This window comes from Papio anubis, chromosome 4 (genome assembly GCF_008728515.1).
Source record: "Papio anubis isolate 15944 chromosome 4, Panubis1.0, whole genome shotgun sequence".
Taxonomy (NCBI): Eukaryota; Metazoa; Chordata; class Mammalia; order Primates; family Cercopithecidae; genus Papio; species Papio anubis.
The window spans coordinates 180,393,342-180,680,608 of record NC_044979.1 but is presented as its reverse complement, the minus strand read 5'-3'; the positions used below and the strand labels follow the sequence as shown (position 1 = coordinate 180,680,608).

General features: G+C 49.1%; 2 protein-coding genes and 6 long non-coding RNA genes across 22 annotated transcripts; 4 read left to right on the top strand and 4 right to left on the bottom strand.

Annotated features, from left to right (window-relative positions):
• Positions 1–54,876: 54,876 nt before the first annotated feature.
• LOC103882545 lies at positions 54,877–62,518 on the top strand. Its single transcript, XR_004183414.1, has 4 exons — positions 54,877–54,973; positions 55,053–55,138; positions 55,544–55,589; positions 61,452–62,518. It is a non-coding gene; the product is annotated as a putative uncharacterized protein encoded by LINC00205 (long non-coding RNA).
• Positions 62,519–67,431: 4,913 nt separating this feature from the next.
• On the bottom strand, positions 67,432–68,688 carry LOC108584857. The gene is made up of 2 exons (XR_001900398.1): positions 68,600–68,688; positions 67,432–67,702 (listed from the first exon to the last, which is right to left on the bottom strand). It is a non-coding gene; the product is annotated as an uncharacterized LOC108584857 (long non-coding RNA).
• Positions 68,689–68,781: 93 nt separating this feature from the next.
• Positions 68,782–92,231, top strand: POFUT2 (protein O-fucosyltransferase 2). 2 transcript variants are annotated; one of them, XM_003895369.2, is made up of 9 exons: positions 68,782–68,949; positions 71,031–71,281; positions 73,492–73,636; positions 74,709–74,819; positions 79,693–79,759; positions 80,699–80,824; positions 87,926–88,106; positions 88,357–88,480; positions 90,575–92,231. In XM_003895369.2, the coding sequence occupies exons 1-9, from the start codon at positions 68,819–68,821 to the stop codon at positions 90,726–90,728; spliced, it is 1,290 nt and encodes a 429-aa protein (XP_003895418.1). In that variant the 5' UTR covers positions 68,782–68,818; the 3' UTR covers positions 90,729–92,231. The 2 variants fall into 2 exon arrangements, with proteins under 2 accessions (XP_003895418.1, XP_009200366.1); XM_009202102.2 differs by lacking the exon at positions 90,575–92,231 and adding an exon at positions 88,645–90,565 and having other exon boundaries at positions 88,357–88,546.
• LOC103882539 lies at positions 71,504–75,595 on the bottom strand. 3 transcript variants are annotated; one of them, XR_644407.4, is made up of 4 exons: positions 75,184–75,595; positions 73,414–73,561; positions 72,871–73,061; positions 71,504–72,509 (listed from the first exon to the last, which is right to left on the bottom strand). It is a non-coding gene; the product is annotated as an uncharacterized LOC103882539 (long non-coding RNA). The 3 variants fall into 3 exon arrangements; XR_644406.4 differs by having other exon boundaries at positions 72,917–73,061; XR_004183401.1 differs by lacking the exon at positions 75,184–75,595 and adding an exon at positions 74,115–74,135.
• On the top strand, positions 75,335–76,318 carry LOC108584858. Its single transcript, XR_001900399.3, has 2 exons — positions 75,335–75,446; positions 75,854–76,318. It is a non-coding gene; the product is annotated as an uncharacterized LOC108584858 (long non-coding RNA).
• Positions 92,232–109,495: 17,264 nt separating the features above from the next.
• LOC110742753 lies at positions 109,496–123,059 on the bottom strand. The gene is made up of 2 exons (XR_002520778.2): positions 120,088–123,059; positions 109,496–114,375 (listed from the first exon to the last, which is right to left on the bottom strand). It is a non-coding gene; the product is annotated as an uncharacterized LOC110742753 (long non-coding RNA).
• Positions 123,060–125,630: 2,571 nt separating this feature from the next.
• Positions 125,631–260,664, bottom strand: ADARB1 (adenosine deaminase RNA specific B1). Of its 9 annotated transcripts, none has more exons than XM_009202109.3 (12): positions 260,466–260,664; positions 207,919–208,092; positions 165,346–165,420; positions 160,043–160,977; positions 156,238–156,352; positions 153,621–153,789; positions 152,844–152,992; positions 151,737–151,856; positions 151,238–151,406; positions 146,944–147,125; positions 127,193–127,371; positions 125,631–126,199 (listed from the first exon to the last, which is right to left on the bottom strand). In XM_009202109.3, exons 3-12 carry the CDS (start codon positions 165,371–165,373, stop codon positions 126,020–126,022), a joined length of 2,226 nt encoding a protein of 741 aa, XP_009200373.1. In that variant the 5' UTR covers positions 165,374–165,420; positions 207,919–208,092; positions 260,466–260,664; the 3' UTR covers positions 125,631–126,019. The 9 variants fall into 9 exon arrangements, with proteins under 9 accessions (XP_009200373.1, XP_009200375.1, XP_009200374.1 ...); XM_009202111.4 differs by lacking the exon at positions 260,466–260,664 and adding an exon at positions 241,853–242,093; XM_009202110.4 differs by lacking the exon at positions 260,466–260,664 and adding an exon at positions 209,956–210,047.
• A 96-nt stretch (positions 260,665–260,760) lies between these two features.
• On the top strand, positions 260,761–275,689 carry LOC103882541. 4 transcript variants are annotated; one of them, XR_004183398.1, is made up of 4 exons: positions 260,761–260,831; positions 261,579–264,881; positions 266,289–266,480; positions 275,566–275,683. It is a non-coding gene; the product is annotated as an uncharacterized LOC103882541 (long non-coding RNA). The 4 variants fall into 4 exon arrangements; XR_004183397.1 differs by having other exon boundaries at positions 261,579–266,480; positions 275,566–275,689; XR_004183400.1 differs by lacking the exon at positions 260,761–260,831 and adding an exon at positions 260,847–260,977 and having other exon boundaries at positions 261,579–266,480; positions 275,566–275,689.
• The last annotated feature ends 11,578 nt before the right edge of the window (positions 275,690–287,267 follow it).

Below are 287,267 nucleotides of genomic sequence, written 5' to 3'. Positions count from 1 at the left end.
TGGATGTTCCACCCCCACCCCACCTTGTGTGACCATCCTGACTCTTTCAGTTCAGAGTGTTGGGAATGTGCCGCTGCCCTAAACAACCTCACGTCTTTGGGTGAACATGAGTAGGTGCTTCCTGCCCAGAACACACACTGAGGCCTGGACCTGCCGGGTCCCAGGTACGAAATGTTAGACAGGAGTGGATGCCGGCCACCGTTTTCCACGCCGGCCGTGGCACTCTGCCCACCGCCTGGAACTGTCCATCTTTGAAATGTTGGCCTCTCTGGGGCGGCGTCTCAGGGTTTGGTCTGCACCTCCCGGTCGATGGGTGAGGTTGGGCCCCTCCCACGTGGTCACCGGACACCCCCCATCGCGACACACTTCAGTCTGTCCATGCCTCTGCTAGGCAGGCGCTTTATTCTCAGTGATTCGTCAGAGTTCTTCGTACATTCTCGACACAAGTCCTCCATGAACCCTAAGAAATGACACATGCTGTAGCGCCTCTCACTGTGGCTGAAGTTTTCAGTCTTCACAGTGTCTTTGTGAGGAGGCCGTGGAGATGGAGGTCTTTCCCTGACTCTGTTCTTGCTGGGAAAAAGGACTCACGGGGCTTCTCTATGACAGACCAGGTGCCCGCAGAATCCACACGCCACAGACCAGTGTCCCCAAGTCACAGCCCTGGGTGTGGGAGAGTTGTCACCGAACCCAGGAACAGAGCCGTCCGGCAGGCGCCGACTCAGGCCGGGAGGGTGACGCTGGGCCCCACGGAGGGGCGTTGGGAAGCGCCCACTCGCCCTGAGGGGTTCCATGGGGCTCAGCCTCTCCTGCTCAAAGTCCAAACCCGATTTCCGCGCTCAGGGCACAATGCACTTTGGGATGAGAGAGTGGCCTTTTGTGGGCCCTGGGGGCCCTTGTCGGTGGGACCACCCACCCCTTCTGGGGCCCCTGTAGTGATTTTCAAAAGAAAATAAAGCACTACTGAGGGTTTCTCAGAGTTTAAAAGCAACGCAAACCTGACTGTGTGCCCGGCAGCCAAGAAGAGGCCCAGACGTCTGAGATCAGCCAGGATCATTAAGGACAAAGATGCTCAAAGGAATTTGATGGAGAAAACCCCACGGAGTCAGTCAGAAATCCCAGCTCTCAGCGAGAAGCTGACGCTTGAGGATGTTCACAGCGGTCACTGCTGGGTCCTGGGCGCACCGGCAGGGCTGTGTCCCGGGGTCCCAGCGCCCCTGCGGGAAGGGCCCGCCGGCAGCTCTTTCCTGCTGACCTCTCTCTCCCCGCTGGCATGGTTGGGTTGCTTCTCTCTCCTGCTCACAGGGAGGGGTCCCCTGTGCACCCTTGCTCTGTCCCCAAAGTCCTGATGCCACCCCAAAGGCGCCGACGTGAGAGGGGTGGTACGTCCTGGGTCCGGGGACGGGTGGCGCGTGGCTGGATGCAGGTGGGGGCCTGGGCAGAGCTTGGGGCCAGGTGATCAGGGAGGTGGGCGGGGGCTTCGCAGACCTCCTCACCCTGCTGCTAAGAGAAGGAGGCCCAGCCCCGCTCTTGGGTCCCTGGGTAGGAGTGCGGGGAGAAGCACATGATGAACATAAAGTCACAGCTCAGAGGCGACGCTGGGTTGAAAGCAACATTTTCAGATAAAATCTGTTGAAATTGAGACAGGCTGGACAGCGAGGAGCTGGCCTAGGACCCGAAACCCAAACCTTGCAGGGCAGGGAGCTCACCAAGGCCATGCCAGGCAGGGTGACTCAGGCACCCCCTTCCCCTCCTGCCAAGACCCTTGAGTTTCACTAAGAGCCCCCTTGCTGCCAGCGTGCCCCTGCGGGGGGCCCTTCCCGCACGACCAGGTAGTCGGGCCTCTGGGTCAGCCTTCTCGGCCAGATGACTTGCAGGTGACCAGGGCTGTGGGGGGCAGCTGAGGCAGCAGGGAGGAAGGTCACTGGGGACCCCGAGCGCTGGCTCTGGCCCATCTGGGTCCTCAGGTGGTTGGCTCAGCCAGAGGCACCGCGGCTGCCTGGAGATGGTGGAGCTGGGAACAGGGGCTGGGCGGGGGTCAGGCTGAGCTCACAGCGATCTTCGCTTATCAAAGGGGGAGAGGTTTTCCGCAGGAAGACTCAGGGCTGCGAGTGGAGCTTGGATTTTTGGGATTCCAGCCGGGGAGGGTGGCTTCTTGTGAGTCCTGGGCCATTCCTTGGGCAGCCCACATGCCCCATTTTATGAGGCCGCTAAGACATCTGAACTCTGTCCCGTGGCTGCTGGAGGCATCTGCCTGCCTCTCCCGTCTCTGGGACGAGAGGGGGTTGGGGTAGCAGCCTGCCCAGTCTCTACTAGCAGGGAGGGTCCCCAGGGCACCCTCCCCTCAGCCTCCAGGAGTAAGTGCCTCAGCTTCCCCTCCTCCCTACCCTGGGGCCTCGAGGTGGGGCCCCCAAGATTGTTTTGGGCTCAGCCCTCGCACAGAGCATGAGGCTGATCTTAGCAATGGTCTCTGGCCCCCGTGAGGCTGCAGTACCCCAGGCCCTTCACCCTGCCCCAGGCACATACGAGGACCCAGCCTTGGCCCCTAATGGAAGCCCCCAAGCCGGCCCAGCGTCCTCGCCAGCTGCCCAGCTCTGCCCTCTGCTCAGGCCCCCAGAGCCACAGCCCCCGACACTCTTCCCTTCATAGATGTAATACTTTCTCTTCCTGTCTGTGCAATTTTTTTAACTTAAAAATTTTTGTGACATTTCTCCCTTTGTGGCACCTTTTCAATTCCCCTGAAATGTTCTGCTTCAATGTTTGTATGAGTTCCCTGTGGCTGTTGTGACAAATGACCACAAAGCCAGTGGCTTAAAACAACACAGATTCAGCTGGCACGGTGGCTCACGCCTGTAATCCCAGCACTTCGGGAGGCTGAGGCGGGTGGATCACCTGAGGTCAGGAGTTTGAGACCAGCCTGGCCAACATGGTGAAACCCCGTCTCTACTAAAAATACAAAAATTAACCAGGTGTGGTGGTGGGTGCCTGTAGTCCCAGCTACTGGGAGGCTGAGGCAGGAGAATTGCTTGAATCTGGGAGGTGGAGGTTGCAGTGACCTGAGATCATACCACTGCACTCCAGCCTGAGTGACAGAGCAAGACTCCGTCTCAAAAAAAAAAAAGATTCATGATCTCGTGGCTCTGCAGGAGTCACTCAGGGTAGGCAGGGCCGGCTCCTCCCGGCCCCCGGGAGAATTGCTCTCCTGCCTTTCCTTGCCCGCAGTCCCTGCTGCGGTCCTGTGCCTCGCCCCTGGCCCTCCTGCCTCCCTGGATAAGGGCCCTAAAGATTACCAGCAGATAACCAGAGGACCTCCCCTCCCGTGTCAGAGTGCCTGGTCTTCATCACAGCGACCCCGTCCACTCTGCCCAGAGCCACACATCCCTGGGAGGGAGCTGGGTGTGATCACTGCAAAGACCGAGTTCACCCTGCCCAGAGCCACACATTCCTGGGAGGGAGCTGGGCGTGGAGGTTTTATGGGACGAGCATTCTGCTTAACACGATGTGCTGATAAAACCTCATTGTGTCTGGGGAAGATTTTGGTGGGGGCTGGTTTCCCCCTTCACCCTCCCTGAAGGCCTGGGCCTTGTCTCTTGTTCTGAGACGCTCATGTTTCTCTCTGGGCGGGGGAGGGCAGCAGGGCCCGGGGGAAAGGAGAGTGGGGGCCGCACCTGAGTTACCAGACTGCACTGATGAGGATGAGGACAGGGAATGTGTCCGAGGGGGTGGGGACAGTGGTGAGTGGATACTGTGAGGCTCCCTGGACACCAAGACGACCCGCACGATCCGCATGCCCAGAGCCGCCTCCTCAGTTCCCACGTAACGAATTCGGGGATGGCTGGGTCTGGTCTAAGCAGTGAACGATCGCTGGTCCTGGTTGGACGTCCCTGGGGTGTGGATGGCAAGAGGGCAAAGCCACACCCTGTTCACCACATCCTGGTGAACCTCAGAACAAGCCTTCGCTTTGAGGCCCTGGGGGGTTCTCTGGGGACCGTATCCAGGAGGAGGGAGCGCCCTCTGCACAGGCTGGTGGCTTCCGGCTCTCAGGGTCTCCCAGAGGAATCGCCTCCCCAGCAGGACCTCCCAATTCCACCTAGAGCAGCCCCCATCCCCTCCCTCTCAGGCCTGTGCCAGCCGTCACGATGCTCTTGCCTCCTTCTCACCTGCACGGAAGGAAGGCCCAAGACAGCAGTGGGGCCCGTCCTGTTTCCCTGCCCCTGAGGCCTTACCCGGTGCCCATGAGGACGCAGGGATGGTCGGGGATGTGGGGCTTCCTGCCCTCCAAGTGCCTAAAGCTCACACTGCAGTTTAAAGGCTCACTTGTATTTGGCCACACACATTGCAAACCGCCTATGCTAACGCTCGCGTGTGCCTGAAATTGCAAATAGGACGTCTTTTGTTCCATTGCATTTTCTGGCTGGTGTACATGAGGGAGTGGGAGGTATAGCCCCTTGCAGGACTCCTGGGACTGCACTGGGGAGAGCCAGAGGAGGCATTAAACGCTGAGCTGAGGAAGGCATCTCCTTGGCGCCTTGACCCCTGGTAAGGTTCAGTGGGGTTGGCCCTGCCCTTGGCTGCTTCCCGTGCAGGGGCAACCCACGCACGGACCCCCCTCCATGCAGCTCTCCTGCTCTGCGCCCAGACCAGCCCGCCTTCCCAGGGGCTGCAGGGCTGGCCCCCACCCCCTCAGAAGCCCCGAGCCGCCTCTGCTGCCAGGACGCTCCCCTCCCTGTCCATCTGCTTGGCTTCTCATTCCTGGGCTGTGCCCCAGATTCCCGAAGGCTGAGACCGCCATGCACGCTGCCCTAGGCCCCCCACCTCTCTGTGGCCCTCTGGGCAGCTGGTGGACTAGAGCTTTGCTGTCCGATTCCCCGGCTGCAAATCCAAGCTCTGTGATGCTCAGCCGTGCGGCCTCCCTGTGCCTCAGTTTCCTGCTCTGTCAAATAGGGATAGTGGTGGCACCTATTCGTAGAGTTGTGTGGCCAGCCCGTGCTCACAGCCAACAGCCGTGGAACATGACACAGAACGTGTTAGTGAGGGGAACTGCTCTCCCACACTTGGTGTGGAATAATGAGGCTGATGAGTTGGACCTATTTTGTTCCATCATCTTTTGTTCCATCATATTCCACCCAGGCCCCGTGCCCACCTGGGGGCTCTGGCTCGATGGTGCCCCCCCGGGCAGCAGGGACTCGGGTACCAAGGATCATTTGACCAGTGGTGGAATGGCTGGATCCCCGGATCTTGGCTCTGACCTGAGCCGAGTTCTCAGTCCTGGAATTGGCTGTGAATCCAGGTTCTCTGTGGGGACGGGGCCCCGGTTCACAGAGCAGCCAGGAATGGTCGCAAGTCATCACTGGTCAGATTGTTGGCAGGAGACCACCATGTGTTCACCACACACGAGAAGGCGGCCTGATGGGGGCCACAGCTGCTGCGGGAGAGGCTGCCCCTTGGGCTTCGAGCCTCACCCATCAGGCGGCGTTTGCGCAGCTGGGCCCTTCCTGGCATCCACCACTAGGCCCGAGTGTGGGGCCCAAGTTGCTGGCTGCCCTGAGTGCCCTGGTCCCTGGGGTCCCCATGGGAGATCGAGGGGCTCGGGAGAGGGCGTGGGTCTCTGAGGAGGTCCCGGGGCAGCTCCCTCTTCAGGTAGATCTGGGCTGCTTTTACGCTTCACCGATTGGGCCTCATTTAGACCAGTGCTGTCCTGTACAAAACCGACTGAAGACTTTGAAAACCACAGGACCCGGGAGGCCTGTCTATTCCTTCCGCGTCTGACATGCTGCGAAACCAGGACTCTCCCCCCAGCAGCCCACAGGTGCGGCAGGGGCCAGCTCACCGTCTTGCTCCTGTCACGCCCCGTGCCCTGAGAGTGCCCGGCGTGCGGGAATACACGTTCAGTGGTCAAGCAATGCTAAGCTGGCTGGTGAAGAGAGAAATGAGTGGTGTGGGCCTGTGTGTGTCCGGTCCCACGCAGTTGGAAAGCATCACCCACAGTGAGACCGAAAGCAAAAAACTGAACATTCTTTTTCTGCGAAAGAACATCTGATTGGAAAAACCTGGTCCCAGCTGCAGGCGCTGAGGTCAGCTGCGAAACGTGCCGGCTCAGCGTGTTTGACAGCGGAACCGCTCTGCGGTCCTGCAGTCTGCGCCTCGCTGGTTGTGATTGCGGACACATGGTCCTTCCCTGTGAGAGAAATCATGACTTTTCCTGGACTTAACGTTCTCTTTCTCTTCACTGCTGTATTTTGAAATTTAAAACTTAGAAGACAAAGTTGCGAGGATAGAGAGGGAGCACCTCACTCGGACTCACTAACTTTGTGCATTTCGCCCCATTTTCTTTATCACACTTCCTCTCCCTCACTCAGAAGTGTTTTTAGAACCAAAAAAGAAAAAAAAGTAGGTGCGCAGAAGCCAAGGGAAAAACTTCCCCTTTGCCCTCCAAAGGTTGGCTGGAAAATCACCTCGCAGAAGGCAGATTAACTGGAGAAAAGACCGACATGTGTTCTAATGTGTGTAGCACAGAGAATCTTAGGAGGATGATTACCCCGAAGCCCAGGGGGCCACAGATGGCCATGCACCCCTCTTCTTGGGGGAAAGGAGATGGGGCAGTGAGTGTGGGTGACTTTAGGGAGGTCGTAAATGATTTTTAGGGAATTCAATGGGCTTGAAGAGCAGACAATGGCCTGGAACAAAGTCCGCTGGAGCAGACAGTGGTTGTGACATTTGCCAGGTGTGTTGACAAACCTCAGCCTTTCTTCTTGCGATAGGAGCTCAGTTAACAGAAACGCAGGGAGGGGACTGCGGTCACTGTTATCTTCTTTGGCCGGTACGGACGGACAGACGGACGTCAGGCAGATAAGGGAGATTCAGGGAACAACTTTGTGCTTTGGGAGACACAGGAGCAGGGAGGTCAGAGAGACCTTGAGGCTGCCTCGGTTCACATCAAAGCTGCATCTCGGGTACTGGCTCTGAGCCCCAGCAAGCCGGGGTCATCATGTCCACTCATCCCTGTGGACGTCAGCGTGTGCCTGCAGGGAACGCCCTTTGGTGCAATCACCTAACGATGTGACACAACCACCTGGCGGGCAGGCAACTGTCAACTGTCCCAATAACGTTCCTTCCCACCCAAGCGTGCAGTGTAGGAGCATGCATGGAATTTAACCGTCACGTCTCCAATCTCCTCCAACCCAGAACACTGGCCTGACCTCTCCTGTCCCTTTGGACCTTGGTGGTCTCTCCAGCGCCCCTTATTGGCTATCTAAGGGGATGCCGGTGGGCCGAGCAGAGATGTGGTTTGTGGAGTCCTAGCCCCCGCAGCTCAGGGTGGGGTCCAGAGGGTGGGTTTGGGTGAATGACCACACCATCATAACAGGCACCCTCTCCAAACTGCATGACTCTCGCTTGTCTCGCCTTGTGGCCTTGGCTATAATTTCCAGTACGGCACTGAACAGAAGTGGCCCGGCAGAAAGCCTCACCCCGTTCACAGACTGAGAGGGACGCCGTTAGGGAGGCCCACCCTAGTGGCCACATTTTCACTCGATTACCTCTGTAAAGATCCCATTCTCCAGATACAGTCACCTTCTGAGACGCTGGGGTTAGGATGTGAATTTTGGCAGTAGGGAGTGGGGCACGTTCAGGACAGAGCAGGAATTCTCCCCTCTTCCTCTGCTTTCTGAATGAGTTCGTGTAAGGTTGGCATTCCCACATCACGTCAGAGTTTAGCTGGAGGTTCCTCATACGTGGCCCATAGCATAGGGAGAAAGTTCCACTTTGTTCTTAGCCTGTCTCGAGTTCTTTTCTGTGATAACGGGTGTTGCTTTTTTGTTGAATGATTTCTCTGCGTTTGTTGAGATGACCGTGTTTTCTGCTCCTGTGGTGAACGACATTGATTGATGCTCCAATGGTAAACGGCTCTTGCATTCCTGGCGGAAGCACGTTTGCTCCTGGTGTATCATTTACTTCCCTTGCTGGCCGTGATTGCTAACATCTGGTTGAGTGTTTTGTGTCTGTGTTGATGCGGGGGACGCTCCCCAGTCGTGTTGTATCGTAATGTCTTTCTCAGGTGTCCTCTCAGGCTTACATCTGCCTGGTACCAGGCGCTGGGGATTTTATTAGTTTCCTTGGGCTGCTCCAAGAATGTGCAGAACAGGTGGCTGGAACGACAGACACTTCCTTCTCACAGTCCCGAGCCTGGGCTCCGAGATCGAGGTGGGGCAGGGCTGGTGCCTGGGGTCTCTCCTTGGCTTGCAGATGCCATCTTCTCCCTGTGCCCTCACAGGGCCGCCCCTCTGTGTGTGTCCGTGCCCTCATCTGCTCTTCTTATGAGGACCCCGGCAGACTGGGCCAGGGCAACCTTAATGACCACATTTTAACTTAATTACCTCTGTAAAGATCCCCTCTCCAAATACAGTTACCTTCTGAGATGCTGGGGTTAGGATATGAATTTTGGCAGCAGGGAGAGGGGCAAATTCAGGCCATGGCAGAAGTTCTTCCTTCTGCTTTCTGAATGAGTTTGTGAAAGATCAGCGTTGTTTCTCCCCTACGTATTTAATACAACTCACCATAAAACCATCAGGGCCTGCAGTTTTCTTTGAGGAAGGAGTTTGATAACGAATTCAGTTATTAAAAGTAGACATAAGGCTATCCAGATTGTCTATTTCATTTCATGCTGATTTTGGTAAGTTGTGTTTTTCAGAAATTTGTGTCACCCATGTTGTTAAATCTATTGACATCAAGTTGTTCGTAATGTTTTATTATCATCCTGTATTGTCTCGAGGATCTATATTGATATTCTTTCAGTCTAGATATTGGCAATTTGTGTCTTCTTTCTCTTTTTTAAATCAATCTTGCTTGAGAGTTAACAATTTTAACAATTAAAAACATCCATTTTGGGTTTGTTGGTCTTTTTATCTGTTTTGTATTTCAATAATTTCTCTACTACTTTCATTATTTATTTTCTACTTTGTGGGTTTAATTTGCTTATCTCTTTTATGCTTCTTATATTGGAACCATATTATTGATGTTAAGCCTTTTTTTGTTTCTAATCTAAGCATTTAAAGCTATACATTTCCCTCTAAGCACCCTTTGCCTGCATTTCCACAAATTCTTACATTCTGTATTTTCATGATCATTCAATTCAAAATATTTTCTTCGAGATTTCTTCTTTAAATTTTTTTTTGTGACTGAGTCTTGCTACATCGCTCAGGCTGATAGACTCCCGGGTTCAAACAATCCTCCCACCTCAGCCTCCCGAGTAGCTGGGAGTATGGGCCTGAGCCACCTTGCCTGGCCTGCGATTTCTTCTTTGACCCACATGTCATTTAGATGTATGTTGTTTAGTGTACAAATAGCTGAGACTTTAAAAAATATAAAAAGTATGTATAGGAGACACTGCAGCGCCTCATGCCAAACCCAGGGCAAAATGTCCTAGCTTCCCGCAACGACTCTGCGAAAAAAAGACTATTATGATTCCTAGTGTTCAGGTGAGAAAACTGAAGCTCAGAATCATTAAATTGCCTTTTCAAGGTCAAGCAGGTTGAATATGGTCCAGCCAGGTCCTGAGCCCTGCTCTGCTGGACTTTAAAGTTGATGCTACTGACTACCTGTGAGTTGTGTGCACCTGTGTGCCTGTGTCTGTGTGCATGTGTCAATGTGTCTGTGCCTGTGTGCCTGTGTGTCTGTGTGTCTGTGCCTGTGTGCCTGTACCTCTGTGCCTGTGTGCCTCTGTCTGTGTGTATGTGCCTGTGTTCCTGTGTCTGTGCCTGTGTGTCTGTGTGTCTGTGTGTCTGTGTGTCTGTGTGTCTGTGTGTCTGTGTGTCTGTGTGTCTCTGTGTCTGTGTGTCTGTGTGTCTGTGTGTCTGTGTGTCTGTGTGTCTGTGTGTCTGTGTGTCTGTGTGTCTGTGCCTGTGTGTCTGTGCCTGTGTGCTGTTCCTGTGTGCCTGTGTCTGTAAACATGCCTGTGTGCCTGTGTGCATGTGTCTGTGCCTGTGTGCCTCTGTCTGTGTGTATGTGCCTGTGTGCACAGTTTGCTAGGTCTGTCATAATAAGCCACCACACACTGGCGGCTTAAACAACAGACATTTTTTATCTCACAGCAGGCTGGTTCCTCCTCAGGCTGTGAGGCAGAGGCTGCTCCAGGCACCTCCCCCAGCTTCTGGGCGTCCCACAGCCATGGCGGCTCCTCAGCTTGCAGATGCATCCCACGGCTGTCTTCGCACGGTGTCCGGACCTCCCCCTTTAAAAGATACACAAACACACCCTAATTACCTCGTTTATACTTGATTAGCTGCAGACTCTATCTCCAGATCAGTTCATTCACAGATCCTGGGTGTTAGGACTCCAACATACGAATTTGGGAAAGACACAATTCAACCTATAACGGCATGTGTATGTATATGCTTGCCTGCGCATGTGTGTGCACATACGTTCGTATACCAGCGTGTGTGTGTTTGTGTGTAAACTGTGTGACTCTGCATAAAATCCTACCCTGAGGTTGACAGGTGGTGAAACCAGGGCACCGTGCAGGGCCAGGACCTGCCAGGATGATAGGAGGCTGGGCAGTCGCCTCCCCAGCACCCTCCCAGCTGACTCACCCTGTTCTGTGAGGTCAGGCTGCCCTGGCTGAGGGCACAGGAATGGGCAGTAGGTTACCGAGCCGAGGGTCTGCACAGGTCCTCCAGCCATCTGTGGAGGGGCCCCACAGGCGAGCGGGGAACAAGGGCTGTGTGTGCCTGGATGGAGGTAACTGCTGGGTGGAGGGCTGACTGTGAGCACCAAGGAGAAAGCCTTGAAGCCAGAGCCAGAGTAGGCTGAGGAGGGGCTGGCGGGGTGAGCGCAGAGTCGCTGCGGGAGCCCTCGGGACTCAGTGCCTGGGTCCTTGGGAGGGACAGAGAGCAGGACAGTGTGGCCTGGGCGCCGGGTCCAGGCAACTGTCCAGTCTCTGGGGGCCAGGCCGAGGAGCTGGACTTCTTCTCCCACGAGATCCCTCGTGTGGTGTGGATTTCTGGCTTCTTTTTCTTTTTCTTTTTCAGACAGAGTTTTGCTCTTGTTGCCCAGGTTGGAATGCAATAGCACGATCCCGGCTCACCGCAACCTCTGCCTCCCAGGTTCAAGTGATTCTCCTGCCTCAGCCTCCCAAAAAGCTGGGATTACAGGCATGCGACACCACGCCCGGCTAATTTTGTATTTTTAGCAGACACAGGGTTTCTCCATGTTAGCCAGGCTGGTCTCGAACTCCTGATCTCAAGTGATCCGCCCACCTCGGCCTCCCAAAGTGCTGGGATTACAGGCGTGAGCACCCGGCCATCCTGGTTTCTCAAGTCTGGCAGATCCTCCCCAGATGCCTAGGTCCCCACACTTCCCCGCATGCTGGGGTCCAAGCTGGAGGCAGCGTGGCTTCTGTGTGGGCCGCTGGCTACAGGGCTGACCAATGGCCAGGGCTGCCCCGGATCTGCCAGCAGTGGCAGCCGGCGGGAAGTGGGTCCCAGGTGCGGGCTACTGGAAAGAGGAGGTTGAGCCACAGCCAAGCTGCTCAGATTTTCCAGGGTTGGACCCCTGGGTCATCTATGTGGGAGGAAGGAAGTGGTCCTGGGAGGGGCAGAGGGGCCCTCTGGCCCCCACAGGAAGGGTGGGCCCTGCATCCTCAGCCCGTGCCCCTCTTTCCTAGAAGCTGTGGGCCCAGGTCAACCCCAGGGGCCTGTGAGGGCTGCTGCAGAGCTGAGGATGAACACATCCCCACAGCAGGCCTCACTTGGACCCCGGAGCCAGAGGGGAAATTAGGGACGCTTCCCTGTTCCACTGCCAGTGCCCAGGCCATGCTGTCAGTGGACAAGTGGACAGGCAAGTGGGCAGGCAGCAAAGCCAGGCCTCTGCTGACCTCAAACCCAAGGTGTCCAGTAGGCCCTCAGCGGGAGTGGAACACCTGTACAGCATGAGGTTCTAGTACCACATGTGCCAGGGCGGCGGCGTCTTTAACCACCACTCAGAGAAGTTGTTTGCTGAGTTTCTTTTGTTTTGTAGCAGCAAGACCTTTCCTCGTTGTGGGAAGAGCTGGTGCAGAACCTCCCGGATCCGTGCTCTCCGTCAGTCTTGCCCTGTTTCGGGGGTCCATCCGGCTGCCACCACGTCCTGGTCCCCGAGGAGCCCCATGTACGCAGAGGCCCTTCCCCTCATCCTGGGATCCGGCTGTCACCAGGTCCTGGTCCCCACTGAGCCCCAGGTGTGCGGAGGCCCTTCCCCCATCCTGGGTCTCATCATTGCAGGGGAAACTCTGAGGCCCCCCAGCCTCCTGGTCCTACCGCCCTCCCTGGCAGGTTCTTGTCGACTCAAGCCCAGTGAATGAGGCAGCTGGAGGATGGAGTTGCGGTCAGCGCTGACACCGAGGCGGCCCTAGGGGGCTGCGCTGCCCACCTCAGCTTTGCCTCCAGCATCAGCTGCTCGGCTTGCCCCTCACCCTGGGGTCCTCTGTAAATGCCGAGCACTGCAGCCCGTGGGAGGGGGCTTTCTCCTGGCCCCAGTCCATCTCCTGATCACCACACTCCTCTCACAACGGCTTCTGGGTTCTGAGGTTTTCATTTTCACACCAGGCTTCTGTGGCAGGTATATATGTAAATGCAGGTCTATGTGCAGATATGTGTACATACAAATTGTGTGTGTACATAGCTATGGTATATGTGAGTGCATGCACTGCATGTGTGTGTGTATGTGTGTGACATGAACCCGTGCACATGTATGTGGTATATGTGGTACATGTGCACACATATGCAACACACGTGTATATGTGGCAGTGTGTGTGATGCATGTGGGTATATACATGTATATGGTGTGTGTGGGAATGCATTGCACATGTATTGGTCTATGTGTGATATGTATACATGTGTGTGTTGTGCTGTGTGGTGCAAGTCTGTGTGCACATACATGTGGTGTGGCATGTGGTGCATGTCTGTATGCATGTGTGTGGTGTGATATATGTGTGTGTGCACATGTGTGTGATGTATGTGGTTCATGTCTGTAGGTATGTGTGCTGTGTGATGCAGCTCTCTGTGCACAAACATGTGGTGTGGTATGTGGCGCATGTTTATATGCATTGTACAGTGTGATACATGTTTGTGTGCACATGTGTGTGATGTGTGTGGCTCATGTCTGTAGGCACGTGTGCTGTGTGATGCAGCTCTCTGTGCACAAACATGTGGTGTGGCATGTGGTGCATGTCTGTATGCATATGTGTGGTGTGGCATATGGTGCATGTTTATATGCATTGTGCAGTGTGATACACGTTTGTGTGCACATGTGTGTAATGTGTATGGTGCATGTGTCTATAAGCACATGTGCTGTGTGATGCCAGTCTCTGTGCACATGTATAGCATGTGAGGGTGTGCACCTATGGTCCTGGTGTGGTGTGTACACACGTGAATGCTTGTGCACACGTACACGTGTGGCCTATGGGCGTGTGTGAATGCTTGTGCATGTGTACATGTGCCTCTTTAAATTCAGGAGCTGCTCACTCGAATGACGTGGGAATGAGCGGAGGCAGGAACTCTGGGGTGTCCCTGAAGGCAGTAAATTCTTCCAGATCTGGAACAGAGCTGCCGGCGAGTGAGCCCAGCCCCGCTTTCTCCTTCCTCCAGGGCGATAATGTTCCCATGAGGCTCATTAGAGAAGATGGATGAATCCTGGCAGCTTGAAGGCTTCCAGAGTCACGAGCGTGCACACGCACACACACGCACGGCCCCACCAGTCTCATTACCAGCAGTTATGTAAAGCACGCTTCCTGGGAACAGCTCGCCTCATTAGTCCACCGGGGTGATTAAGCTGCAGAAAGAAGCTCTCTTTCCCAGAGTGGGGCACGCCGTGCCCAGTCGGTGCAGCTCAAACCTCACTCCGTTTCCAAAGGCTGGAAGTACTTTTCCGGCCCTGAGGGAATTCCCATGGATTTTTTTGTTTGTTTGTTTTGTTTTTAGAGAGAGTCTTGCTCTGTCAACCAGGCTGGGATGTGGTGGCACGATCACATCTAACTGCAGCCTCGAACTCCTGGCCTTAAACAATCCTCCTGCCTCAGCCTCCTGAGTAGCTGGGACCTCAGGCACGTGCCACCACCCTTGGCTAATTGCTTTTTGCATTTTTTGTAGAGATGGAGTATCACTATCTTGCCTGGGCTGGTCTCAAACTCAGGGGCTCAAGCAACCCTCCCACCTCGGCCTCCTAAAGTGCTGGGATTGCAGGTGTGAGGCTTCGGCTGAATTCCCATGGATTTTATGTCAGTTGGTGCTGAGGACTTTGAGGCCGATGCCAATGGTGATCCCTGGAATGTGGTGACCACCCACCTTGGGGATAATGACCCCAGATACCCTCCCCCAGCCCTAATTAGAGCAGAAGCACCAAGGATTCTGCCTGGGAAATGGCTGGGAATACTCCTCCTCCCCAGCCCCTGAGGCTGGTGTACAGCGTGGGCATGGGGGCTGTGGGGGCCCAGGCAGGGCCTGACTCTGGCCTGCTGGGGACCCGGGCAGTCTGTCTCCCAGAGACTGGTGGTCTCGGCTGCCAGACCCCTGGTTAATGTGGAATTGGGGTCCAGCAACCCTGGATAGAGGCACCGGGTAAATGCCGCCGGCCAGCAGTGCTCCCATTGGTTCCTCACATCCACGGCATGACCCTCATCTTACAGATGAGGACTTTGAGGTCCAGCAAGGTCACCAACTTGCTCAGGGTCGTACAGCAAGAAGGGGAGAGAAGAGATTGGGAGTGAGGCAGCCTGGCCCCAGACACAGGCCCCAGACACAGGCCCTCACTCACTGCTCTGCCCTGCCCTGGCCTAAGTGTTCACAGGAAGCTGATGATGGGAAGGCCTGGTGTCCTGACGATGCCCTGGGTCCAACTCCTTGGCTCTCAGGAGAACCCAGAGGAGGGCCGGGCCCTCCTACTCCAGGTCCTGGGATCCTGGCGGACAGGATGCTGGGACCCCTCCAGCCTGCGCTGCTGCAGAGGGGTGCCCCACGGAGGGGGTTTGCAGACCGCCTTGGAGCCCCTGCCCTCAGCCCTTGGAGCCTGAGACTCCCAGCACCCTGACCTGTGACCTTCAGTAACGATGATGCATCGGCTGGAATCAGACAGACCACCCAGTGACCCGGTCAATAAGATTTCCTTTTACTTCCTTTGTTTAATGTCCTTCTTTTATCCACTCTTACATAATTCTATAACTTTTTATTAGGAAAATGAATCCATGAATGCATCATCAAGCTTCAGTGACAGCCAGGCTCCCTCTAGCCTCATAAATCCTCCCGTGGGGTATTTGAAATCAAATGAAGATGTCCTTCCACTGCGTCCATAAACACTGTGGTATGTGCCCCCAGCAGATAAAATTTCTCCTTTTTAGAAAACATAGTTGCAATGTAATCATCACAACTGAGTCCTAAATATTCAGCCTGTTCACATTTCCCTGACTGAAAACAGCTGTGGTCATGTGTTTTCCTCGCTGCGCTGGCCGAGGTGTGTCTTCCGGCCCCGCGCCCTCTGTCCTCTCGCTTTCTGGGCATCTGCGTGTGGATCCCGGGCTGTTTGTCCCGTGGGATCCCACTCTTGGGCTGCTGCTGCTTCTGCCTGGCTGGGTTTGACGAGCTCCTCCATCCTTGCATTTCCTCCAGCCTCGGGGTTGCCAGGCAGTGCCGGCTCCTGCCCTCAACACACTGTGGGGGCACAGGGTGTCCTGGTGCCTCTCATCTGGGGATGGTCAGCCTGGTCACATAGGCCCCCAGAGGAGGGCTGGGTACTCCTGCTCCTGGTCCTGGGGTCCCTGCAGGGCAGGATGCTGGCACCCCCTCCAGCCTGAGCTGCTGCAGAGGGTGGCCCCGCAGGGGGAGTTTTTCTACCGCCTTAGAGCTCAGTGCAGCGGGAGGCTGCCTCAGCTCAGGCCCTAACCGTGGTCTCAAGCCAGCTCTCTCCTTGTAGGGACTTGGTTTCCCCATGTTACCCTACTCCCCTGAGCCTGACAGCTCAGCCCCTCTCGTGGCGGTGGCTCACCTCTGGCGTTTCATGAAGGTTTGCAAAACGGCGATCTTCGGATCCCATTGCTCCTTCTGCGTTTACTCGCTGGAGATCCTCTGGAAAGAGCTTTCTCCTGTGAGCTGCTCGGCTGGGTGAGAAAGTTCCTCAGGAAAGCCGGGACCCATGCCTGCTTCCTCCCCCATTTGCCAGTTCTCAGCATCATGGCTCGGTGCCCTAACAGCATCCGAGAGGGCCAGGAGGTTTCGAAAGTGGTTTGATAAATTCACGGAGTTTTAACCATGTGATGTTTTCTGCCATCACTACCATTAGTCTGTTCAATGTCTGCAGCGCCCCGGCTGGCGCTGGGAGCCCTTCTGCACCCGCTCTGCACCCCCAAATGAAACCCCATCTGGACAGGAACCCTGTCTTGCTCACCCACGGATCCTGGGCACAGCAGGGAAGACACTCCCCTGTGATTTCTTCCAGACGTGTTTGTTTCAGCCTCCGTATTTGCATCTGCAGACTGCACGTGGGAAAACGTGGGGCCCCAGCTTCCTGCATTCTGTACGGATCTGCAACTGCCCTGGCACCTTTAGTAAAGACGTCCCCCGTTTCCTAGATCTGTAATCCTGAATCTGTTGTGAACCAAGCGTCCCGTGTGTGTGTCTGTTTCTGGACCCTCCAATCCAATTCACTGACCACGGTATGGCCTGGTCCACACTCCTGTAGCTTTGTAGTGGGCATTGGCACCTGTGGTCTGAGTCCCTCGCTTTGGTCGTCTTCAAGGTCATCTTGCTATTCTTACCCTGTCCATTCCCATGTAAACTTTAGCTTGGCAACCCCCAACACACACACTCACACACATCGGCCTGGATTTTAGTGGGGATTACATGAAATTTATACATCAATTTTTGTGTTTGTTAACTTGTTTTTAATCCATAAACATATCATATCCCTTCCTTTATTTAAATCTTCTTTTTTTTCTTTTTTTTTCTGTCACTCAGGCTGGAGTGCTGTGGTGAGATCTCCACTCACTGTAACCTCTGCCTCCCAGGTTCAAGTGATTCTCCTGCCTCGGCCTCCCAAGTATCTGGGATTGCAGGCACACACCTCCACGCCTGGCTAATTTTTGTATTTTTAGTAGAGATGGGGTTTCACCATGTGGGCCAGGCTATCGCAAACTGCTGATCTCAGGTTATCTGCCCACCTAGGACTCCTAAAGTGTTGGGATTACAGGCGTGAGCCCCCAAGCCTGGCCTACTTAAATCTTCTTTAATCTACCTTAGTAAATGTTTTGTTGTTTTTGGAATATTTTTCTAGAACAATTACTAGGTAGTTGATGCGTTTTGATACTACTAAAATGGTATCATTTAAAAATTCTCATTTTCCAATTATTTGTTGCTGGTCTATATAAACACAATTAATTTTTGTACATTTAGCTTGTATCCAGTGTTGTTGCTAAATTTACTTTTTAAAAATAACACCTTTATTAAAATATAATTCACATACCGTACAGTTCACCTATGTAAAGTGTAGAGTTCAATGCTTGTTAGTATATTCACAGAATTGCACAACCGTCATCACAATCAATTTTAGAACATTTTTATCATCCTCCCTCACAAAAAGTACAACAAACAAAAACCTGTACCAACACTAAGTTCATTTTTCATCCGAACACTCACCTAGAGATTATTTTGGATTTTCTACAAACACAATGCGGTTCCTGCTGTGCTTGTGTTGGGAAATCTGCCGGAACCTACAGGAGGGAAATTTTAATGAAAGCACGCGCCTGCTGGAAGACGAACTGGGCTTTTGAAAAGAAGGGCTGAGTTTGTGCTGACATGAACAAGGTACAGAGAGATCTAAATGCACGGTATAGTGCATGTTTATGTTGTCCACAACGGCTAATTAAAATGTTCATTCTAACCTTAGAAGTGGATTGAGAATTAGGCAGATGTATACAGAATTGAATTAGGAGACTCGGGCTACCAGGAATTTTGAGTGATTCCAGTACAAGCTCCTGAGGGTCTCATCGGTAAAGGCATTTCTGAATGCATCCTCTTCCCCTCCCCAAAGAAGAAGATTAAATGTGCCAGGTCTGTAGGGAAGGTCAGCAGGTGTGCTTGTGGCCAAGCCTGCGTCCCCTCACCTCTACTGCTGGCAGGCCGGGCCCCCAGGCAAACCCTAGCGTCCGACTGGATCAACTGAGCAGAACAACCCTGGATTAATTAGGCTTCTGCCCCGAGCTGGGGGGAGCCAGCCACAGAGACCCCGGGCGGGAAAGCTGGGCCAAGCACGAGCCTCCTTCTGTGGGGGGCACAGTGGTGGCTGCCGGAGTCATTCCCAGGGGTTGGAGGCATCCACCCCAGGCTGCCTCCAGGTGATTTGAGCAATGAAGAGAAAAAATTCTTTCTGTGTCAAAATATGTTTCTGTGTTAGCCTAAGGTAAACTGAGAGAAAGAATCCCTGTTTAAGAGAATTTCTGCATAAGTAAGGTTCGCGAGTCAGAGTGAATTTCTGCATAAGTAAGGTTCACAAATCAGAGCTTGTGATTCTCTGGGGGAAAATGTCGTAACAATGTAGGAAACTTTATTTAGACAAGTTTGCTCATTCTATAACTTTGGTACACGTACTACTATAAAATGTCAAGTTTTAACACCGAAAATTAAATTTCCGAGGGTAGCCAGGTGAACAATTCCCTCTGAGGAGAGGGAAGATCCACACTTGATAATTTATTTTCCACCTTTCTCTCCTTTTCCCTGTCCTGGGACTTCCAGAAACCACGGGAGGTGGGGCCAGAAGAGAACAAGGATCTGAAAAATGCTCTCACTCTAATTCCCATGTGGCATGCGTGAGCCAGTCTTAGCTTTGGTTTGCACTTTCTGAAAGGAAGGAATTATGTCGAAACCTTAGTTTGAGAGATGATGGATTTCTGGGTGGAAATGAGCAAACGGATGGATGGATGGATGGATGGATGGATAGATAGATGGATGGATGGATAGATGGGTGAATGGTTGGGTGGGTGGGTGGTGGGTGGATGGATGGATGGATGGATGGATGGATGGATAGATGGGTGGATGGTTGGGTGGATGGATGGATGGGTGGGTGGATGGATGGGTGGGTGGATGGATGGGTGGATGGATAGCTGGATGTGTGGGTGGGTGGGTGGACGGATGGATGGGTGATTGGGTGGATGGATGGATGGATATGGATGGATGGATGGATGGACGGACGGATGGATGACTGGATAGATGGATGGATAGATGGGTGGATGGCTGGGTGGATGGATGGATGGATGGGTGGACGAATGGATGGATATGGATGGAATGGACAAGAGTAGGTGAATGGATAGATGAATGAATGGATGAATGGAATAAGACAGATAGGTAGGTAGAGTAGATGAATTGAATGGATAGGCGGATAGATGAATGAATAGACGAATGGAAATGCGTTAATTGGAAGTGAATGAATTTGAGTAGAGTAAGATGAATGAATTAGATAGATAAGATAGATGAATGAATAGATGAATGGAATGGAATGAATAGATGAATAGAGTGAATACAGTGGATGGATGGATGGATGTGTGCAGAGGAAAGAGGCAATGTCATTGGTCTCCATGTGAATTCAATAACAAGACTATCCTTCTGAGACCAAACCTTTAACCATTTTGAGGATAAGCTTACGCTTAGAAGAAAAATCACAGCTTCTGAGCTACTGGTCTGCAAATTGGCAACAGCACGAAGCAGATAAGGGAATACGCTTGCTATGGACATGTGCCCAGACATGAAGCAGATAAGAGAATACGCTTGCTATGGACATGTGCCCAGACAAAGAACAGTGGCTAGTTGTTCAAACATTTCCTTCCAAGGCTAATATTTTCCGAAGGAAAAATATAACAAAGGTGATTACTGCCACATTTACATCTCTGCAAGGCCCCGTTTTATTTTTAACCTGATAAAAGGGACCGGAACTAGTGGATCCATGTCATGACGCACTTGTCAAAACGCACAAAATGTTTGACACAAGGAGTGAGCCCTAATGTGAGCTGTGTGTTCGCGTGACTGATAATTGTACCAAATGCAGCACAGGAAGCAGGGTGTCAGTCCCAGAGGAGCCGAGGCACTGGGGGCTCCCTGGACCTGACACTCAGTTTTTCTGTAAACCTAAAAATGCTCTAAGTAACAAAGTCCACTAATTAAAATGTTTAAAAAGGAGCCAAACCATGCTCCTTCTTTAATACATCTTATATGCTTTTCCCAATGATAATATGAATCATTTTAAATATCCGATCTGGAGATTTTCATATCGTTTTTGAAAGACTGGGCATTTTGGAAATCCCCTTTTGGGTCATGTCATTACCTGATACAGTTCATTAAACATTTTGTGAATGACTCTGACACACACGATGGCTCCCTTGTTTTCATTCATAAATGGGATTTTATAGAAGCACTGATTATGTCATCATATTATAAAGGCCTACAAAATTGCTCCTGAACCTGAATTGCAGGGTGAAATTTAAAGGCAAGCATCTCTAATAATATCAGTGTGGAAAGTTATTGTATTTTGATCTTATTCCATTACAGTTTCTGACATTCTCAAATGGCCTTTGCACTTTGTAGGAATAGGGCATTAAGAAATAAATACCTGGCCGTGTGTGGTGGCTTACCCCTGTAATCCCAGCACTTTGGGAGGCCAAAGTGGGTGGATCATGACATCAGAAGATCAAGACCATCCTGGCTAACACGGTGAAACCCCATCTCTACTAAAAATACAAAAAATTAGCCGGGCGTGGTGGCGGGCGCCTGTGGTCCCAGCTACTGGGGAGGCTGAGGCAGGAGAATGGCATGAACCCGGGAGGCGGAGCTTGCAGTGAGCCGAGATCTCGCCACCGTACTCCAGCCTGGCGACACAGTGAGACTCCATCTCAAATAAATAAATATCTGAGTGTCCTTTTAAAATTAGAATTCAACACCAAATTGTGGGTTATTTAAAAAAATATGTTAAAGACTGACTATTCTGAAGATAAAGACACCTTTTTTTCTCTTCTCAGAGAACTGTATTGCTTTAAAACCACGCTCCCAGGAATGACCACCTGCAAGCTTGTGCTCTGACTCCCATCCCAAGACATTCAGGCCAGTATGAGCAGAGAGGTTCCCAGCACCGTCACAAGACCCTGTGATATCATTTTAGACTCATTTGTGGCTGCTGACAACACCACACACATGAAATTATGCTCACTGGAATCGAAATGTTCAGCTAAACAAAGAGCTGTATTGGTCATGAAATTATTAACAGGAGGGATGACATTCCAGAGTGGGCCATTCAAGAATTTGAATTCAAATCATTCTCATGTAAGATGTTGGAGCTAGATTTACACCTATGCGTGTGCACCCACCAGGTCAAAGTCTCACTTCTGCCCAGTCCCTGCCACACCCTCCCCAGAGTCGTCAAAGGGACAGGCTGGTGGAGACTTGGGTGCAGACGGGAGGTAGTGCCAGTTCAAGGCGTCCCCATGGTCAAGTTGTGGCTACCTGAGCACTGAAAGAAAAAAAAAATCATAGTTACTTAAAATAAACTTATTACCTAAAAACTGCAAACCCCCAGTGGTACACGAAGACAACTTCCTTTTTCCTTGTCTAATGAATAGTACTATACAGAGGCCAACTGATTCATACAAATGCTACTCGCTTGAGCTGGGTTTTGATTGTGTTTTCTTTTTTTTTCTTTTCTTCTTCTTTTTTTTTCTTTTTTTTGAGATGGAGTTTTGTTCTTGTTGCCCAGGCTGGAGTGCAATGGCCCAATTTTGGCTCACTGCAACCTCTGCCTCCCAGGTTCAAGTGATTCTCCTGCCTCAGCCTCCCAAGTAGCTGGGATTACAGGCACCTGCCACCACATTCAGCTATTTTTTGTATTTTTAGTACAGACGGGATTTCACCATGTTGGCTAGGCTGGTCTTGAACTCCTGACCTCGGGTGATCCACCTGCCTCGGCCTCCTGAAGTGCTGGGATTCCAGGCGTGAGCCTCTGCACCCAGCCTGACTTTGCTCTTAAAAGGTGCAGAAATATGCATTCGTTTTCTGGGTCTGCTGCAACACTGTTCCACAAACCTGATGGCTAAGAACAGAGGTTGTCTCACAGATCTGGAGACAGAAGTCCCAGATCGAGGTGTGGGTGGGGCCGCACCCCCTCCGGAGTCTCTGGGGAGGATCCCTCCTGCCTCTCCCAGCTCCCAGCAGCCCCCAGCATCCCTTGGCCTGTGCATCACTCCAGTCTCTGCCTCCGTCTTCACGTGGCCTCCTCCTTGTGGGTCTGGGTCTGTGTCCACATTTCCCCTTTTAGTGATGACACAGTCATGCTGGATTGCAGCCCATACTAATGAACTCGATTTAATGTGATTAAATCTGCAAAGAACTTATTTTCAAGTAGGGTCACACACGCAGGTATGGGGGTGCAGGGCTTCAGTGCGTCCTTTTTTAGGGGGAGGGGACACCATTCAACCCATAACAAAATGTGTCTGTGTGTGAGGCTGACTCAGTCCCCGTGAGCACAGGCTCCCCTGTGAGATCTTCTTCCCAGTTTGGGTGCTCCTGACCCGTCAATGGTGTATTTGCTATCCATTGTGTCCTAACAAAGCACCCCAAGTTTAATGGCTCGCAATAACCTACAACAAACCTTCCTTATCTTCACAGTTCCTCTGAGCCAGGAAATTCAGCGCAGCTTAGATGGGTGCTGGGGCGCAGGGCTCTCACAAGGCTGCAGTTGGATGCCTCTGGGGCCACCATCATCTGAGAGCCTCCCCAGGGAGGGGCCAAGTCCAGGCACATGGCTGGCACACTAGTGCTGCTGGTGGCGGGAGGCCTCTGTTCTCCCTCTGAGACCCGTGGCTGGCCCATGGCTGCCTGGGCTGGCTGGGCTTCCCTCCCACCCCAGGCAATGCCGTCAGCAGACCATGAGCTCAGCAGCTGCCGGCTAGGGGTTCTTCATTCTCCTACAGTCTCCCAGAGAGGAGAGGCTGGCACTTCCTTCTTTGCTCCTTTGAGCCTTTCTGTGACTTCCGCAGCAAGGTTTGTGCCAACAGCAGGGTTTGTAGGTGTACCTGTGGCCAAGCATTTCTCATTTTTCTGCCACTTTAAAGTACCTGGGAGGTTTTTCTTTTCTCTTTCCAGGTGTGAAAACCACAGAATCTTCTGTGCTCTGTGCCTGAAGTGGGGGCAGGCTGCGCTGTGGCACCCAGGGCAGTTTTCCTGGAAACCAAGATGCCGTGTTCCGGATTTCAGGGTGAACCAAGGCGGTGCGCAGGGGCCTTGGCTGAAGCTCCCACTCCTGCTCGTTAGTCTGGGAGTCGAAGGGCCCGAGGCAGGGGCAGAGAGATCAACGCTGGTGGCTTATATCCCAGCTCAGGCGCTCCAGAAACCGGAGAGGCGTCATAGAAGCTGTGGGCCACCCGAGGCAGCAGGAAGAGGTGCTCCAGGATCCTGATGAAGTGAAAGCGACTCCATGCTCTCTGCAGGCTGGTGGGGAGCGCATGGGGGAAGCAGGGACTGTGTACAGCAGGGCGGGTGTCCCCCTCCTGCCCCTCCAGGTGCCCTGGGCACCTCTCCCACCGCACTCTGCCCAGGCTGACCCTGGGGCCAGCACAGGTTGGGGAGGGTGGGTTTAGCCTCTGGCATCGGCAGTCCAAGGTCGGCGGACTCCGTCCCAGCAAGTTCCGCAGGCAGCCTGTCTCCCTGCACTGAGGCCCCAGGGACCCCGCCCTCACCTCACCCTCCCGGCGCCCTCCAGCCGTGAGCTTGCTTTCTCCCCACTCCCTGCCCCACCGTTGCCAACGGTCCCTCCATCAACGTCCCCCCGGGGCTGCCTGAGGTTGCTGTGCTTCCCAGACCCTGGGCTCTCTCTGGGACACTGCTGGCCCGAGCCGGCCTCCTCTCCATGCTGGGGATGCAGTTACACCTGTTTCTTTGACGGCTGCCTGGTAGAGTTACATTTCACCCCCAGCACCCCATGGCTCCTGGGAGGCCCTGCAAGCCCCATTCAGTGACCTGGGGAGCCTGGGCTTCCGGCTGGGTGGCATCTTAGTGGAGGAGCCTGGTGCTTCCTGGATGAAGGGGAGGAAAAGGGGCAGCCCAGACGTGTCCACCGGGACTGGGCCTGCCTGTGATGCTAGTGTGGCCCTGGCTCTTCACCGAGGCCCACCTCCCCAGGCCAGGGGCAGGACCTCCCTGGACTCCCCTCCCTGCCCTCCAGGGATAGGGGCTGACATTCCTCACACACGTGTGCCTCGGAGCCTGGTTGCCATCCCTCACACACACCGCATCCCCGGGGTTATAGGACACTTTTGAACCTGTGAGGACCCAGCTCCTCTCCGTGGGGTACGTTTGGGAAAACACAGGCCCAGCAAGGGGGCACAGGCCCGGGAGGGGGCCCGGGCCCAGGGCGGAGGCCCGGGCCCAGGGAGGGGGCACGGGCCCAGGGAGGAGGCCCGGGCCCAGGGAGGGGGCACAGGCCCGGGAGGGGGCACAGGCCCGGGAGGGGGCCCAGGCCCAGGGAGGGGGCACAGGTCCAGGGAGAGGTCACAGGTTTGGGGAGGGAGCCCTGGCCCAGGGAGGGGGGCACAGGTCCAGGGAGGGGGCACAGGCCTGGGGAGGGGCACAGGCAGCTGAAGGCCCAGTGGGACCCTGACCCCGAGGCCAAAACCACAAGGGTGACAGGCGGCACCACGGCCCAGAAGGGCCCCCAGCCCCGCCTTTACCTGCAGGCCAAGCTTCCCCCCACCAGCCATCCCCACGGGCCTCTCAGCTGGCGTGGGACACAGAACAGCATGTTGACAAAAACCAACACAAAGGCGGCAAAGCTGCCGGCCACGTCTCAGTGACTGTGAACGGATACCGGGGTAACGGTGAGATGTGTCCACGCTGAAGGAGCTGGGCAGTGGGAGTGGAGCTCTGGAGGCCCTGTCTCTGCTGGGCAGGACACAGGGGAGTGGAGCTCTGGAGGCCCCGTCTCTGCTGGGCAGGGCACGGGGGAGCACAGACCCCATCGTGAGCACAGACAGAGGAGAGCTCGTACTCTTCACTCCAGGGAAGGCACGTGGCTGCCCCCACACTGCACCTGCAAGACTCGACCACACCAGGAAGACCAGAATCATTTACCTAGAAATCAAGAAAGGCTCACATTCAATCAACCAGACACATCATCTGAAAATTTGGGGAAAAATACTAAAAGGAACCCAAAGATAGATAAAGAACAGCACCAGTGAAGACAGCAGGAGGCGGGGACTTGGTCAGTGAAGGCCCGACTCTGAGGTCAGTGCAGTGTGGGGTGAGGCTGCCCAGAAACTCCTGGGAGCCCCCACAGGCAGACACCGAGGGAGGGAACCGTTCCCAGCCACGGCTTTCTTGGCACGACATAAACCAAGAAGCCTTTGAAGCCTGCAAGACCCAGGACCTTCTCCAGTCGAAGGCCGCTGACATCTGCTCCGTCCGTGGAGGAACCAGACCCACAGGTCACAGAAACCGCGGCCGAACATTTGAAATGATGAAACTCTTCCCCACCAGTTCACTATGTCTCCAGGGCAGGGGCCTAGAAGTAGAATTTCCTGGTTGAAAAGACGACATCTTTAAAAACTGTCACGTAAGAACAACCCTAACTGTCTTCCCCATGCTGGCCAGCGCCGGCAGCCGCCTGCCTCACTCACTCATCCCCACACCGAAGGCTTCTGAGTAGTTCCAGGCGCTGGGGATCCATCGCCGCAAAGCAGGGGGAAATCCCTGCCGTGCGAACACACATTCCAGTAAGAGACGAGGAGACAGGCTGCTGGGTGCTGGTTAGGAAAGTGAAGGGGGTTGTCAGAGGGGCCTTGCTGAGAAGACCCCCGAGAAAAGACTGGAGGAGGCCAGGAGCGAGGGAGGCCTGCGTGGTCCGGGGAACAGCATCACAGGCAGAGGGAACGGTGAGGCAAAGGCGAGTCAGGTGTGTGCCCAGTGTTCCAGGATGGAGAGTCCATGTAGCCAGAGGGTGGGGAGGGAGGAGAGGACCTCAGGGCGGGACGTGGGCGAGTTGGGAGCCACCCTGGCGCGTCTGCCAGATCCTAACAGGGTTACCAGTCTTCTGGCTCAAAAGCCAGCTGTTGGCCAGAGAGCAAGCTTTGGAGGCTGCAAGAGGGGTGACATTGGTATCTCCACCCAGCTCAGGTGGGACAGGCCGGCCTGGCTGACCCTGGGGTTTCTCATCTGTCTGAGCATCGTCCCCACCACCTTACACGTCGGATGCACGTGTGGATAGTGATGACTGGTGGGCCTGTGTGGGGTCTGGGCTCTGCACAGGGGCTTGGTGGTGAGGGAAGAGCGGGAACGGAAGGGAACCCACTGTTGGTGAGAATGCGCCCAGGACACCTGATAATCTCTCATCTCAGTCCTGCTGAGCCGCCCCTCCTGGCTGCTCCCACACACCGCAGGGCCCTGGACTCACGTGGACAGGAAGACGGGGACACCCGCCACGGAGGGGAATGGCCCAAGTCTGTCAATGCTCTCCAGGTAGCAGCTTGTTGACGGAGGGCAGGCTCCTCAGCCCCACTCATGGCTGACCCAGTAAAGCAGTGGCAGAAGCCAGCGGTTGAGGGTACGTCTCAGGTTTACCTGCACTTGCTGGGAACTGGTTTTTGTTCCTCCAGGGGCCCCGCGGGGTGGTTTCCAGTCTCTGAATCACCTAGGACTCCAGACGGCCTCCTCTTACACCATGGGCGGACGCTAAGGGGGTTGTTGGAGGCTTGAGAGATGCAAAGGAGGGAGCCTGCTGGATCCAGAATCCCCACTGTGTCTCCTCCTCGGTGTCCAGAGGATCAGCTGTGTACGTACACAGACACACATATGCACAGACACACGGACGCACAGACACAGTGACAGACACGCAAGCACACAGACACACACACAGATGCACCAACACACAGATACACACTGACACACACACAGACACAGTGACACACACACAGATGCACAGACACACAGACACATAAATGCACCAACACATAGACACACACACACAGTGACAGACACACACAGACACAGATGCACCGACACACAGATACAGACAGACTCACAGACACGGACACACTGACACAGATGCACAGACACACACAAATACCACACATGGGCACACACATGGTCCTGAAATTTAGGGAATTCTAAGAAAGATTTTTAAATGTTTAGTTTATTATTTTATTATTTTCAAAGAGTTTTGTTCATGTAAAATCTAAAAGTGGCTTTAAGGCGATTTGGGTTTTATAAATAATCCTCACTGTAAATAGTTTCAGGACAACATGAGAGGAGGCAGCAGCCCCTGCCCCGGCCCTCCCCCTGCCCACTCTCAGCCCCTGCCCCGGCCCTCCCCCTGCCCGCTCTCAGCCCCTGCCCCGGCCCTCCCCCTGCCCGCTCTCAGCCCCTGCCCCGGCCCTCCCTCTGGCCCCTCTCAGCCCCTGCCCTGGCCCTCCCTCTGCCCGCTCTCAGCCCCTGCTCTTCCCCCTGCCTGCTCTCCGGATAGTCGGCCCCCGAGGGTGGGTGCCTGGCCTGCCAGTGATTCCTCCTTCACTTAGGTTCCTCCCGATGTCCTGCGGGGGCCACCCCCCACCTGACCTGCTGCATGCGTCCCCTCCCTCACTGCCCACTCTTGGCTAAATCCACAGGCACTGCTTGTCACGGCTGGGCCCTGTACACACAGCATTCCCCTAATCATTCGGCCCAACTCAGCCCTCTGGAGGCTCAGGCTCCTCCTCCCAGGACACGACCCCCACCCTCTGCCACACTCCACAGCGTGCTGAGAGGGCCAGACCCATTCCCCACGTCTCCCCACGGGGCAACCCCTTGGTGGGCTGTGGGCCTCCCAGCCTGGGTGGTCCTGGCCCTGCCCTTAGCCAGCCTGGCCTCCCTGGGCCACCCTGTGCTGAGCGGCCGCCCCCACCAAGGCTGAAGCTGCCCCCGGGCTGACCTTCTTCTGCCTTCGGAGCAGGTTCCCGCTGGCTCACCGGGTATGGCCCGTAGGGACAGTGGGAACCGGGGGTCTCAGCATTCCTTCCAAAGATGCACAGTCCAGACTAGAATGAGGTGCTCATCTCCAGGGCAAAATTAAAGCAGAGAGCAGGAGGGTTCCAAAAACTCACTCATCAGAAAAGTGATATTTTAATGCAATACTTTTCAAAATCAAGAGTAATGCAAAAAATATCCATGACAAAAAACCAAAATAAAAAAGGACATTCTTTTTTTCAAAAGAAGTGTTGTTTCTTTCCAGTTCATTTTCCAGAAGTCTGAGGTGGTTCGGGGCCGCCGTGGGTCCCTTCCCATCCTCTGCCCCTATGCGGGGCTGTGCTGTGGATGGAAGCTTCTCGCCAAAGCCTGGCAGCTCCACCCTGAAGGCCCCTCAGGCTCCTGGAGCGGCTCCACCTCCCCTCCCCTTTCCCACAACCCCTCCCTACCCATCTTGAGACCCTCCACCCTAGCAGAGGCCCCACCTCGGAGTTCCTGACCTGATGGGAGTCCACCCCCTCCCCCGCCTCAGCCAGGGCCCCCCCGCCCCCAGTTTCACCCAGAGACCGCACTCTGCCCCGTGAGGGTCCTTCCACCTGGGGCTGAGAAGGAGGACACCAGGCAGTGTTTGAGGAGCCCCCTTCTATGGAGACCTTCCAGTGGTTATGTTGGGTGAAAAGAAGGAAAACGGCTGTGAAGAAGCCAGTTGGCTGTCCAGTGCCGAGCCCTGTGCCGAGCCCTGACCCCTCCATCCTCAGACCCTGAGCCCTGATCACGCTCCACCCTGAGGCCCTGAGCCCTGACCCCCCTCCACCCTGAGGCCCTGGACCCTGACACCCTTCCATCCTGAGGCTCTGAGCCCTGACCCCCCTCCACCCTGAGGCCCTGGTCCCCAGCCTGGCTGGGCCCCAGAGCAGTGAGCAGGGCAGCAGGGCGGAGTGAGCAGGTCCCCTCAGGTGACCATCAGGTGATGCCTGGTCCTGGGCACCGTGCACCCACTGTGCTTGGCCAGTGGCCCCGCCACTCAGCGCTCCCAGGGGCCTGGGCTGACCCCGGCTGCCCTAACCGTGTTCGTGTATGGCACCTGAGGGCTCAGGCCAGGCAAGTGTCTACCAAGGGCAGCAGATACTGGGGCACCTGGCCCGAGGCCACAGGGACAAGCAGCCTCCCGCAGAGCCTGGCATGTGGGGGTTTGAATGCTCTCATCTCCCTGTTTAATGATTTCCTCAGCAAACACATCCTCAGAATTGCTCAAGGCTGAGGTCACTGTTCAGCTCGGCTTCCCAGGAGCCTGTGAAGACATTTGAAAAAGGGTCCACTGAAAACAGCACGAGCTGCGCTGCCAGCAACTTGGTAGGTGGGAGGGCAACTTCCAAAAAGCCCTCCAGTCAGAAAACAAAATGGTAAAAAGACGTCTCCTCTGGGGGCCTGGTCCATGACAGATGCACCTTTGAAATCCTGGGCCAGGTGTCTGTCCATCTGGGGCCACACGAGCGCTGAATTCTCCAAGAGAAGGTGGGGTTCGGACACTACACCCGTCCCTGGCGGAATTCCAGGTGGAGCTGAGAAAAGCATTGCTCCCACCCACAAGAAAAAAGCTACAACAACTGCATGTCAATAGCGCGTGACCAGTCCAGGAGCCCGGAACCAACCTGGAAGAGGCAGGTTCCTCTGCGGGTGGGACTCTGGGCAGGTGCCAGGCCAGGACACCGTGTCAGTTGGTGAGAAATGTGAGCTGGGGATGGTCAGCAGACTGCATCCTGGGGTGGCTGCTGGGCGGGGTGGAGATCGGGAATCCCCCCAGGCTCTTCCCACAGTACTGGCTGAGGGGTGGCACCCTCCAGGACCACGGAGCCCAGGGAGGCCTGGGGTACTGGGATGTGGGTACGTGTGCCGTGCGCAGCGCACCTGGAGGAGGGGCTGGAGAACTCTGAGCAACCTGAGTCCAGGCCCATGGTGGAGGATGTCCCTCTGGGCTCTGCAGTGGGCAAGACCAGGAGAGCTGGGAGGGACAGGTCTCTCTCTCTCCAACCCCTCAGGAAGTGAAGCCCCAGGGCCAGGCAGAGATAAGCACAGGTGTGTCTGGAGCAGCCTGAGGGTGGCCATGGCCACAGCAGACATCAAGCCAGGGGACTCCAGCGGGGCTGGGCTCAGGCCCATGGTAAAGGCAGGCAGAGGGTGGGGGCTGTTACGGGCTGAGTGGTGTCCCCCAGATCCATGCATCAAAGCCCTAATGGCCAGGACCCCAGAAGGTGACTGTATTTGGAGACAGCTTTTAAAGAGGTGATTAAGGTAAAATTCATTCCTTAGGGCAGGCCCTGATCCAGCCTGCCTGGGGTCCTTCTAAGGGGAAGGGAGGACACAGACACACGGAGGGACCACCCTGCGAGGACCCAGGGAAGAGACGCCGCCCACAAGCCAAGGAGAGGCCTTGGGAGGAACCAGGCCTGCCACACTGGGACCTGGGACGTCCAGCCTCCAGGACAGAGAGAAATAACGGTCTGCTGTGGAAGCTGCAGCAGAAAACTTAAAAACTTGAACAGGCTGCTCTGCTGCCGGCATGAGAGACGTTTTCCTGTGAGACTGGGCAACTCCTGCACTGCTGGTGGACGGAAAATGGGGTGGCCTCCATGTGCCTGGTTTATCCCGGAGAGGGGAGGACCTGGGTACGCGCAAGCACACAACCTGTGTGGCAGCGTCCACCGCGGAAATGTCAGGACCGTGACGGCTGGAAAGGACCCGGAGTGCCGCCCTGGTAATGGGGTGACAGACGGGAGCATCTGAGGCAGGAGGCGGGGCTCAGATACTGGACCACATGGAGGACTGGCTAACACAGGGCGGGGCAGAGGCAGCTTTCCATGAGACACGCCCTTCAGTGTGCCATGTCAGTTAACGGTTGCCATGGCAATACCTGGGTGCTACTGCCCCTTTCCATGGCAACCATCCCACCACCCAAGAGTTACTACTCCTTCCCTAGAAGGAGCGCCCACCCCACGCAAGGACTGTGCCAGGGCGGGGTCCGAGATGTGTGGGGCTGTCTGTGGCCTTGAGGGCCTCGTGGGCACAGTGCAGACTTGGACATGGGTGGCAGGGCCGGGTGCTCAGAGCTGAGGATGGGTCCAGGAAATACTGACACCAGCTAAGCTCCTGCTGTGAGACCCCTGACCCCCACCCTTTCGAATGGCATCACCCTCAGGGACAGCCTGCAAGTTCAGCGACAATGTCTCCATTTCACAGATGAAAAGGCTGAGGCTTGGTGCCAAGGGCTTCCCACATATCTGGGAGTGAGCGCTGTCCTCAGGCCAAGCCACCCTGGGTCCCTGGGAACTCGCTGCATCCTGTGGGTCAAGGGTTTCCCTGTGAGTCCCCCACCCAGATCCCCTTAGAGCCAGACTCAAACAGCAGCTTGGCACCAACACCTCCCCTGACTGCACAAAGGGAACGGCTGCTGTCCCAGGACCCACTCACCTCAATGCCCTGCACTGCTGCACACCCAGCCCTGCAGGCGGCAGCCCCAGGCACAACAGACACCTCCTCACACGCCTCCACGTCCCCAGCATGGCACAGCCTCCAAGCACCTGACCACTGTGCCAGCTTCCGGTCCACCTGGCCCAGGCCCACTCCCCTGGACTCACACCCCAGGCCTCCCGTCTGCAGGCCCAGATCCTTCCACAGCCCTCCCAGCTAAGGACACACCCCAGGCCTCGCAGGGCCTACTGGTCTCTACCGGCACCTGCAAAGCTCTCCGCATCTCTGCCTGGCAGCCTCCTTCCCGCAGCTCCACCTCCGCCTCGGGACACTTGCCCAGTGTCCCCTCTGTCCCTCCACTCTCCCCTGGGTCTCCACACCCCCAGTGTCACCTCAACACCCCCTCGCTGACCTGCCGTCCAGCCACATCCCCACCATCAGCATCACCATTACGCCACTGTGTGGGTCTCTCCCTTGGGTCTCTGCCCCGGCCGCCCCCGGGGCCTCTTCCTTGAGAGCAGGGCAGGTTCTGTGTGTTTCTTCCCCATGTCTATCCCCAGCACCAAGCGCAGCACCTGCCACACAGCAGGTGCTTCCCAAATAGAGTGGGGCGGGGTTTACACCGTTTGACTCCTCAGGCCACCTCTTTCCATTGCACACAGAAGGGGAGGAGTCGTTGTCACCCAGGCAGTCAGGGGAGGCTTCCTGGAAGAGGTGATCGGGGAACTGGGCTTTGAAGGATGAGGATGCCCACACCTCACCAGGCAGCAAAGCCCGGAGGTAGCAATGCAGCCTGCGAGCTGTGCCAGGGTGAATGCCGGTGGAACGTTAGAGTCAGCTCCAGCCAAGGGTGGGGCAGGAGGGAGAGAGGAGAAAAGGAGGAGGAGGTATCAGGAATGGCCAGCGGGGGCCTCCACACCCAGCCACAGAGCGTGGGGCTGTCCCGTGAACATTGGGCATTGTCAGGGTGACTAAGAGATGACCAGCGCGGTGGTATCGGGGAAGCCCAAGGCCGAGACTTAGGGGAACCCGGGGCCCTGAACACACAGCTGCAGCACGTCTGGGGCAGATCGATGGGACCGTATGGGCCAGGGCAGACACCGGGCGCCGGGTCAGGCAGTGACCTCTGACAGTGCGTCCCCGCGGCTCATGTGCTCATGGTTCAGTGCTTTGAGGGACATCGGATGATGCTGCGGGGGCAGGAGCAGGGAAGTGGACCCGAGTCCCACCCGGATGTGTGGCGAGCCTCCTGCGTGCATTCTTCCGGAAGCTTCCCCAAGGTGTCCATACATGTTTTTCTGTGGAAGTTCTCATCTTCTGCACCTCAGCGGCTGACTGGGGCCCATGCTGCAGCCTGGGGAGGTGCAACCCCCAAGGACCCCCAAGGACGAGCCGGCCAGACAGTCCCGAGGGCCACAGCTGGAGGAGGGTCTTCCGGGCTTGGGCTGGGGACAAAGCCCCTTTGTGCCTTCCTGGCCGAGGCCCCATGGAGGACAGAGCTCCTTTCAAGGCCGCCCTGATCCTCCACAGTGAAGGCTGACTGGGCTTCGGGGATCCTGGGGCAATACCCTGTGGTCGACACCACAGACTGATTCGAAACAGCTGGCAAAGGCGCCAGGGCCCTGCGTCGTAGGGGGTGGTTTCGGCCTTTTCTAATCCGGGCTCTGACTCAGTTACCAACAGAGTGGGCCCGGAGCCTACCAGGGGGCTGGTTAACCCCCCAACCCGATCCAAGGGCCCAGAGCCTCCCAGGGGGCTGGTTAACACCCCAACCCTGATACAAGGTCCCAGAGCCTCCCAGGGGGCTGGTTAACACCCCCAACCCCAATACAAGGGCCTAGAGCCTCCCAGGGGGCTGGTTAACACCCCCCAACCCTGATACAAGGGCCTAGAGCCTCCCGGGGGCTGGTTAACCCCCCAAACCCGATACAAGGGCCCAGAGCCTCCCGGGGCTTTGCCAACTCCATGTGAAGACGACTTCAAGGCAAGGGCCGCGTGGGATGAGCCCGCATGGCAGGGTAGTGGCAGCCAAGGCTGAGACACAGACAAGCACAGGGTCTGAGGAGACAGCGGTTCAGCCAGGCCCCTCAGAGGGCAGATGAGGGCCACAGCACAGCCCACGGAACCACAGCCCACGGAACCACAGCCCACAGAACCACAGCCCACAGAACCACAGCCCGTGGAGGGACCACAGCCCACTGGGACCACTGCCATGGAGCAAGGTTGGTGTCAGACAGCCAGGTGGAACCAGGTTGTGGACATCCCCGATGCACCGTGCACCTTGCTCCTGGGATGCAGGCACAGCAGTCTCAACCCTCTCGGGGGCCCAGCCTGGAGTCTGCTGCTCACTGAGGCTGCTCAGGAATCCCAGGGTGGGAAAGTGGGGCCGGGCAGTGGAGAGAAGCACCTACTCCTGGGGATGGGGTGTTGCTGCCTTTAGTGGGGGTTGGGGAGAGGAAGCTCTCCCGGGAACCACTGGCTCCCACCCTCTGCACTCTGCCCACGGCTCAGGCCTCCCACAAGCGTGGGCACCAGTGTCCTGCAGATAAGGGGGGTGTGCGGGTTTTCCCACCGGAACAGGCCAGTGGGACTTGCTGGGGTGTAGGTGGCTGGGCCACAGGTGTGGATGGGTGTCACGGGCGATGGGGGAGTCTGGGGTGGGAAGGACGTGCCCACCTGCCACGCTGGGCCCCGGCTTCTCAGGGCTGTCCCGCTGGGCAGAGGTCCCCCACCCGCAGGGCACCCGCTCCTCCCAGCACGGCTCCTCCTTGGGGTCTTCCCTGCACCCCGGCCTCGAGGCCCCTCCGCACAGGCTCCTTTCAGCCCTGTCTCCCACGACTGTTCATCCCCCAGGAGCCCCACGTGATCTGTCCCCTGCCCTACTGGCGCCGACTCTCCTTGATCCACTGGGATGTGAGTGAGCCCAAAGTGGGGGCACGGGGACGGGAATCGGGTGCTATGGCGCCCATGGTGGCTGGGGATCCGCTTTAAGATGGTGCAGGTGAAGAGGCCTCAGGCTGAGTCTGGGTGGCAGTTGGAATGGGACCCACTGGCCTGAGGTATTGAGGGGGTCCTTCCCCCCTTCAGGCCCACACTCCATGGGACGCACGGCCACACTGCGGATGGGCACTGCCCTCTACACTCAGCCCCACCCAGTGGCCACTTCTGTCCACATCCTGCTGGCCAGAGGCCCGGGCATCAGACACCCCCAGACTGCCTGCCCCATGTTTGAGCAGACCCCAGGCTGAGTGCATGGGTTTCTCACTTGGAGCTGCTGAGCCCCACCTGTGTGGGGTCCTGGGGCTGCCCCAGTCCTCAGAGCAGGCTCAGCATCACCCTCGGTGAGTGACCGGGGGGCTGGGGAGGCTCGAACAGAAGAAACTAGAGGTGGAGAGTTCACACTGCAGGTCTGGTCTAGACGGTCCCAGGCCAGGGGCGGATGCGGGGGAGGCTGCCTTCTCCAGCGATGCAGCAGTCAGCGAGGGAGGCCCAGGGGAGACAGTGCAGATCCCAGGAGCCCACACCCGCTGGAGACCTTAGGGAGAGCTCCAGGCCCAGCACACCTGCCCCAGCCTTAGCCCAGGAACCCTGCCCTGTCGGGGAAGGAATGTGTGGAATGTTCCAGCAAAGAAGAGGTGAGTGGCACGGAGACCCTGGCCAGGTGAGGGGCACTGAGACCCCAGTGACCCCCAGGAGTGCTGTGGCCTGGGAGGAAGCAGAGGGGAGCTGGCCAGTGAGCTGCAGGCCTGCCCACACCTGTGGCCCTGCTGGGACCCCTGGGCTCTCTGGGGCTGGTGGCTCCCGGTTCGGGGAGGCGATGTTTTCACTTTCAGAGTTCCCACGAAAATGAGCTCACATCCCTGGGGATTTTCTGCTTGACCAGCACCCCATGAGGCTGCCCCTGTGCAGCTGCCAGCCCAGCCCTCCCTGAGCGCCTTCCAGGGCCTGGCCCCGGGTCTGCAGGCAGGAGCCTCCCGTGCAGGCAGCACCTGAGAACTTTCAGGTTTACTAAGGCGGAGGTGATTGAGGAGTGAAGCGCAGGGGTTGGAGGTGATTTTGTCCCAGGTGGAGAGGGTCCTGAGCTTGGCAAGAAGGCAAAGGGCAGCTGCATGAGTGCACACACGGCTGGCACAGAGCACCAGCCTCCTGGGGCCCATCCCAGGCTCAAGCTCTCGAGTCAGGGACGCAGACGATGGGCAGAGCCGTCCTGGCATCAGGGGGCACCCAGACGGCTCCTCCTGACAGGCAGCCAGACTCTGCATGCAGGTTTGGCGGCCCCGGCTCCAGGTTCTGGGCCCGCCTGGAGTACCCGCTCTGGCCAGGACCAGGTCAGTTCCCTGCTTCCGTGGGTGTGGGCCAGGGCTGGGCATGGGGGTGGTAAAGTTTGGGTGTCTTGAAGGAGAACACTGAGTCCTCCCAAGAGTCCCAGGCAGGACAGGACCTGGGTGGGGGCGAAACGGTGGGCATGGCTTCCCCCCGACGCTGTCCTCAACGCCTCAGGGCTTAGGAAACAGCTCAGCAAGGAGGAACTCAGGGCCCTGTCTCCGACTCCATCCTGAGGAACCGTCAGACGTTGTGAGGCTCAGCCAGCCTGGAGGTGGCATCAGAGGGACTGCCGTGAGCAGAGGGCACTGTGCAGAGATTCGAAGAGTCCGAGAGTCTGAGACCTGCCTGAGGGGAGGGGGCCCAGGGGACAGAGTCCGGGCCATGACCTTGACCTGAGGACTAAACACAGAGCAGGGGGAGGAAGGGCAGGGCCAGGACAGCAGAACCCATGTGAGGAAGAGGAGGACGGGGCCAGGACAGTAGAATTCATGTGAGGAAGAGGAGGACGGGGCCGGGATGGCAGAACCCACATGAGGAAGAGGAGATCCACCACCCCTGTGATGGGGACTGAGGGTCGGCTTCTCTAACAAGCTGCTGGTGATGGTGATGTGATGATGTGGAGCAGGGGCCACAGTGGGGGCGAGGGCTCAGCCTGCAGCAGGTAGATGCCTCTCCCAGGACAGGGAGGGCCGGCTGTTCCGGGTGCCTACTGCATCTGGGGACTTCCTAGCAGTGCCTCCCTCACCCAGTCCTGGGGAAAACTCGGCCCGCTGGCCCACCCGACGGCCAGCTGCTGATCCAACGCAGGAGGGAGCTCCGGGGGACGATGGGCTCAGTGCCAGGCCTCGAGGCTCTGATAGCAAACCACGGGCTGCCCTGCCCTCCTAGGGCTGGGAGGTCATACTCTGGGTCCCGGCCTCCCTTCACTAGTGTGTGCTCCTGAGCCCGAGTCCCTCTGAGAGGAAGGATACGTTTCCCAGGATTCTGGCCAGACGCTCCATCTAGTCAGGTGCACCTGGGCCACCTGCAGGAGGAGGCCCGTGTTCCCAGGAAGGCTCTCCCTGCACTCACCCGTTTGGCATTTTCTCCACATTGAAGTTATATTTTTGAACCACTAAAATACATGTGTTATTTGGGCTCAGCCCTGGTGTTGGAGTAAGAGCTTCTAAAAATAAACCCTTGCTAAGCTCCCACAGCACAGCCTCCAAGCCAAGGCTCAGCGGGACCAGACGCTCACCATGTAAGGCTGCCGAGGGCCAGCTCTGAGCGCCATCCCTCTCTTCCCTCCCAGGTCCCCCCAGGCCAAGGTGTTGGTCGAATTCCTTCAAACCTTAGGGGAGATTCACAGGAAACAAGAGGGAGTCTGGACCCCAGGTCGAAACGGGCCAGGAGCAGCCAGGTGGCCGTGCGGCCCCACATCCAGCCGCAGGCCAGTGGCAGGGCAGACTTTGGCTCTCAGAGAGCATCTTGAGCCTGGACAGAGCCTTATAAGGCGCTCCCGGGGCCATGACACACACTCCAAGAATAGCCTCCAGGCTTTGTCTTCTGACGGGCTGGCGCCAGGGTCCCGCAGAGAGTGCCCGGCAGCCAACCAGGGGCCAGTCAGGCACATGCACACCGGCCTCCTTCCTGCCAACCCACTGGGCTGGGGTTTCCCGGGGCTGCAGGAAGGGAAGTGGAGGAAGGACACAGCCCCGCAGCTGGCAGGTGCAGGCCTGGGCTCTCATCCTGGTGCTGACCCCACCTGGTCAGGCAGTGCCCACACGGGACCAGACTAGGACCCTTAACCTTTTCTACTGCATCTTGCTGGCCGGCGGGCAAAGCCTCTGTGCTCATGGAATGTCGTTTAAAATGCGTCATGTAACATACAGGACCCTCACCCAACCATACTGCCATGCGGCAATAAAACATTTTAACTGTGTTGATGGCATACATGTGAATTAAGTCTGGCTGCCACCACTGTCCTCTCCGTCCAGCTTCACAAGTGGTCGAGCTCCTGCAGGAAGGCCAGCCCCACGGCGTCTCTGGGTATTGCCAACCAGCCATCTGGCGGGTTCCCTGCGGAGTCAGGGCCATTCCTCAGGCCTATGCACCTGACCTGCTGCCTGCACACAGGCCTCACACCCTCACTCACACTCACACATGCTCCATCCTGACTCCAGCAGCCCTTCCCCCTCGGGGCCCAGGTGCCCCTTCCTGTCTCCCTCGTGCCTGAGGAGGGACCAGCATCTGGTGCCCTTTGACCTTGGCCTGGTTCTGAAGTGAATCACCCGGAAGGAAGGCGCTTGTCCTCCCGGACCCAGGTCTGCAACAGTTATGACCACGCCCATCCCAGTGGCCCTGCCAGACAGCGGGGCGGCCAGTCCACCTCCACGTAATGGGCCCCAGTCCTGGAGCACAGCCTAGGAGAACTGCCAGGCTCCCAGAGCACGGCCAGCAGAGCAGACAGACACAGGGCCAGGGCAGGAAGGGACAGGACGGGAGTGGGGGCAGGAGAAGAGGCCAGAGGGGGGCTGCAGAGGGGCCTGGCCTCACCCTGGAGCACGGCCTCAGGGGGGCTGTGACCTCCAGGTTCGTTGGGCCCTGGGTGGGGAAAGGCACCCTCCATGTCATGCGCGGTGCATGCAGGGGTCCCCGAGAGGCCTGGGCACCCAGGGACAGCCCCCACCTCAGCCCACGGCCTGGCCTGGCGGCCACTGCAGGAGACCACAAGGCTAGTCCCAGGCTGTGGGAAGATGGCCCAGGTCTTGGTGGGGAAAGAACATCGGGCGAAGGGGCAGGAAAGGGGATGGAGCCCCTCTGGAGGAACCTGAAGCCCCTGGGGTGGGGCACATGGAGTTTCTCAGCCAGGGGAGTGGGGACCAGAGGAGTGGGGGTGGCCACCCAGGGGAGGGGAAGCCAGGAAAGTGGGGGCCAGAGGAGTGAGTGCCAGAGGAGTGGGGGCCAGGGGAGTGGGGGCGGCCACCCACATCCTGGGGACAGTGACTGACCTGGAGGTGGCAGGGGGGCGGGGTTTGATTTTTCACGAGTGGAGGAGCTTGGGGCCCCCAAGCGTGTGTTGGGGGGCACTTCCTGGTTCCTTGACCTCTGGCCTGTGGGCGCCCAGCCCTTAGGACCAGCCTGGAGGTAACATCCAAATACGGTGGGATTCCCTGAAGGCCACAGGAATCCTCATAAGCCCTCTCCCAAGTACTCCCACCCTGGACCCTCTGAGCTGGCCTGAAGTTGGGGTCTTGGGGTGACTGTCTCAGCCCCTCCTCAGGTCCCCAACTCCAGGCTGAACCAGGCATGGCCTCCTCTGCCGTGGCCTCCTCTGCCGTGGGTGCTGAGCTTGCTCCTCTTCCTCCCACCCTGTTTCTTCTTGAGATCGGGGTGGGCAGCCTGGCTGGGGACACTCGAGGTCACCCTGGGCCCCCAGGGCCATGCATGGCGGGACCAGGCATCCTAAGAGGAGGCGGAGTGGGGATCCACTCACCAAGGCCACAGGAGAGGATCCCAGGCTAACCCGGGTCCTTCACACTGATGGGAATCTATGAAGTCAAACAGGGTGAATTTCTAAGACAAAAGCTGGCGTTGTTTATTTTTTGTGACTGAGTCACTTCCCAGCCTCTTCCCAGGATGGAGATGCCAACATTGTTTCTTTCCCCCTCGCCTCCTTCACGTGTGTCCTCAACGCCCCAGTGAGAGAGGGAGGGACAGACAACAAGCTCAGGTCCCAGCCCCCACCCCGCCCACACGCCCATTTCTGCAGCCCTCAGGAGCTGCAGTGCAAGTTCCACGCTAGTGGCTGGTGCTGTGAAGGTACCACCGTCGGGAACTGAGGTCCCAGGAGCAGCCTGGGCACCCCTGGGTGCTGGGTAGAAATGCAGAGTCCCAGGCTCCAGTCCAGACCTGCTGAGTCAGAATTTGCATTTTAACAAGAGCTGGTGTTCCAGGCCCCTGTTGAGGGGCACTCAGGAGGCTCCCATTGGCCCCAGCTCTAAAGAAGCTGTGTGGCCTGTCCCGTGTACAGGTGTGACCATTTGGCCAAGGCTGCCCTTCTCAAAGGCCTGGGCGCGACCCCTAGATGGCTTCTTAGAGGCCTGGGTGGGTCGCCCCCACACCAGGGTCTGGGTGGGCCAGGGCGCTTGCATTCCTACAGCACCAGGGGTGCCCAGGCTGCTGATTGGGGTACACTTTGAGCCACTCACAAGCTTAAGACAGCAAACTCCACCCACAGGAGCTTTTAGCTGCATTTGGCATAAGGATGGTTTGCACATGTTTAAATGCTTGGAGAAAAATACAAAGAAAAACATGAGCAGAGCAGAGTGGGTGTAAGGACCACATGGCCGCAAAGCTTAAGTCCATGTTGAGGCTGGTGGGTCCCTGCTCTGAGTAACAGAGAAAGTAAAAGAGCCCCCTAAGAGAGCCAGTTCCCTTTGATAACCACAGACCCTCATGCCCCGGCCTCCCCCACCTCCGGAGATCACACTCGTGTGCCACTGATGTTTGGTGCCTTCACACTTTCCACTCTTGCCAGTATTTTCTCTGGCTACCATGAGCTGAGCATTCTTTAGCATTTATTATTCCCCCATCCGCCACTGGCCTTCTGGCTTGGTTTCTGGGGTCTTTTGTGATCAAGTTGTGTTAGCTTCTGTTGCAGTCCACTTTATCTTTTCCTCCTCTGCTCTGTGTGGGGCTGAGTCTGCGTTCAGGAGAGTTGCGACTCTAAGGTCCATTTGTCCTCTGATATCTTTTTTTTTTTAAGTTCCGGTGTATATGGGCAGGTTTGTTACATGGGTAAACACGTCCCATGGTAATTTGCTGCACCTATCAACCCACCGCCTAGGTATGAAGCCCAGCACACATTAGCTCTTTTCCCTAATGTTCTCCATCCCCCACCCTCTCCCAATAGGCCCCGGTGTGTGTCTGTAAATTGCTTTGAGCAGTATGGCCATTTTCATGACATTGATTCTCCCTATCCATGAACATGGAATGTTGTTCCATCTGCTTGTGTCCTCTCTGGTTTCCTTGAGCAGCAGTTTGTAGTTCTCCTTGAATAGGTCCTTCACTTCCCTTGTTAGCTGTATTCCTAGGTATTTTGAACTCTATGCAAATAAACTGGAAAATCTAGAAGAAATGGATAAATTCCTGGGCACATCCACCCTCCCAAGACTGAACCAAGAAGAAGTTGAATCCCTGAATAGACCAATAACAAGTTCTGAAATTGAGGCAGTAATGAATAGCCTACCAACCCAAAAAAGCCCAGGTCCAGATGTATTTATGGCTGAGTTCTATCAGAGCGTGAAGAGGAGCTGCTACCGGTTCTTCTGAAACTATTCCAAACAGTTGAAAAGAAGAGACTCCTCTCTAACTCATTTTATGAAGCCAACATCATCCTGATACCAAAACCTGGCAGAGACACAATTAAAAAAAAAAAAAAAAAGAAAACTTCAGACCAATATCCCTGATGAACATCATTGTGAAAATCCTCTGTAAAATACAGGCAAACCAAATCCAGCAGCACATCAAAAGCTTATCCACCATGATCAAGTCAGCTTCATCCCTGGGATGCAAGGCTGGTTCAACATACACAAGTCAATAAACGTAATCCATCACATAAACAGAACCAATGACAAAAACCGCATGATTAACTCAATAGATGCAAAAAGAGCCTTTGATAAAATTCAACACCCCTTCATGTTAAAAACTCTCAATAAATTAGGTATTAAAGGAACACATATCGAAATAATAAGAGCCATTTATGACAAATCCATGGGCAATATCATACTGAATGGGCAAAAGCTGGAAGCATTCCCCTTGAAAACCAGCACAACACAGGGATACCCTCTCTTGGCATTCTTTTGTTTTGTTTTGGTTTTTTGTTTGTTTGTTTGTTTTGAGACGGAGTCTTGCTCTGTTGCCCAGGCTGGAGTGCAGTGGCCGGATCTCAGCTCACTGCAAGCTCCGCCTCCTGGGTTCACCCCATTCTCCTGCCTCAGCCTCCCGAGTAGCTGGGACTACAGGCGCCTGCCACCACGCCCGGCTAATTTTTTTGTATTTTTAGTAGAGATGGGATTTCACTGTGTTAGCCAGGATGGTCTCAATCTCCTGACCTCGTGATACGCCCACCTCGGCCCCCCAAAGTGCTGGAATTACAGGCGTGAGCCACCACGCCCAGCCATCTCTCACCACTCTTACCCAACAGAGTGTTGGAAGTTCTGGCCAGGGCAATCAGGCGAGAGAAAGAAATAAAGGGTTTCAAATAAGAAGAGAGGAAGTCAAATTTTCTTTGTTTGCAGATGATATGATCCTATATCCAGAAAACCCCATCATCTCAGCCCAAAAGCTTCTTAAACTGATAAGCAACTTTACCAAAGTCTCAGGATAAAAAAAAACCATGTGCAGAAATCACAAGCATTCCTGTACACCAACAACAGACAAGCAGACACCCAAATCAGGAGTGAACTCCCATCCTCTGATATCTTATAGTTTCCTTTCCTGTTTAGGCTTTTACTGCCTGTGAAACATGTTTTTGGGAATGAAGTAAGGAATGGGAGGAATGGCTATTTATTACTGCCTCAATTTCAGAACTTGTTATTGGTCTATTCAGGGATTCAACTTCTTCTTGGTTCAGTCTTGGAAGGGTCTGACTTCACGTGTACTGGCGAGTCCATCGCACACCCCTCATTTGAGAAACCACCCTTGTCACAGATGGGACTCCCACAGTTGCGTGGAGCTTTTCCTGCCCTCTCCACTCCACGCTGCTGGTGTATTTCTCTGTTCCTGCTTCATTTACTCTCGTTTTTTTATGCATGTCTATTAACGCAGCTTGTCCTTCTTAGTTTTTTTTAAATAGACTTTATTTTTTAGGGAAGGTTTAGGTTCACAGTAAAATCAAGCAGGCAGTACAGAGTCCCCATGCACCCTCTGCCCCGCCACAAACATGCAGCCTCCCACCATCAACACCCACACCTGAGTGGCCCATTTATTACAAGCCATGAGTCTGCATGGCCACATCGTCAGCACCCAAAGACCTTGCTTCACACGAGGGCTCGCTCTTGGTGCTTTTCGTGCCATGGATTTGGACAGATGTGCAATGGCATGGATCCACCATTGCAGTCCCGCACAGAGCGGTTCCGCTGCCCTGAAGATCCCCTGGGCTCTGCCGGTCTGTCCCTCCCTCCTAAGTGCTGGCGACCACGATATTGCCTTTTCCAGAGTGTCATGTTGTTAGAATCTCACCGTCCAGCCTTTTCTGTGTGGTTTCTTTCACGTTGTAATATGTAGTCGAGGTTCCTTCATGTTTTCTCCTGGCTGCTTGACAGTGCATTTCTTTTTAGCACTCATCCTATTCCATTCTCTAGGTGTGCCACGGTTCACCTACCCCTTTCACCTACTGAAGGACATCTTGGTTGCTTCCAAGTTCTGGTGATTATGAATAAAGCTTCTATAAACATCTGCATGGAGGTTATTGTATGGAAATAAATTTTCACTTCCTTTGGGTAAATGCCAATGAATGTAATTGCTAGAATGTATCTAGTTTTGTAAGAAACTGCAAACTGGCTTCCAAAGTAGCTGTGCCATTCTGCATTCCCACCAGTGATAAGTGAATGCCAAACTTTGCTCCACGCCCTCACCAGTATTCAGTGGTCAGTGTTCTGGAATCTGACATCCTAACAGGTGTGCGGTGGCATCTCATTGTTGTTTTAAGTGCATTTCTTACAATCTTTACATGTGCTTCTTTGCCATCTGTGCATCTTCTCCAATGAAGTGTCTGTGCAGGTCTTTTGCCCATTTTGTAATCGGGTTGTTTGTTTTCTTCCTGTTGAGTTTTAAGAGTTCTTTATGTATTCTGGATAACAGTCCTTTATCAGATGTGTATTTTGCAAACACTTTCTTTCAGTCTGTGGCTCATCTTCCCATTCTCTTGACTTTGTCTTTCACAGAGCAGAGGGTTTTCATTTTAATGAGGTCCAGCTTATCACCAATTTTTTTTCCATGGATCAGCCTTTGATGTTGTACTTTAAAAACTCATCACCAAACCCTAGGTCATCTAGATTTTCTCTTGCGATACCTTCTAGGAGTTTTATAGTTTTGCATTCGACATTTAGGACTGTGATCCATTGTGAGTTAATTTTTTTGAAGGTTTTATGGTTTGTCTCTAGATTCATTTATTTTTTCTCGTTGTGGATGTCCAGTTGTTCCACTACCATTTGTTGAAAAGCCTATCTTTTGGTCCCTTGCACCGCCTGTGCTCCGGGGTTGAAGACCAAGTGGAGATATCTATGTGCATCTGTGTGCACAGTGCTCTCCAGAGAAGCAGAGCCAAGAGGATCGTTGAATGGATGGATGGATGGATGGATGGGTGGATGGATGGATGGATGGATGGATGGATGGGTGGATGGATGGGTGGGTGGATGGATGGATGGATGGATTCATGTGTTTGTGCTGTTACTGGACCCGGAACATCCTCCCCACACACCTCCACCTGTGGACATGCTGTGTGTGTGTGTGTGTGTGTGTACACATGTGTACACATGTTTTCTGGGCCACTCTGGTGTGGGTGTTGATGGTGGGAGACTGCATGTTTGTGGTGGGGCAGAGGTGCATGGGAACTCTGTACTGCCTGCTTGATTTTACTGTGAACCTAAACCTTCCCTAAAAAATAAAGTCTGTTTAAAAAAAGCTAAGAAGGACAAGCTGCGTTAACAGACATGCATAAGAAAACGAGAGTAAGTGAAGCAGGAATAGAGAAATAAGTCAATGGAGCAGATATGAGAGGGCAGGAAAACACTCACATATATGTTTACGCATATGTGGTTGCATGTGAGAAAGACAATTTTGTTCTGAGGAGTTGGCTCACATGATTTTGGAAGCTGAAAAGCCTCACGATCTGCCGTCTGCAAGCCAGAGACCCGGGAGAGCCAGTGTTGTGGTTCTAGTTTGAGTTGAAGGCCCACACGCGATGGGGGCTGTGGGTTCAAGTCCCAGCTGGAGGACAGGAGAAGATGCCACCTCTCAAGCAGACAGGAAGAGAGAGAGAATCCTCCCTTCCTCCAACTTTTTTTTTTTTTTTTTTTTTTTTGAGATGAAGTTTCACTCTTGTTGACCAGGCTGGAGTGCAATGGTGTGATCTCTGCTCACTACAACCTCCACCTCCTGGGTTCCAGCAATTTTCCTGCTTCAGCCTCCCAAGTAGCTGGGATTACAGGCACCTGCCACCATGCCTGGCTAATTTTTGTATTTTTAGTAGAGATGGGGTTTCACCATGTTGGTCAGGCTGATTTCGAACACCTGACCTCAGGTGATCTGTCCGCCTTGGCCTCCCACAGTGCTGGGATTACAGGTGTGAACCACTGCTCTGTGATGCGTGGGTGGGCAAAGGCCTCTCTCACGTCTTCAGGAGACTCTGAGCCTCTGAGGGTGCCTGTTAAGGCCTGGAGGAGCCTTCTCAGAGGCATCTGATGCTTCCTAAGTCCAAGGGCCAGGGAGCTGACTCATCCCTGCTCCCTGGGAGGAGAGGCAGGTACAAGGGGGTCAACCAGTGGTGGCAAACCTCCCACAACCTCTGCCAGGTGCCAGATCTGTCTCCCAGAACTGCAAGCCTCTGCCTCCGGAGCAGACCAGGCTGCTGGTGGACACAGATTTACCTGGGCTGACCTGGACCGAAAGGCATCTTGGGACAGGAGAGGTGGATGAGTTTGTTTAGGCTTCTTTCTTTCTGCAGGCTCTGGGAAAGGCCAGGGTGCCCAGCCATGCATCAGGGTCTATGGGTCTGCTACGGAGCAGCCCGGTTCTCAGATGTCCTCACCCTGCTTCTGGGGATTTGGTCCTTAGGGCAGCAGCCAGCAAGTCAGAGGCCAGGCTGAGCTTGGGCACCACCATCCTAGAGCCGCCCCTACCTGCCCAGCTTCCCCGGAACACCCGTGTTCAGGGCCAGGAACACCCTACCCACCCACCTCCACCTGTGGACACACTGAGTGTGTGGGGGCTTGTATGTGTGTATACGTGTGTGCACGTGTGTGCACATGGCTGCATGCACGCAGAGCATGTGGGGGCTTGTATGTGTGTATATGTGTGTGCACATGTGTATGCACATGGCTGCATGTGCATGTTTTGCATGTGTGTACATCTGTGTGGATGTGTGTGTGCATATGGTTGTGTGTGTTTGGGTGATTGCATGTGTGTGCACGTGTGTATGGATGTGTGTGGATGTGTATGGATGTGTGTGCATGTGTATGGATGTGTATGGATGTGTGCGCATGTGTGTGGATGTGTGTATGGATGTGTGTGGATGTGTATGGATGTGTGTGCATGTGTATGGATGTGTATGGATGTGTGCGCATGTGTGTGGATGTGTGTATGGATGTGTGTGGATGTGTATGGTGTGTGTATGAATGTGTGTGTGCACACGCCTGTGTGTACATGTATAAATTGCATATGTGTGCACATGTGTGTGCAAGCATGTACATGTGCACATGCATGTTCCTAGAGTGTCTCCATTATCCAGGACGGTGCCTGGCAGGGAGTGCAGTTTATCTCTAGCCAGGGCCACCCCTTGCAGTCCAGGCCTAAAGCCAGCATCGCTCACGGGCCCTGCACCATTCCCTGAAAGTGCCTGGGGATCCTGGGCTCTCTGGGGCAGGCAGGCTGCCTTGGGGTTGAGAAGCGACTGGTTTCCCAGGGGCAGCCCTTTGACCCTAGTTGGGTCACTGCCCCCTTCTGGGATTCTGTCTTCTCTCCCATTTAAGGACAAATAGGTCTTTCCCTTGTGAGATGCAGTGCCTGGCCAGGGCAGGGACGCAGATATTGACCCTGACTTTGTTCAGAGGCTGGGCTTCCCCGGCCCTGAGCCAACAGGAAGCCCGGTCCAGAAGCCAGGAAGCAGCAGCAGGGCCAACCCTGGCGCTGCCCAGGTCTCCCCAGCTCGGCTCCGCTCAGCGCTGGCCTGGAGAAAACAGAACGGGGGCTGTCGGGGCTGGTCCACGAAGTGTTGTTTTGTTTTTAATTTTCTGATCAGGGTAGTGAGAACTAAAAGTTCAGGAAAAAACAGGTATTTTTGGACATTTTAAAAGCCGTGACTCATTACTGGTAACTCATCTTCCTACAGATGAGTCAGATGAGCTTTTCTCTGGGCAGCTGGAATGTCCCCTCGTCCTCAGTTTTGTGAAATTTGAATAAAATGTGCTACTTTGGGTCAAGGTGACAGTCTGCATGTGTCCTGGGGCTGCGGTAACAAAGTGTCACGAACTTGATGCCTTCAGCACCAGAAATGTGCTCGCCAGGTCCGAGGCCAGAGTCTGAAAGGAAAGCGTCACAGGGCTGCCTCCCTCCAAGGGCGCCAGGACTGCGGGGGAGGATCCTTCCTGCCTCCTCCAGCTCCTGGAAGCCCCGGAGTCCCTTGGCTGGATTGTGCCCTGTTCTCTTCTCTCTCCTAAGGACCCTTGAGATGTCATCTAGGTCCCCCCGGCGATAGACCAGACCATCTCCTTGCCTCATGAGCCTGACCTCACCTCACCCACAAGACTCCCTCCTAGACAGGGTTCCATCCACAGGCTCCAGGGGTCAAACACAATGTAGGGGCGGCTAGGCTGGAGGAGGGCCGAGGCTGCCGGATGGCACCAGCGCTGTGGACTTCAGGAAAAGGGTCCCTTGCAGGAAGAGGGAATCGGCCGCCACCCTGCCCACTCTGCCACAGGACCCTTTCAGCCCCCCAGCGGCACGAGACAGCGGGCAGGCAGCAGTTGTCTGCAGACGGCAGCCTGGGCTCAGGTAGAAAGGGGCGCCAGACCCAGCCCAGCCTGCCAGGCACTGCCCCGGGTGCTCCAGTCCCGCCGGAGGCCCCAGCCTACAACTGAACTCTGGCTCCACGTTTCGCGTCCACGATTTTGCAATCTTCTCCAATGTTTATGAGAGCGTCCTCCCACTGCCCCAGCACACTGTAAACTCCCAGGGCCCACCCGGCTCTCAACTGTGGTTTTGAGGGCAGTTTCAGCAATGCTCCCAGTGCAGGTTTGGGGCCAGGCAGTTCTTGGGGCTCCCACCGGCTGCCATTCCTCACACACCAGGACATTCCCTCCTGCTGGGCCCAAATGCATCTCGGGTCCCACTATGCGAGAAGGACTAGAGTAGGGCATGGGCAGCCCATGAGTGGGGCAGGTAGGAGATAGGCCCTGAAGTCCCACTGGACAGCAAGCCCCTGCTTTCATGAGGCTGCAGCTCTGCTGGTGCTGGCCGGCTGGGCTGTGGGTGTGAACATGTGAGTAAATGTCCTTAGGGAACAGGTTGCGTGTCTTCACTGTTCCACACAGAGCACTTCGTCTTTTTGTGCATGTCTACGTGTGCATTCCTGGCGTGTATTTGTACATCTGCCATTTGTGTGTGTTCTGGAGTGTGTCTGTGCACGTGTGTTCCTGGTGTATTGTTCAGGCACATTCCTAGAGCATGTCTGTGTACGTATGTTCCTGGTTTGCATATGTGCTGTGTTTTCCTGGAGTGTTTCTGTGCACGTGTGTTCCTGGTGTGTATTTGCACTTGCATCCATATTCCTGGAGTGTGTCTGTGCACGTGTGTTCCTGGTGTATTGTTCAGGCACATTCCTAGAGCATGTCTGTGTACGTATGTTCCTGGTTTGCATATGTGCTGTGTTTTCCTGGAGTGTTTCTGTGCACGTGTATTCCTGATGTGTTTTTGCACATGCATGCATGTGTGTGCTTGTGCACCCCAGCTCCATCTTCCTGTCGTCCTCTCTGCCCACTGCCCTCCTGGGCCAGCCTCTCCTGTTCTGAGTGGAAGGCAATGAAGGCCAGGGCTGCACAGGCCTGTCTGGGGTCACAGGCGTGTCAGGGCCGCCTGCTCCTAAACCTCCTGCATTGAGATGGGGATGGAGAGGGGAGGCTGCGGGGTGCTCCTTCGGTTCAGACGCCTCCTCCCAAATGAACGGCAAATGTCAAATGCAGCCCCAAGGAAAATAGTTCCCACACCTAATCATGTCCGGGAGAGGTCGTGGCGGGGGGCGCCGGGAGCACATGCTGGGTGGGAACAAGGGCCCTTTGTGCGCCTTGGGCAGCTGTGGCTGCAGTAGCGAAGCTAAGTGGACCGGCTGTCTGGCCGCCTGGGCTGCCCGGAGACAAGCGCTCTCCTTCTTGTTGCGTCAGTGCCTGAGCCCAGCCCCCGCCGGGGATGCGGGGGAGCCTGGGACACTGGCTGCAGGGAGGGGCACGCTCTCACCCGTGGAACATTCTCAGGCCAAGACAGTCACAAATGGGGTCACTTCTGATGGTGCTCAGCTGCCGCAGCGGGGAGCCATGAATCGCCCACGCTGGCTTTGGCTGGGGCAGAGTCCCGGGGCCTGAGTGAGAGATGAAGCAGCAGGGACAGTGAACCAGACAGGCTCCCTGCGAGGTCCTCCCCATGGCACCTGAGGATGGGGCAGCAAGGATGGCCTGGGGGACCTTGCAGCCTCTGCAGGCACCCCTTCCTCTGTTGTCTGGCCTGAGCACAGCTGCCCTAGGACTAGCAGAGCCTGCACCTCACCGCTGCCTCCCGTAGAGGGTGCGGCAGAGCGAGCGCCCCCCTTCCACGAGAGATTCCACTCTCGCTTCAGAGAAAGCTGGATTCAGAAAGACCCCCTCCTTCCCACGCAGGCAGGGAGGGAGCCCGGTGGGGGTCTGGGCTCCATGGAGGAGGCATTGGAGCAGGACAGAGGGCAGCTTTAGGCGACGCAGCCTCTAGGCCGGTCTGAGCCCCATGGGTCAGGAGACCGGTTACACACAGGAGGCCGAGCACGTGAGCGCGTGTAGGGAGGCTGGCAGGGCCGACTGGAAGCGTGATGTAGAGAGGCAGGCACAGCAGGGCACGTGGTATTAGATTCAACTTGGAAGCACCAGAATGCAGGGTTCCCAATACAAATAGGTAGAAGAATCTGCAGATGAAATGTGTGTGCATGCGTTTGCAAAGTAAGAAAATGCCAGAAAACAAGGATGGACATGAAAAAGACATAGATGCCAGCCTGAAGGGTCCCCCGCTGAGACAAACGTAACATCAAAATAAACTAAATAAGGACAGGAACAGATGATGGCCTGTGCATAAAATGAGATTCTGTGGTTCTATATAGATGTCAATTTACTTAATTAATAAATGGGGGAAAAAGAAAGCTCACCCACCCCAGTAGAATTCCAGCTGATAAGTGACGGCATGAGGAATTTCCCCCAGCAGCCGCTGCAGTCACCATTAATTCAGGCAACAAGAACATCAGTCAATGCCAAACCTCGTGGTGAAAGTGGAGTGAAGAATGGGGTTTTACGTCACCTCTGAGTGTTCCCATGAAATGTGTATGAATTATAGAGAAGGAAGGAATTTCCAGTGGAGACCCCTACAGACGCCACGTTCCCCAGATGGTCAAGGTCAATGCCCCCCAGAGTGGACGCATCGGTACGCCCACCTCCCAACCCGGATGAACCAGTTCCCTCCACTGACAACCTGGGTCTAACCACAAAATAAACCCTAATTGAGAGTTTTTCTCTTTTTCACAGAGTCAAGGTCTTAGAAGTCAAGGAAAGACTGAAGACTGCTCCAGGTTGAGGATGAGCATGAAGTCTCACAATCCAGGTAATCCCAGCACTTTGGGAGGCCAGGGTGGGTGGATCACCTGAGGTCAGGAGTTCGAGACCAGCCTGGCCAACCAACATGGTGAAACGCCATCTCTCCTAAAAATATAAAAACTAGCCAGCTGTGATGGTGCATGTCTGTAGTACCAGTTACTCGAGAGGCTGAGGTGGGAGAATCGCTTGAACCCGGGAGGCGGAGGTTGCAGTGAGCCGAGATTGCACCACTGCACTCCAGCCTGGGGGACCAAGTGAGATTCCTTCTCAAAAAAAAAAAAAAAAAAAAAAAGGCATTATTGGGACAGTTGGTAAAACCCGAATAGGTCTCTAGGTGAAGAATATGTACTCTTTGTACTGTTCTTGCAACTTTTTGGTGTATTTGAAATTGTTTTGAAATAAAAAGTAAAATTAAAAGCGAGAAGCACCCTGTGTGGCTGGCGTCCCCCGCTGCTTCCAGCAGCTCCAGGAAGCAGCATGGTGGGGCTGGGAGGGCCCAGGCTGCCGCGGCCACTTCATGCTGCTGTAAGAAGGTACCTGTGACTGGGTGAGTTGTAAAGAGCAGAAATGTACCACTTACAGCTCTGGAGTCTGGGAAGTCCAAGACCAGGGCCCCAGCAGATTTGGTGTCTGGGAAGGACTGCTCTCCGCTTCCACGACGGCCCCTTGTTACTGTGTCCTCTCATAGCAGAAGGTGGAAGGGCAAAAGGGGCCTGGCCAGTCAGACAGCCCTTTCATAAGGCTCTAATCCTACCCTTGAAGGTGGAACCCTTACGGCCTAACCCTCCCGAAGGCCTCACCTCTGGACCCTGTTGCACTGGGGATTCAGTCTCAATATGGATTTCGGAGGAACACAGACATTGGAACCACAGCAGCACCATCACTCCCAGGCTGAGACCCCACCTGGGCTCTCTGCCCAGAGCATCTCCTCCCTGGCCCTGGAGACACACAGAAGAAGGAGAGAAGGGCTGTTCTGTTGGAATCGCAAGACCGAGTGGACTCTCACCTGGGGGAGGGCACCTGCAGCCTGGCTGGCCCCAGGGATCGGTGGGCACGGAGCGTGTGGCTGGGTGCCTATCACCTTCTTCCCCACTTTACCCTGGGCACCCAGCCCCTGGACCACCACTGCCAGGCATGGAGCAGGTATGGAGGAGAGTTAGCAGGACGAAACTCACCCACACCACGGCTGCCACAGATGGACAATCTCACGGAGAGGTGTGGCCAAGCGAGCAGGGGAGGGGCCCGTGGGGTCAGGTGGTCCAGACGAGGGCCTTCTGGCAGGGGGCTTGTGAGAGCGTTCCAAGGAGACGGGCGAGCTCAGCCAGGAGGGTGGAAGGGTAAGACAGTCCAGGCCAGAGGACGGCAGCCGCAGCGGGAGGGATGGTGAGAAGCTCCGTGGTCTGGCTGGAACTGAACAGATGACAGTAGGAGAGGTAAACATGGCGGGAAGGTGGGGGCGCAAGCCGGTCCTTGGAGCTCAGAGAGCTTCTGGCTTTGGTCTGGGCTGTGTTTGGTGTGATGGCTGGGGGAGCTGCTGAGGTGGGAACGCCCTTGAGGGCTCTACCTTGAAGGGTGGGATTAGTGCCTCATGAAAGGGCTGTCCGAGAGTCCCTGTTTACAGGCAGATGGTTGATGTGGGAGGGAGTAATGGCTGAATTCACAGTGCCCAAGGGCTGATCAATAACGAGCCCAGCCCAGTGTCACCCAAACCTCGCGGTCAGTTTAGCCTGCTCGGCAGCGGGGATAGAGGACCACGCACAGGGGCTTGGCGTCCCACACTGATTCTCCCACAGTCCTGCAGGCTGGGGCCCAGCATCCAGATGCTGCGGGGCCAGGGCCTCCGGGACCACCTTGGCTGGCAGTCAAGGCTCCTCCCATCCTCCCAGGGCCCCTCTGTGCTCTCTGCGTCCTCATCTCCTCCTTGGAAGTCAAACCGGACAGGGCCACCCCAGTGACTCCCTTTTACTGTAATCACCTCCTTACAGCCCCATCTCCAAATCCAGTCCCACTCTGAGGTCCTGGGGTTGGGGATCCAGTATATGGATTTTGGGGGCCCCACTCAGCCCTGACACTGCACTGGGCAGAGCATGCCTCAAATTCCAAGGGCGATGAATTCGCTGTGACCACACTTCTGTCATTAAACATCACTAATAACCAGGTGCTGACATTTGCTGGACGGGTGCTGCCCGCAGCCCCTCGTCGCCCTGGGTCCAGCGGAGCAGCTGCTGATGCTGAGCTCTGTGGTCCAGACGCTGCTGGTGGCGGTGTCGGCCCAAGGGTGATGCTCTCCTCCCTCTGCCGGGAACACCCCCGGCAAGGACGCTGCTCACCCATGGAAAGGAGGTGAGGTGGCTGCGGCACCTTCACAGAACATGTCCCCCCGACACGCACCAGGGTGCAGCCTGAGGCCCAGGCCTCCCACACGCTCCTGGGCTTCTGACACGTCCTTCCCATGGCAGACACCAGACAGAGCCGGTGCAAGTGGCTTCCAGGTGGCGTGTCCCTTCGGATGGGCTCTGCCATCCCTGTCCTGTGCAGCAGCTGCTGCGTCCACCCTTAGTGCCAGCTCTGGGGGCCTGAGCAGAAGCTCAGGGACACGAAGACCGTGCGGAGGAGGCATTCACTGTGGGGTGTCTCAGGGCTGGGCACCAAGGCAGGACCTCTGTGTGCCCCGAATGCCGGCTTCCCTGGAGACTGCAGTCAGCCGGGTTCTCTCACGTCAGCCTCCCAAGACCACTGTGAGGGGGGCGCTTAGAAGCAGAAACACCCAGGCCGGGCAGGTTGAGCAGGTGAAGCTGCCCAGCGCAGGGGACAGGACACAGAGGCGACTCACGAGCCTGGGGCTCCAGCAGCAACCAGGTGGGTCCTTGCCACGCCTTTCGCTCCCAGCTACCAGTCTGCCTGCCAGCATCGCCTTTGCTCGTGTGCCTGAGGCCCTGGCTCCCCAAGCAGCCGCTGACTCCTGGACGCCTGCTGGCCGGGTCCCAGTCACGAGTGCGTTCGGGGAAGGCTTCCGGCCTACAGGAATGGAAGGAAAAGCCATCGGGCCTCCCCGACCGTCCACACAGAGACTGATGGGTTCCCCACACACCAGCTGCCGGGACGCGCCTCGACTCTGGTTTTGGCACAGACAGGCCCTGCTGCATCCGTCGTCTCTGATGGAAGTGACAGCCGTTTCCCCTGCAGACAGGCCAGAGCGGCCCATCCATGTTCCAGGGTGTGAGGCCAGTGGTAGCGTCCCCAGGGCCACAGCCCAGTGAGGGAGGTGGGGGAGCGTCCTGGCGAGGGCTGGGCTGCCTCCCGCGTGCCCTGGGGAGCAATGCTTCGCACCACCCCGCCCTTTCCTGGCCGTCGGTGAAACTGAATATCTCCAAGTGAATGTTTTAACTGCTAAGCACAGGCAGCGCTTCGAGGCTTCATGACGATGACGTGGAAATCCTAACCCTGACCCCGCCGTCGAGCTGGGCCTGCATTTCCGTCAGCACATGTGTCCCTTCTCCTCAGCAACCGCCAGCCCGGACAAGCCCCACACCACCCTGGTTACCCTCAGCTGTGAGACGGGAGGTGCCGGGCGCAGTCGGGACTGCTTCTGGTCCGTGCTGCAGGGATGTGGCCATGCGTGGGGCCAGGGCTTAGATCAGCCTCCTGTCGGGCTGAGTGGGGAGGCGCACACCTGCCCCAGATTGCAGCTCAAAAGAGGAGAGGCGAAGGTCAAGTGTTCCATACCCCGAGGTCCCTGGGGCCCCGCCAGAGAAGGTGGGGTGTCTCAGGGGGTTTTGGGTTTTGCTCTGTCTCCTGGGCCCGACCCCTGGCCAGAGCTGAAACTTCTAGAAGCCAGGAAAAGTCGGTACCAATTCCTGGACCAGACTCCCGACCAAGCCTGCCCCTGAGTGCCCTGTGGCCAGTGTGGGAACCCAGAGGGAGACTGTGCTGGTGTCATCGGGGGCCTCTGGCAGTCAGGATGGCTCACGGGGAGGCACTGGGGGGCTATGGCCAACCCTGGGGACCCGTCCACTCCCAGGGCTGCTATGAGGCCTGAATGTGACGGGGGCTCCCCGATGTGAGTCCCTCGTCCTCGTCCTACAACGCTCGGTGTCGGATGGGGGGCAGGACCCACAGGCCCCTCTCAAGGAAACCCACAGAGGCCCCTGCAGGTGACCTCAAGGGAGGCCCCGTGTGGGGAAGAGAGGACCCGCCCTGCACAAGACAAATCAAGTGGATGCCAAGGAGCAGGCGAGTTTGGGGTGGATGAAGCCAAAGCCACAGGATCACCCACAGTGAAGACAGGGAGGCGGCCGCAGACCCCCCACCCAGGGAGCCTCGGGGCGGCCAGGGCCGCGGGGGTGGCACGAGGCAGGTCACACTAGGCAGCAGGCACGGGCGGTGCTCCAGGAAGCAAGGCCCGACTGGAGACGGTGGGGGTCTCAGGGCGACTCTGCTTTGTCTGGGGCTGAGCAGTGCTGAAGGGTGGTCTTGAGTTAATGGGATGCCAAGGCGGAGGAGGACGGAGGATGAGGCAGGAGCAAGGCCTGGGGGAGGCAGCAAGAGAAGAGCTGAGGCCCCCGGAGGGGAGTGGGCAGCTGCGGGAGTGGGGGGCTTCTGGGACAGGTGAGGGTGCAGGGCGGCCCTCTGACCCGAGAGCCACCCGAGACCCGAGCCACAGTCCTGGCGTCTTCACCTCTTGCAGGTGGCGCCCAGGACTCATGGGAAGTCAGGAGCTGCCTGAGACTCCGCAGGGGCACCCTCTGCGTGCCTTGGGGCGGGACATTCTGGGTAGGGGGGCTCCAAAAAAGAGGCGCCGAAGGGGATGAGCCGCACGCGGGTCTGAGGGATGGGCTATGTGGGGTGGAGACCTTCAGCAGAGACAGTTCCCAGGCTTGGCGCCCGCCCCCAGCACCGCGCAGTGCCTGTCGGTGTTCAAAGCCATTTCCTGACTTTCTCATGGTCTGGGATTCCCGGTTTCATGAGATTAAGATAGAAAGTTGTGGTTTGCGAAAAACCTTGCAGTTAGAGGATGAACATTCCATCGATGGGAGCCTCAAGTGGTCTGGAGGGAAGGCCAGCTGTGGGAAACCTCTCCCTGACGACTGTCATTGTGCAGAGGGGCGGGGCCCCAGCGACCTCGGGGTATGGAATGCTTGACCCTCACCTCTCACCTCTCACCTCTCACCTCTGCAGGTCCTGGGCGCAGACTTCACCTTCTGGACCTTCTCCTATTCGGAAAGTGCATGGCCCACACGGTGGTACGAGGAGCCCTGGGCTGGGCAGCTGCCAGCCTGGATCCGAGTCCTGCCCTGGTCAAAGTGCTGATTACTTGACATACTTCTGTATCTGCAGAACCAGGTGACTGATCCCCAAAGCCCAGCCAGCTCCAGCTCTGGCACCTGCACCCATGGGTCACCCTGTGCCCGGCCCACCCTCCTCGAACCGTGTTCCACTCACCGTGGCACGGCCGCGCCCGGAGCAGTCGGTGCCGTGTGCAGAGGACAGAGGCAGAGGTGCCGTGTGCAGAGGCCCGGACAGAGATGTGGAGGGGTAGCCAGTATCAAGGGCACCCCTGCTTGCGCTCGCTTCCCCACCCACCTGCTTTTGCCGCTAATGTCCAGACATTCTTTTGTTAGACCCAAAGCCCGTGGGGTTCAGTTCCTGCTGTTGCAGCCCAAGGGCTCCACCAAGAGCTGGTGGCAGCGTCCACCTCCTGGGGGTCTCGAGGGGCTCCATAAGAACCCCTTGTCCTGAGCCGCCGCCCAGGCTGAGCATTGGCAGCTGTTCAGTCCAGGCTGGCTTTAGTTGCTGTTAATATTCAATATTTGACATAAACTCTATTTTGATTGTGAAACCACTCAGCATTCCGTGGCCTCATTCCGGGATTTTGATTCTAAGCCCCTCTAGGAAATATCTGCCCCGAAGTGACCGTCTTGTCTGGAAGGTTCCCACAGAGCAGGGTATGATAAGAGCCCCACGGGCTTCCTCCCAGCGCAGACGCTGCTCCAGCGGCTCTGGCAGCAGCACCTTATCTGCGGATGACAGATGCCGAAACGTGCCGGGGCCTGTGAGCCTGCGTAGCGTCACACACACTCAGCCCCCGTGAGCTGCACACACACATCACTGTGTTTGCGATTATAGTTTTACAGTGTGTTGATTGTTGATGTCCCCTACTTTTCTGGATCTTCCCCCATTTTTTTTTTTGAGATAGGACCTTGCTCTGTCATCCAGGCTGGACATTATCTCAAACAAACAAACAAACAAAATCAAAAGTGCATTCCTCACCTCCTGGGCTCAAGTCAACCTCCCACTTCAGCCTCCTGAGTAGCTGGGACCATAGTTGTCTGCCACCACCCCTGGCTAATTTAAAAAAAAAAAAATGTTTTTTTGTAGAGACGAGGTCTTGCCATCCCGCCCAGGCTGGTCTCGAACTCCTGGGCTCGAGCAATCCTCCTGCCTTCGCCTCCCAAAGTGCTTGGCTTACAGGCATGAGCCACACCCAGCCATTCCCCAGTTTTGCATTGGCATTAGTAGCTTTAACTCTGTTGTGTTTCTCTTACAATAAGAACCTTTTTCAACACATTTCCATCCATTGACAAAATAGGGAGAAAGGGGCATTTCCAGTGATTTAGATTACTTTAAAAAAATCTGTGTCATCTCTTTAAAATGTTCAGGAACTCTGTGTTGGCAGTATTTTCCTCTGTGCCGTCAGACACACTCTGTACTGGTTTATAGAAAGCAAGGTAAGAGCCATCTCTGGAATCGAGGTGACTTGGGTAAATGCTGAGACCCGAAGGGATTTGGTGATAGCAACTCTCCTTTCAAATTCTGCAGGAGGAGTGGGTGTTAATCTGAGACGGCCACAGAGCTGAGGGTTCCCACAGGGAACGGTAACATGAGGTGTGTTTGTGGACTGGCCCCTGCTCCCCAGTCTCCACCCAGAAGACCTTGGGGAAGACACAGGCAGACACCCGGGACACACAGAGTCCCCGGGTCACAGGGAGAGAGGAACAGAGAACAAACGGGGCAGGTTTTTTCAATTATAAAACTACCATATTCTGGCTTATACTGATACATTTTAAAAGCCAGGTTAAACAGATGATTTTCTTAGAAAATATAAAGTATGGCTGGGTGCAGTGACTCATGCCTGTAATCTCTGCACTTCGGGAGGTCAAGGCGGGTGGATCACTTGAGGTCAGGAGTTCAAGACCAGCCTGGCCAACATGGTGAAACCCCATCTCTACTAAATACAAAAATTAGCTGGGCGAGGTGGCACACACGTGCAATCTCAGCTACTCAGGAGGCTGAGGCAGGAGAATCGCTTGAGCCTGAGAGGCAGAGGTTGTAATGAGCAGAGATCACTCCAGCCTGGGCAACAGAGTGAGACTCTGTCTCAAAAAATAAAATAAAATATAAAAACAACAACAAAAAGGAAAATATAAAGTATAACATTGACTCAAGCAGAAATAGAAAATCTGATTAGCCCTATGGGACATGGGCAGGAAACAGAAAAAAAAAAGTAATCAAATGATATCCTTTAAAAAAGCACTAAGCTCAGGCAGTTTTATACGGGAATATGCGGGACTGACCTCTGCAACGGAGAGACAGAACGACCGTTTAGGAACCTGTCCTCTGAAGGCCAACCGCTCAGTTCAAATCCCATCTTCCCGCCCATGGCTGGTGACCTTAGGCAGACTACTTAAACTCTCAGCCTCTTCATCTGCCAGATGGACATGAAAGCAATACCTAGTTCACAGGGTTGATTCCAGGTTAAAGACTTGACCCATGTAAAATATATAGAAGTGTGTTTGCTGCACAGGAATAACTTGATACAGGTGAATTGTTACTAAGAATTACTATTATTTCCAGGCACAGAAAAAGACAAAAGTATCACAATTCATTCTATAATATATAGTTGTGTGAGTCCATTCTCACATTGCTATGGAGAAATACCTGAGACTGGGTGATTTTTAAGGAAAGAGGTTTAATTGGCTCACGGTTCTGCAGGCTGTTCGGGAAGCATGATGCCGGCTCCTGCTCAGCTTTGGGGCAGCCTCAGGAAACCTTCAATCATGGTGGAAGGTGAAGGGGGAGCTGCTGCATCTTACGTGGCCAGAGCAAAAGCAGGAGGGTCAGGGAGGTGCCACACACGTTTAAACGACCAGATCTCACGAGAACTCACTATTATGAGAACAGTACCAAGTGGAAGGTACTAAACCGTTCATGAGAAATTCACTCCCATGATCCATCCACCTTCCACCAGGCCTCACCTCCAACACTGAGGATTACAATTCAACATGAGATTTGGGTGGGGACACAGATCCAAAGTACATCAATAGTTAACCAAAAACCTGAGAAACTAATGGCAAGAATAACACGCACACATCTACACACAGTGATGCTGACATATTATTTATAATAGGGATGTAATCACCCAAAAATAAAAGTATTAACAGAATCCAATCCATCAGAAGGAAGTAAAATCTCTGGAAAGCAAAGATGGTTCAACATTAGAGAATCTGTTAGTACAACTCACTACATGAAGAGACTAAAAAAGGGGAACTTTGGGGCATCTCAAAAGATAGGCCCCTAACAAGCATCAGGTCAATTTAATATTTAGTCCTAATTTTAAAGCACGCACAACCACAAGATATTCAGAAAGCTAAAAACAGTCAGAAACTTCCTTAACCTGTAACAAACATTGTATTTAATACATCAGAACAGATATCAGCAAACTTTTCTGTAAAGGCTCAGATCGTGAATATTCCAGGTTTTTTGGGCAATATTGCCTCTGTCTGGACTATTTAACGCTACTGCCATGGCCTGAACGTAGCCATCAGACAATACGTAGAAGAATGGGCATAACTGTGTTCCAATAAAACCACCTACAAGAAGAGACCACAGGCTGGATTTGGCCCCCGGCTACCAGTTTGGAAACCCCCGCATTAGAATCATTCCCATTAGTCAGAAACAAGAGAAAGACACTTGATTTTATACTTGAGTCCCGGCCAATGTGATAATATATACAAAGTATAAATATTAGAAAGGCAGAGACACAACTATAATTACTTGCATAATTATATGACTGTTTACCCAAAAAGTTCAAAATAATGAACGGACAAACTATTACAATCACAAGTGTAACATCAATATACATCGATCAACAGTGTTTATTAGAACAGCAATACAGAATTACAACATTTTATGGGAAAGTGTCCCATTCATTATAACAAAAACTTTGAGGATTTCGTAAAAATTCAGAAAATACTCAAGAACAAACCAAGAAATGAGCACGTCGGACATCAAAGAAATCTTTAAAACTCTGCCAAAGCTCTAAATTCGTTGAGAGCCGGAATCCATTTCCAAGTAGTAGGAATCTAAGTCACATGAATGTCAGTTTTCCCAACTGTCCCCATAAATTCTGTGCATCCCTTAAAACTCCCGCAGGACTGCTGTGGGTCTTGACACTGCTTCTAAACTTGACGTGGGAGAGGAAACGTGTAGGACCCGCTGAGGAACGCTTCTGAACGGCCTCGGGGAGGCAGCCTGCTGTAAAGTTGTCATAGTTGATGCAGACACAGAAGTCGGCCCGTGAGTCAGGACGGAGACAGCAGAGACAGCACAAAGTATTTACCGGAACGTTGTTTACGACGATGGTAGCATTTCATGTCAGTCGGTGGAGAAAAGATTCCTTTTTCAATAAATGATGTGACAACTGGCTATGTATTTGAAAAAGAAAATGTTAGACCTGTCTTTCACACAACCCCAAACAACATTCCAGGGGATTAAAGAACTAACCATTTGAGATGGAGTCAGTGCTGATGCGTCCCCCAAATTCCCGTGTTGAAGCCTTACCCCCAGGGATACGGTATCAGGAGAGGGAGCCTTGGGAAGGTGGTTCCGTTAGCCAGGAATCCGACCCTCACCAGGAACCTGACCACGCGACACGGTGATCCAAGACTCGCTATCTCCAGAACCATGGGAGTAAGTTTCTGCTGTTTAAGCCCTGCAGTCTATGTCATTTTGTTCTCAGCCCTGGCCGATGAGAATGCCATTAGAACATCAGAAGCCAGAGCCGTAGAAGGACAGAAGAGACACCTAAGTTTGTTTTAACCGTCTTGCCATAAGAAATACCCTGTAAGTCACACAAGAGACTCAGGCGTCCTAAGAAAGGGGGATGTGGACAGTCCCTCCAGCACCTCTCGTGGCCGGGCTGGGTGACAGGCACACAGGAACTCATGGCACTCACCTCATAACTATTGTTCACATTCAACATGTACCCAAATTTACAATAGGACCCCATCGACAAAGCTAAAAGGCAGGCAATGGATGGAAGAAACCATTTCCAAACTACCAAAGTGTCCCAAAAGGAAAAGACTAACTACCGGGCAGAAGATTCAGTTACACAAGTCACAGAAGAACCCGCAGGTTCCACTCCTGCAGAAGCTGGCCACTCTGCCGACACCGTCAGTGTGATGTGGAGGGGTCTCCTCCCCACACCCACAGCTTCCCGCCTTCTGTGGGCCCGAGGTGGGTGTGTAGCGATTCGTCTACACCTCCGTCTGCTCCTGAGAGCAGCGCCCTTCACATCTGCATCCCAGGCCTCGCTAAACACAGGACACGGAGGTCCCCCCCACCCCAATTCATCGAATGAATGAACGAATGAAGGTCGTTTTCAAGACCTCTGGCCCTTCTCTCAGAATCTCTAAATCTCACACTTGCACTTGCTCTGGAGGGGATGAAACAGACACTGCCAGGGCCAGGAGGTTTACGATGTTTATGCTGAGGCTCAGGGAGCTACAGGGCTCAGGACCCGTATGGATTTGTTACCCTGAACTCGGTGACCAGGGCCTGCTCGTGAATCAGCAAATCCTCCGGCCGTGCTTCATTCCAGGGAGGAAACCCCAGCAGCCCTGTCCTGTCTGCGTTTCCGCTGGTTTCCGCTGACGCCATCACTGGAGAGGGAGAAGGAGTCCTTGAAACCAGCCCTCCAAACATAAATACGCAGCCGGGTTCAGCGAAGCACATGACGCACTTTTCACCTCTGCCAGCGTCTCCATCTCAGAGAGTCCCGCGGGACAGATGCTCAGTCCCCAGTGAGCCCCATCCGTGACCCCCGCTCGCCCCCCACGTTTCCCAGATGACGGCAGCTGGAGAGCCTGCCTCCGACAGCGGCCCCAGGCCACGGAGAGGCGACCCCGCAGAGAGCGGATGTTTGTGAAGCTCCTCCTGGAGGGAAAGCTGCCGCCAGTGTGGAACATTCCCCTCTCGAGGCACAGATGGGGGAGCGGTCACGAGCCGGTCAGTCCCTCTTAGAGCCAAAATCGGGGGCTCAGAACATTTTCTAATGATTTCTGAGCCATCGAGTGCATCTGGGCAGCCCAGTCTCTGTTTTCATTCCCTGAGATGTGGTACTTTCTCTCCTGGAGTCCTGTATTGGGGGTGCTTCAACCGCAGGCCTTGCCTCCCTCCCACGGTGCTGAGGAAGGACAGGCCCTGCCTTCCCCAGGAGAGCTCAGGCTGGAGAAGCCCCAGTGTAGGGGGAAGTTCTGAGCAGGCATTGTCACCCCCAGGTCTAGTGTCTCCACAGTGCTCCCCTGGCCCCCAGCCCAGGCTGTGCCTCCCCCATGTGCAGCCGCTGGGATGTGTCCAGGACAGGAGGCAGGTGCCCAGGGGCTCCCCTAGGCAGAAGGCTCGGGTTCTGTTTCAGGGCAGGTGGGCTGGTGTGGCCCCCGGGAGAACAGATCCTCACAGACGCCGACCAGTCTCACCCAGGAGGGCAGGCCCTGCTGTGCTGCAGGCCCCCTGGGGCGCTGGTTCCCCCATCTGACCACACATGGCTTCCTTGAGATCAGTGCACCCCCAGGAAATCCTGGGTGCCTTCATGTCTTGGTCACTTGGTGGCCTGGGACCCTCGGGCGTCTCCTCCATCCACAAAGCTGGCCAGGCTGTCTGTGGGGAAGTGTTGACTGGGGGCCCCAAAGCTCCTGCTAAGAAATCCTTCTAAGCACAGCCTCTGGCCCTGGAGAACCGGAACTCCCTGCCCTGCCACTGACTTACAAAGTTGTCCCCTCCCTGTGCACTTCCAGGCACAAAAGCCAGGATCTGATTACTGGGGACTTGCGATGAGCACGGGTGGAACTTTGCAATGAGTCCAGAAACTCCAAACACATGAACCTGGTAACTCACTGTGCAAACAGAGAAGCAGTCCTGCACGGGGTCCCTGGCGTTTGCTCTCTCAGCGGTCCTCGGTCAGTCCACTCTCTGTCCCTCCCACTAGCCAGCCCCCCTCTGCCAAGGGACAGCTCCCTCGTCTCCATGGCAGGCTGGTCTCGGGGGGCAATGGTGACATCTCCAACTACCTTTCTCTGCTCTTCACTGCTGATCCTGCTCCCAGGGCCACCCCCATTGGGCCAGGAGGCTACGAGGTGGTGACGGGTAGATACTCCAGCTGAGACCTGCCCGGCCTCTCCCCATCTGCACGTCTCTTAGGAGAGGACCCACATCCAGTCCCCACACATCCACCTGCTGTGGGTGTTCTGGGCGGGGGGCCTGTGACCCGAATCTACCTCGGGCCCAGGGCTCACTCAGGGGGCTGGGGGCCTGGAGTGCCCAGAGCTGACCCTGCTGAGTTCTGCGGAGACGGACGACACTCAGGGCCCAGCAGGGGTGGAAGGATGGGTTCTAACAGGTGTGGCCCCAGGACCACAAGCTGCACCTGCTGTGTCTGAGCCCAAACAGGGCCTCCTTCCCCTCAGGTGAGGTTCTGCAAGGAGCTGGGCGGGGCGCGGAGGAGCTGGGAGCAGGTCAGCAGCTGAGGAGTGGCTCCGGGAGGGGCTACAGAGGCCCAGGGTCTGCTCTCAGGGGTCGCTGGGGACACGAGAGACTCCGACAGGGGCCGACCAGTGTGCACTTCTCTCTTGTGCTGGGGCCCCTCTCTTCATTCCCTGCTGGACACATCCATGTTGTGCTTGGCGGAGCTGCGTTTCTCCTGCTCCCCCGGCACAGAGCTCCGGGGAAGAGCTCTCCTGCCCTCTCGTGGCAGCCTCGGGGCAGTGGCCTGTGGGGGCCGCCAGCTCCTCCGCTGTGAGCTGCTGGTCACGGAAGAGACTGTGCCGTGCAGGGGACGGGGCCACTTCCTGATACTCGCGGACAGACTTTCTTCTCTTGAGGAAAGACTCATAAGACCTCTTCCGGGTCATTCCTGATTAGGAATTTAATCCAGGGGTCAAGAAAAGACCCCCCAACCTGATGGAGGCTGCCCAGGCAGGGAGAAGAAAGGTCAGAGACCACGGAGAGGCGGAGGGGCGCCAGGCTTCAGTGCCCCCTGCTGCGGCGCCCGGCATGTGGCTCACCGGCTCTCCTGCCTCTGTTACTCGGGAAGAAACAGCGGGCAGGGGGAGAGTCCCTGGGGCCTGAAGCAAGGCCAGGCCTTTGCCATGGACAAGTTACTTGGGCCTGCTGGAGCTGTGGGGTGGACCCGGGCCTCCGGAGAAGCCATGAGCAGCCAGAACTGCCTCAGGACCCCGGCCAGGCACACTGAGCCCAGCAGAGCTCCACCTGTGGAGCCCAATAGAGAGTCAGCAGGCTCAGGAGGCCCTCTGGCCCTGCAGCTGAGAGGGGCAGGCATGGGTCTGCCTTTGGAAGTCCCAACGGGCTTGGCCAAGTTCCTGTAGATCGGTTCTCAAGTGATCTGTGGTCTCTCTCCAAAGAGGGTCAGCCTCTGCTTCAGTCACCTCCTCATCCATTGAATCCACTGACATCTGAGAAGCAGGTTATTCACAGGAAACAGCAGCAGCCCTGCCCTCGAGGCAGTCTTGGGCGATCTGCAGCCAGCCTCCTGGGCGGGGCAGGCAGCGCCTCCTGTGAGGGGAGGCTGCAGCGCGCCTAGGCGGGGCTGCAGTGCTGTGAGTCCCCGGTGGGGTGGGGGGGCTGCAGTGCTGTGGGTTCCCCCAGTGGGGCCGGTGCTGTGAGTCCTGTAGTGGGGGCCAGCAAGCAGTGCCCCAGTGGGTAGCCGTGAAAGGTGTCTCCGGTGGTGAGGGTGAGGGCCCAGTGCAGCGGCCTCCAGGGGTAGGGCTGCAGGGCGGAGTCCCCGTGGTGGGCCGGCAGTGCTGTGGGTCTTCTGGTGTGGATGGGAAGAATCTGCAGTGCTGTGGGGCCCCCTGGGGCTGCATGGGGAAACTCCAATCCCTTGAAGGGCTCTGCACCCACAGGGCCTGTGCAACCCCCTGGGCCGTGGTCCACGGGGAGTGCCAGGTACCTACACAGTGAGCCATGCATCACACCTGTCCAGAGTAGATTCTGCAGAGCCCAGCTAGGGTGGTGCCATTTAGGTGGTAAGTGAACAGCTGGCCATACGGGCAGGTGTCCCCCAGTCAGGCTTCTGTGCCCTGATCACTCTGCAGCTCGGCCAGTTGCAAGTCTTCCCTGCAGGCCTGAACTCCAGCTGGGCCGTGAACATTTCCAGGCACTGATAAAGGTGTTTAGGTCACTGCTCAAAACCCTGAAACAAAGCAACCCTGGTCCAAATTCCTTAAACTCTCATATCAACTCCACACCCACCCCCTCGCTGCAGACAGACCTGGGTGGAACCCCCGTCTTGCTGTCTGTCCCAAAGGTATGCTATCTGTCCCATCTGTCCTGAGGATACACTGCAGCCCTCCTTATGCCAGATCCCCTAGTAAGTGCTCTGGACAGATCACCCTGGCAACGATCGCCTCTTTCCCTGGAATCCCAACCAGCCCCATCTCAGGATGGTCTGAGGCACTCCCTGGTGGAAACTCCCCTGTCACGGCTTTTGGAAAGACTCCAGCTGTGGGTTCGGCCAGGATGGAGCACAAACTGTGAAATGATTTCCAAAGGGTGCAGCTCCCATCGCTGTGTATGAGGGTTCCGGCCACTCCATTCACCCACCAATACTTGGTGTCCATGTTTTTTATTTTTTTTTATTTTTTTTTGAGACGGAGTCTCGCTCTGTCGCCCAGGCTGGAGTGCAGTGCCATCCTGTCACCAGCAAGCTCCAGCCCCTGGTTCATGCCATTCTGGGCTCTGAAGCCTCCTGGTGGCTGGGACTATAGGCGCTACCAAGTGAATTTTTTTTGTGATGGAAGAGAGATGGGTTTCACTGGTCTCACTCCCTTTGGTCCCTCCCAAGTTGGGATTAGGGCAGAGCCACTGCAGCTTAAATGTGTCCATGTGCTTTTAATTTGGATCTGTTCCTGCATCTCACTGAGATGTTCATGTATTCACTTCTCTCTCCTTCCTATCCCAAATGGTTTCCTCTTCTCACCTGTCGCCGCCTGTAACCTCAGGCTGTGCTGGCCACACTCATGCTGATTTCCTGATTTCAAAGATCTTGTATGTTCTATACAGCCTTCAACCATTTGTTCTATATATAGCCTTCTATTTCAATCTATTTTAGTGTTCTACAGCTCCTAATAAACGTAATTTATAGTTCTATACAGCCTTCAGTAAACTATTTTGCATGTTCTCTCTAGGTAATCCATTTTGTATGTTCTACATACAGCCCTCTATCAAATCCATTTTGTATGTTCTACATACAGCCCTCTTCAATAACTTACTCATGTTCTGCATATGCCCTAGCAAATCCATTATTCTGAATATTTTCCCCGTCAATGGCTTGCCTTTTCATTTTAAGTGTCTTTCGAAGACCAGAAATGCTTATTTGTTGGTAAAGTTCAATATCTTATTTTTTCTTTTAAAGCTCATGCTTCTGTGTCTGACTGAGGTCTTTTTTTCCCCAAGCGTTTGTCCATCACCTGGCATTTCTGGGTGCTCAGGACTCCGCTCTGACTGAGGAGCGAGGCCATTTCTTTTACTGTCTCCTGTCTCTGAAGAAGGAAAAGTTGAAAAACAACAGGAATGAAGTCAGTGGCAAGACCAGCCAGTGCCACTGATGACCTCAGGTCTGAGGTTAAAAGATTAACCCCCCCACTCTAGCCACATGTGCTCTCAATCTAGCACGACCCTTTCACGTGGACCCCTTAGGGTTGTAAGCCCTTAAAAAGAGCCGGGAACTCTGCCTTACAGGGAGCTCAGTTCTTGAGACGCAAGTCTGCCGAAGCTCCCGGCCAAATAAAGCCAAATTCTTCCTTAACCCGGTATCTGAGGGGTTCTGTCCGCAGCTCGTCCTGCTACATGACCTGCCCGTCTATCCTCTTACCCACAGCAACCTGCCTTGATTCCTGCAGCTTTAAAATAACCCTATCAGGGTTAAATACTTTAATTTTTGCTTCACATAGTGTAAACCAAAAATAAAATTCTAAGCTTTCTCAACCCACTGAATGGCCCCCTCCTCTCCACCAGGGGGATTCCAAAGAAAGCTGAAAAACGAGTTCAGGCCACGAAGGGATGGGGATTGGACATGCCTCATTATACCCACCTCCCTTTGGAGTTCAGGTGCAGCTGACCAGACTGACATTAAAACAGACTATTAGACTGACAGAGCAGACTCTATACCAGCAAGACAGCAAGTTCCAATCTGACGCTGGCATAGCATCACGTGACAGCAGACCCTCAAAGCATCAATGTATTTTACCCAAAAATATATCACTTTGACAAATTTTGAAATGGCCCACAAAGCTGTGTCTTGCGGGGAAATTCATATTCTGTAGACTCTCCTTCCCTTTCCAGCTCCTTTTCTGATCCTGAGGAGACTGGCTGAGAATCAAGTGCCTTGTGAAGGTCTGAATAGGAAACATTTGCCATGTATTGCCTCTAAGGGCAGACACCTATGAGATTTCATCCATATAATAAGGACCTTGGTCTCCACAGCCCTTACCTTAACCCAGACACTCCTTTCTATTGATTCCAGGCCTTCAGATAGTAACTTAATTCTTTCAACCAATCGCCAATCAGAAACACCTTTGAATCCACCTATGACCTGGAGGCCTTTCCTCCTGGAGTCGTCCTGACATTCTGGATGAATCCAATGCACACCTCACTTGTACTGACTGATATGTTGTCTCCCTGAAACGTCTAAAACCAAGCAGTACAACAACCGCCTTGGGACAAGTTCTTAGGACCTTCTGAGGCTGAGGTCATATTTAGCTCAGAATAAATCTCTTCAAGTATTTTATAAAGTTTGGCTTTTTTTGTAAACAATAGGCAGATATAGATTCCATTTGCTAATTTTTTAAAATGCTCTCTGTGTCTTGGTTCATGAAAGACATTGGTCTGTGACCGGTGATGTCCAACTCTGCTATCAAGGCAATGCTGGCCTCATATATCAAGCAGGGAAGCGGCCCCTCCTCCACCGTCTGAGTGGCTGGATTCCTATTATTTCTTCTCTAAATACGATTTACCAGCTTGGCTCTCTGGGCCTGGAATTTTCTGTGTGAGGACACATGATAACAAATTAATCTCAAATTTAACAGATAATGGGCATTAGTATTTTCTTTTTTGGTAACTGGCATCCTTCAATAAATTCGTCCAGTTATACTGTTTTGGGGGCTGCCTGCACTAGTCAGCGTGGCGTCCCCTCAGAAGGCCGGGCCTGACAGCGCCGCACCCCAGGCCAGGTCTGTCGGCCCGTGCTGGTGCCCCGGGGAGCAGCGGGAGCTGCCTGGAGGCTGCGGTGTGTGGTGGCGGCGGGCAGGCACCTGGCTCCCGAAAGCAGACCTTTAATAACGCCTCGCAGAAGGGGCGGGGTGGGAGGCTGGCAGCGCAGGGGCGGCAGCTCCGGATCCCCGCGGGTCTCCGGATCACCCCACCGAGCCCCGCGCCTCAGTAGCGCAGTCCCTCCAGGGCTCCTTGGAAGGCCAGGCTCCAGCCCGGGTGCCCCCCCCCCGGGGCTCCAGGGTTGGGGGCACCCAGGAGGCCGCAGGCGCGGAGCTCGAGGGCGCCCCCCGACTAGAAACCCAGGCTCTCACGCGCGGCTCCCGCCCCCTGCCCACCTCCAGGGGGGCGAAAGCACCCAGCGCCGATCCAGTGTACGGACGCCCCCGTGCCCCGTCCCCGCCGTCCAGCCCTCCCGCCCCTACCGGTCCCGCGCCTCCTCCCCACCCGCCCGCCCCGAGCTGTCCAGCCCTCAGCTCTCCCGGCCCCGCCCCCGCCCCGCCCCTTGCCCCGCCCCCGCCGTCTAACCCTTCCGGCCCCCAGTCTCTCGCCCCTCCCCACTGGCCTGCAGGGTCCACCGACCTCCCGACCCCCCGACCTCCCGGCCTCGAGGACCCTCAGGAGTCCCTGCGTGGGCCGCGCCAGGTCGCCAGCGACAGCACCGGCACGCACCACAGCCACGGAACCGCCGACCACGGCGCTCAGGAGGGCGGAGAATCCGCGCACGCGCAATTCCTGCTCCCGCCCCGGCTTGCTGGTGATGGCGCATAACGCATGCGCGGGAAGGGCTGCTCTGGGCGTTGCCGTGGCTACTGGGAACGCGTTTCACGGGGGCGGGGCTTGCTTCCGGGGCGGGGCGCGGCCGCCGGAAGTGCGTGGCCGGCGGGGGCCATGGCGGCACTCAGCTTCGTCTTCCTGCTGCTGGGGGCAGCGTCCTGGCCGCCGGCTTGTGCCTCAGGGCAGGAGTTCTGGCCCGGCCAGTCGGCGGCCGACATTCTGTCGGGGGCGGCGTCCCGCAGACGGTAAACGCGCGTCCACGGTGCCAATGCTGGGGTTCCAGGGTCAGGCAGGGTCAGAGGATGGGATGAGGGCGGGGTGGGTCTGGGATGCGATGGGATAGGGCGGGGTCAGGGGCCAGGGAGAAGGGATGGGGTCAGGGGGCAGGCACACGGGATGGAGGGTGGTCCGGGGCCAGGGGGATGGAATGGAGCGGAGTCTTGGGGCAGGGGCCAGGGGGATGGGATGGAGCGGGGTCAGGGGGCAGTGTCCAGGGGAATGGGATGGGGTCAGGGTTCTGGGGCACGGAATGTGGCGGAGTAAGGGGCCAGGGTGATGGTATGGGGTAGGGGGCAGGGGCCAGGAGGGATGGGATGGGGGCGGGGCAGGGGCCAGGGTGTTGGGATGGGATGGGGGCGGGGCACGGGCTGGACCTGAAGGGATGGGATGGAATGGGGGCAGGAGCGGGGGCCTGAGGGATGGGATGGGGATGGGGCGGGGGCAGGGACCAGGAAGGATGGGATGGGGACGGAGTAGGGGCAGGGGCAGGTGCCGGGGCCGGGGCCTAGGGGATGGGATGGGGCAGGGGCCGGGGGCAGGATCGGGCCGGTGGGTTGACTGTAGTCGGAGCTCCGTCACTACGGCCCGGGTCTGCAGGCGGGGTTGTCCGCGAGGCCAGGGGCGCAGCCTCGGGAGCCCAGGAAGGGCACCGGGTTGCTCGGGCTGAGCCTGGGAGGGCTCAGGAGGCCCCTGAGTGTCGCGGGTCCAGGCCTGGGTGTGCGAAGCTGGGAGTCAGTGCCCGGCGGGCGCTCCGCAGTGAATTCTTAGGGCCAAGACGAGCTTCGCGGCCGCCCTGTGGCTGTGAGTTCTCCAAGCGGACCCCGAGAGGGGCCTGGACGCAGAGGTGCGCGGCCCCTTGTGGCGTTCGCAGGCCTGGGCGCTGCACGCAGTTTCACCCGCGACGGTGGGAGTCTGTGGAAAACCAGCGCAGAGCAGGGGAAGGAGAGTGCCAGGGTTTCTGTAGCCGTTGGGGACCTGTCTGTGCTTTGGGGTGCTTTGTGTCCTTCCGCTAGGGCAATGATCTTAAAGTGTGTCTGGGATCTCTGAGCTTTTGTAGCCGTTTTATAGTAGTACCAGGGTATTCTACGCCTTTTTCACTTCTCTCATGAGTGCACCGCGGAGTTTTCCTAGAAACCCCTTGATCTGTGATGTCACAACAGATTGAATGCAGAAACGGGTATGGGAATCCCGCTGTCACCAGACCCAAAAGAGATTTGCAAAAATTAAGAACATCGTTGGCCGGGCGCGGTGGCTCACACCTGTAATCCCAGCAGTTTGGGAGGCCGAGGCGGGTGGATCACGAGGTCAGGAGATCGAGACCATCCTGGCTAATATGGTGAAACCCGATCTCTACTAAAAAGCAAAAAAATTAGCTGGGCGTGGTGGCGGGCACCTGTAGTCCCAGCTACTCGGGAGGCTGAGGCAGGAGAATGGCCTGAACCCGGGAGGCAGAGCTTGCAGTGAGCCGAGATCAGGCCACTGCACTCCAGCCTGGGAGACAGAGCAAGACTCCGTCTCAAAATAAATAAATAAATAAACAGAACATCGTCACAGTCCTTCTCACTAATTCATTTTTTAAAGTACGCTTATTTTTTGTTTAAATATGTGATTTTTGTTAACATGTAATGGTTTATGATTTTTATCTGAATTAAATACTTGTAGCTTTAATGTCTAATATAGGACATATCAATAGACATACTGCACATAACCAGCCATCAATCATTGTTTCCAGTGTAAAGGGGTCTTTAGACCAAACAGTTTGAGAACCATGTGGGTACTGATGCTTGGGTTCTAGTCACTGGGATTCCTCTAGCCTTAGTGTTGAACTATTGCTAGTTGTTAAAAGGACGTTAGCATGTCTGCAGCTTCTGCTTACGGGCTCCGTGAGTAACTGGTCATAGAGAAACAGGCCACTCACTGCCTTCACAAAGTGGGGACCATCTTAAGCGCCTAGAGTTGGGCCATACGCTGAGACTTCTGAGTAGTCAGGTTTTCCGTGCAGAAACCCCAGCATTCGAGACCTGTGGTCCTCATTCTGCCTGCTCAGGTATCTTCTGTATGACGTCAACCCCCCGGAAGGCTTCAACCTGCGCAGGGATGTCTATATCCGAATTGCCTCTCTCCTGAAGACTCTGCTGAAGACGGAGGAGTGGGTGCTCGTCCTGCCTCCGTGGGGCCGCCTCTATCACTGGCAGAGTCCTGACATCCACCAGGTCCGGATTCCCTGGTCTGAGTTTTTTGATCTTCCGAGTCTCAATAAAAACATCCCCGTCATCGAGTATGAGCAGTTCATCGCAGGTGAGGCCGAGCGGCACGCTGGGAGGCTGTGGTTTTTTAACTGGGGCCGGGCAATCATTTCTAAGGTAGACATCAGGTTGGGCTTGCGACTTCATCCAGACTCACCAGCATCCTCCAGTGCCCAGCGCTGCTGCCTGAGGCCTGTGGCAGCACCTCCTCCACTCAGGAGCGCAGTCCCTTTCCCATGCTGCAGTGAGCTTCCCAAAATGTTTCTCGGGAAATAGACCTGAAGTGGATGAGCTTTGTGCCCCCTCACTTCTGGAACCCACGGTGGCCTGACGAGTAGGTGAATGCAGTTAAGAGCCGCCCTAACACCCTAAGAAAGCGGCCACCGCGGGTGTTGGACTGACAGGACTCAGCTCCCTGTGCGAAAGGCTGTTTTACGCTAAGGATGACGTGCTGCGTGCGGAGTATGCTTCGTGGTGTCTCTGTGCAGCACCAGGGATAAAGGTCTGTCTTGTTTAACTTTGTGTTGCTTAATTTTTTCATTTAATTTTAGGAGAGGAATTAAAGCTCTTCTTAGAATGAAGGTATTCAGAGCTTTTTGTGTTGTGTCATTTGGAAGACATAAATTTAAAAGTAAGTGATGCTTTGCTGCTGCATTTGAGAAGCCGTGAAGATGAATGAGTTAGTTTTGAGTCAGGCTCCTGCTTTCCAGCAACTGTTGAGTTCTTACTGGACAGCCACTCTCGGGGCTTAGAGACCTTTGCTCCCTGCCAAGGAGTGTGGCTCCTGTGCTGTCATTTTTCAAGGATGGTGCTCGTTGCACCCTAGATCTTGTCACTTTGAAATGTTTTCTCTGGCAGGGTCAGTCTTGTGAGTGCTAGGGGCATGCAACAACAGGGAGTAACCTCTGACATCCTGGTTGATACCAAGTCACAAAGTCTGCCGCTTGTAAAAAGCATTCCTAGAGTGCATCCTGAGTTGACTTTACAATTTGCTCATGAGTCCTGGAAGATGAAAGCTGTGGTTGGGTAGTTGGTGTAACTAGCAGCCAGCCCTTGGTCTGAACATTAGGTTACAGGAACTCGGAGACGTTATCCTTACCTCCCTTTGGGACCAGTGGGTTTCCTGACAGGGAAGCGGGCAGGTCTGGGCCTTGGGCATCCAAGTGCTTGGAAAGGTCTGGGAAGACAGACCCCGTGTGATGAGCTTCTGAGGCGGATATGCTGGCCTCACGCTTCCCTGCCGTCTACCAGCCTGGGGCTTTGCTGAGCTGTTTCCTTGCCTGTAAGGTGGGGAAGGAACTAGCTCCTGATGTGGCTAACATAGCACCCATCGTGCGGGATCTTCACCACCTCCCACTAGCATAGAAGGAGCCCCCGCAGCTCCGGCCTCGGGCCTGTAGGCCACGCAGCTCTTATCCCCCAGTCATGAGTGAGCAAAAAGGACACCAGAACTTCACCTGCACGGTGCTACTTCCCTGCTTTGTTCCTGCCCCAGAACTTCCCCAGCACGGTGCTCCCTCCCCGCTGTGTTCCTGCCCCAGGACTTCACCTGCACGGTGCTCCCTCCCCGCTATGTTCCTGCCCCAGGACTTCGCCTGCACGGTGCTCCCTCCCCGCTATGTTCCTGCCCCAGGACTTCACCTGCACACTGCTCCTTTCCTGCAGTGCTCCTTCCCCAGAACTTCACCTGTGCGGTGCTCTTTCTCCGCTGTGTTCCTGCCCCCTTGAGCAGATCTTGATTGCTGACCTCTTGGGCGACGCAGTGTCACCTTCTCCGTGTGGGTTGGGCCATGGGTAAGAGGCACGATTCCTGCTCGCCTGAGCTCCTGTCCCTGGGGGAGGCAGGACACCAGTGCAGTAGATGGTGGCCCAGGTGGTGAGGAGCATTGTGGGAAACCAAGGGGGTAGGGGACAGTGGCCTCACAGAGGGCCAGAGAGCGAGCCCCCGGGGCTGGACCAGGGGCGTGAAGGCTGGACGGGCTCACATGGGCCCCTGTGAGGATGGGGCCTGCTGCAGCCAGGCAGGGGTGGGGCTGGGGAATCGGGGACCAGCTCCTCCCCACTGGCTGCTATCGCACGCTGTCGTCCCTGTGCCATCATGGCCTGTGCTCTGACCTGTCTTGGCCTTTGTGAGCCTCCTGCAGTCTCTTTGGGAATAGGGTGGTGTACAGTAGTAAGAGTCACCTGCTGGTGGCTGTTGCGTGCCCATAAGTGAGCTTCCAATTGCTGTCATGCTGCCCGGCTTCTCTTGGTGTTTTTCAGAGTCTGGTGGGCCCTTTATTGACCAGGTTTACGTCCTACAAAGTTATGCAGAGGGATGGAAAGAAGGGACCTGGGAAGAGAAGGTGGATGAGCGGCCATGTATCGATCAGCTCCTGTACTCCCAGGACAAGCACGAGTACTACAGGTGCCTGCTGCGGCTGCTCCCCGCCTCCTCCCCCTGCCGCAGGCGCCCCCCCCCCCCCCCCCGCCCGCGCCCCCCCCCCGCGCCGCCCCCCCCCCCCCCCCCGCCCCCCCCCCCCCCCCGCACCCTGCGGCAGGCGCCTCCCCCAGGCACTCCTCGCCCCACACCCTCACAGTACCCTCAGCCCCAGCCGCCTCCCCCTGCCACATGCACGCCCCGCCCCCCCACATGCACACCCCCCTCCCCCTGCCACAGGCGTCCCCCTCAGCCACTCCCCTCCCCACCCCCGGCAGCAGTGCCCTCCACCTCCTCCCCTTGCTGCAGCCTCTCCCCCACGCCACAGCGCCCCCACCACACACACACACAGCGCCCTCAGTGCCCACGCTGGGTGCTGATGCCAGGTTCTGGGCGTTCCCCTCCCCCCGCATCCTGACAGTGCTTCAGTGCCCCTCGTGGTGGTAGCGCTTGTGGCTGCCCACACCGTTCTCGTCCTTGACAGGCGGGTCCCCTTTGTGCTGAGGCCTCGAGAATGGGCCGTGGCAAACACCCGGCTGAGACCCTGTGCCTTTTTCCCTGTGTCTTTTCCTGCATTTGGATGTTGCCACAGGAATGGGGGTCTTGTCAGTCCCAAGTGTTGATTGCCATTAAAGGCTCTGACACTGCCAGGCCTACTGTGGAAAAGCTGTCAGTTCCCAGCCTCCGCGTGTCCAGTGCCAGGGCAGCTGCTCTAAAGCACGGCAAGTGAGCTCTTGGGAAGGGCGCGGGTGACTTGGGTGACGGTCACAGCCAGGCTGGCCCTGAAGGTGCACAGGGCTGCCTCTGTCCTGCTCCCTCTGCCTCCCGGCAGCCCCTGTCACGGGGAAGGCCTCAGTGGTTCATCAGCCTGAGAGACGCTTGTGGGCTTCTTTTACAATTTTACGAGAATGTCACGATCCGCAGTCGTGATCAGTAAGTTTTCCTAAAGCAGCCGCATTTCATCAAGAGTGAGCCACGGTGTGTGCGTGTCTAGACTCGATTTGTTTTTCTCGTGAAAGCAAAATAAACTGACAGAGCCGCCGTGGGTTTTGTCTTCCAGAGGATGGTTTTGGGGTTATGAGGAGACCAGGGGTCTGAACGTCTCCTGTCTGTCTGTCCAGGGCTCAGCCTCCATCGTGGCACCCCTGCTTCTGAGAAACACATCAGCCCGGTGAGTGCCCTGCTCCCCTCAGGAGCAGCCTGGAGGCCACGGCGTCTGCTCCGTGCATGCTGGGCTAGGGGCTCTCCGTCTCCACTCCCGCATCCCTGGCCCACCCACCTCACAGACAGCGGACCCTGGGGGCCCTGGGGGTGTTGGTTAGGGAAGTGGTTGCATGTGTCTCCGCAAAACAGTGCAGTGGGTGACGTGGACAGAGGGCGAGGGGCACAGAGGTGAGGGCTCAGCCCAGCTGAGTGTGCGGGGAGGGGCTGGGCTGGGCTGGGGGCGGCGGGGGCTTACCATGAGACTGTTCTCCATTTGTACCACTTGGGCAACTTTTACCAATACCTGCCCCCTCCCCGCACCCAACACCCACCTTTTGATCTGTTTGCTGCCTCACGGGTCTGGAGAGGATCGTGCAGCCACCTTTGGCCATGCGTCTGCTGCAAGTGGCCGCCGGCCTGGTGAGCCGGGCCGCGAGGGTCCACCCAGGCGGCTGGGGTTGCAGACAAGTCGGTACTGATGATGTCATAAACTCTGGAGGGAACTGTTGATGACCACGTTCTTAGAACTTGCTGCAGACTGGGACCCTCTCCGTCACCTCCCTTGGATCTTCTTCTGAGTCCCCCAGCAGGCGCTGTGAGCATCTCCTGTAGGGTCCAGGCCCACAGGGTTGATGGGTTTTTCTCCCCGTGTGCGGAGACGAGAGATTGTAGGAATAAAGACACAAGACAGAGATAAAAGGAAAAGCAGCTAGGCCCGGGGGACCACTACCACCAAGACGCGGAGACCAGTAGTGGCCCCAAATGCCAGGCTGTGCTCATAATTATTGGATACAAGGCAAAAGGGGCAGGGTAAGGAATGTGAGCCATCTCCATTGATAGGTAAAGTCACGTGGGTCACGTGTCCACTGGATAGGGGGCCCTTCCCTGCCTGGCAGCCGAGGCAGAGAGAAAGAGAGGAGAGAGAGGAGACAGCTTACGCCATTATTTCCGCGTATCAGAGACTTTTAGTACTTTCACTAATTTGCTACTGTTACCTAAAAGGCAGAGCCAGGTGTACAGGATGGAACATGAAGGCGGACGAGGAGCATGACCGCTGAAGCACAGCATCACAGGGAGACAGGCCTCCGGATAACTGCGGGTGTGCCTGACATCAGTCAGTCCCTCCACAAGAGGTAGAGGAGTAGAGTCTTCTCTAAACTCCTCCGGGGAAAGGGAGATTCCTTTTCCCTGTCTGCTGAGTAGCGGGTGTTTTCCTTGACACTGACGCTACCGCTAGACCATGGTCCACTTGGCAACGGGCGTCTTCCCAGATGCTGGCGTTACCGCTAGACGAAGGAGCCCTCTGGTGGCCCTGCCCGGGCATAACAGAAAGCTCACATTCTTGTCTTGTGGTCACTTCTCACTATGTCCCCTCATCTCCTATCTCTGTATGGCGTGGTTTTTCCTAAGTTATAATTGTAGAGCGAGGATTATCATAATATTGGAATAAAGAGTAATTACTACAAACTAATGATTAATGATATTCATACATAATATCTATTATCTATAATATAACTGTTGTTATTTTACACATTTTATTATACTGGAACAGCTCGTGCCTCGGCACCTGGGTGGCTTATCGCCCACAGTCTCCCACAGACTGGGCACAGCAGAGCATGGGTGCCCCTCGCGCTTGCCCACGTTGAGGTTGAGGCTGCCTTGTCTGCTGTCGTGCCCTGTGTGCACCTCTAGAGGCCATGGCAGTCACGACGCTATTGGACATCACAGCTGGCTCGGTATCACTCTGGTCAGTAACAGCTGCCGCTGGCCCCAGTGGGCCGGGACCACATGGTCTCAGCTGCTCTGGGCCTTTGGGAAGGCAGGTGGCTCCAGCACAGGCCCGCGTGTCTGCTGCTCGGCCAGCCCAGCTGTTGCGGAAAAGCAGAACTCAGGTTGTGGAGGGAACTAGGCTGAATTGTTTTGGTGGTTGAGATGCAGCTTTAATGTCCTGGGACTGGGTTCATTTCATGAAAATATCCGGGTTTCGGAAGCCAGTCTGCCTACGTGTGGGGCCGTGGAACAGTCTTGCCAGTCAGTTTTTTCGATTCACATTTGCAGGTTAGAATGGAGCTGAGCCCAGAGGGGGGCTTCCAGCCAGATGGTCCTGATAGAGGAGAAACGCCTCTGCTGGGGCGCAGGGGAAGGAGGCTGATCGTGGGGGCGAGGCCGTCTGCCCCCAGCACCCAGGGAAAGTCTCTAATGGAGATTAAAGCCCTAATGGGAAGGTGAAGCTATAAAGCCATTAAGAGAGGAGCCTCACCACCTTGGGGCAGGAAGCTTTCTTCAACAAGATGGGAAAAGCACGCACCAAAAAAGAAAGATTGGTAAAGCCAGTTACTTTAAAATCAAGAACTTTTTTTTTTTTTTTTTTTTTTTTTTGAGACGGAGTCTCGCTCTGTCGCCCGGGCTGGAGTGCAGTGGCGTGATCTCGGCTCACTGCAAGCTCCGCCTCCCGGGTTCACGCCATTCTCCTACCTCAGCCTCCCGAGTAGCTGGGACTACAGGCGCCCGCCACCTCGCCCGGCTAGCTTTTTGTATTTTTTAGTAGAGACGGGGTTTCACCGTGTTAGCCAGGATGGTCTCGATCTCCTGACCTCGTGATCCGCCCGTCTCGGCCTCCCAAAGTGCTGGGATTACAGGCTTGAGCCACCGCGCCCGGCCAAAATCAAGAACTTTTGTCCATTAGAAGAATGGAGACAGGCCTCAGAGAGGAAGGTCCTGCAGCACATTTCATGAACTAAGGACTTTCCGGGATACAGGAGACGAAACCCAATGAGTGAGGGACGGGCAGCCTGGGGTGAGGTGAGTCCAAGACGGGATCCATGTGATTCAGGAGTAAGAACGGCTGCTGTTGATGCGAGCAGGTGCCCCAGTGCTGTTGTGCTCGGGAAACTAACCGCCGTCGGGAGGACAGGTCCACAGGGGCTGGAAGGCTGCTCCTGGAGCGAGAATCTGGTAAAACCCTGGGAGTCCGGTGCACCCCAAATGCGGGACGTGCACCCACAGACCCCTGCCCAGGAACGTTCATGGCCTCCCCGGACCAGGAAAACCCGTGCACGCCTCAGCCATGCACGGGATAGAGTGTGGCAGATCCACAACTGACGATGGGCAGACTGCTGCCGTTTTCAACAAAGAGAAATCAAGATACAATGCCCAGTTTAAAAAAAAAAAGAAAAAGATAAATGTGGTCATGTTCCATGTGCATGAAGGTCAAAGACAGTCCCGTGCATCGGAGATAGAGATGGGGGATGCCGGGGAGGCCCCTGAGCACGGGGCAGAGCAAGTGTGTGAACGGCTTTGTTCCTCCACCGGGTAGGGGCTGCACCGTGTTCATTTTGGAGCAGTTTGCCTACCCGCACCGTGCGGAATGTCCTCTACCCGCACCCGTGCGGAATGTCCTCTACCCGCGCCCGTGCGGAATGTGCGTCTCGAAGTGCGGTATTGCATTTCACAAAAAGCCTTAAACGGCATTGGAAGCAGGGCCAGAGGCACCCACTGAATCCAGCTATGCCCATCTCTCCAGAAGTCACTTCACGTCGCCGTCTGTGCATGTGTGGCCATCTTTTTAAACACGTGGAATCACCACACGCTGTCCACGCAGTTTTCAGTTTGCCCTTCTCTTCCCACCCAGCCGCACACCTGGGTATTATGACACATGGACATCACCTCGCTCTTTTGCAGCTGTCTGTGTACAGATGGAACAAAATGTGGCCTTTGGTTGTTTCCAGGTTTGTGTAGAAGAGTCTGTGTGTGAACCATGAGGGCATAAAACTAGGATGCCACCCAGAAGAGGACAATTGGTCTCAACTGCCTGACCTCGTGATCCGCCCACCTCGGCCTCCCAGAATGCTGGGATTACAGGTGTGAGCCACTGCACCAGACCAAAATTAAAATTTTTATGTAGTCAAATTCATCAGTCTTTTCCTTAAACATTTTTGGGTTTTTGTATTCCAACCTTTACCACCCCAGTATTCGGGTCTCTTTTCTCATGATCCGTTTTGTGCGTTTCGTTTTTATTTTGCATCAAGAGCCCTAGGAAGTGTGGTGAGACGGTTGGTTCAATGGCTGGAAAAGGAGAGGCACTTCCCACGTGGAATTAGGTAGCATTTAGCGTGACAGTCACAGGCACCTGGATGACTTGTCAGACCCAAACTGGAGCAAGAAGGTGCAGAGGAGGAGGTGCCTGCCTGCGAGTCTGAGATAAAGGCTGGCTGGAGGGCTCTCTGAAATAACCCCAGGACGTTCCTCACACATTTCACGCACCTCACACTTTCACAGCCACCGCTTCACACGTGCACGTATTCCTGGGACCAGGTTTGCCAATGGACAAGGGCTGCAGTAACTCGGATGAGACGCTGTCACAAGAATGCCTGCCCGGGAATGGCGTCTCTACCACGGAACAGATGCAGCTCCAGCTTTGAGCCCGAGTCAGTGAATTTGTTTCCAAGCAGCTTATGTGAACCTCTCCTTTTTGCCAAAGAAAAGCTTCCCACAGCCTCCCGTCTTCAGGCGCACCTGCAGCTTGCCATAGCCATCAGTGGATCCTGGATTCCAAGCCTTCTGCCCACTCCCAAATACACTCCTCAAATTAGGAGATACTTTTCTCTGATGTCATTCTCTGAGTTGACAGTGGGCATTAAAGCCCTCTCAGAACTGTAGTGTGAAGGCCAGACGGCAACCTGCCTGTGTCTCAGCCATAACCGCCCGACGCGCCCTGGTTGGTGTCCCTTGAAGACTTGGTCTCTGCTTCCCCGGCCCTGGGTTCTCCCAGTTTGTGCTCTGAGAGTGTGACTGTCATCATCCTTAACTGTTATAACTATTGTCATGTTGTTTAAAAATAGGTCCGTGATGTTAGACAGAGCCGAGAACCTACTTCATGACCACTACGGAGGGAAAGAATACTGGGATGTGAGTGTTTCCTCGGGAGCATCTTTCTAAATTAGTGTATGTTGCCTATTATTTAGTTTTTGAAAATTTAAAACAGTTGATGGCTCTTTTGAACCTTGCTGATTAAAGTCATAATTGAAGCCCTGGATACGGGCACCTGCAGTGACTGCGCCGCCCCCGAGTCTCACGTGGTCGCAGAGCCAGGTCCTCGGGAGCCCGCAGGGCCGCCCAGCTCTCCCCTCTGATGCCACAGGCCCTGAATGCAGTGGCGGTGCCCTGGAGTCTGCCCCCAAGTCAGTGACTCCGTCAGTGGCTGGAACGTAGACCCCTCCTTTCTCCTCTCTTTAGCTTTGAAAGGTGGGACTGTTCTCTGCAGCGGGTCTTTCCCATTGGCGTTGATTTCTGTGTTGATGGGGTGACTTTCCATAGCCACCCCGGTTCTGTGAGTGAGTGGGAGTAGAGGGCGGGAAGCGGCTGCCCCCTCCCGTGGGCACAGCAGGCCTGCTGACATGTTCACCAGGGTAGCAGCTTGTAAAGCTGGAACCTGCCTGCAGGAGACACAGTCCCTGCTCACATGGGGCTTTGTGCAGGTCAGTCCCGCCCCATTTGGCAAAAGCTAGAAGTCAAGTTGGGGAGACATTGAGGGGAAGGAGCTGCACACAGTTGTGCCAGCCAGGGGCAACGGCCAGCTGAGCCCGTGTGTGCCACAGCTTCCCTCGGGGGAGCCTGCCAGAGCTGGCAGGGGTGGACGGCTTGCCCTGCATTGGCTTCATGCCGGAGACCCTCCGAGAGCCTCCACCGTGGACGGCACTGCTTCTCGGGCGACTGTCGATGAGGAATGTCTCTGAGGGTCTTGTTCCAGCTGCAGGGGTGGGTGGCGGCAGCTATGGGAGAACCCGCTCCGGAAGGGCGGCATGGCGGGCGGGCGTGTTCTCAGCCGAGCCGTCGCCGTTTCCACAGACCCGTCGCAGCATGGTGTTTGCCAGGCACCTGCGGGAGGTGGGAGACGAGTTCAGGAGCAGACACCTCAACTCCACGGACAACGCGGACAGGATCCCCTTCCAGGAGGACTGGACGAAGATGAAGGTAGCCCCTCTCCCTTTTGTTAATTGGAGAGAAGGTAAATTCTCTCTTGAGATGCCCAAAAACTCACGCCTTCAGTTCAGAGTCACAGCAGGGTTGGCGCGTCTGTCGGCGTGGATGCCTCCCTGGAATGTGTCACGGTAATTACCCGCTCTTGGGAGGCACCAGGACCCCGGGGCCCTCGTCGCGGTGCAGACTCGGGGAGTCACTCCGCCTGGCTCTCCCTCTAGTAACACGGAGTCCTGGCAGGCCCAGCAGCCTCAAAGGTGTTCTCAGAGCGCGGCGAGGCCAGGACGGAAGCAGGAGCTCGAGGTGGTCAGAGGCACGTTCGGCCTTTCTCCCTCATGACCTGATTGAGAGAGAGAGAAAAGCAGCGTGCACCCAGACTCGCCCAGAAGCACCTCCGTGCTATTTTGGTCTAGAGTCATCCTTTTTTTATTCTATGTATATATTTTTAAGTGTTTTCTGAAAGTTTGGGTTTTTCTGTGGTGTAATTACAACAAACATATTGCTTTTTCAACTTGATTTTGTTTTTCAGCATTTTCAGTGTCTGTTTTTTGTGTTTTTTAAACAAAACTTTCATAGAAGTGCCATTTTACCTGTTTGTTCTTTATGGGGTATTTGAGCTGTTTCCACGTGGAATAGCATTAATTGTTCCAGCAATAATTAAGTTACTTGGACAGTTTTTACTCGGGAAAAAATACAGAAGATTTTTTCATTTTATCCCACTTGTATTTCTTTTCAGTGTTTTTTATTTTTTATTCTTTTAAATTTTATTTAATTAACTTTTTTTGTTTTTGGTTTTGTTTTGAGACAGAGTCTCACTCTCCTGAGTAACTGGGACTACAGGTGTGTACCACAACGCCTGGCTAATTTTTGTATTTTGTAGTTTGAGTACAGACAGGATTTTCTCATGTTGGCCAGGCTGGTCTCAAACTCCTGACCTCAAGTAATCCACCTGCCTCGGCCTCCCAAAGTGCTGGGTTTACAGACATGAGCCACTGTGCCTGGCTTATTTTATCTTTTTTTTTCTTTTTTAAACTTTAATTGTTTTTGGGGAACAGGTGATGTTTGGTTACATGGATAAAATGGTAATTTCTGAGATTTTGGTGCACCCATCACCCGAGCAGTGTACACTGTACCCAATGCGTAGTCTTTTATCCCTCACCCCCTCCACTCTTCCCCTTGAGTCCCCAAAGTCCATTGTGTCATTCTCATGCCTTTGCATCCTCATAGCTTAGTTCCCACTTATGAGTGAGAACATGCGATATTTGGTTTTCTGTTCCTGAGTTACTTCATTTAGAATAATGGTCTCCAGCTCCATCCAGTTTGCTGCAAAGCATTCATTTCCTTCCTTTTTATGGCTGATATACCACATTTTCTTCATCCACTCACTGGCCAATGGGCATTCAGGCCGGTTCCATGTTTTCACGGCTGTGGATTGTGCTGCTATAAACATGCATGTGCAAGTGTCTTTTTTATATAGTGACTTCTTTTCCTCTGGGTAGATACCCGGCAGTGGGATTGCTGGATCAATGGTAGATCTACCTTTAGTTCTTTAAGAATCTCCATACTGTTTTCCATAGTGGTTGTACTAGTTTGCATTCCCACCAGCAGTGTCATGGTGTTCCCCTTCACCACATCCACGCCGACATCCATCATTTTTTGGTTTTTGATTATGGCTCTTCTTGCAGGAGTAAGGTAGTATCCTGTTGTGGTTTTTGTTTGCATTTCCCTGATCATTAGTGATGTTGAGCATTTTTTCGTATGTTTGTTGGCCATTTGTGTGTCTTCTTTTGAGAATTGTCTATTCATGTCCTTAGCCTACATTTTGATGGGATTATTTGTTTTTTTTTTTTTTATGCTGATTTGTTTCGGTTCCTTGTAGATTGTGGATATTAGTCCTTGGTCGGATGCAAAGTTTGTGAGTATTTTCTCCCACTCTGGGGGCTGTTTGCTGATTGTTTCTTTTGCTGTGCAGAAGCTTTTAGTTTAATTATGTCCTAACTATTAATGTTTGTTTTTGTTGCTTTTGCTTTTGGGTTCTTGGTCAGGAACTCTTTGCCTAAGCCAATGTCTAGAAGAGTTTTCCGGATGTTATCCTCTAGAATTTGTATGATTTCATGTCTTAGATTTAAGTCTTTGATCCACCTTGAGTTGATTTTTGTATAAGATGAGAGACGAGGATCCAGTTTCATTCTTCTACATGTAGGTTGCCAATTAATCCTGCACCATTTTTGAATAGGATGTTCTTTCCCCACTTTGTGTTTTTGTTTGCTTTGTCGAAGATCTGTAAGTATTTCACTTTATTTCTGGGTTCTCTATTCTGCTCCACTGGTCGAGGTACCTATTTTTATAGCAGTACCATGCTGTTTTGGTAACTGTAGTCTTGTAGGATAGTTTGAAGTTGAGTAATGTGTACCTCCAGATTTGTACTTTTTGCTTAGTCTTGCTTTGGCTATGTAGGCTCCGTTTTGGTTCCATATGAATTTTAGGATTTTGTTTTTTCTAGTTCTGTGAAGAATGATGATGGCATTTTGATGGGAATTGCATTGATAGATTGCTTTTGTAGTATGGTCATTTTCACAATATTGATTCTACCCATCCATGAGCATGGGATGTGTTTCCAATAGTTTGTGTTGTCTATGATTTCTTTCAGCAGTGTTTTGTAATTTTCCTTGTAGAGATCAAGCTTTGTGGGGTTTTTTGGTTGTTTTTTTTGTTTTGTTTCATTCTTTTTTTTTTTTTTTTTTTTTTTTGCAGCTGTTGTAAAAGGAGTTGAGTTCTTGGTTTGATTCTCAGCTTGGTTGTTATTGGTGTATAGCAGTGCTGCTGACTTGTGTACATTGATTTTGTATCCTGAAACTTTACGGAATTCATTTATCAAATCTGGGAGTTTTTTGGATGAGTCTTTAGGGTTTCCTAGCTATACGATTATATCATCAGTGAACAGTGACAGTTTGACTTCCTCTTTACTGATTTGGATGCCCTTTATTTCTTTCTCTTGTCTGATTGCACGGACTAGGACGTCCAGTACTATGTTGAATAGACTTGGTGAGAGTGGGCGTCCGTGTCTTGTTCCAGTTCTCAGGGGGAATGCTTTCACCTTTTCCCTGTTCAGTATAATGTTGACTTTGGATTTATCATAGATGACTTTTATTACCTTGAGGGATGTCCCTTCTATGCCACCTTTGCTGAGGGTTTTAATCATAAAGTGATGCTGGATTTGTCAAATGCTTCTTCTGCATCTATTAAAATGATCGTATGATTTTTGTTTTTAGTGCTGTTTAGGTCGTGTGTCACATTTGTTGACTTGCATATGTTAAACCATCCCTGCATCCCAGATATGAAAAACATTTGATCATGGTGTTACCTTTTTGATATGTTGTTGGATTCAGTTAGCTTGTATTTTTTTGAGGCTTTTTGCATCTATGTTCATCGGGGATATTAGTCGGTTGATTTAGGGAAGATGTCTTTTGGAATAGTTTCAGTAGAATTGGTACCAATTCTTCTTTGAATGATTTCAGCTGTGAATCCATTGGGTCCTGAACTTTTTCTGCTGGCAATTTTTAAATTACTGTTTCAATCTCACTACTTGTTATTGGTCTGTTCAGAGTTTATATTTCTTCCTGGTTTATATCTAGAAGGGTTGTATATTTCCAGGAGTTTATCCTCTTAGTTTTCTAGTTTGTGTGCATAAAAGTGTTCATAGTAGCCTTGGATGATTATTTGTGTTTCTATGGTATCGACTGTGATATCTCCCGTTTTGTTTCTAATTGAGCTTATTTGGATCTTCTCTCTTCATTAATCTCACTAATGGTCTATCAATGTTGTATATCTTTTCAAAGAACCAGCTTATTGTTTCATTTAACTTTTGTATTTTTTTGTTTGTTCGTTTCCATTTCATTTAGTTCTGCTCTCATCTTAGTTCTTTTCTTCTGCTGGATTTGGGTCTGGTTTGTTCTTTTTTCTCTCGTTCCTTGAGGTATGACCTTAGATTGTTTGTGCTCTTTCAGATTTTTTGATGTAAGCGTTTAATGCTGTGAATTTTCCTCTTGGCACCACTTTCGCTGTGTCCCAGGGGTTTTGATAAGTTGTGTCACTGTTATTGTTCAGTTCAAATAATTTTTAAATTTCCATCTTAATTTCATTCTTGACCCAAAGACCAGGAGCAGATTATTTAATTTCCATGTATTTGTAGAGTTTTGAGGGTTCCTTTTGGATTTAATTTTCAGTTTTATTCCACTGTGGTCTGAGAGGGTACTTGACATAATTTTGATTTTCTTAAATTTATTGAGGCTTGTTTTGTGGCCAGTCATACGGTCTGTCTTGGATAACGCTCCACATGCTGATGAACAGAAAGTGCCTCGGGTAATGTTCCGTGTGCTGATGAACAGGAAGTGCCTCGGGTAACGTTCCGTGTGCTGATGAACAGGAAGTGTCTTGGATAATGTTCCGTGTGCTGATGAACAGGAAGTCTATTTTGCAGCTGTTGGGTAGAATGTTCTGTAAATATCTTAGTCCACTTGTTCCAGGATATAGTTTGAGTCCATTGTTTCTTTGTTGGCTTTCTGTCTTGATGACCTGTCAAGTGATGTCAGTGGAGTATTGAAGCCCCTACTTCTATTGTGTTGCTGTCTATCTCACTTTTTAGGTCAAGTAGTAATTGTTTTATAAGTTTGGTAGCTCCAGTGTTAGCTGCATGTATATTTAGGATTGCGACATTCTCCTGTTGGACGGATCCTTTTATCATTATATAATATCCCTCCATCTTTTTTAACTGTTGTTGCTTTAAAGTCTGTTCTGTCTGATATAAGAACAGCTACCCTGCTCACTTTGGGTGTCTATTTGCATGGAATATCTTTTTCCACCCCTTTACCTTAAGTTTATGTGAGTCCTTATGTGTTAGGTGAGTCTCTTGAAGACTTTTGCCTCACAGCTTTTAGGCGGATTTTTATCCATTCTGCCATTCTGTTTCTTTTAAGTGGAGCATTTAAGCCATTTACATTCAACTTTGGTATTGAGGTGTGAGGTACTATATTCTATTCATCATGCTAGTTGCTGCTTGAATACCCTGTTTTCTTTCTTTCTTTCTTTTTTTTAATTGTGTTGTTTTATAGGCCTTGTGAGATTCATGCTTTAAGGAGGTTCTCGTTTGGTGTATTTTGAGGTTTTGTTTCAAGATTTAGAACTTCTTATAGCATTTCTTGTCGTACTGGCTTGGTAGTGGTGAATTCTCTCAGCATTTTTTTGTCTGAAGAAGATGATCTCTCCTTCATTTATGAAGCTTAGTTTTGCTGAATACAAAATTCTTGGCGGATAATTATTTTGTTTGTGGAGGCTGAAGATAGGACCCCAGTCCCTTGTAGCTTGTAGGGTTTCTGCTGAGAAATCTGCTGTTAATCTGATAGGTTTTCCTTTATAGGTTACCTGGTGCTTTTGGCTCACAGCTTTTAAGATTCTTTCCTTCGTCTTGACTTTAGATAACCTGATGACTGTGTGCCGAGGCGATGATCTTTTTGTGATGAATTGCCCAGGTATTCTTTGAGCTTCCTGTATTTGGATGTCTAGATCTCTAGCAAGACCAGGAAGTTTTCCTCAATTATTCCCTCAAATACATTTTCCAAACTTTTCGGTTTCTCTTCTTCCTCAGGAACACCAATTATCCTTACGATTGGTTGTTTAATATAATCCCAAATATCTTGGAGGCTTTGTTCTTTTTTTTTTTTTTTTTTTTTTTTACTATTCTTTTATCTTTGTGTTTGTTGAATTGGGCTGATTTGAAAACCTTGTCTTTAAGCTCTGAAGCTCTTTCTTCTCCTGTTCTAGTCTATTATTGAAACTTTCCAGTGTATTTCGTTTCTTTAAGCATGTCTTTCATTTCCAGAGGTTGGAATTGATTTTTCTTTATGATACTTATTTATCTGGAGCATTTTTCATCCACGTTCTGTATTTTTTTCACCTTTCACCTTTTTCAGCACTAGACAGGTCATCAAGACAGAAAGCCAACAAAGAAAGTGAAAAGTTGGTTTTCACCTTTGTCTGGTATGTCCTTGAGTAGCTTAATAATCAACCTTCAGAATTCTTTATCTGGCAATTCAGAGATTTCTTCTTGGTTTGGATCCATTGCTGGGGAGCTACTGTGATCTTTTGGGGGTCTATAGAACCTTGTTTTGTCATATTATCACAGTTGGTTTTCTGCCTCCTCATTTGGGCAGACTATTTCATTGGAAAGATCTGGAACTCACGGGCTGCTGTTCAGATTCTTTCGTCCCACGGGGTGCTCTGTGGTGCTCTTCCCTTCCCCTAGGGATGGGGCTTCCTGAGAGCTGGGCCGCAGTGACTGAGATTGCTCTTCTGGGTCTAGCCACCCAGTGGGGCTTCCAGGCCCTGGGATGGTGCTGGGGAATGTCTGCAGAGTCCTGTGATGTGATCCGTCTTCAGGTCTCCCAGCCGTGGGTACCAGCACCTGCTCTGTGGAGGTGGTAGGGGAGTGAGGTGGACTCTGGCGGGGTCCTTGGTTGTAGTTTTGCTGAGTGCACTGGCTTTCTCAAATGCTGGTTATGCTGCAGTGAAGTTGTCATGTGGACAGACTCCGGACCTGTGGTCAGCCAGGATGTTGCAAGTGGTGGAATTAGCTGTTGCTTTCTCCTTCCTTAGAGCAGGGTTCTGTTAGAATTTGCTGTAACCATTTGCATTGGTGGCCTCCAGCCAGGAGGTGGTGCTGTCAAGAGGGCAGCAGAGCATTCTGGCTCTTGGGGAGTTTGCAGCTGTGAGCTGCTTCATCCACAGGAGCTGGCACGTCCCTGCGGTGGTTCTCGGAGCAAAAGTTTGCAGCGTGAGTCTCCACATGCTGTTCTCTTTTTAAATACTTTTCTTTAACTCAGATAAAATGATCAGTGGTAATTAATACTGCTTCACTGTCTTCTTAGTGAAGTCGCCCCCGAGATTCCACCTGAATCCCTTAGACAGCCCTGGAGGCCACCCCATGGAGGAGGCCACATGGAAATGGTCGTCCCTCTGCATCTCGAGTTCCACCCGGTGCCCAGGATGAGCCCCGAGCTCGCCTGTCAGTTTCCGCATTTCCTTGTGGTTCTTTGCTAGGTCAAGCTGGGCTCGGCGCTAGGGGGCCCCTACCTAGGAGTCCATCTGAGAAGAAAAGATTTTATCTGGGGTCACAGAGAGGATGTGCCCAGCCTGGAAGGGGCTGTGAGGAAGATCCGCAGCCTCATGAAGATCCACCGGCTGGACAAGGTGTTTGTGGCCACAGATGCCGTCAGAAAGGGTATGGAGCTTCAGTGCCTTTCGTTTCTTTCTTTTCGTCTTGATCCCTGGTTCCGTTCTGGGTAGACCTAGGCCTGCATGATCTTCAACTAATTCCTGGGAGGGTAAAGCTGAATTGTGTGTCTGCATCTTTTGAGCCAGTTCCTAACGAATTAACCAGAAGCCAAGTATGCATGTCTTTCTGCTGAAGAGATACATATCTGTTCCTACCGGAGGATCCGGTTCAAAGGGTCTCTCCTTCTACTTCGCAGAATATGAAGAGCTAAAAAAGCTGCTACCCGAGATGGTGAGGTTTGAACCCACGTGGGAGGAGCTGGAGCTCTACAAGGACGGAGGCGTTGCGATTATTGACCAGTGGATCTGCTCACATGCCAGGTGCCTGCCCCCTTCACCATCGGCTGAGAGTGGGTCGGGTGACTTTCAAAGGTTCTTCCGTCCCAGGTACTCGGTGTCAGAGCAGATGGTTGCCTGTGTAGCCTGCCCACTTCACTGTCGGCCGAGAGCGGGTCGGGTGACTTTCAAAAGGTTCTTTGTTCCAGGTACTCGGTGTCAGAGCAGATGGTCACCTGTGTTCACAGTGGTCATTTCCACACTGTTTACCTCCTCGTCTGAGTCTCCTGTAGCATCTGGTTCAGTGTTTCCCTGGGCTGAAGTTAATTGTTTATCTTGCCCTTTTAATTCTCACACACAGACTTCCTCCATAGCAGGCTGTTGGCATAGCTGGCCTCATCTCAGAACCTCTTCTTGTATCTCATTTTCCCGTCATTCCCAGTTTCTGCCCCATCTGCCCCCTGCCCTAAGAGTTGCCCATGCCCTCGAGTTGGGCGCGTCATTGGTGCTGTGTGTGTTGCTAAAGAGCATCATGAGCATCGCCAAGGCCGGGAGCCTGGGCCCTTGTGCGGTCGTTCTTGTGGGGTTGTGAGTGTCCCTGAGGCCGGGAGCCTGGGCCCTTGTGTGGTCGTTCTCGTGGGGTTGTCGTGAGTGTCCCTGAGGCCGGGAGCCTGGGACCTTGTGTGGTCATTCTCGTGGGGTTGTCGTGAGTGTCCCCGAGGCCGGGAGTCTGGGTCCTGCATGCCGTCATTCTCATGGGACTGCTGTAGGAGGTAGGGCTGGGCCTCTGTTCCTCCAAAGACCTGTCTGCCCGTCTGCATAGGAGACCAAGGTTAGGGTTAGGGTGAAACAGTTTGAGTTCAATAAAAAAGGAAAGTAGAGGGAATGGTCTTCCCGTGGTTAGCACTGTGCACGTGTGTAGGTCTCTGTGGGTTAGTCTGTCTCCCTCCTGCCCGAGGAATGCTGAGCGCCCTGAGCTGGTGCCTCTTCACACATCTGCTGTTTCCTGTGGTGTTCTGGGCATTGTGCGTAAGACCCACGGAGGCTCCGGGTGATGCTGTCTGTGGGGTGTGGATCCCTTTACCTGTTAAGCAGACAGGAGGCAGCGCTGACTTCTTAGGTCAGGGCGGAGGTGTGTGGGAGCCCAGTCACAAGCTTGCCCCTGCTTCTCAGGTGTGGCCTTGAGATTTGACTGCGAGCTTGGCAGTGCTGTCTCCCCAGCCCAGGAAGCCTGCTGTGGGGAGGCCTGACACTGAGCTCTCGGCCTCCTGCCCTCAGCTGCGCGAAGCACTTGGCCCAGCTCACTGAAGCTGCTCTGCCTCCAGGCCAGCGCGGCCTGCTCTGACAGGCCCCTGTGTGTGGAGTGGTGAGCGTCTCCCCACCAATGCCCCCACCCAGCAGCACACAGGCCTGTGTGGCCTGCTGGCCCTGTGGTTCCGTGTACAGTGCTGGGCACGTCACGTTTGCTCTGGAAACATCTCTGGGGTTTGCTTGTTCTTGAAGTTCATGAAGTGCTGCTGGAGAGCCAGAAACTGACTGTGCAGGAGCCAGAGGAATGGGCAGGCCGCTGACCCAAGGTGTGAAGAAACCCCTGGAGAAGGGTGTCCCCACCAGCCCATACGGCGTGTGTGTGGAGGGGTCCTTGACCTCCGTGATTTCTCTTGTGCCTCAGGATAAGGACCCCCCATGCCTTGGCTAGACAGCGTTGTGATTAGTAGGAATCTCTCATTGTTCACCATGTGACCCCCAGGAGGTATTCGACCTGCACCGGCGTGCCTGGTCCAGGAGGTATTTGACCTGCACCGGCGTGCCTGGTCTGGGATTTGGTGATGGAGAGGAGAGCTCCTGAGGGGGGCATGTGGTGGGACAGGAGTGTGGTGGCTGCTGACTGTGGGGTGGGGATGGGGCTGCAGCATCAGGCAGAGCCCCTCAGGGCGCAGATGTCAAAGGCACCTGAGCGAGGGGTACCAGCAGGGGGGTGGCTGTGTCGGTTCCATGTAACTCTGGAACTCATTTCACTCACCTGCTCCTCTCAGTTCTCCCTAACTCTGGAACCTCTGTGATCTCAGTTCTCCCTAACTCTGGAACCTCTGTGATCTCAGTTCTTCCTAACTCTGGAACCTCTGTGGTCCTTTGCAGGTTTTTTATCGGCACCTCAGTCTCAACATTTTCTTTTCGGATTCATGAGGAAAGAGAAATTCTGGGGTTGGACCCCAAGACGACTTACAACAGGTTCTGCGGAGACCAAGAGAAGGCATGTGAGCAGCCCACGCACTGGAAGATCACCTACTGAGAAGGCTCCTCCGGGGCCGCTCCCAGACCCAACTGACGTGGGTGGACGCAGGCTCTGTCGCCGCGGAGTCACCGTCTGCTGCCAGCCAGGAGCTCGGTGGACAGGACTGTCCCTCGCGGGGTCCTAAGCCCAGAAGAGGCCCCACGCCTCTAGAGGTGCAGCGCGTCTAGAGTTGTGCTCTGTCCTTGGCGTTTCCAGCCGCCATGGCTGACGAAGAGGCTCTGCTGCTCTCGGGGGCAGTTGTGTTTTCAGGCAGTGTCTGTGAACCCCCAGCTCGGTTGCCAGCAGGGCCCGCGTGGTGACTCATAAGCAGGAGTGTTTGTCAGGCTCCAGCTCTGGCCTTACCAGCCACCTTTCATGTCTTCATATTTTAAGCGCATTGAGGATAGATGCAGGCGGGTGAGCTGCCCTCCGTCAGGTGGACACGGGCTGACATTTCCCTGGGAGCTGGTGCAAGGAGAATAGTCATGTTAAATGTCTGCAGAGTGACCGGAGCCCCATGAATCCCTCTGTCGCCTTCACGCAGCAGGAGGCTGCCTGTTTGTCTCCTCCTGGGATGTGCAAGGCAGACCTGGCACTGCAAAGGGAGGGCCTGAGGCCTCAGGGAGCCCCGTGGAGGGATGACAGTTCAGGCCCTACCGTCAGCACATCAGAGTGCTGGGAAGTTTTTCAGTGGCATCTCTGGGACACTCGGTGGATTGTCTGTAGGAAACTTGCAACTCCGCTCCTCACACCAGGCCCAGCTGGCTGCCCCGCCCTCGCCCTGCCTGCCCCATCCTCACCCTGGCTGGCAGGTGCACGTGGGGCCTCCGGGTCCACCATTCACTATTGAGAGCTAGAAATGAGGAAGGACAGTCACACCAACTCCAAAAGGCTCTCTAGGATGAGCTGCTTTATCAGGGAGCTCCTGGTACCCATTTTACAGAAATCATTTTTAGGTCTTTGTGCCACCACCACGAGGGGCATGTGCAAAGAGGGCAACGCTGGACGCAGAATCTGTGGAAGGTGCAGCAGTGCCTCAGGGGTCCTCAAGGTCAGGGAGCCCCCCTCTCCCTCTTGGCCCGTTACCCTTTGTGACTTCCCACCATGGTGTCGTGTGACCCTCAGGCTGGTGGGGGCTGAGTCCTCACTGAGCACCCACTTTCCACATCTGCTAGAGGAACAGTGACATGGACACTTGTGTGACAGAGAGAGGAGGGTTAGTGAGGAGGGACAGACAGCTCTTCCCTTCGGAGCCTGGCTAGTCTAGGACATCACCTTGCTGTGTCTTCTCCTTCTCAAGCTTTTAAAATTGACCCTGAACGTGTGACAGGGTCCTACGGTGTTACTCAAAGCTGTGCAAGGTAAATGGTGACATATTTATTCTTTTCCCATTTGTTCTAGAAACAGTGCCTTTTTCATCAATTGCATTTTCCAGGTTGAGAGCTGTATAAAACATTTTGGACTGTGACCATGTACCTTCCTTTTTAAGAAAAATAAACTGCTTTATGGTAGTTAGCTGTGGAGCGTAGACTCATTAGACTCATTTCCTGCTACCCAGCGGAAGGTGGAAGAACCCTTTCACATCTCCCAGAAAGCACATGGTGACCAGGTGTGGAACAGGGTAGGGGCTGCTCCTGCTGGCCTGTGAGTGCTGTGGCATCTGCATCAGGACACCACTTCTGCCAGAGCCCCTGGGGCCCCCAGTGTTTCCTGGGTCTGCTCAAGGGGCCCTGTAAGCCCTCGTCATCCTCAACAGCAACCAGCCCTCTGTTCATTAGACTGCTGGGAGGCCTCTTTGGGGAAAGAATTCCACAGTTGTAAAAGTTTGAAAATTGCCAGGTTTTTAGGCACATAGGAGATGGCAGTATGGCCTTTATGAGTTTAACTGTGATGGGAAGAGACCAGCCAGTGAGAAGATTGTGTGCCAGGTGCTGGTAAATGCTGCAGAACTCTGGAGAACACAGCCTGGAGGAGGTGGGAGGTTGGGAGGGGCCCAGGAAGGCTAGTGGGGCTGTAAGAGGCAGTCGCCAGAACAATGAGTACAGAGGCCCCAGGGCACGTACGGCCAAGGCAGAGAGATGCTGGTGTCCCAGATGGAGCAACTGGGCCAGTGATGCATCGGGAGGATGTGTGGGTAGGAGGGCCTCTGTGGAGCCTGAGCAGAGCAGGGTGTGATATGACTGTGTAGAGAATAGCCTGGAAGCCAGAGGCTGGTGAGGAGGCTCTTGCTTGGTCCTGGTGAGACACAATGGTCAAGAGTGTTGAAAACTTGAGGCTGGACGCAGTGGCTCACGCCTGTAATCCCAGCACTTTGGGAGGTCAAGGCGGTTAGATTGCTTTAGGTCAGGAGTTTGAGACCAGCCCAGCCAACATGGTGAAATCCCATCTCTACTAAAAAAAAAAAAAAAAAATTAGCCTCGCGGGCATGGTGGTGCATGTCTGTAATCCCAGCTACGTGGGAGGCTGAGGCAGGAGAATCACTTAAACCTGGGAGGCGGAAGTTGCCATGAGCTGTGATTATGCCACTGCACTCCAGCCTGGGGTGACAGAGTGAGACTCTGTCTGAAAAAAAGAAAAACTTTAGAGTTTATTTGAACAAAGAACAGTTCATGAACTGCACTCAGAACCAGGAGAGGCTCAGCGAGCTCTACCCAGCGGCATGGGCAGGCAGCACTTAAAGACAGAACACGAAAGTGAGGCACGGAAACAGCCTGATTGGCTACGGCTGGGCCTCTGCGTCATGTGGGTGTGGTCTGATCCACTGGCAGCTTATGACAGACTCAGCTACTTGTTACAAGAATAGACTCACTAGGTTGAGTTTGTTTACATGCTTCGTTAGGTTGCAGTTCACTAGGTAGGAATTCAAAGAATGGCCAGCTTTAGGCCAGATGTAATTTAACAAAAGGACCCGGGTGTGGGCACATCCCTGGAAGGAGGTACTGGGTCTGAGAGCCCAGGCGGACCCTAAGGGGTTGTCTAAGCTGCTGCAAGGATGATGGAACCCTCTCCCTTTTTTAAGCTAATGGTCTTTCTGTTGCAGGGAGAAAAGATGGACTTGCAGCTTGGAATGGATGTAAATCATAGTGTTTTTCAGCACTGTTGGTTGTGCTGAAGTCCACAGCCACGGCCTCTTCTGCCAGCTCCAAGTCATGGTTCCAAAGACTTTTAAAACAGTCCAAAGATACTCCCTTGATAAAGGTTTCCTTTTTAAAATTTGTGTGAATGGTGGCAGCCTGACCCTGTTTCACTCCAGTGCAAGGCAGATGACACCAAGCCAACATGCAGAGGCCTGGCCAGGGTGTTGTTACTGTGAGTTGGGGCACACACAAGCACAGGGGGCCGTCTTGCGGTGGGCTGGGCTCAGTGGCTCACCCTTCACCCTTTTTCCGCACATCTTCCTGGAGTAGACCAAGTTTAAATGTTCGTTTTCAGTAAGCAGCTGTGACTATACTAACACATTGAGTTAGAACCATTTGAATAGGTTTTGAATCTGCTTTTTCATTGTTCACTTTTAATACTATTAACTAAAGCATTTATTTGGGAAACAAAGGATTGTGATTTGGGTAAACTGAGTCAGGGTGACCCTGAGTAGTGTCCTGGAAGGCAAACACTGGAGAGTTTTGGTTTTTCTCTTTGTTTGAGACGGAGTCTGACTCTGTTGCCCAGGCTGGAGTACAGTGACACGATCTCAGCTCACTGCAACCTCCACCTCCGGGGTTCAGGTGATTCTCCTGCCTCAGCCTCCTGAGTAGCTGGGACTACAGGTGCTTGCCATCACCACCCCTGACTAATTTTTGTATTTTTAGTAGAGATGAGGTTTCACCGTGTTGGCCAGGCTGGGTCTCAAACTTCTGACCTCAGGTGATCCACCCACCTCAGCCTCCCAAAGTGCTGGGATTACAGGTATGAGCCGCCTTGCCCGGCCTGGAGAGATGTGCATAGGGGATTTCCACAAAGGGTTTTTGGAGGCAGTTCATTGGCTGGGGAGAAATCCTAAATGAAGCCCTTTCTGGTGGGTTAGTGCTTCAGGGCCCTCCCAGCTGGGAGATGTGAAGGCCGTCAGGGGCTGACTTCAGCTGCTGGTCCAAGCCTACGGGCATCCTGTGGCCTGGCCGTCGGCGTGTGAATGCAGGCCTCCTGCGGCCTCCCTTCCACTTAGAAAGCCTTCGCATTGGTGACTTCGTTTTCTTTCACATTTCCCCCTTTTGATCGAGTTCTTCCTCCAGAAAGTCACAGATCAGTTGGTGAATGTGATGTTGTCCCTTGTTGCCGGGAGGCACTTGTCCCAGGGAGTCATGTCCCTCATTGCGGATGTGACCTCAGTCAAGCTCTAGTGTCACCTGCTTCACCTTTGGGTCAGTTTTCATTTCAGGGGATTGTCTGAATTCCAGCAGGGGTAGAGGTTTCTTTAAATGAGAAACCTGAATCCAAGGGCCGACACCTTTTAGTTTGACAGCACAGGGATTGGTAAGGAGTACCTGACGTGGACTCTTCACTGAGGTTGAAGGAAATCTTTCTGTAAATGTCTTTTCCAGTAGAGAAAAAGATCAGGCTGAAGGTCGTGCTGTCTGGTGCCTTTATCTCCTGGGAACACACCGTGTAAAGACTGTCTGACCAGGGTATGACTTGTGTGAACCGCCTTCATTATTCCTTTACAGTATTGAAGCATGTCTCCTTTAATACACGGACTGTTCAGAGCAGAAGGGACTCTGCGCATTGACCCTGCCGTGATCATTTCAAAAGGTGACAACTTGCAGTTTCCGAAAGGTGCGGACCTTAGATTCGGAAGGACCACAGAAAGTGCCTTTGGCCAGGGCAATTTTAGTGCTTCCTGAAATTTTGCTAATTGAATCTTGGTGATGCCACCTGTGCTTTCTGCCCGTCTGCAGGACTGGGATGGTAGGCACAATGACAGCCCTATAATGTGGACCAGACTTCACAGACTGGTTTTACGACCTGGCCAGTGGAGTTCCTTGCCTGTGAAGATGTGCCCGTCACGTAGGGAGAATCTGTTCTAGTCGAGTGTGCAGCGTCTGAGGCAGTGGCACATCAGGAAGGGAACGCTTCTACCCAGGAGGAGAACATGCAAATCATCACGACGTATTTATAGTCTCGGGAGGCAGTGGCTGGATGAAGTCCATTCGCCAGACCTCAGAGGGGCTGCTGGGCAGGTCAGAACGGCCTGGGACTGTCTGAAGTGTCTTCACTGGGTTGAATTTTGGGCAAACAGCACAAGGCAGTTGTGCCTCTTTGGCCGCCCTTGAAATGTTTCTCCCCCAGTACTGTTTTGTAAACGTGTAAGTTCATTAGTTGCCCAATGAGTCGTCCTGATGTTTTCATAGATTCTGGTAACACCGACTCATGGGTGCTTGGGACAGGGCATCTTTAATAACATGACTTACGTCCTTTTTTGGAAAATTATCTCAGCTGTAAGGTTTTTAGTCTTAGTGAAACTCAAGGCAGCGGCTTTTGCTGTAGAATCAACCACATTTTTTTCTTTAGCCCCATCAGACTTCAATTTTGAATACCCAGAAACTGTGATTATGGCCAAAGCAGAAGGAAGCCAAATTGAATTTAATGAACGATTGACGAAAGTGTCATTTTTAACTTGGTTCCCTCTGGAGGTTAAAAAGTTTGTTTCCAGCGCCGGGCGCGGTGGCTCACGCCTGTAATCCCAGCACTTTGGGAGGCCGAGACGGGCGGATCACGAGGTCAGGAGATGGAGACCATCCTGGCTAACACGGTGAAACCCCATCTCTAGTAAAACACAAAAAATTAGCCCGGTGTGGTGGGGGGCGCCTGTAGTCCCAGCTACTCGGGAGGCTGAGGCAGGAGAATGGCGTGAACCTGGGAGGCGGAGCTTGCAGTGAGCTGAGATCGCGCCACTGCACTCCAGCCTGGGCGACAGAGCGAGACTCTGTCTCAAAAAAAAAAAGAAAAAGTCTGTTTCCAAACTCATCAACAACCCAAATGAGGGGCAGGAGGAGACCTGGGCCCAGGACTCCATCTTTCCATGCTTTATCAGCCTCTGTGAGTGCAGACACTGTTTTGGAGAGCGGCAATGTTAGAGTTCTGATACCATCTAGATGCCTCCAAATGCCAATTAAAACATGCGCCCCATCCGGACGTGCATATTTTAATACATAGCCACAGGCCATTCTCTCACTTGTGGAGAAGCTGCACCCAACTGTCCTCACGCTCAGCATGTTCCCATGAGCACGCTCCTTCCTAGGGCTCTGTGGACTTCCCATATGCTAAGACCCTTGTTTTGGAACCGAGTTCTTCTAATTAGTTCAGAGAAAACTTAGGTTGGTGTAGCAAAGGAACCCCAGTTTGGCCAAAGTAAAAAGGTCCGCTGCTCCAGATAAACGGGGCTGGAGTCCGGAGGTGGCACAGCTGTTACGAGGCTTAGACTCACAGAGTCCCACACTTAAGATAATAATACTCACCATTAGGAAAACTCGCAGTAAGCGGCGAAAACGTCCTCCAAGCTGAAAGGTGGAGTGGCTCCTGCATCACCCAGTGGTGGGGCTGCAGCACAGGACAGGCCCAGGCTTCAGGCTCCACAGCCCTTCTTCCCTCAGTTCCTGAGCCCGGGGGCAGCTCTGGGCAGCAGCTGAACACCTGCTGTGCGCCACTGACCAGACTCCTCCCAGGCCAGAGTCAGGGCTGCAGGGAGCCTCTCGAGAGCAGGGGACAGCATGCAGGGAGAGGGGGACGGGCACAACCAGGACATCCAGGCCTAAGCAGCCCCTGACCCAGCAGAGCCCCCATCAAGAATTACAGGTGCCCCCACCACAGGCTCTGATGCCCCCAGCCAAGCACAGGGTGAGGGGAGGCTCTGAGCCCAGTGGGACTGCCAGGCTCCCTGCTCCACCTTGGGGCAGCGCCCTGCAGACAGGACCTGCCACGCCTCTGTCCCTGCCATCTTTAGTCACTCCCCTCCATCCAGGCAGCAGAGACCACGTGAGATTCGTCCTTCGTGCTGAGGGAGGGCCTCACACCCACGAGCTCTGGAAGCTCATGGGAGCGTCCACGGCTGCCCCTCCCGTGAGGCACCAGAACTGCCCCAGCTGCCACAGGCAGCACTGAGCCCTTCCTCCCTGCAGCCTTGGACCTCTGCCATTCTCTTGGGGTCAGGGTGACTTGGTGCTTCCCACCATCTGTGCCGGACCCCTCCACATGGCTCCCCCCAGCACCAGGAGGCCTCCTGGGTCAGCACCTCTGGGTCCTGCCCACGAAGCTGTGCCACCTCCCAAGGCACCTGTCACACCCACCCCAGCACGTTTTTAGTCACAAGAGAACAAAAACCTGACTCAAGCTGGCTTTGAAGTTCAATAGCACAGACAACTCCCATGCTCAAAGGCAGTGGGTGAGGTGGCCTCAGGCACAGCTGGATCCAGGGGCACGGGCAGCACTGCTGGGATCCACTCCGGGTGTGTGTGGGCAGCACTGCTGGGATCCACTCCAGGCTCCTCTGCCATGGTGACAAGAGGGATGTCCCCACAGCCACAGCCACGTCCTCCCACTCCCACCCCCAAGCCTGGCAGGTGGAAGAGCCCAGGAGTCACGCCTGACCGCACACAATCACGTGGCCCAGGGACGTGTGGCCACGGCTGCCACCTGTGGGAGGAGTTAACACCCAGGCAGGCAGGAGAGCTGGGCTGGGAGGCGGGGCCCTGGCCGGCTGTGGTCGCACCTGCTCTCCTGAAGCAGGTGAGCCCCGCACCTTCAGCTCCACCAGGTGGGGGATCCCAGAAGCCCGTTCATGCCCTGCCCCAAATACACTTGTGCAGTACGTGCAATTTTGGAAACTTTGGGACAAAAGCCACATCTTCCACCCTGTCTCCTTCTGAGATCAATTTAGTTTTTTTTTTTTTTTTTTTTTTTTAAGACAAAGTCTCCTCTGTCGCCCCGGCTGGAGTGCAGTGGTGCGATCGATCTCGGCTCACTGCAAGCTCCACCTGCTGGGTTCATGCCATTCTCCTGCCTCAGCCTCCCGAGTAGCTGGAACTACAGGCGCCCGCCGCCACGCCCGGCTAATTTTTTGTATTTTTAGTAGAGACGGGGTTTCACTGTGTTAGCCAGGATGGTCTCGATCTCCCGACCTCGTGATCCGCCCACCTCGGCCTCCCAAAGTGCTGGGATTACAGGCGTGAGCCACCGCGCCTGGCCTGATTTAGTTTTCATTTCACTCTCTCTGCTACTGCATCTCCTACAGTCAATAGAGCCTCCAAATTGAGGAAACAGCCTCCCCCATTCTCACCCACCCCCCCATCCGCCCAAATGCCGAGCAGATCCCCTCGGGTACTAGGTCCTATTGTCCCCAAAACCAGAGCTCCTGGCCCCGTCCAAGAAACTCTTCCGTGTCTCTGTCTGTTTCATCTATGTCTGTCCCCCTTCTGCTCTGTTTGTCTCTGTGCCTCTCCCCTCAGTCACTCTCTTTGAGTCTCTGTCTCTCCCTCTCTCCCCATCACTCCTTCCCTATCCCCATTTTTCTCTGTCTCTCCCCATCACTCCTTCTCTGCCTCTCTCTCTCCCCATGTTTCTCTGTCTCTCCCTCTGTCTCTCCCTGTCTTTGTGTTTCTCCCCCAACTCTCCCTTTCTTTCTCCCTCTCTCTCCTGCACTCAGGGAAGAACACAGGCAGCATAAGAAAGGGCCAACACACCCGAGCCCTGCCCGGGACCCACCCAAGCCCCCAGGCTCCCTCTGCTTTCACAGGGTGGCCCTGCCTGCCCCCCAGCTCTGGGCCACCAGACTCCTCCCTGGCCTTCCTACCTGCCTGCCTCCGTTCACCCTTCCCTGAGTTCCCTCTGCCGTCCCCTCTTCTGTCTGCTTTGTGTTTCTGCTTGTGAGCAGCAGAAATTCTTCCCGCAACGCGGCCGAAGAGAAAGACATTTAATGAAACTAAACTTCGTCTCTTTGCTCGGCCTCCTGCTCACATTGTGCTGGTGCTGCGTCTCAACTCCCCGGTTGCGTCTGCTTTCTCAGGCACGAGAAATCGCATTCATGCCTGAGAATCGCATTCATGGGGCTCCAGCCTCGTGCCTCGTCACTCACCTGAAGGCCCTGCCTCCTAATGCCAGCCCACTGGGGTGTAAGATTTCAACACGTGAATTCTGGGGGACACTGACACTCGGGCTGCAGCAGCCCCAAGGACTGTGGGCCCAGGAGGGTACAAGAAATCTTCACCAGATGTTCTGGGGAGGGAGGAAGGTGCATGGGGTGGGGAGGCTAGACAAAGGGCTGTGTGGGGTTGGGGTCCTGGGGGGCCAGTTGGGCACCGTGGGGCCCAGCAGCTGCGAGCAGTGCCTCCAGCACTCACCCCAACTTCTCCACATCCTGAGATGCTTCTTGGGCCTCCACCACGGCAGGGAGAAGCTGGGCCCATAAAGTGCATTTTGCAAGTTGAACCCTGAGCCCAGCCCGCCTGGAACCTTGACCCAGAGGAGCTGTGGAAGAAAATCGAATGAGTTGTGGTTTACGCCATTAAGTTTGCGGGTGATTTGTTCCAAAGCAGCAGCTAACTGGGACACCTCGGGTTATAAAAACGAGAAGCAGGAACTGCTCAGGACCTCGGCGCCCGGCACCTCCTGCAGGATTCCAGCCGAGTCACTCATCCCCAGATCCACATGAAGCCAGGCTCCCCATGCACCGATCACCCTCCTGTTTTCAGAAGGCTCGCCCTGCTCCTGGCAGGAACACCTACTTCCTTCCTGCGTGTCTCCGGCCCCAGCCAGGAGATCAGCACAGGCACCCAGCTGTCAGAGCAGGAGCCTGGAAGGGCAGGGAACAGGGGTGCTCAGCCACAGAAGCAAGACAGGGCCCCAGGAGAGCACAGAGTCATCAGGGACTCCGGGAGGACAAACTCTGCTGTGAGAAACCACCACAGCCTGGGCCTTCAGCACAGACTCGGAGGGATTCTCCTGGAGGCTGGGTCCGAGGTCAAGGCAGGGGCAGGGCTGCTTCCTGAGATGCTCCTGGACTCACAGACACTGTTTCCTCCGTGTGTCCTCACGGGGCCATCACTCTGCATGTGTCTGTGTCCTCACCCCCTCCTCTTACAGGGATACCAGGTGGACTGGGTCCCGGCCACCCTGCTGACCTCCTTTGCCTTAAATATTCATCTATTAAGGTATTTGGGGCACTGCAAGGTTACGTATCGAAGGTGTACAATTTGACGACTTATGTATCAAAGGTGTACAATTTGATGACTTATGGCCTCCGTTTAACTCAATCACCTCTCTTAAGCCCCTGTTTCCTTTTAAGACCTAAGTCACATTCTGAAGTTCTAGGGGTTAGAGCTTCAACATATGAATTTTGGGGGACACAGTTCAGCCCCGACACCCCTCCCACTGCACACACAGCTTCCACCTCAAGAAGAGGCTGGGGCAGGGCTGAGTCAGTTTAGGGTGGATTCGCTGTCCTGTTCCTCAAGGTGGAGGGCAGACCCCCACCCTACCCGGCCTCCCAGCCCCCAGTGTGGCAAGGCAGGCACGTGTGAGGCAGAGCCTGGACCCGATGGAGGAGTGTGAGGGAGGCCACGGCAGGTCCAGAGGGGACCCCAAAGGTGATAAAGGGAGATGTTTCCAGACCCCCCACTGCCGGGGCCATCTCCTCCCCGCACTCCAGCCTTCTGCGACGGAGTCTTCAGGGAGGGGTGGGGCAGCGAATTCAGTGACCCGGCCCTGACAAGTGGGAATGACAGGAGCGAATGGAGGGGTGCACATTTTGGGGGCGCCGTGGAGCCGTGCCTCTCTGCGGGACCATCCGTTCCAGACCCATCAGCCTTCACAGCCACATCAGCTCCCCCACAAAGGCCGGGTGCTGCAGGAATCGGCCTATCACACATGGAGCCTCTCACCCCTATGGAAAGGCCTTTTCAGGACACACCAGAACTGCTTCCCAGCCCCGCGCTCGCTGTCCTCAGGGTGGCCATGTGAGTGGTATGGAGAATGGATAGCCCTGGGCCCGCAGAAGGCTGCAAGGCCATTAGCCCCGTCCCCACCCGTCACTTTCTAGAAAGGTTTGCACAAACACACATGGTTGCTGACTCCTGTGAAAGGCCACAATGCTACAGCACATGAGCTGGTCTGCAGAGAATGCCCCTCAGGAGAACGGGCACACGCCACCTGTGCCAGGAGGCAGATGCCACAGTCTCCTGAGCCAGCACATGGCCAGCAGTGGGCCCAGCCTTGGGGTCTGTATGAATGGGGCCTACCGCTGCCCTTCCTCAGGGAACATGGAGGATGAATAAACAGGCACATTAAGTGATCACAGGAACAGGGACAGTGAGACCACATCAAGGAAAGCTGTAGAACAAGTGACGTTCTGCATGCAGGGAGCGGGTGCACAGGCCCAGCAGAGGCTGGAGAGCAGAGAGAGAAGCTGAACAGGAAGGCCGGGCCACTATGTTGAGTCCTTCAAATGCCGGCCACAGTGCAGTTCTCTAATCCTGAGGAGGTGCGCCAGGAACACCCCTTCCAGAACACAGCAGAAGAGATGGGGGAGGAGGCCTCCCAACAGAGAGCCTCTAAAACCCGAAAATGCCCAATAACATCACATTTGAAAATCTTTCTGGGGAGAAGGTAACTGGAATCCCAAAAGGCCTGAGGCCATGGAGACGCGTGAGTCCAGCTGGGCACAGCATCATCTGTACAGGTCCTGTTGATCCCTGCTGGCCAGGGTCCTGAGTGTTAACGAGCCCCAGGCACGCACAGGAAACGAAGCCTGGGGCCTGCATGAGCAAGAACCCAGAGCAGAAGCCCTGCAGGAAGCCAGGATCCCAGAAGAGGGGCCCTCAAGAGTGAACCAGGGAAACCCACCAGTCACGGGGAAGTGGCAGGGACGCTTGCTGCATGAGCCTCTGAAAAGAGGAGTAAATAAGAGAAAAACTCTCAAGAATTTCTACCACTGGCCATCCTCAAGTGGGTTCAAGGTTCAAAGCAGCCACACCCACAAAATGTACTTCCCAGTGGGCTGCTCGGGTCCTGGCAAAGGCAAGCACAAAGCCTCCACAGGGATCCACCCTCGGACACCTGAGAGTCCACCCATGCGAAAGTGATTTCACAACACAGAGGCACCACACGCACCAGGAAGCCAGCCACCATGGGCAAGAGTCAGCAGAAACAACTAAATGTACAATCAGATTCATAACATTGCAAATAGCAGAATAATCCAAGGCAGAGTGTACAGTAATGATGGCTAATATGTTTACAGAAATAAGAGAGGGCATTGAAGCGTGACAAAGGAACAAGATGTTATCAAAAATGAAATACAATTAGAAATTAAAATACGAACATTGAAATTAGAAACATGAATAGCAAATTCGACACACTTAAAAGATAATTCATGAACTGAATGATAAATCTGATGTTACAGAATGCAGCCAGGAAAGCTAAAGAGATAGAAAATTGAAGAAATATGAAAGGACACAGAAGAGAGAATGTACAGGCTTCATCTTTATGTAAAGCATATTCTAGAAAGAGACAATAAAGAGTGCAGGACAGGTCACATTCAAGGAGATTTTCCAGACATAAATCCTCACATTCAGAAGGCCCAATGAATCCCAACAGGCTAAATCAAAAGAAACCCACATTTAGAGAGTGATGGTGAACCTGGAGAAAAACAAAGAAAGAGGATGCTGAGTTCCAGGAGAGAAAAGGCAGATGATACATAAAAGAGCAGCAACAAGGCTGAGAGCCAACCTCCTTACAACACCGGGTGCCGGGAGGCGCCACAATATCTCAGAGCACATGGGGAGAATATTGTCAATCTAGACTTATGTTATCCGCAAAACTATCCTTTTTTTTTTTTTTTTTTTTTGAGACGGAGTCTTGCTTTGTCGCCCAAACTGGAGTGCAGTGGCCGGATCTCAGCTCACTGCAAGCTCCGCCTCCCGGGTTTTTACGCCATTCTCCTGCCTCAGCCTCCCGAGTAGCTGGGACTACAGGCGCCCGCCACCTCGCCCGGCTAGTTTTTTTTGTATTTTTTAGTAGAGACGGGGTTTCACCGGGTTAGCCAGGAAAAACTATCTTTTAAAAATAAGAGGAAAACACAGATTACTTCCAGACAAAGAAAAACCAACACGGTTTACCATAAACACATCTCACTAAAGGACCTTTGAAGACAAAAAATAATCCCAGAAGGAAAGTTTAAGACACAAAAAGAGATACTGAAGCAAGGGAACATAAACATGAATAAAGTTAAACTCACTGTGTTAATTAATAATCACAACACGGCCGGGCGCGGTGGCTCAAGCCTGTAATCCCAGCACTTTGGGAGGCCGAGACGGGCGGATCACGAGGTCAGGAGATCGAGACCATCCTGGCTAACACGGTGAAACTCCGTCTCTACTAAAAAATACAAAAAACTAGCCGGGCGAGGTGGCGGGCGCCTGTAGTCCTGGAAGCTACTCGGGAGGCTTATGGTGAGGAATGGCGGGAACCCGGAGCTGGAGCTTGCAGTGAGCTGGCATCCGCCAGCACTCCAGTAGCCTAATATGCATAGAGTGCTGACCTAGTCTCTAAAAAGAATCACAACATAACTAATAGTAGTAATATCCCCGCCTTGCTTAAAAGCAAAAACAAGCAAAAGCAACCACTCCTGAAAGTAGTCTGATAAACTACCCAGCCTCAGAAACTCTGATGTTTATTAATCGAAAAAGATTGAAGATTAATTGAACTGCCTCTGTATCTTTTTTTTTTAAGAGGTCCTCACTCTGTTGCCCAGGCTGCAGTGCAGTGGCACGATCATAGCACACATAGCCTGGAATTCCTGGGCCCAAGCAATCCTCCCACCTCAGCCTCCTGAGTAGCTAGGACTACAGGTGCATGCCACCACACTCAGCTAGATTTTTCTTTCCCCCTCCATATTTTGTAGAGACAGGGTCTCACTATGTTGTCCAGGCTGGTCTCAAATTCCTGGCTTCAAGTGATCCCCTCACCTCAGTCGCCCAAAGTGCTGGGATTACAAGTGTGAGGCATTGCTCCTGCTACTTTAGACTCTTAAAGTTTTCAGATTCCCCACCAAAACAATAGGAAGAGAGTATAATTCTCAAAGTAGAGTGAAGGAGTGAAAGTGGGATAAGCAGAAAGAATCAATCAACCAAGAGAAAGGGTAAGAAAGGAGAAAAAAACAACAAAAGGATAAATTAGAAAACACAAAATAGAGAGGTATAAACAATCCAAATATATCAGAAATCACAATAAATCTAAATAGATACAACTTCTGATCAAAGGCACAATTATGAGATTGGGTTTTTGGAAGCTGAGTTATGTGCTGCTTACGGGAGGCTCACCGCGCAGCCACTGCCAGGGGTGATGAACAGGTGGGCCGGTCCTGCCCTACTGTGGACTGTGTGGTTCAACTCAGCATGGGGACTTGAGGATTTTTCAGAGGGGGCTCCTCATGGCCTCCACAGTGAAGGAGACAATGAAAGTTATCACCTAACTCCGGGGGCGGTGCTTGGATTGTTACAAACCGAAAGGACTGAAACAACAGTGTCTGAGTGTGATGACTGGGTTCTCTGCTTGGAGCCTCACCAGGCCAACGGCAAGGTGATGCCCAGGCTGGGGTCTTGCCTGAGGGTGCTGAGGAGGCAGCAGCAACCAGGTTCCCTAAGGTTGTTGGCAGAAGCCAGCTCCTTCTACGCCAGCAGCAGCAGCAGCCAGTCTCCCTCATGCTTCGAGTCCCCGCCTTCCCCTCCTGCCCCTCTCTCCTGCTGTCAGGGACTCACACCGCCCGGAGGATCCAGGCTCATCTACTTTAAGATCAGCTGATTAGGAATCTTCATGACATTGGCACAGGTCCCTCTTGCCAAGCAATGCAGCATCTTCACGGGCGATCTCACTTCTGGGATGGCGTTCACCAAGGCTGGAATTCTGCCGCCCACGCCTAGGAACAGAGCTGCTGGCCCTCCCTCTCAGATTTCCTGAGGGACAGAGCTGGAGACCCGAGCAGAGGTCAGACTCAATTCCAGAAAGGGAGCTTCATTAACCCTTTACTCACAGAGACCAACGAACCAGTGGGGTTTTTGGTTCTAAATATGCACAAAAATATCATTTCCAAGTATAGTTCCTCTTCTTTTATCACCAAACTGCCCTCTCCTGCATTTATTCTGACACTGGGAGTCAGGTTGAGTCAGGAAGCAAAGGCTGCAGGCGGCGGCGCGGGTGTGCCCCGCACTGGAGAACAGATTTGTCCTTCTCTCTGTTGCAGGTGTTCATCGGTACCAAGAGGAAAAGTGCCTCCGAAGACCTCACTGTCAGGTGTCCTTAATCAATCGATTTTCTGATATTCATCAATAGCTCATTGATCAGTAGCATAGAATCCTAACACAATTGGATTTGGCAGGACAGCATCAGAGTGAGCACCAGCTCTGGCTTCAGCCCCACCGACGTGAATCCACGCTCAGCCCTAGCCCCTGTGTGAGTTGGAGCTATTTGCTTCTCTAACCCTAGTTTCTAAAGCTGTAAAATAAAATAGGGCGATTTCGTGGGCTGTCACACAGATTATGTGTGAAAATTCATGTTAAATGCTTACTATGGAGTCAGGAACATTAAGAAAGAGTTCAATAGATGTCAGCTACTGAGTATTATTACTAAAAATAACACATCTGCCGAAATTACAGCTTTTTAAACAAGTCAACTATGGTAAAAATAAGTATCGGGCTGATGAGTGATGTTTTCTGCTCAGCGTCATACAGATTTTATTTCTTTCTTTTATAAGATCCGTAACTTGCTTGCATTAGGGGTGTGGTTTTAGTTTAGAAACTTCTGGACAGCCTGAAACTCCCGATCCTCTTGAACCACCTTAAACACAACCCTTTTGCAAACAATCCTTTAAACATTCTTGTGCGTTTTGGTAACACAGAGTCTGCTGTGACCCAGTAATCCTACTCCTGGGGATGCAGCTTGAGAACAAGAATCTCACCTAAAACAAAACCACCACGAAGATGTTCACTAAGGCATCACTTAACGAAAAACAAGTATGTGACTAAATGTGCAATAATGGAGACATTTTAGTAAATTGCTGTACCTCTCCTAAATACACGACTAGGCAATATTGAAAAGTACAATAAAGTTAGGAGGCATATAGAAAGGTATCTGACTTGAAGTGAAAGGGAGAATATTAAAATAACACAAGTAACACTTTTTTTTTTTTTGAGACTGAGTTTTGCTCTTGTTGCCCAGGCTGGAGTGCAATGGTGCAATCTCGGCTCACTGCAACCTCCGCCTCCTGGGTTCAAGCGATTCTCCTGCCTCAGCCTCCCGAGTAGCTGGGGTTACAGGCATGCGCCACCACGCCCGGCTAATTTTGTATTTTTAGTAGAGACAGCGTTTCTCCATGTTGGTCAGGCTGGTCTTGAGCTCCTGACCTCAGGTGATCCACCTGCCTCGGCCTTCCAAAGCGCTGGGATTACAGGTGTGAACCACTGCGCCCGGCCACAAATAACACTTTGATAACCATTTGATGCCTCCATGGAATGCAAGGTGTGTGCAAACCTACACCAGTGTCATGTGGGTGGGCTACGGAGGCCTGCCTTATATTTAGGCTTATCTTTAATATTGCTGGTTGCTTGTTTCAAGAAATTTAAAGAGTACTTTCTGATGATTACATTGCCATTGTCATCTGTCGTGATGTATCCATGAGATAAGACTGTCCTGAGCACTGAGCGGTTGGGCTGGAGACCCCCTCTAAAGCCAAACACAGTTAGGACTCGCTCCGCATGACCCCAAGATTCATCCGCAGATGTGTGTGGGTACAAGGTGCCTCCCCCATGCTCCCAGCAGGTCCCTCGACCCTCTTCTCTCCACGCGGAACAGAAGACAACTCCGGAAAGGTGAACTGGCAATGTCTGCCTTAAAAAAAGCAGGAAGGCAAAAAACAAAACAAACAAAAACAAAACAAAACAAAATGCTGTCAAGCCCCACGGCATCACAGAATTAACTTTCGGGGTGGAGAGAAGTCAGCTGGGGCCGGCTGAGGCTGTCCTCTCCACCCCATTACCCTCACCATTAACGGGGAGGATTCGGACTCAACTGCACATCCAAAGTTTCTGTAAATAACCCATTTCTGTTTGAAGCAGATTCCCCTGCCATTAATTCAGGGAGGGTTCACAGCATGCTGCAGTTACTTTGCTTTGTGAGTTAATGTCCCATAAGCTCAAACTTGTCACCAGGCTGGACACAGAGGACGTTTACCTCGCCCTCTCGACTGGCTGTCCTAAAACACCTGCTCCTGTGGGCGCTGGTGGCTGTTAAGGGTCATTGGGTTGGGGAGCTGAAGGGGTGCTGCTTGCCCCACTTTTCTCCCCCGTCTGCCCTTCCCACACCCTCTTATGGCCACACCAGAAGGTCACACTGCTCTTGGCAAATACTGCTTGGCTACCACTGGTTATTCAGGGCCCCAGGGCTCTTTAGTCAGCAAGTGGTGAATCCTACCAGGACAAGGGCCTTTCCTTTCAGGTTCCCTTCTGGCCCAGAGTGTGTCTTAAAATGTCAACAGCGAACCAGGACCTGGACTAGGTGCTTTAGGACTCTGCTTGGTGACTTATTCTACTATGGCTGAGCTGGTATCCAAGTTGTAAGACAAAGTCTTCTTTATTCTGTCCTCAAGCAGAAGGAAGGAGTCTCACCCGGAGCTGTGAACTGCACTGTCTGGGGTTGGGGAGGGGTGACGCAAGCACTCCCTCGGCTGCCCCAGCGAATGTCTCAATGGGTCTCGCGCACCTCAAATCCACTGGCTCCAAGCTCAGCACAGCACCAGGACTTTCCCAGGAGTTGCAGTCCTTGTGGGCTAGACTGCCTTGCAAGTTTCTTGAGGACCCCAGAACACTTTAACCCATGGTGGCAGGGCTTGCTGGAACTCAAGGTTCCAACCACTAGGACGGATGATTCTCCTCTGGCTAGGGCTGGTCTAATGCTCTCTCCATGGGCACTGGGTGAGTTCTACCCCATGTTGCTTTCCACTGTGACAGGGCGGCAATGAGTTCCAACACAAACTCCCACAATCATTACACTCTCCCTCCTGAGGAACACGACTTCTCTCTCCACACCATGTAGCCACTGGCAAAGATGGGGGAGAGGTGGTGTAGGTGATCCAAGACTGTCTTTCCTATCTTCTTTAATGTCTCTTTCTTAATATGATGCTAAAATCAGATACTTTGATCACTCACCTGACTTTTGGTTCTTAAGAACGTGCTTTTTTTGTGTGGACAGTTGTTCAGTTTAGTATTCTTGCAGGGGGCATGATGGCTCAAGGCTTCCATTTGGCCATCTTGCTGCCAAACATTTTAATTAATTTTGTTGAGATACGGTTTACTACCAAAAAGTAAATAAATAACCAAAACAAAACTCTGTACTCCTAGGTAGGTAGGGCATCCCTGGGTCTTGGGTGGGGTCTTCTCAGTGATCTACCCCTCCCCCAAAGAATAGGGGCTCTCTAATGGCCTGCACGAGGCATGTACTCCTGTTTCTTCTCCAGGGATGGAGGATAATTTTTGTTCCTTTCACCCAGCTGCAACAGTTTTCACCAGTGTCCTGAGGGTGACAGTATTTGTTCTCTTTCTCCTGTAGATTAAAGGGGGAAAGGATCCTGCCTTGTTCTGGAACCTCCTCTCAGTGAGTGCTAAATGTCTAGTTGAAATTAGAAACATGAACAGCAAATTCGACACACTTAAAAGATAATTCATGAACTGAATGATAAATCTGATGTTACACAGAATGCAGCCAGGAAAGCTAAAGAGATAGAAAATCGAAGAAATATGAAAGGACACAGAAGAGAGAATGTACAGGCTTCATCTTTATGTAAAGAATATTCTAGAAAGAGACAATAAAGAGTGCAGGACAGGTCACATTCAAGGAGATGTCAGGTGAGGATTTTCCAGACATAAATCCTCACATTCAGAAGGCCCAATGAATCCCAACAGGCTAAATCAAAAGAAACCCACATTTGGAGAGTGATGGTGAACTCTCCAAGAAAGTGACTTTCTTTCCAGTTGTCCATCCCTGAGCTGAAACTATCAGTAAAACTTTCAAAAGGTGCTTGTTCTACTTTATCCAGCATCTAGGATGTTATAGCAGGAAGGTCTTCCGGTTATCCTTGTCCACTCTTGTCAGAAGTAAAATGCTTAGGTTTTAAAATTCATGTTTTTTCTTGATTTCGAAGTCACAGATTCAACTGCTATTTCACTAATAATTACCTTAAAATTGTTGAAGTGCATATTTAACTGTTGTTTTCCATCAATATCGAGAATTTATGGGTATTCAAACCCTCACTCTGAGGAATCAGGGACACGGCAGTCCCACTGACTCCCTCTGTCCCGCTGTCCACACTTCCTATTTGTAACTCCCGATTGTTAATCACATGAGACACCAATGGTTATTCAGATGTCACTATAATTATTACTGGCTTCTTTGCTTACTTTTCAGGCTTTTTTTTAAAGGGCTATCTCAAGTTCACAGCAAAACTGAGAGGCAGGTACAGAGATTTCCCATATATCCCTTCTCCTGACACATGCACAGCCTCTCCCATTATCAACATCCCGTAGCACAGTGGTACATTTGTTACAACTGATTAAGCTACATAAATGTGTCATCATCACCCAAAGCCCACAGTTCACAGCAGGGTTCACTCTTGTTGTACATTCTATAGATTTTGGACAAATGTATAATGACATATATCCACCACTACAGTGTCATACAGAGTATTTTTACTGCCCTAAAAATCCTCTGTGCTATGCCTATTCACTCCTCCTGCTCTCAAATGCCTGACTCCTGCTAGTCTTTTTACTGTTTCCACAGTTTTGGTTTTTTTCAAAATGTCATATAGTTGGAATCATACAATATATAGCCTTTTCAGATAGACTTATTTCACTTAGTAACATGCATTTAAGGTTCCTCTATGTCTTTTCATTACTTGATAGCTAATTTCTTTATAGCACTGATTGATATTCCATCGCCCAGATGTGCCACATTGACCTACTGAGGGAAGGACATCTTGGTTGCTTCCAAGTTTGGCAATAATGAATAAAGCTGCTATAAACACCCGTGAGAAGGTTTTGTGTGGACCTAAGTTTTCAGCTCCTTTGGAGCGCAATTGCTGGACCGCATGGTAAGATTACATTTAGTTTTGTGAGAAACTGTCAAACCATCCTCCAAAGTGGCTGTACCATTCACATTCCTACCAGCAAAGAATGAGCGTTCCTGTGGCTCCACATCCTCACCAGCATTTGGTGTCGCGAGTGTTCCGGATTTTGGCCATTCTAATAGATGTGTAGTGGTATCTCATTCTTGCTTTCATTTGCACTTTCCTCATAAGGTTTGGAGCATCTTTTCATACGCTTATTTGCCATCTGTATATCTTCTTGGGTGAGGAGTCTGTTAAATTATTTTGCCCATTTAAAAAATCAGATCATTTTCTTATTGTTGAGCTTTAAGTCTTTTGTTGATTTTAGATAATGATCCTTCATCAGATGTGTCTTTTGCAAACATATTCTCCCAGTCTATGACCTGTCTTTTCAGCCTCTTGGCTTTATCTTTTGCAGAGCAGTTTTTAATTTTAATGAAATCCAGCCTATTATTTCCTTCATACATGTTGCCTTTGGTGTTGTACCTAAAAAGTCATCACCAAACCCAAGCCATCTAAGTTTTCTCTACTATCATTTTCTAGAAGTTTTGTAGTTTTGTATTTTACATTTAGGTCTATCATCTATTTAGAGCTAACTTTTGTGAAGGGTTTATGATTTGTGTTTAGACGCTTGTTTTTTTTGTTTGTTTGTTTGTTTTTTATGTGAACATCAAGCGCCATTTGTTGAAAATACTATCTTTTGTCCACTTTATTGCCTTTGTACTTTTGGCAAATATCAGTTGACTGTATTTATGTGAGTCTACTTCTGGGCTCTCTATTCTGCCCATTGAGCTATTTGGGAAACAAACAGCTTGTGCTAGGCTAGACATGCCAGACCTCCTCATCTGCCAAGGCCTCTTTCCTGGGAGCCCCACTCCTTGATTCTCAGCAGTTTATATTCAGGGTGGAGAGGTGCTGGGTCACAGTGCCGGACAGCCCCACACAGCCATGTTCCTCTGGGCCATAATCACTCAGCATTTGCTCCTCACTACCCAGCAGACCCAGCTGCACATCGATCTGACTGCCACTTCTTTCACTGTACTTTCTTTATCCAGCCAAAACTCCACCCCAGTCAAGACTCAAGGTGTGAGTTCCACCTTGACTCCCTGATGACCAACCAAGGGGTGGCTGGCCAGGCTTTACTGTCTTTGTTTTGCAGAGGAGGAGGCTGACTGAGGTATATGGGAGCAAAACTTTGAGACCAGGTACCTTGATCCCCAGACCAGAGCCCTTCCACTGTCACCTGTTTCTCCCTGAGAGGTACATGCAGTGCAGGGTCCCTTGAGATAGCCCCTCCCTGCCCTCCAAATTGTCCCAGTGCCCTGAAGCTCTGTCCACTTTCAGGATTCCTAGGGCTGGATGGGACTAAGAAGCCAGGCTTCTGTTCTGACGTCACTGACCTCATGGTGCACGGTGTGTCCTGTGTGAATCCCAGGACTTCAGCGCCACCCCTTCTTGCCTAGGCAAGGGCTTGACATGAGGGATGCACAAGCTCACCTGAACCACCAAGGAGCTGGGGTGGGAGAGCCTGCCCTGAGGCAGGGACAACGGGGTGGCCCCTCCTGGCTGCTGCCACACTCACTGGTCACTCCAGGCATGTGCCTGGTTTATAAGCAAGTTATCCAGGGCATTTTGCTCTCCAGGGCACAAACATACTTCTCTACTACTTAAACAGAGGTAAATTTAATCCACTTAAAAGTGCCTGCAGCACAGTTCCCTCGCCTATTTTTTCCCTCAGTTTTGTCGTAGAAAGAGGAGGCACCAAGGAGGCAATTGCAGCAAAAATGAGTGACAACAATGAATTCTAAGACGGAGACTTGTCCCTTCAAAGATCAAATCAGATTTGTCCATGGCAATGTTTGTCTTCAACTTAAACACAGACAGGTAATCCTCAAGAGATTACTTCCACCTCAATTCACACAGGACAGGTGATGGGAGGCGATAAGAAACTGTGTCATATCCCCAAATAGACTGCATATTGACCCACAGATGGGTGAAAGGGGGAAGTGACAGGGGTGGGGAGCTCTCTGCTTGGCAAGTGACAATATTCAACAGTCAGCCAGAATTTTTGCTCTAGAATAGCTACATATAAAGCAATTTGACATGTGCCAGGAAGAGGCGATCTTCTGCTCATCCTTTCAATGATTTTTTAAAATAAATGACTTTATAGGATTACTTAGCATGAATTGACTGTTTATGAGGGAAGTTCTAGAATAAATAACAATGTACTCATAAGAAATTGATTTTTTTTTTCTTTTATAGAAGGTAAACACCCAAATGAGATGGGTTTGCTATCTCACCGGGACACCCAGGCATCCATGCTAAGCTGATTAGTTCCGGGCAAAAGGAGAAAAACAAATAATAGTTTGAAGGTCGCCCTCCTCTGATTTTGCGTAAAAATATCCGGGCTCTGCATAAGCCTTTCTGTCCTCATTCTCCAGTTCAGCTGCTTGAGGTTTGCTTTTCTGAGAAGAAATGTGTTCTCCATATAAATGAGGCTTGGGCGTGGACAGTAAGGACACACACACGGCACAGAGGCCTTGGCCTGGCCCTCCAGCCCCAGGAAGGGCCCTGCAGCTCAAATGATATTCAGTGACCTGCCTGCTGGTTTGCCACACTGGCTGGTGCCAGGCCTCCGGGGCAAGCAGCCTGGGGTGCACTCTAGTGTCTTGAAAAGCTCAGAACTGGCTGTAAGTCCACCACTGAGTGCTCTGGCTTGGGGTGACTTACCCCTTTGCAGATGAAACCTGAGAAAGAGCACCTCGTCCTCAAGGCAGCCCCAGAGTCCTGCAGCCGGGCTGGGCTGGAGAAGAGGCGCACAGGCAAGCGGGCTATACGTTTTTGGTTTTGCTCCTAATCTCTGCATTTTGAAAACCTGTAACTCCTCATATGCGTTTGGCTCATAATTCAATTTTTAAATTAGAGTTGTTTTGTTTTATACAAAGGTTGTGATTTCTGTCCTAAATACTGATCTTTACAAAAAAACAAAAAAATCTTTTGGTCCTCCTTTACATGTCCACATTTGTGGCTCCTTCCACTGTGGCCACACCAACTTCTGCCTCCACCATCTGGGCACCCCTCACCACTCATCCCCGACACGGCCCCAACCCCCAGCCCTCTCTCTGCCCCAGCCCCTCCCTGCGCCTGGCATCACCTCAGGCCACCTGGGCCCTCTGGCAGTTACCCTCGAGTCCCCGTGGTGACTGAGACCCCCAAGGCAGGATCCGTCTCCAGTTTAGGAAAAGCTCTAGGAACCAGAGGTCACTCTCAAAGGAGCACCCATACCTGTGGCCGACGGTACATGGCGGGGACATTGCGGGACTCACCCGGAAATGAACACGGTAAAGATGGACGCCTTCCGCTTCCGACTTCCGCTCTGCTGCTTCTGCCTCTGCCTCCACAAAAGGATGAGCCTTTGCCCCTTTGGAAGTTTTGGTCGTTCCTGAACTTGATTCGGCTTCTGTCACAAAATTTGACCCTAGTGCCATCTACTTTGCCTCTTGAAAGTCTTTTATGCTTACCTCGCCCGATTCTCTACAACAAAAAGGTTTAAATGGGGTCAAAAACTTAAAATTTATTTTGTGACCAAAAGCTTTTAACATCTTTCTCCTGCGTTCTTTTCACAAGAACATTTCAGTTTTTCAGAAAACATATGTATGTTACAAACTGATAGACAACTATTAACACATGAAGACATTTGATTGAAACTGCCTTGTTAATGAGAAGAGTGGGGCTGTTTTTCCAGCCAATTGGTTCCCACACCCAAGGAACAAGAGGACTCAGCTACAGTGAGGCAGGCTTCAGTCTCAAGTATATTTCTCTCATCATTTTTATAGACCATGCCAGGAAACTTTGTTTGCGTGAATATGTAGATAAGGAGGTATAGTATAGCAATGGCCTTCAATTGTGTTCTGAACTCTTCTGAGTTATAGTTCCCAAATCAGATGATGATCTGAAATTTTAAAATTGTAAAAATTATTTTAATGCTTTATCAGCTATCAACTCAGTTTTTCATTCAAGTGTTTTGAAAGCAAAGGATTAGAGACTACTTGACTTGCAAAATGATATGTCATCCAGTCAGTCTCAATTTCTGGAACATTTACCAAGAGGCTGTCCTCGTCTCAATTTATCAAGGGACTGTCATTTATCCTTGATTCTCTGTCACCTTATTTAATCTAATATAGTTTGAGGGGTTTGGGAACATTAAAATGTTGTTAATTTCATCGCTTTTTGGGGCCAATTTAATATTTTTGATAAAATGCTTTTATTATACTATTATTTTAAATGTGTTTTCATTGAATCCTTGGAGTTGCAGATGTAGTTCATTCTATTTATGGCAAATGTCCTCCATATACCCTAATCTTCCTCCTCAAACCAGTGAACCAAATTAGAAAATTTTCATCAGGAAAAGTCTGACCTACTTTTTCAATTGAAATAAAAGTGTTAGCATGCTTTTACAAGGATATTAAAAAAAGAAAACCACTGAGAAATAAATTATAGAGGACATCTTATTAAATTACTGAAGGCAATAAAGTTATGATTTAAGACGTGTAGAGCTAATATAATTGACCCACTTTATGATATGCCATTACAAGAAAATACATCTATATACCACTTTTCTTACTTAATTTGTAGCACTTTAATGAAGCCTGTGGGCAAATGTTCAGGTCATGTTCTAAGTGAGGACTTGTGTGTATTTGTTTATTGAACATTACTCTCAGGAGCAAAACACTAAATAAGAATCAACTACAGGCCAGGTGCAGTGGCTCACACCTGTAATCCTAACTGTTTGGGAGGCCAAGGTAGGAGGATCATTTGAGCCCACGAGTTCAAAACTAGTATGAGCAAGATGGCAAGACTCTTCCCTACAAAAAATTAAAAAATTAACTGGGTGTGGTAGCATGCACCTGTAGTCCCAGCTACTCAAGAGGCTGGGGTGGGAGGAGCCCAGGAGTTTGAGACTGCAGTGGGCTACGGTTGTGCTACTGCACTCCAGCCTGGGTGACAGAGACCCCACCTCTTATTAAAAAAATCAAATATAAAAGTCATTTATGAACCCTCCCCCATTAATTCTGCTATGCATTACAGAAGTTCAGGAGGGGCTGTGCAGAGCTGGACCTCAGCCTCTGAGGTGGAGTGCTGCTGCCCTGCTACTGGCACCTGTGAAGGCAGGCAGTGAGACTCCAAAGCAACCTGCTGATGAGAACCAATAGCAGCCTTGCAGTTGTAGAACCACTGTGGCTGAGCAGCAACAGCAAGCAAATGGCAGGAAATCACCTTCTCCTTCATCCTGTCTGCCATGGTCCCTCTTGTGCTACCTTTGGCAGAATATAAAGCCAGCAGAGAATGGGAAAATCATATTTGCAGGGTCCCAGCCCCAATATTACAAAGCAGAACATAAATATTGGATTTGGAATTGACAGATAAAGCTTCATAACTGACCCAAGTGGTAGATAGTATGAAAGGTCCAATGTGTGTTCACTCTAGGTTCTAGAAGGAAAGCAGCAATGCAATGAGGAAAACTAACAAGTCCCATAGCTGACAAAGTGTAAGGTGTGTCTGCAGTATTATGAGTATCTAAGAATATTCAACTTATCCATAGACAATAAGAGAAATGAGCAGACAGGCCAGTAGCCTGTGAGACACATGAGCCAGTAGACTGTGGAGAGGAAATGGGAGCATCAGAGGTATTCAGTATTCATGAGGCATTCAGTATTCATGAAGCGTTCAGTATTCATGAGGTCAGACAAAATTATCCACGGGTTATTGACTTCTATTTTGGCCCTACTGTTTTCTGCCTGGGACAAGCAGATAAAAGCCCTAATTCATTTAATCTATTAGAGTTAGTCAAATTCTCAACGGAGTCAATTTTAACATCTTACCACTTCCCTGATTAACAGATTTCATAAAGATTAACATAAAATCTTTGACCTTTGTTCATTAGAAAAATAATGGAGATTCCTATCTCTGCCCCAGTAAGACAGCAACTTAGACATACTCTCATATACTTGCGTCTCCATGTCACCCTGGCCTTATCACGTTGATATTACCCAGACTAAATTCTGGGTTATTAAAGATGTGTGTTGTCTTTCTTTCACTTTAGCTTTCTTTTTTTATTTTGAGACGGAGTCTCACTTTGTCCCCCAGGCTGGAGTGCAGTGGTGCAATCTTGGCTCACAGTGCAACCTCTGCCTCCCAGGTTCAAGAGATTCTCGTGCCTCAACCTCCTGAGTAGCTGGGATTACAGGTGCCTGCCACCATGCCTGGCTAATGTTTTGTATTTTTAGTAGAGATAGGATTTCGCCATGTTGGCCAGGCTGGTCTCAAACACCTGAGCTCAGGCAATCCACCCACCTTGGCCTCCTAAAGTGCTAGGATTATAGGCGTGAGCCACCACGTCTGGCCTGGCTTTAGCTTTTTAAGAACCACCACAAACTTACCAAGTACTGATTTTTCCATTGTAAACCTCTTGTAAGATTTCCTAAATTTTGTTTCTCAATTTAAGCATCTCATGCAAGCCTGCTTGCCAGGTGGCAAAGCTCTGAGATATGGTATGTCTGGGAACTTTTAAAATTAATTTAGAATATATTTATTTAATGTCTGCAGCATAGCAGGCTTGTACAAAGTGAATAGCCAGGAACAAACCAAGGCCTCTCACCCCCTGATGTCTGCATTTCATAGGGGGACAAATAAACAAATGCAAACGTCGTTAATCAGTGCTAGGAAGGAAAATCAACCAGGGAGAGCAACGTAAGATTCAGCTGATGTATAAAGTGCTTGTTTCCACAAAATGCATTTAAAATGACTAAGGAAGTAAATGATTGCAATTTTAAAACCTTCCTGATATTTTTCTTATTTTCTTTAATTTGGACAATTTACATTTTACAGCACTAAAAGTTGTTGCTTTTGAGTGAAAAAAAATCCCATGAGTACTTAAGAGTACCAAATAAATGGCATTTAAAAAAGTCTGTGCTAGCACTTTTAAAATCTTCTTATGAACATTTGCAAACATACAATTACCAACACTTGGCCGGTATTGTTTCATCCGGATCTTCTTGTCTTTTCCATTAATGGAGCTCCCTGTCCCTGTGTTTTTTGTTGTTGTTTTTTTGAGATGGAGGCTCGCTCAGTCGCCCAGACTGGACTACAGTGGCGTGGTCTCGACTCACTGTAACCTACGCCTCCTGGGTTCAAGCGATTCCTCCTACCTCAGCCTCCCGAGTAGCTGGGACTACAGGCGCATGCCACCACGCCCAGCTAATTTTTGTATTTTCAGTAGAGACAGGGTTTCACCATATTGGCCAGGCTGGTCTTGAATGCCTGACCTCATGATCTGCCTGCCTTGGCCTCCCAAAGTGCTGGGATTACAGGTGTGAGCCACCTTGCCTGGCCTCTGTGGCTGTTTTAAGGCCATCTCAGACACATCCTTTCCTCTGTGATGCCTTCAGTTTGTGGGTGTGATGAAGTCCATGAACATCATATTAGCCAGATGTTAGCACTTCTATAAGCCAAATATTTTAGTATTTCTATATTTTCTTTTTTGTTACCCTCTCCTTTTCCATGTGGTCTTCCAATGGGAAGTTCATTCCATTATTTAGCTCATCTGTTGGGTTTACTCCTTCAAATTCTGCTTGGTTCTGTTTTCTGATCTCTTTTAGGCTGTTTAATTCCTGGACTGTGTTCTAAAATGCTAGAATCTATTGTAATAGAATCTCTGTGCAGTATTACCATTTTGAGCTTGATGTAGTTGTGCTCTTCAGATTTCTCATTTCTCCTTATGAGGTCATTTTCCCCTGGAGGCACTGGCTGCTTGGCCCGAAGGCGGGGTGAGGGCATAGTGGGAGGTGGGCCAGTAGAAACCCACACTCACTCCTCATCCCTCAGGTCTGGCCTCACAGTTTTTTCTCTTGCAGCTGTGCTAGACAGACCAATCTCACCAGTCCTGGAGGGTGGGATGGGGGAGGCACCTGCCAGAGGCTGATTAGTTCCCACCAACTCTCAGTCCCTCACCAGCACAGGGCCTTTGCACTGCCTTGATCTGCTCCCAGGGACATCTGGGACCCAGTGGTGTGCTAGTACCTGCTAAACAGGCTACCCTGCTCCAGTGTATGCACATGTGTGTGTACATAAGCTTACTGTACATGTTACAGATAGAAAAGGAGCAGCAACTTAAAAACATGCATAAAATATACAGTACTGTTGTAAATCCCACAGAGCCAGTTTTTATGGAATGATTTCACTGAGTCTTGCTGAGCCCTACATCTGAAGCCAACACAGGGTTGCAGCTGATGAATGAGTGTGGTTCTGACAAGAATGCTGGGGAGGTTTTCACTGATGAGTCAGACAAAGGCGAAGCAGCAGGACCGATGTCAGAGCTTCACTCGTTCAGTGACTGAGTCACTTCTTTGCTTAAGTAGGTAACAGTTTCCAGAGGCTGTGAGACAGTTTCTTCAATTTTCTGTGCCATTTACAATGTAACAGCTACATTTTCAGTTTGATCTGCATCTTCTTCCATCACTTTCTAGGTCTAGAGACAATCACAACAGTGAATCAAACCGAGTCATGGTGTCTGTGGGTATCAGTGGTGTGAAAGCTCCCACCACAACTGACTCCAAGCTACTGATGTGAGTCCCCAAGCGCAGCCTAGGAGGGGTGTGCCCACCATTGCAGAGTATGTGCACGGTAAGAATACAGATTGTAGTAAAATGCAGCAAAAGGTAGGAAGTGACGAGTTTCGAGTATTTGTTACCTTTGTTTTTAATATAATTCTAAGTTTATAAAATGTAACTTTAAGTAACAGCTGTGTTCACCTACTGGCAGGCCAGGTTCCTAGCACTGCAGCCTCTGGCAGTGGCACGCCAACACCTGGTCCAGTGTTCCGGGCTCGCCAGGCCCCTCTGGCTGACCATCTGCCTTGCAAGCCTTCTCTGTGAGGCCACCCTGATCCCAGTACTTACCACTGCAGCCCACCCCACTGCACTATCCTCACCTGCTTTTTTTTTCTTCCCAGGCACCATTCCCTGACACTGGCATCTGGTGTGTTATTTGTTTTCCTGCAGAGCAGCAGCTATGTGGGGGAGTCTGTGTTGTGTTCACCAACCTGTTCCAAGCACCTGGAACAGTGCATTCCGGGTTGGCCTTCATTACGCATGTACTGAATAAAAGCTCAAGAACCTCAACATTTACAGTCAGGCTCTACGAGATTCACTATACAGTATCTCGTAAAAAGCAAAACTTTCATCTTACTTGGTCAAATTCGGGACATTTCCCCAATTCCATGATAGAATAATGAGTCCGAGTATTCCATCCGGTGTGGCCCCCGAGGCAGCTCCCGAAGAATCGCTGTTCAAAGGATTTACTCGTCAGGGAGATGGTTCCCTTCGTTCTTTTCTCTGAGGCTTGTTTTTGCTGCAACATATTTTAACGTTTTTATTGTGGGAAAATGAAATAGTTTCAAAATTGATGCAAATGAGAAAATCAAGTTATCTGTCTGTAATAGTGCTGTTTTTATTATTTGTATGGTGCTTTTGACTTTTCAAAATATTTTCCTAAATTGTTCATTTAATTGTAGAAACATGAGACAAATATATATGCTTTTTAAAAAGGAACACAAAATCAAAACCATCCCAAATCCCATATTCACAGACCACGGCCAGACTCCCTCCTTAGCCAGCCTGGCCCACCTGTGCTTGTACAGTACATGAAGCATATATACACTGTGACAGCCACGACACAGAAATGCCGCTTAGCTGCCAACTTTCCACTTAATTTATTGTGACTGTCCTTCCAGTGTTATAACTAGAAATACCATAGTTCTATGGTGGCACTTAGCACCTGCTTTTTTTCACTGCACCCCAGCACCCGTGTCACCGTTGCCTCTTGTTGAGTGTGTAGGTTCTTCCTGTGTTCTATCCGCAAGTAACGTGAGGGTAACGAGTAACATGGGCATGTGTCGTCATCCATTTTATATGCAGGATGACAGCGGGGCAGCTGCATACTTTTCCTCTACACCACCTTATATATAGGAGAGGTGCCAACATGCTCTCCAGGAAGACGGTGAAGAAGTCAAGAATCTAACAGGGATGGGGACTGAGGGGAGACTGTCCCAAGTTGGGGAAATGCAAGTAGCACTGGTGCAAGCACAGCAGGTGCAAGACAAGGTGAAGTCAGTGCTGCAGCTGTTGGGCAGGACTCAGCCACCTTTTCAGGTTATGCACGTGGGCATCCATCCCCAGGCCTGCTAGTGGAGCTGAAGGCAGACATAATTTGAAAGGAAAAGAAAGTCTCAGCAACACCAGAGGAGTGAAACATTTTCTTTTTATTGAGAACATCTCAAATCCTTTGTCTGTATTTGACAGCGTCTCATGCTCAGTTCCGGCTGGTCTCGGTGCGAGAGGAAGCTCATGCAGTTGTAACGTGTGGTGTATACACAGATTTACATACAGAGAACACTGAGGATTGCATCTTAGCAACACGTTTCTTGGCCGAATTACATTCATAGAAAGTGTCCAGATTCTAAAATCAAATTAAAAGCATGTAACCCAAAGCCTGAAAAAGCAAACAGCTTTAGGGGCTGACTCCATTAGCGTTCCATAGACTGTGCTTTTAACCGTTCAGTTCTTGTTTAATGGCCCATCAGTTCCTTACACACCATTAGCTTATGCTGTGGCCAAAAGAAGTGTTCTTGAGGCTTGGTACTCGTCCCTTCAGACAGTAAACAAGAAAGTGCAGACGGTGCTGCCAGAGACAGGAGGATTTTCACACGAGACTGAAAAAGCCAACACACCCTTACAACTAAAAGTCATGGTCGAGTCGGACCTGCCATCCACCTCCACCGGTCCCTGGCACCCGGTGGGTAAGAGGTTTCTCTAATTCTATTCCCTGGCATCAGCTGAACACTAGAACTCACATGGAAGGCCCCGAGCAACCCACCGGCCTTGAGGCTGGGTGCACCCACTCCTCACCCAGGGAGATTGTCACAAAACATGCTAAGGGGCAGAGACGCTGTAAACTGGACACACACGGAACACAATGCCCTCTCCACTTACACAGTGTGGGGCTGATAAAAAGGAATCTTTTGAGCGACTCTATAATTTTACAGAATTTAGAGGTGGGAAAGATGGCCAGTTTTCCTTCTCTACGCCTGGGGCAGACCACCTGCTTCTGGGGTAAAGTATTTGAGAAGGAAAAAGAGCCACTGTGCATGTGTTTGTTTTGAGACACGGGCAGATCCGGATGTGCCCTCTCCACAGCTTCGCTAATCCCATCCTCAGATCTCCGCACAATGTGAAGACAGAGCCGTCCCCTCCTCAATGTACCTGTGTGAGATTACAAGGAGAGGCACTGTCTTCACGAAGAAAGCGGCGATTCCACAGCCCGGAGATACATAGTTATTTGAATAAAAATAAATTCCGCAGAAATCTATGCCTTGTGAGATACTGGCTTGCGCATTTTAAAATAATTGCTTTTAATTACAAAAATTTCTCAAAAATAGGAAAAGATGATGAAAAGTTTAAATTAAGACTCAGAATCAAAACTGCAGTTCTTTGGCGTCCCTTGCTGGGAAGAGGTGGGCCTGGCCTGTGACCAGGTGATGAGAGCTGAGGAAGGTGGTGAGGACATCCATCTGGACCTGTCGCTGCCTCGTGGCACAGAACACACCGCCCCACCTGAGACCTCCCACTAGCAGGACTCTGTCCCTGGCAGAGCTGTACCTGAGTGGTCCTGAGGGACAGTGTCTTTGTGGAATTAATACTTCAGGTTTAGCTAACAAAACAAAACAAAACAGAAGCCCTCTCTTCCCCTACTTGTCAAAATGTCCTCAAAATGGAAGATTTTCCTTAAAAAATCAAGTTCTTGCTTGTGTCGAATTTTCTGCTAAGTCTCTAAAACCCACATCAAGGACACTGGATGCAAAATGACACCTCAATGAAACAGCTACAGTCTAATGCACACCGAGGCTCAGAAGGGAGGGATTAAAGTGCTAAGTTCCCTGATCTGTCTCAGGGAGGAGTCAGCATTCTGTATTATTATTTTTTTCTGATTACAGATGAGCTGTCATAGGAGCAGTGCAGAGCCTCTGGTCCCCTGCACATCATCTTCCTCCCCGCAGCCGTCCCGCCCAGGGCTCCCTGAACCCAGTTCCTCCCCACAGCCGCCCCGCCCAGGGCTCCCCGAACCCAACTCCTCCCCGCAGCCGCCCCACCCCGCCCAGGGCCTCTGAACTCAACTCCCTCCCGCTGCCCTGCCCAGGGCCTCCCTGAACCCAGTTCCTCCTCTACAGCCACCTCCTGCCCAGGGCTCCCAAACCCAACTCCCTCTGCAGCTGCCCTACTCTGCCTCCAGGGCCCCTGAACCCAACTACTCCCCCCACAGCCACCCCACCCTGTGCCTCCCCTGGAACCCAGTTCCCTCCCCTGCAGCCGCCCCACTCCCCACTTAGGGCCCCCAACTCACCACTCCCCAGCCACCCCACTCCCACTTCAGGCCTCCCCTGAACCCCAACACCTCCCCACAGCCGCCCCCACTCCTGCCCAGGCTCCCCTGAACCCAGTTCCCTCCCTACAGCCCCCACCCAGGGCCCCCTTCAACCCAGTCCCCTCCCACAGCCGCCCCCAGGCTCCCTGCACCAACACCTCCCCTACAGTTGCCCTCCCCACTTAGGGCTCCTGGACCCTTAGCCCTCCCCACAGCCACCACTCCAGGGCTCCTGAACCCAGTCCCTCCCACAGCCGCCTTCCCCAGGGCTCCCTGTCCCACACCTCCCACAGCCTCTCCCACTTCACTTTTAGGCTCCTTTCGGAACCCAGTTCCTCCCAGCTGCCCCCCCCGCCCAGGGCTTCCCGAACCCAACTCTTCCCCGCAGCCGCCCCGCCCGGGGCTCCCTGAACCCAGTTGCCTCGGCTGCCTTCCTCCTGCCTGGATGGCTCGGGGCGGGACGCCCTGTGCCTGCCCTCAAGGCTGCACGAGTCCACCCCGGAAAGGAGCCACCTCACACGGTCTCAGGGCAGCTGCTCAGGCCCACAGGGTGAGGCACTCACTCACTTGGCGTGGTACAGGGAGCAATCATGCTTACTTTAGCTATTACCTGACAGAAGGGAAAAGCCAGACATACCGGGTAGTTTTGTATGTATATGGAACATATTAACACTAAACTTGGTAACCAAAATCCACATATTTTTAAAAACTTAGTCCATCTCCCAATCCCCATTAGAAAAAAATACAATTTATCAAGACAAGAATAAAAATGCACAGACTTACAAGGTGTTTTTTCTAGAGTGTGCAAGAGCCTACTTGGGGGAAGGCCAGCGGCAACAGATACCTCTCCTTCTGCAGGTGCAGAACCCCAGCACCGTCTGCCCAAACAAGACCCCACTGTGGTGACAGAGCGGCTGAGACGCCCACTCTGACTGCTTCAGGGAGACAACTACCCTCTTCGGTAGAGGAGAAGGCTGGTGTGGGGCAGATGTTCTAGCCTCTGAACCTGGTCACGTCCCCAACGATGAGCCCTAAGCAGCACCCCTTCCTGCCACGCTGGGACGAGATCTGTGTGGACACACGTGGATAGGGCTCCCGACATCAGGAGGCACACCCCCCACCAAAGCCACAGTGCTTCAGGTTTTGGGTCTGAGCGCCCAGCGTCCGGTGGGAGCATGATGCCCCTCTGCCCCTGTTCTGGTTTCCTAGGCCCATCACAGACATACAGGTGCCAACACCCTGGATTTCACTGTGGCAGGTGTGTGCTGTAGGGTAGTCTGCACCAATCTCTGCCCATGGCCCCAGGAGACCCACCTGAGCACCGTCCAGAGCCTTGGAGCTGGGCACTGCACTGGCGAGCAGAGCACTTCTCTCGGCTCCTCTTTCATCCTGAGCGGAGGCAACAAGGCACCGGGTGCAAATCTCTGAGCTCGGTGGAGGTGGTCCACACAGGGCCCTGGCCCGCCACGCTCCTGACTTCCTGGGCTGGCTCCCTCTCTCGTGGGGCTGTCTCGTGCACTCTGGGTGCTGGGCAGCCCTGAGCTCCTCTGTCGGGACCGTCAATGTCTGGTCTACACTATACCAGCAGCACGTGGTCTCACCAGCTCTCACTTGGATGCTTTTTATTTTTCAAACATGTCTTTGATAAAGCTGGAAACAATAATTTAAAAACATGCCTGCTATGTCATTTTCCAAGAATGATTATCTACTGAAATCATTCTACTTCCATTCTGTGAAGGCCTTTGGGCAGTCATCCACATCCATTCAATTCGGAGGAAGGAACAGAGGGAACTTAGGCCATGTATTGTGCAGTAGCCCTCCTGATTCCTTCTAGTCCATAAAAGTTAAATATCCTTTAAAAAACCTGAATGAATGGCCAGCCTGGGGTTACTGGCCATGTTTTATCTGTGATTACTTAGAAGTAAACTGAGAAAAGTTTTCCATGATCTGATCCTACAAGGAGTACAGAAGCTTCTAGAGGAGGCTGAGGGCTACAGGGGCCTGGGTCACGACTCTGCAGGACACACAGTCACCACTGCGGGGCCCCGTGTGTGTGACAAGGCCACGCTACCTCATGCTGGGAGTCTGCTCCTCAGGGAGACTGTTAAAACCTAGTGTGTCAAACTACCCAGGGAAGTACCTATGGAGAAAAGAGACCTAAGTTTAGACAGACGTGTGGCGATTTCCTTTAGACTACTACTTCCTACCTCTATTTTCCCACCCTCCTCCATATATAGATGCTTTTCTTGCAATTAAAATAATGTGGCATAAAAGTGACCTGACATAATTACTTATTTTATAAACCACATTCCTAGCTCTGAATAAATTATTTATTCAAGAATTTCACACAAAGTAATTTCTATTTTCCTAAACTTAAGGAAGCCCTACTCAGTAGAACTCAATTTCTAAACGTAAACCGAGATTGAAAGCAGTCACTGGACGGTTCAGAAGGGGAAATGCTGCGGCAGAGAGATGCCAGGCGGCGATGCTGGGCCCCGACACACCCCATCCCCTCCCCACACTGCGCACCTGCCCCAGGTCTGATGTGAGATGCTGGGGACAACCGTGGACACCTAGTGGTCCCCTGTGTCCCCCAACTCCTTCCCCAAGGTATGCACCTGCCCCCAGTTCAGATGTGAGGTTCTGGAGGACGACGCTGGATGCCCACAGCCCCCTGCACCCCCCATCATGTCTGCCCGGGTCAGGGCGTGAGTGAGAACTGGTCCTGCTCAGTGGGCTTCTCCACCCAGGCCCCCAGCCCCGCCTTGATGAAGGCTGTGAACAGACGCGCCTTGGCGGCCTGGTACTCCTTTGCCGCCAGCTTGGACTCATGGTACATGTTGGGCTTGGTAATCTTGGAGCGTAGTAAGTGGGAGGGAACCTGTGAAGGGATAGAAAACAAATGCAACTGTTGACGCTGTAACAGATGAAAATAACACCTAATAAGATGCCAAAACATGGCCTTTAGAACTGCATTGGCTTCTGGGGTGAAGCAACCCAGAGGAAGGCGCCTTCTGCCAAGGGCACGGCTCCACACAGAACAAGGTGCCGCACCTCCTGAGGCCTGAGTTATCGCCCAGTTCCAGTCTTGCTAGTCAAACAGGCAGCTACAGACCCCCGAGTTCTGAAGACGTGCTTCTGGGAAACCACCAATAGCTGATTCAAGTTTCATTTTTAACTATAAGAAGCACCACTGATGTTACGTGTGTGTTATCACCCTGATGACCTCGGAGGCCTTCCCTTGTGTGACCAGTAGCTCCTTTCTGTGTGGACTGTGGCCTTGCGGCAGCTGGCCTGGGTGCTGCCCCTGTGTGAACAGGACCCTCCTGGGCACTGTCACTTCTGGCTATACCTCCCATGCCAGTGCACAATGCTGGTCTCAGAATAAATAGATGCTATCTACTTGATTGAAGAATAAATACAAACTAGTAATATCCTGACTTACTATATAAGGTTTCATTCTGGGGGAAAAAGGGCCCCACAGCTAATTCAAAAGGTTTAAAAACTCTCATGGAGGGTTATCAGAATCCAGGCAATTTTTGTGTTGCTGAGAAGGAGGGGACAGCAGGGAGACTGGCATAATGACTTTCAATATCTGAGAGTAAGACATGTTTCCACCACACACAGTGGCCTGGCAGTGGGTGTTACTGCAGAAGGGAGGAAAAGAGCTGCCTCTGAGATGGCATTAAGGTTTCAGGGACATGGCCACACTTCTAAGCTAAAACAATCTGAAGGAACAAAAGGTTTCCAAATGATCGATTTAGGAAGCTGTGCATGATGACATGATGAAACAATTTAAGGAGCAGTAGGTGTGAGGACAGACAAGCTATTAGGGAGGTGGAGCCGGCGCATCACGGTGAGGGCGCCTCAGTACCTTGCCGTGCACACGCATCCAGCGACAGTACAACGCGTGCTTACACAGGCGGGACGCGCGGCCCAGCTCATCCTTCCCCGTCGTGGCGTTGATGACCTCAATAGCGGAGTCGCCTACCGTCCAGTTGACGCTGAAGTTGGGGGCCTTCCCTGGCTGCCGTGCTTCTGCATTGCTGATGCCTGAAACGGAAGGCACAGGAAGGCGGTGTGAAGCCTGCATTCACCCCCAGGGAAGGAGCAGCCAGGGGCGGCACACTGTGCTCAGACATGGCCACAGAAGTGCGTGGTGGAGGAATTCTGCCTGCTGAGGAACATACGCAGACTTGAGTGTGCATCTGCCATGGCAGTGGCCTCACACTCTTCCACTGCCACCAGAACAGAAGCAGTGCTGAGAAAGCCGAACTGACCCATGGGTATGCACTTGTCTGACAGGGCAGGTGGGCAGAAGGTTGACAGAAACCTGGAATCATGAGACTTCCTGACAAGTGTGTCTTTTCTCACTCTGGTGCTGCCTGAGAGTGGATGGATGGAGCCACTTCTGAGACTAATGCAGGGTCCTACGAGGTCGTGCATGTGGGGGATGCTCCTGTGTCACCCACCTCTGGCACTCATGCCTGCACATGCTCCCCTGCCACTGAGAGGCCAGGCATGTTCAGGTCACGTGGCTTTGCATGTGTGACATCCATGATGCAATAGGAAACCCTAATTCTTAACAAGTGTCTTAAAATGGTTCACAAGAGTCTTGAAAAAGTTCATAGAAAATGCGTATTATGAAAAAACTTCACGGATTTCAAAATTGTTTGGCAACAAAATAAACTTGTACTAACTTGCTGAAACATGTCTGAATAGGATCTAGTTTGAGGCACTAAGAAGACGAAGACATCTGTTTGAAAAGAGCTCCTATCAGAGTTACATGACTTCGGCTAAAACTGAAGCAAGAACAAACATCAAACAGGAGATAAAAATAGCTTTTACAAAGACAATCCTGAAGAAAATGCATAATCCCCCCTCAAAAAAGGCTACCAAGAGGTGGAAGGGGCCCAGTCAGAGCACAGGCTGACTGGCCAAAGCACAGGCCATGGCAGCATTTTTGGGATGCTCAAGGCGTTTTGCTTGTCGGGTTCACATGGAGGCCAAAGGACGACAACATCTGCTTATGATGACAGTGTTTCGAGAAAGTGAGCCAAAGCTTTAGCAGAAAAACCCCTGGGGAAGCTTCGCCAGAGACCATCATGACAAAGCGCCTGTCCATTCCTCTCATCAAGCAAGGGCGACTGTGTGAGGGTTTCGACAGGAAATCATGAGCCATCCACTTTGTGGTGGTTGCAAATCCACCTCATTTGGCTCCTTCTGACTTCTTTTTGTTTCCTAATCTCAAAAATTCCTTAATTTTAGGAATTAAGGAATTAAGGAATGTAGGGCACCCTTTAGGGTACCCCTTGAGGAATTTTTCTTCAGTTAATAATGTAAGAAAGTCTGCATTGACATGATTAAATTCTCAGGACACTCAGCTCTGTTTTTCTTTTTGAGACGGGGTCTCACTCTTGTCACCAGGCTGGAGTGCAGTGGTGCAATCTCGGCTCACTGCAACCTCCGCCTCCTGGGTTCGAGAGATTCTCCTGCCCCTATCTCCCAAGTAGCTGGGACTACAGGCACATGCCACCGTACCCAGCTAGTTTTTGTATTTTTAGTAGAGATGGGGTTTCACCATGTTGGCCAGGATGGTCCTGACCTCATGATCCTCCCACCTCGGCCTCCCAAAGTGTTGGGATTACGGGCATGAGCCACCGCGCCCAGCCACCATTTAGTTCTTTAGGGACAATCTAAATGGTTAGGATCAGCGCTTACAAAAATGTCTGGAATTTGATAGAGCTTATGTTGAGAAATAAAGTTTATATCTTTTAAAAAATTTTTATCTTTTAACTTTATGAACTTTTTGAAGTACCCTTGTACTTGTTTTCTTAACTAATCACAGGCTAATTTTGCAGGGTTGAAAGTTTTTGAAAAGATACTTGTATAACTGGGAATTGAATACATGTATCTCCATTTATATATTGAGCTTGATAATTCATATCACATGGATGTCATAGGCCACCAAAATCAAAACTAGTTTAGGATATGAATCTTTAGAACATGCTTAGAACATGGGTGGACTCATATTCTGAACCCAGACACTGAACTGTCAAGCCCACTGGCCAGAAGCAGCACACTGCACTCTCAGATGACTCAGTACAACTCACTTCATGTCCTGTGGAGGCCACCTCCACCCCGTCACCATGCTCACTTGCTTTCAATGACCATTTATCCCTGCCTTGGAGAGATATTAAAATCCAGATGACAGTTTACTGCCAGAACAGTTTACTGTTCAGAGTAAGGAACCGGCAGAGTGTAGCAGATCCGCTGAACTGAGAGTCAAGGGAAACCAAGTCAGCCAGATTTCATAAGACAGAGCACCAGAAGGAAGAGACAAGCAGAGAAAGAGTGAGCCCTGGAGATACGCAGAGGGTATCCTTGAATATCCTGTGGATCTCTGATCAGAGTATGCATGTTACTCAAGGCTGGGAAACAGCCTCCTGAGAGAATCAGAGGAAAAAGTGCCTGACATTCACATACAGAAGATACAGACATAAAGATATAAAAAGGCCTAAGCCAAACTTCTAGAGATGAAAACTACAATGTATTAGATAAAAAATACACTTGATGGGACTAACCACAGAATAGAAACCGCAGAAGAAAAGATTAGTGAACTTAAAGACACAGTAACAGAAACTATCAAAAATGAAACACAAAGAGAGAAAAGAGAGAAAAAAAGAAGAGAAAATCAGTGATATGGGGCAGGTTTAGGTAGGGTGAAATATGCGTAATTAGATTTCATGAAGGTGAGGAGGGAGAAGGGGGAACAGAAAATATATCTGAACAAAGATGAATAAAAAACTTCCAAATTTCATGAAACCAACAAACCCATGGATTAAAGAATTTCAATGAATCCCAAGCACAAGAAACATGAATAAAACTATACCAAAGCACAACGGAACAAATTGTTCAACACCAGTATTAAGAGAAAATCTTAAGCAAACCCAGAGAAAAACACACACAGAGGAATAAAGATAACAACACATTTCTTACTGGAAACAATGCAAACAAGAAGTTAGGGAAGCACTGTCTTTAAAGGAGAAAAGGACCCTGCCATTCCAGCAGAAATATATTTGTACAGCAAAATATCCTTCAAAATGAAAGCAAAATACTTTCCCAGACATACCAAAGCTGAAATAATTCATCACCATCAGACTTATGCTACAAGGAATGTAAAAGGAAGTCCTCCAGCCAGAAGAAAAAATGATACCAAAATGGAAATCCAGATCTATATAAAGGAATGAAGAGCCCTGGAAATGATAGCTATGTGGATACATATACAAGGGGTTTTTTTCTTATTATTTAAATTCCTTTAAAAGATAATTATTAAGATGAAAATAATAATAATGTAATGTGGATTTTTTTAAACATATGCAAAAGTGTCTGAAAACAATACCACAAAGGTTGGGAATGGAAAAACGGAAGTATCCTGTTGTAAGGTTCTTTAACTATATGTGAAGTAGTATAATCTCACTTGAAGGTAGACTGTGGTAAGTTAAGAATGCATCCTATAAGCCCTAAAACAACCACCAAATTAACAAAAGTTACAGCTCAAAAGTCAAGAAGGAGTCAAAATGGAATCATCAAACATACCCAGTTAAGGCAAAAGCAGTAAGAAAATGAGGAAAAGTGAACAAAGAACATACGAAAGACACAGAAAATAAGTAGCAAGATGAAATGTAAAACCTAATAATACAAATAATCACAATACATGTAAATGCTTCATGTACCTCAGTGAAAAAATGTAAACCTAATAATACAAATAATCACAATACATGTAAATGCTTCAAGTACCTCAGTGAAAAAATGTAAAACCTAATAATGCAAATGATACAATGCATGTAAGTAAAGCCTCAAGGCACATCAGTGAAAAATGTAAACCTAATAATACAAATAATCACAATACATGTAAATGCTTCAAGTACCTCCAGTGAAAAGGCAGAGGTTGTCCATGGTGGGAGAGAAGCATGATCCAAATATATAACTATATATAAAAATATGCCTATAAGAAACATATTTTTAATATAAAGTACTTTAAAGGGATAGAAGATACACTGTGTTAACACTAATCAAAAGAAAGTCGAAGAGGTTATATTAATCTCAAAGCAAATTTCAGAACAAATACTGTTACCAGAAATAAAGAGGGTCATCGTATAATAGTAAAGGAGGTCAGTTTATTAAGAGAAATCAACAATCCTAAATTTTTATGCATCTAATCACAGAGCTACAAAATACAGGAAGTAAAAACTCTAAAAAAGGGGAAGAAATAAACAATGTATAATTATAACTAAGAGATTTTTCAATCCTGCCTCTCAATAACTGATAGACCAAGTAGAAGATTGATAAGAATATAAAAGAAAATAAATAATATAATCAAACATCTTAGCCTAATTAACATTTATAGATCACTCTACCCCAAAGTGGCAGATTCACATTCTTTCAAGTTTTGTGGAACACTTACAAAGATAGATCATATTCTGGTCCATAAAACCAAGTCTAAACAAATTTCAAAGGACTGAAGTCATTAAATGAAACTAAAAAACCAACAACAGAAAGATCTCTGTAAAATCCCTAGTATTTTGAAACTAAATAGCAGACTTCTAAATAACCCAAGGGACCAAGTATTTCAATATAAGTGAAAATGAAAACATAACATATCATAATTTTTAAATGCTACAAAAGCAGTAAAAAGGGTCTTCAAACAATGACTTCAGCTAGCACCTTAAAAAACTACAAAAAGATGGGCAATTGAAACACCACATAAGCAGAAAAAAAAGAAATAATTAAAATCAGAGGAAAAATTATTGAAATATAAAATAAAAGACAAAAATCACTGAACCTAAAAGTTGGCACTGAGAGATGATAAACAGAATTGATAAACTTCTAGCTAGACTGATCCGAAAAAAGACAAGAGAAGATACAAATCATCAATATAAGGGATAAGACGATATCATTAGAGATATCACAAATATTAAAAGGAATATTCTGAATACTTTAATGCCAATATATTAGACAAATTAGATGAAATGGACAAATTCCCTGAAAGATAAATTACTGAGGCTTACTCAAGAAAAAAGATAAAAACAGATAACATGAATAGCCCTAAATCTATTATAGAAAAATAAATTGTAGTTAGATATTTTCTCACAAAGCAAACTTCAGGCCCAATGGCTTTGCTGGTGAATTTTACCATGTATTTAAGGAAATAATACCAAATCCAAACGAACTCTTTCAGAAAACTGAAGAGAAAAAAATGTACCCCAACTCATTTTATACCTTACAAAGACATTAAACTAAAATGATAGACCAATATCCCTACAAATATAAATACAAAAATTCTAAATGAAATGTTAGCAAACCGAATCCAACAATATATAAAAAGAATAGCACATAATAACCATATAATGGTTATCCCAGGATGCAAGGTTGGTTTAATTTTTTTTAACGTCACCATTAGCAAACTGAAAAATGAACTAAATGCTCATCTCATTTTTTGTTGTTGTTTCAGATGGAGTCTCACTACATTGCCCAGGATGGCCTCAAACTCCTGGGCTCAAGTGATTCTCCTGCCTTAGTTCCCAAGTAGCTGAGACTATAGGCCCAAGTCACTGCAATGAAAATAGTCATCTAAGAGCAGGAAAAAAACATTTGACAATATCCAACACACGTTCTTGATTAAAAACGCTTAGTAAGCTATAAATAGAAAAAAAATGTCCTTAACCTGATAAAGGCATCTGTAAAAAACCTACAGCAGCCAGATATGGTGGGTCATTCCCATAGTCCCAGCCCTCTGGGAGGCTGAGGCAGGCAGGTTGCTTGAGGCCAGGAGTTCCAGACCAATCTGGGCAACACAGGAAGACACTGTCTCTATAAAAAATTTAAAATGAACCAGGCATGGTGGTACACACCTGTAGTCCCAGCTACTCAGGAGGCTGAGACAGGAGGATCACTTGAGCCCAGGAATTTCAGGTTACAATGAGCTATGATCACGTTACTGCACTCCAGCCTGGGTGAAAGAGTGAGACCTTGTCTCTAAAACAAAAAACAACAATAAAAAACCCTACAGCCAACATCATACCTAATGGTGAAAGACTGAATGTGTTCCCCGAAGATGACATGTAAGAGAAGGATGTCTGCTCTCATTACTTCTACTCAACATTGTACTGGAGGTCCCAACCAGTGCAATAAGGATGTAGAATTGATGAGTGGATTATAAAATTTTTACAGAAATACAAAAAGGACCTAAGCAGCCAAAACAACTTTGAAAAAGTACAAAGTTGGAAGACTAACTCTACCTGACCTCAAAACTTATAATAAAACTAGAGTAATCATGACAATGTAACACTGGCCTTTAGACAAATAGATGAAAGGCAAACAACAGAGTCCAGAAATAGACCCACATGTATATACACATGCCAGCTGATTTTTGACAAGGGCGCAAAGGCAATACCATGAAGAAACGAGGAACTTTTTGCTAAATGGTGCTAAATCAATTGGATATCTTACATGCCAAAAAAATGAACTTCAGTTCATACTTCATACCCTACACAAACATGAACTCAGGTGAAATATAGTCTTAAATGTAAAAACTGCAACTGTAAAATTTCTAAGAATACAATATAAGAAGATATCTTTGTAGCACTAACTTAAATATTTCTTAGATATAATATCAAAAGCATGATCCATCAAAGAAATTTTTTATAAATTAGATTTTGTCAAAATTAAAATTATGTGGTTTGTGTAAGACACTATGAAGAAAATTAAAAGACAAGCCACTGACTGGGAGAAAACATTTTTTCAAATCATACATCTGATAAAGGATCTGTAGCTAGAAAATACAAATAACTCTCAAAACAGTAATAAGATGTTAAACAACTCAGTAAAAATGTGCACAAGTTTTGAACAGTTTATTGAGGAAGGCACAGGGATGGCAAATCAGCATGTGAAAGGGCATTCAACTTCATTAGTCATCAGAGCAATGCAAATTAAAACCATGAGGGAATATCACTAAACACCTGCTAATATGTCTAAAACGACCGCAAGTACTACATTCTGGCATATCAGTGACAGAACTACAACTCTCATACACTAGTGGTGGTAATGTAAAAATAGTACAACCATTTTGGAAAACAGGTTAATAGTTTTCTAAAAAGTTCCACATACACCTATCTTATGATTCAGCCATTCCACTCCTAGGTATCTACTAAAGAGAAATGGAAGTAAGCGCCCAAAGATTCATACAGAAATGTTCTCAGCAGCTTTGTAATATTAAAAGACTGGAGACAACCTAAATGTCCATCAATATTTCAAGGGATAAAAACAAATTGTGGTTTATTCACACAGTGCAATGCTACTTAGCAATGAAAAGGAATGAACTATGGATAAACCCAACAACATAGATCACTCTCAAAATGATTAAGCTGAGTGAAAGAAGCTAAACACAAATGGTGCAAACCTTATGATGCCGTTTATGTAAAATCCCAGAGAATGCAAACTCATCTGTATAGACAGACGGTACACATTGGGGATAGGGAGGGGATGCAGGAGAGGGAGGGATTACGAAGGAGTGCTAAGACAATTTTGAAGTGGATAAGTATATTCATTATCTTTATTGTGGTGATGATTGCACAGACCTAAACATAGGCCAAAATGTATCGAATTGTATACTTTAAATATGCAGTTTATCATATGCCAATTATACCTCAATAAAGTTGTGAAAAGACATGAAAGATAATTCAAAAATAAAAAAAAAATTGTTCTCATTAAAAAAAACATTTGCTCACTGCAGACAGTTCCAAAAATTTACACAAACCTTAGAAAAGAAAATTAACGCTATAAAACCCAGAGACAGCCACTATAATTTTGTGGTTCTTAAGCAGGTATGTTCAGTAGAATCAGATATGAAGCTTTAAACAATAAGCACACTGAATCCCACCTCTGAGATTCTGACTGGGTAGGTTTTGGGCAGGACCCTGGCCACTGTCTTAAAAAAAAAAAAAAAAGCAACAAAAAATCCTTCATGAGTCTTTCCACTTTTTTTTTTAAGAAAAAGGGTCTTGCTCTGTCATCCAGGCTGGTAAGCAGTGGCACAATCATAGCTTACTACAATCTTGAACTCCTGGGCTCAAGCAATCCTCCCACCTCTACAGGCTCATGCCACCACACCCAGCTAGTTTTCTTTTTTTTTTTTTTTTTACAGATGGGGTCTTGCTATGTTGCCCAGGATGGTCTCCTGGCCTCAAGTGATCCTCCCATCTCAGCCGCAGAAGAGCACTAGAATTATAGGCATGAGCCACCATGCCTGGCTGAGTAATTCTTAAAGACTCTAAAGAATCTTAACCCTCCTAAAACAATCCTTCCTTCCTAGATGAGCTTTGCCATTTTAATGCATACTCTTTCTGTGTATACACACATGTGCATGGTGAGCATACGTATTAATGAACACATGCTGACTTCCGTAAAGCACTGAGATGTTATGGATCCTTTCTGATAACCTTCTCATGGATAAACTATACTAACAGGTATAAAATGAAACTATACTTAGGTTCCTGGGCATATTGCTAAATTTGATTTTATAGTATTTCATTTAGGAGTCTTGCATCTATAGTCATAGGTAATTCTGTGGTTTTTATTTGCATTTTGTCCAGTTTTGGTATTTGGATTAGGTCAATTGCTCTTTTCCATGGCCTGGAAAGTTTATAGAGAGGCAGAATTACATGTTCTTTGATAGATTAAACCATCTGGGAATTTGCTGGAAGGTAATTTGTGGACCTTTTCAATGTCTTCCCTGGAAATTTCCTTTGCTATATATTGTATTTCTTTTTGGGTTAACTTTGATAATTTACATTTTCTTATTCTTTCTTTGTTGTTGTTGACAGTTTCAAATTTATAAGTATCAGAGACGAACAAAGAATTCTTTTGAAATCTTGATAATTCCAGGACCCCCACTGAATGCCTGAAACCACAGATAGGACCAAATCCTATATAACTATGTTTTCTTTCTCTACATACATACCTATGATACAGTTTAATTTATAAATAGGAGTAAGAGATTGACAACAATAACTAATAATAAAATAGAACAATTATAATATACTGTAGTAAAAGTTATGTGAATGTGCTCTAAGTACTATAGTATTTTCCAACCTTGGTTGACCTCCTGGAGAGGGAAACTGCAATAAGGAGTGGGACTGTACCCTCCTCCCCATCTGTGGGTAGCCCTCAATTTCCACTTGGTTACTTTTATCTGATATTAATTAGATAGCCCTGGCAGTGGTAGATCTGTTTGATTGTTCTTTGAAGTCAATGACTCTTAGTTTTACTATTTTTTTTTCTTTTTTTAAGATGGAGTCTTGCTCTGTCACTCAGGCTGAAGTGCAGTGGCATGATCTTGGCTCACTGCAACCTCCGCCTCCTGGGTTCAAGCAATTCTCCTGCCTCAGTCTCCTGAGTAGCTGGGATTACAGGCGCCCACCACCATGCCCAGCTAATTTTTTTGTATTTTTAGTAGAGATGGGGTTTCACCATATTGTCCAGGCTGGTCTCGAAATCCTGACCTCGGGTTATCTGCCTCCCTCAGCCCCTCAAAGTGCTGGGATTACAGGTGTGAGCCACCATGCCTGGCCAGTTTTACTAATTTTAATCTTTTTTCCTCTTTCCTATATTATTCATTTCCTTCCTCCTCCCCTCTCTCCTTCTCACTTCTATTTCCTTCCTTCTTCCTTTATTTCCTCTTTAGCTTTGTTGTTGCTTTCCCTCCCAATTTTCGAAAAGAAAGGCTTAATTCACTTATTTTTTTTCTATTCATCGAAGGCCATGATCTCCTAAGGGTAAGTGGGGCTCCAATTCACCATTTTTGATATGTGTATTCTAAGTAGTCAATAGTTTAAGTTCTGGTTTCTCGTCTGATCTAATAATTAGAAAAGTTTTTGCTTTTTTATTTTAACATTTTAAAAGTGACAGACTTTGCAGGAGAAACAGGACACCACCACCAAGCCTGTGCTCCTCAGTACACCCCTCCAAGCACAAACTTATACTGGAGTCTCTTTGTTCTGTCTCTCAAGAATTGTTCAAAATCATGCCTTAGTTTCATCTGCTTCATGTCTAAGCCATTCCTTTCCTGAATAGCTTTTTTATGTTCCCTGGAGTTTCCACTCTCCTTTCCTTTTTTTTGGTCCACAAAAGAAGTGTTTGCTTTCACCCTACCATTCAGAGCATTCAGCTTCTCAGTTAGGCTATTCATTAAAATAAATTCACCTTCTTCTAAAAACATTCTTTTTAGTGTTGTTTAATATGAATATCTCTTTTAATTTGGAAGTTACTTTTCAGGCTTGCTGCTGAATTATCCTTTTCAATTGTACTTTGGATTTATAAGGTATTCTTTCTTAAATTCAAGTTTTCTCTTTCTTAGATGTCTTTTTTGTTTTGCTAGAGTATCCTCAAGTCATTTTGTTTTCTCCAAAAGCATATGTCCTCTGAATCCTTGACTATCTAAAAATTACCACTTTGTCCCAATGCTTGATTGGGTAGGAAATTCCACAATAAAAATATTTTCTCTTTAGAACCAGAAAGTCATCTCATCACTCTGTTCTGACTTCCGGTGTCCTGGTAAGGATTATATAAATCTCTAACGTATTGCAGCTAACTTAGAAGCTTTTAGGATCTTCTCTTTGTCCTTGGTGTTCTGAAACTCCAACGGGATATACTGGGCATGGACTTTTCTCATTAATCCTGCTCAGTACTCAGTGCGTCCACTTAATTCCAATACTTGTGTTTTCCTCTGTACTGAGGAATTTTCTTCTGTTGTTTCCTCCTCCCTACTTCCTATTTTTGAAATGCTGTTACACAAACATTGGGCCTTCTGAATAACTTTCCACATCTCTGAAGGTTTTTCTCATAATTCTGCCTTTCTGTTCCAAGTTACCTGAGATTTATTTGACCTCACCGTCCCCCTGCCCTCATCAGAGCAAAAGCTCCATAAGGAAGAGGTTTTGTTTGTCCTGTTTACTGCAAAACCCCAACACCTAGAACCATGCCCAATGCACACTGAAAAAAACGGAATATTTTCTAGACCTTCAAATTAATATTAGATTTCAGCACTTACTAAGTAACATACAAATAAGGTTTATCATTACTTATTTCTCTTCTGTTTTCTAAATTGTTTCTGCTTTCTCTCATTTGTTCTATTTTCTTTTTTTTTTTTTTTTTTTTTTTTTTTTGAGACGGAGTCTCGCGCTGTGTCACCCAGGCTGGAGTGCAGTGGCGCGATCTCGGCTCACTGCAAGCTCCGCCTCCCAGGTTCAGGCCATTCTCCTGCCTCAGCCTCCGAGTAGCTGGGACTACAGGCGCCCGCCACCACGCCCGGCTAGTTTTTTTTTGTATTTTTAGTAGAGACGGGGTTTCACCATGTTAGCCAGGATGGTCTCGATCTCCTGACCTCGTGATCCGCCCGCCTCGGCCTCCCAAAGTGCTGGGATTACAGGCTTGAGCCACCGCGCCCGGCCCATTTGTTCTATTTTCTAATATAGATCTTTCTCTTTTGTGTTGTTTATTTTCCTCGTAAGTTTGATAATCCAAGTTTGTAAGTAAAATATTTTTATTTAATACAAGCAGCTGGCATGGTTTCTTCTGCTTGTTTCTTTGATGTGCATTCAATTCTGCAGAAGGTCTAAAGGAAGACAATCAGCCAAGACCATGTCCTCATCCCAAGAACTCAGAGCTCCAGCACCGTCCTTCCCTGGTTGTTGGGGTGGTCAGTCAGGTGTGCCCTAACCACACACAGGGCTGGGCTGGTCTCATCACAGGCACTGGTAGGAGCCTCATGTCTTCCTGAGGTCACTGTTCCTGCATCTACTGATTGCTGCTGGGGTGGTTTTTAGCACATGCTCAGGTTTCTCCTGTGGCACAGTTTTGCCAGTGGAACTGAGGTCTTCGGTGGCTGTTACCAGCACACCCGCCCTACTTCCAGCATCTGCCTGCATGTTCTGAGTTCCTGCAGGTCCCTGAGCTGTCACTCTGTAGAGGCAGCAGCCCCAGGAGCATGTTCAAGGCCACACGCTTCAAGCAGACAGAATCAGGAAGGATTTCTTTCGTGGGGGAATGGCTAGAAGAGTAGGTATCCAGTTAAACTGTTGGGGAATCTCTGACCATAATGGAATTGAATCTTTCATAAACAAATGGATAATGCTTATATTATCTTCCTTGGCAATTCCATTACTTCTCATCAAAAAAAAGGATTACTGTTGAATGATACTTAAACCTTAGAATGACAATATTTTTCACTAAATGATTAATTAACAAAAAGTGTAAGATCCTAATAGTACAAAACATTTTTTATATTTTAAGTTAAATCAAGTCCCACTTTGAAACAAAAATGGAGGAAATAAGGCAAAAAGAAAATAGCCCACGCTTCCAATACTAACCATATGCTTTTACTGGGGCAGAAAGCCCCTAAATGGTCATAAGCGTATCCTTCTACGAGTCCCTGAGGCCAATGCAGTGTGAGGGCTGACACCAGTGAGATGCTTATCTTTCCGGGCTGCAAAGAGGGAACTAGGGTAATGAGTTAATCCCAGGCCGTGGTGCAGAAACCAATAAAAGCAAGAACAACTTGGCTGGTAATGAGAATCCCTCTGTTGTTGTAAATTAAGTGTGCTGAATCAGAGCTTTTAAAGCAAAAATACAGAGAAACTGTGAATTGGTCTAATAACTGCTACAATTAAAAAACTCAGAAGAGCTGGCATTGATGTTTTTTCTTATTTCTACCCTAAAGGTATTTTCCAATAGGCTCCTCATATAGTAGGGTAATCAAAGATGAATGATATACATAATGATTAACAATAGATATTTTAGGGTTATTATGGGTTCATGTTATAGAAACTATTAGACATTTATTAGTGGGTCAAGGAAAATGTGTACTTACAATCTTGACAGAAAGCGGCCTCTATTCTGCAAATAAGAAATAGTCAAGACCTGGGCATGAGTTAAAGTGTAAGGAAAACTCTGCACAGCACTCCCGCAGTGAGGATGATACAGGCCACGCAACACAGGGTGGAGCCTCTGAGCCCTTCTAGGTCCAAAACCAACCTGCCATTTAAGCTGAGAGCAGAGCACCTTTGAGCCTTTCATTGTGATTGTCTTAAGAAGGGCAGTCCTTTGAGCTGACAGAGAAATGAACACAATCCATGAGAATCCATACAGAGCAAGATGGCTGGGTTTTCCTGACCCTTCCAGCCCATTCCCCAGGGCTGCTCTCAGGCTTCCTCTGCCAGCTCGGACATGCCTTGTCTTGGTTGTCCACTAACCCCAGCCAGGTGCCAAGGGCTTTACACAGAGGACCTCTGGCCAAATAACACTCCTTTCTCAAAGGAGACCACAGGATTTTAAAACACCAGCTGTGGAAGGAGCCCCAGAGCTGTGGTCCTGAGTGAGGTGGGCTCATGTCCAGAGAGTTGCATGGGCAGGAGATGCTAACTAGATGTGGATGAAGGTGAGCAGCAGGTGGAGTGGGGCTGAGAGGCTCACAGAGATCCTGCCAGCTCCTCCTTTTCCTGAAGCAGCTCCTGGGGGAGCCCCAAGGCACTCTTGTGCCCTCTCTGTCCTCCATAGGAGGCAAGCCTTGGGGTGGTGAAAGATCGGATGTGGGTTCAAGCAGTACTTGTCCTATGGACAGTGGAACACGGCTGTGAGCTGCAAGTCCTGTGGTGTTTGCCAGTTGCGGCTGCTTCCACTGTGAAGGGTGACGGCGGGCCCGGCCCACAGGGCTGCGGCGTGGACTCAGGGACGTATGTAAGAATCTGGCTCCCGACTTGAGCACATGCACGCCTGGGAAATGGCCGGAGGATGGCAGTCAGTGAAGCATAACAATCATTATTTTTAAAAACCTTCAAAGGTGTCATTGATACAATAGGTAACTGTACTGTACCATTACAGTCATCCACACAGAGAATTTAAAAACAAGCACACTGCACTCCATAGGATCTCAAGTTTAGAAGACACTTGGAGGTCATGTGGGTTAATCCTTTCAGCCAGAACCCGTCACCATGTCCATAACAACAATCTCCATCCAATTCCAACCTGAACACTTCCAGTCAGGGGAGCTTAATTCCTTTTAGGAAACTCTTTTCTAGACAGTTCCAATCACTAGAAAGTTGTTCTCAGTATGCAAAAGGAGAACTGAACACCCAACAGACATGAGGAACCCTAAATGCAGCCGCTGAAAACCCAACAGAGATGAGGAGCCCCACATGGAGTCACTCTCCCAGAAAGGAGAACCAGAGCAAGAGAGGGAGCCGTGTGGCAGCCGTGGTGCAGAGAAGTGGGCCAGGCATGAGCTCCTGGGGAGCCTGCTCTGCAGGGAAAACAGTTCACTCCTGAGATGGTGACAGAGAAGTCAGGCATTCTCTTAGAATGCAGTGCAGTCAAAAAAGCACATCAGATGAGAGAAGAGACACCGGCTGCAGGACTGTGACTTCTGCTCAGCAGCACTTTCAGGGACAACAGAGAGGGCAGAGAAGATGCTTCTAGCAGAAGTGACAAGACAGAAGGACATTTCTAGGAAGTGAAGAGTCAACAATCGAGATCAGAGGATTCAGGGTAGTAAGCAGGAAAGAAATCCCAACAAACTAGCCACACACCTAGGCTTCATCTGTTGAAATTTCTGAATTTTAAGGAAAATAGATAAATTGAATGCTACCAGAGAGAAAACAAGGGGGTACCTTCTAGAAAGGAAAGAAACTCAAGCTGGCTCTGTGACAAAGGGTGACCATGGAGGTCTTGACGTGTCCTGGGGGGAAGGACGAAGCCCAGACATCCGCAGTGCCCAGTCCACCTGGCGCACAGACGAGGGCCAGGTAAAGTCAAGATCCAGGGCAGCACACAGGCCTTTTCTCCAAAAATCAAACAAAAACAGCCAACCAAGAAATCACCCTGTTACCCCAATTAAGGATGTATTCCAGCAGAGTGAAAAATACATCTGGATGTGGAGTTAAGGGCAGGGGCAACGGCTACAGAAAACTGGTCAGGAGAGAAACCAGGAGCCCTTACATTTTCATCCGAACAGTTGTTGATCACGTGGCTTGTGACTTATTAAGAAAGGCTTTTAAAGGAAAAGCACAGTATTAAATGAGTTTCCAAAACTCAAGATGATGTCATCAGAGTCCAAGAAGACGAGGATGGGAAGACTGTGGAATAAAAATGAGCCCAATATTTCACCTTTTCCCAAGTTTGGATCTTTACAAATATTAATTCTTGATGCCAACATTTTTTCAAAGTGATTTAAACATATTTATTTTTAAAAATTGGGGTAACCACTGGTCAGAATAGAAATAAGGTTTAGAACTTCCAAATCACCAGTGGGAAGAAAGGGGAAAGACAATTTAATCAGTCCAGCAAAAGTAAAGGGGAGGAAAACAGAAAGTAAAACGGAAAGAAAAATTGTCAGCTGAAAACAATGATTCTGTACTTGGAAGCAAGCTTGGTGGTCGTTCTCTTTTACAATGACTCATGGCACGTTCACTCCTCCTAGAAACCAGGGCAAGGAGGAAACTGACATTACCAACACCTCTTTCCCACAATCCTGATGACCGCTCTTACCTGGAGAATATGCATACACACACACACTCACACACCCCCCTACACACCCACTCTCACACACGCGCACATAGGCACACACATACACACACACTCACGCATTCACAAGCACACACACGCACATAAACACATACGCACTCACACACACGCACTTATGCACACACACTCACTCTCACACACTCTCACAGTGACGTTCCTTCTCTCTCACTTCAGCCAGGGCCTCATTAAACCAGCTTGCCTTGCTCTTCCTGCCCATGATGTTGAATGGTCTTGGATGGACAGCAGCTCCGCAGGCACCTGCCTCCTTCCCGCCACACACCTGGGCCTGCTGCCAGCCCTGCCGGGTACCTGTGCTGTCCTCCCAGAGATACTGAAATGCAAGCTGTTTATGAGGCCCCTACCCCATCAAGCAGCCTTGTTTAATGTTTCGTGCCAACGTTCAACACGAAAGTCGGCAGGATAGGGAGCCTTGTTGGATGACCCCAGAGCAGACTGTCAACAAGGTCCCCAGAGCCATCACATGGGGCATTTGGGCACCCTGCTCCTTCTTCTTAGGTTCTCTTAGTGAGTCTTGGATAACAAACTGGGCCAGTTGAGGAGCTCACACTCAGGGGATCAATGGACATAAATTAGAAGCTGGAACTGTCCAGCTTGCAAGTGCTGGATGTGAAACTCATTCGAAAGAAAATTGAAGAAAGCTCAAGAGACTTCCGTTTCCACAGTGCTAAGCAAGGGTACCAAGTGTGCATACCCACAAAGGCAAAAGTTTCACAGCTTGGCACCAAGAACCTTTCTGAAAGTAAAACTAGTGTTCAGGCTGAAATGCAAATTAAATTCTTCTCACTTTAATCCTGACAGCATTATTTTTTTAAGAGAAAGAAACACCCTATCCCTACATTTTTACTTTGACTTGCTCCTGGTTTCAGGTAATCTTTTCTGTGTATTCATTTATGTCCATTTTTGCTCCTCCCTCAAGATGCTACAATTCACTAGGTGCCATCATACCTCACTCTCTTTTTAACACGGGAATGACCCTTATAATAAAATGTGAGGTGACAAAGTATAACACACACAACATGAGCTGTGATGCACAGTGCAGATGCACAGCAAGGGGGCCAATGTCCTGGTAGCTCCTCTTTCCAGGCCATTTGTTAAATGTAAGACTTTCCTTTTAATAAAGTTTTGAGGGCTTTGCTTTGGGACCCATTTTTAAAGAGTGTGACCTCCCAAATCTATTAAGACATCAACATTTGCCTCTCCAGATTTTTCTTATTTGGTTCCTTTTGTCTCCAGTAACACCCACAGCATTACTTGCTTTCGACTTCAATTCTGAAGCAGAAGCATCTGCCCTCCCATCCTGCTCCATCCCCTGGCTCACCTAATTTCCTGCTACGCTGTCCTGCTGATTCACAGGAGTCCTGGTCTAAAGGTGTCTTCTCCAAAGCTACTTGCTTTGCTCATCTGAACTCTCTTCAGGGAAACAACAACAAAAACCCATTTCCAAAATAAAGCATTTACCAAAAATAAGATATTTCAAATAGTTTGCATTTTGAAATAGACTTTGGTGCTAGAGTGACATTGTTTATTGGCTCAGCATTTGAGTAACGTTCTGCCTCCTGGAGCTTGTGTGGTGTCCTTTTATTTTCATAGGACAGTGGCACATTTGTCCAGAAGGATTGCAAGGGGCACCCTGCCACTGGGCGTATGAAGAACCCAAGACACAGAAGCTGCCAAGGAGACAGAGCTGACGCAGGGGCAGCCTCACGGCTCTGACCCAGGCTCTCTCTGCGGCTGCTGAATCAGCTCGGCACAGCCCCCTGCAGCAGGAACCAGGGGAGAGGTTTGGTTATGTGCTTTAGGCTATTAAGATTAGAGATGATGGAGGCCAGGCATGGTGGCTCACCCTGTAATCCTAACACTTTGGGACCCTGAGGCGGGCAGATCACCTGACGTCAGGAATTCAAGACCAGCCTGGTCAACATGGTGAAACCCCGTCCCTACTAAAAATACAAAAATCAGCTGGGCGTGGTGGCACATGCCTGTAATCCCAGCTACTTGGGAGGCTAAGGCAGGACAATTGCTTGAACCTGGGAGGCGGAGGTTGCAGTGAGCCAAGATTGCGCCACTGCACTCCAGCCTGGGCGATAGAGCAAGACTCCGTCTCAAAAAAAAAAAAAAAAAAAAAATTAGAGAAGACATTGAGGAGGAAAGGATAAACAGCAGCATCAGTAACGCCGAAGTCTCTATCTTGCAGACACTATTTTTCAAGGTCTTTTAACAGATATAAATGCTTTTCACATAAGTGAAATATGATAAAAATACACTGACTTTTATAAATGAGCTCCACTTTCAGTATCTTAGAAAATGTCTTTAGCAAAATGATTCTGCCTTTGCAGATTTTAGTTATGGGTGAGATATTGCTTAGACAGCGCTGTTCGACGAGGCCTTAATTAACGACGATTTTTGAGTGTCACCTATGTGTCCCGTATTCCACGTGCAATGTTTTAAGCACCTATGCATATAAAAGGTGAGTGACAGCTAAGATTAGAGCACTCTTCCCTCAACTACAGAAGATAGAGAACAAAGAGGGGAATTTTTGGAATCATGAGAAATTCACACACCAACACACAACAAAATACTTCAAAAGACATCGATTGGTGCTACAATTTCAACTTACCTACCATCAGGTTTGATCTGTCTATTTCGTTTTTCTTAAAACACAATGGTTAAGTTAGGGAGCTGTAAAATTTAATTCAAGACAACTGTTTTTCCCCATCCCTGCCTCCTTCATGTGCTCTGACAGGCATGCTTTCAAATAAAATTCCACACTGCTTTTTCTCAAATAAAAGGCGTGCTAGTAGCCAAGCACTAGAAAACAAGGCAGCACACACCCCCCAAAATAAACGTCATACACACACGCACCCCCCACCCCCACCGCAAAATAAACGTGTTTCAGGTTAGGATTATGGTTTTAGTTTTGAGCTTTTAAAAAAGTAGTAAAATTATACATTTAAAAAGATAAAAATACCTTAACTGTGTCCTTTTAAATAAAGGTGAGCTTAGAAGTTAGGACCTTTGAATTCAAAAGTTCCTGTTCACTTTACTGTTAGCCACTGAAATTCTAAAAAAAGAAAAAAGAAAACCAGCAATGAAGGGCATCGAGGGTAGTGCAGACACCAGGGAGACAACCTCTGCCTGCCATTGGCGCCCCTGGTTACACTGTCACCACCTCTCGGAGCCAGCAGGGCCTCTCCAGGGAGCCCACGGCAGGCTCCAGGCAGCTCATCACTGTGGACACCCTGGTGGCTCCAAGACAGCGTAAACATCCAGGAGACCTGGCTCAGGGTGAGTCTGGGAAAGCCAATGCTGACATAATTTTCAGTGTCTGTGAGTCTCTGCCGCTGAGACAGGAATGAACACACTGCCTGACTGAGAGGAAAAGAGACAGCTGCCCAGCCCAGTCATAATTTCATTCTTTTCATTTTTCATTTCTTTCTTTTTTTTTTTTTTAAGACAGGATCTCACTCTGTTGCCCAGGCTGGAGTGCAGTGGTGCAATCTTGGCTCACTGCAACCTTGACCTCCTGGGCTCAGGTGATCCTCCCACCTCAGCCTCCCAAGTAGCTGGGACCATAGGCGTGCCCCACCTCATCTGGCTGATTTTTTTGTATTTTTGTAGAGATGGGCTTTTGCCATGTTTCCCAGGCTGGTCTTGAAATTCTGGGTTCAAGCAATCCACTAGCCTTGGCCTCCCAAAGTGTTGGGATGACAGGTGTGAGCCCATAATTCCTCTATGAATGGCTAGGTTTGTGATCGGTAAAGGAGATTAATCTTGCAGAGGGACTCACTTAAAAGGCCCTAGAGACAAGGCCCGGAGAGACCCAGAAACATCACCTTGGGTCCCTTTAGAAGGACTCTCATGTTCTTCTGATAGCCACAGAGCAGCTCAGGTGGTGTTTTTTTCATTCATGAGGATGAAAACATTGCAAAATCAAGACAGATTAAATCAGCACACTCCAGAGATACTTGCCACTGAGCAAAGGCTTGTTGAGGGTGTAGAGAGGTGGCAGGTCCTCTATGTTGGAGATCCGCTGGTACATGGCCCTGGAAAGGTGGTCCCCATGGTAGAGGCTTCCCAGGATGATGCTCGAGAAGTAAATGGGCTCCACAAAAATGCTGAGCAGGGATCCCTGGATGCCCACCACGTTCCAGCTGGAGGGAGAAGAAAGCACAGTTTTCAGGGAGCTCGGACTCAGTGCTGACGCGGCCCAGCCCAAGCCTGAGTGGTTACAGGGATACACTGACAATTCTGCAGGATCCCAACCAACTGACGAAGGAGCGCAACAAAAGTAATAGACTGCTTTAGCAGCTTACGAACGCAAAGACAAAAATCTACTTAAAAGTTATTTTACACTGTGATTTTCTTTGCCATTACGTTTCCCATAATCAATGAGCCATGTGTGTTTCTTGTGAGAAAGTTGTGGGAAATATCAGAAAGGAAATTACGTATTTATTTCATTACAGCAGGTCCCCTTATCTGAGGGTTCACTTTCAGAGGTTTCAGTTACCCACTGTTAAGCATGATCTGAAGATACTAAATGAAAAAATTCCAGAAATAAACACTTCCAGACTTTAAATTGGATGCTGCTCTGAGGAGTGTGATGAAATCTTGCGCCGTCCAGCCCGGGGTGTGAACCATCCATGTTGCAGATGCCACTGGCCCGTTAGCAGTCACCTTGGTGACCAGATTGATAGTCGCAGCATCACAGTGCTTGCGCTCAAGTCACTCTTATTTTATTATTAATGACTGTTGTTAATCTCTTACTGTGTCTAATTATAAGTTAAACTTTATATAGGAATGTACTTACAGGAAAAATACCAGCACGTACAGGGTTCAGTCCTGTCTACAGTTTCAGGAGTCTACTGGGGGTCTTGAGACACATCTGCGGAGAACCGGGGACCACTATACTTCTTATAAAAATGATAGCCCTTCAAGGAGCCCTTCAAAACATTCAACTGCGTATTTCCTGTTTTCTGCAAGTACAATGGCACTGAATGCACAGGGAGAGAGGGTGTGGGGTTTACAGCGGCTGCATGTGTGCAGCTGACATGCACGACACCAACTATGCACGCCAATGGCAACTTAGGTATTCGTTATCAGCTCCAGCACACACATGCCTTCACAATACGCCTGTTTTCTCTTTCTGAGCCCCGCAAACAGCATGCTCTGCTCAGCCTGGGAGTTGCTGTGTCCAGAGCACCCTTTGCTGGGCACTATATACACATGGTGTGAGGTACTGGGGGGAGACACAGCCTAGGAGCTAAACAATAATGCAATGAAAAGACAAACGAAGAACCATAAATTGAGGTAAAATCAATTTGGAAGAAAGGGCAGGGTTCTGTGAAAAAGAAAAAGGGGTGTATGAACTTCAAGGAATGCTCCTGGGGTGACCCTGAAGCTCAGCCCCAAAGGAGGGGGCTGTGAGGCTGAGGGAGGAAGGCATGTCCCAACCTAGGGGGCAGGGGACGCAGGACAGCAGTAAGGGCAGCCAGGGCAGAGGGGCAGGGCAGGGGCCCTTGAGCAGCCAGGAGCCTGATGAGGGATGGGGCGGTATTCAGACGGCACAGAGAGGCCAGAGAGAAAGAGAGAGCCAGCCACTCAAGCCTTTTGCTTACCTGCTGCCTGAGGCCTCCCTTCCCTGCCGTCCAAGCCCTCCACCCCGATTCTGACCTCCATGTAATTTACAGGTCCATGTCGGGCTATCCGCCCCATCCTACCCCAGCACGGGAAGAGGTTTCTGTCGGCTTTCTTTACTGACCTATCCCAGCACTCACAATATGTACCTGACACACACACAAGATCAATAAATGTGTCGAATGGACAAATCCTCCAATTCCTATGACACGTTCCTTCCACCTTCCAAAATGGAAATGAAAATGCAGGTTTCCCTAACTTACAGAAAAAGCATGAACTGATTCAATGCCTCTAAGAAACACAGGCCTATTTCTTCTCTAGATTAGAAGCCTCTACGCACTTAGAGCATCTTTAAGCTGAATTCAGTCTTCAGGGCAAACTTTAAAGCAGTGATCCTGCAAAAACCTACATTTGTTAGGAGTCATTAATTCTGAACACATGCTTTGTAAGAGAATTCCAGGAGTGTCTACAGCTCTGCAGAGGCCCTGGGTGGGAAATGGTGTGGCACCAGCTCCCACCAATGCACCTCACAAAGGACAGCTGGGACAAATGTCATCAGGATGAAATCGCCTAGCGCCAGTGAGAGGGTGTCAGGCACAGTCAGCATCCATGCAAGTAAAACAAGTAAAGCTCTGCAAAAACTGCGGGCAGGACATCTTCTAGAGATACCCACTACACGTCCACAGCCACCTGTCCTGCGGACCCCATGGAGGGTGTCCACTCACAGAGTGCTGTGACGTGTTTGGCTGACACTCGAGGAACCTAAAGGTGTCCCCACTCTCATAGCATGGCCTCAGGCTCACTGCACCCGGGTCTAGGCATCTGTGCCTGGCCTTACTCATCTTTCATTTTCCTTGTGCCATTTATTTAGGAAAAGAGTCTAGAGCACTATCATCTGATCTGTCCCCTGATCCAGCAAACGGCCTGGCCTGAGAGACTGAGCTGCAGACAGATGTTGGCCAGACCACACAGGGCAGGAGAACTACTCTGACCCAAACCACAGCCTCCACAGCCAGGCTTTGAGGGAAGGACTACAGCTTCCTAGTGGTTGCCCCACACCCACCCTTTCCTGCTTCCAACCCAGGACCAGCCAGAGATGCCCCTGGGTCCTTCAAACAGCTGCACGGGAGGCCACCTTCTGCAGAGCCCATCCTGGCTTCCCCTACCTCCATCAGAACATACCCAAAGCCTCCCTTTTTCCCTACAATAAAGCCATCCCCCTTCCTGTGCCTGCCTTTGAGTCTGCCCATCACAGTGGTCTGGCCCCCTTGCCATAGCCGACTCTGAACAGACAGGCTGCTGGTCCTCCTTTGGATGATCTTGTTTGTTCCCACAGCTCTGTGCAGCTGAGGACAGAGGCCGAGGTCATCTGAACCAAGACTCTCGTTCCTTCCCATGGCTCCTGCACCAACATAATCACTGAGGGGTGGCCAACCCCATGGGAGCCTCTTACCCCGTGGTCCTGCGGACAACTCTCTGGGGCTGCGTTCACCGCCAAACTGCCTGCCAGTGGGACGGACACCCTGGTGACCTCCAGTGGCAGTGCCGTGGCTCCCACCCCACCCTCAGCCTACCGTGGCCCTGGGCCCTCCATAAGGGAAACAGGTCAGCCTCACCCAGCCCCATCCACCTGGCCCTCCAAGGTGGCTGCTCCCCACTCCCCACTCTCCCAGAGCAGGGACACAGCTGCAGCCAACTGGCCCACCAGGGCTCTTTCTGGGCAACTTTTCTGGCCATTTGCTATTTCTTGGCCCACCCATGCCATCTCTTCTTTTTTTTTTTTTTTTTTTTTTTGAGACGGAGTCTTGCTCTGTCGCCCAGGCTGGAGTGCTGTGGCCGGATCTCAGCTCACTGCAAGCTCCGCCTCCTGGGTTCCCGCCATTCTCCTGCCTCAGCCTCCCGAGTAGCTGGGACTACAGGCGCCCGCCACTTCGCCCGGCTAGTTTTTTGTATTTTTTTTAGTAGAGACAAGGTTTTACCGTGTTAGCCAGGATGGTCTTGATCTCCTGACCTCGTGATCCGCCCGTCTCGGCCTCCCAAAGTGCTGGGATTACAGGCTTGAGCCACCGCGCCCAGCCGACGTCTCTTCTAAGAATATCCCTTGTCCTAGGTTCTATCAGCTTGTGTTTGTTTCTTCCTTGAGGTAAAGTCTAGTTACTATATAATAAAAGGCTTGGAGCTTAAGGGTTCAGGTCCATGAGCCCCGACTTCTGCATTTATGTGTGTGACATCCCCACGCCCCAGCAAGGATTCTCCAAATGGATGGCTTTGTGCTTTGCAGGTGCAGGAATCAGCTTGTAACTAAGTCAAATCCTTTGTTGGTCACATGAGACATCAGAAATCTCTTCCCAATATGTGGCTTTTCTTTTCCAAATATGTGGGTTATAGTAAATAATTCTTGAATTTTTAGCTTAGTCAAATTTATTCACTTTTCTTTATAATTTGGGTTTTCTGTGCCTTATTGAAGAACCCTGCTTGAGACCAGAAACACTGCCAGGCACTGCTGTGCGTACTGAGGTCCTTAACTGGCCTGGCATGTGCTTTGTGGACAGTGTATGGCGGGCTGCTTCTCTGCACAGACAGCCTGTTGTGTGCAGGGAGGTGGCCACAGGGAGCCCTTGCCCCTTACCGTGCAATCTTGTCACTGCAGGACATGGTGAGCAGCCGCTCCCCTTGCAGCACCCCGTCCCACGTCTGGATGCTTGCATTGGAGCGCACTGGAATCGTCCCCTCACCAGACTCTATTTTGGTCCGTAGCTGTCCTCTTGCTTTACGATTTGGGTGTCTATCTGCTGGTTCTAAGAGAGAAAAAAGAGTTAAAACCCCACAGGTAGTAAACCATCTATTTGATTTATTGAAAAGCACATCTAACAATAGCTTATAAATTTAAAATATAGTTTGTACATATAAATGCACATGCTTATGCCATACATACAAAATACACATACAAAATAAGTATGTGAAACTGAGAGGCTGAGTATGATGGCTCACACCTGTAATCTCAGCACTTTGGGAGGCTGAGGCAGGTGGATCGCTTGAGCCCAGGAGTTTAAGACCAGCCCGGGCAACACGGTGAAACCCCATCTCTACAAAAATTACAAAAATTAGCCAGGTATAGTGGTACATGCCTGTGATCCCAGCTCCTTGGAAGGTTGAGGTGGAAGGATCGCTTAAGAGCCCAGGAGGTCGAGGCTGCAGTGAGCCATGATTGCACCACTGCACTCCAGCCTGGGTGACAGAGCGAGACCCTGTCTCAAAAAAAAAAAAAAAACAATTACATGAAATTGAGTAGGAAAGACATAACACAAACAAAATTCACAAAAGTGGTCTCCAAGGGAGTTGGGGAAATGGGGTTTTCACTTTAACTGAAATTATTTATTTCTATCATTAAAAACGAGCTGAAGCAAATAGGACAAAATACTAACATTTGCTAATTCTGGGTGATGGATACTTGGCTGTTTGCTATGTTTTTTTCCTCTATATTTTTAAAATTTCCAAAATAAATCTAGACAGATGCAGAAATAAACCCATGGAAAGTATAGTAAAACACCCATAGTGAGTATTTCTGGGTTACAGGAATATGGGTGATTTTAATGTTCCTTCTTATATTTTAAAAATATTTAGCAATATTCCACAGTGAGTATGCCTGTTGCTTTTATAATCAAGGAAAGTAATGTAATAAAACGTTCCATTTGGAATAAACACTGCCTAAGAGCTTGGGAGAAGGGATGTGGATACAAAACACTAAAAAACAAAAGTGCTAACCTCAAATATAAAGAAGGATGGAAAAAAATATGATCACAATAGCAGTTTCACTTTTCATTAGTGTCTATCTGCTGCTGAAATATCAGGCAAATAAATACTTTAATTACACATTTAGCAAATTAGAATTCCTCAGAAATACGGAGGATCACATATACCTCTGATATAGAGATATTTATTACCCAAATCTAAATACAGATACCATTTTAATCCAATACTCTCGCTCCATTCTAATTACTTGGTTAATTACAATCAGCATTATTCATTCATTAAAGTTTTCTAATTAAGTTATTAATTGGAAAGAAAAAAAGTCCATGCTTTTATAGAGACTCTTATCAGATCCACATCCAAGTCTGAAATTAAAAAGAGAACAAAGGAAAAGGGATATTAACACAGGTTAGTTCTTTTATCTGTTACTTCATACAGATACATTTTCTTGAGGAACTGGCTTGTTGAAGAATCTCGTCTCATACCTTCCAGGATTGGCTCATGCGGTGAGAAGATTCTGGCATCTCCACAGGGAGAGGTGCTGATGTACAGATGAAACTGGACATTCTCCTTCAGCCTAAACCCTCCTCGCTCTGATTTCTGAAAGATGGATCTTTTTTGATCATCTTTGTTACTGAAAGGAAAAAAGTTGCAAAAGTAACATTTAAAGCTGTATATAGTTAAATTTTAGTCTATCATAGTTTAAAATAATTTTCAGAGGCTAGTATTTTCAACAGGGGAAAGGTAAGTTTGAACTGGAATATTTATTTTACATGTTTAGGGTAATTAATACAGTTCTTGTCCACTCAATAATGGATATGTCATCAGAATGTGAGTAACCTTTCCTTCTTCCAATTTATGACTTCAGAACAGAAAGATCACATACAAAAAATGGCATTGTAAAGAAAAAGAGTTTGGACATATGACTAGCTCTTTCTAGAAATAGTGACTAGAATAAAACTTACTATCTTTACCTGGCATTTTGGGAACTTCTATTTATACTGCATACAACAAAATCACATGGTCTTAAACACAGACTTGAAATTTATGACCATGTCATGTTATTGTATGTATGTGTGCATATGTTTGTTGAGCATTGTGGGAGAATGGGATCTAGCCTTATTGTTACTAATTAATTATGTTTTGAGTTATGATTTTGAGAGATTTTCCATGATTACAGAAACAATGAAAGGTTTTGCAATAGTTTTCTAATAGAAGAATATTTTAATAGCTTCCTGTCCTTATTTGTTTACTAAACTTACTTTAAGTAAAGCTCAAGTTGTGTATAAAGAAATCTGAGCAAGGATCTCCGAGATATTATTTCTGCATGGCAGTCATTTAATGCAAGGCCACGATCACTCATGTATTCACCATTAATACATTTTGTTCCTGTAGAAACACTTATCACCTTGGCATCTTTAACATCTGTGCCTGAAAAAAAAAAAAAAAAAAAGAGACACTATTTTCTGTAATTCACAGTAATGTTTGCCTAACTGTGCTCCTAAAGTCTGATCCTTATTCTCAGTGACTTAACTTTTCAGGGGCCAATAGACTTTTCAAGCTCATCTTCATGCATATTCTTACCACCTATTTTTTTTTTTTTTTTTTTTTTTTTGAGATGGAGTCTCGCTCTGCCGCCCAGGCTGGAGTGCAGTGGCCGGATCTCAGCTCACTGCAAGCTCCGCCTCCCGGGTTCACGCCATTCTCCTGCCTCAGCCTCCCGAGTAGCTGGGACTACAGGCGCCCGCCACCTCGCCCGGCTAGTTTTCTGTATTTTTTAGTAGAGACGGGGTTTCACCGTGTCGGCCAGGATGGTCTCGATCTCCTGACCTCGTGATCCGCCCGTCTCGGCCTCCCAAAGTGCTGGGATTACAGGCTTGAGCCACCGCGCCCGGCCTTACCACCTATTTTTTTAAGTGGGCAAATGTATACACTGCAAACAACTTCCTATTGAGGACTCACTTTGTGACATTTCTGGAAAGCCAGCCATCCTCACTGCTTAGTGCACAGACACTGAACTCAAGGAAGTAATTTCGTCTGGTATGCAATAGCATCTTTTCTTGAATGCCCACAACTAGAACACAGCTGGGCAACACTATGGAAAGGTAGACTCACTGGTCTGGTAATTAATCTTGACATCAAATATCGAAGTACTAAAGAGGACAGGAAGGAGAGGTCAACAGCACCCAGAGGAATAAGAAGGAAAACAGAATTAACTTGCGATGTTTTCATTAGCAAACTGTCACCATGTAACCATACTGGGAGTGAAATCACAAGCAGTGGTGATCTCCCATAAACTTATCACTCTGTCTCAACTGTGTGAGATAAACTGCTGACCAGAGGTGTGATGCCGGGACCCTGGAAGTTACCTGCTGGGAGACTCGCATTCACTACAGCTGAACCAATGGTGTGCACACCATGTGGCAGGTATGCACCAGGTCTTTTAGGTAAATTGTCCTCACTGCATTCCCACGATGTCCTCTGAGGCTCATGCTACTAATGTCTCCACTGTATAGATGAGGGAACTGAGGCACAGAGGCCTCCTAATCTGCCCAAGGCCACTCAACCAGCAGGAGCCCCTGAACCAGCTGTCTGGAGTGCCAAGTGCTCCAGCATCCTGGCTTCAGATGTAAACTATGGCTCTGAGCAAGTGGTCTCGGTGAAATACACACTAAGACGTAAAATGTTCCCAGAAGGTGATCGGCCTCTTCTAAGGTGGTTAAAAAACAACAACAACAACAACAACAAAAATGACGAAAGAACACGACCAGCTCCCTCACCCAGGCTGCTGGAAGAGGCAGGGAGTCTTACCTAGGGAACTACTCTATTCAGTAGTTGTGGTGTTCACCTTTGATTAATGTAAAAGATAGCAGTAAGGAGAGAGGTAAAGGGGGAGAAAATACAGGTACAAAACATTAGAACAGAAGCTGCTGTTTGAGTACTTCCTCCTCCCCAGACATGGCACGGCAAGGAAACAAGTCATGAGCAGAACAGCCAGGTTTCCTAGGGCAGCAAGAGGTGGGTCAGTGAAGAGGGCTGCAGAGTCTGATAGAGGTGACCCCTCAGGGGGAAAGGACAAGAAAGTCACATAAAGTCACATACCGAGAACTGGGGGGTTTCTCCTGGGCTGGTAGGTGTAGAGAGAGAAACCGTCGCCAGCTTCCTCCCTTACCTCTAGGGCCTGCTTCCTGCATCTGGCTGTCCAGGCTGGGCTGAGCAGGTGCTGGGCACAGAGGTGGCCCCACATGACGGGGTCCTCTCCCTGAGTCTTGCTCCACCCTGGAGAGCCAGGCACTGGTCAAGGCTGTGGCTTCCTCTGAGCTACTCACAGAGACACACTGCTGCGTGTTCTCACTCCCGGGATGTGGGAAGAGGATTCGGGGGTTCCTTTTGCTACTGGGAACTTCTAGACTAATTTAACAGAGTTTCTTCTATCATTCTAAATTGCATTTTTTTCCCCCACAGATTTTCTATTCTTGCTAGAGCTTTCTCCCTCCTCAAAAGAAGTCACACAGAAACTCGTCTGGCATCGTTAACATTAACTGATACAACAGATAGGCCCTACTTTCAAATAAAGCCAGAATTAGTAAGCCCCCTGCCATCTTCCAGAGCAGACTGAGGCCATTCACAGGAGGAAGATGACAGGAATCAGATAGTATGCTTTCTCCAAATACAACAAACTTAGGTTAAAAAGATGAACATTTGGGGGAAAAAGCTTGTATGTGCAGTTCCTACACTTGCGTATGGCAGACATTTTGAAGAAGAAAGGAAGTAACCATCTCCCGCTGGTGTGCCACGGTGGTTTCTGTCAACTGAGAACATTTCACATTTGTCAGACATGAAAACAGGCAGGGTTACATACAACACCAAGATGGTTACCTGTTGTCATGACGACTCCAGCCAGCACTTTTCTGCGAGCGTGAGGGGAGGAGAAGTTGTCGGTCAGGTCACCGAACTTACCCAGGACCAGGCGTGAGACAGCGTCAGCTAAAACCTGTGTGGGATGCACAGATGCAGGTTAGGGGCCAGGTGCAGCTGGGAGCAGGGCTCACTCTCTGAATGCTGCACGCACTCTCCCTTATGGAGTGACACAGGCTGCTTCTCATCTGGAAAACCACACAGGTAAATCTGGCAAACAAGTATGTGTGTATGTTTCTTTCAGAACATTCCTTGGAAATAGACACCCCAGGATCCTGCCAGGCTCTGGCTGAGTCCTTTGCCACCCGCATGGGGCCAGTGTGGAGTGTGGGCACCACACACGAGCATCCCTCCAATCCTCACCGCAGGCCAGCCTAGCCCTCAGGAGGAAACCGAGGCAAACAGAGGCAAAACTGCCTGCTCAGGGCCACCTGCCCACGCCTACACCCACCTAGTATGGCCCTCCCACCCCCCTTGCCCTCTCTCACGTGCACACACGGTGTGGCCCAGTCAGCTCCAGGTCACACATAGCTGGGAGCACAGCCCAGGGTGATGTGCAAAATCACAGGCAAGAGAAAGGAGCAGCTTGGAGATGCGGTCCAGGGAAAGAAGCCACAGGCTGTGCACAGTACCTCCCTCAAAGGCGCCACCGAGGGGTTCTCAGTCACTCCAGCCTCTCCACACAAACGCGCTCTGGCTGCGCTCACTCGCCCAGACGGCACGATAGAATCATGTACCAGAGGACAGCACAGGGAGGGAAAGCGCTTAGACGTCCGGAACACCTTAACAGGTATATGTTCAGGTCAGACAGACACCTGTTTTAAGGTGCTTCTGAGAACAGACATATTTGTTGCATTCTGGACGTGGTCTTATGGCGTATGATTTATCTAGGATATAATGAGCCCATGGCATTTTGGGAAATGATGTCTGCTGGGAGGTCGGTGTTAAGAGCCAGTTTCAACTCATGTCCCACCGATTTCACACTTGTCTGGAAAATCAAATGACCACTAGGAAAACCCAGCATCCCCAGGTGGTCCTTAATAAAATATTTCTGAAATGAATAGAAAAGATAGTTGTCAGGGTGTTTTCCTCTTATCATTGCACCAGCAAATATCAGTGAGCCCCACAGGACAGTGTTCAAGACAAGTCATGTGGAGAATGGCTTTGGTGGCAGGGATCCATGCACCCGCAGGCAGCGGCATCCGCAATGCAGGGGTGAGCGGATGCGGGGAACTGAGGCTGTGACAGAAACAGGACGAGGCCAGGGTGCCAGAGGGAAGGGGTAACGCATTCGAACTGGCCAGGGCGCCAGAGGGAAAAGGTGATTCATTCGAATTTAGAGAGAGAAAAAGCCATAAGAAGATTAGGGATAAGCCAGAGGAAATAAAAGTTTCCATTTCATATAAGAATAGGCAAATCTCCAAATTTTCGAAGAGAGGCGAAGAAATCTAACTTCAGAGTGAGCTCCGAGAGCCTTGAGTGGAAGGTCTGGTGCTGGGGCTGATGCTGGTGAGCGCTGGCATCCGAGGCACATGGCCAGGGCTCAGCCCCCTCCCCTTGAGGGGATTACTGGTCTCACCCTGCATGGTTAATGAAAGACTTCTCTCTTAATTTGGGGGACAGATATAAGAACAAAAGAAACATGCTTTTAAGAGTTAAACCCATGCCACACAGTCCCAGGCAGCACCATTTACCTGCAATGACACGCAGGGATGTCTGACCTATGTCCCTCAAGGATTACTCTAGAAAAAGAGTGAGGGTTTTCCACCCACCCTAGAACGCACATTTTGAAATTTCCTGTCAGAAGACAATAGAGCCCAGCAACAAAGCCCAAAGGATGGGTTCTGAGAGGGCCACCTGGGTCCTACAAGGAACACATGTCACATTCCTGGGCTACCCTGGGGCCTCTGAAGACACAAGGTGGCAGGGTCCTCTGGCAGAGACTAGAAGTGCAGCTCCATCCTCTCATGCCCTAGTGGTTCTGGACATGAGGCCTAGAGCCTGGTGTTCAGCACCTACAGAGCCCAGGGGAACATGGCATCAGGTGGCTGAGATGGCCCTGCCCACCTGCACCCCTCCCCAGGCTGGAGACCAACAGATGCCCCTCCAGCCTTCCCACGCCAGGGCCTCTGGTCCTGCTCCACACAGAAGTCACTGCAGGCACACCGCCAAGCCAGGGAGGCAGGGCTGACGTCTATACTGGGGCTTCTATCTGTGTCCGCCTAAGGTGCTCACAGCCTACATACTAAAGGCTCAGACATCTGGGATCCACGGCATTTGATGTCATTTCAATGGTTTTATATGCCACTCTGTCAATATTAAGGGAAGACAAGTCACATCAGACAATATTTTGAACTCAGGCTTTAATATTTTAGCAAAGAGTAATCCTGAAAATAAAAAATCACATGGGATCTAGCACCACTGATTTGTTAAAGTACAAATGGACTAATAATCCTTATGAACAATGTTGATGAGAGGTTAATAAGGGAAGCAAGTATTTGGTTTGTTAAAAAAAATCAGTGAAATACCTTGAATATATTATTTTATACTGATGTTGTATTTGGTTCCTTTAGGCAAAATAAAATACATTTCCTTCCTTTAAAACAGAACTCCTGGTCATCTCAGACTACAACTGCACAGAGGTTATTCTAATTGTAGACAACAGCAAAAAAGAAACTATAAGACACTTGGATTCTTCCAGGGGAATACAAGTCACCTTCAAGTCTTCTGGTCAAGGGCAGTATACATGTTATCTTCAAAGTGAAGAAGACTCTGATACAAAGGAATAAATGAATAGAGGGTCAAAAGAATAATTTTTGCAATAGACCAGAAGAATTTTGGATTTCCAAGAAAAGAAGCAACACATAATCAGAGAGTTTTAGAATTTAGAGATGAGAACTAAAGGCGATTTTCTCCTTTACTTTTTCTCTTTCATGTAAGCCAATCTGAGCTCACCCTGGAACTTCCCCTTCCTTCATCCTGATTTCACTAGGCTGGGGAAGGGAGGGGAAGGTCAAATGGAAGAGTGGCTGCCCACCTCCAGCCTGGGCAAGCGGGGAAGTCCTCATAAAGCCCATGCAGGAAATTCAAAGTAGAGACTCCCAGACAACTGGCAGGCCCTAGAACAGTTGTTGGAGGCCCCTCCCTTCCTGCCCTCTGATAGGTGCTCACTGCTGTGCTGCCTCATTCTCTGCTTCGAGGGGCTCCTTGCTTGAGGGACAGCGAACAGCCACCAGTCTGTCATGTGGGAGCCCAGAGGCTGCCATCCTGACTCAGACTTGGGTTTTCAGCTGCTGACGGGCTGGTGTCACTTATCTTGAATGTGAGATTCCTGGATGAGACCTTTGAAGGAAAATGGTGCTGAATTGGGGGCAAGGTTTCAAAGACTGGGCTCTTATTCCCTCTCTCCTGCTAAAGGCTTGCTGTGGGATGAGGGTCATCGGTTGGTGGGGGGGTTGCCTAATGGGAAGAGAGTTATGGATAGTGTTGTAAACACTGCCCTGGTGGACGGGGCCTCAGGTGTCCCTGCCTTGCATTGCGACGGACCCAGCAAGCACTAGGATGCAGATGGCTTCTCAGTGGCCACATGGCCATGGAAATCAAGGAAAGACTGCCCCAGCAGCCAGACTTACCAGTAACTCCTCCTGATGGGGACAGAGTGATGTCAAGGGGGAAAGTCAATAGTAATCCTGAAACTAAAATGTTATCTAGAAGCATTACCAAGAGCAATGACCCTGTGTTTTAAAGCAGCAGCACCGTTCCTCACCTGCGGTAAATGCAGCTGAAGACCCTCACTGGGAATAGGCTGGCGAGATGGCGTCTGATCCAAGTGCAAGTTAAAAATGGTGGCCAGGGCAGACTGTGCAGCCCGGGCCTTGGCAAGCTTCTTGTTTCTCCCCGAGCCTTCAAAGAACTGACCATCCACGACCACAGACATGACGAAGCTCTTGGCATGGCTCTCCCCACTCTCGGAGAGGAAGTCATACTTGAGTCCTGGGCGCAGTTCGTTCAAGATCATCACGGGATTCTTCCCACTCGGGGGTGGGAATGGTGGTAAGACAGGGAGAGGAGGCTGGGCTAGGCTGGCAGGCACCGGGGAGGCTGACAAGCTGAGGTCCCCGCTGGAACTGAAGGAGTCATCCCCGTTGGAGCCCACGTAAAAGGGAGGCTCCGCCTTGTCAGGAGTTTCAAAACCATTGAAGAGCGTGTCAGGGAAGTCGGCCTGGTCAGATGTGAAGTCCGTGTTGACAGACAAGGTCCTCCCCATGGCCAGGTGGGCCTCAGAGGCATTAGGAAACTGAACGAAAGATCTCAAGGCCTTCTCAGCAGCATGGAGTTTGGCCTTTTTCTTTGTGGGACCAGAGCCCTCAAACACCTGGCCATTCACCTCCACAGACATGACAAACAAAGGCGCATGCACGGGCCCAGTCTGGGACAGGAGCGTGTACTGCAAACCAGGCTTGATCTCATTCAGCTGCATCAGGGCGTTCTTGGGAAGGACGGGCCCTGGTGTTCTCCTCCTTTTCTTCAGGCGGTACTTGGAGTGGCCATTGCTGCCCTCCTCCAGGGACCGCTTTCTGCCGGGGCCACCACCACCCCCATTGGAGAGCTGAGAGCCCTCGCCAGGCCCAGGGGTGCTGCCATCCTTGGGGGACACGTTGTCCAGATTGCGGTTTTCCTTCACATCAGTGCTGCTGGAACCTGTGGTGCCCAGAAAGAGTAACTTACAATGCCTTCGTTGCAGGATCTTGTAAATGCAAAATTTATAGATTCCTTTAGCTCTCTTTGTAACTGGGTAAGTGATGTGTGCTTATCCATTTTATTCCTTGATGTATACATGAAGAGTTAGACATTTAAAGAACTATCAGCCTCAACTAAACAAGTAATTTGACACTTTGCTCAGTGACTAATACCATTTCTTTTTTTTTTTTTTTTGAGACAGAGTCTTACTCTGTCGCCCAGGCTGGAGTGCAGTGGCCGGATCTCAGCTCACTACAAGCTCCGCCTCCCGGGTTTACGCCATTCTCCTGCCTCAGCCTCCGGAGTAGCTGGGACTACAGGCGCCCGCCACCTCGCCCGGCTAGTTTTTTTTTGTATTTTTTAGTAGAGACGGGGTTTCACTGTGTTAGCCAGGATGGTCTCGATCTCCTGACCTCGTGATCCGCCCGTCTCGGCCTCCCAAAGTGCTGGGATTACAGGCTTGAGCCACCGCGCCCGGCGACTAATACCATTTCTATTCAGTGTCACCAACTGCTTTTGCTTTAAAAAGTAAAATCTTTAAATAATTTTTTTTTCTGAGAATATTCTGAAGTATCTAGACTTTTTCAACCTTATCAAAATGTGGGATGATAAATTAATCCAGAAAGACCTTACATATTAAAAAGGTCTTTATAATGAAATGACAATTTAATATAAATATATGGATTAATGTATATTTATTTTAGCATTTTCCTTTCACTGTTGTTTACCCTCATTTTATCTACGGGTTTTAAATTGCAGTGTCTCTCAGAAGAGAAAACTATTTTAAAAACTTGCATCCACAGATAATTAGTTTTTCAGGTTTAAAATATTCAATCAATAAATGCAATTATTTGATTTAGTTTATGAACCAATCTTTAAAAGCTGCTTATGTAATTGTGTAAAGTATTACGGCTTTTTAGTTGTTGTGTTTGGAGGGAATGGTTTTATTTCTAGCATCTATTTGAAAATGAGAACATTATATATGTGGGCTGATTAAGTCTGAATCCTTAATACCACTCCATGATAGAAAGTGTGTAAGAACAAGACACAAAACTGAAGCTGTAGGCAGGCTACAACCTCCTAACTTCATAAATACACTTTCTGGTGATTTTGTCTTTTTTAAGACAATTATTTGATGAATTTCCAGAAAAATTTGTTTATCCTAACTTTTAAAAGTATTTTAGATTTCAAATTAATACAGATAGTTTTAGAATTCTAAAATTACATGGCAAAATAAACATAATTTTAAAATTTTATTTATTTATTTATTTGTTTATTTTTGAGACAGAGTCTCAGTCTATTGGTGAGGCTGGAGTGCAGTGGCATGATCTCAGTTCACTGCAACCTCCACCTCCCAGGTTCAAGTGATTCTCCTGCCTCAGCCTCCTGAGTAGCTGGGACTACAGGCTTGCACTGCCATGCCTGGCTGATTTTTGTATTTTTAGTAGAGATGGGGTTTCATCATGTTGGCCAGGTTGGTCTTGAACTCCCAACCTCAGGTGATCTGCCCGCCTTGGCCTCCCAAAGTGCTGGGATTACAGGCATGAGCCAGCGTGCCCGGCCCTAATTTTTTATTTTAAAATTAGAGTAAAAAGTGTTCATTGAGCTTTTTAAAAAATAGAAGAAGAAATAATTCCTCTCCATCATGGCTAGGCAGCTGTCACATGGAGCCCAGGGGTGAGGGCTACAGTGCCCTGCAAGGTTGTAATGTGAATGAAAGTTAAAGACATCTACCACCAGATTTCAAAAATCTATATTAAGTAACCAAAATATTGCTAAAATTGTAAACCAATTTACACGTGCCCCATATGGTGGCTTTAGGGTCTATTTCTACTACATGTGTAAAGGTAGATTCTCATTATGTTAAGCAAACTGAAAAGTTGTGAAAATGTTCATCAGCTTCATCCATGGGAAGGTTGAAAGGGACCAAGTCCTTGCCCTTGGCTGCCAATCTTTGAGGTTAAAGATCTCTAATTCCAGGGCTGGCATCATTCAGCCAAGACAGCAGAGCATAAACCTGGTTTAGACACAACCCGTGGGAAAACTGATGCCACACCGTGGCAGAGGCTAAGAAATTTAAAACTTTCTCTACAGACATCATTTCTCCAAAATAATCCTCACACACACACCACTTCTCCCAGTTGACAAAGCTGATGGAATGGACATTAAATTTTCATTTATAACATCCTCCAGCAAAAGCTCGATAGGTTACTCCTTTCGGTGCTCAAAGGGAAAAAAAGGTTAAAAAAAAGTAGAGCCAAGATGGAAGTCAGAGATTAATAAACTGAGCAAGAACATGACATACTAGATTACTGCTTACATTTTGACTTTGTTGCTAAACAATTATCAATATCAAAAATCAAATCATTATAAATGTATTTAGACAGGCATTTAACCAAATATTTATAACCTCTGAAATAACCAAATACTTTTCTTTCAGAAATAAAAATAATTACTATTGGATTGACAAATAATTTTGAGAAGAATATACTTCTGTAACAGATTACAAACATTCTAAACTCTTACTCACTTCAGGAGCACACTGAAATACTTTCTCATTGTTATTGAAAATTCTACTATAATAAAGGAAAATACTAAAACTAGAAAAAGATGCCACTTTCACAGCTTTTCTTAAACAGATGCCTTCTCTCTCTGTATCATGCTACTACATTTCATAAATGTACATAACTGATCATGATAGGGCTTTGCATTGCTTTCAAAATGATAAAAAAACAAAAAATACAGAACCAGAATTTCCAAGTTTCAGCACTAGAACATCAGCTTATCTTTACAGAAAAATTATTCGGGAGGATTGTTTATCATGTCAAGTTATCACAGGATCAGTTTTGGGATAGTTCCAGAACCTACACGATCATGAAGCCTCTGTCCATGCGAGGTGACTGCAGCTGCAGGCTGTAGGCCACAGTCCTGACACAGAGGCCCTGGGGACCCCTGCACACGCTCTGTCGGTGGGCTACTGCACGGGCCAAGCACAGGTCACATTTTCTCAAATGAGGAGTATGGACGTAACCTCTCTCTTAAAGCTTGTGGCAAAATTGGAAACAGTGAGTAGAACTGCCCAGTAAAAACATAAAGCTGGGTTTTTAAAAGATCTCAAGAGCAGGACTGATGAGGAAAAAAACCTGAGAAAACAATCACCAGCAGCCACGGGCTGCGCACACATCAGCAGAAGTGAGGTGAGCACACTGGTCCCATGGGAGCCGGGTAGCGCTGCAGGAAGTGGTCTCACCCTCACACCCCAGACGGCTGACTTCAACCAAAGCCAACACTTAGCGTACAGTCCATAGAGCAGAGGCCCAGCCCCCTCCACAGCATCCACAGCACACCCACGGGGCAGCACTACCACGCAGAAATGTTTCGCTGGGTCACAGTTTGGGTTCTACACGGTACACAAGAGCGATTCCAAGACCCCAGATCATCAGTTTTGCGTGAAGTCAAAGGGAAAGTGCTGAGCCAAGTTCTAATGCTCAATAATCACTCCCAGTGACATGTCACTCATCATTGATAGCTGCATGTTATTCCTTAAGACAAGTAAGAAGGTAAATATGGATAGTTATATTAGTTAGAGCAATGATGCCTTTGTTGTAATTTCTCTACTAAACTCTCCCAACTTCTGTGAAAGCATTTAAATCTGTTTTCTGAGACTGAAGATGAACTAGAAGAGATAAGTACCTTCAACGAGCTTTTTATAGAAGAAAACACAGAGGAAACACTGACGTACCCCAGCGGCTTTCCACCCACCCGCCCCAGAGAGAACAGCATGGAAGGAGGAGGCCCACACCAGTCCCAGCTTTCATTAGCACCTTTGCAAACTTCAGATCAACAGACACGTGTGAACCCCCTTCCTTCAAAATGCAGGGAGAACCTGTATTTTGAAGGGAAATATTTCTGTACTATTATTGCAAAGGACTGGGTATTTAAATCAATCTCAGACATTTATCTTCGATTTGCATGCATGAATACTCAAGAGCATTATTCTTAGAGGCGTGCCGTTACAGGACTCCACACGAAACAGTGGGGCTTCATGAGATGTGCCCAGAAGCCCATTCCATCGTCACAGTGATGCCCCATGACGATAACGAGGAAGGAAAAACCTAGACATACCGCTGCAGGGAAAACGTCTACAGCAAATTCTGACACCTGTTGCAGAGAACACACCAAAAATTAAAAACATGCCACTGTCAGTAGAACATGTTACGGGAAAAAACACAATTCTCCACATTGGTCTCATGAAATATATTTGCAAAAACACCAAAATGTTAACATAAAATTAGCTATCTGATACTACGTGATAGGCCTAGATCTTACTCATGTTTTCTTCATCTTCTATATCCATGGCAAAATACTTTTGAGGGTTTCTTGACTGGCGGAGACTGTTTCTGTCTGAAAGACAGTAAGAAAATAGCATTTAGTGTGCCTATGATATGAGTAATGTGAAGTAAGTCTACTCTAAGGAAATAATTATAATATTATTACAAATTAAAGGAAAAAAATCATAAAATAAGAACTAGGTCTTGTTAGAGAAGTCAGATCTGCCATCTGGTAAAAAATACTCCTCCTTGGCACATTCCAGTCCAGCAAAGGACTTCTCACGTGAATTCCAGTCCAGCAAACGACTTCTCGTGTGGATTCCAGTCCAGCAAAGGACTTCTCCCGTGGATTCTCCCACATGGAGGGATGATGAGGGTGGGACCAGGTCCCAGCAAGGGAGGTTCAGGGCCAGTGCCCAGGGACCTCACACCACTCTGAGGAGGGTGGGTTTGATTCCGGGCAATGGAGGGCCATGAAGAGCGCTGAACTAGAGACAAAGGCACTGGCATCTGCACCCTGGAAAGACATCTGCTGCGGGATGGACTAAGGACACAACACGCCACGACAGATGGCGACAGACCTCAGAAGGGCGCTCACATACTTGCCATCTATCTTTACTCTGGATAGACTTTTGGCTTCCAGCTGTAAACTAAAGCCACACCGCAGAACCAGCACCCACAGCTTCTCTCTTAGCTACTTCTCTTTCACCTTGAATAGCTCCTCATGCAGACAAAACTAAAGTGCATATGACTGTTAAAATTCAATCTAATTTCTTAGCTACATAAAAGTAATATTTTGTTGGCAGGAGAAAACACAGGAAATCCTCAAAGAACAAGTATCACAATTTCTGGTTACTAACAAATTTAGGAATTTCCTCTTCTTAAATATTTTAGATATACTTTGTTAGACTGTATTAATACATGATCTATAATAAAGAATATCCTCAAATTGCAATTGAGGAAAAAGAGGATTCGCAAATTTTATAATCACATTACTTTGTATACAAATAAAACTTATAAATCACTAAAAGGCAAACTCATTGCTCTTAGAAAATGGTGACTAAAATGTACTAAAACATGCATATATCTTATATCTCTATATCAAATATCTAAAAGTATTTATTTTAGATATATAGTTTTTCATGAAATCATTTGTTAATAACTTTCAATCTCACTATATTTCAGGTAAATGTGTTGCTAAAAGTTAAATCAGTTTCTCTTTAGAATCCTTTATTCAAGAAAGTTTACCAGATAGTTTTAAAAGCATTATTATTTTACAGTCATTAATTATTTCAAGATATATTTTCTGAGAATCAATTACGTGCACCAGAATCTAAATCAGATTCTGAGAAACATTTAAGTTTAAATATTGCCTGAATAGCTGATTATATTAAGGAATTATGATACATTATTTTAGGTGTAGAAATGGTAATTCTCTTTTAGTGACATATACTGAAGTATTTACAAATAAAAGGACAATATCTAGAATTTACTTCAAAATAATTCAGTGTGGCGTGAAAAACAGAGACGAGGTGTAGACAAAACCAACCAAAGGGCCCTGGTTGGTAATTACTGATGTGGCTGATGGGCATGCAGAGTTCTTGATACAACTGTGTATTTGTATATGTTTTAATATTTTCCTTATGGAAGGACTGATAAAAAGTGATTGGGTTAAGGTCTAGAATGGGAAGTGAGATGTAGGAACAGAGGGCAAGAGCCCTGTCTTGCAGGCAGGGCAGATGCCCTCAGTAGGCTGTGGGTGCTCCCAGGAGCCTCCTGGCTGGAGGGATCAGGCCAGAAAACTGGGGACATGCTCATTAAACTGAGCTTCAGACGAGAGGTCTGGCTGAGTATATCATGAAGACGGGAAAACAGGTGGTGTGTGTGAAGGCACTGAGGTTATGCAGGCAAAGTGATGGCAAGGCGCTTCTCAGAAGCCCAAACTATAAACTGGAGGAACAACAAATAAGCCTGTCCAAATAGCTCTGTTCTTATTGGCTGAAACTCGTTTTAAATAGGCAAAGGAATGTCCTCAGTGGGAAGGCGGAGTTCTTCTCCTTTTTCCTCCCATTAAATACAACTAAGAATCCTGGATATTATACATAAAACACACATAAAAAGACTGAGAGATGCAGAGAAAGCTGACAAGCCAGGGGGCCTCAGGACCTAAAAAGCGACCCTGCATTTTCCTTTTGCTTCATTTTCTCAACATAGAGCTGAAGAAGCCAGAACCCAGAAACATCAACAGGCATTGGCAAAAACAAAACACATAAAAAGCCGCAACAAAAGCTGCTCTCTCTGGCCAAAGGACCAGGAAAGAGGTAGCCCAGCAAGACAGAAAACTTTTTAGACAAGAATTGCTTGATTCCAGGCAAACACCAGAGAGAAAACCTCAACCACACCGCCCCCGTGCCAGGCTGTAAGGACAATCCAGAGTCCCCTTGTTGGGTGGTGTCTGACAAGGCTGAGTGACAAGCCACAATTTTCATTCCCACCAGGCTCTAACAACCCCTTCCCTTCCCACACCACAATGCAGAGTCATGGAAGACTGTGTGGGGAACCTGGACTCTCTTCCCAGCTGGTGGAAACAACGCTAGCCCGTGCTGTCAGTGCAGGCTCCAAATGGAGCAGTGATGAGGCCCTCTCACAACGGGGAGGTATCCAGGAGCCCCAGTGGAGAACTTGGACTTATCCCCCATCCAGCAGTAATGAGACAGCATCCCTGCTTCCTCTGACACCACGGTGTATGAGAAAGTCAGCTAAAACAGAAGGCTTGAGTAAGATTTAGAGTCTCATAATATCATATAAACAGGTTCCAATAAAAAATCACTTGTCACACCGAGAAACAGAAGATATCAAACTAAATGAAAAAAGACAATCTAACAGATGCCAATAGGGAGATGACGCAGATGTTAGAATTCTCTTAGAAAGACTTTAAAGTAGCCACCATCAAAAAGAATAAAGTGGGAGCAATCAGTCTAGGTGATCTCAGCATTTACTACAAAGCTACAGTCATCAAGACAGTACAGTGTTGGCAAGAGGCAGACGAGCAGATCACAAGAGGATAGCACAGAGAATCCCCAATAGACCACACAAATATGTCGAACTGATTTTGAACAAGGGTGCAAAAGCAATTCCGTGAAGGAGGCACGGCCTTATTGGGGCAACTAGAGATCCAAAAAAATTAACCTCAATTCAGGTCTCCTACCTTAGTCAAAACTTAACTCAAAATAGATTATGGGCTTACATGCAAAACATAAATCTATGAAACTTTTAGAAAGTCATAGGAGAAAATCCTCAGGATCTAGGGCTAGGCAAAGAGTTTTTAGACTTCACAGCAAAAGCACAATCCACAAAAGAAACAACTGACAAACTGGAAGTTTAAAACTTTTTCTCTGCAAACGTCCCTGTTAAAAAGATGAAAAATCAAGCCACAGACTAGGAGAAAATATTTGAAAAACACATATCCAACAAACAGAATATATAATAAATTATCAAAGCTCAACAGCAAAATAAACAAACAGTCCAATTAGAAAATGGGCAAAAGACATGAAGAGGATGTACAGATGGAAAATAAACTCATGAAAGGATGCTCAGGATCATGAGTCACCAGGGAACGCAATTGAGAACTACAGTGAGATAACTCCGCTGCACGCCTCCGAGAAGGGCTATTAAGCATAGTGTCGCTTTAACAATAGTGACAGCCCCAAGTGAAAAGGAGGCTGTGGAGAAGAGGGATCTCTCGGAGACTGCTGGCAGACATGTGAAATGGGAGAGCTACTCCGGAAAGTAGCTTGGCAGTTTCCTGAAAATAAAACATGCAATGACCACATGACTCAGCAATTGTACTTCTGGGCATTTATCCCAGAGAAATGAAGGCTTATGTTCATGTACGTATTATTTCTTACAACTACATGTGAATCCATATTATCTCAAAATAAAAAGTTTTTTTAATTTTTAATTTTTTTCTTTTTTGACAGTCTGGCTCGCCCAGGCTGGAGTGCAGTGGCACTATCTTGGCTCACTGCAACCTCTACCTCTCAGGTTCGAGCTGCCTGCCCCAGCCTCCCGAGTAGCTGTAATTACCGGGACATGCCACCATGCCCGGCTAATTTTTGTATTTTTAGTAGAGAAGGGGTTTCACCATGTTGACTAGGCTGGTCTCGAACTCCTGACCTCAGGTGATTCACCCGCCTTGGCCTCCAAAATGCTGGGATTACAGGCATGAGTCACCGCACCCAGCCTTCAAAATAAAAAGTTTATTAATAATAGGCAGAAGACACACAAAAGGCTAATTTAATTCTTATATATAATTAATCAATAATTGGTTTGCTTGAGAAGGCTGACTTCTCTCAGATACCCGGGACCAGGAAAAACAAACTTTACAACAACAATAAAAGTGCTGAGGCACAGGAGTGAGCCCAGCTCATGTCGTTCACCGAATTCATGTAGTTCACCTTGTTTTCCTGCCCTTACGTATTAAAATTCTTTTAAAAGGACATGGAAAATGATTCACAGTAGAAAACAGTCATGCCGAGTGTGGTGGCAGGTGAGTACCAGCAGGTACCGCCCACATTAAGAATGGGAGCTACAAATCTCTTGCAGAGCAGAAGCCAACATTTTCAGCTTTGACAAATGCCAACTCTTGTACCAAAGGTTACAAAACAAAGCAAAATAGCAAATGCAAACACTTTAGCACATTTCACAGAGCTATTTTTTCTTTCCTTTTTAAAAGAACCTCTTATGACTTGAACTACAAACAAGTAAGAATTAAAGCCCTATCAAATATTCCCTATGGAACAAAATTCCAAGAATGGTCAATTTTAAAAAAGCCTTATTTGATAGCAATATTCAGAACAACCTCTTCATTTCTCAGAATGCCTCCTAATGCAGTAAGAAGTAAAACAGAGCTGGGAGGTGGTGAGTGTGGAAGAACATTGAACTTGACTGCAGAAGACCTGAGACTTCAGTTTCACCTGGTTCCAGGTACAAATCCAACTTTTTTTTAATGGAACTAGACAAGCTGATTCTAATGTTTACATGAAAAGGATAAACACATACTCAGGAAAACTCTGAACCAAAGGAGCAGGTGGCTTAGTCCTTCCTATTAGAAATAAAGAGCCTCACTGCCTAAAGCAACACAGCATGGCATGGCTCATGGACAAAGAGGGTCAATGTGATGGAAAAAAAAAAAAAATCCAGAATCAGACACAACACATCCAGACACAGAATATTTGGTAAAGGTGGCATCTTAAATCAGGGACATATGAACATGCTTTTTATTTTTAATAAACAGGACCAGACACTGGGTGCTGACATGGAAGAAGATCAAGCTGGATCAAACCAGGCCATTCCCTCACCGTGTCCTGATCATTTCTTCATGAGCTTGCTTTTGATTTCAGCTAACATGATCAAATTGGCAATGTTATATGTTTTATACTGGGGGTAGGTAAATGATTGCTGTATTATTCTTTATACCTTTTTATAGATACTTACATTGCAACCACAAGTATAATCAATATATATAATGTTCCTATCAACGTTGGACAATGAGTATACCTACCCTTTTTCTCCCCTTCCCTTAATGAAAAACCATATCCTGGAATAAAATATTAAAAACATGACTTATTTACACCAAAGATGCATCAGAACTTGAATAGTCTCTATCGTGCTGGTAAAAAAGGCCATCTTTAGGAGTCCACTACAAGTTTACAGATTAAAAACTGTTTAAGACAACTGGTGAACGTGATTAAAATTACTAACATATATTACTGGATTAAATCCATTTTCCCCTCAAAAATGGATAGCTTTGAGAAAACTTTTACATATTCTTTATGACTGCTATGGGTTCCATATTTAATAGCTTTGAACTGCAAACTAAAAAAAAGAGAAACGTTATTAAAGTGGAGATTATTCGTGTTGATTCTTTACTATACATCAAGCAGCATTCCAAAGCTAGATTAACTTTGTAGCAAAAAAATTGAATGATGATTTGCTCATTTAACAAAAGCAATTGAAGTATAAACCTCTTACATCATTTGAATGAAAAGAATCTGAAATTCAACAAGCAAATCATGCATGTTTAGAGATATACTTCACCTCATAATTTATATTTTGCTTTCAGTATTATCTAAACCAAACAGTATCACTAAAGTGTTCCAAAATATTCAATTGATAATATTTTCAGTGAAATATTTTACCTTCTAGGAAACCCTCCCTGCAATCTGCTGCTAAGTGAATCTTTATAGAGATTTTGTACACATTGAACAAGATACAGATCTTGTACACAGAGCAAGCAAGATTTGTGCCTAATTTTCAGCAAACGCATTTTTTCTAGTGCAATGCAAAAGGAGATAATTAAAACCAGTATAATAATGTACAATATTCATCATATTAAGTGGGAAATATTGATGAGAATAGGAATCTACTGAAACAGAAGAGGAAATTCTATCAATGACAAATGACAGAAAGTAACATGTAGAGGTGTCAGTCAGGGCACCTTGCACAGGGCACTAACACCTCAGTTGCCCAGTCAGCAACTTCATCAAACTGTGGCTCTAGTTCTTCCCTCATTAAAAGGGATGCATCATGGGAGAAGCACATGCCAATAGCACAGACAGTAGTAGACTGGCCCAGCAAGGCAGCTCTAGGGCGGCTGGACGGGGGTGGGCCTGGTGAGGCCTGGGTGCTCCAGGGGGCCCAAGTAAGGTGTTTTCAGCTTTGACAAACACCAGCTCCTTGTTCACCTGGCCACCCCGGGCAGCAGATGTACCAATGCACGTGAGTAAATCTTGTCACCTCACTGCACCCATCTGTCCCTGCACTGCACACAGCAGGCGCTCAGGCCAGACACCTGGAGACTACCTGGTTCTCTCTCCCCTCTTACCCCACACCCCATGTCACCAGCTCTTCTCCCAAAGTTGGGCTAAACACATCAGCCTGTCTGCCTCTGCCCTGCTGTTACCACTCAGCTTATGCAGGAGCCTCTCTGCCTTCTCTTGACCCTGAGAGCCCCTCTCCTCACAGCAGCCAGGGCTATGTCTTTATAAATAAAAAACGTGCTCTAACACATGTCCATGTGTCACGGCCACTGGGAACATCGTCAGCCCTTCGCCATGCCCACCAGAGCATCTCCAACTTCCTGGGGTGCTTCCCTGTTCCCTCCTTGCCATGTCCTTGTGCAAGGCTTCATCAGACCCCACCTCCTACTGCCCAAGTCCCAGCTCACACAACACCAGCCCACCCCAGTGCTCCCCTCCCTCTCCCTCCACACAGTGCAATCCACAATTTGTCTCCCTGTTTGTGGCCTGCCTCTCCCAGCAGGCTTCGAGGCCCACATGGCTGGGGCAGGCTCAGTCTTCTCCACCCCTCCCCACTGGAAACCATGCCTGCCCCACAGGAACACTGTGCACTGAGTTCCTCCACCCCTAGCTTTTCCTTGGCAGCCCCTGTACTTGTGCCAACATAGGGGCACACTTGGGGCTTTCGTGGTCTGCTTCAGGCCCCGTGGACACATGCAACAGCTGTCCTCCCCTGTCCAGTGTCTTCACTTGGCTGCTACAGTTGTTTCCTAAAAATAAACCATACAATCCTCTGAGTGCCAAAACATCCCTGAGATGCCTACACATCCTGGATGGTGCCTGCAATGTGGCAGTGGCTCTGCAGCTTTCTGCTCTTTAAAATAGGGCCATGTGTTGGTCTTCGCCAGAAGGAAGAAGCATGAACTTCTACCATTTATTATTAATCTGTACTTTTTATTGAAAGGTACCAACTAGTGGCAACTATTCAAATGTACACTAGTCGTCACCAATTTAGGGATCAGCAAAAAAAGCCCACAGCCCAAGTTGACTGTGTCGAGCGAACTCGGTTATAGAAACGTGGGACAGACAGCTACTCTGAGTCTACAGGAGCAGGGCCAATGGCCCCAAACCAAACACAGCAAGCATGGGGACAAGCGTGGCAGAGCACAGAGGGCCAGATGTCCCCCGAGTTTCCCTTCAGTCACCCCACTCACTGCTGCCTGGTACTCAGCATCACCCTGAGCAGGCCCAGGGAGCACACTGTCGACACCCCTGACTCCCATAGGCCCCAGCAGCCCCCAGGAGGTTGCATGTGTGCTACCATTGTAGTGAAACTGCACAAGGCTCGCTGCTGTGGATGGAGCTGTGGGCACCACAGGCCTTGAGGGCCCAGAGTCAGCGCCCCCGGTGTGGGTCCTTGAGGGCCTAGAGTCAGCGCCCCCGGTGTGGGTCCTTGAGGGCCCAGATTCAGCGTCCCCAGCCCAGATTCAGAGTCAGTGCTCCTGGTTGAGCGGGCGGATTCCTGGCTCCTTGTGCAGAGTTGGTTACCCCTCTCTGCTCACTCCCCCCATGGCCTGACCACCCTGCTTTTCCCACCAGGCCCTGAGCTCTGCTAGGGCAGACTTAAGCCTCATCCTCAGCGTCCACCGCTCTCAGTCGGGTGCTTCCTGTGAGGAAGATCGTGGATGCTTCCAGTTGTGGTGTCCTCAACTAACTAATCACAGCCAGGGAATGTTACCTGTGCCCTGTTGCCTTTTGGGACCACGTGGGCTGTATCCACTTTCTCCAAAACACATCTAAACTTGATTGCATAGGAACTAACCTCTAAGTCCTTAAATCAGAAACATTTGTAAATGAAAGGGCTTTAAATTGGTTACTATTGATGTGAAAGGGATCTACTTAGTACAATCCTCATTAACAACTGTTTTCCCATGCAGCTATGATTGTCCTCTTCTAAGAAACAGGAACACCTTGCTGGGTCACTCTGGATGGGAAGCCTCTGACCAGCCTGCGGTCTGCAGAACGACAGCTGGACGAGCGGGCGAGGGAGCACTGGGCGAGAGTCTGGGACTGAGCCTGTTTCAGGCCCTCGAGCTCTCCGACCTGGGTCTGAAGTGTCCGGTGCTGTGAGTTAAGACTCACATCTGGGTCTGAAGTGTCTGGTGCTGTGAGTTGAGACTCACATCTTCCTGGAGCCTGTTTCAGGCCCTCGAGCTCTCCAACCTGGGTCTGAAGTGTCTGGTGCTGTGAGCTGAGACTCTCTCACACCTTCTTGGTGGTGGGGTTACAGGCAGGGCAAGCCCTGGTGATTCAGCACCAGCACAGCACCTGCATAAAGGAGCACTCATGGGCATCAGCTACTGTCCCTAAAGCAAGGAGTGGGGCTTTCGTGGACAGACCTGCATGCCCCTGCTTCCCCATGTCCCTAGTCAGGTGTGGCTCTTTTTGGTAAATCAGAGCCTAGTGTCACAGGATCCTCAGGGTATCATTTTTCTGGCCAGAAACCTCTGTCACTGGTGGCGCCTTTACCCGAGTTTTGCTTGGGCCTGCTGGGCTTATTCTGCCCACACAGCATGGCAGGCTGCGCTCGGTTCACACTTCCGGCTTGGATCCCATGCCTGCCAAGGGTGAGCCAGGCATGGAGCGGGAAGGGATGTGTGAGTGAGTGGACGTGGGGTCCAGCCATTGTGTACAGCCAGGCACACTGGCTGTGGCAGAGTGGGCAGCTCCAGGCACTGGCATGGGCACTGGCTCCCTGCAAGGCTGCAGCTGAACCAGGCATACCACACATAGCTTCCATGGCTGAAACCAGGGAACATGGTGGTACCCAGAAGCCTGGAAACACCAGGAACTGCAGGGCCCCAGTGAGGGCGTCACCGCCCTGGCTCAGGGAGCTCCTAGGTCTGGGCTCCCTGAAGGGTTGCAGTTCTTCTCTCCTTCTCTCCTCGTTGCTTGCAACGTGGCAAGCAAAGGGTGTGTTTCAGTCCTGTTTCTGTTACAGCTCTTTCAGCCCTGCCATTCAGCAGATCCCAAGTTCTTCTCCCGTGTCCAGGAAGAAAGAGGTGCATGGACAAGTGGAAGGTGAGCAATGCAAAGAGGTGCTTCACTGAGTGACAGAACGGCTCAGAGAGACCCGGAGCGGGTAGCTCTTCTCCACAAGCAGGTCGTCCCTTCTTCTGCCCGAGTCTGGCTGAGTCCGGGGGTTTTTATGGGCTTCAGAGGAGAGAAAGTGTGTGCTGATTGGTCCATGGGCAGCCATGGGTGGGCCGGGAAAAAGCACCATAAGTTCTCACTCTGGTCTGCGGAACCAGCAGCCTGGTCCCCAGGCCTCAAGCCCTCTGTGAGCTGAAGGTGGAGTTTCACCAGGGACCCTCCCCTTTCTTCCCAGGAGTTTGTCTGCCTCCCGCCACCATTATCCTGCCGTCCACAGTGCACACGGCACCCAGGCTGTTCCTGTCGAGGGGCACCTGCAAGGCCTGCGCTCTGCTGCCCTCAGTCCCACAATGGCCTCCCTCTCATGCTCCTCAGTGCCCAAAGTCTGGAGGGGGCCGAGGCAGCAGGGTGCTGGCATGTCAGCACTGCCCTGAGCGAACACACTCCCAGCCAGGTTGTGACAGTGCCCCAGCTCGGCCACAACTTTGCTCTGAAATTGGAGCAGGTGCTGGGAGCAGGGAGAGACCAGGCAGTGGGAGCAGGCACTTCTGAGCCTGTCGGGGCAGGGGGGCTTCCTGGGCCCTGGTGAGTGCAGGGATGCCTGGGTCCACAGCTGCTAATGGGTGGCTGCAGCTGTGCCCAGGATGGCGGGGCTCCTGCTCCTCCAACTTGCAGGGGGGTGGGGCTTCCACCTGTTCCCGGCTCCCACCAGCTCCATGGAGCACAGAGCCCCAGCCTCCCCCGCTGCAGCTGACACATGGCAGCAGCAACTCCAGACAGGCTGCAGCTGCCATCACCAGCTTCATCCACACTACAAAAACTGATATTGACTAAAACACTAGATGGTACTGACTACAGCAAGCAAATGCAGGCCAATTAATCCTGCCAAGTTATTTGCAGTATAAATCCTATAAAGCAGATCTTTAAAACCCTGGCTATTTATACTCTCAGGAGAACTACAGTAATTCTTACAGAAATATATTTTCAGTCATGTTTTAACTTGTTTTCTGTTAACCTTCTAAGTGCACACCTTCTGTGCAAGTTGATTACTTAACAACACAATGACCCTAACAGAAAATGGGATAATAACACAGAGTTCAACTTGTGGAAATGAACAAAACAGGAGTAAAACCCAAATTCAGTATACGCTCTGTAAGGAGGACACTCACCATGATGAAATGATTAGGTGGCAAATAAAATTCTACCTTGTTTACAATAAAAATCCATAATGTTATGAGTGGAAGTCATATCCAGGAAGATTTATATCCAGGAAGATATAAAATCTAGAACATGCTGCTTATATTTAATTAATTAACAATATTTAGCACTGAGATAACTAAACAGAAGTAAGCAACTGGAAGTATTTTAAAACACACAATCATCACGGCAAAGCACTGCTGGGGCAACTCTACGGGAACAAAGCTGAATCAGAGAGCATGGGGAGAGTTACAAATGTGCATGGAACACGTGAACACACACACGCTGCAAGACAGTAAGCAAGAAGGCTGAAAGCCACTCCTTTTAACGGGAGTTAAACCACCAAATAGAAAGAGGCTATGCGAACGTCTGTAAGCCCTCCCACTGCAGCGGCTCCCGGCAGGGATCTCCCACCTCCTTCGGTCCAGCTCTACGGGGATCTGTGAAAATGATGAAGGTTAATTTGTCCAGTTACCTGCACCCTGAGTCCACTGGATAAAGACCATGTGTTTTCCTTCCATCTAAGGGACCTGGAGCATGTGCCTTGACAGAAGGCAGCCCCTTCCCGATGGGCCTGAATGGAGGAAGACATGGTGACCTCCCTGAAAGTTAAAACCAGGTTTCTGTGGTCAACCTTCCAGCAGACTACTATGATCGATAATATAAAGACAAACAACCAATTTAAAAAGCGGTAGACAAAATGTGAGCAAAATTCATAAAAGAATAAATGCAAACAGGCTTTAATACGTTGACTTTTGAAAGTTTCCTTTCATTCTGTAGAAAGCAAAGATAGTTGTCAAAGTAACACAGCATGGAAGTGACAGGTTGGCTCAGGACCAGGGAAAAGGGTCACTTTCTATGGTGAGCAGCACCCATCTGGCCTCTTGGAAGCCAACACAGCCAGGCCTCCCATGGGGAGCAGCCCCCTTGGCCTGACATACTTTGTTCACACTGCTGTCCAGAGGGTAAAACAACCGCAAAAGTCAGAAGGGGCTGGCAATGTGAGAGGACTATGGTGGCTAAGAGGTGCAAAGGAGGCTATTCACCTCCCGTTGGACACCAGGAATGAAGTTGGAGGGATGTGGCCACCCCTCTTGTACACTCACATCATCCTCCAAGGCAGAAGTTAGGCATTACTGAGCTCCTGGTCATAATAACACAAAAATACAAAGCCTTAAACACTTCTAAATCTAATTCTAGTACTAGGAATTGGAAGAAAATTATTATGGCTTTGCTCCCATTCAAAGATTTAGCTTCAAGGATGATGATATGGTTTGGCTGTGTCCCCACCCAAATCTCATCTTGAACTGTAGCTCTCACAGTTCCCACACGTGCAGGAGGGACCCAGTGGGAGATAATTGAGTCACGGGCGCAATTTCCCCCATACTGTTCTCATGGTAGTGAAGAAGGCCCATGAGATCTGACGTTTTTAAAAGGAGTTTCCCCCTTTTGCTTGGTTCTCCTTTCTCTCTTTGCTGGCTGCCATGTAAGACATCCCTTTGTCCCTCCATCTTCCATCATGATTGTGAGGCCTCTGCAGCCATGTGGAACTGTGAATCAATTAAATCTCTTACCTTTATAAATTACTCAGTCTTTATTTAAGCAGTGCAAAAACAGACTAATGCAGATGATCACCTTTTTCATAAAGTTTTTCATAAAGTTTATTTTGTATCTATGTTTCCTAATTCTTACAATGAACATGTACTGCTTCCATAAGAAAAAAAGTTAAATTTTATTCTAAGCCTTCCTCCTACATACCCGAATATGCTTTACTCTATGCAGAATTCCACATGCAGTCTGGAAGGGGAGCAGACCCACGGGAGACTGAGCCACACTCCAACCCACCACGAGCTGTCTCTGCAGTCTTATCTGTAACCACCATCAACCGAAAGAACTGCATGCTTTTCCATGATATTACACAAAATACTGTATGCCCTGTACATTCCAGCATACTGTCAGGTCTCAGACAGCCTATGCAATTGGCCCAAATACAGGCAGAATAAATAGCTGCTAAGCAGAGGGACGCCTGCGGGATGTGGGGATGTGAGGAAGGTAGGACAGCTCAGCTTTGGTGGAGGAAGTGGGGGAAACACATATGGGACCTGTGAGCCCTGAGCACAAGGCTGCTGCACAGTGGCTTCAGGGAGGTCCCTCCCCAAGTCCCCAAGAGCCACAAAATGATGTCACTGGTACAGGACCAAAGATCCCTAAACTCTCTGACATAATTTTGCAAATCTAAGGCATTTATTCCATCCTATTATCACTACTACACATACTATATATTTCACACCTAACAAATTATGTGTTTTATAAGGCCTAGAGCAAAACTTCCAGATGGTTCCATTTGCTTCCACATTCTGACTCACTGTGTTCTACACTGACACCCTCTTCAGATGGGGCTCTGAAGGCAATGATCAGAAAGAACCCCCAAAGGATGAAGCCAGTGGCTGAGAGAACGACGGACAAAGGAGTCCCCCCCTGACCTTTCCCCCACCGAGAAGAATCAGGGTCTGGAGAATGAGGACGCTCCCTGCTGTGCAGGGTGCAGGAAGCTGGCAAGACAGGGCCAGGCTGGGCCCTTCCAACCTCCTCTCCTGAATAAGTGTATTTTATTGCGGTTCCCCTGTCGCTGCATGGCTCCCAGGCTGCCGGACCACGACAAGCCATAGCCAGACCAATGAAGCAACAATCAGGGATCACCCCGAGGTCTGGACACCAGCTGGAAAGAGGTGATGGGCAAGGACCCAGGCTCACTTCCTGTGGGGGTTCTGTGCAATTTGTGGCGTGTGCCACTGCATCTAGGCCAACTCACACAGCTTCCTGTGTGCTTCCCTGTATTCTTTCTCGCCTATCTATTACTGGACTAGAAGCAACTGCCAAGGTGACTCCAGAACCTTCTGTTAGAGAACAGAGCTTCTTCCAGGATGGAAGAAGCCTAGGTCACTGAGTGACTTCGAGGGCCAGCTGTGCCACAGAGCATCACCCTTGCTTCTGATGTGGTCACAGGCCCTGGCCCTTCTTGTCCCTGTCCCCCGTTCCCCCAACCCTATGCATGTATGTCCATACGCGTTCACACGTACAGAGCCACATTGATCCACGCACTCGTTTCCCGCCTCAGTCCAGCATGCCTAACCAATAGCAAGCTTTAGAAAGCTACATGAACTGCTGAAGCAGACACTCAGCAACAAAATCACAGCTCAGAGCCAGCGCGTGAGAGCACAAACTTCAAAGGGCCCTGCCTTCCTGAAGGTGCTCTGTCCTTCACAGTGCACACGCAGCAGCAATGCATTTGAAAGACTGTCCACTTTGCTCTACTTGACACAACCTAAGTAAGTTCCTGCTTATTTGAAAATTGTAGCTAATTTTCTGGAATCAAAGGGGAAAAAAGACAACAATGTAAACTTTATTTTCAATATTAACACTTATAATTACACTAAGAATTGGCACTGTTATGATTTGCTTTGGATCCAATTTCCATAGTATTTCAAGTACATTTCACAAACGTACTTCTATACGCTTGCTTCAGAATTTCAACTGTTAACCTAGAGTGTATGTGCCTGTGCTTAAACTGCACCCTGTAGATGAGAGGAGCTCCTGCCCAGGCAGCAGAGTCTTTTTTGTGCTGCGAGGCCCATCAGCACCAATGTAGTGAAAGGTACACACACAGCCATTACAACAGGTTCTAGGAGATCTGGGCCCTCTATCCATAACGCTGCTGTCCACTGGGGGTTCAACCTTCCTTACTTGGGCCCTCTCCTGGCAGACACTGCTAGAGAATGGTGTCTTCCATTCTCACCAGATACTGGGGAATATCCCTTCCCACTACTACACATATAGTGCAGCAGTGACAAATCACATAAATCCACCCTCTTCATGCACCTAGTGGGATTTCAGGTGGCCCATTCCAGAACAAACCTCAAGCCTGAAAGCTGTGGCTGCCCCCTGCTACTGCCATCCCATTACCCCTAAGAATGTCCAACCCCCTGGTGCCAGCATGCAGAAGGGGGTAATGGGTACTTGTTGGATGAACAGAACAATGGATTGATGGAGGAGTGAGTGGGGGGGTGGATGGATGAATGGATGACAGATGATGGCTGATGGGTGATGGGTGGGTGGATGGATGGTGAGTAATGTGTGATGATGGGTGGGTGGATGGATGGATGGGTGATGATGGTGGTGGTGGAAGGGATGGATGGATGGTGGAAGGATGGTGGATGGATGGGGAAGGATGATGGACAGGTGGTGGATGGATGGATGGAGGATGATGGTGGATGATGGTAGATGGATGGAGGGATGGATGGATGGATGGATGGATGATGGATAGATGGATGGTAATGATGGTGGTGGATGGATGGAATGGAGATAGATAATGGTGGATGGTGGTGGTGGAAGCAATGGACGGATGAACGGGGCGATGGGTGACGACAGGCAAGTGGGGCGGAACGGACGGATGACGGGGGATGATGGGTGGGTGGGTGGGTGAAAGGATAACATATGATGGGTGATGATGGGTGGGTGGGTGGATGGATGGATGGATGATGGGTGAAGGATGATGGGTGATGATGGATGGGTGGGGTGGATGGATGATGGATGATGGGTGATGGTGGGTGGTGGATGGATGATGGAATGAGTGGATGGTGGTGGATGGATGGATGGATGGATGATGGTGGATGGATGGATGGATGGATGGAATGGATGGATGGATGATGGATGGATGGTGGTGGATGGATAGATGGATGGATGATGGTGGTGGATGGATGGATGGATGGATGATGGTAATGGTGGATGATGGTGGTGGTGGATGGATGGATGGGTGAATGGATAATGGATGGATGATGGATGGACAACGGCAGGGTGGCGGGTGGATGACGATCGATAACGGGCACGGGTGGATGATGGGTGGGTGGTGGGTGGATGGATGGATGGATGAATGGATGATGGGTGATGATGGTGGGTGGGTGGATGGATGGATGGAATGGTGGATGATGGTGGTGGTGGTGGATGGATGGATGGATGGAATGGAATGGAATGGATGGATAGGTGGATGGTGGATGGTGGTGGATGGATGGATGGAATGGATGATGGAATGGACAGATGGACGGGTGGATGGATGGATGGATGGTGGATGGTGGTGGATGGATGGATGGATGGATGGAATGGATGATGGTGGTGGATGGATGGATGGATGGATGGATGGATGGATGGATGGATGGTGGATGGATGGATGGATGGATGGAAGGAAGGATAATGGATGGACAGGATGATGGAAGGTGGTGGATGGAGGATGGATGAAGGATGATGGGTGATGATGGTGGTGGCGGTGGACGGACTGATACCAGCAATGGGTGATGATGGTGGTGGTGGATGGAATGGATGGAATGGAATGGAATGGACGGATAGGTGGATGGAAGGATGGATGGATGGTGGTGGATGGATGATGGAATGGATGGATGGAATGGATGGATGGGTGGATGGATGGATGGATGGTGGATGGATGGTGGTGGTGGATGGATGGACGGACAATGGTGGATGGAAGGTGGATGGATGGATGGATGGATGGATGGATGGTGGATGGATGGATGGATGGATGGTGGATGATGGTATGGATGAATGGATGGATGGATTGGTGGATGGTGGTGGTGGTGGTGGATGGATGGATGGATGAATGGATGATGGATGATGATGGATGGAAGGGTGGATGGGTGGATGGATGGATGAATGGACGATGGATGCTGGGTGATGGGGGATGATGGATGGATGGGTGGGTGGGTGGATGGATGAATGGATGATGGGTGATGGGTGATGATGGGTGATGATGGGTGGGTGGGTGGACTGATGAATAGATGGGTGATGGGTAGATGCTCAGATAGATGGATGACTAGATGGACGGATGGATGTTGGATGGGTGGGTAGATGGGTGGATGGATGGGTGAGTGGATGGATGATGGATGGGTGGGTAGATGGGTAAATGAGTGAATAGATGGATGATAGGTTGATGGATAGATGGATGGACTAAAGTGAGTAGATGGATGACGGATGGACTGGTATATGGATGGGTGGATAAATGCCATCCCATCCTATACCTCCAGGTGCTACCATGCTCTGCATCTCACAAAGAATTGCTCTCTTTGCAAGGTAAGAGTTATGGCTGGCACCAGAGAAGGAGGCTGGCATGATAGCTGCCTGCTTCCACCCCATGGCCAGGTGGCTCTCCTCACTCTGTGAAGGGTGAAGGTCAGGAGTCCCAGGGCTTCTCCTCCAGAAGTACTCAGGGGGAGCAGGCCTCTCTAGGTTGGGACCTCCATCTCCACAGAGGTCCCCACACCCTGTTCACCTCTATTCTGGAAACATGGGGGAGCCCAGCCTCAGACTAAAACACAGTTCAGAACTGCTGCCAGAGGACAGTGGTCTTCACATGTACACACATGACTAAGCACAGATAAGGATGTTATCACATGGGAGACAAACAAAACACTCAGTGAGAAATACATCTGGAAATATAGGATGCTATTCAGACAGCAGGCGGGTAGGGAGTGAAGGACTGCCTCTGTGTTCCCACCTCTCTGCCCTCCCACTGGTCATCAGCTTAGCAGCAGTGCTGTGAGTGAATGAGGCTACAGCAGCAGTCACTGGGCACTGGCTGGGTGCAGGAAGCGCCTCATATATGGGCACTAACTGCTCCCCAGAATCCTGCCTTGTGGCTCCCAGACCTCTCCCAGGTCTCGTGCTGGCAGCATCTGCCAGGGTGGCAGTGTCTGCTTGATGGGGGCTCTGGCTGCTATTTAAACGGCACATTATTCTTTAGTCCTATTTTCCTGATGATTAAGCTAACCCATCTGAGGCTCACACACAGTCAACAGTCAATTATTTGCCCTGTGGAAGGGAGTAACTAGATGGATAATTCAGGAGTGATGAAAAAAAATCACTGAAATTATATTGCCACTGAAGCCAACTAAAACCAGTAACTTGTTACTACATTGTTTTCATCAAAGAATTACATTTTAAAAGGTGTACATTATACCAGTCTTAGAAAAAAAAAAAAACAAAACCATGTAACACACATGATTTACCATATCTTAAAAATATACAGTATAAAAGACTATATTTTACATCTTATAAAACTTTGCCAGTTTGGTATAAATGTGATGGCCAATCTTAATAATATCCGTAATTTTCAAAGGTATTTTTATTAGTTTCAAAGATAATGCATATTATAAAATATCAACAGCAAGAACTAACACATAACGTGATACTGTTTAATAACACTCACAATGAACTTACTCATAGGAATGACCAAGGAATACAAGTCATTTTATATGTGGGCTTCATTGTCACATCTTATAACCCTCTCAATTTCTTATAACCTTGGTCTGAAAATGTAACATACTTGAGAGTGGTTTTCCCACTGCAGAATGAGATTATGGAATGCATGAAAAAGACACTTTAAGCTTGAATCACAGTAAATTCCAAAAGAATGACGACAGACTTATTCTTGTACTTCTCAATATTTTTCCCAACTTAAATGATTAGTGATGAGTGTCCATGGGAAAAGGGGTGGTAATGCTAAATTGAGGGTATTTGGTAAAAATGTCCTTTAGTTTTTGCCCGTACATTTGTTTTACCCCCTATTGCCTATCTTAGTGACATCTCCATTTCTAAAGCTTAACTGAGGAAACAAAAACAGGCCAATGCTGTGACTTCCTGAGGCGAGGGCAGAGGGGGCCGCACAGACTGGCTGTACTGAGACCGCCCGTCAGTCCGGGAAAGCATCGAAGGTGTGGTATCCCCAGCCCTGGACACAAGCAGCTGGCAGCGCGGTGCCCAGAGGGCCCAGGGTCAGGGGTTACCCACTCCAGACACAGACTTCCATGAGGTGCTGTCGTCCTTGTTATATTAGCAAGGCACTGTTACACGACTGCTGACTTTGAGATGCATCTGTTCTTCTTCTTTTTAGGAAGCCACACCAAAAAACCGAGGTTAATTTTATTTCCTCAAGAGACAGCCATCTCCTGCCACAGAATGTCCCGAAGGCCCTGTGGTGGTGAAAGGCTGTGCTCCGGTCCTGTCGTGAAGGGGACGCTAAGGGGGTGCCCAGAAGACACAGAAGCAGAGGCACTGATCACATCTGTCTTCAGCTGTTCTCTGGGCTAGATACATCTTTTCACTAAGGCATTTTCTATTAATTATTTCATATTATACAAAGAGAAAAAAAAATCAACAGCTTTTAAAGCAGCAGTTCACATCCAAAAACCAGTAGCTTGTGATGTGTATAGTCATGGACAACTTTTGAATCTGGTTTTGAGAAAAAATAATCTAGATCTTAACAACTTAAAACATTAAGTTGAATTAAAAACTGGTATTAGCCTGGAGTGCAGAATGTAAGGAATTTGTTCTCCATTCTTTTAAAGGGGAAATATTTTCACAATGGTTGCTACAGCCTTGCTTTCTGCAGCATGAAGAACAGTTTTAATGTAGAAAAGTCATTAACAAAGAGTGCGGCAAAGGAAATCTCATATAAGCATCTATCTCTGGGAGAAAAACCTTTTCTGTGGCTCAAAGCTACAAACTTTAGGGTTTTATAAATATCTTTCCAAAGACATACTCCAGACTCTGAAGCTAAATGATTTCTATTCATGCTTACAGACATGTTTTTGAATCTTCCTTTTTAAGTGCCCCTATCCAAAATTCTATAAAATGCCAACAACAAAAAAGGCACTTAAAAAGGGAAAATAGGAAGTAACTGGCATCAGCAAGATTAATTCACAAAGTCATCTATCCCGGAAAACACTTCTGTACTGCATTAAAGACTAATGCTTCACATTGAAGAATAAAAACTAAATGAATTACCTTTCCTCTCAGAGCGCTTCTTGCGCCTCCTTTTATACCGACGCCCCATGATGCTGAAAAAGGTCCCCATGTGCAAAGGCCCAGTGGTGGACGACGCCATGCAGACACGCCAATGCCAGCGCCAGCCGGCCCCAGCCTCATTCTGTCCCTCAGTCACTCGGGGCAGCAGCACAGCGACTCACTTCAGTGTGCCGGCAGCTGCGACAACAGCAGCCCCTGCCGACCAGGGAGCCTCCTCCTCTGCCTCGGGCCCATTCATCATGCTGCAGTTAGGCAGAACTAGGCTGAAGGGGCCCAAACACCATAATGACTTCAGAGCACACCACCCAGAGGATGACATGTGACAGTTAACCCTTCAGTGCAGTCACGGACAAAACACCACGAGCAGAGGGGAGAGAATGATAGCGTGAATCTTCCTAGGGAAACAAATGTCCCACAGCAAACACACCAAAGTCCTGTTTAAATGGAAATCCTAATACAAAAAAATCTATCAATAAGCGAGTACAGTGTAGAAAATAAAACTGCAAAAAGTAACAGGCTACCACACAACGCAATGCAGGGGCTCAGCAGATGCCAGCTGATGAAAACAGCTCCACGGAAAGTGCAGCTGAGTGGTCAGGATGTCACCAGTGAAATCCCTGGGACAGGAAACTGCAGGCCACTGACAAACGGATCTCCCCGCCCCCAGAGAGCGCTCTTTCTCCTCTCTTAACTCTGTCTCCCACCAACGCTGACCTGCCTTGTTCATTACTGCAGAGCAGGGGCACGGCTCATGGCCCAGGTGAATGACGCGCAGCCAAGAGAGGGGCCAACACCAACATCTTCCCATTTTCCGCTGTGCCTGGTTTGATCAGCACTGCCAGCCTGTGACTAGCACAGGACCATGACCAGCCTGGGGCGAGCAGGGACACGCATCACACATGCACATCATACAGCACTTGGTGCCTCTGCCACTCAGGAGCCAGCATTTAGGGCTGGCACAGCAGAACCCACAGCCTTCAGTCCCTTATTGTCCAGAAAAATGCTGTTCAGGCCCCAAGGAGATGCTTCCCCTGAGATGGCCTGTGTCTCTGGAACAAAAGGCAGCTGCATCCAAATGCCCTGAAGATTAGGCTGTCTTGGGAGGAGTCCGATTATGGGGAGGAGGCAAGTAGAAGAAGCACTCACAGGCAAAAGAAAAAAAAGACAAATTAATTAACTAGTCAGATTCTTTCTCTTGGCACAATGCGATTACTGTCTCGTGTAACAAAGTACCTTTTCCCTATAACGACCGGCATCCACTTTCTAATTCATTATTCCAAAGGTACACACGAATTAGTGCAATGTTTGTGACAACCGTACATGGCACCTGAGGAAATTATGCCATATTAAGCAATTCTTATTACTTTTAAACTTGTGTGTGTCCAGACATACTCTGCTTAAGCATAGTGAATTCTTTTCATTTTCTATTGTCTCAGCATCTATCTGGAATATGAGCTGCACTTTCTCCTACTAGCAGCAGGGTTCAGCCAGCCTTGACACTTTCTAGTTCTACACCACACCCAAGTGGCCCAAGCCAGTACCAGAGATGAGAACCGAGAGGCATCTTTCACTCAGGCACCTGCCCACACACTTCAAGTGACCCCACTCTACTCCCTTATTTGTTCTGCTGGTTGGCTGCAGTGCTCTCTCTCTCTGCCTGACTCTTTGTTCCTGCCTTGCGTGACCCAGGGACAGAGGACTGCCCTCGTGACTCATGGCACCCTCCCTGCTCAGGACCTGTAAGTAAAAATCTTTGAACATGCTTCCCATTGTGTGGTGTGCTGAATTTGTGCCTGAATTTGTGTCAGGCTCCTGGTACGAGTGACGATCAGGCAGGAATAACCTGGACATGGATCAGACAAGAGCCGCCAGGGCATCTGTCAGTACACACACAATTCAAGAGGGACCCCCTGGTCACAGGTGGAACAACGAGCCATCAGGCCGTCCGCCAGACAAAGCAGCATCTCATGAAAGCACTGGACACAGCACGCCCAGCCCCTTCACTCATCATTAGGGCGGGGCTGCCAGCCACTCTGGCACTGGAACCCCAATTTAGCTGGAGGCCCTCAAAACACCGTAAGACTCAGGCTCCATGTCAGCAATCAGAGAGATGTCAGACATCAGAATGATCAATAGTTTCATTTCTTAAAAAATTATTAATATGATTTAACTAAATTTTCAAATTATTAAATTTAAAACTCAGCTTTAAACAATTTTGATTTAAACATTTCACATTAACTACTTTATGTAACTTTTAATAATTTAGAAAAAATAATTTTCTGAAAACACAAAAAATTATAATTTTTGCTTTGTTATTTACTTAAATTCAAATTTTTGATAGAAACATATTCAAATTTTGTATACTTCAAATTCAATGACATTTTTGGTTTTTTGCTTGTTTGAGACAGAGTTTTGCTCTGTTGCCCAGGCTGGAGTGCAGTGCCGGGATCTCAGCTCACTGCAGCCTCTGCCTTCTGGATTCAAGCGATTCTTCTGCCTTGGCCTTCCGAGTAGCGTGCACCACCACGTCTGGCTAACTTATTTTGTATTTTTAGTAGAGACGGGGTTTCACCATGTTGGTCAGGCTGGTCTTGAACTCCCGACCTCAGGTGATCCGCCCTCCTTGGCCTCCCAAAGTGCTGGGATTACAGGCGTGAGCCACTACACCTGGCCCAATGACATGCTTTATTTTTTAATCCTTTAGATCAAGTGGTAGCAAACATTTTCTGTAAAGGGCCAGAGAGTAAGTACTTTAGACTTCATGGCCACATGTCTCTGATGCACTATTTTATTTTTTAACAACTCTTTAAAAAATGTAAACGCTGCACAAAAACAGGCTGTAGGCTGCCGTGTGCTGGCCCTGCATTAAGCCATAAACACCAATAGAACAAGCATTATCTGAAAATGCTTAATATAAAACATAATTAGTGATTTGCAGAAATAAAAACAAAATAATCAATGTTATGGGAAACATATGCACCTATTCATCAATCATGTCTTGATCTGTTACTCATTCAAACATGAGTGGCATCTGAACAGAACACCCAGATATGCACAGTAGCAGTTAAATTCAGTGGTCTTTGATATTTTGCCAACATTAATTCATATAAAAACCGTAACTCTCCACATATTTTTTCCATCTTGAAGATGTATTTGCCGAAGACGACACAACGTATTGTATCAATAGTGCGCTGGCTTGACTTAAAACTCTGAAAGATTTAGACATGATATGTGGCCTCCATTTGAACTCTGGTGCCCTAACCACTGCCAGTGTCAGGGACAGGCCCAGGGACAGCAGGGCCACCTGAGTGCGCCCAGATGCTGTGTACAAGGAGACGGCCAGCAACTCATCAGCATGCATGGTGCAGCTGCGATGGATTTCTGCTCCAAAGGACAGAGCTGGTGTCAGGATGAGCTTCTGAGATAGAGTAAGGCAAGTGGGGAGCCTGCTGAGAGGAACAGGGGCCTAAGACAGGAACAGAGGCCACATCAGGAGCCAGCAGAGGCTGACGCATCATGGCAAGCTGCCCGGGGGCCCATGTTGTTGCACCCAGGAACATGCGGGTGTCTGGGTTGTGCAGGGCCAGACCTGAAAGGGCCTTTCACGCTGAGGTGATGTCTTTGAACTCCATCCGGAAAGCCATGGAGAGTCTGCAAGTTTGCATCCAGTGGTAAGGAAGGTGGACTGATTATGTGGGGACAGGTGAGGAAGACAGGAGAGAGGGAACAGGGGACAGTCACAGCCCTACCTCAGGCCAGTCAGGGATGAGACGGCCTAAACTCTCCCATGGTGGCATGGGTGGAGAGAGAAGCTGGGGAGGAGAAACGATGCAGAGATCTCACCAGGTCAGGGAGCTGGGCTGGGCAGCCAGGGAGAGAGAAACAACGCTCCCAGAGGACGGACGGATGTTAGAGCAAAGCCGAGCCCAGCTGCTGGCGAACGCATCTGTGATGCCCGAGAGGAGCCGGGAGCTCAGATCTGCTCTACTTCTCGACTGCCGCAGAACTCAGCACCAGCTCCAGTGCTCTCAGAGCTCTGATTTTTCACAAACCGACTCCTCCAACCTTCCCCTGTGGGCAGTTCACACAGGCCAGAGTCACTTTGTCACATCTCTCCTCTCTCCACCAGGTCATGGGCAAACCTTCCTGACATACTTTATGGCATTACAGCAAAGGGGAGTCCAGGCCCTGGTGCTAAGGCAGGAGCCTTGCTGTCATCAGGTGGGAGCCTCCGCCGCCTGTCCGGATTCTTTCCTTCAATGCTCACAACACTGGGGCTGTCATGGGACAGTGAACTAGCAGTGGGGCACTTAGGGTCGGCCTGACACCCACGGGCAATCAGCCACTGGTAGCTGTGACTCCACCTTAATTCCTTTTACCCAGCTCATACCTTCACGGAGGCTGCCATGGTCCTGAGGGCTTGGGAACCGATGGGCAGGTCCCTGAGGGCATAAAGGAGTGAAAACCAAGGAGGAGGTGGGTGGGACAGAAGCTGTCTGCAAAGGCTGCCCCCACGTCTGGGGCAGGCTCTTCTGGGAAGCAGAGCCTCCATTCTCACAGACGCTTAGCTTGTGACAGGGGCTGGGAGGGGAGGTCGTCTATTTCTGACAGTGATGCCAACAGGCCTCTGGTGTGGTGAGTTCAGGAGGGCTGTACCGCAATGCCCTGCCCATCACTCGACGAAGCCTCACCAGACAGTTGGCACAGGCTCTACAGACTCTTGCCCTCTCTTGGTGACAGAGGAGAAGTGGTGGTGGTAGAGCAGGAACTGCTGCGTGGGGCTCAGAAAAGAAGCTGAGAGGACGCTGGGAGCAGAAACAGAAACAGGTGCCAGGGGCAGTGTGGGAGCCAGGAAGGTTCACGGTTGCTGACCTGCATGGCTATCACAGCGAGATGGGGGACCAAGGCCAGGGCAACTGCAGAACGCGCTGAGCAACATGCAGGGCACGACTCACAGCTCTAGGGCCAGTCCAGCTGCAGGAGCCCCTCCTTCACTGCAGCTGTGTTGTTCCTTTGCCCCCAGGAGGCCTGGTCTGAGACAGATAAGATGACCCATTTTGGTAAAAGAGGCGTGTGGAAAACATCAAATCATCCCCTTCCCTCTGCAGTCTAAGGTAGCACGTTTTACAGTTTCACATTACGAGTCGCCTTGCACAAAATCCTTACCTAAGCATGCATCTGTGCACACATCTGTGCTTAGCTCCCTGCTGGGAGTTCGGGATCTCCTGTTAAATACGGATGCACAGCATATCTCCAACAGAGGAAGTCAAAAGCAACCCACAGGATTAGAACCAAGAAACCACAAAAGGGAAACATAAATGTTCTTTAATTATTTCAAATAAGAAACAATGAAACCTCTTTTGACCTATTTTATAGTAGAAATTCACTTACTGTATTTGAAAACTGTAAGTGGGAGTTTCTGTAGGTTTATTAATTTAATTATTCCCTTGCCATGCATCAAACGAGTGAGGTGCACAGTCATGAAAAATGACTCCACACTGTGATTAGCCAGGTCTGAGAAACTGAGGACTAGCCAGAAGCTCAAAAACACCAGAGCCATGAACAGACCTGGCTAAGAAGAGCTAGTCACCAGGTGAGCAGTGCCGTGGCCCCTGAGGAGGGGTTGGCCAGGCCCAAGCACAGTGGCTGCTGGGACTAGCTGCATTGTGTCTCCAGCCGAGGCCCCAGGGGTCTCCTAACAGGGACAGAACCAAAGAAGAAACAATTTGAGAAGAGCCAGAACTTCTAGAGAAGAAGCCAAAATTTTTATCCAGGAGAAAGCACTTAATATTGTCATGGTTTTAGGCAGTCCAGATCAAGCCAATCATAGGGTAAGAAAAAAGGAAAAGACAGATGGTAAACAGCTGTCTGAACTCTGGCTTCTTTATGATGAAATTATTCTGGAGAAATAAAGTGCTTATAGAAGTTGGGTAAAAATGAGGACTGTTGCTGCCTGGTTGCTGGACACACTCACGTTTTCAAAAGTCCAACTCTCTGCCTTCTCCCTCTGGGTCAGGGTTTTCATCTGATTTGGTTTCTATAGGAAGCTGAGCTCAACAGCGGGCTTTAGTCTCTCTAGTTTACCCCCACACGAACCACATTCATGGAAAAGAGGTGGCCAAGAGGCCAGGCCACTCCCACGGAGGCCGGTGGTATTCTGTGTCCTGCTGGCTCTACCAGAACACAGCCCTGGGAGAGTCCCAGTCCAGAGGAAACCAGGTTGCCTTGCAACTTCCTATCATCCCCTGTTTCCCAACTGATACATAACACATGATTATTGTTTTCCTTGAAATGAGAAAAGTATAATTTCCCCATCTGCATTGTAACCCTTACCTTAAAAGACCAAAACTTACGGCAAGCCACAATTCAGAAAAGTATATTCAAGAAACAACTTGCAAAGTATACCTCAACACCCATACTGTAAAATCCCGGCAGAATGGATCAGGTAAGTGTGAAACCGTAACCCCATCACGGGCAGTGACAACAGCTATCTGGCCACAACTAAAGGCTCCTAGTGAGGAGTCCACGGCTCAGTGAGAATGTGGTGAACATGCCTGGCAAAGGTCATGTCAGCTGGTTTGTGTGTAACTTTTCAGGAATCTGGCAGGTCTACTAAATGAGGTATGACTTTAAGTGAAAATACGCTAAAAGCACAATCTCAAGAGATATGCCGTCATTAAAAATTAATCTGGGATTACAGTTAACATTGTGAAAGATACTATGGTAAGCTTGTTAAGAGATCCTGCCGGCATCCCCCCGCTGTGCGCCCATCTTGGGCTCTGCGCGCCACCTTGTCAATGAAGGCAGTTGTTCTGTGCTTTCTCAGATTCTGTATTTGTCAGTTAGGCATCCAGTCCTCACAGGACCAATTCTATTAAGTACGTTTTCTTATTCCTAATGCTCTGGCATTTGTGGGCCTTACAGACACAGGGAGAGACTGGCCCTCCCAGGGCTTAGAGCAGCACAGGGTTCCAGGAGGGTGGTCGGCTCTACCCACCTCCCTTAGCTAACTTCCTGCCTGCCCTAAATCACCCAAGCGCCTGGTAGCAGGCAGCTAGTGATCTTTCCTACAGCCTAAGGCCCACTGGAACTGTTCACACTAGCCAGCCCTACACCGGTGCCCTGCCCTGCCTTTCCCGCTCAGGGGAAACCCCACTCAGGCTCTGTCCTGGGCTTTCCTGTGGCTCCTTTCTGCCCCTTGACTGACACCACTGTGCCCCGTGGGCCTGCTTGGAGCGAGTGCCCCTCCTCTAGGAAACGCAAGTAATAAAAGTCTCCTTTCAGTGGCAGAGGCCTCTTGGGTTCTGGTTCCTTGGTCACCTCCACATGCTACAATTCTGTGGGCACAAAGGAGACAGAACAGTTCTCAAGACCTTCTTGGTTTAACAATACATCCTTTTAGACTCGTCTATAAAACACAAAAGCATGCTAGTTTCCTGACTATCACACTGTATAATCCTGTTTGATATTTGTTCTGCATTCATATAAAAAGTTAGATTAAAATGGTATTTACATATATTTTGCCTTCATTTTCATAAAGAGATCATTTGGTTTTTTCCTCATCAAATGACAGAGCCCAATGCAGAGTAAATCTTCCTAATATCAAAAATGCATATTTTTTGGTTTCTTGAAAGTCAGAGTAATTTAGACTCTCCCGGCATGACAAGACAAGCCGTGCCCTAACTGTGGTAAATCTGTGTGCCAGCAAGTGGAAAGGTGCCCTAGGGGGGCACTGGCTCTCTTCCGGCTTATTAATTCATTCTGCAGTCATTTCACATGAAGTTACCAGAGCTGAAGTAATGCCCTCACAACGTATCTATGGTTCTCTTCCTTTTTCTTCTCATTTCTTCTTTCTACCTTTAGGATTATTTAAGAGAAACATAAAAATAGAATGTCTGATTCATGAGAATCCAGAAACTCACAGCAGAATAGCAATGATCCACTGTATCACGTATGGTTTCTATGATGATTAAACTGACAGTTTACAATTTTAATAAGATACCTTAAAGCTCTTTTTTCCCAACTTTAAAAGTTCATCAATTTCTGACTTCAGCTGCCATGTCTTTGCAAGTTAATAACTGTTTAATTCTAGGAGAATGTCACAAATAGCCATACACCATTTAGTATCTGACATTCCTGGTATCTAATTAATTTTATTTTTATCTATGTCCTCAGAGTAAAGTTCTCAAATTTAATGTTCCCAGAATATTAATTTAGGAAAACTCTTAAAAGCATTTTTCTACTCTTATAAGAAGGGAAAAAAATGAGTTTATTAGAATTCTAAAATCTCTTTGAGAGTAATTTACTCATTATTTACATAAAATCAACACATGGGAAATTGTAACATTACTTAACGTAATATTAAAGTACCTCAGAAATGTATGTTAATAAGAAAAGTAGCAAATATTCATTCATCTACCTATTTACTGAGCATCTGCTATGTGCCAGTACTATCCTAAATGCCTGAGATACATCAGTGAACAAAAAGACGTTAACATCTGCTTTCCTGGAGCTTATGTCCTAATAAGGAAAAAAAAGACAACTGACAATGGGTGTCATAAAAGATTAAATGCCATCAAGTGTCAACGGACAACAGTGACTGTTACTCTAGGAAGATGGCTGGATGTGGGAAGGCAGTAGTGGCTATGCCATTTTGGAAAAGACTGCAACAAAATTCAAGGTGGTGAGGAAGGTGGCCATAAGACAGCTGGCAAGAGTGTTCTGGAAGGGAAGATGGAAGGTTCTAGGTAGCTGCAGCACCTGAAACCGCCCAGGAACAGCCAGGCAGCCAGACTGACAGCAGCACAGGTAAGAGAGAGTGAGAAGAGATGGAGGCCACTCTGCACATGGGACCTCCTGGGCCACAGTGAGGACATGGCAGTCACATGGTGGCAAGAGACTGTGGCAGCATCTTGAACACGGGCTTTAATCTAGTTCTGATCTAGTTTTAAAAGGAACACTCAGGCCAGAGTTGGGGACAGGGGCACAGGAGGCATGTTCTGAAGGCACTGCCCACAGGCCTCCTGGCTGCCATGTGGAATAGAAGAGAAAGGATAGGCTGCCTTCAGCCTGAGCGCCTGGAAGGAAAGAGCTGCTGAGATGGGAAGATTATGGCAAGAGCAAGGGAATGAGAATTTGGAACCTTAAGTTGTGGAGGTCTACAGACGCCTGACAGAAGATGCTGCTGGCCTTGGGGTCTGAGTCTGAGGAGCAGGGGGAAGGTGTGGGCTGGAGACACAGGTGTGGCACTCACCCATAGAGGTGAGGCTGGGTGCAATTCCTGAGTGAGGAGCATACTGCCAGGAGGTTAGGAGAGGAAGAAGTAGGGAGCCAGGAAGGGCACCTGCCAAAGCAGAGGGCACAGGAAAAGTCGGTTGAGTGATGGCCACCTGCCAATCACTACACACGCATTTGCTCATTTAAACGTCATCAAATCTCAGTAAAGGAAACTGAGGTTTCAGAGCAGCAGCCTGGACATGGCTGCTATCTGTTTTACAAGCATCATAGATGCCATCTGAGCTTTGGCCTTTGTGGGTGGAGCCTGCACAGCTGTGCAGCATGGCCATGGTTTCGGCAAAGCAGTAACCAGCACAGAGTCACGAGCTGGTCCCCCTGGTCAAAGCCCTGCTCTCTCTTCTACTAGCCAAGGGCCTTAGGCAATTTCTTACCTTCTGGGCTCCTCAGATGCCCCCTCTGCAAAACACATGACAGAGCCAGGACACACCCCTGAGTTCATGGGGTACCAAGTGAGGATACTGCTTAGGCTGCAGCAGCTGCACCCCCAGTAGGCAGATACCACATGGCTCCCACCACCTCATGGGGAGGAGCCTGGCAGTCAGCTGGGCTGAGTCGCTGACCAAGGTCACATGCTGGCCATGTACTAGGACCCACTCCAAACTCAGAGCTCTCCAACCTGGAGACCCACATTCCACCCTGCTACAATGCGGCCCAATTAAAGAAAAAACACAGCCGGGCGCGGTGGCTCATGCCTGTAATCCCAGCACTTTGGGAGGCTGAGGCGGGCAGATCACGAGGTCAGGAGATCGAGACCATCCTGGTTAACATGGTGAAACCCTGTCTCTACTGAAAAAAAATAAAAAAATTAGCCGGGCGTAGTGGTGGGTACCTGTAGTCCCAGCTACTTAGGAGGCTGAGGCAGGAGAGTGGGGTGAACCCAGGAGGCAGAGCTCGCAGTGAGCCGAGATAGCACCACTGCACTCCAGCCTGGGCGACAGAGCGAGACTCTGTCTCAAAAACAAAAAAGAAAAAACAAAACTACTTGAGTTTATTTTATCAAGATTCCTTACAATATTAAGTCAAATAACATATACATATTTCTTTATATTAACACATTTCTGTTTTCTGAATGAGAATGTTTCAAACAGAACAGACTAAGTACAACTTTCAGTCTACTTGCAACATTCCTCCACTTCTTCACACAAATGAATTCAATTAAGCTTTTTCCATTGGCTTTAAAGGTGACTTTACCAGGCAACTTAGGGTTAAAAATCAAAGTCTACACTTCTCAAATTAGTATAGCAGGTGTTCGATTTGAAAAACAACAAAAAGGCAGGAGCCAAAAAAAGGAGACACTTGACTTGAGGGACCTTAATTAGCTGCGGTAGCATAACGTGGCTTAAAGCAAGCAAGCAGCCATAGACAGTGACCAAGGGTGGCTCAGGCAACCCAGGGTAGGTAAGGTGACCCGGAGTGGCTAAGGTGGCCCAGGGTGGCTTAGGAGACCCAGAGGTGGCTACGGTGGCCCAGGGGTGGCTAAGGGGACCCACAAACAGCTAATATGACCATGAGTGACTAAGGTGAGAGGGTGGCTAAGGTGACCAACAAATGGCTGAGGTGATCCTGGGGTAGCTAAAGGTTACTCACAGGTGGCTGAGGTAACCCACAGGTGGCTAAGGAGACCCTGTGATGACTAAGGTGACCCTGTGATGACTAAGGTGACCCTGCGGTGGCTAACATGGCCCAGGCGTGGCTAAGGCGACCCGGGGATGCTAAGGTGACCCTGGGGTAGCTCAGGTGGCCCACAGGTAGTTCAGGTGGTATTATGCCCGCAACAGAGGACGACTCAAATGTAGGAGGACTAGCACCCTCCAAGGACAGCTCCATTCCCATTTACAGACTCTGGGAAACTTTTTAAATTCTTACGAGCTCTGAATATAAATTTGATACTAAACTGGGACATACATCGACAGGTATTTCTTTAAAGATTCTTAGGCATTATTTAAAAACAATGTTTTCTATAATTGGCTATTAAAAATAAAACAGAATGCCAATCCTTTGAAATATATTCTGTAAAACTGTTACTACATATTTAGATCAAGGGAGTATAGGCTAATTTTTTGCATTTTAACATAATTATTACCTATTTGGAATATTAAGCTTAAAACAATAGAATCATAAAATTATGTTACACAAATACTATACAAGCAAAGTAACAACTTTTTTTTTTTTTTTTTTTTGAGACAGGGTCTCACTCTGCCGCCCAGGCTGGAGTGCAGTGGCGCGATCTCGGCTCATTGCCACCTGTCTCCTGGGATCAGGCAATTCTCCCACCTCAGCCTCTCGAGTAGCTGGGACCATAGGCATGCGCCACCATGCCTGGCTAATTTATTTTTACTTTTATTGTTTGTACAGACAGGGTTTCACCATGTTACCCAGGCTAGTCTCAAACTCCTGGGCTTCAGTAATCCTCCTGTCTCAGCCTCCCAAAGTTCTGGGATTATAGGCTTGAGCCACCACAGTCGGCCACAGTTTTTTGAACTGCAAAAGATGTGCAAAACTTCTCATTCCATAACACAATAAGCCCCTTCCACAGACTTAGTTTATCAAATTTATAAATTACTTGATAAAATTTTATTTACCATTCAGATCACTCACTGAATTAAACTAGCTATAAGGATTCCATCTCACTGCCTCATGGATCCTCTAAATGGTGAAAACAAAGCCAGGGACCAGAAAGTTTTCTGAAGGAAACAGGCTTCTGGACGCACATTGAGAATGCAAACACACACACACACGCACAGATGGTGTGAAGACAGGAGGTTTGTCCTAGTGGCCACTGCTCAGAACACCACTCAAATTCCACTGAGCCTCCGCCACTGAGTCTTAGAAGCGGCCCTACAGCACCATCTGCTGTTTTGCAGAGGTCACTCAACGCTCCATGCCAGAGCAACCAAGCCAGGAGCCACCCGGAAGCTACCAGGCATGGGCAACCTGCACCTCACAGCCTGGTCCGGGTGCTCTGCTGAATACAAACCATCTGACAGGACAGCAACATCAGAAAATGTCGCCCTGGGCCCTGATGGGTAGGACACCTGCATGGGGTGAGAGGAAAGTTTTTGGGGTAAGAAGAATGTTCTCTACCCCGACTGCTTGGTGGTGTGCCACTGGCACACATTCGTCAGAATATATCAGAGTGCACACTTTAGAAGAATGACTTTTGGCTGGGTCGAGGCGGGTGGATCACCCGAGGTCAGGAGTTCGAGACCAGCCGGGCCAACATGGTGACACTCCGTCTCTACTAAAAATACAAAAACTAGCTGGGCGTGGTGGCGGGTGCCTGTAATCCCGGCTACTCAGGAGGCTGAGGCAGGAGAATCGCTTGAGCCCGAAAGGCAGAGGTTGCAGTGAGCAGAGATCATACCATTGCAATCCAGCCTGGGCATCAAGGGTGAAACTCTGTGAAGAAAAAAAAAAGACTTTTATTGTCTGTACATTTTACCTCAGTAAATACAGTTTAAAAAAAAATCAGAAATTCCAGAAGAAAACCAATTCTGTAAGAAAGGTAAGTCTCAATTTGAAATAAAATAGAAAATATATGTATTTCAAGAAGAATGAATTAAATGGGTTCCAAGAAACAGAATGAATAAGCTGGAAAAGGCTGGAGACAGCATAAGAAAGGCAGTGGTCCCTCTCAACAAGAGGACACGGAGAGGCAGAAGTGCTGATGCTCAGGGCCCACAGGCGCATAGGGCCCCACACTACCACTCACCGTGCTCGCCGCGCCCAATGGGCACCTTCCCCGCCCCACGCGACAGAGGAGGAAGTGGAGTGGGGATCGAGGCACTTGCTCGACTGCTGGATCCAAACTCAACTCCATTCCCCACTCCGCTCTACCACTCCATGCCAGGCAAGAATACGGGAAAAGAGAAAACGGAACCAAAAAATCAAGTACACCAAATCCAAGTATAAAGCAAATTAAACTGTGGCATGACTTTCAGCAATCGTCATAATAATGTCAGTGCCACGTATGAATTTGGAACTTTGATTGAACCAAAGTTACAGAACAGAAAAAGTTTTCTACTTTGGTAATCCCAGCACAGTGGGAGGCTGAGGTGGGTGGATCACCTGAGCCCAGGAGTTCAAGATCAGCCTGGGCAACACAGCAAAACTCCGTCGCCACAAAAACTACAAAAATTAGGCAGGCGTGGTGGCGGACACCTGTAGTCTCAGCTACTCAGGAGGCTGAGGCAGGAGAATTGCTTGAACCTGAGAGGTGGAGGTTGCAGTGAGCCGAGATTGTGCCACTGCACTCCAGCCTGGCAACAGAGCGAGACTCTGTCTTAAAAAAAAAGAAAAAAAAAAGAAGACAACAAACTGACAGAGCTCAGACAAACTGACACCACCGAGGAGGTGAGGGCCAGATAAGTGTTCCTGCTGCCTTCCACGGAGGAAACTGAGAGGCCGCCCAGCGCCCACAGGCCACAAGCACATGGGCCACTCAGTCTCTAGGATGACCAGCAGAGGGGCATGGCTTCAAGCTTGGTAAACTGACCCAGCGCTCACCCTCGAGCCCTTTTCCCATGCCCCTCTACCAAGGGTGCCACAAGAATGAAAGGCTCATTTTCTCAGTCCCTTTTGTGACTAAAGCTGGCTACAAAATAATTCTGGCCAAGGAGAAAGATACAGTTCTGGCCAAGTGAAAATATGCTGGGGGCAATGCCTCTGACAAAAGGAACAGACAAGAGCTCCACTGCCTGCTCCTTCTCAGTTGTTCCTGCCTCAAACATAGATGTGACGTCTAAAGCTGCTGCTGCTGTACTGCAATGATACTGACCCAGGGCCCTACCACGGCTGAACTCGGAACTAGCTCTAGCAAACTCCTCCCTCTGGATTACCTATGACACAATAAGTGTGTGTATACGTCCAAGGTGTGTAAGATACTGTGAGTCATGCTGTGACTTTCACCCAGAATCAATCTAAATGATACAGGAAAAGAAGGTGGGAGAAATGTCAGGGAGCTAAATCCTCCTCCACGTGAACTAACAGTGCACAGATAATGTCTCAAGTTCATAAATCAAACCATAGCAAGTGCAGGATGCAGCCCTTTCTCTTGGTTAAGCTCCTACTATGTTGCATCTCTGTCACTTATAGCCAATCCTAATACTAATTAATACAGAAATACAAATATCAAAAATGCATTTTAAAAAATCAGTGATGCCACTGAGGAGGGCAAGAGCTATACTCTATTGCTTCTCATCAAAAGCCCTTCTAAGTTTGAGGGCATCACTTCCAGAGAAATTGAAATTAAGCACAGGTCTGCTCTTCTCCTGGCACCAGCAGGCCCAGCCTCTCCCCACTCTCCGGCCCACCAGGCTTCTGGAGTCATATCCTGAGCCCCTCCTGACTAGGGCGCCCACCTCCCAAGCCATCTGCCTGGAAAACACACCTAGTTTTCCAGACTTGCTCCAACCCTACATCCATGAACTCTCCTGCCCTGCCTCCTGGGCACACCTCCTTCCGTCCCCACTTTCCTCACAGTGCCACCATCATCAAAGGATTCCTCCCCTCCACACCCACCGGGCCGTTCACACGCAGCGGGCAGAGACTGCATCTGAACCCTCAGTGCCTCAATCAGAGGCAAGGCAGAGGCCGACCTCTGTCACTGAATGCAGACATCCTCATGCCGCCCTCTGCAGAGACTTCAAATGTTTTACTTTAAATTGGATTAATGGGCCTTCACTCTTCAGGGTCACTAAAGCATAAAGCTCCTGCCACACCCGAAGTGCCACTCATGCACCCTCAGACCAAGGAAGGGCGGCCAGGGGGCAGGAATGGCCAAGAGCCCCACCCCCACCACCAGCATTGGTAGGCATAAGTTAAGAAGGGGGTTAGGAGTCATCAGTCTTCCAGAACTCTCCACATACCGGGATCACAAGGGGCTGCAGGCTGGAACCTCGGCCTCCAGTGCCTTACATGGGGGAATCTGTCCACAAGAGGGAGCTGCTGTGTCACTCCTAGTCCCTCCACGTAGAAAAAGCCTTCGGGAAATACTGAACAGAAGTAAATTCAGATTGTCCTGGATGTACACATGAATCTTCTCACTTCTTTCCTTTCACACACATCAGTCTTCAAGGTATCTGGATTCATTACTTTTAGTTCAGTCATGCTCAGAGCACAACAAAGCTAAAAAAAACTACCAGTTTCTAAGAACTTCAGATCTTTATGATTTTACACTCAACAGTGTATATTTTGTTAAATTCTTATCTATTCAAGTCATACTTCTGTGGCTAATTGTGTACTTCTTCAGAACCTTAAAAGTCACATATAAACTGGGAATCCAACCACTTCTTAGGAATTTATTTAACTTGATGCTGTTTAAACCAAGCTTTACTCAGATTATTCTTATGTTTTAAGTGGAAAACAATCCCAGTCACAAACTCCCTTGTTCCACACCTACCAGTGTCCCTGGCCCCTGTGGACACCAGCTGGGGCGGGCTTCTCCCTGCAGCGCACCCACCAAGCAACCTGGGGGAGAGCGGCCGGGTACCTCCTCTGGGTTCAGGAACACCCCTGCTCTCCCAGCAGTCGCTGGCTGGCGGGGGGGCTCTACTGTTTTCTACCCCCCAATAGCTGTCACCACAGGACTGGTCTGTCCCCACATTTGTCCCCAGGCTTCAGTCAGTGCCTCCCCATAGGGGCTCAGTACATGTCTGTTGTTAAAGGAATGACTCTCTCTTGAGCACTGCTATAGGTTCTGAAACATGATGCCGGGTACACCAAACACCATGACTCCACAGCTCACTTCACAAGCAGCAGTTCTGCTTAATTGCACCACTTGATGTTATTTTCCCTAAATCTGGTGTATCTGTAGTTTTTCCCTGTCATCTCAGCTCAGGCTGAGGCCCCAGGTCTGAGGAAGTGCTAAGGGTCCCCCTGTTTTTAAGAGCAGGGTCTCCCTGCCCACTATGTAGAGCTTGCTGGAAGACTGGAAAGCAGGGCACCTGACAGGAGGCCAGAACCACAGCTCGGAGACCAGTGGACTTGTCCTAAGAGAGCGAGTCCTCATGGCAGCCAGCCACCAAGCAGGGGAGGGAGTTCATGGTCCTCCACTCCTTCCCCTGGTTTTCCTCCCCTCCCTCTGATCCCTCTGATCCCTCCTACCCCCATGGGCCCGGGGCCATCACAGGATGAACACAGGCGCATATGACTCGCACTGTGTCCCTGCTCTGATGCTGCCCAGTCCCGTGGCTGCTGGTGGCCTCTAAAATTAGAAGGGTCTTTGGAAGGGGCTGTGCAGGGTCAGATTTTCAGGACAACATTCAGCTTCACCCACCCCATCACAGAGGACCCACCAGGGAGGGGGAGGGGCAGCAAGTCTCCACAGGGCCCACCTGCAGTCCAGGACCACAGGACCCACGGAGGGCCCTCTTGACCATGGCCACACCTTTCTGCTGACATTCCACACTCGGCATGTTTTTTTCCAATTTCTCTAATACATTTTGAAATGTGGATAGCAGGCTTGTCAGTTCTGGAAAGCCTTTCTCGCACTCTGCCTTCATCTTCTGAGGCCTCACTTTGCTTTTCGACCTAAATTAGGTCCTGTCTCTTCCAGTCTTTCCGCTTCATTAGGGGCTACTCTGTCCATCTATCGCTTACGGTTTTGAGGTCACCAACTCAGGACCCCGTATCTGTGTGCACTGACAGGCGGCGTCACACGGTGGTCCTGCTGACAGGCGGGTGTCACACGGTGGTCCTGCTGACTGGCAGGACTCACCCAGCTGTCAGCAGCAGCCAGGGATGTGGTGCTGCGTGCGCCTGACCACGACTGCCATCACCCACTGACCTAGATGGCAAGGCGTCTTCATCCTTGGGATCTTCACCACTCGTGGGCCCAGCCTCTAGGGGGTCCTCAATGCTCGCTGGATGAATGAGCGTGTGCTCACTGGCCATTTCAATTTCATCTTTTGTAAAAAAAAAAAAAAAAAAATCTGTGCAAGTCTTTTGCCCCAAATTCCACTGTACTGCCTTGTCCATGGGGATCTGTAGGATTCTTCATGTACTGTGGACCCTGAACACTAAGCCAGGCCTCTGTCAGGCATATGCCTCTGCTGGGCACACACACCTCTGCCAGGAGCACACACCCAGGTCAGGCGCACACACCCCAAGTGCACATACCCCTGCCGGGCACTCACACACCCATGTCAGACACATTCACTCCTCTCAGGCGCACACACCACTGTCGGGCATACACCCATCCATCGGGCGCACACACCATCAGGCACACACCTCTTTCAGGTACACATCTGTCAGGCACAGGTATGACAAATTCTTTTCTCAGTGTAGTGTTAGCATCCTGCCCCTGGGATACACACCGTGTACACTCCCCTGCCTTGCAGGTGGGAGGAACTGTGAACATGATGGGAGATAGTGTTGCATAAGGCAAAGGTGAAGGGATTTTACAGATGCAATTAAGGCATCTCATCAGCTGACTGAGTTCATCAAAAGGGAGATCTTCCTGGGTGGGCCTGGCCTGATCAGGTAAACCCCTGAAGGATGGGAGAAGTCAGAGAGGAAAGGAAGAGGGGAGACTCTCGTGTAGACGCCTTGGGAGGCAAACTGCCATGCTGGGAAGAGGGCCACCAGGCAGGGGCTATGAGCAGTCTCCAGGAGCCAAGCACCACAGGCCTATGGCCACAAGGAACTGAGCTCTGCCAAGAGCCAATGGGCTTGAAGAGCACCCTCAGTCAGATGCGACGGCAGCCCCTGCTCAATACAGGCACCTTAACTACTGACACTTCAAGGAACAGAATCAGGGGCTTCTGAACAGAGGCTGACACCCCTTCGACAACTGTCCGATTCCACCAGGGAAATGAGCTGGGCTCACCATGGCTTTGCACCCAGAAGCACATGACTATGAAAACTTGACAGATGAGCCACCACCCAGCAGACAGGAAGTAGGACTGGAGGAGCTGGCACGGAAACGCTGATTGTGGCTTTGGAATATTGTTAGTACTCTCTTTAATGGTGTATTTTCTAATGTGCGCACAAGGAAGTCCCTTTTCTTTCTTCTTCGTCTATCTCTAGCCCTAAATCCAGTAGACTCTGCTCTCTGCTTTCAAAGCTGAAATAAAACACTGTTTAGGTGACATCTTACTCTCCTGAACTTTCAGAATTCAGGAATACTCATGCTAAGACACTTTACTCTTCCTGACAATGGAGTTTATTGCATAGGTTCAGTAAGAATGTGTCCTCCTTTATAATTGGATGTAACTGGACAAAAAAAAAGTGCCACCAATCCCACATCTGAAAGTGAATCTCACATCCCCTAAGCTCATCCACAGGAAGGATCTGTGCCCTGTGGAGCCAATGCCCACCCAGCCCCACAAGGGAGCAGGCCTGGTCCCTGTTCTATACTTTATGGGGGCCCAGAAAATTGTGAGGGCCTCAAGTTAAAGAAGTTCAACATTTTTAAAGACTATGGGCAAAACCTGGTGTGGATACATTTCTTGGGTCTGGCTTCCTAGTGCCAGGGTAGAAGAACAAGTAAAAGCAATCTTAAAACTCTCTGGAATAACAGAGGCTACTGGAAAAGCCATCTTAGTTCCTCACAAAGCTTCAGACAGAAATGAATCCTCTGACCTGGCCAGCTGCTCTCCCCCTGCCCCTCTGCTGACCTTCCAATAGGACGCTATGTGCCTGAGCGCCTCTGAGCGGATACAAATCAATCAGGCCCAACACCACACAGGCAGCTTCCTGGTGACAGGGGTCACGCCAGAAAAGCACATTCAGAGAGACTTCTCATTCTTAGCCAAATTTTTACTCTATGTCAGTAATCTTTCGAAATATTTAGATACTAAAACATCACCTTTGCTCAGTTGGTTGTTTCAGTCAGTAAATTACTTTGAAGGAAAAAAAATGTCAAGTTTTTGTCACAATATCTGAGGACCCAGAATTAGTGTCCTCACAATAATGTGCTTCATTCGAAGGCCCTCGTTGGCCTGACCATCCACCCGGCCTGCCCATCTCCAGAACCTCCACGCAGAGAAGAACCCTGCAGAGGCTCACGGAGCTCTGCACCAAGACGCCGCCAGGCACCAGGACAGAGGTCAGCACACAGGACACCCCAGGGAGGGCACCTCCACACTGTGTAAGCCTTGAATGACAGTTCCCTCCTCCTGGCCCCTAGAGCCCCCGTGAAAAGCCCTAGCCCCTAAAGATGCAGCTGCCTCTTGGCACTGGGCTCCATGCCCCTCCTCACTTCTCCTTTCAGTCAAGGCTTCAAGAGAACTCTAGTTCCTGACCAGTCGGTCAGGCGGCCACACCACACTGTGCACAGAGCAGGAGGCAGCAGCGATGCCTGGCGGTAGCAACGTGAGAAGTGGCTTAGGCGCCATAGTGACATGGGCACTCCTAAACCTCCTGGAGGGAGCAGGGCCAGCCCGGAAACAAAGAATGGTCCTGCACAAAAGGACTTCCATGCAGGTGGAAAGGCTGTTCATAATTCTCTAAGCCCAGGCCCAGCTGAGTTGTGGATTCACACAATGTGTTTTTCTATACTTTTAACACATACTCAACGTTCCAGAAACACAGAGACTATCTAGCGACAGGGAAGACCGAACACTGCTTCCCTCAGGGTTCACCATTTCAGAAAGTAATGCCACTCAGCTCTATTGCTTATGGTTTTCAGGTCACCGGCTCGGTACCCCATATCTGCCTGCACTGACAGGCCCACTCCACTCAGTGGTCCAAGGGAAAGCAGCAGTGCCTAAATATTCACTCAGTGGCATAGAAAAGTATTTTATTATGTATCTTCAATTTATCTTTATATTACATTTGGGCATGACATGGCTTTTTAACATTATATGGCTATAATTATATAAGGTAATATCTTCTATGAACTTCATTTTAAAATAAAAAGATGAGTTAATAAATATTTGTTACAAAAAGAAGATGTGGTGTGTGGTGGCAATGAGAAAGACTAAGAAAGCTTTCCAAGTTTAAACAAGAGTCAAGGTTTCCTGAGGCCCTCCCCAGCAATTCCCCTTTAGCAGGGGAATTACTATAGAAATTCTACCTAGTGTATCCCCCCAAGGTGTTCCAGCCTCAGAAGATAATCTCATGTATAAAAACACAAGAAATAACTTCAGTCTTTCCAAGCAAAAAGAAAGGCAAAAACAATTAGTCTGCCTAAAACTAAAAATAACACCCCACACCCACCTACAGTGCGACCCCTGGCTACACTGCACAGACAGCACTAAGGCAGGACCAGGAGGGAGGCTCAGAGGGAAACCAGACAGTGCAGTGAGGCTGAGGATGGCCATGCTTCCAAAGATTTTCCAGCCAAAATCTTTCATGTTTATTTATTTTTATTTAAACCAACCTGAAAAGGGAAAAGAACAACACACCAAACTGTTTGCTGCCGAAATTAGCTCTTATTTTATGAAAAAAAGGAAATACACGATTTCTATTCGCAGCTAACATTTAGTAACACAGAATCAGGAGGAGGAGATGTGACTCATCATGTCGTAATATTTTATAAATTCCAGCTCTTCAGTTTTGCTTTCTCAGCACATGCTTTAGATATCTCCTTCTGGCCTGATTATTTTTTCTATGCTTTTAAGAACAATTTATTGGTGCAAAGGATTATAAATAATTCATTTCTCCAATGCACAGTTACATTATATAAAAATACTTGCTATTTCACATATATGGCATAATTAATGCAATGCTTTACTTCTGTGGCATGTTAAAAATAGGTAATCACAAATCAACACTTAACTTAGCAATATTAAACCACAATGTCTCTTTCAGACTCATTCCAACTCTGGGATCCTCATTCTTTCAACCTCTGGTTACAGAGAAGTTGATTTCCTATCACTAATTAAGCTAAAAGAAGCGCTACGGCTGAAAATAAAATTCCATCCCACTGGCACAAGCCACAATAAAGGTGACCTGATTTTGACCTTCCCATACTTGGACTGCCTGTGTACCCCCAAAAAAAAAGCATCGGTTGAAGATAAAACCTCCTTTAAAGGTCTCACTAGGGAACCAGTTACCTGAAATTCCTGATACTTATAGACAAAAATGGTAAGCAGGATCTTTGCTGGCACAAACTCAAAACCCAGTAGTCAGACATGGGCATGTCTCTACTCCCCAAAGACAGTGTCCCTTGTAGGCTCCCAGTCACTCCCATCCGTCCACACTCACGCCCCCTCCGCACGGCTCCCTCCGCACGGCTCTGCATGCCATCCAGAACTCCCAGGTGGGAACACGTCTGTCCCCTCCCTCTATGTCTAGTGAGTGGCTCACATGAAAGCTGCCAAGCAAGCTCCTGGTCCCTGCCATGCCCAGAGGGCATCTGAGGCCCAGTGGGCGCTCGTCAATATCCACAGAGCAAATGAACACAGGAGCACACCTGCGTTCTTCAAGCCAGCAGCAGCCCTCTGACACTTTCTCCTTCCCCTCATCTCATCTGAATCCATGAACAAGCTTCCTTGGAAATGTACAACTGGACTTCCTGAGTTAGTCACTCAACTGCTCATAAGTAAATTAACCTGACACCATACTAATTTTACTGGGATTTTAGTATTTGTCACAGCTTCTCTCAAAAGCAGATGCTGAATCATGGGATAGTCACCAAAAACAAGTACTAAAGAAATTTTCTTTTTTGCTTTATTTATTTTTTTTTAGAAAGAGTCTTGCTCTGTCACCCAGGCTGGAATGCAATGGCGTGACCTCAGCTCACTGCAGCCTCCACCTCCTGGGTTCAAGCAATTCTCCTGCCTCAGTCTCCCGAGGTTGGGACTACAGGCGTGCACCATCACACCCGGCTAAATTTTGTATTTTTGGTAGAGACAGGGTTTTGTCATGTTGGCCAGGCTGGTCTCGAACTCCTGGCCTCAAGTAATCTGCCTGCCTCAGCCTCCCAACGTGCTGGGATTACAGGAAAATTTTCTTTTAATTGCTCCTAAGAAAATAATAATTGATGGTAAAAGGCTTGCACCAAGTCTAGTGCCTGGCATGAAGCACTGACTCAATAAATGGTGAACTGACCCCGAAGAGGGCAGCAGGTGCCGCACACGCCACCGGAGGGCAGCAGGCGCCGCCCCAGAACCAGCAGGAGGGACTCATGGGTGAGCTAAGGCTGCAGTAAAATTAGAAATGAACCAACAGTAACGGATCATCTGTCCTGGGAAGTATTCGATAAGGCATCTTTCAAAGGCAAGCCAAAAGGCTTAATTAAGCAGTTTATATCAAGAAAAAGGCATTTCTACCAGTCAGATTTGATCAGATCTTTACAGGTTTTTACTCACCTTGAAATCTGTCTAGCTTTATGTCTGCTCTGATCCCAAGGCAGCTTCCTTCAGTGCGAGTGGACTGAGAGGATATCTCAGCAGGACTGAAGTAACTAGAACTCTGCAGTTGGCCAGCATCAATCTCCTTCAGTCGCCCCTTAAGCTCTCCATGATAGCTTGAAAGACTCCACTCTGCATAACAGAGAGATTCAATTACTTCAAACTTGTTTGATTCAGTATCAAAAGCTTTGTCACCATTTCAGAAGTGAACTCTATAACAATAAATACTCTCCATTAAAAGTCTCCTAAATACAAATTAAAGTTATTTTAAATGTATTCTTCTGAATCTGTAAAGGGGATACGCGCAATCCATCATGTCTCCTTCCATCTGCCTGCAGCAGGGAGAGGCACACACGACAGACGGAGCCAGATCGTTGCCGGTCCAACATCTCGGCATCAGGCGGCACCAGGCCACACACTGAGGAGTGGAGCCTCAGGCAGAATCTCACATGTACTCATCCTTTTTTACAATTAAATATGCAAACGCCCCTACAATGCACGCATGTGAACGTGAGTCCAGGTACAGAGACGCACCATCCCCGCACTTGCTCTGCCCAGGTTTGGAAGCTACAGGCCACCGTCTGCTTCTGAAGCAGAGGCTGTGAAACAGTATCTCCATCTCATTTCTGCTCTGTGTGAAAGCGTTTTCAACCAGCAAGCCATTAGAGAAAATATCTCAACATGCTAATATACTTACAAAACCTCACTATGGAGTATTAAAATTTTCTTCTTGAAAAGCAAACTGATATCCAAAAGAAGGGGAAGTCTGCAATGGGTTTCTCCACTGCAGAATTCCAAAGAGAAGTTTCTGGGAGCTGTGTCCAGGGGTGAGTGGGATTCTGAGTGGGAACTCGGAGGAAGGAGGTGAAGTGTGGAGGATGAGGTGCGCGTGAAAGTGGCTCGGCTCTCGCTATGCAGACTTGGCCAGGCCATCACAATGCGTTCCTGTTGCCCTGGTCGCTGCTGCAGTCCTCAGAGGAGATTGGAGGCTACCTTCCAAACCTCCCACCTGTGGCCAGTTGATATTCATCTAGAACACACGTCAGCTCGTCTGCTGGGACAGACCTAAGACACAGAGACAGGCTCACCTGTGTCCTGCACTAGCACAACCAAGTCAAATGGGCTGTCACTGAAAATGCTCTATCAGCCTGGAATTATAGGTCACAGAGTCATCTTGTCCAGCACAGAGAATGAGGGCCACATGTCCAGAACTGTCCCCACTGTCAATGACCCCCATCATCACCACACCAGATTCAAGTTCCCAAATCACCCTCCACAGCGGTCCCAATCAGCAGGCCTGGGTGGAGAGTGTCAAGAAGCGCAAGGACGTTGGCCTCTGACCTTTAGCGCTGCCTCCACTCAATCCAAATCAAGCTCCACCACAGCCCCTCCCCAGTGGGCAGAGAACAAGGCCCCCCAGTGAGCATGAGCCAAGCAAGCTTCTCTGGAGATGGCACCTAGCCCCTCTCTCAATCCAAAGAGCCACAAAGAAGTAAAATCCATTCTAGAAGCTTTACACACCAAAAAGTCCACCGCCTAAACAGAGAAAGAAAAACACAGCAGAAAGGACATGAAACCAAGATTTACAGAACTGGGTTCTTCTAGTGCCCACATCACGTCCCACCAACTCTGCAAGCCTGGCCAAGAAATCCGACCTCCCTGGGCTGTCTACAGGATAGAAACTGCATGGGAAGCCCAACCACTCTGGGGAGGGAGCAGGTGATACGCAGGGCAGGTTCTGGAAGCTGCAAAGTGTAAACGTCAAGTGCGAGAATGGTTGCCTCTAATTTGAGCATACTCATACCAACTGAGGTAAAACTGTCATACTTGCCAGGGGTATTGCAAGGGGTTTCAGGAAAAGCATGGCTTCCAGGAAAGAGGGGTCCAGGCCACCACCCTAGACCACAGCCTTGCAGCCGTGTGACTTGAACAGTGACTCAGCCCCTTCCAGGCTTGCTCCTATGAGGACAGGATGAGGACACAAGGAACACCCACCGCAGATGGTGCCGTGAGGATTAAATGGAGGAACAGATGTAGAGTGCTTGGCCCCGTGACTAAGATCACAGTAGGGGTGCAACAAAAGATGGTCAAAAACACCGGAGTCTCTTTGTCATGGAGGGAGTGGAGAGGAGCAGGTGACAGAGACAGCAGCTGAAAAAACAAAACAGAGGAGAGATGGAAGATCTGCACAACACAATTAACAAGCTGCATGGCGGTCACAAGCAAGACACTGTTCCTAACGTGCATTATACATCAGTTCCTCAAGGACACATGAGCCACTTCTAAAAATAGACCATATCCCAGTCATAAAGAAAATCTCAACATATTTCAAGTGGCTGAAATCAGACAGAGCTCATCCTCTGATCACAATACAATGAGCCTAGAAATTAATAACCCAAGTATAACTAGAAAGTCCCCATATGTTTGAGAGTTAAGCAATACACTTCTACGAAAGAAAATAATCACAGCAGAAAACAGAAAATATTTAGAAGTTAAAACTAGAAAAGATTATGTACGGAACTGTGCGGCACACAGATAAAGCAGTACATCAGAGGGACATTTATAGCTCGGTGCTCAAACTAGAATAGAAGAAAAAAAAATTAAAGAGGGCCTACCTGAACAAGTCAGGGAAAGAAGAACAAAGTAAGCTCAAAGAAAAGAGAAAAAGGGAACTAGTAAGAAATTCAACCTGTATTAATTACATATAATGGCAGGTACACAAAGATCAACATTGGTTCTTTGAAAAGACAATGCAGTGAACCAGTGATCTCTGGCAAGACTCATGGAAACACAGAGAGGGAACACAAGAGGAAAAGCCCAAAATTAACCAGCCTTGGAATTGAATCAGAGGGCGGGAAGGCCTGATGGCCACAATGCTGTGACTCTCCTGTCCTTGTGTGGGAAGATCTCACTCGCCCCCAGTGAGTCCAAGCAGGCGGGTGACTGCTCTGGCCCATCGAATGCAGTGGATGTGGTACTGCCAGGTCCAGACCTGCACCGGAAGAGGATGTCTGCTTCCACTTCCTGTTTCTTGGAATGCCGTCTCTGGGGAGCCAGCTCAGATGCTCTGAAGAGATCACAGCTGCCACATGCAGAGAAAGATGTCTAGTCAGAGAAAGATGTCTGAGAAGAACCAAGAAAGCCAGCCAACAGCCAGAACCAGAGCTCCAGACACTCAGGCTACCTGGCTGGGCAGTATAAAGTGATTGTTGTTTTATGCCACTAAGTTGGGAGTGAGTCATCAGGCAGCAAAAGAAACCAAAATGGAATTATCACTTAAACTCTGACAACACTAAAAATGTAATAAGAGGCTTTATAAATTTTATTCCAAAAAGCTCGTAAGCTTAGGTTAAATAAAGAAACTCCAAGAGAAATACAACTTATTAGGCTGGGTGCGGTGGCTCACGCCTGTAATCCCAGCACTCTGGGAGGCTGAGGCAGGTGGATCACTTGAGCCCAGGAGCTCAAGACAAGCCTGAGCAACATAGCAAAACCATCTGTCCTAAAAATACAAAGATCAGCCAGGTGTGGTAACACGCAGCTGTCATCCCAGCTACTTCAGAGGCTGAGGTGTGAGAAATCACCTGAGCCTGAGTGGTCGAGGCTGCAGTGAGCTGAGATTGCATCACTGCACTCCAGCCTGGGCAACCAGAGTGAGACCCGGTCACACACACAAAAATCACCATTTAAAAAGAAAAGAAAAGAAATATAATCTATTAACACGGACTCAGGAGGAAATAGAAAATCTGACAAAACCACAAACATTAAAGAATTAGAAGCCAGGTGCAGTGGCTCAAGCATGGAATCCCAGCACTTTGGGAGGCCGAGACAGGCAGATTGCTTGAACCCAGGAATTCAAGATCAGTCCTGGCAACATAGTGACGCCTGTCTCTACAAAAAAATAAAGAAAATTAGCCAGGTGTGGTGGCATGCACCTGTAGTCACAGCTACTCAGAAGGCTGAGGCAGGAGGATCGTTTGAGCCCAGGAGGCAGAGGCTGCAGTGAGCCAAAATTGCACCATCACACTCTAGAGCCTGGGAGACAGAGTGAGACCTTGTCTCAAGAAAAAGAAAAGAGAAGAAGAGGCAGGGAAGGAAGGAAGGAATGGAGGGAGGGAGGGAGGGATTATAGTCAGTAAACAAAAATCATCCTAGAAAGAACACTCCACGCCTAGATGGCTTCTCTAGAAAGTGAATCCAGCATTCAAAACGACGCTTCCGTGAGGAAGATGAGAAGGAAGCAGTAAGTCAACCTCACAAATACAGATGTAAACATCCTATACAAAATGTGATCACACTCAATCCAATAATATTTTTTAAAGTGATCAATCGTGATTAAATTGAATTTATGACGGGAATGCAAACATGATTTAATGTATGAAAATCAATTTAGGTAATCCACCTCATTAATAAATCAAGAGAAACACAAAAGAATATATTGATGACTCCCCTTAGATAAAGTTCCATCACAGGCAAAACTGAACTACATTGATTGGGGATGCATTCTTACACGGTAAAATTAAAAAGAAAAGGACAGGATTATTTCAAAATATAGGATATCACTAAACACAGTGGCTCACACTTATAATCCCAGCACTCTGGGAGACCAAGGCAGGAGGATCACTTGAGGCCAGGAGTTCAAGATCAGCCTAGGCAACACATGGAGACCCCATCTCTACAAAAAATAAAAAATTAACAAGGCATGGTGGTGTCTGCCTGTGGTCCCAGCTACTCAGCAGGCTAAGGTGTAAGGACTGTTTGAGCCTGGGAGTTCAAGGCTGCAGTAAGCCACAATCCTGCCACTGCACTCCAGCCTGAGGGACAGAGTGAGACCCTGTCTCAAAAACAAACAAAAAGGCCAGCACGATGGCTCACACCTGTAAGCCCAGCCAGCACTTTGGGGGACAGGTGGGAGGATCGCTTGAGCCCAGGAGTTCAAGAACAGCCTGGGCAACACAGAGAGACACCATCTCTACAAAAAGTAAAAAAAATTAGCCAGGAGTGGTGGCTTATGTCTATAATCCCAATTGCTCTGGAAGCTGTGGTGGGAGGATCACCTATGCCTGGGAAGTTGAGGCTGCAGAGAGCTGTAATCACACCACTGCATTCCAGCCTGGGCCACAGAGCAAAACACTGTCTCATAATAATAATTATTTTATATATATATACACACATAGTATATATTAGATGTGTCATATGGATGAGGGGGAGTTATCATCAGGGAGAAGCATGAAGGAAACTGTGAGGTACACAATGTCTATTTAACCTGGGTGAGAGTTACAAGGACATACAATTAAAATTATTCTCTTATATATGTGTCCATCTTTATGAAAGGTATCTCATAATACAAATGTATTAGAAAACAAACAATTAGGCAATGAAGCAAAAAAAATGCCAGCAATGACAACTGATTTACACAGCACTATCAATAACAATGGGACCAAGTACCTGCTGTATGATCAACCACATGAAACAACTAACCAACCACTGCAACCAGCTAATTGTCTGCCACGGTCTCAGATAAGAGCTAAGGAACCACAGGTGCAGAAGAGTTATGAGATTATGCAGAAGGCAACTAGAAACTTTATATTCCTCACACAAAAAAAGAGAGACTGAGGAGACTATGTTCAAGGAGATCGTGGTTGGATGTGCTAAGCAGCAAGCTCACAAGCTAGGGCCAAGAGTTTCAACCTGTGCCATTTTCTCCATTCGCCTTGAGCCATCCTGTGAAACTGGTCGGGAGTGAGCCACCCGAAAGGGTGGATGGGGAAAGGGAAGTACTGTGGGATAGGCAGCTCTGCACGTCTCCCACCTCCGCCCACTGACATGCCAGGGGCTGGCAGCTCAGCTTCAACCCCAGCACTACCACCTTTCCAGAGCTTTCTCTGGGTGACTGCTCCTAGTTGCAGGAAATCCTCTTCTGAAAATAGCATGACTACAAATTCGTCAAGCTGAAGGGGTTTCCACAATGGGTTTATATCTCACTATCTCCTAACAAAGGGAAATTTCAGTGCCACAGCAATGCTATGAAGAGGGACCACTGAGGATTTAACACGCCTTGTACCAACAGCAAGTACACTGCAAGTTGTATTAAAACAAAAACACATTTATCATTCACAGTACTTGATGGATTTGCTTTGCCAGTAATAATCATATTGATTAAATGAAGCAATTGTGTTTCCTTTTAAAGTGATATTTATCATTATAATTTAATTAGACCGTGGAAATTGGGGCTCTGCTCTGCCAAAAACTAAGTACTCTCCTTTTCTACCTTGCAGGAGCATAAAGCCAATACTATTACACGGGTGTGCAGTTACAACTATGGTCAACTGATGAGATTTCACTGTTTCGAGACAGTAATTATTTCAGGAAGTACAGAGGCATGATATGCTCACGGCAAGTAAAGTACAGGTCAGGAGAAAGTAATCAACCGGAGGGTGCTACAGCAAAGACGCCTTCTTCCTAATTTTTGCCAGGAGCTGCCATCTGAAGTGCTTTATTAGTCCTAAGAATTAGTAGCAACAATGGGGGATGAAAGCCGATGGCCTGAGAGGAGGGGATACAGCTCGGAAAACACCCTCGAGCATGCTGGAAAAGTCAAACACACCATATACGAACAGCAAACAACTGCTTAAGGAGATACAAACAGTTGGGAAACAGGTAAACTAAGAATGACCAACTGGACTTGGCGGGGCAGGGAAGCAGAGAGACCCTCCAGAAATAATAGCTATAATGACTAACGTTAAAAGCTCAGTGGACAGGTTTTAGCAGCATATTAGACACAGCTAAAGAGAAAATGACCGAACTGGGCAGCAGAACTGAAGCAATAACCCAGAAAGCAGTGCAGAGATACACAAGAGACAGAAAATACCAGAAGCATGGGAGCTCTCACAGAAACAGATTCGGCCAACTAACCTGCAGCAGACTAAATACAAATAAGCATGAACCCAGACACAGCACAGAGAAATGACGTGGGAGCACAGGGGGAAAGTCAGGCTGAGAGCAGATGCTCAGGGTCCAGGGAAGAAACCAGGTAGTGGAGCAGGACGAGATCTTCAACGTGCAGACAGGAAAACAAACTCCCCACCTAACAACAGTCTTTCCACAATAAGAATAAAGACGTTTTCACACAAATCATACCTGAGACAGTTAATCCCAAGGGACACATTCCAGAGGAGCTGTGCTCTTGTAGAGAAAGAATATGTAGCAAAAAAGAGTGTCTATAAAAGGAAGCAGCATGTGAAAGCACTGGTTGAATAAAGGAAAAGCACAAATCTTACACACAGCATTCCAGCGAACAAAAAACAGGGAACATTCCCAACTCGTTTTATGAGACCAGTATAATCTTGGTAGTAGGATCTGTCAAGGATGTGCCAGAAATGAACTATTAGTGGCTTTTATAAACGTAGACACAAAAATCATAACAAAATTAGCACATTTAAATCCAGGGACATATAAAAGACAGTAGGTCACACCTGAGTTGAATACACACACACCAAGAATACACAGCTGGCTTCAGATGTGAGAATCGATCAATGCGCTGAACAGCGACATTTCTATTCAAGGGTTCTTTAACTTAGATTTCTCAATCATTCAAACTGGTATTTCTGTAAATTTCCATCAGCAGAATAAACCTCACACTGTTCTCAAAACATACATGACCTGTGGAAGATAAAAAATTGGAGGATAAAGCTAATAAAATGAAAACATTGCCGCCAATAATGAAAGTAAAGGCCCAGCACACAGCTTCTCCACGTTCCTGCCCTTGCTGGGGGAGGACAATAAGCTTGGGAGTTGCCCCAGAGCAATGTGGTTGTAGGGGTGGTGTCCTCAGAGGGTCCTGGTGTGTCCATGATAAGGCCATCATGGACAGAACCAAAGAAGGCAAAAGGGAGACATCTGGCCTTCGCAGGCCTCCTTAGTGTGTTTTCCACACCTGTGAGGATCCCGAGTGAATGCCAGGAGGAGACGGAAGAAGTGCAGCTTCACGCTCCTCTCTAGAGTAGGCATTCTCAATCAAAGGTTCACGAATGAGCTTCAGGAAGCCCATGAGAAGTGTGAAATCATATATGAAATGGTACGTTCACATGCACAGATGCATTTCTCCAGCAAAAACGTAAATGGATTTAATCAGATACTCAAAAGAACCCAATACCCCACAAGAGTGCCAACATCTGACATGCAAACTTATCTGTACGGTAGAGGCCAAAGACAGTCCTCACCATGGGCTATGAGATGACCCAAAACCCAATCCTTTCTTTGGCACTTAACCAACAAAATTTCATAGCCTTTCTTTTCTCAGTACAACTAAGGGCTAGTCCATGGTAACCTACGAAGTGAATTATTACAGGGCACTAAGATTTATAATTTATAACCTACACCTGGGGTGTTACTAGACTGTATAGAGGTCTAATTCAGTACGAAGAAATGGGGCTCCAGTGCAAAGCTGCAAAGCTCAGTAATGTGCCCGTGTAGGGGCCACAAAGTCCTCATCCTCAGAAACACCATTTCGTTCATCATCAATGACAGTTTTATTTATAATGGATTTCAATTGCCAATATTCCTGCTTTTATAATTTCAATGTCAGTTTTTTCTCATTTTCACACCAGTTTAATGTGGGTTATTTGGGTATACAATGATGAAAATTCATAGTTTTAGGAGCCATAATTTTTCTACAACTTATAAGTATCCTAAGTCATCTCCATCTTTATTTCAAAACAGATGTATAGAACCTCCCCTAAATTTTGAGGCAATAGTAACATTTTATTAATTGGTGATGTGCTGATTAAGAGTATATGAAATTTAACTAACTTGCAACACACCATCAAGGCAAATGTAACAAAGTTACCCAGCTATTTTTAAGTCTATGGCCACACTCTTACAAAATAAGGAACAACATGTCTCATAAGAACTGATGTATCAAAAGTACCTAAACTGGTTCATTTAATTTCATCCCAGTTCTTTGATAATGTTGAGTGATATTTCCATTGGAGAGCAAGAACAGCTACTGGTAAAGGTGACCAAGGCACTAATTTTGGCACTGAGAGTGATCTAAAAAGGCTTTTAGGCTAGGCACAATGGTGTGCTCAGCACTTTGGGAGGCCAAGGTGGGAGGATGGCTTGAGCCTAGGAGTTCGAGACCAGTCTGGGCAACATGGCAAGACCCCATCTCTACAAAAAAATTTAAAAATTAGTCAGTCAATGTGGTACGTGACTGTGGTCCAAGCTACTCAGGAAGCTGATACAGGAGTATGGCTTGAGCCCAGAAGGTGGAGGCTGCAGTGAGCCATGATCACACTACTGCACTCCATCCTGGGCAACAGAGCGAGACCCTGCCTCCAGATTAATTAATTAAAAGGATTTTTAATTAAAAACGGTGATAAAGTACACCGTACCTTCTCTCCATTCTTCCCAGAACTCCGTTAAAATGTCAGAAAAGGTACTTTTTGGTGGTGAATGAACCACCAAAATAATACGGTGAATAGTAGTGCATGGTGCTAAAAATTTACAGAGGGATTTAGCCGAATACAAGAAAGCCTGCCAGGGCTGCATAAGGCAGACAAAAGCAGGTTGATGCGAAAGAGCAGAGGAAACTGCACAGCAAGACAACAGAGGTGAGGGGTCTTCCCAAGAAGGAGGAGTCACAGAGAATGCTTTTATTCCTGGGCTAAAACCTGAGAATTGCTCTCCAAAGAAAGCCTGAGGTTTTCTAAGGGGTGATCCCAATATGGGCACGCAGACTGGAAGAGAATCAGATCAGGGTTTAGTGTAACGAAAAATCAAACCGTCAGGACATGAGGCACAGGGAGGGAGAGGAGGAGAGAGTAGAAGATGTTTACCTGCAATAGAACAAGGATCAAACGGATATCCAACGCCTCATTAACAATACTAGACTCTGGAAAATAATAGAGAATATTTTCTGATTTCAAAAGGAAAATTATACAATCCTAGAATTCTAGACACCACCAAATTATCAATAAGTGTGAGAACAAAGTAATTGCATGTTTGAACTTTACGTGCAAAAACCCAAGAAGTCTGTCAGCCATCCATTCTGTAAGGAAGTGGATTAAGGAGGTGCTCTAGCAAAACAAAAATAGAATACAAGAAATGAACACTATGGGATAGGAGAAATTATGGCAACTGAGGCAGCTAGAAACAGCAGACATCCAAAGAGAAACTGGGAGTTCCATCTGAATATTCTCCTTTTATTGGCAAAGGTTTGGTGAAGCAGAATTACATTTCACACCACTTGGTTCTATGGCAAAATACACTATCATAATACTATAAATGTTGCTTTTCTTATATTAAAATGTTTAGACTACACTTGCAGGAAAACCACAGGGAGCCTAATGATAGATGGGAAACACTACAAATGTTTTAAGCCTTGTCAATACAAATCTCATCAAAATTCAGGGTGTGAAGGCACTGTCCGTTGATTCCCACATGAACTCACAAACAGAAAAGTTAAAGTTATAATGGTGACTACAAGAAGAACTTAAAACAAGAGAAGAAAACATAAACTGTACTTTGTTTACCTCTGGAAACAGGGCAGGGGGCGGGGAGGGAGAAAGAGGAAAAAGGAAATCTCCAACTTAATTTATACCCATTCATGAGTTACAATGTGTTTTTTACCATGTACTGGTATTACTTCCATTTTTTAAAGTCACATTAACAGGGCCCCTTATCAATAGCCGATCCATTAAATAACTGCAGTGCATCTATAGGACAGAATAATATGTCCTTCTAACAAGTGAAGTAGCATGAGCATTGCATTAGTTACATAAAGTTAGAATTTTTAAAAACCCTTTTTTTTAAACTGTAAAAGAAAAAAGATAGTGTCATAGTCCTATGAAGAGAACAGCACTACCTGTACTGACATGCAGGATGTGACGCGATAGCTGTGTTACAGAGTGATGTGCGCAGAAAACCGCTGTGTATCTCAGCAATCCCATATACGTAACAGAAACTCCTCATTTATCATATATACCAGAATCCAGTGCTGACACAAACTAGTGGGTATGTACCCTTCCATAATTTCCCTATGTACACACACACAACATTTTGTAAGCCTAAAAAACTGGCACAAAATCAAACCAACTTCACAAGGACAAGCCAGAGAGTCCTTGGGGGATGTCCTCCCAGGAAACTCAAAACGGCAGTGGCTAAGTCTCCCTGGAGAAGGAGGCTGGGAAGAGCATCCGACAGCACTGCTCCCTTCATCCTTCAAGGGAGTAAACCACAAAATGCAAGGCTGTCTACTTTGCGTGGTTTCCTGAGAATATGGGTAGAAAACATTTCCAGTAAAAGCTTTACTAAAATGTTATACAGTGAAAATTAAAATACAAACCATTACTCCATGTGCCAGTGTCATCTGCTAATTTGCACAACATCTTGTTTCGATGATCTGAGAGGCCTACACAAATAGGTAGAGTAACCACAGTCTATCAACTGTGCTTAGAAAAGGAAAAAAAATACATACACATAAAAAAACACAGATATTGTTTGGCTGTGTCCCCACCCAAATCTCATCTTCAATTGTAGTTCCCATAATCCCCACGTGTTGTGGCAGGGACCCGGTGGGAGGTAATTGTATCATGGGGGCAGTTACCCTCATGCTGTTCTCGTGATAGTGAGTTCTCACAGGATCTGATAGTTTTGTAAGCGGCTTTCCCCCATTTTGCTGGGCACTTCTCCTTGCTGCTGCCACGTGAAGAATGATATGTTTGCTTCCCCTTCTGTCATGATTGTAAGTTTCCTGAGGCCTTCTCACTCATGCTGAACTGTGAGTCCATTCAACCTTTTTCCTTTATAAATTAACCAGTCTTTGGTATGTCTTTATTAGCAGCATGAGAACAGACTAATACAGATACAAAGGAAATATACAAAATGATAACAAAAGTTGCTTCTATGCAATGGGACTAATCACGTCTCTTCCTAGTTTTGCATTTCTGCAAAGTATGCACAGTCCGTAATAAGCATATTTCGTTTCTAAATAAAAAATTAAATCTTTCAGAAGAAGCTCAGAAATGCAGAGTTTTCTCCAAAGACTTAGCAGCCGAGGCAAGGGAAGGCAGGAAAGGGTGCTGTGCAGCAAGCACAGGCCCTGTCCAGGCCAGCCCACCCTGGGGCTGAAGATGGAGAAAAGGCCAGTTCCAAGACTGATCCTGTTCAGAAGACAAAATGAGCTCAAGCAGCTGCTCCTGCCACTGTAACCTGAGGAATTTCGCCCTGGGAACACTGAGAGATCATAGCAGATACCATCTTAATCAGCACCCGGAAAGCACTCACCCCAGGATGCCCCAACCTTGCACAAAGGACTTAGTCTCCACTCAGCAAGAATGCAACACACAGTTCCTTATGGAAAGAGGATGGATGACAAGGGTGAAATCAGTTAATTAACAAATATGTATCTCTTCAGCATTTTGCTTTGCAGGGGGAAAAAAAAGACAAGCAAGCTTCCCTACTACTTAAAGTGGTGACATCCTGGCCCCAGATTTTAGGTGAGACACTAAATCCCCTTGACCCACAATACCACATCTTATGTAACGGCACCAGAAACTCACATATTTGAACTTTAGAGCAAGTGAATAATTCCTTACATGCATTATAGACGAAAGAAGAAAAAGCATATGACTTCTGCAAGAGTCCTTGGGTTTAATGGACACAAATTTTAAAAGCTACCTCATCTATTAAGTTTAAATAGTAAACATGTAAACATGTTAAACATTTACATAGTAAACATCCTTCAAAACCCAAGGATGCAGAAGAAGGGGAAGAGATTATGCTGAAGTCAGAAGATGTACACCTATAAGAAGTCAGTGATTTGATTGCTAATTTGACTGGGATGTAAATGGCATCTGATGATACAGATGTTCTAACTGGGTTTCTTATTCCTTGTTCTGTCAGGGACAAGCTGAGTGATCCAGAGACATCACCCTGACCGGCTAGTGCCCCGTGAGGAAGCTGGTGCACTGCTGACCCAATTCAGCAGAGAGCTCTTCTATCACAGCAGGCCCAGCATTCACTCACTCTGAGACTCACAGATGGTCACTGGCACCACAGCAGACCACCTCCTCGTGCCCCCAGTCAAGGAGGTCAAATATCCCAAACCATGTACTTCTGCATTTCTGGGTAAAGGAATAGATGACTTTCAAATATTGTTTGTCACTGGAAGTTTGGTCGCCTTAAATCTTCCCTGGGCCCTTACAAAGCAAGAGGCTCACAAAGCCTATCTGTGAGTGGATACATGACTTGAAGAAGTGTACTTCCCAAAAGATCATGCCACTTTGCTATTGTTTCAAATAAAAGCTCTCCAATCCATTCCCCATGTCCAGCTCTCCACAGGTCAGTGCAACCCCACGACCAGGATTATGAACACAGAGTTGGAAGTTTGCCTGCTTGAAGATCCAGCAATGCAGCCCCCGACTCTGAGGCTACTGTCACCCTGCAGTGTCTCAAGCATTCCCTCTGGCAGGAGCAGGTGCAGATGGCCGCAGCAAAGGCTGAATAAAATAATGCAGGCAAAGAACTCAGCACAGTTCCTGCATGGAGGAAGAATTCAATAAATGTTAGCTATTACTGGAGGTGATGATGACAATGCTAAGGTGACGATGACAACCTCAACAATTTTTTTTTTTTTTTTTTTTTTTTTTTTTTTTTGAGACAGAGTCTTGCTCTGTCACCCAGGCTGGAGTGCAGTGGCCCAATCTCAGCTCACTGCTACCTCCACCTCCCGGATTCAAGTGATTCTCCCGCATCAGTCTCCCGAGTAGCTGGGACTACAGGCGTGCACCACCACGCCCGGCTAACTTTTGTATTATTAGTAGAGATGGGGTTTCGCCATGTTGCCAGACTGGTCTCAAACTCCTGACCTCGTAATCCCCCCGCCTCGACTTCCCAAAGTGCTGGGATTACAGGTGTGAGCCACCACGCCCCCCCATTTCAACCAATATTTTAAAATTCACTATCACATTTTAGTCCCCAAAATATCCCTAGGAAAGGCATGCAAGCAAGGCAAGTAGATTTCCCTTTCCACAGACAAATAAAACTCAACTGAGTTTAGTCAATGAGTGAAATACTTATACATTCTGCCTCCAACTCCAGCCATCTTCCTATGGCTACTCACATGGCCCCAGCACCCCTTAGGGCCTGTGTACAAAGGACACACGTGGCCCCTCACAACTCGCAGAGGGGCATCCTCCCTGTGACGCTCTCCATCTTTGAGATAATAACTGTGGGGATCATGACCTGATCTCCCCAGGACTTCCTGGTTCTCACATGTCATCTTGGGGTCATTAATAATCACAGGCCCTTTCACTCTCAAAGTGTCCCTGTTCAAGCAGTAAATCACAAGGTCACCTATTTACAACACAAGCCCGCATCCCCCAAACTGGAGGTGGGACCAAAGGTCCGCAGAGGTTGCCAGCTCCTCACACCAGGGCAGACTGACCAAAGGAATGTGGGTGACTCAGGACTATCCCCCTTTATTTCCACCCAACTGCATTTAGAACAGAATCCGAATCTCACCACGCAACCCCATACAGAGATACACACCGAGAGGAAGGCTCACCCCCAACCCCAAGCCCTGACCCCAGCCCAGAAAGGCCAGGGAAGAGAAGAGTGAAGGGTTATGAGGAGCCCCAGGGATGGGGGAAGGCCACTAAGGGCCTTGTGTGCATGTCTAGGCAACTTGCACTCATCTCGGCAGATATGAAGTCCCTGTGCCTCTTTACACTGAATTAAAAAGGCAATTCTAGAAAAGACACCTGAGCTAGACTCAAAAATGATGAGCCAATTTCTATCATTTTGAGAGGGAACACCAGTATTTTCTTGAAGAAGGGATGTAGGCATGACATGAGGTGTGCAGAGACACCATTCCCATACCTACTCCTTCCCTGATGACAGAAGCTGTAGCTGGGCACTTTGGGAGGCACCTCAAAGAGTCCAGATGACCATGAAATTTAACAAAAGCTCAATCTCACTAGCATGCAGGTCCATGAGAATCAAAACTACAAAAAAGTACCACACACACCTGCCAGAATGGTAAAAATTAAGAAGACAGAAACTTCCAAAGCAGTTGATGCCACATGAGGAGTGTGGTGAGAAGAGGCAGTTGAGTGCCCAACCAGGCACCATGCCAGCATCACCCGCTCACGCTGAAGTGTGTGTGCTCACAGCCAGCCCATCCACCCCAGCAACACCTGTGTTTCTTTACCAAAACACATGTATCAGTATGGTCAGAGCAGTTATGCTTATAATTGCCCCAAACTGGAAACCGTCTAACTATCCATCATCAGCAGAATGAATATATGATATGGTCAAACAGCAGACTACTATGTACAGCAATAAAAATGAACAAGCAACAACACAGGCAAGTCTCACACATGTAATACTGAACAAAAGAAAACACACAAAAACACATCCTTTGATTGCATCTATATAGTTAATAAATAGGCGAAGCATAGGACTTTTAGGGCAATGAAATAATTCTGCATACTGGAAGGATGGATCCATATCGTCATAAATGTGTACAAACCCACAGAACATCCAACACCAAGAGTGCACCTTCCTGAAACTATGAACTCTGGGTAATGAGGTGTCAATGTGGCGTCATCAACTGCAACAAATACACGGCTCTGGATATGGATGTTGATAATGGGGAAGGCTGTGCCTGTGTGGGGGCAGGGGGCATATGGGAAATCTTTGTACCTGTCCCTCAATTTTGCTGTAAATATAAAACTGCTCTAAAAAATAAAGTCTATTAAAAAGTTAAAAACAAACAGGCACACCTAAACAAACAGGTTGCAGGATACAAGCTCAAGTGACAAACCTGTCACCCACAGAGGTCAGTGGCAGGCACCCATACTAACAGGAGGAGCCTGAGGAAGCCTTCAGGAACTGCAGCACTCTGTGTGCTGGCCCCGGTGGAAGGCACAGCCCAGCGGGCTCTGTGATGCTTCACTCAGCTGCGCCTTCCTCTTGTGTGCTTTCTTGCCTGCGTAATGCTTCTCAACAACACAAGTAAACCCTGATTGTCTTACAAGTAACTGCTGACGAGCTGAGAGACGCAGGAGTGCCCTAGCCCTCTCGACCTGAGCTCTCACTAGCACCATCCCCTCACAGAGCAGAGCAGGGGAAAGGGATGAGTGTCCAAAGAGGATGGACAGATGGGCAGAGCTCAGCACAGCACTCAGGAGTACCTTCCAGAAGGTAAAAACTGACAGAGATGTACCCACTGCATTTAGGAAGCAGCACAAGAATCTCGGCTTTCTGTCCATGAGATGTAAATGTTTATTACTTTTTAAAATAATGGTAAATTACCTAATCGAAATGAATGAATCCTGACAGCAATTATAACTAGAAATATTTAAAAAGCCACAAATGCTAACAACTCCTTGAATATTACAATTTCCAAAAGGATTAATACATGCTTAAATACATTAGGTTTATTAATCAAACTGTTACAGGTGAGGAGTTTAATCTCCTAGGAATTAAAATACATTATTGTCAGTAACAATTGTTTAGTTCAATTCCTGAAGAAAAAGGAAGTGAAAAACAAAGGGTGAACAAATTCTCCACACCCTGCCCCACTGGCTCTTCGACGACTCGGTCCCCACGGCACCACAGCCATGCAGAGACTTGCCGGAGGGTCCAGAAAACACAGCTATTACCTGGCACAGAAATGTACTGGTTTTCAAATTAGCTGGAAATAAGAAAATAATTATTTCATAGAATAAACAGATGAACGTTTTAAGGTTTGTTTCAAGAATGGAAAACGCTAAACATGCTACCCTGAGGTTAATTCCACCACTTTCCGAGTATATGACTGAAAATAGCTTCTCATCAAGGAAGAAAATTATGCAGAGGAAAGACTCTCACATTTTCTTCTCAAAATGTGGAAGTGAAAAGGTCAAGTAAAAATAAATACAAAGCAAACTGAGTAATTTGAGCTTCTTTCCTCCCTGCACCCAGCTAATAGAGCAGAACATTAAAAATAAAAGTGGTCCGAATTTTTCAGAGCGAGGACTGTGAGGTAAAAATAGATGCTCACACCGCACTTCCAGCTGAAGCGTGACTAGAGGTAGCCCCCACGCTACTTGTGGCTTCCCACTAATGTCTATAACGACAAAAAGAGAGAAAACTGCTCACAACATGGCTGAAAACTACATACTGACGTATAACCCCATACAGAAAGTTTTCAAAGGAAAATTTCAGGAGCAAATAAATGATTTTTGCTTAAAACCAGCATGCTTTGGCTTCTCTATCACCAAAAGCATCCAAAAAGAGGGGCACCAAGACGTTTGTTTAATAGTAAACCTGGAAACAACCAAAAGGTGCATTGCTACGTTAAAAATACCATAGCCCATCCATTTAATCTTCAACAAGTATTTGAGTGCCTTCTACATGCCAGGAGGATGGGACAAAAACAAAAGTCTCCATCTACACGGAGCCTCCAGTCCTGGGGGGCGCAGAGTGCACGAGCTGACCCTGCAGCATCAGGAGGTGGTGACGCACGCGGCGCAGAAAAACAAACCAGCCTCCAAGCTGAGAAGGAAAGGTGGATACTTTTCCAGCTTTTGACCAAGCCATTAAAATCCAGGTCACAGAGAAACAGCCTCCAAAATGGGAAACTGCTCCTGACTCGTGAAATGAAAGCATTCATGACGATGCGGTGGTGCCACAGGACTCGTGGGCACTCACGTGCGCGCACACACACGTGCACACACGCGCGCGCACACGCGCACACACACGCACACACGCGTGCACACACATGCGTACAGGAGGAGGCAGCAGCGCAGACTGTTGATTCCCGCATGAACCCCAGAGCCTGGTCTGGTCCTAGCTCTGCAGCTGAGAGCTGTGCCATCCTCGCAAGGACTTACTCCAGGTCCTTTTGCCTCTGTTGATTCAGCCCCAAAAGTAAGAGTCCTAGCAAAGCCACCTCCTTCAGGTGTGTTTGCAGGGCCCTGTTCAAGTGACCCAACTTCTGGCTGGTTTGGCCTGGGCTGCAATCACACAACCTTCAAAGACGGAATACTATCCTTCTAACTCAATTCTGTGTTTAATCTGTATCAGGTACCTTCCAGCCATGTGTCTTATGAAATCCATAATGAAAGCAGAGCCGTCCTAAGAAAAAAGGTAGAAGTGTGGAAACTACCTAAATTTAACAACCCCTAGGTTTGGGGACGTGGGTGTGGTGGTTGGAGGGAAGGAGAAACAGCCCAGAGTAATCCACAGCAGAGCGGGGGCATCCTGGCAGCCTGTGCATGCAGGTGCATAAGAATTCAATACCTGCTTCCTAGGAAATCTAGGGAGATTACTGCTGCTTTTGTTACAAAGTCTATTTCAGAGCACACTGAGAATAAATTTAGAAGTGAACAATCATGAACTTTAATGCTCTTTTAAGCTGAAAAGACAACTGGCTCTTCACCTTTATTTAATACATCATTTCCAATTAAGCATGTACATGAGACATTGCACCATGATTACAAATAGCTATCAAGTGAGACTTTTGATTATTTGCAAATCTGTAAGAAACGGTATCTTAGTAAAGTTTGCGGACCATTTTTATGCACATGTATATGTGCATACGTGTCTGTTCATACTTTTTCCCATTTTCCTAGGATTTCGGGTTTCTTCCCCCTCAACTTTTAAAATATTTATGATATGCTACGAAGGCTTTCTCACAATTAGTATTTTTGTCTTTCGACCTTACTGTATTTTTCTGTTTTGTTTTTGGTCAGGCAAAAGTTGTTACCTTTTTTTTTTTTTTTTTTTTGAGACAGAGTCTCACTTTGTCGCCCAGGCAGGACTGCAGTGGTGCTATCTCAGCTCACTGCAAGCTCCATCTCCCGGGTTCACACCATTCTCCTGCCTCAGCCTCCCGAGTAGCTGGGACTACAGCTGCCCGCCACCGCACCCGGCTAATTTTTTTTTTTAGTACAGATGGGGTTTCACCATGTTAGCCAGGATGGTCTTGATCTCCTGACCTTGTGATCTGCCCGCCTTGGACTCCCAAAGTGCTGGGATTACAGGCGTGAGCCACCGCGCCCGGCAAAGTTGTTACTTTTCTTTTTGAGACAGGGTCTCGCTCTGTCACCGAGGCTGCAGTGGCACCATCATGGCTCACTGCAGCCTCAACCTCCTGGTTTCAAGTGATCCTCCCACCTCAGCCTCCCAAGTAGCTGGGACTACAGGTGCGTGCCACCACGCCCAAACAATTTTTGTATTTTTTCTAGAAATAGGTTTTGCCATGTTGCCCAGGCTGGTTGCAGTATTTTGGAATGTAGTCAAATTCATCCATCTTTTCTTTTGTTGAAGATGAATTTTGAGTTACACCTTTAAAAAAGCATTTCCCAACACATAGGTAATATTCACCCATGTTTGTGTCTAACACTGGAACAGCTGCCTTTTTCACACTGAGTTCTCTGACCCACTTGCAGCCTATTTTTGTATGTGGTGTAAGGTATAAATCCTAACGATGTATTTTACAAAATGGAGTCCAATTGTCCCAAGAACATTTACTCTAACAATCTATCTTTGACCCAACAATCTGAGATACTACCCTTATCATATACTAGATTTCCATCTACATATGGGCTTATTTCCTCCATTGGTCTGTCTGGCTCTTCATGCAACCTTGCCACACTATTTTCCATATAGAGTCTTTGTAGTATGTTTTAATATCTAGTAGAGCTATTCTCCTTTTCTTAGCTCTTTCTTTTCTAAGTTTTCTATGTATTAATGCTTTTTCAATTTTAGAATCGACATGTCCAGTCCAAGGAAAAAAAAAAAAACTGAGTCTTTTTGTTTTCAAGTATTTATTAGCATCACATTAAATTTGTAAATTAACTTACAACTGACATCTTAACGAGCCGAGCCATCGTAACCGAGAACAAGGTGTCTTTTCACCTGCTCAAGGCTACTTCTTTGTCTTTCTCAACTTACCGTTTTCTTCACTTAGCTTTTGAACAGTTCTCATTACATTTATTCCTAAGTACTTTCTCATTATTGTTGCTATTTTTTGTTGTTGTTTTTATCTTTTTTAAGATGGAGTCTCACTCTGTCGCCCAGGCCGGAGTGCAGTGCGCGATCTCAGCTCACTGCAAGCTCTGCCTCCCGGGTTCACGCCATTCTCCTGCTTCAGCTTCCTGAGTAGCTGGGACTACAGGTGCCCGCCACCACGCCCCGCTAATTTTTTGTATTTTTAGTAGAGACGGGGTTTCACGGTGGTCTCGATCTCCTGACCTCGTGATCTGCCCACCTCGGCCTCCCAAAGTGCTGGGATTCCAGGCGCGAGCCACCACGCCTGGCCTGTTGTTGCTATTGTTAATGGGCTTGTGTTTTCCGTAATATCTTCTGATTATTTTTGTATATATGAATAACATTGATGTTTGCATATTAATTTTGTATTTCTACCGGACAGGACTGCTCTAGGGTTTTCCAGGTACTCCCAAAAGAGGTAGTTTTATTTCTTCTTTTCCACATTTTATGCCTGTTTTTTCTTTCCTTTACTCAACCTAGCCAGTGGGTACATTAGCATTCCTTCATGCTGACTAAATGAAACTGCACATCTGTGCTTTGTGCAGCCTCTTCCTGGCCTTGCCACAAGCCCTGCCCCAATGCACTCAACTCCAGCACCTATTCCTTGCTTTGGGGAGATACAACTGACACAGAGAAGAGACAAATTTGCATCCCAAAAGCGTATCCGGCCATATTTATTCTCAACAATACCTTCTTTACCTTTCTTGGCTCTTGTTTAACTAAAATTAATTAAATTTGTGTACCTCCCACTGGAAGGACCCTATCATCGATAGCATTAAAAATGGTTTGTAAAAGTAAAGTGAGCTAAATATTTTAAGTTGCTCGTAAGTTCCCAAGTCACTCATTATCCAGAGAATAAGGGAAAAGGGGGACAGCAAAAACCCCAAGGCCTGTGGCTCCCCAGAGTTCTCGTGGGTTTCCAAGTGCACACTCACAGCTGAGAAACGGAGTGCAGGCATCCCAGTACTTTGCCTAGGCACCCCCTCTGTCTCCAGGTCACGTCCTTAGGATGGCCTTAGAGACATGATGATAAACACACTGAGAGCAAGGCTAAGTTAAGTGACAGATGACAGCTGTACTTAATACACGAGTCTAGATTGTAACATTAAACACAACCACGACCACGCTGAACACAGAGGGCTTTGTTAAATATCATAAAAAGGCTTTAAACTCAGCAGGCAACATAGCCAAATAGAGAAAGGACCTATTAAAACAAAAAACAACAAAAAAACAAACAAACAAAAAAACGCCTCCCACAGGATTTAACAAGCCTGCTACAAGACACAATTGCAATAAAGGCAAAGAAAGGAATACCGCTGTAGATGAGAAAAGAAAGCAAACAGCTAAGAACAACTTCATCAGGTTGAAGAGCAAATAATCCAAAAACATGACATGACATCAGGGCAGCTTGTTCTTACAAAAGAATGTCTCCACTAGATCGTCGGGATTCCTTCACAGTCGTTTTACAGAACAAAGACAACTATCACTAGCCGAAAGTCTAAAAAAGCAAAGAAGCTGATTTCCACCAAAATTCCTAGACAAGGTATACTATAAAAAGAGAACTCGCTCAGCAAGTTCATAATCATAAAGACTGGATGGTGGTGAGTTTCTTGAAACTTCACCTCCACAGACAGATGAATCATGTTTCCAGTCCCCTATCTTCTTGCAACCAACAATACGTTTTCACGAAGGAAGCCAGTCCTTGAAATCATCTGCATACTGAGAAATACACTCGTGTGTGTGTGTGTGCATGAAGCAAATTTAGTAAAGAACATAAAAGTAACACAATGTTAGAATGCTTTTAGCTTTAGTGTTCAAAATCATTCCTTATTTCCTTAGGGCTCTTATGAGTTTTCTCTTTTAAAATATATTCAATTAATTGTGATCTGAGAAGGAACAGATGAGGACCAGTCAGAAACAGCTGAAGGAAACAGAGAAACCAGGCCTTCCACCTCTTGTATCATTCTTAGGCCAAAATGAAACCAAAGCTCCTCTAGAAAATCGTAAATTACACAAATATTAACATACAAAGAAGCAGGCTGGCTCATGCCTATAATCCCAGCACTTCGGGAGGCCAAGGCAGGCAGACCACTTGAGGGTCAGGAGTTTGAGACCAGCCTAGCCAACAAGGCGAAACCCCATCTCTACTGAAAATACAAAAATTAGCCAGGTGTGGTGGCAGGCACCTGTAATCCTAGCTACTTGGGAGGCTGAGGCAGGAGAATTGCTTGACCCCAGAAGGTGGAGGTTGTGGTGAGCCAAGATCGTGCCACTGCTCTCTAGCTTGGGTGACAGCGTCAGACTCCATCTCAAAAAAAAAAAACAAAAAACAAAAAACAAAAACAAAAACGAAGCAATGATCCATCTACAGCATAACAAAAAAAAATCGCCTGGGAAGTAAAGTCAAAGCTTCACATGCCATCCTTGTCTCCACTTCAATCCTATTAGGTAAGTTTCTCCAACTCAACCTTATTATCCAACTGTATTATCAGAACCTGGGTGCTTCGTATTTGGGAGCACTTCCCCAAGGGAAACATAGAGACTTTATATCAATGTCATAAACACCTAGACCCTTGTAGCCAGCTGGCACCCCAAAAAAACTTCAAAAAGCAGGTGTGGAGCTGCTCTGTGTGAGGCCACCCAGGACAGTAGGAGGCACCTACGGCAGCATGGGCGGCCTACCAGTGCCAGACAAAGTCCCTACTCCCCAGAGCACATGCTTGCCACTGCTGACATTTCCCTGCTTCCAGCTCTTCACAGGGGGCCCTGCAATGCCATGTCTGTTTTATTTTAGCCAAAACAGACCACCTCAACTTTGCTAGAGGTTATTGCTAGTAAGTATGATGGGAGTTTCGTCTCAACCTTTGAAGATTCTCTTCTTGAGAAACACCTCCAGTTCTGGGTCCATCCCTCATTCCTTGTATCTCCAAGCTGCAGGAAGGCCTGTCCCTGCCCTGACTCCCACTGTGTCTCCACTGACCCAATTCTTCCCTGCTTTCTTGGAACTCACTCTATCCCAGGAGTCCCCAAATGGGTACAGTAGCAACAGCCTCTCTCCCCTGACAATGCTCCTCCTTTACAGGCTCCACTGCACAGGACAACTCCAGACTCCAAGCTGACAGCACCCGGACAGCACCTAACTCTTCACAGAAGTGACTGTAGCACATAAATATATCCCACTGCACCAAAACTAACCACAGCCATTTCACAGATACCCAAGGCTGTCAAGCACTAGAAGACAGACAAGAAAGGAGAAGCCCCAGTAGAAGGAGAGGGCGGCAGGTGTACCTCGTTGAAGGGAACAGAACGCATTTGTGAAAAAGTACACGAGACAGCTGAACATGCACTGCTCCAGGAGGGACCCCCCACCACTGACAAGTGAACCCCTTGGAGATCAACCATTACTGACCCGTGGGTCCTGGTTCAACAAGTGTGCCCTGACTACTCAGTTTTCAAAACCAAGGATATACTGTTTAAGGGTAACAGACAGAGTTAAGAAATCAAAGAAAACTAGTGGAACCACTTACACAAAAGTCAGGATAATTATTTATTTGGAGCAGAAGGTAAGGACACAAAAAAGTATTTTTTAAAAAACACTCATTTTTAAAGTAAACGTTATTTTTAGAACAATTTTAGATTTGAAGAAAAATTGAGTAGATGCGACAGAAAGTTCCCACAAACCCCACACCCATTTTCTATCATTAACCTCTTACATTAGTACGGTTTAATACAGGAGTCCCCAGATTCGGGGCCACGGACAAGTAACAGTCCGTGACCTGTTAGGAATTGGGTTGCACAGAATCAGCTCCTGCACTGATTCTGTCAGATTCTCACAGGACTGGAACCCAACTGTGAACTGTGCATGTGAGGGGTCTAGGTTGCACATTCCTTATGAGAATCTAATGTCTGATAATCTGCCACTGTCTCCCCTCACCCCCTAATGGGACCATCTAATTGCAGGAAAACAAGCTCAGGCTCCCACTGATTCGACATGATGGTGAGTTGTATAATTATTTCATTATATATTACAATGTAATAATGGAAACAAAGTGCACAATAAATGTAATGTGCTTGAATCATCCCCAAACCATTCTCCCAGCCCCCACCTCAGTCCATGGAAAAATTGTCACCAGTCTCTGGTGCCAAAAAGGTTGGGGACTGCTGGTGTAATGGACCAGTATTAATCAACACATTGTTATTAACTGAAATCCACACTTTCGTCAGGTTCAGTCGTCCCATGTGACAGTCAGACGTCACAGCTCCTAGGCCCCTCTTGGCTGTGAGTTTCTCAGACTCCTCTTGGTTTGGTGACCTTGACTGTTCTGAGGAAGCTGTCCCTCAGCTGCGATCTGTCTGATGTTTTTCTCATGGTACAGGAAGGGACTGAGTGTGGGGACGAAGCCCCCAGAGGTGGAGGCCCACTGTCACTCCACTGTATCGGGCACACCCTGTCACCGTGACTAACCACTGTGAGGCTGAGCTGACCCCTGGTGGGTTGAGGCCCCCTGCTCCATGCTGTCCTCTCTGGAAGGAAGTTGCTCTGCACAGCCCTTGCCTTGGGGTAAGGGTTGTGCTCCACCTCCTGGAAGACACAGCAGATACAGCAGATACAGAGATGATTTGGAATTCTGCTGGAAAGGAGCTTTGTCTCTTCTCTCCATTTATCAGTCATTTATTTATGTCAGTCTGGACTCATGGATATTTATTTATCTCTGGGCTATAATCCAATACTACTTTGTTTTGTTGTGGAAACTGTTCCAGCTTTGGCCACTGGGAGCTCTTTCAGTAGGCTCCTGGGTCCCTTTGACACCATCCATTGACGGGGTGTGGTCATGTTTCTCAGCGTTTCTTTGCCATTTCCTTAGAATGTCTGGCACTTGTGTATTTCCTACACAGTCCTAGAATCAGTTATTTCTCCAATAAAGAATCCTCACTCTATTTTTTATATGCTCTTTTATGGAACATGCAGCTACATGTTTAAAAAATACAGTTTTGGTACCAGCTGGTTTTGCTGCCTTGAATCCATCCCCTTCTTTCTGATAACAGCAACCCAAATGTGCTGAGGAAACTGTCTTCTCCCATTGAACTGCCTGCATAATTACTTCCAAGAAATCAAAAATTATTTTAAACCCTTGTGCTGATAACAGACAGACACCAAGGTAAGGAAGTTAATTATAGAAATTGTGATTTAGAATAAAATAAGTACACTGGCCAGGCATGGTGGCTCACACCTGTAATCCCAGCACCTTGGGAGGCCAAAGAGGGAGGATTGCTTGACCCCAGGAGTTCAAGACTAGCCTGGGCAACATAGCAAGACTCTGTCTCTACAAAAAATAAAAAAAGTTAGTTGGGTGCGGTAGTGCGCGCACAGCCCCATAGTCCCAGCTACTAGGAGGCTGAGATGGGAGGATCACTTGAGCCTGGAAGTTGAGGCTGCAGTGAGCCATGATTATCACTGCACTCCAGCCTGAGTAACAGAGTGAGACCCTGTCCCAAATAAATAAATAAGCACAAAATATGTTCACTTTAAAATAAACCATGTCTGGCAAAAGTATGTCCGCCACTGTTACTACTGATCCCTTACACAATTTTAAGCAGCACTCATCTCTCACGTAACAGTCAGCAAGACTGGTGTGCTAGCGTACCCAGCATTCAGAAACTCCAAAAGCTTGCGTAGCAAGTACACACTATCCAGAAAATTTCACGTGCTTTCTGCTTGGGGAAAGAAATATCAAAGCTCTACAGATGGTGATGTTCATTACAATTTCCAAAAGCAAAAGGATCACTGATTACTTAGGAAGTAATGCTTCCTTTAAACTCCCGTACAGGAGGTAAATGTTACACACTAGCAAAACTTTTGAGAAGCATTAAAAAAGGTTTTCGTTACATCACAGGTATACTTAATCATAACGTCAAAGCCTCTAAAATAAAAACTCTGTGCACGCACTTCAGGAGTTTTTCCCACGTGCCGCGAAAGAACGGAGCATGGGTGTCTGCAGAGATCCTCTGCACCCAGCACTCGGCGACTGGCAGCGGGCGTTTCCGCACCTGCTAAAGTCCGCTGGGCAGCTCGGCAGCGCCAGGTGCGGGGCTGCGGAGATACGGCCGCCCGCAAGCAGGGCACAGCGAGCAGGTGAGCTCAGAGCCAGCTCCGGAGCGCTAGGGCGCGCGTGGCGGCACACCTGCTCCCCGTGGTTGACCGTTAACAGTTGTGGGCAGGGGTTAGGCCAGGTTACGGCTGTCAGGATCTCACTGGACAGGACCGGAGAGGACCCCGCGGAACAGACACTCTCCGCAGCGACCGCGGCCGCGGCACTAGCTAGGGGACGAGTCGAGCGCAGCGCTCGGTCATGGCGGCCCGATCCGCGCTGGCGCTGCTGCTGCTGCTGCCGGTCCTGCTCCTGGCGGCGCAGAGCCGCTCAGAGCCCGAGGCCACCGCGCCCACCCCCGCCCCAACCCCGGGTGGCAACTCGTCAGTGAGCAGGTTCCTACCCAGCATCGAGCTCCACGCCTGCAGCCCGTACCCCAAGCCAGGCCTGCTCATCCTGCTGGCCCCGCTGGCCCTGTGGCCCATCCTCCTATAGAGGCGCCCAGCCAGCCACGTCTAGGCCTGCCCCATCGAGCAACAGAGACGCCTGAGAGCTGCCCGCCTCCATTCCTTGACTTCATTCAGAAATGGGTCCAGAAAACAGAATCCCACCAGGACTGGTTTGGAGCATCCGGAGACCAAGGTTTCACCTCCTGGGATTCCATGAAGAGCCTCAATGGAGATGACACATCCTACTGAGTTAAAGTTGGGCTGAGGAACTTGGGTACCCACAACTCTGCCTTGGGAATCAAAAGAAAATATTTATCTTTAGTTTGGTTCATTAAATGTATAAAGTCAAAATACGACCAGGTAGTGTGCAAGGCCTCCTTGTTCTGGGTAGAGCTGGGAAAGGCAGGGCTGGCAAGCGCTCCCTAAATCTGCCACCTGCAGCCTTTCAGAGTTCTCTAGGAAATGCACTGTTGCTCTGGTGTTCAGTGCAACGCAGCATTTGACTTGGGAACAGTGACTGATGGGGGCCAGTGCAAACCTAGTTAGTAAGCCCAGCCTGTCTACTCCACTGTCCCCCACACATCCCCATTCATCCAAAGAACCTTGTAGCTATCATTTCAACCTAGTTCCAAAGAGCAGACATATATAATCTCATATAATCTGCAATGCTGCTTTTTAAATTTCTGTATATGTTGAATAATTTTTACAAGTTAAAAGTGACCTTTTTAAACATATATTTTTAAATCTTTAACATGAGGGGAAGGAAAAGGAAAGTTTTTGGAAAGGGAAGACTAGAAGCTTGCCTGCTTCAGTTCACACAAATTTTACACTATTTCTATACATGTGTTATCTTTATAAATCCACATTTGGAATACTTCCTATATAAATATTTTTAGATAGAACCTAAGACTAAGCCTTGAGTAGCTTCTGGAAAATAACGCCAATACCACCATCAAGGTGCACACACACCAACGTCCAGCATCTAGGAGGGCTTCAGGGCCTCCACAGCCCGAGACGTGCCAGCCCGAGAGAGCATTCCCAGGAACTCCAGATCCAGCCAGCCTCAGAACAGCATGTGAACACTTCACACTTCACACGGGCCTACTGCGCATGTTTTGGATTATGCCTTGTGTTCAGTAATTATGCCTGGATTTACATAGCTTAAAATGACATATTGTAACATAAATGGTATTTTTTTTTTTTTTGAGACAGAGTCTCGCTCTGTCACCCAGGCTGGAGTGGTCCCCCCGCAAGGTTCAAGTGAGTCTCATGTCTCAGCCTCCTGCTCGCTGGGATTACAGGTTTGTGCCACCACACTCAGCTAATTTTTTTGTATTTTTAGTAGAGATAGGGTTTTACCATGTTGGCCAGGCTGGTCTCAAACTCCTGACCTCAGGTGATCCACCCACCTCGGCCTCCCAAAGTGCTGGGATTACAGGCGTGAGCCACCCACCGCACCCGGCCTGTAAATTATTTTTTAAAAAAGGCTCGCATAGCTATCTGAAGACCCTAATTTAACAGGCTGTACACTAGGCACTGAAGGATGATCAACTATAGCTTTATTAAAGGAATAATGAAATTGCTGCTCTCCCACAGGAAATTACAGTTCCCTGGTCACCAGCCCTACCACCCCCTCCTCAAGGACAAATGTGGAATCAACAACTCTTAAGAGAAATCCTGAGAGGGAAGACGTGTGAAAATCCCCATCAGGCTATGATCACGGCTAAATTTCAGTCCCAAGCATCTACATGTCACCTCTGAAGTGCCACCTATCTGCTGGTAACACTACCACTGACGCATTTGGAGGGAAATGCTGAGGGAAAACAATAGGCTCCTATGTGAGGGGGCACTTCTGCTCTGCAGGGAAGGACTCTGTCTGACCTTACAAACCGAGAATACTAAGAATAACCTGACCTCCAATTCCGAGGCAGAGGCAGTGAGCTCAGGTCAAGGATAAGCTCTAACAGTTGTCCACTAAATGCCAGAGAAGTTTCTGCCCTAAAAGAGAAACACAAACAAATATACACAAGATTGAAGGCCAAGGTAAGTGCTCGAAAGGAGGCTAAGAGCATATGTGTGCAAACAGCCCAATGAGAACAGCCTCCAGCTCCCACCTAGCACTCGCCATCCCCCACACTGCCACACTTTACCTAATCATGTAATCCTTATGAGAATGAGGCAGGTTTGAGTGTCCCCATTTTGCACATGGGGAAACTGAGGCCCAGCAGGTTAGACCACATGCCAAGATCACGCAACTAGGAAGAGGCAGGGTGGGGATGATTCAGACTCAACAGTTTGGTTCCAGGGGCCAGGCACCCAACCACTCCTTGGCTGCCTCTCCACTGAGAACCTAGAGGATGCCTCCATAAACAGGCAGGTCAGGACGGGATGGGAGACAACGGTCATACGATGCGCTGGGGCAGGAGGGGCCGTCAGCAGAGGAAGAGCACACATGGAAAGCCACTAGTTGGGAATAAGCAAAGCCCAGGCAAGAAACTTCCAGAAAGCTGTGAGCAGCCCCTGGACAGAGATGGGGCAAGTGGTCCAAAGGAGGAGGCCATGGGCCTGCAGCAGACCTGGGAGAGTGCTCCAAGGGGGTCTGGAGACAGATGGGAGCTGGGTCAAGCACAGCCTTGGGGTGAGGAGGAAGTCACAGTTGTATTCCAGATGCCCTGGTGGGTCTGTAGGGCTGGAAGTACAGGGCAGGAATGACCTGCCAGCTGCTGGACAGCAGGGAGACATGGAAAGGCAGGCACCTAGGTAGGGAGTGAACGCAGGGACAGCAGGCACAAATATTCGAGGGGACTGGGTGTGACGGTGAGGGAAAGCGAGGTGGCTAGGACGACTGCCAGGTTTCCAGCAGCTGGGTGGGTGTTGTTGACGTTCACTGTAAGGAGAAAGGCTAGGAAATTTAGGAAAATGAAGTTCTGGTTTCAGATGCTCATTTTGTGACACCTGTGTGACATCAGTGGGGAGCAGGGGAGGCTGCCTAGCGGGCTGGGGCAGAGGACCACATGGAGCTTAGGTTGAAAGGCAAAGGCACTCTCCTTTTCCTTTACGGAGCAGTGGTTTGTCTCTGGAATTACTTCCACCCAGTGGCCTCCCTGACACCTCCCCTTAAGTGCCCCCAAGTCAGCACACCCAAACAGACCTGCTAGCCTACCCTCCCCACCCTCCACAGTGGGCTCCCTCCCAGCTGTCCAGTCGTAGGCACTGCCTTCCATCTTGCCACATGGCCAGCACCCAGGCATCCTCAGAACCTCGCACATGTGTCTGAAGTCCCCATCAGCCATGCTCCATCACCCTTGCCTGTACAGCGACCCCTCGGCGTCTGCTCTCCACGTGTTCTCCTGCCACAGGGACCCTTCCATGGCACAACTCTGAGTTCATGCCCCCAACACAGTGGCTTCCCACCTTCAGAAAGAAAAAAAATCACAATTCTCTACCATGGCCAACACCTTATACTTTGTACCACATCACACAGGGCCTCGGTATCTCCTGACTAGTTTTCAAATTGGGAGGGGGCACCAATCCATCAGCCTGAAAATCATGCTGGCCTCCCTCATTTACACATCAGGCTTCCCCAAAGCTCATAAGCTTAGTTTTTTCAGCATTTGCTCTTTTGTCCTGTTACCAAAGGGAAGGTATGTGACCATCTCACAGTGGAAAACACTCTCCTTAAAGAATGGAAAGGGCTAACCCCACCCGCCTCGTACCTAAAGGGTGATGCTGAGGAAGGAGGGGAATTACATCTAGTTTCCAGCAGAAAACAGGCAAAAGAAACCAGACTTGAAGAGGAAGCTACTTGGGAACATTTAAAAAGAGGAGAAAATTCCTCCCAAAGCCCAAGATGGCTTCCCAGAGGTTCCCTCGTCTCTCAGGAGCTCTTCTGGGTGACAATGATGGGGTCTTTCTATAGTATGATCACCCCAGGAACGACCAGGGAGGCCTCAAGGAAGTTCGTGGGGACAATAGCAGTTCTTTCTGGAGGGATGGCTCACCAGAAGCAGTTTCAGAGACAGGAACCACTGTCCCTAAAGGGAAAGGAGAGTGGATGATGAGGGGAAGAATTGGGACTGCCCCTCCAACAGCCTCAGGGCAGGGCAGTGTGAGGACACAGGCCCGCAGCAGCCAGCCCAGACCTGCAGGAAGACAGGCAGGGCTGGCACAGCTGGTGTAGGGGTTGAGACTGCCCAGCTTCCAGACTTCCAACAGGAGATATGCAAAACTCTTCCTCAGAGCAGAGGGAGTACTTGTCCCTTGCCCTTCTGTTCCCTGTGGACAGAATCCAGCTCACCACTCTTTCCTGCAGAAGGAGGCATGTAGAAGGAGGAAATGGGTTGCTTAGCTCAGCCATTCCTCCTCTCCTCTTGGGCTAGGCACACCCACACCAAAGTGCTAGGGTTTCTTCTCCTGCCACGTGGAAGGGGCTTGCCCCCAGCCATGCTCGTTACTAGGTGGAAAGTTTGTCTAATTTGGGATAAAGGATTAGCAAACCCACTTGGCCAGTCAGCCACTTTCTCTAGTTGATTTTATCTAAAACAGAGCCTGTATCTGATCTCCACTTGCCTATCTACAGTGTGTGCGGCTCTCTCAACTGGTCCGGAACTTGAGGGGGTAAAAAACAGGTGCAAATATAAAGCCCCAACAACCGCACTTTTTAAGCCTCCCTCAGTCAGGAACTAGGACTTACAGCCTATAGCTCCTTGCTGATCTGGCTGCAGGAGACCCTAACTCACAAAGCCTGATGTTGTTGAGCACAGACCCTGCCCCAGGCATCCGGGCAACCAGAGGTAGTCATGTAATACTCTTCCAGCCAATGAGAGACACCGAGTTTCCTGAACTCCTTATCACTTTCCTGATGCAGAGACCACCCCTTCCTGCCTCACCACCTCTCAGCTGGAACATCAGGCTGGAGACATGACCCAAGGAGCCAAGCACGAGAAGGAAACGTGCACTCTGAAACAGCAGGATGGAGAGACAGAAGCCTCAGGAAATGCGGATGGCAGTGTGAGACCCCTGTCCCAGCCCCATGCCTCTGAGGAAGAGCTAACAGAAAAAGGGGGCAGAGAAAAACCTCTGGGTTGGGTCTGAGTCAATGGTCACTGTGGGAAACTGAAAGGAGGCATGATGGACAGGAGCCCGGGGAAGGGATCCAGAGCTCAAGCAAGTCTGTGCTGCTCAGGGCAAAGGCTGGGACATCACACGCAGAGCAAGCAGGGAGTGCAGCCTGGGCTGGGGGCAGGTAGGCTGCACCTGCAGGGCTCCTGGTGGCAGGGGGACCTGCACAGAAGACTGAGCCAGAAGGATGCCAGGTTGGCACAGCCCACAGAATCCAAGAGGTTAGTCAGTTCTGTACAGTCTTGCTGAGACACTGATTAAGACCAGGACAAAATACAGGCCACTGACCTTAACAAGAGACAGATCATTAGTGACTAGCAAAAGCCATTTCAGAGGGATAGAAGGCCAAAACTTGAACAGAACAGATTGAAGAGAAATGTCGAGGAAGTCGTGATGGTGGAGAAGGTGCCCAGCACATGGGCAGCAGAATGAGGCTGCCAGCTTTCAGCAAGGAGACCAAGTGCAAACCTCGCCTCTCAGTGAGCGTCCGGGCCCCTCTGCTGATGGAGGTCTTCAATTTGTCTTCCTTCATCACAGCTACCACTTTACATCTGTTTGTGTAATTACTTGATACACAGAGATCTGCATCACTAGACATTCCCATGAAAGCAAGGACCATGTCTCATTTGCCCCTCTCTCTGCCCTCAACATGATGCGAGAGTCTGGATGGGAGGACAGGAAGGGGAGCTGTGGGGACAGGAAGCCCACCAGGTCAGCTGTTTGAGGAAGAAGTGAGTCCATGCATGTCTGGGGCCTCAGCAGGGCCCACACGCAGGGCCGCAGAAACCTTGAGAACAGAAACACAAGCAGACATAGTGCTTGGGGCTGCTTCCGTGTACAGAGGATGCTCCCTGATCTGGCGGGGCGCCTGGCAGCACATGAACGTGGCTGATGGTAGTGGTGCCAAAACAACCAAATATATCTCCCTGAAACCTGCCATTCAAAAGTATCCTAGGGAATAAATCAAAAACTCAAAAATTTTACTTCAAGATTTTCCAGTTTAAAGGTAATTTCAGGCAATAAACTAGTATTGGGTCTAAAATGAGCTGACAGTACCTGGGAAGCCACACCACTGCTCGATAAAGACATGGACCAACAGTCTCACAGAGATTATCAGTGAGGGATCTTGAACAGAGCTCTAATCAGGTACACGCTACCTGCTTTAACAGAAAACTGCTTGCAGAGTTAGAAAAAATGCTTTGGAATGTTTCTGAACAAATAATTTGATATATTCTATTTCTCAAAAGACCCTCACTTTTTAAACACAAAATCACCAAAAAACCATCTTATGAAAGAGAACATTAAATATAACATTAAGATCAAGAAACTACCTTTTAAAATTCTGTAAATAAAGTAACAATCAGGATGGGCAGACAAATAATTTGATCAGTCACAATCGCCTCAATCAACAACTAACAAATCACCAGTCAAAATCAAGTGCTAAAAAGCGAGTTATTTAATTTTATCTTATCAGACACTTTTCTGAGGAGCCCCCTTGTGCTGTGCAGGGTCAAAAAACCCAATCCTAATGTACTTAAAAGGGCAGATGAGAGACATTTGCCCGAAATTAAAACACAAAGTAATTCTGTTCTGGGACTTTATTTGAAAATCCAGGAGAAGCCCTTGGCCGGAAGCATCAGCCTCCAGGGCCTCTTCACCCTGACATTCCTGGGGCTGCGGCACAGTCATCCTATACCCCTGAGCCCCCTGGAGAAAAGACGCACTCATGCCTCATGCCTCCTCCGGGCACGCAGTCAAAGGGCCTCTTCCTGAAAGAAGAGGACAGAACTTCCCAATACCCCAAACCTTCGCTCCAAGCAGGTTAAGACCTAGTTTCAGAGTCACGGCATGAAACATGAGAGGCGGCAGAAAAACCCACAAGTCTGAGAACAGCAGCTGTGTGGCCCAGAGGGCGCGGCACCCACAGAAAGCCAGCTCCTCTCTTCCTCTCGTCAAGGACGTCAGGCAGATGCCTGTGGACACCTGCCAACGGGAGCAATGGCCAGACCTAGAAGAGCCAAGCCCGGTGCGCCCTCGCCTGGAGTTGTGAGAAAAGTCCCTGTAGCCCCAGATCTAGGGCCTGCAACATTCTCCTCCCTGAGACTCCAGGCTGCCCTGAGAACTGGTGAGGAAAGCGAAAGCGCACCCCGCAAACTGCCTGGGATCCGTCCAGGTTCCTAAAGCAAGTACCGGGGGTCGAGGTCCAGGCGCAGTATGGGCAGCAGCCGACCTGCTTCCTTCCTTGGTAGGCGGTTCCTGAAGCCAACTGCCGGGGGCTGAGGTCCAGGCGCAGTATGGGCAGCAGCCGAGCTGCTTCCTTCCTCTGGAGGCTGCTTATTTCAGAGACGAATTTCCTGGTTTTCACTGTGCCTATTGTGTGAATATTCAGGGGGGTGGGGTGGGGTATAAGCTGAGACTCATCAGAAGGGTTTCAGGGCCCAGTAACAGATTACCCTGTTGGCTATAGAAATGGGACTGAGATAGCCTCGACTTTAGAAAATGGAACATGATACTAGTTTTGACATCTTTAAGACTTGGGCTCCATCAAGAAAAAAAAAATTTAAGTACAAATGTGTGATGATGAATCACTCCTATTTTACAGGAATGGGAGGCCTGATTTATAAAACAGTTTTTTAAATTATTATTCAGGTAAAGGGTTAGATTTAAGCTATAAAGAGCTTGACTGATTTTCCTCTGCGTTGTCTTCTCTGTTTTGGAACAATCCCTAATATTGTTCATTACTTCAATATTTACAGAAAGATGTTTTGGTTTTCCTGTGTCATACTATTAGTATAAGTCTAGTCAAATGACTTGTAAATACCAATAAATAGAATGTATCCATTTTTAAAAATCCAACAGGAGCACAATAATAGGGAAAAAGTTAACTTTTAACTAAAGCTGAATTCCTGATTCTAAGATTTAAAGGTCACCTGCTAGAATTAAGATTTGGTCCTCACAACTGTTACCGGAAGGTAAGAGTAAATTCCAAGGATATAACTATATCAAAAATAACAGATAACAGATATTTCCATAAAAATTGTTTATGTTTATTTTTTAAATCTCTCTCATCAACCAGTTGTAATGCAGTAGAGAGAATGAGGAAAGAGAGAGGTCAGAAAGTCACCCAGTAAACAAAAGGACCACAGATTTTCCTCCATCCTCAACGGAGATTCCAGCTGATGAAGAAGGCTGCCACGCAGGCTCAGGGCAAGGAGAGGGAATGTGCTGCTAGCACTGGAGCTCAGCTCCGGGCAAGGCTGCACCTTCTGAACCGACGGCCCAGGAGCAAAGTGACCCATACTTCCTCCAAAGCATCACTCTCCAGACATGGTGATCCAGGCCCAGAAGCAAAGGTCAGTCCCGCTGTGCCTGTCACACACTCTGCTCCTCTACACCCTCCTCTAGGAAATGAAAGAGGAAGGATATTGATCTCTAGGGTCTTTTAAATTGTTCCAAATAAATAAAATAGAATTATTTTCCCTTACTAAAAATAAAACACTGATTTTCATACTAAAGACAAGTTAATTGTGCAAAGGATTTAAAAAGCAGAAATCCAAATCAGTTTAGCAGAAAGATGAACAGATGGATTTCTGAGGTCCACTGGCCTGCATCCAAATTTCCCAGCCTAGCCCACGGTTAAACTCGATCTGGAGTCTTCCAGCTCCTCCTCCTACAGGGAAACCCCCGCTCTCCCTGGACTGTGGCCCACAGGAGAACAAGGAGCTCTACTCCACAGGACACCAGAACATCAGCAAACGTGTGGCAATGCTGTAGGATGCTGGTGACCAGGATCCTGCCCCGGGAGCCACTAAGCTGCCAGAAGACACAGTCACCCAGGCAAGGCTGTGAATAGCACCCCCTATCCCTACTGCTCTCCCTCTGAGCCATAGACAGAGATCATGCTGGTGGGGAATAAGGTCTCATGATGTCCAGAACTATAGTAGAAAACTGTAAGCTGATCTCCTGCTCCTCACTAAGTGATGACAGTTCACGCAACACAACAGTGCCATTTCACCAAACTGTGCTATTACAACCCTTTCATCATCAACCTTTTAAAGCAAAAATCACCAGATTCAAGTCTCTTGTCTTTTCATCGTAAGAATTCAATAAAAGCAGAAATAATTATATAAGTATTTAAGCCAAACATCAACTAGTACTAAAGCAGTGGAAGAAATCGGATTGATTTAGAGTTGATTTAAGATAATACCAGGAGCAAAGGCAAGTGGATGTCTGAGTTAGGGGAAAATTGGCAAGGACGGTCAAATAGAAAAAACACGTGACTTAAAGACATAGCAGAACATATGCTCTGTGAAGAAAGGGACTGAGTTATTTCATTCACTGCTATACCTTTGGTATCCAAAGTGCTCAAAAAATATTTATTCAATGATTGCATAAACACATGAATGAAAAACGTCAGTTTAGATGAACGAAGTTGATGAACTTCATGAATATAAGATGGCAGCAATGCCCCACATTTAAGAAAAGTTATCACAGAACCTACATTGTTTAATAAAGCCAGTGCCACAATAATAATCAGATGCTCAATTTTTCAATAAAAATCATTACAAACCCTGTATTTTGCTATCTATAAATGAGGTGGCCAAGGCAGTTCTTGGCGGGAAACCGTAGAGCTGTATGTGCACAGAAGAGAAAACCAGAATGACGTGAAAATAAACAAGGTATTAAATCCCCAAGTGAGAACAAAGGTGGAGAGAGGTCAGAACCGGGGCCCTCCTGGGTCCTCCTGGGGAGGGTAGGAGGCTGAACGGCACAGGTGCCAGGAAGCCTCCAGGTTGGTCCCGGGAATGGCTGCGCGAGTGCTCACAGACATGAGAGTCACCAGGCTGCACACTCAGGCCCCACTGGTGTGCGTATTACACCCGTTCAGGAGAGAAGAGAAGACTGTCACATTTTCAGGCATTTTGTAAACCAGTTGACAGCTCATTGGTAGCTTCAAATAGGGCATGGTAGGGACATTTATACCTTGGACATTGGCAAATGCTACAAATCAGGGGTTTCCACACATTCCCACCCCTCCTTGCCACCAAAAGCCAGGTGTTAAGCACTTACACCACTATGTAGCTACTACAACATGTAAACCACGTGACAAAAATGAAAAGGCTTGGGGTAGGGCTGGGGAAAGACTCATTTAGAAAAAATTGAAGGTATTAAAATAAATAGCAATTTTAATTTTGCACTGTGTTAAAAGCAGGATTTTCCCCAGAATGCAGAAATGTTTAATATCAGGAAATCTATTAATGAAATTTGCTATATTAACAGACTGGAGGGAAAACCATGTGATCATCTCAACAGATGCACATATGGTAAAATTCTACTGCCACTCATGATAAAGATTATTTTTAAAAGAACTCTCAGGCAAACCAGGAAGAGAAGGTAACATGCTAAACAAGATAAAGGGTATATACAAAACAACTAGAGTAATATCACACTTAAGGATGAAATACTGGAAGGATTCACACCAAAGACAAGAACGAGAGGCAGCCTGCTAGCCATCACTATGATCCAAACACTACACTCAGCACAGTACCAGAAGTCCTAGCCAATTAATACAGGGGAAGTACAAAGCTTAGGAAGATGCATGTTCCCAAAAGGATCCTCTATCTAGAAAACATGACACACAAATGACGAGCTGTGGACACAACATACAAAAACCAATCACTTTTCCACAAAAGAATAATAAGCCATTTGAAATGTCATTGAAAGAAAACATTTAGTAGGGATAAAGGTGATATTTCTGATAATTGGGCAAAGGGCAGACTACTCAATGACTAAAGCAAATGATTAGCCAATTGAAAAAATATCCCAACTTCAAACTGTACAAAAACAAATTTCATATAGATCAACATGCTAAATGTGAAAAACAAAATAAAACCTATTAGAAGAAATTAAAGAAAAATATGATTATTGAAGTAGGGAAAGTATTCTTAGGATTCAAAACCGAAAAGCAATAAAGGAAAAAAACTGATAAATTTGACTATATTTAAAATTTCTTTTAGAAAAAAAAAAATCGACCAAATCCAAAGACCAAGATAAACCAGGTAAACACTTTCACATGGGAAGAAACCGAGGTAGTGGCTGGCCCTGCCATTTCTGCCATTCTCCCATCATATTCGGCTATGTGCTTTCTTTTTCAATGTTTTATGTTGAAATTTTAGGCTTATGGGAAGGCTGAAAAATAGTACAGAGAGTTCCCCTATGTCCTTCTCCCAGCTTCCTCTAAAATCTTAGATTTGTAAGTTGTGAGCATGAGGAGAAGTATGTATCAATCACAGATCTATATGTTGTGAGCTGGGAGGACATATCGAAATCAGAAAATAAACACTGGCACAATACAATTGGCTACTCCACAGACCTCATCTGAATTTCGGTGGTTTCTCCACCAATACCAGCTTCTGTTCCAGGATTCTGCCCAGAATCACAGGCCACAGTTAGTCATCGGGTCTCTAAGCTGAGCCCAATCCTCAGTGTTTCCAGTGTTCATGACCTGGACACTTCTGAAGAACACTGATGAGGTATTTTGCAGGATGTCCCTCTACTGGACCGTCTGATATTCCCCCATGACTAGACTGTGATTGTGCATTTGTGGCAGGAGTCCCTGAGAGAGCGCACGGCTTGTGGTGTGGGGCTGCATATGATGGCAACTTGTCTCGTCAGGTGATGCTGATCTTGATCACCTGGGTGACGTGGTATCTGCTGGCTTCCTCCACTCTAAAGTTACTATTTTTCCCTTTTTAATAAATAAACAACTTGAGGAAGAGATACTTCGAGACTAGGCAAATATCCTGTTTCTCTCCAAACTCTGGCCCACTACTCAGCATTCTCCCGCGGAACTTGCCTGAAGTTAACTATTTCTGTAGTGCTGGCTGCCTGAAGGCGATTTTCTACTTTCTCACTGCTCCTACACCAATTAATTGGAATGTTTCTGTCAGGAAGAGATGCCCCTTCTCCCTCATTTTTTCAATGTCTTCTTGTATCAATAGGTAGTGATACTGACTTTGTTCTATAGATTATACACCTATACTATCATTACACATTTCCTTGCTCAAACTGACCCCGCTTTGGCCATGGGGCTCCTCCAGGTTGCTTATGTGCCTCTGACACACCGCATCCTTTTTGGGCACTTCCTTATTTCCAGTATCATCAGAGGTTCCAGACTCATCTTCTGCAAGGGGCCCTGCTTATTTTTATCGGCAACTGATACTTAGGTGTGCTACCTGTTGCTGGAGGTCATCGCTTCTAGGTCTTCCCAACGGAGAAAGCTAGGAGATGCATGTGTAGGTACATCACTAACCCATGCATGTAACGTGTACACCTATATTTACTTCTGTGTGGTACGTGCATATATTAAAGACCACAGGGTCACACTGACACCTGAATCCAATCCAACAGCACGGGCTCCCTCTGCCATCTTCCTTTCCTTATTTGTAACTTCTTCCTGGGACAGTGAGAAGCCTGGCTCTCATTATCTACTATGAGTCTGCTTACTTGTTCAATCCCCACATACACATGAAGTCGTTTCACACTGCTCAACATTAACACTGAGAAAAAAATTTACTTCTATTTTGTACAGTTCTCTTCAGCCTCACAAAATCCAGTCAACACATCATTTTCCCAAATAAGGTTAACACTTGCCTTTCCACCCCCTTCGCTGTGGCTCTGCCGCTTTATACTACAGTGAGATGTGTGTTTTCGGCTTATATTTCATTTTGAGTCCCCCACATCCTTGCTGATACTAACCATCTATTTTACTTTGGAGTGTATGAAGTACTGCTATGGTTTCAACAGCTGGGCCACACTAAAAGGTGTACTGAGAGCAGCACTGCCCCCCACCTACGACCCAGCACCCACTCCACTTCCCCACCCCCTCGCCCTCTGCAGTCGCCATCTCTTTTGTTTCTGGCTCTGCCCTCCCGTATCTCCTCCGCACAAGTGTGCAGGGAGCATGTGTTTTCCTGCATCCCCTTCTTCTCACGTCAAGGGCAGTATTTTGATGTTCTTTGGCATTTGCCTTGTTCACATCCACGTGCCCTGAAAACCACCTCGAACCAATTCACAGAGGTCATCCTCAACAGTGGGTGTGGTTGTGTGGCTGTACCAGAGTTTACTCAACCTTCTCCTGCATATGGATATTTAGGTTATTCCCAGTGTATTTTCATATTGTTGGAGGTCTATCTTCTGGAAGGATTCCTAGAAGTAGAATTGCTGGGTCAAAGGGTAAGTGTTTATGTGGTGTTGTAGGTTGAATGTGGTTTTAATATGCCCAACAGTACTTCATTGACTTCCTCTTCTGATAAGTTGGGGGGAAAACATCAAACACCAGGGAGGAACTCATCTGTTGAGAACCTAATAGTGTGCACCAACAAAGGGTGGTCATCTTAAGAAATGCTAATAGCCTCTGCTCGACATTATAACCATATTTCATCCTAGAAGAAATAGGTTCATACAATTCAAGAAGCACAGTGCACATCACAGAGACAGACTTCAAGAGCAAGCCATCTGAAACCAAATAAATGGCCCTTGCTAGTATTATCAATATCAAACAAAGACTTCTGTCTTAAACTCCATTTCGAAGCTCCTATGAACACCTAGGAATCTACCTATGAGAAATGAAAATACACATCCACACGCAGACGTGCTTGCTAATGTTCAAAGTCACATGATTCATAACGGCCAAAATGCAGAAACAACCCAAAGTCCATCGCTCGAGCGGGATAAACGAACATGCTATGCCAATACTAGTAAAAGGAACAAACTACTGATACGTGCTACAACACAGATGTACCTGAAAAACATGTTAAGTGAAAGCCTGATGCAAACAACTACACAGGACATGAGTTGCTTCCTGTGAAACGTCTGCAAGGCACATGTGGAAAGAGCAGGCGGGCTGCCTGAGTGGTTGCCGGTGGCTGGGCTGAGAGCGCGAATCAACTGTAGACAAGCACAGGGAGCATTTGGGGTGATGGGAGTGTTCAAGAACTAGACTGTGGTGATGTCCGCACAACTCAGACATTCAGAAAATCACTGAATTGTCCTCTTACAGAGGGTGCATTTCATGGTAGCTGTTTAAAACAAAACAAAACCGCCTTAGAATGCCTTTCCTACGGTTTATTTTCCGCCCATATTTTCCCAGAGCATTCTAAAAAGGTGAACACTCAAAGCATTATTTGATCACAACTTGCAATTTGCATTGTTTCCTTCAATGATCAATAAGCCCAGGAAATCATCTAGATAAATTCTCGATGCAGTGTGAAAAGGCACACAGGGCAGGTAGGTCTTCTGTCCAACAGCATCGCCCTATCCCGGCTTCACACATAGCAAGCAGTGTCTGGCGAATCAAAGCCTGCCTTTTCCAGTCTACAGCATAGCTCAAAATCATTGTCAAATAAAGGGAAAAAAAAACTTACTTTTCCTACAGCAAGTGCTTCCAGCGATAAACAGAACTAAAATCTATCAGGCACTTCTTGCCTGTGCCACACACAACACGCGCCTATGGCTAATTCGTGCATGGAGAATTCAAGGTGAGCTGCACAGGACGCTATATGTCAGTTCTGCGGGACAGGCATGTGCTCAATGACTTCCTGTAGGTTCATGTGACACCAGCCTTTTCTGTGTAAATATAATCAATTCCTCACAGTTTCATTAGAGGGATAAAATTAAAGAATAGAAAGCTTCACTATGAATGAGATAAATATGTCACTCATTCACCTGCATGTGGGTGAAAACATCTACTACGTGACACCAAAAAGTGCGGAGGGAAAAAATTTCAGAGTAGAAGTCAGAAGATGTCACTTTTAACCTGCTCTGCTCCTGGGTACATAAATACATAGTATGTAAAGGACTCAAATTCAAAATGACCAAGACTAATAAATATGCATTTGATGTGACTACTTTCATTCATATCTAGAATAGAGGGGACATAAAGAGTCAAATAATTGCTGTTTAAGTGCAGCCGGGGTGCTGAAGTCTCTGGAAACTCTAACCTCTGTTTAGATTGACTTCATGCTATTTATGCTTAGGTCTAAACCAAGTGAAATGTGTAGATTAACGCTGTTTCCCACCATTCTTCATGTAGAGGTCAGAGGTCACGTCTATAGCTCCCCAGCATCTTTTGAATCCCCTCTCTCTACGTGGGGACATCCCTAAGACAAAAGCCAGAATTCTATTTCCTGTTCTCACAGCCAGGGTGCACTCAGCCAGTCAGATGAACCCACACAAAACCTCACCTCAAATGACAGAAATTTGAGGGAGCAGGTCCTTAGTGGAATCTATTTCTGAAAAGGGAAAATAATGAGACAGGAGAAGGCTTGGGAATGCAGCAGCGGGCAGAGGGCCCACCAGCGGCATCCGGCAGCCCAGGCTCACTGCACATGGTCCCAGGGTAACCAGGTATTGTGTCTGACGCCAGAGCCTCACGAAGACCACGAGAAGCCACTTGACATCCTTGAAAAGATTCCTTTTTTCAAGGAAATCAACTCACTCTAAATGACTTAACACTGGGTGGGTTGGACACATTGTGCCCAACTGTTACTAATCAAAGAAAAAGAAACAAAACTGGGTTTATGTGCACTGCCATACGTAAACACACAGGAATAAAATGCAACTTTCCAACTTACTCTCCAGCCTGACTGATATATATGTTAAAGACCTCCACTTCTAGCTTTATAATTTTAGAAGTGAGGGTTAATGAAATATTAACTACTATTGAATTACCTCTGGTTGCTTATGATAAGCTCTGGACTTACAGAAGTGAAAAAAATCCCTGCTCCATTTAATTCAAGACAACTAACATAGTCTAGTCCCCCCAAGACTGAGGAAACAGAGAAAGGGATCAATTCTAATCCCCTAGAGTTTCATGTTTTCTATTGGACTCCGAATCCATCATTCCAACCCTCTAGATCCTGCCGCCTAAGCCTAATTAACCCCTAAGGCCTGTGCCCTCCCTTCCTATACCTCACCTTTTTCCACAGTTACTGAGTCAAGAAAAGGGACATGACTCTGTGCCAAGTGCCAGCCTCACGTGAGCCTCGGCAGCCATGGCAGGAAGTGGTGTAGCACCACCTACATTAGACAGGACTACACATAGGTTCTACGATGAATATTGGTTGGATAACTGAATGAATGATTATTTGACTCTGACTTACAACAGTCTTCTAGAAATGGAGAGAACATCGACAACAAGCAATTCAACTGCCCTCATTCCACATCCAAGGAGCCCACAGCACAGCCATGAAGAGAATGCACCATCCTGTTCAGAAGCAGGGCTGGGATTACATTCCTGATCTCCCAAATTCTGGGACACTTTCCTATTTGCTCCTTGACCAAAAACAGCTTATAAGAGATGCTTTCTTGGCCAGGTACAATGGCTCCGCCTGTAATCCCAGCAGTTTGGGAGGCCAAGGAAATTGGATCCCTTGAGTCCAGGAGCTCGAGACCAGCCTAGGCAACACGGTAAAACCCTGTCTCTACAAAAAATACGAAAATTAGCTGGGTGTGGTGGCATCCACCTGTAGACTCAGCTACCTGGGAGGCTGAGACTGAGGCAGGAGGATCGCTTGAACCTGGGAGGTTGTGGCTACAGTAAGCTATGATTGTACCACTGTACTCTAGCCTGAGCAACAAAGCAAGACGCTGTCACAAAAAAACAAAAAAGATGTGTAGCACTTTGGGAGGCCGAGACGGGTGGATCACGAGGTCAGGAGATCGAGACCATCCTGGCTAACACGGTGAAACCCCGTCTCTACTAAAAATACAAAAAACTAGCCGGGCGAGGTGGTGGGCGCCTGTAGTCCCAGCTACTCCGGAGGCTGAGGCAGGAGAATGGCGGGAACCCGGGAGGCGGAGCTTGCAGTGAGCTGAGATCTGGCCACTGCACTCCAGCCCGGGCTACAGAGCAAAACTCCGTCTCAAAAAAAGCACTACCGATATAAGCCGACATGGGTGTAATTCCTTTAAGCCTCCACAGTTGAATCAAACATATTTTTTTTTTTTTGAGACGGGAGTCTCGCTCTGTCCTCCTGGCTGGAGGGCAGTGGCGCGATCTCAGTTCACTGCAAGCTCTGCCTCCCGGGATCCTGCCATTCTCCTGTGTCAGCCTCCCGAGTTGCTGGGACTACAGGCACCCGCAACCGCGCCCGGCTAATTTTTTGTATTTTTAGTAGAGACGGGGTTTCACCGTGTTAGCCAGGATGGTCTCGATCTCCTGACCTTGTGATCCGCCCGCCTTGGCCTCCCAAAGTGCTGGGATTACAGGCGTGAGCCACCGCGCCCGGCCAAATCAAACGTATTTTTTCATTTTATTTGGCTGCTTTTTCCTGAATCCTCCCAGAATTATTCGAAATATTCTTGTTTCTGTCAAGATGTAGTTATAACTATTACTTCAGAGAATGGATTTCAACTGTATCTTGTCCAAAAGGGGTTAAAACGATGCTGGCAGGACAGAGCTACTTTTTCAGGATATGGCCTCCCTGTTTTCAACAGATAATTTACTATGTCACATTTTATGGTTTTATAATAATTTTGAATGTTTTGTAAATGTTTATATTCTACATAGAAAAGCGTGGAAATCTGGAGATAACACAGACATATGGGGCATAAATATACGACTGATTCACCAAGTACAATAGGATGGGGGGCAGTGTAGGGAGGCAGCAAAAGCATATGTTTTCAGAAGCAGATAAACTTAATGCTGATTCTACTACTTACTACCTACAGAAAAAGTAAGTTAAAGTTATTCTCTCCTTCAGCAAAGGCTTACAAGTGTCTGTCTGCCAGGCATTGCTCTGAGCCCTCAGGATAGATTCAGAGCAATAGCCCTGCCTTCCTGAGGCTTCCATTCTGGCCAGGCAGGCTGTGTGGGGAGGAAGGGAGTGGTGGGTACAGATGGCAGAAATAAACAGAATGGTGAACAGGGCACACAGCACACAGCGGTGTGTGAACACTGAAGTGAGGGCTAGCTATAGGCCCCAAGACAGCTGGAGCCATGGCTCTGAGTGGCAGGAAGGGACAGCAGGAAAGAAGGCTGCAGGGGGACTCTGAGCAGGAGAATGACGTGATGTCTTCCATGTAGAGACTCAGATCTGACTGCTGGTCAAGAACAGACTGAAGGAGACCAGGAGTGGAAGAAGAGATCTGTTAAGAGGCTACTAAGGTAAGCCAGGCCAGTGTTATCAGTAAAAAGGGATGATGACAGTGACCCTTAATAGCAACATCCTAAGATCATCATGAGGATTAAACTAGATTAAACCCACTTTACCATGTCTGACACATAGTAAGAGCTTAATAAATGTTAAATATTATCCAGCTTTCCTAGGACGTCACTGAGCCTCTTAGCATCAGTTTCCTGATCTGATAAATAGGGGTAATGAGACCTCCTACAAGACTGTCGTGGGGAATAACTTAATTACAAGGACCCTGAAGAAGAGCCAGTTCTACCTAATAAAAGTTTAAATGCGTGTGTCTGTGTTTTACAAACAATGTATTACAAATTTTGTAGGCTGTGGGAAGGTACGGACAGACCCTGGCTTACAACAGTCTGACTTACATTTTTTTTACTTTATGATGGTGTGAAAGTGATACACATTTACTAGAAAGTGTACATTTAATTTTGAACATTAGGTGTATTAAATGTATTTTCAACTTACAATATATTCAAGTTATGAACCTCATCGTAAGTTGAGGAGTATCTATACAAATATTCTGCAAGTCACATATGAGGTGACAACTGCTTTGCAGAATCAAACAGAACCCAATACAAAATGAGGTCTATAGTTGAAGACTCCTCACCTGAGATCCTCTGGAACACGGCGGCATCACATCATTACCATCCAAAGAGTTCCAAGAGCACTTCTTGGTCCCTCCACTTCCCTTGTCTCCAAGACCCGATCTATTGCCCACAACCAAGAATTCACAACTGGTCTCTTTTCTCCAGCTCTGCCACCTCTGCCCCACGAAATCGTGGCAAAAGCGCCAACCCAGGCCTCCATTCTTTCTCTTGCACTTCTTCACCCCCTGGCTGAAAGCACTCTGAGTCTGCAGCACCTGGCCCACGTGTCTCTCCAGCCTCACCTCCCAGCCCCTGACTGGACAATGATTCTGGTTCTATCCTGGCCCTTCTAATAAGCAGGCCCTCTGGCAGGCTATCCTTCTACCCAGAAGGCTGCTGTCCCCACTCCTGACATGAGCTCATTCTCTCCCTTTGGGCCTCAGCATACCACATCGCACTCAGAGAGGCCTTCCCAGAACATCATGCCTCCACCAGGAGCCACCCTCTGATGCCATCTATCTCAGCCGCATCTCTTCAGTCATGATGATAAAGATAGCACAGGGGCTGCTTGACTGATGGTGGAGTTCCAATCCCATGAACCCATTACAAGTTGAAAACATCCTAACCTGAAAAAGCATTCAATACACCTACCCTACCAAACATCAAAGCTTAGCCTAGCCTACCTAAAAGGTGCTCAGAACACTCACATTAGCCTACAGTTGGACAAAATCATCTAATACAAAGCCTGTTTTATAATAAAGTACTTAATATCGCAGGCAATCTATTGAATGCTATGCGGAAAGTGAGAAACAGAATGACTGTATGGGTACCACAGTCAAGTCAAAAATTATTACTGGAACCATGATAAGCCAGGTCTGTGTGTAGTTGTGAGACATGGTGTCTGCCTCTGTGATCTGTTTAGTTTCCCCACCAGAACGTCAGCTCAAAGAGGCACAGACCTCTCTGTCCTTCTCCACCGCATCCTCCCATGATGACTCACACAGAGCAGGCACTCAGGAAAGCCTGCCCCTGAGAGAAAAGAGCGAAGGGAAAATGTTTCCACAGCAATGGGAACTACTCTCCACTGCACAGATGATGGAGAGAATGCAAGGAAGCTGGAAAAGGCTTATTTGCCTTTCATCGCATTGGCTGAACTACTAAGAAGATGGGTGTTCTGAAACTCCAAACCTGAAAAAATCAAATAATCACAAAAACAAATCAAAACTCATGCAGTTAAGATATTTTACCAAGTTAACAGGCAACTTTATTTCACTGAATGCTGCTGATCCAGTGGAACATAAACATATACATGCAACAGGCCCAAAGCAACAATACCTGCTTTCCTCTGGGGGTAGGATTGGTGAGGGAGTCATCTTAAATGCAAAACTGAATTCCCAGCTAGGCAAATCAAGAACAAATCAGGCACCAAGTCTTCTAGTCCTCTGAGAACTGAGTTTGGCGAATAAAGGTGACAACCTCCAGGTAACAATACTTTTAGAGAAAAGTGAATTTTTTAAATAAATAAAAAACTCCATTTCCACATGTATCTTTCTGTAAGTATGCCCCATGGCATGTTCAGCATAAGCTGGTAAGAATCTGGATCCTGAGTCCTAGGGTGAGATTCCCAACTTTTCAGGACTGAGGACACCACCATGATTTATTTTCTATCCTCCTTTCAAAAGGGCAGCATGTCTTGAGGCATATTTCTTAGTCCAGGCTCCCACATGCAGAAGTCCCGCCTCCCTCCTGAAGTCCTGCCTCCCTTCTGGAGCTGAGCATCCCTGCTCTTCCTGCCTCCCTCTCACCTTCTCAAGGACTTGGCTCCAACATTATCCTCTTTCCTGGCATATTATAAATGTTTCCCTCTACTGGATCATTCCTATTAGCTCATAAACATGCTATCATTCCTCTCATTTAAAAATACAAATAAAAACTTCCTGTGCCCATGTCCCCTCCAGCCACCATCCCATGACTCTTCCCTTTCAACAGATAGTCGTCTACACTGATGTTCCCACTTCTACTCTCTCTGTTTCCTCTCCCCACCACTCCAAACCTATCAAGGTCACTCACAACCACCTCTTATCAAAGCCAACAGGAAACTCTCCAGCCAACGAAGAATAAGAAGAACCCCTTGGTGTCTTGGTTTCCAGGCCACTAGACTCTCACTAGTTTCTCCTTTCTTCAAACAGAGCCCTTTTCAATGGTATTGCTAGACCCTCCCTCCCAATGTGAACACCTTGCCAAAAGCTCCCAGGTCATTCCTCATCTCCTGCTCTTCTGTATCCATACTGTATGCCTCAAAGATCAGCAATATGCAAATGACTCCCAAATTTACATACTTAGCCCCAACCTCTTCTTGAACCTGACCTTGAATTTCCATCCATATTCACCTTTCTCTACTCAGATGACTAATCATAAAAATAATAAGCAAAGTAAGCCCCGTTAAATACTGTCAGTCAGGTACTATTTCAGGCACTTTACATTAGCAACTCAACAACTCTGACAAGTTGCTTTTATTCTTCCTAATTTATAGATGAGAAAACTGAAGCACAGAAAGATTAGACTGCTTGCTCAAGATCATCTAGGAAATAGTTGCACAATGACCCAACCCTTGTCCTCCAGATCTGGCCCTTGAGTGGAGCTGCTGAGCTGGGCTGCCTTCCAGAGTCACAAGCTCCACATGTTCAAATCCTAACACTGGCTCTTCCCAGACTTCCCTATCTCATACCTGGCACCAACGCCAAGTCAAAAGCTGAGTTGGAAGAATCAGATTCTAGATGTGAATAAATTTCAGAATTACTTTATTTCACTTGTATTTTCCTTTTTTGTGAAAGTGCATGAATGATATGATTTTAAAAGTCAATGCTTAGTCTAAGCTCTTTCAATGAGTATAAATGAATGCTGGGTAACAAGAAAGCATTGTGTCACAATCTAGCTGGCTACATTTTCCCTTTGTTAGCAGCATAAAAAATGGTAATGCAACTTAAAAATGATGGCATCTTACAAATGCTGAAATTCAGTAGGCTGAATCTGATCTCACCACTTCCGCCCTGGTCTGAGGTGCCGGTACAGTCACCCAGCTTTCACAAAAGTCTAAATGATCTCCTTGCTGATATTCCTCCTCCAGTCTGCAGTAGTGGAGGTGAAAAAAGCAAGCTGCAGTAAGGAGGTAAGGGTACATCTTGCCATTGGTACTTCCTGTGTGACCTTGGGTAAATCACTTAACCACTCTGTGCCTAGGTATTCCCCCCTGTAACATGGGAATAATGATAATAATGCCTACTTTTTGGACTGTCATAAGAATAAGTGAATTAATATATGTAAAACTCTTAAAACAGCCTGGCATATCATAAGCCCAATAGCCAGAGTGGTACTTTTTAAAGATAAATCAGATCATGTCATTCCCAAGGAAGGAAGAAAGGGTCTCTTAAGGCTTCCCATCACACTTAAAATCTAAATTCCTTACCACAGCCTGTGTGCTCCAAGATGCAGCTCTCCTCCACTCAAGTCTCATTTCCTGCCACTCGCCCAGCTCTCTGGCAGCAATGGCCTCCCTGAGGTGACCAGCATACTACAAGGAGGCTCAGGAACCAAGGCTTTCACCTAAGAGGTCCCTGTGCCTGAGAGGCTGCTGCTGCCGCGACCTCAGCCCAGCTCGCTCCATCCTCATCACCTATTTGACCTTCTCTCACCTACCCTGCCTCATTTGCCCTTCGAAGCTGTCAGGATACCAGATGCTTGTCTACTGCTCTTCTCCTTCCCAAGAAAATGAACTGCTCGAGGGCAGGAACTCTCCTCATCAGGCTCATCCTGAATCTCCAATACCTAGAACAGTACCTGGGCCAGGATGCATGGGTGAATGCCTGTTGGATCAATAAGCAAATGAAATAGAACCAGGTTCCAAAATCACCAAACTAGAAGCAAGTAGAGCTTCCATTTCACTGTACTTCCAATAAAAATAAAAGGTATCTCAGAGTTACTTTCACTCCCCTTCCTGTTCCATCACAAAGACGTTAAACCTAAAACCAAAGTCATTTTTCTTTGTATATGCCTAGGATATCTTATAGATATACAGGTGGAGAAGTGCAGCAAGCAGTACTAATCAAACTACAAAAAAAAAAAAAGTGATAATTTGATATTAATGGTCCTAGCCCAACAGTTGTCAAGCTATGGATGAAGCAAAACTCTGCAAACGGAAGGTGCAGTAAGACCCTGCCACGAAAACCTCTGTGGGCTACCGTGCTGTCCCTGTCCACACCCGAGACAAAAAGTTGTTGCCTTGGAAAGAAAAGTCACTCAAGGAATAAGGAAGAAATCTTAATGACTTCACTGGACAATTTTTAATTTTCCTATTTGCTTTTCCTACCTCGCATATTATGAATATACAATATAATATAGGGGTTTTTTTTAACACTACCATTTCCAGCACACCAAATTACAGATTTGGAAATTCCTATTTTAGAAAATTGACACAGAAAACCATTGAGTTTTCTAATAAAATTAGACCTCTCTGAGCTTTTTGGTTTCAAACTAAGCTTGATAACGTTGCTTAACTTTTTTATAGGCTGGTAAATGTGTAACTTCATCTATTACTCTCCAAAGTTAACTACCTCCTATCTATTTAAATTATACTACTTAATCACAGAGCTAATCACAGCATTCAAGGGAATAAAACCCAGTTCTTAAGTAAAACGTACAGCTAATAAATTTTGATAATAAATAATTAGTAGGCTTTGCTTGTACCCATGTGTAAGAATATCCACTGTAGCAATGTTTGTCATATGTTAAAACATATACAACTGTGTACATACTTTGACTCTTGCTGGGACAATACACAACTGGGTGCAGCCTTTGAACCAAGTGCCCAGGGATGGAGTGGAATGAGGTTTTACCTTTCTGTAGGTATTGCGTGCATGCTGATCTTTTTAAACCTATCAATACAAATCGACTGCTTTATGCCAGAAGCATTTTTTATCTCTACCTATCTTGTTAAGTACTGCATCTCCTAGGGCCTAAAACAGGGAGGGCCTAGCACGTAACAAGCCACAGACAAGTATTTGTCAAATGAATTAAGTTTGTTTTATGCATTCACTGGACAAATAGAAGTTAAAAAAATTCTTATTCCAAAAATCTAAAATAATTCAAATACTTTACAACACATAAATTCACAAGGAAGTGAAATTAGCCTCTGAGCCACGATGTTTTTTGTGGACGATGTTATCACTTCATAGCTAATCCTTCCCCCTTGGCTTCCCTGCATGAACACATCACACCAGAGACACATGTGTCATCAATTTCTCAGAGCTGGATCGATTCTCTTTAAGCCCCTGCCCCTGCCCCTGCAGGAGGGCCTCCTTTTTTCCCTTCCAACTATAGCTTCAAATTTGATGTAGATGTAGTGGGATATACCCAGTCTTAGGAACCCTCAGACATCTAACAGGGCATCACTCACAGACAATGCATTCCTTTCAAAGCTTGTGTGAGTTCATCCTCTCCACCACAGGCAAGATATAGGCACCCAGCTCAGCCTGTCTCATCAAATATTTATCAAGCCCCTGTTGTGGCTGTCCATGCATAGTGGACCCTGCCCTCTGGAGCAACCGCGCAATGAGAGACAGTTAATTCTCTTATCCAAGAACGAACTGTATCAGCCAACCTTTTACCCTTTCTTCCTTCTCTCTTTCCCCTCTGGGAAACCCTCAGCAGGCAAAAAGGATACAGCAGTCTCAATCCCAAGGAAAAGATGGTCATCAAAAAACAATTAGTTTTTCTATCTCCTAGGAACAACTGCTCTTAAGACAGCCTAGTGTTTTGGAAAATGCAGCTCTGGGTGTCACCTTTCGAAACAATAAAACATACGGCTAAATTTAAGAGGAAACAAAGAGGATTAAATACATATTTGTATTCTCAATAAAAAAACTACGGTTCTATCATCTTAATCACGGAACTAAACGTAAAGAAACAAGTTTGATATCATGCCACTTTTCGTTATACTTCGAGAATGGAATGCAATAATGGTTAGTGTAAGAAGGAAATAAAATGCCTATATCAGAAGTAACAGCCCAAACCTGCTACCCAAAAATATTAACTGCGAACTAAACACCACGGTGCAGATCTCCGACATAGAAATCTGGACAGGAACACATTTTAGGTTAGGTTCTCCAGCGCGTAAACTGGGACTCCAACACGTTTCAGCGTCCACAGTCCAATATGACACCTTCCCTCGCACCCATCCACCACGCAGTAATTTTCCTTCTCCTCATGTGAACACGTCAAAAGTCACCTCGGGCCCCCAACTGCCCCAGATTGCTCCCGATCGCTGCAGACGCCCGGCGCCCGCAGGAACTTCCCCGCCCCGGGCCGCCCGCGGCTCAGAGCATCCCGCGCGGACACTGCGCCCTCGGGAGGAGACGCAGGACCGTCCAGGGCGCAGCCTCGTCCCCAGCGCAGTCTCCACGCCCGGGGCACAGCGTCCCCTCCTCACAAGGCAGCCTCCCCTGCCCGGGCCCAGCCTCATCCCGGGGGCAGCCTGGCGTCCCCCCCGCGCAGCGTCCCATGCCGGGCGCAACGTCTCCCCAGGGACATCGCCTCCCGTCCCCGGGCGCAGCCTTGTACCCGGGGCAGCCTCCCGTCCCAGGGGCAGCCTCCGATCTCCGGGGCACACCGTCCCCTCCCAAACGCAGCCTCGGTCCCAGGGCGCAGCCTCGTCCGGACGCACCTGCCCTCCCCGCGGCGCGGCGCATCCCACGCGGACTCCCGCGCCCTCGGGAGGGGACGCGGGGCCGCCCGGGGCGCAGCCTCCTCCGGGGGCCGAGCGCCGGAGCAGACGGGCGCCCCGGGAGGGTGGATGCGAGGCGGTGCCGGGGCAGCCTCGCCTCCCCACAGGCGCCCTCCACTCCCGGGACGGCCCGCAGCCCCGTCCCCGCCGCCAGCCCCTGCCCGGCGCTTACATAAACGCCGCCGCCGCGGGGTCCGGAGCCCGCGCCCGCCCGAGCCGCCGCGGCCCCGCGCCGCCCTCACCTCAGCCGCAGCCGCGCCGCGCCTGGTCCTCCGCACGCGCGCCCCAGGCTCCGGCCGCAGTCCAGCGCCGGGCGGCGTTCTGCCTCGTCCGCTGTGCGCAGCGGCGCGGCGTGGCCAGCCAACCTCGCGCGGCCCGGAGCCCCGGCAGCCGACCTGGCCGCTTGGCAGCCGCTGCCGCCGCCGCCACGGCCGCCTCAGCGCCTCAGCCCTCCCAGCCCGGCCGCCAGCGGCTCCGCCCTGCCGCCGCCGCCCGCCGGGGCTGCGCCTCGAGGGGCGGGGCCAGCTGGGCGCCGGTTGTCTGTGGTAGGCAGCCGGGGCCGTGGCGTTTCCCCTCACGACCACCTGCGGCGGACGGGCGCTGGGCCGGTGAGGCTGGAGCGCGGCCGGAGCTGAGAGACCGCAGCTGGGCGGCACCGGAGCGTGGGGCGGGGGGCGGGACCGGCCTGGCGTCGCGGCGCCGCCCGCCCGAGCACCGCTGAGGAGACCCTGCCCGCCTTCGTGTCCTCCTCTGGGTGCGCGGCTGCTGCGTTTTGGGGACGGGGTCTCAGTGTCGCCCAGGCTGGAGCGCGGTGGCCCGATCTTGGCTCACTGCAGCCTCGGCCTCCCGAGCTCACGCGATCCTGCCGCCTCAGCCTCCCTGGTAGCTGGGACCGCAGGCGGCCCGCGCCCGGCGATTGGCGTTTGCGTTTTGCGGAGGTGGCGTCTCGCGGTGTTGCCCAGGCTCCCGGCTCCCGGGCCCACGCGCTCCTCCCTGCAGCGGGCGCCGCCCCGCCAGGCCCCCGCCGAGCCGCCCCTGCTTCCCCCGCTCCCAGAGTTGTCTGGGACGCGCGGGGCCCGCCCCGCATTGGGTCAGGGCTGGGGGCCGGCGGGGGTAGCGGCTGTCCCGCTGGCTCCCTCTCCCCGCCCGTCATCCTCACTGTAGACTCGGGGAGAACCGGGTCGCGGCCCAGGACCCCGGACGCGGTTCCCTCCGTGTCCCATTTAGTCCGCACTGACACTAGCAGCTGCTCCCAATTACCAATGTTTAGGTGATGGTGGTTTTGTTTGATTTTTTTGTTATTTTAGGTTGATAGTAAAAGCATTTTAAAGCTTTTTTTTTTTTTTTTTTTACAGCATATGCAATAGACTTACTCCTCGATTTATCTATATTTACTGACTGTTCCACAGTTATACCAAGAAATGTTTACACAGATGATGATAAGCATATGTAGAGATGCAACGTTTTCACAGACCAGAATAACCAGCTCCAGGCTGCAGTTCTCTACACGAAGATAAAGTTTGTTGGGAAACTCCTGACTGCGGCGACCTGAGCCCAGAGGAGCAGCCGGGGGCAGAGGAGCAGCCGGGGGTGGTGGGCAGAGCCGGGTGTGGACAAGCGGGTGGGTCCTGCACCTGGGTGGGGGAAGCGGCAGGCTCCAGGGTCAAGTTGAGGTTGTGCTAGCCCTGGCTTCCAGACCTCAGGCGGCCCACTCTGCCCTCGGCCTGTTTCCTCTCTTGTAAAGTGGGGAGTAAGAGACCATCACAAGCCAGGGATGAAGTGGCACAAACTGTGATCTCAGCCACTCTGGAAGCTGGGTCGTAGGGGTGGAGGGGTCACTTGTGTCTCAGAGCTGGAGCTGTGGTGTGCGAGGCCCGCACCTGTAAATGGCCACTGCATTCCGGCCTGGGCAACACTGAGACCCTGGCTCTGAAAAACAACAAAACTTAAAAGATGAACACAGATGAAGTATGGGAGCCTGGTATGTGGTAAGCACTCCACAGGTGTCAGCCGCCAGCCTGCAGTCCAGGACAGGTCAGGGGGAGACCCGCAGTCTGTGACAGGCTGCCGGCTTCCATCACTGCCTGATGGAAAACAAGCCTGTCTTTGGGGCCAACCAGCTAACAAGTGAGCCCTTCATCCCATCTGAAGGCGAAGCACCCAAAGGGGCAACCATGGACCACTAAATAAAAATCAAGACTCCTGGGACGCCTTCTCCAGACACATTCTTAGTAAAGAGATACGTGGATGAGGATGTTGTGTGTATTTCTGTGTAACAGGCCACCCCAAACCTCAGAGGGCGGAAACCTCTCTTCACTGCTCATGACCCTGTGGGCCTGCAGCTTGAGCCAGTTCAACTGGGACAGCTTGCCTCGGCTCCATGGGGTGTCTGCTGGACCCACTTATGGGCAGGGGCCCCCCAGCAGATCCGGGCCACGTGTCACCCACCCACTGCAGGCTGGTCAGGCCTCCCTCCCATGGTGGCTGGGCTCCATCGGCAGCAAGAGAAAGCAAATCTCCATGGTGCTTCCCTCCATCTCCCCAGGAGAAGCAGGTGAGATGGCCAGGGCCTGAGTGGATGTGAGCGACTGTGCAGGGGACAGGCACGGGAAGCATGGTTCATCAGGACGGTCACTGCAACAGTCTTCCACAGGCCTTCGCTGAGATGCAGGTTGGTGTAGGGAACACAAGGGAACTCACCAGAATGGAGGCTGCTTATGCAAGTTTCAGCTTGTTCTTTTTCTCCCTCCAGAGCATAGGAGAGCAGATGGCGGCCAAGGCCGGGACCCTCTGCTGCTCCCACGGGCCTCTCAGGCAGCTCTGCAGGACCAGCTGGCAGCCTCTGATTCTCCCTTCCTATTCCATGGCCTCAGATGCCATCCTTTCCACAGAGACAGTTTCTATCGTGACACTCTCCCTGACTTGGAAGAATGGCACTCAGAACATTCCCCTTGGTGCTGATATCAGGGGTGAAAGCAGTTTCCAGTCGCCTGGGGCCAGGACACGGCATTCCCAGCTGTTGTGGAGCATGAAGCACCAGGATGCCCATTTGGGTGCCTGTTGAGATCCGGCTCTTTGAGAAGGAATCCTGTGGTCGCCTGAGGAGGCCCGAAGAAATTTCGAGGACATCTCAGCCATCCATCCCCTGTTCACTGTGGAGGTCGAACACCAAGGTTCCTGGAGGCGGACCCTGGGTCTCCACAGAAGTGCTGGCAACCATCTACTTCCCGGCCTTCCGTGCCTGCCCCACCTCTGTTCTGTTGTTTACCGTCTCCTTTGTGGGAATTATGGAATAAACGATCACTTTGGTGTCCTGGAAAATAAACCTGATGCTGGAGGGCTTGAGTGTAGGAATCCCGCTGGGCTTCCTCTGTCTGCCCCATGAGTTAGGCTTTGCATAGGCATGTGAAACATCAGCCGCTATGAAATGTGGTCTACACAGCACCAAAAAATCCATTTCACCACATTCTCCCTTCAGTGCAGTTAAATGGCATGACCTTGTGACTGCCCCCCACGAGAAGAATTAAAAATTACACCGGCCCTGCCAAAGCCTACAGGACACAGTGGCACAAAATGATTTCCATGATCTTAGGATATAGACCCAGGCCGACTCGACAGATTAAGTGGATTTCAAACTGTGGTCTCAAGCCTTCTGGGAACTGCCAGAAAGGAGGGGAAGGTGCCGAGTGGCCCAGCTGCCCAGCCTGTTCACACACTGGGCTTTCCAAAAGGAGGAGAAGGCGCCAGCCTCAGAGTGGCCCAGCTGCCCAGCCTCTTCACACACTGGGCTTTCAGTTGAAGAGAGTGTTCAAAGCTTACACATGTAAATGCCACTGATCTGTGAACCCCCTTCCTGTCATGCCCAGGGACTGGCAGACTGTGGCTAGAAGGGTGGGACCAGAGGGGTGGGTCACGTGACCTGCGCACGGGTGTGCTGGCCTCCCTGGGCCTCGGTGGCCAGGACAGCCTCCCTTTCCCTGTCCAGCCACACAGGGCAATCCGTGTGGATTTCTGTCTCCCCAATTACAGAGTGTGCTGCCAACCTGCTGTGCTGAGACTGGCCTGGTCTTGGTCCTGGTGTCCTAGGGCTGATGACTGACCACAGCCTTTGTGCTTTTGAAGCCCATTTGACTATAGTCCTTGTGTACAACTGAAAATGAAGCTTTAAACAATCTTGCTTTGTTTTATTTAATTCTGCCCAATCTATTTGAGAAAGGACACTCACAGGTACTTTTTCTATTGTAACCTAAAGTGGATTATTGATTTCCTTGTTTCTCAAACATCAGGAGGAGCATAAAACTGCTAATAAGAGGTGACCAATATTTGGTGATACCATGATTTGAGACATACTAATTTTGCCCTATATTTTAAAAATAAAATAAAAAGACATGAGACTGGAGTAGCAAAACCAGATGGTGCCAACCCATTCGGTCAACAGCTGCCATGGTGGTGGAAACCGTGTGTGAGGCCCGACCAGCTCACAATGTGCCACCGTCTCTGGGACAACTCCCAGCTCCCACAGTGATGCAGCAGGAGCAGTCTGTCTGTGCTCTGTGACAGGCACACAGCCCCCCACCCCACCCCCTGACTCCAGGACCTCAAGCGGATTCTGACTCCCAGGATGGCCCTGGGCACTTAGAGCTGGCATTGAGACAATTGTGAGTCTCTCTTTGTGCCTAGGCCTGAAAGGTTTAAATCCAGCACAGTTAGGATGGTCTCCATCACTTGCCAGCCTAAAGAGAGAAAACGGTTAGACACACAGGGGCAGGCGAGAGAGGACAATCTGATGGCCTTTCAGTGCCATAGGCAGTGTCCTGTGCATGGGTCAACATGTGGCCAGGAAGATGTCTTTGCTTCAGGGCATTCATGTTCTAGTGGGGAGATGGCATCATGGAGCAGCGCAGTGTGATAACTGGGCATTCGTGTTCTAGTGGGGAGATGGCATCAGGGAGCAGCGCAGTGTGATAACTGGGCATTCGTGTTCTAGTGGGGAGATGGCATCAGGGAGCAGCGCAGTGTATTAATTGGGACACCATCCAGGGCAGGAAGAGAGGTGTGACAGTCAGTGCGGACCTAGCTGTGCCATGCAGCAGCGGCCAAGTTGTTTGGCCTGTCTGAGCCTGTTCTACATCCAGAAGAGAGAGACAATGGGTGGAAAGGCTCCAGTGGTGACGTACAAATGCAAGCTCCTAATGGAGAGGCATGTGAACAGTTGCAGGAGTCCAGGGCGCTGCAGCCGCACCGCTCAGGTGTGTCGGAGCAAGCTGCAGGAAGCTGCGCTGAGCCTTGGGGATGAGAAGGCAATGGCGGCAGGAGTGCCCGTGGCAGAGGAAAAAGCACTTCCATGGCACGTGAAGTTGGAGAAGAGAGGAGGTTTCTGCCACCATTGGTCAGAAGAGTCCTCCTGATTGGGCCACTTTGCACTCTGTAGAGACCAGGCAAAGGGAATGTGCTGCATGGTTAAATCAGAGGTGGACAGGCTGAGCCTGGGCCCAATGGTGTGCAGTCAGCAGTTAAGAATGAATATTAAACATGTAAAGTGTTGGGGTGGGTGGGCGGTTATGAAGAATAGATGCAGTGGGCTTCTGTGGCTGGCAGAGCCATAGATCTTTGCCATCTGGCCCTTTACAGAGAAAGGCAATCCCTGGTTTAGCCAAATAGGGCCTAGCTCTGGAACTGGGAGTTAGAGCAGCTGCCATCAAAGTGCATAGACTGTCTGGAGGTGGGAGAAACAACCCAAATCAGCACCACGGGTGAAGGGATGGGGGCTCTGACGTACTCGGTGGTGTCTGCCTAGAGCTCAGGCATGCCTGCAGCTTCCGTGCAGAAGACTTCCATCAGATGTTGACAGTGGAATTGGAAAGAGTTAAGAGGCTTTTGGAATCAAACTCAACAGGACTTAGTGATGGAGTCACTAGAGGGGTCTGGGGAGGGGAAGCATCAGGGCTTACCCAGGATCCTGGCTTGCACATATCAGTGGGTGATGGTGCTCTAGGATGACACGGGGGATGGGGAGAAGAAACCAGGCATTCCTTTTGGGTGCGTTAAGTTTGCAATGCCTACAGGATGTCTGAGTGGCTGTGTTAGGAAGACAGCTGCGTACGAAAGACTGATGTCCGGAGAGGAGAGCCGTGCTGGAGATGGACACTTGAAACCCTTGAAAATGGAAGACGTCACTGATCCCTTAAAGAGAGGGTGGAGAAAGGAAAGAAGGGAACCTGGCACCAGACCTGAAGAGCCTCAGCCTGGCATTAGAGGTGAGCATAGAAAGAGAAGGGGGCATGGGAGGCAGGAAGGCCCATCGAGGCAGGAGAGAAAAGGCGGAAGCGTGTTTCTTTGGAGGCCGAGGCAGGGAGACTGCTTGAGGCCAGGAGTTGGAGGCTTCAGTGAGCTAATACCTCACACAGCTTGTATTCTTTTGTGTCTCGATCATTTCACTTGATCTTGGATAAAGAGTGGAAAGGGAGACATAAATATGGTTATGTACGCAGATAATTTTAAATCTACAGCCGAAGTCTTAGATCTAATTAAAATTCAGCAAGATTACTGAGTATAAAATTGACACCCATGCACACACCCCCAAAATGATTTCTATGTATCAGCAGCAAACAACATGTAATTTGGAAGATGATTCTGTTTACAACAGTAACAAAAGTGTGAACTAAAAATAAATCAAAAAGAAGTACATGATCCTTAAGGAGAAATTCATTTTTAAAAATTATTAAAAGAGCAGGCAAATATAGAGACACACCAAACACCTCAAATTCTTCGTGGGATGAGTATAAATATATAAATCAAACAAAATTAGCAGCTTCACCAACTTCTTTTGAATGATACTAGATTTTTAAAATAAATCAGATGCAAAAACAGTATGGTTCCTGGTGACATACTACTCTAAAATAATGAACTAGAGCTAGGAAAAGGAGATTTTTTTTTTCTATTTTGCTGAGTTATGTCTTAATTATTATGTTAGCAGTCTTTCCTGAGAAGCTAAAAGGTAATTAGCAACTGAAGCCAGGCAGGAGGCGGAGGAGGGAGGGCGTGGGCAGGCCGTGCTCTCTGCTGAATCTCCAGGAGCTGTTCTGGTGGGGATGGAGGCTGCAGGCTGAGCCTAAGTGCAGTTGGGTTAGTGACAAATTAGATGGCTCATGTGGTTATTTAAAGCCTTCTCTCTAGGGAACTTTCAACTACCATATATTCAAGATCTTGCAGTTGATAGTTTTAAACTGGAATCTCAGGGACTCGGGCTGACTGTTACCTATACAAGTCGCTAAGGGATACAGCAGCTGTGAGCAGTGGTGTGAAAAATGGCCAGCATTGCATATTTTCAAACCTTTTTTAAGTATAATGCATACACCAAAAAGTATCCATGTCTAAGTGTACATCTCAACACGTTAGCCCAAAGTGGACACAGCTGTGAAACCTCCACCAGGGCAAGCAGCGGAACGTGACCGACCCGGAGTGTCCGGCATGCCCCTCCGCAGCCAAGGCTGCCTCTGGGCCTTAAAGATAACCTCTACCCTGACTCCCACCTCCGCAGATTGGTTACGCCTGTTTTTGCTTCACATAAGCGACATCACACGGCATGTATTCTTTCGTGTCTTGATTCTTTCACTTGATGCTGTGTTCATGAGCTCCATCAACCTGTGCCTCTGTGAACCTTCTCATACTCCTCTCTCAGTGCACGTGTGTATATGTTTCTGTTGGGTTGTGTACCAGGTCGCAGGAAACACATAGGTCCCACTCTAGAGGGCACACTGATTTACCAAAGTGTTGAGCCACTTTATACTCCTACCAGCAAGCGAGGAGCTTTCCAGCTGCTTCTTGTCCACATCAACAGTTGATGTTGACACTTTGGCCACCCTGGAGGGTGGTGGTGGTTTCTCATCGTGGCTTTAATCTGTAGTTCACTAATGACCAGTGAGGTTGAGCATCTTTACATGTTCTTATTTTCCACATGCACATCCTTTCTGGTGAAGAAGCCACAAGTTTTCTTTATTATTTATTTGTAGAAGTTATTTATATATTCCAGACCCAAACTCTTGGCAGATATATGTGTTGCAAATACCTTCTCTCACCCTGTGTCTTGCATTTCCATAATCACAGTGGAGTCTTTTGTTATACAGGAGTTCTTAATTTCAATGTGATCCAATTTATCTACCTTTTTTCTATGGTTAGGGTTTTTTTTGTGTCCAGTTTAGAAAACTCAGCTACTCCATGGTCATGAAGGAATGCTTCTGTTATCTTTTGGAAGGTTTATTGTTTCAATTTTCAAATTTAAAGGACAATTCACCAGGAATTGTTTTTCTGTACAGTGTGAGGTAGGGATTCAGAGTCAGTCCATCAGTGTTGTCTGTGTTTGATGTCCAGTTGACCTAGCACTGTTTACTGACATGATTTCCCTTCTCCCTGCTGCTCTGCTGCAGTAGCTTTGTTGTGAATTAAGCATCCATATAGGCATGGGTTGTTGTTTTTTCTGAACTATTTTGTTAGGTGCTGAGGACTGGCCTTGAACTGCTATTTCCTGTCCTAATTACTGAAACTTTCTTAAGAGTCTTCTTTTGACACCATAGAATCACCTTGCAGTTTTTTTGTTTTTCAAAATTTTCTTGGTTATACTTGGTATTTTGCGTTTCCATTTAAATCTTTCAATTAGCTTATCAATTTCCTCAAAATATTCTGCTAGAATTTTTATTAGACTTGCATTGAAGCTATAGATAATTTGGTGAGAATGGATATTCTTACAATATTGAGTGCTCCAATTCATGTTTAGCCGTACATTGATTTAAATATTCTCCAATTGTTCTCATTATCTTCTAGTCTTCTGTGTAGATATTACACACTTAGTCCATTAGATTTATTCCCAGACATTTGGTGCGTTGGATGATCAATTTAAAATGATCCCTATTTTTATTTTGTAACCACTGGTTTCTGGTTTATTTAGAATGCAATTGATCTTTGTGTATTGATCTCATACCAGCAGTCTTTCGAGATTCACTTAATAATTTCAATAGTTATCTGTAGATTCTATTGGGTTTCTTTTTTTTTTTTTTTTTTTTTTTTTTTTTTTTTTTTTTTGAGACGGAGTCTCGCGCTGTGTCACCCAGACTGGAGTGCAGTGGCGCGATCTCGGCTCACTGCAAGCTCCGCCTCCCAGGTTCAGGCCATTCTCCTGCCTCAGCCTCCGAGTAGCTGGGACTACAGGCGCCCGCCACCACGCCCGGCTAGTTTTTTGTATTTTTAGTAGAGACGGGGTTTCACCATGTTAGCCAGGATGGTCTCGATCTCCTGACCTCGTGATCCGCCCGCCTCGGCCTCCCAAAGTGCTGGGATTACAGGCTTGAGCCACCGCGCCTGGCCCTTGGGTTTCTTACATACGTATCATTTTGTTTGTGAATAATCACTTTTTCATTTTTTCCTTTCCAGTCATTTTATCCTTTATTGCTTTCTTCTTGGCTTACCTCATTGGTTGCTGCTGAAAAGAAGTGTTAGTGGTGAGCATCCTTATTTTTTTCCTGACCTCAGGGGGGACACTTTCAATATTTCACCAGTAAGTGTGAGATCTGTGGTAGGATTTTTAAATATAGATCCCCGCAACGAGATCAAGGAAGCTCCCTTCTATCTCTTCTTTGCTAAGAGTTTCTTTTCCTGAATGCATGCTGAGTTGTATCACATTCTTTCTTCTGCATTTATTGAGATGATAGTATGATTTTTCTGCTTCATTATATTAATACGGTGAATTAAGTTGATTAAAGTTTAAATGTTATACCAAACTTGCATTTCTGGAAAAAGCCCAACTTAGAAAAAGCCCAGGAGATACCCCAGGATCCTTCTAGCAAATCCCCCTCTCTGCTTGCCCACCCACCTTGCTTCAAGGACAAGGAGTGGAAGAAATAAGGAAAATGGTGAAGAAGCCCAGGTCTCAGGGCTCCACCTGGCCATGCTGTGGCCTAAGGCATGTGGCAGGGGGGACTTTTGTGACTTGGCTGGAGGTGGTGAGGGGCTGCTGTGGCCTAGGTGGTGGGGAGTCTGTGGCCTGGGTACGGGGGCATTGCTGACTACTGTGGCCTGGTCCCCCTCCCCAACTGCATCCTAGCTGTGGGGGGCTGCTGTGGCCTGGCCCTGCCTAGCAGATGAGAGGCTCCAGGCCTCGTTTTCTATTGAGTGCATGGAGACAGCTCTGGTTGATGTGAGACCAGGTCACTTACTGGACATGGGTCCCTTCCTTGGGCTTCAGTCTCCTCATCGGAGAGGCTATCTGTAAAGTCAAGAGTCAACAAAATGTCCCTCAGGCAAACTGTGTAAAAAGAAAGTATAAACTAAACATTAAATATCCTGTCAGCCACAGAAATGTGAGGCACTGTTCCCGCCTGCACTGAGGTTCAGAGACTCGCCCTTCCCCAGCACCATCCACTGTGGGGTGCGGTGCTCAGTGTTTGCCAGCAGCCTGGGGTCTTCAAGGGGAAAAGTCTCTCTGCCGTCCTATGCTGGCCACCATGGGGACTTGTGATGGAGCTACTCATCAGTTCTTCGGCCAGTCTCTTTTCAGGGGGAAGGGTCTCCCATCTGTCATCAATTCCTCAGGGGATGGAGGGGAGGGAGGGCACATCTGGAGGGGTGCAACCCCAGATGGCCCCACGAGAACCAGGAGGGGCCCTGGTGGCAGCAGGAGTTCAGGCCCAGGAACAGGTCCCAGGCTCCCTCTTGTCCTAGCTCCTTCCCGGACCTCCTGGGAACACAGCACACATTCCAGAGAGATGAGAGCAGTCATAGTCTGTGCGGGTTTGGTTGCATGGCATACAATATAAGCCCACCTATTTTTGCTTTCTAGAATTCCACTTCTATTTTTGGTGGAATATGAAAGCTTTGACTATTTCCCAAAGTGGAAAAACACATATTTTTCCTTGACTGTTCGGTAATATCTTTGTTGCTCATTAAATAAGTGCATTCAGTCTGCATGGGTGCTCAGTGAAGCCCCTTCCCGATCCCCTGAGCAGGAGCTGGCTGTGTGCACCGCACACAGATCCTTTCTCAAGCCATCCTGCATTTTATTTGTTAAAGCTTCAGCACTTCACACATATCCCAGTGGGTAGATCTGAATAAGGGCATCAGATGTGCCCACCACTCTGCAGCTAAGGACTGCAGAGAAACCTCTCCGTGGCCCCACCCCTCATGTATCTGTAAAATAGAAGAGGAGGAGGGGGAGGGAGAGGAAGAAGACGGGTAGGAGGGTAGGAGGAAGGGGAGGGGCACTTCCACCCCTTCTACTGCCTTAAGGATGTGTGCGGTGGACACTGGGGTGACTATGGAAGGAATACGCCTACCTGAGCTCACTCCCACCAGCATATTAGCCTCCATTACAACCACTAATTCTTTCGGTATTTTGCAACAGAGTTTCACTCCGTTGCCCAGGCTGGAGTGCAGTGGCACAACCATGGCTCACTGGAGCGTCCACCTGCCCACTCAACCAATCCTCCCACCCCAGTCTCTGCAGTAGCTTGACACCACCACACCCCGCTAATTTTTTCATTTTTATTTTTTGTAGAGACAAGGTCTCCTTATATTGCCCAGGTTGGTGTCAAACTCCTGGGTTTAAGTGATCCTCCCATCTTGGCCTCCCAAGGTGTTGGGATTACAGGTGTGAGCCACTGCACCAGGGCTTAGTGGGTCTATTTCTAGACCCTTTATTCTGTTCCATTGATCTATTTGTTTTGCTTGCCACAGACATCACGTTGTCTTGAATCCTATAGCTTAAGAAAAAGAAGCTGGTGTCATTCTTGCAGACTCTGTGCAGGATTGTTTGCCCTGTTCCAAGTTCTTTGCCTTTCCATTAAACTTTTAGGATCAGCTGGTCAATTTCTACAACAAAGCCTGCTGGAATTTTTACTAGAATAATATTGATCTTTCAGGAAGGATGGACAGCTTTATAATACTGAATCTTCCAATCCATGATCATGGTATATCTCTCTGTCTCAGTACATTGCGGCAGCTATAACAAAGCATCTTTGACTGGATAGCTTACAAACAACAGAAATCTATTTCTGGCAGTTCTGGAGGTTGAGAAGTTCAAGATCAAGGTGTCTGGTGAAGGCCCAGGCTCCCCAGCCTCTGGCTCCAGAACTTATACCCTTTGCCTGGTGTTCTCAGGCCTTTGGTTTGGACTGATGGTTTTACCATCAGCTTCCCTGGTTCTGGGGCTTTTGGACTTGGACTGAGCAACACTGCCAGCATCCCTGGCTCTCCAGCTTGCGGATGACTTGTAGTGGGACTCCTCAGGCTCCACAATTGACAGTGCCTTCTTGCTATGGCCTCACGTAACAGAAGTTACTAGATAGCTCTCTGCAGTGTCTTCCCCCCCCCCCCCCCCCGCCCCAAGACAGAGTCTCGCTCTGTTACCCAGGCTGGAGTGCAGTGGTGCAACTTTGGCTCACTGCAACCTCGGCTCACTGCAACCTCTGCCTCCAAGGTTCAAGCCATTCTCTTGCCTCAGCCTCCCAAGTAGCTGGGATTATAGGTGCCCACCAACACACTCAGCTAATTTTTTGTATTTTTAGTAGAGACAGGGTTTCACTATGTTGGCCAGGTTGGTCTCAAACTCCTGACCTCATGATCTGCCTACCTCGGCCTCCCAAAGTGCTGGGGATGACAGGTGTGAGCCACCGCGCCCAGCCTACAGTGTCTTTTATAAGAAAACTAATCCCATCACGATGACTCCACCCTTATGACCAAACCACCTCCCAAAAGGCCTCATCTCAAAAAACCATCACCTTGGGGGTCAGAATTTCAACATATGAGTTTTAGGGGGACAGAAATATTTAGACCATAACACTCACAATGTGTTTACATTGTCTTTAATTTCTACCAGCTGTGTTTTGCAGTTTTCAGGGTAAAGGTCCTGCACATCTGTGTTAGGTTTCTCCAGAAAAACGGAACCAATAGTATGGGTGGATAGATGGGTAGTGAAGGGGTGGCCTGCCCCTCCACACCTGTGGGTGTTTCTCGTTAGGTGGAACGAGAGACTTGAGAAAAGAAATAAGACACAGAGACAAAGTATAGAGAAAGAAAAGCGGGGGCCCAGGGGACCGGCGCTCAGCTTACAGAGGACCCACTCCGGCACCGGCCTCTGAGTTCCCTTAGTATTTATAGATAATTATCTTTACCATCTTAAAGATAAGGGAGTGGCAGGACAATAGGATCGTTCTTAGGGAGGAAATCAGCAGTAAGACATAAGAACAAGGATCTCTGTGACATGAATAAGTTTAAAGGAAAATCCTGTGCCTTGAGATAAACCTTTTAGCAACATTGTTTCATCCTATCACATGGGGATAAACCTTGGACAATACCTAGCTTTTCTAGGAACAAAGACACACCCTGCACGCCCAAAATCCATTAAACCTTGAGTTACCACAGCACATGTCTCTTGCAAGGACAAGGTTGGGGGTAGGGTGACAGATTAACAGCATCTCAAATACAGAACAAAATGGAGTCTCTTATGTCTACTTCTTTCTATATAGACACAGTAACAGGCTGATCTCTTTCTTTTCCCCACAGGTAGATGGAGAGAGGGGGAGAGAGAGAGAGAGAGAGAGAGAGGCAGACAGGTAGATAGATAGTTGAGAGGGGATTTATCAGGGGAATTGATTCATATGATTGTGGGGTCTGAGGAGTCCCACTGCAGGCCGTCTGCAAGCTAGAGACCCTAGGGTGCTGGGAGTGTGGCTCGGTCCAAGTCCAAAAGCCCCAGAGCCAGGCAAGCTGGTGGTAGAAGTCTCAGTTCAAGGTCAAAGGCCTGGGAACCCAGAGGCAGGGGATGAAAGCCCTGGAGCCAAAGGCTGGGGAGGCTGACATTGTTGTCCAAGGGCAGGAGAGGACCAGTGCACCCCAGCTCCAGCAGGGAGCTCCACACATTCACCTTTTCTCTGCCTCTGTTCTCTCCAGGCCCCCAATAACTGGATGATGCTGTCCACCCTGAGGGAGAATCTCCCCCACTAGTCCACTCAGACTCACACTAATCTCTTCTGGAAACACCTCACAGACACACCACAAAATACACTTTATCAAGTTTCTAGGTATTTCTTAATCCAGTCAAGTTGACACCTAAAAGGAACCATCACAAAACCTTCTGTTAAATTCATTCCTAAGTATTGCGTTTTTTGTTGCTACTGTAAGTGGTATTTTAAATTTTAATTTTCCTGTTGTTTCTTGCTAATGTATAGGAAAGCAATTGATCTGGTAATTGATTGTATACCCTTTGGCCTTGCTGTATTCACTTACTAATTCTAGTGCTTTTTTGTAGCTTCTTTGGGATTTTCTGCATATACATTTATAATCATATTGTTTATGAATCTACACAGATTTGCTTTTTCCTCTTCAACCTGTATGTCTTTTATTTCTTTTTCTTGCCTTATTGCATTGGCTAGGATCTGTGATACAGTTGGAGAGCACTTGCTGTGCCCACATGGCAGAGTACATAGAAGGGTGACACCAGGAGGTAGGTTCAGAGGTCCCAAAAACTAAGTGTAGTACAGTCATCCCCTCTTATCTGTGGGGAATATGTTCCAAGACACCCAGTTGGTGCCTGAAGCTGCAGACAGACAGATAGATAGATGGATAGACAGATGATTGATTGATAGATATATAGATAGATAGATAGATAAGAGGGGATTTATTAGGGGAATTGGTTCACATGGTTGCGGGGCTTGAGAAGTCCCACACAGGCCATCTGCAAGCTAGAGACCCTAGGGTGCTGGTCGTGTGGCTCAGTATAAGTCCAAAAGCTCCAAACCAGGGAAGCCAATGGTAGAACTCTTGCTCCAAGGTCAAAAGCCTGGGAACCCAGAGGTAGGGGGTGAAACCCAGGTTGTACAGAACACTATATATACCATGTCTCTTTTATCTGACTACCGAAAGGGCTACTAAGTGACTAACAGTGGCTAGTGCAGACAGCATGAATATGCTGAACAAAGGGACAATTCACATCCTGTGCAGGACAGAGCAGGACGGTGCAAGATTTCATTGTGCTTCTCACAGGGTATCCAATTTAAAACATATGAATTGTTTATTTCTGAACTCTTCCAGTTTATAATTTTAAAATGCAATTGACTGTGGGTAATTGAAATTACGGACAGTGAAACTGAGGATGGTGGAGGCTACTGTACATGACTTTCATTTCCTGCTGACTTCTCTAGTTTCATTAAAGAGCAAACTCTGGCAGGATATGTCATATTTGTATAACACTTGAGAGCTGGGCTGGCTATGTAATTTGCAGGGTGCACTGGAAAATGAAAATGAGACTCTGCTTATTCATGAAACATGAAAAACCTTCTTTCCTTTTTTCCAAAGTCTGTCTCTGTCTGTGCCCTTCCCTCCGTCACCCTTCCCTGCCCTCTCGATCTGTCACAGTGGTTTTCACGTGCAGTTTACTGTCGTGCTCCCTTGAGCACGGGAATACCTCCTAGAGCACAGGAGGGGTCCTCCTGAGCACCGAGCCCTCCTGAGCACAGAGCCCTCCTGAGCACGGGGTCCTCCTGAGCACAGAGTCCTCCTGAGCACCGAGCCCTCCTGAGCACAGAGCCCTCCTGAGCACAGAGTCCTTCATGAGCATTGTTAGAGTCCTCCTGAGCATAACTGCAGAGCCCTCCTGATGCAGAGACTGTCCTGCCAAGCACCGAGTCCTCCTGAGCATGGGGTCCCTCCTGAGCACAGAGCCCTCCTGAGCACCGAGCCCTCCTGAGCAGAGAGTCCCCCTGAGCACAGAGTCCTCCTGAGCATGGGGTCCCCCTGAGCACAGAGCCCTTCTGAGCACTGAGCCCTCCTGAGCAGAGTCCTCCTGAGCATGGTGTCCTCCTGAGCATGGTGTCCTCCTGGGGGTCTCCTGAGTGGCTCCCAATCATATACCTGCCTCACACACACCAGTGCCAAGGGCCTGCGTGCTTGGTGCCCTGCCAGGTGTCTGGGGCCCGCCTGCTATCTCGCACTCACAGCCTCACATTCACTTACAATGGGCCAGGCATTTAGCAGGTGAAACTGCGGCTCTGAGAGCTCAGAGAGCTTCTTTCACAGTAGCAGCTGCTCCCACAAGGGGTGGATTCTTTTCTCTGAAACAGGGCAGTGGAGACTAAATTATCTCTAACAATGGTGGGGTGGTGAGCAGTCTTTGCTTCAGTAATGGACATATGTATTCTGTACTCACTTTCATGGTCAAATGTTTTCTTAAGCTGATTAAGAATGGTAAGGTGTGGCTGGGGGCGGTGGCTCACGCCTGTAATCCCAGCACTTTGGGAGACCAAGGTGGGTGGATCATGAGGTCAGGAGATCGAGACCATCCTGACTAACACAGTGAAACCCAGTCTCCACTAAAAATACAAAAAAAAAAAAAAAAAAAAAAAATTAGCCGGGCGTGGTGGCGGGCACCTGTAGTCCCAGCTACTCAGGAGGCTGAGGCAGGAGAATGGCGTGAACCCGGGAGGCGGAGCTTGCAGTGAGCCAAGATCGCGCCACTGCACTCCAGCCTGGGCGACAGAGTGAGAGTCTGTCTCAAAAAAAAAAAAAAAAAAAAAGAATGGTAAGGTGTGGGTCACACCCTGGGGAGAGACAGTGGGCCCAGTGGCCAGGACAGCAGCTGAAACAAGCCATTCAATCACCCAGGGTGGCAGATTCGTTGCAGCTGTGTGAGGTGCTGTGGTCAGGCAAGACTTCTGCTTCGTCAGGTCAGGAGGACTTCCTGAAGGAGACGACATTCTTACAGTACAAGCAGTCATTCCCCAGGTCCAGAAGAGGCCTGGGGGAGAGCCTGTGCCCAGCAGGTAGGAAAGTGATGTGTAACCCAGCCAGGAGAGCCCAGGGAGCCAGTGCCTATCACTCAGGGGTGCTCCAGGGCTTCCTGGAAGGGAGGGCCCGGCATGGCAGGGGCCAGGGACCAGTGAGGGCAGAGGAGGGACTGCGGAGGAGAGCAGAGGAAGACAGGTGCGGCCAGATGGGAGGGTCCTGGATGCCACTTCTGATCCTGACTCCCCCCACCACTTACCAACCTGGAAAATCCTCCATGTTCGGTTCTTTCCCTTTTTTTTTTTTTTTTTTTTTTGAGACAGGATCTCACTCTGTTGCTCAGGCTGGTGTACAGTGGTGCCATTTCGGCTCACTGCAACCTCCGCCTCCCAGGTTCAAGTGACTCTCCTACCTCAGCCTCCCAAGTAGCTGGGACTACAGGTTCACACTACCACGCCGGGCTAATTTTTAGATTTTTTTTGGTAGAGACGGGGTTTCAGCCTGTTGGCCAGGCTGGTTTCAAACTCCTGATCTCAAGTGATCTACCCACCTTGGCTTCCCAAAGTGCAGAGATTACAAGTGTGAGCCACCGCACCCAGCCAATCTTCTGTGTTCTCCTCAACCCTGGTTAAAAGCCCACTCCCCTGTCCCCCTCCTCACCAGCCGCCACTGCCCCAGCACCCCTCCCCCTTCCCTGCCCCCCCCCCGCCCCCCCCCTCCCTCCCCGCCACTGCCCCACACCCCTCCCTCTCCCTGCCCCCATGGCCATCTTCCTAAAGGGCAGCACCCTCTAGACTCTGGAACTTTGCTCTGTCCACCTGCCTGTGTGTTCAGAAACCTCTCAGACCAGTGGGCACCCCCAGCTCATCCAGCCCCCTCCTGTATGTGGACACTCAGATTGTCACCAATTTTTTTTTTCTATTACAAACAGCGCTGCAAAGGAAGGATGTCAACCACAGGTGTCTTCGTTTTGGAAACTGGAGACATCTTCCCGGGGTCAAAGGCAAGTGTGCATGTCGTTTTGTTTGGTGTTGCCAGCGCCCCTCTGAGAGGGCAGTACCCAGTGGCGTCCCAATCAGGGACTGGGACCTGCTTCCCACAGCCTGGCAGACGGATGCGCGGTCTCGTGGATGAGAGGCAGCACCTGGCTGTGGTTGAAGTTTGCGTTCTCTAAGGATGAGTGAGTGGACAGGTTCAAAGTATTTAAGGCTCATTTTAATCTTTTTGGGGAACTGTCTCTTTATGTCCTTTTCCTGTTTGTCTATCTGATTTCTAGTCCTTTGTCGTCAATTTGTACGAGTTCTTCATTTATTAAGGATGTTGGGGCTGGGCACGGTGGCCCATGCCTGTAATCCCAGCACTTTGGGAGGCCGAGATAGGCGGATCGCTTGAGGTCAGGAGTTCGAGACCAGCCTGACCAACATGGTGAAACTCCATCTCTACTAAAAATACAAAAAAATTAGCCAGGCGTGGTGGCGCACACCTGTAATCCCACTTACTCAGGAGGCTGAGGCAGGAGAATTGCTTGAACCTGAGAGGTGGAGGTTGTAGTGAGCCAAGATGGCGCCACTGCACTCCAGCCTGGGTGATGGAGCGAGACTTTGTCTCAAAAAAAAGAAAAGAAAAAAGGACTTTGGCCCTTCATCTGTGGCTTATGTTGCAAATATTTTCTCCTAGTTTTTCAGTGGTCTTTGTTTATGGTGTTTTCTTTTGGCTGTGCAAAATATTTTTCCTTTTTTATACCCATATTTACCAATCTTTTCTTTTCTTTGAGTCATAGTCTACCCCTGCACCCAGGTAACGGAAGAACGCACTCATGTCCTCTTCCAGGACTTGTCTGAACTCCCGTTTCGCACGTGGGTTCCCGAGCCGCTGAAGTGTATTTTTGTGTGTGGCGTGAGGCAGACCTCTCATCTTTTCTCCAAGCCTATCTGGTGTGCACCCCCACCCTGTTATTCAGAGTCCACTTGTGCTCCAGAGGTTTGAGGCACGCCCTTTATCTCATGCTGACCTCCCAGGTGCATGGGCCTCCTTCAGGGCTTCTCGTCCACCCTGCGTCTGTCCAGCACAACCCGCTGGAGGACGCTGTGCTGTCAGCAGGGCTGAGGCTGTCAGGGAAGGGGTGCAGGTGGCGGAACTAGACTTTCTTTTTCAGGGGTTCCTGGCTGTCTTTGAGGGATAAGTATTTCTTGGGATAAGATTCATTTATGTGAGGTTCAGCAGTCCTTCAGTTTTACTCCATTTCTTTTTCTTCTATTAAATTCAAGGAAAATCCTTAACTTTCCCATCTACTCAACGATCAGCTTGCGTGTTCTGTCCACATCTTGCACAGGGCCTGGCCTCATCCGACATGAATGAGGGGCGTTTCTGGGCGAGGGATCTGGCAGTGACATTTGTGGTTTGTTGTTGCTTTCTTTTTTTGTAACTTTCGGTATTGTTTGCCTCTTGACAATACGCATGCATTCTTCCTGTGAGGAAACCAAGTCATTATTCCAGAGCAGAATTTTTCCAGGAAGGAGCCAAGCGCTCAGATGGCTCCAGGTGGGGGAGGGGACGAAGTAAATCGCAGTCTGCAAATTAGAGCTCAGTGCATTAATATTTCCTAAAAATATCTCTCATTTGCATCTCCTACGAGCAAATGTTTTGCGGAAAAACCGTCTTTATTTCGGGATCTCTGGAGTGGTGGCGGCACCGCCGGCGAATGGCCTACATCTCCTGCTTCTGTTCCAGCTCATTCTTGCCTTCCATGAATACAAGACGCTGGAAGGTGCAGGAAGAGAGAGGAACGGTGATGAACGGAGCAGTCTCTGTCCCACGTGGCAGCTTTGGGGTTCTGTCTCCCTTTTTATCATAAAGAGGTGTTTTTGTGTGTTTCTTTCTCATGGCTAATTTGAGATTCTGGTTATTTAAAGAGCCCAGAGATGGAAGCCAGATGACTCAACTCCGGATTGGGGAGGGATTTCCTTAAAAGACCTCTCAGTTTGTGGGAGCACAGACCAACATGACCGTGCACCATGCATGCTCATCACGCCTGGCTACCCTGATGTACTCAGACTCCGAGCCGCTCGGCAGAAAGTGGAGGCTAAACAAACTCGTCTTCCCTCCCACCGTGGCTCTTGTTCAATAAAACCAACAGAAGCCACAGGCTGACAGCATCTGGTTAAGGGAGGGAGGGACCTGAACGACTGCCGCGTGGTGACCACTGCACCCATAGCACGGGTTGCTGGCTGCGCCTGGGGAGCCCCATCCCTGTGCTTGTAACCAGAAGTCAGGCTTCTCTGCTCTGGGACTCTGCTTAAGATGAGCTCTTCAACTCTGCGGCAGCTGCCTTTTGTGGCGCTGCAGGCCAGTCCCTCCACACCGCGCCTCCTCCTGGGACGCCCATGACAGTCACCTGCTGTGGTCGGGAGGGGCATTCTCAGGAGCGGACCTGAGAGTTTCTGAGAGTTCCCGGCGGGCCTGAAGACGCGGGGGCTCAGAGCTGCGCTTTCCTTGCCAGCGTGGTCCTTCCGTGCACTCCCCGGCGCCAGCTGACTGCGTGGGGGTGGAAGGGAGGCCTGTGGTGGCCGTTGGAGGCTGGTGCTTCCCTGCCGGACTCCCTGGCAAGTCTGTTCTTGGAATTGTCCTTCCCGAAGCCTCCTGCGTGAACTGCACTCAGTGGAACCCGCAGGCTGTGGGCGCGGCGTCCGGGCTCTCTCCGCTCCAGCCCCCGGGCTCGCAGTGCCCCACTGTGTGCCGGCGCAGTCTTTGCTCCGCGGGAAGGTGGGCTCCGGCTCTCCCCTGGCCACGTTACATGAGTCTCAGACCCTCCTGGAGGGCCACCCCGAGCTCCGACACGCCAGGGCCAAGTTCCACGCTTCTGCCAAGCACTCAGCCTGCGGGCCTGTGTCAGCCGGTGTGTGCGGGAGGCGCACACGGTCATTCCTAGAGCGTGTTATGTTCTACTCATAAAAGGCAACGTAGTGGGGGCAAAATCCTGGGGCCGTGGCTGTTTCCCTCCCAGCGGGTGTGGGGCCCTATATTCTAGAAGATCGTTTTCTAAGGAACTCGAGGTTGGCCTGTGCACGAGCTTCCAGGGTTTTCCCTCCGTGCTCCACAGCCTTCGACACTCCAGACGGTCGACTGGGGCATCTCAGGGTGCCTCGTCTGTCTCCCGTGGCTCAGGGAGGGCTGTCCCTCGTTGTCTGATGCTGGCATCTTGACATCTCTTGTTTCATGTGGTTTTTCTCTTTTGATTTGTTTGGTTTTTCAAGCGGAAGGTAAACATGGTTCCTGTTACTCCACCTTGGCTGGAAGCCGGTCTCCTGTTCAGATTATCTTAGTTCCTTATTCTCTATTGTGAACAATCTTCTCAGACCCAGCAATTTCCAAAAACTGAGGATACGGGCTCTCCTTGGCCTCCCTATGTCCCCATGGACACCTTCTCAGCACCTCCCTCAGGCCCCAGGGTGCCCGCTGGCAGTTTTCGGTGCAGAAACTCCTTAGAGAGTGGGGGGCATTTCCTAGGAAATGCCTACTCCAAACATTTGGATTGCGGGCTCATCTTTTTAGAAATTCTGAATAGGTTATAGTTGGCTCAAACATCAAAAAGTATAAAGAGACATACAGTGTCCAGCGTCCCTCCCCCAGGCCCCTCCTCCCTGGTTACTTTCTCATGTAAACCCGCGTGCAAAATTGTAGCTGTGGGCAACCTTCTATTTTTGGAAAGTGGTAGCAAGTTGATATCCACTGATCCTCACCTTGAATTTTTCAGCACATAGCACGTTCACGCAGGTAGAACCAGCAAAAGATAATGCTAGACTGGCATGGGGGCATGGGAGATAGGCCCGCAGATGGTCCAAGGACCTGCCTGTGTGATGTCAGGTCTGTCCTGTCCTCTGATGAGCTTGGCAGGGAGAGCAGACGTCTGTTTCTGACTACATTGGGGTGCTCGTTAGCCAGCGAGGTGGAGGAGTCCTGTAGGCGGCTGGATGTTGTGATGGTTACTTTCATGTGTCTACTGGACAGGGCCAGAGGGTGCCCAGATACTTGGTCAAACATCACTTTGGGTATTTCTGTGAGGGTGTTTTGGAAGAGATTAGCATTCAAATTGGCAGACTGAGGAAAGCAAGATGGCCCTCCCCATTGTGGTGGGCCACATCCAGTTGAGGACCTGAATTCAACTGAGGGTCCCCTGAGGACCCTGATGACAGTGGAACTAATTCCTACCAGCTCTGTGTGAGTGGAGCTCATGTTTATTTTTAAGAGACAGGGTCTGGCTCTGTCACCCAGGCTGGAGTGCAATGGTGCCATCATGGCTCACTGCAGCCTCCACCTCCTGGGCTCAAGCGATCCTCCCACCTCAGCCTCCTGAGTAGCTAGGACTACAGGCACATGCTACCATGCCCAGGTTTTTGTTTTTTTTTTTTTTTGTAGAGATGAGACCTCGATATGTTGCCCAGGCTGATCTCAAACTCCCAGGCTCAAGTGATCCTCCCGCCTCGGCCTCCCAAAGTGCTGGGATTACAGATGTGAGCCACTGTGCCCAGTGCAACCTAATGACTTCTAAAGATGCCTGTGCTTACCTCTTCCAAGGGCTGTGGTTGTGCTGGAGTTCCTGGACACAGCCCTATCTGGTTACATGGCGGCTCCTTTAGGCTTCGGTCTGTTCCTGTGCTGGCTGCGGGGCCAAGCTGGCGTCTGAAGGACATTTCTCCATTGAATGGGCAGTCTCTGGAGGGTCCAATTTTCCTTCTAGGTTTTCCTTTCTCAGGACACTGTCCTTGCCAACCGTTTCCTGCTATGGCTGGTGGCGGCCAAGTCCTCAGGGCCTCTCTGAATGCCCGGCTCCCGCTCCACTCACAATCGCCAGTGCAAGCCTCACCCGGGAGCAGCGGCTTCTCAGAACGTAAACCCCAGTGACGCTCTCAGGTGCCAGCTGTGTCTAGTGTGGCCCGTTTGGACCCCACGACTTGGAAAATTTTAAGAAGCGCTTATAAATTATTAACCTGTGATTGTAGGTAATGAAACAACCAGAGGGCTTCATAAAATTCAGATCAAATTCTACCACAGAAGCATTTGAATCGGGCTCACTGCATGCCGGGCGCCGCTGTAAGCACCCTACCTGCATGTTCTCATTTGATCGTCAGCAGCCCCAGGAAGCTGGCATGGTCACAGCTGCACTCAGCTGGGTGAGCAGGTCTGTGTGCCAAGAGGTGGAGCCTCTCCCACAGCCATGCAGTGGTCGGGGGCCACGCAGGTTCCAGCCTGTCCCTGCCAGACCAGCAGGCACTCTCGAGCCACAGGCCCGCTGCCCCTCACATGCAGAGGGTAGCTGGTCTCCCCAAAGTCGGCTTGGCTTCTGACGAACGCTCTCGTGCTCCCTCTGGCCCTACCATGGGGGCTTCATCTCACACAATGCGCAGAGTAAGGACCCAACATTTAAAGAGATGAGTGTGGAAAGCATGTTACAGTCAGAGTTCCACGTACTCTCACATCATTCCTGAGGGTACAGGCAGGAATCAGAACAAGGAGAAAAACCAACAGAAACAAAACAGTAACAACAAGCAAGCTACGAACCAAAGGCATATGCAGCACACAAAGGGTTAACGCCTTGACTGGTTCAAGAGTCAGAGATTAACGTCACGAATAAAACTGCAAATTAAAAAAGATAACAAGATGCCATGTTTCATTATTGGATTAGCAAATACTAAAAAGAAAGCTATGCCTGGGGTGGGGGATGCTGGAGGACGCGGGGCCGGTCACTCACTCCTGCAGGATGCCCTGACAATGCCTGTCAGAAATCTTAAAAATGTGTGCAATGTCTTAAAATTTATCCTGTGGAGATAGTAAGGGGTATGCCCCCAGATAGATTCACAGCCTTTTTATAATAGCTAAGATCTGGACAACCTAAATGGCTAACACTACAGTATTACTCAATGACGTGTTTATTCAAACCATAGCATTCTATGCAGTATTCAAATGATCCAGCTCTTCATTTATTGACCTTAAGAACTGCTAATGATATAACTGTTACATGAAAAAACATGCACAGTGCCTCGCGTGTCACGGGGTCAGACGTGCACAGCACAACGTGCATGCGTAGTTTGGTCTGTCCACGTAGGTACAGGCATGAGTCATCACCTGTGTGATGGGGCTACGAGTGGCTTTTTCTTCTTTTTGCTTATTTTTCTTGTTTATATTTTTCTACAATGAATATGAGTAACATATAGCAAAGTGTAAAACAGTGTGAGCAGAGTCTCTGTGCCATTTCCTAGACGCCTGCCCTCTGGGAGCTAGATCTGCAGCCTGGCTCCGGCCCGTCCCCTGCCGAGCTCTACTGAAGGGCAAAGCAGGATGTTCCTGAGGAAGGGGCCTCGCCAGCTCCTGCCCTGGAGGAGCCTCTGAGCACATCGAACTAGAGTCTGAGCTGGTCACACAAGCCCCCGCTGAGCACCTGCCATGGGCTGGCACGTCCTGGGGACGGAATGTTCTGGAACCGCAGCAGTAGGTCAGACGGGAACTCTGGCACAGACGCCCCCTCTCCGGATTCTTGTCCAGATCCCAAGATGGATACAAAACATGGCAAGTATGAGCTGGGGCTTAGCAAAGCCGCATAAATCCATCGCTGCTGCGAAAACAACTCGAATGACATGGTGTTGGGAACAAAAACCATACGAGAATTCCGCGTCTGGGAAGGGCATTTCTAAAGCAGTTCTGGTTACAGAACAGAAGCGAGTATCATGAGGTGAACAGAAAAGGCAGAAATGTTAGTGAAATTTCAGGATGCAGGAATGAAAGGAAGTCCTGGAACTTTCCGAGTGCTTTAGGGAGGCCACCGTTACAACAGATAGACATGAACGTGTGTCACGGCCCAAGTGTAAGAGAAGCGTGTTCATTCTTGGTGAGAGCAGGACAAGCAGGACCTGAGTGGTGGAGCGCAGCTTGGGGACATGGGAGGGTTGGGTGGGGGAGTCTCTCCCCATGTGGCACCCAGGGGCCCAGGCTGAGGAAGGCTTCGCCATCTTGCTTCACAGGTGACTTTGAGGTCATTGGGGCTGATCCCTGGCCCAGCCGGGGAGAGGCTGTGAGCCTCTCTGGAAGCGGGGGGAGCATCCCTCCTGCTCACGGTCCACTGGCTGGAGCCCAGCCAGGGCCCACCCGGCTGCAGGGGAGCCTGGATGGATCAAGGTGTGCCCAGGAACAAGAGAAGGGACAAGTGTTCAAAGCAGAGAGCAGCATCGGCCTGCATTCATAGTTAACAGCTGACTATTTTGACACTTGAGAATGTTTTCTAGAATAAAAATGAGTAAGAAAAGGTTGAATTTGGCAAAGACGTAAGACTTACATACATTCATGAGAGGTGCTCTTCTATAAACACAGCAGCTCACTTTAACTGCCTTAGAAATCTGGAAACAAGGAGATTCCAAGACCCACAAATCTGGCATTTGTCAACTATTTTTTCTTTCATTGACAAATGTAGATAGTATATTTTATGAGCATAGAGAAACATAACAACTTTAGACTCACAAATGACTGAAAAGTATTGATCTACGTGGTTCTTTTCAACCAAAATTAATATAAATAACATAAAAAAGTTGAATGAAAGATTTATTTTCCAAAAAGAACTTTTGTAGCACATTGTATATCTTTGGATGGCTTTTAATTTTTTAAACAAAATTTCCTCTTTTTCTTCCAATGTGTTTTTTCTATTTTTAAAATTTTTTGATCCTCGTACAACTTGCTCTGACCACACTTATTTTTCTAAATTCTTGTGGAATCAAATGCTGTGTTTTCATTTTGTACCCAAACAATGTGAACATTACCTTGACCAAGAAGCCTGTAGACTAATGTTCACCAGATGGGCTGGTGTCTGGCATTCTCTGCAGAACGTGTCCAAATCCTGCCCAGTTGGTCATGATACTTCCTAGAAATGGACTGGGTGGGGGCGAGGTAGGGTGACCATCTGCCTCATGGTCCTTAACATCTAGAGCTGGAGAGGATTCGAAGGAAGAAGAAAGCATCCCTCTTATCTGAGTTGCTTTCAAGTTGAAGGACATTAGATGGGAAATCCTCATCAGAAGGTGGTAAATTTAGCTTGCAAGCATAATAATTACTTTATTAGTTGATGATACTTTTCACCCCATATATGTTTAGTATGGAAAACCCAAAATAAGTTTTTAAACTGCGGCTATTGAATATGGAATTTCCCTTGCAAATGACTTCTCAGCAAATGAATATATGGTCTAGAGATGGGACTCTATTTTAGGGGGTTACTTTCTTTAGATAGTGGAATGCCTGGAGACCACAACCAGATCTGAGAACATCGCATCTTGGTTTTAGTGTAGCAGACAGCCAGTTTCTCAGACTTAGGACTTAAAAATGTTGAAATGTATTCCACAGAAAAATCTTAAAAGTTAACCACTCAACCTCACGTTGGCCTAAGAAACATTTTTAGCGAAGGCATAAAAGCAACTCTAAAATTCTATTTTACTGTGCTTTTCTGAGAATATGATTATGCAATCACTAAATGGAAGTGGCTTTTTGCTATGGTTTCTGGCTACCCTGTCTCACCACTGTAGCTTTTGGACACAAAATTGAAAAGACCAGCCTGGAAGGGATGATGTCTACACTGGCAATATTTCTTACTGTCATCACGTTTTGTGTAAAACAAATACCTACTATTTTGAGAACAACTTTGGATATGTTTATTTTGGTTATAAAATTTAAACGATCTTTCTCTGAGTTTGATGCTGTTTTATTCTCCTATTTACTGAGCCACACCATGAGCGGGGCTTGGGGAGTGATACTGGAACACAGCCTCCGCCACTCCTCAGTCAACCTCACCCTTCTTAGTTCTTACCTGTCACTGTGAAGTCACCTGCTTCACCAATTTTGAATAATATCTCTTAGCCCTGGCTGTAAAGATGAGGAAGTTAGTTTTCCTCCCCACCTACTCCCCACCTACTTTCTTTCTTTTTGAGACAGAGTTTTGCTCTTGTTCCCCAGGCTGGAGCGCAGTGGCACTGTCTTGGCTCACTGCATCCTCTGCCTCCTGAGTTCAAGAGATTCTCCTCCCTCAGCCTCCCGAGTAGCTGGGATAACAGGTGCCCATCACCATGCCTAGCTAATTTTTGTACTTTTTAGTAGAGCCGTGGTTTTGCCATGTTGGCCAGGCTGGTCTTGAACTCCTGACCTCAGGTAATCTGCTCTCCTCAGCCTCCTGAAGTGCTGGGATTACAGGCATGAGCCACTGCGCCCAGCCTCTCCCCACCTACTTTCTGCCTTTCACTCCAAAC

What these genes read in the sequence shown, in the direction of transcription:
- ADARB1 (XM_009202103.4), bottom strand. Translation starts at nt 185,444, where the DNA reads ATGGCGTCGTCCACCACTGGGCCTTTGCACATGGGGACCTTTTTCAGC. An exon ending in AGAAGATGAAGAAAACATGA is followed by an intron (nt 160,978 to 165,345) that starts GTAAGATCTAGG and finishes TGGGCACCACAG; the next exon opens with GTTCCAGCAGCACTGATGTG. An exon ending in TGGAGTCGTCATGACAACAG is followed by an intron (nt 153,790 to 156,237) that starts GTAACCATCTTG and finishes TTTTTTTTTCAG; the next exon opens with GCACAGATGTTAAAGATGCC.
- POFUT2 (XM_003895369.2), top strand. Translation starts at nt 68,819, where the DNA reads ATGGCGGCACTCAGCTTCGTCTTCCTGCTGCTGGGGGCAGCGTCCTGG. An exon ending in GTATGAGCAGTTCATCGCAG is followed by an intron (nt 71,282 to 73,491) that starts GTGAGGCCGAGC and finishes GGTGTTTTTCAG; the next exon opens with AGTCTGGTGGGCCCTTTATT. An exon ending in CTGAGAAACACATCAGCCCG is followed by an intron (nt 74,820 to 79,692) that starts GTGAGTGCCCTG and finishes GTTTAAAAATAG; the next exon opens with GTCCGTGATGTTAGACAGAG.